The sequence below is a fragment of the Lithobates pipiens genome, unplaced genomic scaffold, assembly GCF_037356315.1.
Source record: "Lithobates pipiens isolate NorthernLeopardFrog02 unplaced genomic scaffold, aLitPip1_a1.2 Scaffold_27, whole genome shotgun sequence".
Classification (NCBI taxonomy): domain Eukaryota; kingdom Metazoa; phylum Chordata; class Amphibia; order Anura; family Ranidae; genus Lithobates; species Lithobates pipiens.
The window spans coordinates 12,158,785-12,407,817 of NW_027507788.1; the positions used below are offsets into that span (position 1 = coordinate 12,158,785).

The 249,033-nt window shown below is 46.3% G+C and overlaps 3 protein-coding genes, 2 long non-coding RNA genes and 1 pseudogene across 5 annotated transcripts; 1 reads left to right on the forward strand and 5 right to left on the reverse strand.

Moving 5' to 3' along the window:
- Positions 1-7,826: 7,826 nt before the first annotated feature.
- LOC143933529 (uncharacterized) lies at positions 7,827-50,704 on the reverse strand. Its single transcript, XM_077456441.1, has 13 exons — positions 50,659-50,704; positions 35,962-36,003; positions 33,858-33,899; positions 33,622-33,663; positions 29,434-29,648; positions 26,243-26,272; positions 25,075-25,116; positions 22,928-23,008; positions 19,756-19,998; positions 16,893-16,970; positions 16,376-16,459; positions 14,576-14,669; positions 7,827-9,601 (listed from the first exon to the last, which is right to left on the reverse strand). Exons 2-13 carry the CDS (start codon positions 36,000-36,002, stop codon positions 9,544-9,546), a joined length of 1,050 nt encoding a protein of 349 aa, XP_077312567.1. The 5' UTR covers position 36,003; positions 50,659-50,704; the 3' UTR covers positions 7,827-9,543.
- Positions 50,705-66,889: 16,185 nt separating this feature from the next.
- Positions 66,890-113,487, reverse strand: LOC143933358 (uncharacterized). The gene is made up of 12 exons (XM_077456225.1): positions 113,248-113,487; positions 110,247-110,385; positions 92,961-93,052; positions 90,843-91,001; positions 89,794-89,840; positions 85,147-85,209; positions 81,378-81,632; positions 78,128-78,163; positions 75,659-75,737; positions 69,424-70,016; positions 69,017-69,079; positions 66,890-66,897 (listed from the first exon to the last, which is right to left on the reverse strand). Exons 5-12 carry the CDS (start codon positions 89,813-89,815, stop codon positions 66,890-66,892), a joined length of 1,119 nt encoding a protein of 372 aa, XP_077312351.1. The 5' UTR covers positions 89,816-89,840; positions 90,843-91,001; positions 92,961-93,052; positions 110,247-110,385; positions 113,248-113,487.
- Positions 113,488-125,911: 12,424 nt separating this feature from the next.
- Positions 125,912-126,051, forward strand: LOC143934648 (U2 spliceosomal RNA; annotated as a pseudogene).
- A 24,852-nt stretch (positions 126,052-150,903) lies between these two features.
- Positions 150,904-166,640, reverse strand: LOC143933094 (uncharacterized). Its single transcript, XM_077456036.1, has 4 exons — positions 166,381-166,640; positions 161,925-161,981; positions 155,805-155,871; positions 150,904-151,510 (listed from the first exon to the last, which is right to left on the reverse strand). The coding sequence occupies exons 1-4, from the start codon at positions 166,622-166,624 to the stop codon at positions 151,441-151,443; spliced, it is 438 nt and encodes a 145-aa protein (XP_077312162.1). The 5' UTR covers positions 166,625-166,640; the 3' UTR covers positions 150,904-151,440.
- Positions 166,641-171,551: 4,911 nt separating this feature from the next.
- On the reverse strand, positions 171,552-179,000 carry LOC143933095 (uncharacterized). The gene is made up of 3 exons (XR_013263009.1): positions 178,805-179,000; positions 174,049-174,156; positions 171,552-171,608 (listed from the first exon to the last, which is right to left on the reverse strand). It is a non-coding gene; the product is annotated as an uncharacterized LOC143933095 (long non-coding RNA).
- Positions 179,001-211,235: 32,235 nt separating this feature from the next.
- LOC143933096 (uncharacterized) lies at positions 211,236-239,765 on the reverse strand. The gene is made up of 4 exons (XR_013263010.1): positions 239,645-239,765; positions 219,092-219,249; positions 217,008-217,043; positions 211,236-211,568 (listed from the first exon to the last, which is right to left on the reverse strand). It is a non-coding gene; the product is annotated as an uncharacterized LOC143933096 (long non-coding RNA).
- Positions 239,766-249,033: the final 9,268 nt, after the last annotated feature.

Genomic DNA, 249,033 nt, shown 5'->3' on the forward strand with positions numbered 1-249,033 from the left:
GCCAGGGTGACAACACTTAACGTACCCAATGAGAAGCAGGAACAGGACTACAAAACAGCCCCCTCTTCTTATCGCCATAATAAAGGGTGGAGGGGCCCTGTAGTCCACTGAGCTAAATGTAAACTCCTTGTACTATGGAGGAGCAGCAACAGGACTACAAAACAGACCCCTCTCCTTATAGCCATAATAAAGGGTGGAGGGGTTCTGTAGTCCACAGAGATAAATGTATCAATGTACTGTAGCTATGGAGGAGCAGGACTACAAAACAGACCCCTCCCCTTATAGCCATAATAAAGGGTGGACGGGTTCTGTAGTTTGTAGAGCTAACTGTATCGCTGTACTGTTTGTATGGAGGAGCAGGAACAGGGCTACAATACAGCCCCCTCTGCTGATAGCCATAATAAAGGGTGGAGGGGTTCTGTAGTCCACTGAGCTAACTGTGATCTCCTTGTAATGTATCTTTGGAGGAGCAGGAACAGGACTACAAAACAGCCCCCTCTCCTTCTAGCCATAAGGGTGGAGGGGTTCTGTAGTCCACAGAGAAAGTTGTATCAATGTACTGTATCTATGGAGGAGCAGAAACTGGACTACAAAACAGCCCCCTCTCTTCTTATAGCCATAATAAAGGGTGGAGGGGTTCTGTAGTTTGTAGAGATAACTGTATCACTGTACTGTATCTATGGAGGAGCGGGAACATGGCTACAATACAGCCCCCTCTGCTTATAGCCATACTAAAGGGCGGAGGGGTTCTGTAGTCCATAGAGTTAACTGTTAAGTCCTTGTACTGTATCTATTGAGTAGGTACAGGACTACAAAATAGCCCCTTTCCTCATAGCCATAATAAAGGGTGGAGGGGTACAAAACAGCCCCCCCCCCCTCTCCTTATAGCCATAATACAGGGTGGAGGAGCTCTGCAGATAGAACAGTGAACTCACTGTGCTGTATCTGTGGAGGACCGGGGCTACAAAACAGCCCTTTCTCTGTATTGACATAATAAAGGGTGGAGGGCTTCTGTAGTCCACAGAGACAATTGTGAGCTCATTATACTGTATCTATGGGGCAGCAGGAACAGGGCCACAAAACAGCCGTCTCTGAGTCTGAACTGAACAATGAAAGATCAGCCAAGCAAGGCTTCGGTATGAAATCGGGTCCCATTAATATCCCCTGTGAATTCAGACACAGATTGGGGTTCATTAACCGGAGAGTTCAAAATCTGGTGCAGCTCCGCATGGGAGCCAATCAGCTTCTAACTCCAGCTTGTTTAGAAGCTTTGATAAAAAAAAAAAAAAAATCTGGAAGCTGATTGGCTTCTGTGCAGAGCTGCACTGGATTTTGCAGTAAACCAATCTGAATGCGTCTGAACTCACAGGCGATATTAATGGAACCCTAACCTCTCTGATAAATGACCCCCATAGGGTGTTTGTTTAAAAAAAAAAAAAAGAAAAAAAAAAAGAAACAGCTGTTACATTGATCCGGCGCATATTGGGAATGTTCTCCTTCTAGTAAATCTACAGGTCGAATGTTATTAATTCATTAAAAAAGTGTCTCAGGTAAATACCACATTATGGCCACTGGGTGGAGTTGAGGATAACAGGAAATTAGTATTTATTTTCTCTGATCATCAGCTCAGATCTAGAGGCCATAATATTTACACAAACCACTCTATTTTTTTTTTTTTTTTTTTAAATAAAATAAATAACATTCAACCTGTAAAGGAAATAGAAGAACATTCGATTGTATCCCATTCACATAGAAGGAACGTAACAGCAGTTTCGTTGGACAAATAGCTATGCGTATACTTTGCTTCTTTTTTTTATTTTTTTATAAATGCATCTCATCGCTTCCCTATCACATCCAATAAAAACACACAACAGACATCAATCAATGATTTTATTTAAATGATTAACATACGATCAATTTAATATTTCCATAAGGTGAACAAGGTTTCAATCTGGAGGATTATAATTTAACAGTTAAACCATTTCGAAGGGATTGGATTTACTGATCGGATGTCTAAAATGATCTAATTAGAATATTATTTATTATTATAATACAGGATTTATAAAGCACCAACAGTTTGCACAGCGCTTTACAATGTTAGGGCAGACAGTACAGTTACAATACAATTCCATACAGAAGGAATCAGAGGGCCCTGCCCCTTAGAGCTTACAATCTAACACAGTGGCAACCCATCCATACGGGGTGCAGGGGTGGCGCCCCCCCCAATCCTTGCGCCCCGAACCCTAATCTCCATGCAGGGCGCCGGACGCATGGATTTCTATGGGGTTTTTTTTTTTTTAAGCACATGATTAGAGTCAGTGGCTCTAATTGGCCTTAAAAAGGATGGGCTCGGGGCGCAGAGCAATGCGCCCCCGAGCCCACCCACTTGTGTGACAATAGGGAATTAATATTCGCTAATGTCTTCCTGCTTCTCCTCCCAGCCAATTAGGAAGCGGGTCCTGAGATCTCAATTGGCCAGGAATCTCAGGACTCCCAGCCAATCGGGGTCTCAGGACTCCTAGCTAATTGGGGTCTTCCGGTTGACCCCGGCCAGCCTGGCATGGGACATGGTGGGTCCCCCGAGCCCGGGGCGGCCGCGGATGCTCGTTGCCAGTGACGGGCGGCCGCCACTCGGTCCCAGGTCGGCCCCCGGCTACCGCTTAATGCCGGTTGACCCCGGCCAGCCTGGCATGGGACACGGTGGGTCCCCCGAGCACAGGGCGGCCGCGGATGTTCGCGGCCAGTGACGGCCGGCCGCCACTCGGTCCCAGGTCGGCCCCCGGCTACCGCTTAATGCCGGTTGACCCCGGCCAGCCTGGCACGGGACATGGTGGGTCCCCCGAGCCCGGGGCGGCCGCGGGACAATAGGGAATTAATATTCGCTAATGTCTTCCTGCTTCTCCTCCCGGCCAATTAGGAAGCGGGTCCTGAGATCTCAATTGGCCAGGAATCTCAGGACTCCTGGCCAATCGGGGTCTCAGGACTCCCAGCTAATCGGGGTCTCAGGACGCGCCTCCTACTCAGCTGGGAGGAGAAACAACGCCCCCCCCCCCCCCCCCCAGCAGAAGCAGCTTCTTCCAGGAGCCCTACCCCCGGATTCAGCAGTGCACCACCACCTCATCCTCCGCCCCGCACCTCTACCGTGGCATTAAGGACATGGTAGGGGTGGCGGTAGTGCGAGTGGATCACCGCCTATGGAGGCGTCAGGGGTGTAGTGCAAGTGGATCGCTGCTTTGATTGATCGATTAAGGGTGCGGGGGGGGGTTTGTAGTGCGAGTGAGGGGGCAAGGTCTGTTTGCCCCCCCCCCCCCAAAAAAAATGTTGACCACCGGCCGCCACTGATCTAACAGTAAATTTGAAAAAGTAAATCCATACAATCGGCTTGAATGTGATTGGAAATTTCAAGCCCACCCAATCCCATTGCCGCAAAAATGGTTGAAAGAGATCCAATGGGTGGAAAAAAAAATCTATAATTGATAGGTTTGTTGTGAGCGATCGATAAATACGGGCTAATGCTTTTTTTTTTTAATCTATGGTGAATATGTTGAGTATTGCCTTCTTTTCACTTTTGGCATTTTTTTGCCTTTTTTTCGGTGCGGTCTTGTTATAAAAGCAGCGGATGCGCCGGTTTTGTTCGGTGGCCAATTCTTACATACAGACATAAGACACACAAATCTTAAAAAAGCAACAAATAATGAAATAATGCTGAAACTTTGCAGAATAATACATTAGTGTGAGATTATTATTTTAAATGATAAATCTTAAAGTGATTTTCAGTTATATTCTTTTTTTAATGTTCCAATAAAAACAAATCTGATTAATGCCCATGGTGATCAATGCTATGGATGGGCAGATGAGTTGTAGTGGTTGATGTGTATTGTCCAACCAGAATTATTATTTTTTTATTAGTTTTGGATGAAGTGAGGAAGGTAGAACCTCTGTGAGGTTTTTATTTGTGTTGATGTTGCGGATTTTTTTTTCTTTATTTACTGTCTGGGGAACATACCCGACAGTACGGGATTCTGCAGGACTGTCCTGGGATTATACCTAAAAAAACGGTGTCCCGCTGCCGGCTGGGTCCCACTACCAGGCTTGGGCTCCTTGTTCTGTTGGGTTGGGGGGGGGGGGGGGGACTGATCTCCTGCCTGACAACTATAGTTCTGGCAAACGGAGGCGGCAACATGGGATAGATAAGTTATCTATTGACCATCAATGTCCCCCACCCTACCTCACCAAGCAGCAGTGCCCCCTCTCCCTTTAACAGAGTACTGGTGCCCCTCTCTTCCACCACAGAGTACCAGTGCCACTTTCTCCCTCTGCAGTGCTCCAGTGCCATCCTCTCCCACCGCAGAGTGCTAGTGCCATTGTCTCCCTCCACAGATCTCCAGTTCCCCTCTTTATCTCTGTAAAGCTCCAGTGCCCCTTTCTCTCCACAGAGTACCAGTTCCCCCTCTCCCTCCACAGAGTGCCAGTGCCCCCTCTCCCTCCACAGAGAGCAAGTGCCCCCTCTCCCTCCACAGAGCGCCAGTGCCCCCCTCTCCCTCCACAGAGCGCCAGTGCCCCCCTTTCCCTCTGCAGAGTGCTAGTGCCATTGTCTCCCTCCACAGAGTGCCAGTGCCCCCCTCTCTCTCCACAGAGCTACAGTGCCCCCTTTACCTCTGGAAAGTTCCAGTGCCCCCTCTACCTCTGTAAAGCTCCAGTGCCCCCTCTTTCTCCACAGAGTACTGGTGTCCCTGCTTCCTAGGCAAAGCTCCAGTGCCCCATCTACCTCTGCAAAGCTTCTGTGCCCCCCTCCATCACTACAGTATACCAGTGCCCACTCTCTTTCTGCAAAGCTCCAGTGCCTCCTCTACCCCCTCTACCCCTGTAAAGCTCCAGTGCCCCCTCTTTTTCCACAGAGTACTGGTGCCTCCGCTTCCTAGGCAAAGCTCCAGTGCCCCATCTACCTCTGCAAAGCTTCTATGCCCCCCTCCATCTCCACAGTATACCAGTGGCCACTCTCTCTCTGCAAAGCTCCAGTTTCCCCTCTACCTCTGCAAAGCTCCAGTGCCCCTCCCCTTTCTCCACTGAGTACTGGTTCCCCCTCTCCCTCCGCAGACTACCTTTTCCCCCATCTCCCTCAACAGAGGTCCAGTTCCCTCCTCTACAAAGCTCCAGTGCCCGCCTCTCCCTCTGCAGGACTCCAGTGCCTCTTTCTACCTCTGTGGAGGTAGAGAGGGTGGCACTGGAGCTCTGCAGAGGGAGAGGAGGTCTCTGGTACTCTGTGGAGAGACAGGGTGGCACTGGAGCTCTGCAGAGGGAGAGGAGGTCTCTGGTACTCTGTGGAGAGACAGGGTGGCACTGGAGCTCTGCAGAGTACCAGAGACCCCCTCTCCCTCTGCAGAGCTCCATTGCCCCCCCTCTACCTCCACAGAGTACCCGTGTCCACCTCTCACTCCACAGAGTACTGGTGCAATCCCTCTCCCCCAACAGTGTACCAGTGCCCCCTCTCCCCCCACAGAGTGCGAATGCCCCCTTTCTCTCCACAGAGCATTAGTGTGCCCCCCCTATCTACCAACAAAGTACCAGTATTCCCCCTCTCCTCTCACAGTGTATTAGTGCCCAACGTTTCCAACACAGGGTACCTGTGCCCCCTTTCCTTCCAAAGATCACCAGTCGTCTCCCCCCCTTACCCCTCATTGAGCACCTTTCCCCATTTACCCCATAAGGCACCAATGTCCTCTTCCTCTGCAAAGAACCAGTGCCCCATCCCCCCCACAGAGTACCAATGCTCCCCATTATCTCCCACAGAGTACCAGTGCCCCCCCCCCCACCCTCCACAGAGTACCAGTGCCCCCTTGTCCCCTATTTTCTCCTCCCTCTGACCATCAATACCTGGTATTTTTCCTCCCCATTTACCTGTTGGGAGATATTCCGGGGGAAACCGTTATCATCAGGACAAGAAAGTAGAGTAAATCTCTATTATGGATCCCATGGATATTTATAACTACCCAATTGGAGTTCTTTTCCTTCCTCACTCTATCCAAAACTAGAAAAAAGTTTTTGGCTTGGCATACACGCTAATCAAATAATTAAACTTTCAAGAGAACTGTAAAAACGGATCTGTGTAACTGCTAGGTTACATTTTAAGTCTTTTTATAATTTATATAAAGTGCCATATACAGTATACTCATACCTCCCAACTTTTTGAGATGGGAATGCAAAAGTATGCAGGTGTAACGACATATTCGGCGACGGAAGTGATGTTCCATCACCGCCACCATCTTGCTACACCCCACACTCGTCCACAGCAAGGATACACTAAGAAGGGAGAAAGTGGACACCTTGTTACACCCACTGAAGTTTTGCATTTTACACGTATTTATAACAGTAAAGTGAATTTATATAGTGAAATACAGGACTTAAAACTCCGTCTGACTGGTTAGATGTTGAATTTTAAAAGCAACAGACTTCTGTGAGAATAGTAAACCTGTGAGACGAGCAGGGATGCCGCTGCTTTTAAAATTCAACATCTAACCAGTCAGACGGAGTTCTAAGTCCTGTATTTCACTATATAAATTCACTTTACTGTTATAAATACGTGTAAAATGCAAAACTCGAGTGGGCGTAACAAAATGTCCGCTTTCTCCCTTCTTAGTGTATCCTTACTGTGTATGTGTGTGGGGTGTAGCAAGATGGCGGCGACGTAACGCCACTTCCGTAGCAAACTGCGATGGGTCACCGAATATGTCATTACACAGGCATAGGGCACACCCATGGCCACCCTTAAAGGAGGGCACACTCATACCCCTTAAAGGAGAATTGTACAAAAAAACAAGATTAGTTAAACCCACAAGTGCTTTTTTTTTTACCACTACTCTTCCTTTATATTGGCTTTTGGAATTTACAAATGCAGCAATTTAGAAATCAGATGAAAAGTTTGGCACTGGGAAACCCTTCTTTGATAGATAAAAAGTGCATTTTATATACGTCTATATAGATCAGACCAAAATGAGGGACAAATGAGGGGGGAAAGAGGCACAGAGGGACATTGCTCCAAATCAGGGACAGCCATGGTATGCTGCAGTGCCATTCGCTCTCCCCTAGCATAGGCCACATGCTATTTTCACTTCACAGGCCACAAACCTCTTTGATTGGTGGCTATTGCTGCCTTAACATTTCATTAGACGAAGAACAGAAACTCAAGTCCACACTAAAAGTTTGCTATAGCAGCTGTAATTTACACTGCTGGGTCAATGGCCCTCAAGCAAATCCAAACCCTGAAGAAAGGGGTTCTGTTACCCCAAAAACGTGCTTGGCCTCCAATTCATAAAAAAAGACAAAAGGCTATAATTTTCCCTTGGTCCCATCCATGGATTCATTCCTGGTGGTTTTCCACAAGCCACCTGAACACAAAACATTACAGGCTTATCCAATGACTTGAGATGGTCACCATCCTGGTATGTTCTGCTATTGTTCTTCTGAAATGAGGCCAACACAGAACTTAAAAGTGGACATTCAACCAGTGCAAACATACATGTTTATGCTGCAATCAATTAACAGGACTTTCACATGGCAGTCCAATCTGTATGTAGAAGGCTCCTAGACTAACCAATGGCTACCAATCACAATATTCCCTTTTCAAGAAGATCTTGAAACGCGACGACACCTTAACAGATCTCATGCCGTGTCCCTGCCCCCGCTTCCTGCCACCTCAATAGACAATTAGGAAGCATCCTTAACACTTTTGAAGTCATGATGTCATACTGAACTGCCTACTTCCTATATTCCTCGCTTCCAGGGGCGTAACTATAGGGGGTGCAGCAGTCGCGACCGCAACCGCCCATGCAGCCCCCTCTACATATGGCCGGCAGCAGCATAGGCAGCTAGGGGTACCAGTGCACCATGCACACGGGTGACTGGAGAGCTCCATGCTCGACTATCGCACTGGCTGCTCTTTAGTTGTGCATTCCCCGCATGACCTGTGTCCTCAGCTGGCTCCTCAGAGTACCCCTCTCCTGCTCCATGCATTGCCACTCAGTCCGATGTCTGTTCTCCCCAGCCAGAGTCCCGCCCCCCTGAGTCCGGCCCACACTGCACTGCATACTTCTCCCGGGTAAACAATCTTTAAGCACACAGATGCAGTTCAGCCCTATGAGAGTCCCCCGGAGGACACTGCAGGCTTGTCTGCCAGCCCCCCTCCTCCCCCGGTCATACACAGATGATGAAAGGTCTTTCTGGGAGATATGCTGATCGCCCATCCAGCACACTGGATGGAGCCCAGGCCAACATGGATGAGTGCGTGGCCTACAGCTTGGTCATGGTGAGTGAGAGGACCCCACACACCATTACATACCCCCTCCATCTCCCCCTGGGGACAGGAACCCCTTCTCACGTGGGGACAGGGACCCCCACCTCCCCTGGGGACAGGGACCCCTTCTCACCTGGGGACAGGGACCCCTTCTCACCTGGGGGCAGTAACTTCATATGCCCTGGAGAAAAGGACCTCATCTTCTGGGGCCGGGGACCCCATCCTGCCTAGGGACAGTCCCCCAATGGGTCACCTAAAAATAAAAAATAAAATAATAGAAAAAAAATACTGATACCAGTGGTGGAACTACAGGGCTCACAAAGGTCATACCTGTGACCACGCCCTGGAGTTCCACCGCCGGACTTGGAAGGAAGGGACCTGGCTGGGGTTCAGGGGGGCCCTTCATGGTTTCTTGCATCGGGGCCCTGAAGGTTCTAGTTACGCCACTGCTCGCTTCCCTTCTGTTCAACAGCCACTACAAGCCTCACTTGGTCAATTTCCTCACCTCTTTTGGACAATTGCTCTTATAACATTAATACTTTTTAAAGAAATACTTAAAGGGACTATATTTGCCCAAATTTGTTCTTCAAATTGAAATGCGGTGTAGCAGTTCCTATTTTTTGTTTCATACGATGTATCAAATGTAAAGTGCTAGGTTTTCAATTTTAGATTATTTTTTTTACCAAAATACTGTTTTCTATGTTGTCCTACACCGACTATACTGTCCGTAGGTATGTTCTGATAGACCTCAGGCAAAGCACACTGTAGATGTCTCCACAAACATGTACACTAAGCTGAGAGTACATGTTTATGTCTCTGAAGCCCTTCAACGGCCTGGGTTATATGAAGGTGAGATGGTTGGGTGATGGTTGGGTGATGGTTGGGTGATGGTTGGGTGATGGTTGGGTGATGGTTGGGTGATCTGGTTAATATTGGGGAGGACAAAGGCAACTTCTCCAGTCTACAGGTCATCGCTGCCAAGAATTGCTTTGGCGTTGGTTTTGCTAGGGAGTCTAACCATTATACTCCCATACTGGCAAACGCCAAATGCTTTGCCAATTGTTGTATCAATTTATTAAAGCAATTCTCATATCTTAGTTCACCTAAAGAAATATTTTGTGCTATCCCTTGTGCTATATAATATGGATGCATATACTGTATATGCCAGCAATAATACCAGAAGAAATAAAATATAAATTGAATACAGAATGATATAATGACATTTGATCAGAAGACTTTAACAAATTAACTTGCTAGACTTGGCCACCGACGTCTCCATTGTTGTTACTGGCTACGGCCCGTCCGACATGTCTGGAATATGAAACAAAATGTAAATTCCATGTTTTACTGCTTATCCAACATCAAATGCAAGCCTGGGTGTTGGCACTCATTATAAACTGCAGTTAAAGGCTAATGCCGCGTACACACGATCGGAATTCCGGCCAGAAAAAGACCGATGAGAGCTTTTCATCGGAAAACGCGTCCGTGTGTATGCTCCATAGGAATTTAGCTGTCCGAATTTCCACCAGACAAAAATTGATAGCATGTTCTCAATTTTCCCGAAGGAAAAACTTACTATGGGTAATTCCGATCGTGTGTATGCAATTCCGACACGCCAAAAATCACACATGCTCAGATTCAACTACGAGACAGACGCTATTGGCTACTGGCTATTGAACTTCCTTTTTCTAGTCACGTCATACGTGTTGTACGTCACCGCGTTATAAATGATCAGAATTTGATGTGACCGTGTGTAGGCAAGACAGCTTGAGCCGAATTCCGTCGGAATTCCGTCGGGAAAACCATCAGGGCTTTTTCCAATGAGAATTCCGATCGTGTGTACGCGGCATAATGCCGCTTACACGTGACCGGACTTTCCGGCAGACTAGGTCAGACGGTCTTCCCGACGGACCTTCGGTGGAGTTCCGATGGACTTCCTGAATGAACGGACTTGGCCATACACAATCACACCAAAGTCCGACGGGACTAGAATAAGGAAGTTCATAGCCAGTAGCTGCCCTAGCGTCGGTTTTCGTCCGTCGGGCTAGCATACAGAGAAGCAGATTTCTCGATAGGAACTGGGTCTGGCAGAGTTCCGGCAGAAAAATTTGAAACATGTTCTATTTCTGAAGTCAGATTTTTGGACAGCAAAGGTCCGATGGAGCCAACACACACGATCGAATTGTCAGACGGATTCGTTCCGTCGGACCTTTGCTGACGAAAAGTCCGGCCGTGTGTGCGCGGCATAAGTCCGCCTTTTATACTACGTTACACCAATATTGGGGGTAACAAGTGAGATGGTGCCAAGCTGGCCACCGTCCCACCCCAAACCTAACATTTTTTATGCAAATGTGGTGCATTTATTATAATTATTATTTGTTTTTACTTTTTATTTTTTCGCAAAACATGGACTTATTCGTTAAATCTTGACATTTATTGTATTGTTGTGTGAGAAGATGCTATTTTGACAAAGGGCAGAAATGCAATTTTTATGTGTACCATAACACCTTTTGAGTTCTTCAATGGATTTGGTGAATACAGAAATTTGATTAGTGGGTTTAGCATCCCCTTCTCCTCCCACCAAAAAAGCCCCAACACAGTTCCTCTTTCCTTCTCTCCTAACATTGTATTTACTCCAATTTGTACTCAATAGGCAAAAGTTGGTGAACACCTGACCATCACACCTCTATGAGCTCACTGGATGTCCCATTCCAAAACCATGGCCTATGGGGTTGGCTGCCTTTTGTGGCTATAACATCCTCCATTCTTCTGGGAAGACTCACTACAAGATTCTGCAGGGAATTTGTGTCCATTTGTGAGGTCGGGGCTTGATGTTGGATTAAAAGACCTGACTCGCCATCGGCATTCCAATTCATCCCAAAGGGGTTTCGAAGGGTTGACCCTACTGGTGACCCAAACATAAAATCTTAGCTCATAGCTTAACCACTTGCCGCTCGCCATATAGCGATATGACATCGGCAAAGTGGTTGCGATATCCATATGACGTCGCTGGGGGCGCACATCGCGTGGCGATCGTTGTTGCGGTGTGTCAGTCTGACACACCCCAACTCAGATCTAGGTAAAGAGTCTCTGATGGAGACTCTTTACCACGTGATCAGCCATGTCCAATCACGGTTGATCATAATGTAAACAGGAAGAGCCGTTGATTGGCTATTCCTCACTCGCGTCTGTCAGACGGCGAGTAGAGGAGAGCCGATCGGCTGCTCCTCTGACAGGATTGTTTATCAGCGCAGCCCCCCCTAGGATGCCCACACTGGACCACCATGGATGCCACCACTAATCACCACCAGGTATTCCACCCTAGACCACCAGGGATGCCAATCAGTGCCCACAATGGGCATCATTGATTGGCAGGCATTATTGTTTGGCACTGATTGGCATCCATCAGTAAAATACATTACAGTACATCAGTGCCACCTATCAGTGCCCATCCATACCGCCTATCAGTGCCCATCCGTGCCACCTATCAGTGTCTATCTGTGCCACCTTTCAGTGCCCTACGTGTACCCATCAGTGCTACATATCAGTACCACCTATCAGTGCCCCATCAGTGCCGCATATTAGTACCCATCAGTGCCACCTCATCAGTGCCACTTCATTGGTGCCACCTCATCGGTGCCCATTAGTGCCGCCTTATCCGTGCCCATCAGTGCAGCCCCACCAGTGCCCATCAATGAAGGAGTAAACTTACTTATTTACAAAGTTTTGGAACTTTTCGCTCTTTTTTTTTTAGCACAAAATAAAAATCCCAGAGGTGATCAAATACCACCAAAAGAAAGCTCTATTTGTGGGAACAAAATGATAAAAATTGAGTTTGGGTATAGTGTAGCATGACCGCTCAATTGTCAGTCAAATTGCGACAGCGCTGATAGCTGAAAATTGGTCTGGGCAGGAAGGTGTATAAGTGCCCCCCCCCCCGGTATTGAAGTGGTTAATAACTGTTATGTAACATTATATTAAACAGTATATACCAGGGATGTGTAATTAGCGGACCTCCAGCTGTTGCAGAACTACAAGTCCCATGAGGCATAGCAAGACTCTGACAGCCACAAGCATGACACCAAGAGGCAGAGGCATGATGGGACTTGTAGTTCTGCAACAGCTGGAGGTCCGCTAATTGGATATCCCTGGTATATACATTGGTTGGCCAAACATTAGTAGAAACTTGACTATCACATCTATAGGATCTCGTTGGACATCCTGGCGCTGAATGGGATGTCCAACATCCCATTGGGAATAGGATGGTGGACATTAATATAGAGTTGCCCCTTCTCCATCATTTATGGCTATTCCATCCTTCACTCTCTTGGGAAAACTTGCCCCAAAATCTATGTTCCAACTCATCACAAAGGCATCCAGTTGGGTAGAGGTCAGGGCTCTGTGTAGGGCATTCAAGTTCCTCCACACCAAACTGGTTAAACCATGTCTTTATGGAGCTTGCTTTGTACACAGGGGCACAGTCATGGTGGAACAGGAAAGGGTCTTCACCGAACTGTCCCCACAAGGGTGGAAGAGCACAATCGTCCATAATGTATTTGTATGATGTAGTATTAATGGTATCCTTCACTGGAAACAACGGAACTCCGTCATTTGGCTATATTATGTTGCTTTTTCATAGCATTGTATTCCAATATCATACAAGATCTATTGAATGCTTTGCTAAGTTCATTGCTTTTTCCTCTATAGCTTCCTCCAATGCTTTTCAGTCATATCTCTCTGTCCTACATCATAGCTGTTTATCTCCATTGATCCTGGATAGAAATCATCCTTCTGGATAAAACTGCATTCCTCTCCAGAGAGCCCGGCAATATCCCAGGGGAAAGCAAATATACAACTGTGCTGGAACTTTCTGGACACTCTAAGCCCTTGTACACACGGTCGGACATTCCGACAACAAAATCCGTCAGATTTTTTCCGAGGGATTTTGTCCGAAACCGGTGTTGCATACACGCGGTCGGACAAAGTTGTCGGAAAATCTGATCGTTCAGAACGTGATGGCATTCGTTCGTTACGGCGGGACTACGTTCACGCTAGTAGCCAATAGCTTTGGTCTCGTAATTTGATCTGAGCATGCGTGGCACTTTGTCCGATCGGAATTCTCTACAAACGATTGGACAAAGTCAGATCGGATCATGTTGTGTGAAAATTTTATAGCCCAGCTCTAAAACTTTGTCGGTCAGATATTCCGACGTAAACAGTCCAATGGAGCCCACACGCGGTCGGATTATCCGACAACACGGTCCGATCGGACATTTTCCGTCGATATCTCCGACCGTGTGTACAAGGGCTTAGATACAAAAATTAGGCAAAGAAGTGGTAGAGTCTCAAGACGGCTGTGGGGCAGGTTGATTATTTTTTGGCTGTTTTTTGAGTTTTTTACATGCTGCCAGTTTGGTTGCTCCTCCCTACATTCCAGACCTCTGCGATTGTTCTGGAGTTTAGGTGTGAAGTAACCAAATGGGCAGCATTAATATTTATCCTGCCGCAGCCAATCCCATGCTCGGGAGAGTGACCAGCAGGGGGCTGAGGGGTCTATAAATGGCCGAGGACCTAGAACAGCAGGGTCCTTTGCCTGGCGAAGAGAGAACCAGCCTGGAGGGGCTGTCCAACCTCCTGGGCCATCCATAACTGGCCTGCAAGTGGTTCAATACAGCCCCTAGTTAAGAGATAGCTGGGGGGGCAGCTGCTAAAGCTGGAAGAACAGCTTGGAGTGAAGCCTACTGGGGATCTGGTGAGGAGGCTCAAGGTACAAGGTCTAGTTGATCCTGGAAGGAGTCATTCATGTATATAGGGACACAGTGAGTAAAGGCCGGAGAGAGATCCTGGGTAGACTGTTGCTGTTTTGACCTTTTTTTGTAAGAGACTGTTCCAGAGTTTGCTGGCTCAAGGCCGTTTCCAGTGTGGGATCCCCCTGTAGATGTATGTCAACATCCTCTTATATTAGAGACCTTCTTTGAAGACGTTAATTTTACTAGAGAGTTTCCTAAGTTTAAGTTGCACTAGTCCCAAGGCTCACCCTATTCCCCATCCCAGTTCTTCAACCAATAAATCCCCCCCCCCCCACCATAAAAAAAGAGACCTCTGCTGCCCGGTTGTTGAGTGTAGAGAGACAGAGAAAATGCTGTATTCCCGGCTGCTGTACACCCAATAAGGAATAGAACCTGGGACAAAACCATGGGACCAGCTTGGGGTCTGCACTATACTTGATTGTCATTTGGTAGCATATTATTGTGTCATCATCTGCCGTGATAGCATTTGACTCACCTTGAATACTTCACCACAAAAATTAAAGCTCCCAGTGGAAAAATAATGAGAATAAGTGCACCTTTACCCCCAAAAATATTCATTCCTCCAACACCTAGAATTACAAGAAAAATCTTCATTAGTAACTCTGCAATATCACAATTCACCAGCAGAGGGCGATGCAGGTAAATCTTTAAATATCTACTCCAGGCAAAACTTACAATTTTCAACAGACTTTAGGAGGGTTAGACCACTAGAGATTTCTCTATACTACAGGAAAGAGGGTGCAGGTGTTACTGGATAAAACTTTATTTGGATTTGGGCTTTAACCAATTCCCACCCAGCCCTAGCGTCTCTTTAACTGGGCTATTAGAACCAGGGGGGTGGGAAGGTCTGCCTGATTATGGTGTATAAATGCGTATATATACACACACAAGCATATTTTATGCAGTAGATGGGGCTCCGGGCTCTGCAAATACAAGCCTATTTTATGCTGTATGACCATACACCTACAAATATGTGTGCTGGAGCCTATACCCTATAGGGAACCTGTGATGGAAGAAATAAGTGAGCCGCCATTTATGACTTGCTTTGAAAATTATATTTTTTTGTCTGTCATGCTGATTCTCTGTCTTCAATACCATTTAATATGGAACAAGCATGTGGTGAGTGGAGTCTGAGGGAAGCCTTAGATGACCGAAACCATTGGATCAGTATTATGGCCAGGCAGTGGCCTCACTAGGGGTTGGCTTTTGGGGCTATAGCCCCGAATCTGGGGACCATACTGTAGAGTCTCTACAGGGGTTCCTAAGGGGAGGGGAGGCTCTCTGGGGACCAGGGGCGTTGCTAGGTCCACAAAAGATCTGGGGCTAGAGCCCATAGCAGCGTAGTAAAGAAAGTCAAAGCAGGCATATACATGTATATAATATGTGTGTGTGTGTGTATATGTATCTCCATAGAGCCCCCCTTACATCAGGGTCCCCAGAGAGCCTCCCCCTTGCATCAGGGTCCCCACAGAGCCTCCCCCTTACATCAGTGTCCCCAGAGAGCCTCCCCCTTGCATCAGGGTCCCCAGAGAGCCTCCCCCTTGCATCAGGGTCCCCAGAGAGCCCCCCCTTAAATCAAGTTCCCCAGAAAGCCCCCCAAAAGAAAAAAACTGCTGTACCCATGTTTTTTTTTCTCAATAAATAGGTGCAGATACTCTTCAATTCTGAGTCACCTTGTCTCCGCCCCCCTACCCACCTCCAAGCAGTGTTCCTTGGTTCCTCCTCCTACCTACCAGCACCACATCTTTTCACCGCTTGCCGACCAGCCGCCGTCACTATACTGCGGCAGTTACTGTGCATGAGCAATAACTCAAAGACATCTGGTATGGTTAATGGGGGGGGGGGGACCATGAATCGGCAGTCCCTGCATAATTATGACAGGGTTTGGCCATTCTAGGAAGTGCTGGGGGTCTGGGGGGACCAACCTTTCAGTGGAAGTGCTTGGGGTGGACTGTGGGTAGGCTCTGGGCAAAACCACACTGTCAATGGGTGTGCCAGAGGTAGATCCCAGGGGTCAGAACTGAAAAGTGGGTAAGTAACTATGAGAGGCCTGTGGATTAGAATTTGTTTTTACTGCATACTCTTGTTATCTTAACATGTTTCAGGCACTGAGAGCTGGGGGGGGGGGGGGGGGGTGTGTCAGGCAGCTAACAGAATGAGAAGAACAAAGAAAAGCCCAATGTCTTGGAGTATAATCTTCTTATAAGCCAGAGGAGAAAATATAAACTGCCACTGAGCCAAGAGGGACAGATTTCAAATTGTGAGGGACTCTTACCGGTAAATTTTGTCGAAAAATTGGAAAGATCATTCACATTCTGTCTCTTGGTTACCAAGCAATCCTTCACGGATGATGGGCACCCTATAATAAGACAAATTGTATCCAATGACATATTTAGATAGATGGTACCGATGAAATTAAAAAGTTACTTTTATGCAGAGGTCTTAAATACATTGGATGGGTTTTGGTTAGAGTGCCTCTTTAGCATTAGATTCGGGTTCAGAGAACCTTTTAGCTGTCTTGGTGTAGAAGCTTCCCTCCTAGCAATGGTCCCACTTTGGGAATGGTTGTGAAAGGCCCAGGGATAATTCAGGCCAAAATGGCAACCCAGAAGACTTGGCCATTTAGCAGAATGGATGGTGAGGCTATTCACTAAGCTGTTGGTGGACCATGCATCCCTGACCCTGGTAGGTACTGGTAACACCATACACCGAGGTACACACCAAAGTGCACATAAGGCATGAGTAAGTTGCCTTTTCATCAATATGTTTCAGGCTGTGAAGAATGACTGTACCTTTTGTGGCTTCATTTTGTGGCTCAACTGGCTTTGGTGTTGGGGTTGCAGCCTGGTCCTCCACGGATGAGTAGCATGCTGAAAAAACAAACATGAGTTAAATCAGCGTTTCTCAACTATTTTCAGTTGTGGCACCCTTTAGAAGTATGCAAAATCTCAAAGCACTCTGGTTTAAAAAAAATTGAATCTGAGCCTCGGACAACGCATGTAACTGCCTTGGAGAAATTAACTTCACTTCAGAAGCCCCCCTTCACGTCGGAAACCCTTCTTCACACCAGAGGTCCCCCCATCACATCAGAAATCCCTATTCACATCAGAGGTCATCCCATCACGCCAGAGGTGCTCCGATCATTTCAGAGGTCCCATCATATCAGAGGCCCCCTCAACATAGCCGAAATCCCCCAATCACGTCAGAGGCCCCCCATCATATCAGAGGTCCTGTCATTACATCAGAAGGTCCTCTCATCACAGCAAAGGTCCCCTAATTACAGCAGAAGGTACTCTCTTCATATCAAAGGTCCCCTAGTTACGGCAGAAGGTCCTTTCATCACGTCAGAAGTCCCCTCTCCACATCAGAAGTCCCACCATAACAGCAGAGGTCCCCTCATCATGTCCGAGGTCCCCCCAACACATAAGAGGTCCCCTTTGTCAAAGCCAAGCTCCTCCTATCACATCAGAGGTCCCCTTTGTCAAAGCCAAGCTCCTCCCATCACATCAGAGGTCCCCTCGTCATAGCCAAGCTCCTCCCATCACATCAGAGGTCCCCTCGTCATAGCCAAGCTCCTCCCATCACATCAGAGGTCCCCTCGTCATAGCCAAGCTCCTCCCATCACATCAGAGGTCCCCTCGTCATAGCCAAGCTCCTCCTATCACATCAGAGGTCCCCTCGTCATAGCCAAGCGCCTCCCATCACATCAGAGGTCCCCTCATCATAGCCAAGCTCCTCCCATCACATCAGAGGTCCCCTCGTCATAGCCAAGCTCCTCCCATCACATCAGAGGTCCCCTCGTCATAGCCAAGCTCCTCCCATCACATCAGAGGTCCCCTCGTCATAGCCAAGCGCCTCCCATCACATCAGAGGTCCCCTCATCATAGCCAAGCTCCTCCCATCACATCAGAGGTCCCCTCGTCATAGCCAAGCTCCTCCCATCACATCAGAGGTCCCCTCGTCATAGCCAAGCTCCTCCCATCACATCAGAGGTCCCCTCGTCATAGCCAAGCTCCCCACATCACATCAGCAGTCCCTTCACCATAGCCAAAGTCCCCCATCATATCAGAGGTCCCCTCATCAAAACCAAGGTCCCCCCGTTACATAAAATGTCCCCCATCATAGCCAAGGTCCTCCTATCACATTAGAGGTCCTGCCATCACAGCAGAAGGTTCTTCCATCACATCAGAGGTCCCCTCGTCATAGCCAAGCTCCTCCCATCACATCAGAGGTCCCTTGGTCATAGCCAAGCTCCTCCCATCACATCAGAGGTGCCCTCGTCATAGCCAAGCTCCTCCTATCACATCAGAGGTCCCCTCGTCATAGCCAAGCTCCTCCCATCACATCAGAGGTCCCCTCATCATAGCCAAGCTCCTCCCATCACATCAGAGGTGCCCTCGTCATAGCCAAGCTCCTCCCATCACATCAGAGGTCCCCTCGTCATAGCCAAGCTCCTCCCATCACATCAGAGGTCCCCTCGTCATAGCCAAGCTCCCCACATCACATCAGCAGTCCCTTCACCATAGCCAAAGTCCCCCATCATATCAGAGGTTCCCTCATCAAAACCAAGGCCCCCCCCCCATTACATCAAATGTCCCCCATCATAGCCGAGGTCCTCCTATCACATCAGAGGTGTACTTGTCATAGCAGAGGTGAGGTCTCGCATCACATCAGAGGTCCTGCCATCACAGTAGAAGGTTCTTCCATCACATTAGAGGTCCTGCCATCACATCAAAGGTCCTCCCCATCACACCAGAGGTCCCCCCCATCACATCAGAGGTCCTCCCCATCACACCAGAGGTCCCCCCCATCACATCAGAGGTCCTCCCCATCACACCAGAGGTCCCCCCCATCACATCAGAGGTCCTCCCCATCACATCAGAGGTCCTCCCCATCACATTAGAGGTCCTGCCATCACAGCAGAAGGTTCTTCCATCACATCAGAGGTCCTGCCATCACAGCAGAAGGTTCTTCCATTACATCAGAGGTCCCCCCATCACATCAGAGGTCCTCCCATCACATCAGAGGTCCTCCCCATCACACCAGAGGTTCCCCCCCCCCCCCATCACATCATGCCACCTGCTCTGGATCAGCATCACCAGTTGCCATGGTATGGGTGGGTTCACCAAACTTTGGCCAAAATCTTTGCAGGCTTCCCCCCAGAAATAGGGGACGCCCTAGCATGCAGTGCATAGCCTTTATCCTGGTCAGCAGCCATATTGTCAGTGTTTGTTGGAACTGTTTCCAACACTGATTCTGTGTAGGTAGAGATAGTGTTTAATTTTTGTAACATTTTGCATTGGTCTATGTCCCCCCCCCATGGCAGTGCCTGGTTTCTCATGCCTTTTATTTGACAATATCTTGCTTATTAGCCTTACAAATAATCAGAATTGAACAACAGGGTTGACCACCCTCCATAGACGTGAATGGGGTTGGCCACAAAGTTTGTGAACTTCAAACTTCATGCATGGTTTACCAAAACTTTTTACAAACCAAACCTATAGATAATCTGTCTGTATATCAAGGAAAAACACCCACCAATAAAGAAATGATAAAGAATTAAATTCGCTGTCCTTGAGTCATTCATTTGCAATGTTTGATCAGCATCATCAATACCATGCATGGATAATGGTAATAGAACGCCCCATTGCTTACCTTTATTTTTCATATCTACATAAATGGAGTGATCCCTTCCTGTGCCGTGTTCTATGAATAGAGATCCAGCTTCTCCTTTTTTAAATGACAGTTTTAGTAAGGAATCATTTTGGAAACAGGTTTCAATCTTCAAATATTCCTCTGTGTCTGGACAGCGTATATCCGTCCTCAGAAGTTTTGAGTTTTCATTTAGATTCAGAACAATGGGGGGGTCATCCACTTTACAAATTGCAGTGCACATGTCTGAAAAAGACAAAAAAGGGTAACAAGTCTAAGATGTCTGTTCAGTGACCTCCTGGAAAAAGTTCACTTTTGGAAGTATGTACATTACCTGGAAAAAGTATTCACACCCCTTGAGATTTTCCAAATTTTCTCATGTTACAACCAAAAACGTCAATGTATTTTATTGGGATTTTATGTGATAGACCAACACAAAGTAACACATAATTGTGAAGTTGAAGGAAAATTATAAATGGTTTGCAAAAATCTTTTACAAATAAATATGCGAAAAGTGTGGCGTGCATTTGTATGGCGCCCCCCCTGAGTCAATACTTTGTATAACCGCCTTTCTCTACCATTAGCCCCTGTACACGCGGTCGGAAATTCAGACGGAAAAGGTTCGATCGGACCATGTTGTAGTGGTTAGCACTCTCGCCTAGCAGTAAAAACGGTCATTGGTTCAAATCCCAACCGTGACACTACCTGCCTGGAGTTTGCATGTTCTCCTTGTCAGGGCAGGACTCAGGGTGGTGGGGGCCCCTGGGCTTGAGTCACTTTCAGGCCCTACTGTCTATACATTACCATATTTATCAGCGTATAACACGCGACGGAGTATAACACGCACCCCAAGTTTAGGAGGGAATTTTAAGGAAAAAAACTTTTAGGAGGGAAGTTTAAGAGAAAAAAAACATACATTTAAATGCCCATCAATGCAGCCTTATCAGTGTCCATCTGCAGCCTTGCCCATCCATCTGCAGCCTTGTCCAGTGTCATTTGCAGCCTTGTCAGTGTAGCCTTGTCATTTGCAGCCTTGTCATTGCAGTCTTGAGTTTTAAAAATGGCTCTCGGGGGCTCTCAGCGGCTCTCAGGTCCTCTCGGGTCCTCTCGATGGCTCTCGGGTCCTCTCGGCGGCTTTCGGGGTCCTCTCGCAGTCCCGAGCAGAGCCAAGAGTAGCCGAGAGTACTCGGCTCGGCTCACAGTCACGTCCAGTCCCTGTGTTATGTCCATCAATGGACTGTGAGCGGAGCCGGCCCGAGTACACTTGGCTATGCATCTCAGCTTGGCCTGCGGGGCCCATGGGCTTGAGCCCAGTCAAGCCCAATGGTAAGGCCTGCCCTGCTCCTTGTGCGTGCGTTGGTTTCCTCCGGGTACTCCGGTTTCCTCCCACACTCCAAAGACATGCAGGTAGGTTAATTGGCTTCTGTCTAAAATTGGCCCCTAGTATATGAATAGAGACCTTGGATTGTGGGCTCCTTGAGGGGAGGGACCAATGTGAGTGTGCAATGTACAGGGATAGGGACAATTGTAGACACTCAATCAGGTTGAACTGGATGGACTGGTGTCTTTATTCAACCTTACTAACTATGACTGTGTGTGGGCTACATCAGACTTTTTCCGTCGGAATGTCCGACCTACAAAGTTTGAGAGCTGGATATAAAATTTTCAAACAACATGATCGTTTGTAGAGAATTCCGATCAGACAAAGTGCCACGCATGCTCAGATCAAATTACGAGACCAAAGCTATTGGCTACTAGCCTGAACGTAGTCCCGTCCCAACGAACGGACGCCATCACGTTCTGAACGATCGGATTTTCTGACAACTTGGTGCGACCGTGTGTATGTAACACCAGTTTCGGACAAAATCCTTTGGAAAAAATCTGACGGATTTTGTTGTCGGAATGTCCGACCGTGTGTACAAGGGCTTACAGCTGCAAGTCTTTTTGGGGATGTCTCTACCAGTTTTGCACATCTAGAGAGGGACATTTTTGCCCATTTTTCTGTGCAAAATATCTCAAGTTCTGTCATATTGAATGGAGAGCGTCTGGGAACAGCAATTCAAGTCTTCAAGTCTTGCCACAGATTCTCAATGGGATTTAGGTCTGGACTGTGACTGGGCCATTCTAACACATGAATATGCTTTGATCTAAACCATTCCATTGTAGCTCTCGATGTATGTTTAGGGTCGTTGTCCTGCTGGAAGGTGAACCTCTGCCTTAGTCTCAAGTCTTTTGCAGACTCTAAGCCCTTGTACACACGGTCGGACATTCCGACAACCAAATCCGTTGGATTTTGTCTGTCTGATTTTGTCCGAAACTGTTGTATACACACGGTCGGACAAAGTTGTCGGAAAATCCAATCGTTCAGAACGTGATGACGTTATTTCGTTACGATGGGACTACATTCAGGCTAGTAGCCAATAGCTTTGATGTAGGAATTTGATCTGAGCATGCGTGGCACTTTGTCCGATCGGAATTCTCTACACATGAACAGAGTATGTCCGATCGAAGCATTTTGTCGGAAAATTTTACCAACAAGTTGGAAAACTTGGTCCGACGGATACTCAGACGGAAACAGTCCAATGGAGACCACACACAGTCGGAATATACGACAAAACGGTCCGATCGGACACATTCCGTCGGAATCTCCGACCGTGTGTACAAGGGCTAACAGGTTTTCTTCTAAGATTGTCCTGTATTTGGCTCCATTCATCTTCCCATCAACTCTGACCAACTTCCCTGTCCCTGCTGAAGAAAAGATACCCCACACCATGATGCTGCCACCACCATGTTTCACGGTGGGGATGGTGTGTTCAGGGTGATGTGCAGCGTTAGTTTTCCTCCACACATAGAGTTTTTGCTTTTAGTTATATTTTGGTCTCATCTGACCAGAGCACCTTCTTCCACAAGCGAAGGTTTCCGGGTGCGGTGAAGCCAAAGGTGTGTACAGGAGGAGCGAGCCGTCCTTGTAGTAAGAGGTCTTTTGCTATGCACTGTGCATGAAAATGGAGCACCAGCAAGTGACAGATGGTGGGGGCGCCACTGGTTTCCAGGGCGCCAAATGGAAGGGAAAAAGGCAAAAGGACAGGGAAAGGGAAAAGAGACAAAAGGGAAAGGAAAGGGTTCATTTGATCAGCCTTCTCACAAGTATAAAAGTTGGCTGATTTCTTCCTACCTTTACCAGCAGATTTATATGTGGGGTCCTCTGATTTTTGAGCTTGGATTTTAGGCACCTCCTCCACAGAACGTTCTTGCACTGCAATATAAGCAAATAATTAAATATATACAGTAATGTATTCTGTTGACAGATACACAAAAACACATTAAAAGATACATGGGCTCATGACATAGAGGCTGCCATTGGTGACCTCTTGAAACTGCTACTTGCCTGGCTGTCCTGCTTATCTAATGGCTTGAATACTACCCAAGTCACTAAAAAACGAAGACTTCATTGCAACTCCTATGGCCATGTCAGCAGCTCAGTAAAGTAGTGAGGTTAGAGGACCAGCATGACTGCAAGGCAACAAATATTTCTAATTCTGTAATTCTGTGTAGCCTCCTCCCAGAAGGCACAGCAAGAACAGCAACACCCCTGCCTCTGATAGAGATTGGTGTTACTTTACCTTCCTCAGCCTGATGACCATGGGAAAAGGAAGAAGAAGGAGGAACACACAGGAAAGCATTAAACCCTACTTTTTCCTGTCGACACATGTGTATGCAGCACACCTGATTGGACCCTCATGCTGGCCCCTCCCTCTCCCAGAATGAGTGCTGCTGAGCAGGGGTGACAGGGGGTTATTATTAAGACAGTTTCAGGCACTTGTAATTGCTGTATATGCAGTAAACACCATGGATGTCGATAAAAATGCATTTAGTTAGTTATAAAAAAATATATACAACTGCATTAAACTGAGTCTGTGTGGAGTTCGGCTATAATGTGCATATCATTGACGTATATCACCATGCGGTGCATTTTTGAAAGACTGAATCTTTATTGGCTTTAATGACAACCTGCAGGTCTGCCACCCAAAATGCAGCATGGAAACTATTTTGTAACACAATGCAAAGCGACGCATTAATGGGAACGGATCATTCGTGATGCATTGATGGGAATGATCATTTGTGATGCATTGGTGGGAACGGATCATTCGTGATGCATTGGTGGGAACGGATCATTTGTGATGCATTTGGTGGGAAGGGATCATTTGTGATGCATTTGGTGGGAAGGGATCATTTGTGATGCATTGGTGGGAATGATCATTTGTGATGCATTGGTGGGAATGATCATTTGTGATACATTGGTGGGGACAGATCATTTGTGATGCATTGGTGGGAATTGATCATTTGTGATGCATTGGTGGGAATGATCATTTGTGATACATTGATGGGAATGGATCATTTGTGATGCATTGGTAGGAATTGATCATTTGTGATGCATTGGTGGGAATGATCATTTGTGATACATTGATGGGAATGGATCATTTGTGATGCATTGGTAGGAATTGATCATTTGTGATGCATTGGTGGGAATTGATCATTTGTGATGCATTGGTGGGAATTGATCATTTGTGATGCATTGGTGAGAATTGATCATTTGTGATGCATTGGTGAGAATTGATCATTTGTAATGCATTGGTGGGAATTGATCATTTGTGATGCATTGGTAGGAATTGATCATTTGTGATGCATTGGTGGGAATTGATCATTTGTGATGCATTGGTGGGAATTGATCATTTGTAATGCATTGGTGGGAATTGATCATTTGTGATGCATTGGCGAGAATTGATCATTTGTAATGCATTGGTGGGAATTGATCATTTGTGATGCATTGGTGAGAATTGATCATTTGTGATGCATTGGTGAGAATTGATCATTTGTGATGCATTGGTGGGAATTGATCACTTGTGATGCATTGGTGGGAATTGATCATTTGTGATGCATTGGTGGAAATTGATCATTTGTGATGCATTGGTGGGAACGGATCATTTGTGATGCATTGGTGGGAATTGATCATTTGTGATGCATTTGGTGGGAATTGATCATTTGTGATGCATTGGTGGGAACGTATCATTTGTGATGCATTGGTGGGAATGATCATTTATGATACATTGGTGGGAACGGATCATTTATGATGCATTGGTGGGAATTGATCCTTTGTGATGCATTGGTGGGAATGGACAGTTTGGAATGGATGAAAAACAATGGATTTTGATCATTTCCACCTGTTTTGCTGCCCACAGAAAGAGCCCACAAGACACATCTGATACTGTAAAGCTAGAGCGATGGTGTCATCATTGTTTTGTAAATAGAATGATCACTTACTAGAAATTGCTGCTGTACCAGAGACTAAGAGGGTGCTCAGACCTGTAAGGAGGGAATATTTATTAGAGACAATCAACATACATCAAATTATATATACTGTATGTGAGCATTGGTATTGCTGAAAACAATCCTGCCAGCATATCAGTTCCTGCGTGGCCACGTGTCTTGTTAACCTCCCTTCCGCAAAAAAGTTTTATCCCTATTGTGGGGTCACCAGTACGGTATTTATAAATTGAAATCATATCCCCTTTCAAGCGTCTCTTCTCCAGAGAGAAAAAGTTCAGTGCTCACAACCTTTCCTCATAACTAATATGCTCCAGACCCTTTATTAGCTTTGTTGCCCTTCTTTGTATTCGCTCCATTTCCAGTAATCCTTCCTGAGGACTGGTCCCCAGAACTGGACAGCATACTCCAGGTGCGGCCGGACCAGAGTCTTGTAGAGCGGGAGAATTATTTTTTTTATCTCTGGAGTTGATCCCCTTTTTAATGCCAATATTCTGTTTGCTTTGTTAGCAGCAGCTTGGCATTGCATGCCATTGCTGAGCCTATCATCTACTAGGACCCCCAGGTCCTTTTCCATCCTAGATTACCCCAGAGGTTCTTCCACCAGTCTATAGATTGCATTCATATTTTTGCCACCCAAATGCATTATTTAAAATTTTTCTACATTGAACCTCATTTGTCATGTAGTTGCCCACCCCATTCATTTGTTCAGATCTTGCAAGGTTTCCATATCCTGCGGAGAAGTAATTTCCCTGCTTAGCTTAGTATCGTCCGCAAATACAGAGATTGAACTGTTGTTATTGTGTTACATTGTTATATTGTTATATTGCATTTGTTTGTTATCACAATAAACATGATTTGTCCCAATATATTCAGTAGGTCCTTTTCACAGGGAGTGAAACACTCCCTGTGAAAAGGACCTACTGAATATATTGGGACAAATCATGTTTATTATTATTTTATATCGTATTTGTTTCTTATCACTACACTTTAAAACATGTACTTTTAAAACATTTTTAAAATTCCTTCTTTTAAAACCAAATGTACGCTTAACAAGCTTTTGGATGATGGGAACCTTATGGAGTCCAATCACAAATAAAGAATTCATTAGAAGCAGTCATTTATATATTTTTTTTAATGTGAAGATGGCTTTTGCAGTACTTACAGACAATAATCAGTGATGTCCAAAAAAAATCTGAAAACAGAGCAGAGAAGAGTTGTTGGAAAATTAAATAACTTTTTTCATTTAGTCGACCAGTAATAAGTGAAAGTCTCAGGGACAACAGTGGAATGATAATTAATTTATCATTTATTCATAATTATTATTAATTTATTAAGGGTGCTGGGTGTAATCCTTGACTCTGACCTCTCCTTCAACCCTCACATCCAATCACTGGCTAAATCCTGCCGCCTTAACCTCGGCAATATCTCCAGAATTCGACCCTTCCTGACTAACCACACCACACCACAAAGCAATTTATTCACTCCTTGATTATTTCCCGCCTTGACTACTGCAACTGTCTCCTTATTGGCCTACCCTTACGCAGGCTATCCCCCCTTCAGTCTATTATGAATGCTGCTGCTAGACTAATACACCTCACTAGCTGATCCGTGACTGCTGCCCCTCTCTGCCAATCCCTTCACTGGCTTCCCCTCCCCCACCGTATAAAATTCAAAATGCTAACCACAACATACAAGGCCATCCACAACATCACCCCCATCTACATCACCAACCTCATCTGCAGATATCGCATCCTCTCTGCTCCTCCCAGGACCTCCTGCTCTTTAGCTCCCTTGTTACCTCCTCTCACCTACAGGACTTCTCCAGAGCCTCTCCCATCCTCTGGAACTCCCTGCCCCGGTATATCCGATCAGCCCCTAACCTGTCCACCTTTTAGGAGATCCCTGAAAACTCACTTATTCAGGGAAGCCTATCCCACACCCACCCTCCTGTCCCTTCTGCATTGAACTGTACTGTAATTGTGCTGTCCCCCCTCTACAGCGTAAAGCGATGCATAAACTGTTGGCGCTATATAAATCGTGTATAATAATAATAATAATAATAATTTACAGCATAAGATCACCACCACCAAAATGACCAACGTCATCGATATACCCATCACCACAGAGGCTCCTATGACAACTAAGGATAAGACAGAGTTTTAGTAAAATCCCAGACTTGTCCTGTCACCTTAATTCTGAAAGCAACTGTGTAATGATATGAATTAAATGCTAGTAACATTAAAGAGAACCTGTTGGCAACATTGTTAGGCATTACGGTTGAGGCTTCTGTCTGGTCCCATAGGTTGCCATTGTGTGACGCTGTTCAAAAGGCAGGAATATCACTGTCCATGATGGGCATAAAATCACCAACACCAAAATGACCAATGTCATAGATGTCCCTATTGCTGTAGAATCTATTATCATAACTAAGGACTAGCCAGGGTCTTGGTTAAATCTAAGACTCCTTCTATTTTCTTTATTTTTAAGAGCATTTGTGTAATAAACTAGGCAGGGATATCACTGTCCATGATGGGCATAGAATCGCCAACACCAAAATTACCAACATCATCAACGTACTGTACCTATTGTTATAGAGTCTCTATTCATAACTAAGGACTGGCTAATAATAATAATTGAAAATCACCACCGCAAAAAAAAGTCCAATGTCATCGATGTACCTATCGCCATAGAGGCTCCCATGACAACTAAAGACTGGGCAGGGTTTTGGTTAAATCTCAGACTCTTTCTGTCCCCTTAATTCTAAGAGCACTTGTGTAATGATATGAATAAAATGCTAATAACATTAAAGGGAACCTGTTGGCAACATTGTTCAGCATTAAGGTTGAGGTTCCTGTCTAGTCCCATAGGTTGCCATTGTGTGACACCTAAAAGTGACGTTGTTCAAAGGCAGGAATATCACTATCCATGATGGGCATAGAATCACCAACACCCAAAATTACCAACGTCATAGATGTACCTATAGCTTTAGAAGCTCTTATCATAACTAAGAACTGGCCAGGGTCATGGTTAAATCTCAGACTCTTTCTGCCCCCTTAATTTAATGAGCAACCATGTAAAAATCTAGACAGGAACATTACTGTCAATGATGGGCATAAAATCACCACCACCAAAATTACCAACATCATCAACGTACTGTACCTATAGTTATGGAGGCTCTATTCATAACTAAGGACTGGCTAACAATAATAATTGAAAATCACCACCACAAAAAAAGTCCAATGTCATCGATGTACCTATCGCCATAGAGGCTCCCATGACAACTAAAGACCGGCCAGGGTTTTGGTTAAATCTCAGACTCTTTCTGTCCCCTTAATTCCAAGAGCAATTGTGTAATAATCTGGATAAAATGCTGTTGAGAACCCCGTCAGCAACATTGTTAGGCATTAAGGGTGAGGCTCCTATCTGGTCCCAGAGGTTGCCAGTGTGTGATGCCTGAAAATGGCGCAGTTTAAGGGCAGGAACATCACTGTCCATAATGAGCATAAGATCACCACTACCAAAATTACCAACGTCACAGACATACCTATAGTTGTAGAGGCTCCTGTCATAACTAAGGACTGACAAGGGTCTTGGACTCCTGGATAAATCTCAGACTCTTTCTGTCCCCTTAATTTTAAGAGAGATTGTGTAACTATCTGTAAAAAAATATCGTTTTGATTAGGAGAACCTGTCAGTAATATTGTTAGGCATTATGGCTGAGGCTCACATCTGGTTGCAGAGGTTGGCCACTGTGTTACCCCTAAAAATTGCATTGTCCATGATACTACAGAGATAGGTGGGAGCCTTGGCAGGGAGTCAAGGAACAGCCACTGTGATAGGTCTACTCTGTAGGGAAATAGAGGAGGTTACAATGTGTCTATATGACTGCAGCACACTAAGGACAAAAAATGCCTCCTCTTCACCACTCAGCTTAATAATTTGAAAACCAAGATGTGTCTATTAGACCTGCCCATGAGTTTCAACAGACAGCAACAGCCAGTCAAAGACCAATGCCCACGCCTCAGTATGCAAATTTTAACTTCAGCTTCAAGTAGAACTTCTGACCCATCCAACCCACTCCATAATTTGATCCATGGGCCCTGCTGACCTATAGAGAGTGAAGCATGCAATAACTGTGGTATGGGGGTACAGTGATGAGGGGGAGGGGTTGAGATCTCCAAACTTGTGTAGAAATTTGCCCAGTGCACACTCACAGAGCATTCATCCAGAGTTGCTCCTTTACTACTTGGCTGTAATGATAGTTTTGCTTTTAAAGAGAACCCGTGTTTTGTCCATTCAGGGCAAAGTAACAGTTCCATTGGAAATCCCACCCTCTTTGCTGCTGAAACTTGCCTTTCCATTCACATTCCCTCTTGGTGAAAGTGGACGGTGTTTGGTGAGCTTTTTTCTGTTTCCTTTTCCTCCGCTTCTTTCTCTTCCATCTTTTACCGCTTTCTAAGTCAACCTGCAATGCTGTTTTATTTCCAGCGGGTGGACATGGCGGCTCAGCATCTTCTTGTTCCTGGTCTAGTTTTTGGTTAACTTGCTTATTTATGTCTATAAAATGCCTGAAAATAACCATAAACACTAGCATCATATACATAACATAGGAACCTACAAAGCCTGACAACCTACTGTAGAAGGAAAGTGATGAAAGGGAGACATGGAGGTGACTGCCGGGGCATTACAACAATGCACAGGGTGCAGGGATAAAGGAGATGACCGCCAAGAGATGGGATTAGGAAGTTAAATATTAAAGGAGCAGGTGCAGTCATAGCACCTGTGGATCACAAGAGTGCATTCCTTTCTGCACTCCTGTGACCCGTTTTCAGCAGAAAGCTGAATCCGCCGGCGGCTGACATCAGAGAGCCGGTCTAGGCTGGAGAAAGATTGCGACAATGTGGTCAGGATCCACCCACAACCCTGGACCGGCATCCGACTCAGCCCCTCAGCGAGCCACTAAGAGCCTGAGCTAGCAGCTCCCACCCCCTCCACAGCCCAGCACTCCAGTGAGCACCGAGGGGGGGCAGAGCAGACAGCGGTGACTTACAGTCACCAGCTCTCTACTCACGGTGCACAGAGAACCAAGCGTTCAGCGGTGTTTGATCGCTCGGTCATCAGTCTTATCGAACAGATACAGCATTGAATCGATGCTGTATCCACCTAGGTAAGTATAATTAAAAAAAAAAATACCATACTTCTCTTTTAAAAAACAGCTTTACCCGAAGAATGGATATAGCTCTATTCACTTAATCTTTGCTGCTGTCCTAAAGCTCAGCATAAAGATGGCACTGATGGGCACTGGTGGGTACTGATCAGGAGGCACTGATGGGGCTGCACTGATGGGTGGCACTGATAGGCAGCATGGAGAAATGGCACTGATAGGCAGCACTGATGGGCATTGATAGGTGGCAATGATGGGCAGTATTAGGTGGCACTGATGGGCACAGATAGGCAGCAATGATTGGCAGCACTGATGGGCACTGATAGGTGGCACTGATGGGCACTGATAGGTGGCACTGGTGGACACTGATATGTGGCACTGGTGGGCACTGATATGTGGCACTGGTGGGTGCTGATGGCCCTGATTTGCAGCACATTCGGGCACTAAGGGGAACAATGTCCCTCTAATCGAAGCCGCAATTTTTTTTTTCCAGCACGCTGACAGCATGAGGAAAAAAAAAAAGCCATAACCGGCATCTGTTTATTTCCATGATCAACTGTCATTGTCTGACAGCTGATCACGTGGTAAAGGGACTGCTGTGATTGGCCCTTTAACCGATCTATGATCATCTGTGTCTCACAGACTCAGTGATTATAGAGGGCACTGCCCGCATGCCCCAGGGGGTGCGTGGGAAGCGCGAGAATGGGAGGACATCTATGGACACCCTCCCGGTAATTTAAGCCTGTGCTGTAATCGTCTTTTGGCTATAGCGTGGGCAGCAAGTAGTTAATTTATTTTCATGAATTGAGACAAGGGGGGGGGGGCTGTATAGTAAATGTAAATGTTATTTTTTATCTGACCCTCGTGGAACCACTGATCTCAGGTTAGGAACCCATGCACTAGAGGTTGCAGCGCCATACAAGTGATATGGGACAAAACCCAATCACTAAAACCTCATACAAGATCTAACATGGCAAATTTCAATCTTTTTACATTTGTATCTTTCATAAATACTGTATTACCTAGTGATTTTGCCATAAAAGGCACCTCCTGTCAGGGCTGGTGCAAGGATTTTTGACACCCTAGGCCAGTGATGGTGAACCTTGGCACCCCAGATGTTTTGGAACTACATTTCCCATGATGCTCCACTACACTGCAGAGTGCCAGAGCATCATGGGAAATGTAGTTCCAAAACATCTGGGGTGCCAAGGTTCGCCATCACTGCCCTAGGCGAAACCTCATTTTGCCGCCCCCTTGGCTCCACCCCAGACCCCACACCCCCTTTGCCCTGCCCATTTATACCCCACCTTTTTAATGAAGCGCCCATCAATGCAGCCTACCAATGAATGTTTGCTTGCATTCATTCAGGAGTTGGGACACAGACACAGTCCTCTGCCAATGCTGCGCCTCTGACACTTTGTGCAAAGTGATGCTGAGGCTAAGTTGCTTGCTGCAGAGAGAAAAGAGTAGAACACCAGTGGCCAGGTGCCCCTAGGCAACAGTGCGCCCTAGGGGGCTGTTTAGTTTGCCTAGTGGTAGCACCGGCCCTGTTTCCGCTACATAACTATAAATCTCCATGGTTGAGCACTCAACTGCTACCCTCTTCAGCTGCAGAGGCAGCAGCAGGTAGTCAATATTTTTGTTTATTTAAGCCCCCATACACATGATCAGAGCAAAAAATATTGCTTTTGAATCGATCGTACGATAATCTGATTGTACACAGCGTTCCAGAGCCAATCATGACAGTTCATCTGATATATACGATCAGACATGCTTGAAAAATTTCTTCATACGATACCAGATTGTATGATTTCTGCACTTTTCCCACACCACATGAAAATACAGAAATTTATGGGATCCATTGATTTTTTATTTTTTTTTAATGGCATCCCCACACATGCAGCAAACACACCCACCAAAACAGACCGCACTGCAATATAATGCAGATTGGTGTGAAGCGATTTCAAAAATCACATTTGCACCTTTATTGCACGTTTCACGCAAACACGGCTGCCCATTGATATTAATAGGCTTCCTTAAGTGCCGGTTCACACTAGTGCGATGCGAGAACCCTGCGAATCAACTGCGGGTTCCCGCATCGCACTCGACACGCACAGCAGTTCACACTGCCATATGCGAACTGCTGGGGAGTGTCATTATATGTTAACGACACCCCCATTTTAGCTCGTGTATCGCACTGCGAACTGACAGTTCGGACATGAATCGGATCGCATAGGTGTGAACACACATGCGATCCGATTCTGGTCCGAACAGAAAAAAGGGTCCTGTGCGTGTTTGGACCGAATGTGGTGCGATATCAGCCATACTATCTGTATGGCTGATATCAAACCGCACAGACATCGCATGTAATATGAACAGCAGTGCGCTGCAAATTACATGTGATGTCTGGCATCGCACAAGTGTGAACCGGCACTAAAACACGATACGTGTGAACACACACACTCTAAAACACCTCGGGGGGAGCAAGTCCTCAATAAAGTGAAAAGGGAATGTGACCCCCCCATCACTACACATGGGGTGACCCCATTATTACATATCAGTAGACATGGAGTGACCCTACATTTATACATAGCGGTGACCCCACATTAATATACAGGGGTAACCCTCATCACTACACAATTAAACTACACCACACTTACCCCATGGTGATGGGTAGTCAGTCAGCTGCGGATGACAACCAGCGAGAGGACTCTGTGTCTCTCTGGCTCTCAGGAGATCACACATGCGGCTCTCACTCCTGTTATGGGGTGACACTGCTCTTTCTTTTTTTCCCAATTGTCCCCCTGCGTTGTCACACACTCTCCCAGCGGAGACTACAGTAAGTCATGATGGTGTACACTGCATGGTCATGGTCCACAGATTTCAGCACTGGAAAACCTACCCTGAGAAATACCATGCAACCATCCTTGGAGTGCATATAAGACAGCAAATGGTTGCATAGAGGACATGGGAGGTCAACAGCACTGAGATCCGACTAAGGAAACCATTTATGTTCCACAGTGCTGTATTACATTATATATCATTCATGAAGGGGTTACGTCGACTTTGGTATTTGCAAAGTGCCCCATGCACTTCTTCAATGGTTGAGGTGACGCTTGAACTAGTCATCAGGCATGGAAATCTCCTTAACAATAGAGGATCCAAGAGGGCATTCAGAAAAACAAAAATGCTCTAGTAGTTTAAACTATCCATATTTTAGTTTGGAGATTTGAATTACATGAGTAGAGGTTCTTCTTAAACGTAATGTGGGTTGGGGGCTGGGGCAAGTCAAGGCAACGTCTCAAATATCCAAATTTTACTTTTCCAGGTCTTGTCTCTCTTTGGCAGTAAATCGTTCTTTTCAGTTTTTTTCTTACCATTGTTCCTGAATAGACAAAGATAGTTCCATGTCCTTCATTCTGCCGAGAGAAAGTACACAAAATTAGATGCTTAATCTTACAATATATGGTGAAAAGTTTGTGGACAAATGGCCATTGGCCATCACACTAATGAGAAACCATGGATTGAGAAAAGGGGGAGTTGTGTGAAAGCTTTGGCACAGGTTTTGCCTCTATTTGACAGTAAGCCTTCATCCTATTCAGTTTTTTCTTACCCTTGTTCCTGAATAGGGGACGATGGTTCCATGTCCTTTATTCTGCTGAGAGAAAGTACACAAAATTAGATGCTTAATCTTACAATATATGGTGAAAGGTTTGTGGACACATGGCCAGCAAACTAATGAGAAACCATGGATTGAGACAAGGGGGAGGGCTGTGGACACATGGCCATTGCACTAACGTCCCGGAGCCGGCCAGCACACTAATGAGAAACCATGGATTGAGACAAGGGGGAGGGCTGTGGACACATGGCCATTGCACTAACGTCCCGGAGCCGGCCAGCACACTAATGAGAAACCATGGATTGAGACAAGGGGGAGGGCTGTGGACACATGGCCATTGCACTAATGTCCTGGAGCCGGTGTTCTGCCTAATAGTGTCCGCCTATGAAATGCTGTCCGCTCCGTACTGCGCCGTGAGTGGAGGAGGTAGCCCCACTATCCAAGTGGACATAGGGTTAAGAATTTTAGAGGGCCCCTCGCGGGCGAGCTTCGCTCGCCACGCTTCGGGCTTGGCCTCGCTCCGCTCGGCTCTTTTTTATTCTAACTCTATGTCCACTTGGATAGTGGGGATAGAACCTGGACTCACGGCGCAGGCGCCGTTCATCCTCGGCAATTTTCGGAATCTGTGTTCCTGTGTACTGCGCATGCGCAGTACGCAGGGGACACCATCTGATGGAGGACACTATTTTACAAGACACCGGCCAGCACACTAATGAGAAACCATGGATTGAGACAAGGGGGAGGGTTGTGGACACATGGCCATTGCACTAATGCCCCGGAGCCGGCCAGCACACTAATGAGAAACCATGGATTGAGACCAGGGGGAGGGCTGTGGACACATGGCCATTGCACTAACATCACGGAGCCGGAAATCACACTAACGAGAAACCATGGATTGAGACAAGGGGGAGGGCTGTGTACACATGGCCATTGCACTAACGTCCCGGAGCCGGCCAGCACACTAATGAGAAACCATGGATTGAGACAAGGGGGAGGGCTGTGGACACATGGCCATTGCACTAACGTCCCAGAGCCGGCCAGCACACTAATGAGAAACCATGGATTGAGACAAGGGGGAGGGCTGTGGACACATGGCCATTGCACTAACGTCCCGGAGCCGGCCAGCACACTAATGAGAAACCATGGATTGAGACAACGGGGAGGGCTGTGGACACATGGCCATTGCACTAACGTCCCGGAGCCGGCCAGCACACTAATGAGAAACCATGGATTGAGACAACGGGGAGGGCTGTGGACACATGGCCATTGCACTAACGTCCCGGAGCGGGCAATCACACTAATGAGAAACCATGGATTGAGACAAGGGGGAGGGTTGTGGACACATGGCCATTGCACTAACGTCCCGGAGCCGGCCAGCACACTAATGAGAAACCATGGATTGAGACAAGGGGGAGGGCTGTGGACACATGGCCATTGCACTAACGTCCCGGAGCCGGCCAGCACACTAATGAGAAATCATGGATTGAGACAAGGGGGAGGGCTGTGGACACATGGCCATTGCACTAATGCCCCGGAGCCGGCCAGCACACTAATGAGAAACCATGGATTGAGTCCAGGGGGAGGGCTGTGGACACATGGCCATTGCACTAATGTCCCGGAGTCGGCCAGCACACTAATGAGAAACCATGGATTGAGACAAGGGGGAGGGCTATGGACACATGGCCATTGCACTAACGTCCCGGAGCTGGCCAGCACACTAATGAGAAACCATAGATTGAGACAAGGGGGGGGCTGTGGACACATGGCCATTGCACTAATGTCCCGGAGCCGACCAGCACACTAATGAGAAACCATGGAGTGAGACAAGGGGGGGGGGGGGCTGTGGACACATGGCCATTGCACTAACGTCCCGGAGCCGGCCAGCACACTAATGAGAAATCATGGATTGAGACAAGGGGGGTTGTGTGAAAGCTTTGCTTTGGAGATTGGAATTTAATGAGTAGAGGTTCTTCTTAAACTTAATTTGGTTTGGGGGCTGGGGCAAGTCAAGGCAAAGTCTCAAATATCCAAATTTTACTTTTCCAGGTTTTGCCTCTATTTGGCAGTAAGCCTTCATCCTTTTAAGTTTTTTTCTTACCCTTCTTCCTGAATAGGGGATGATGGTTCTATGTCCTTCATTCTGCTGAGAGAAAGTACTCAAAATTAGATGCTTAGTCTTACAGTAAATGGTGAAATGTTTGCAGGCACATGGGCATCACACTAATATAAGCTTGGTGGATATCACACTCAACACTATGGCAATTTTAATTTATATGGAGTTCCCTTGCCCTTCTCCTTACCCCCTTGGAGCTATAACAGATTCTAGTCTTCTGGAAGCGCTTTCCATAAGATTTTGGAGTGTGTCTGTGGAAATCTGGGCCCATTCTGACAAAAGGGCATTTGCAAGGTCAGATACTGATGTTGGAAAATAATCTGTGTTCCAATTCACCCCAAAGGTATCTAGTGGAGTTGAGGTTGGGGCTCTGTGTAGGACTTTCCATCAAACTGGTCAAACCACATGTTTATGGAGCTAGCTCACAATCAATGTTCCACTTCACCCCTAAGGTGTTCGGTAGGCTAAGGTCAGGGCTCTGTGCAGGATATTCCAGTTCCTCCACACCAAATTGGTCAAACCATGTCTTTATGGAGCTGTCTTACAATCAGTGTTCCAATTCACGCCGAAGGTGTTCAGTGGGGTTGAGGTCAGGGCTCTGTGCAGGATATTCCAGTTCCTCCACACCAAATTGGTCAAACCATGTCTTTATGGAGCTGTCTTACAATCAGTGTTCCAATTCACGCCGAAGGTGTTCAGTGGGGTTGAGGTCAGGGCTCTGTGCAGGATATTCCAGTTCCTCCACACCAAATTGGTCAAACCATGTCTTTATGGAGCTGTCTTACAATCAGTGTTCCAATTCACGCCGAAGGTGTTCAGTGGGGTTGAGGTCAGGGCTCTGTGCAGAACACTTCAGTTCCTTCACACCAAAATGGTCAAACCACGTCTTTTTAGAACTGGCTTTGTACACAGGGGCAGGAAAAAGGGAAACATCTGCATAGAAACCAATGAGCTTCCAGGTTTTATAACCAAAGCTTAATTGAACAAGCTGAGTTTAGAAGCTCTTTGGTTTTTATGCAGAAGTGATCCTGATTTTGAACTTTCCAGCTTTATTAAATAAACCCCATTGTGTACTTAAAAGTGGGGTATGAATGTAATACTTTATTTCTCATTCCAATAAAGTGGACCTGCCAAAAAAAGCTTATTTGAGCAAGAAGAAAGAAAAAGGAAGGAGAGAGGCAAGTGGGTAGCAAGGGGGGGGGGGGGGGGGAGTAGAGAGCTGGAAGCTAGAGAGAAATAGAGAGAAAAGTGGGTAGGGACCAGGAAAGAGAGAGAAGAGTAGATAGGCAACAGAGAAGAAAGAGTCCTTATGTATTTGTTTTTTGCTGCTTAGTATACAATATACATTTATTATGTAACAAGGGCTGGACCAAGACATTGTGCTGCCCGGGGTCCGAGAGTGATATACTGCCCTCCCAAAAAGAAAAATCACACCCACCAAAAAGGCCCCCCACATCCATTATTTTATACCATGATAATCAAAATGAAAAATTAAATGTATCAGGAAATCAGATTTACATGCAACAGCACCTTGTCTATATGCAAAATTACACGAATACCATTATGTTCAATTCCAAGGGGCGGGCTAGGGCAGTATAGGGGCAGGCTAGAGCAGTATATAGACAGGCTAGGGCAGTATAGGGGCAGGCTAGAGCAGTATATAGACAGGCTAGGGCAGTATAGGGGCAGGCTAGAGCAGTATATAGACAGGCTAGGGTCATATAGGGACAGGCTAGAGCAGTATATAGACAGGCTAGGGCAGTATAGGGGCAGGCTAGAGCAGTATATAGACAGGCTAGGGTCATATAGGGACAGGCTAGAGTAGTAAATGGGCATGCTAGGGTAGTATATGGACAGGCTAGAGTAGTAAATGGGCAAGCTAGGGTACATAGTTACATAGTTACATAGTTAGTAAGGTTGAATAAAGACACCAGTCCATCCAGTTCAACCTGAGTGAGTGTCTACAATTGTCCCAATCCATGGACATTGCACACTCACATTGGTCCCTGCCCTCAAGGAGCCCACAATCCAAGGTCCCCATTCATATACTAGGGCCAATTTGGGACAGAAGCCAATTAACCTACCTGCATGTCTTTGGAGTGTGGGAGGAAACCAGAGCACCCGGAGGAAACCTACGCAGGCACAGGGAGAACATGCAAACTCCAGGCAGGTAGTGTCGTGGTTGGGATTCAAACCAGTGACCCTTTTTACTGCTAGGTGAGAGTGCTAACCACTACACCGCTGTGCCACCCTAGTAAATGGGTAGTAAATGGGCATGCTAGGGTAGTAAATGGACAGGCTAGAGTAGTAAATGGGCATGCTAGGGTAGTAAATGGGCATGCTAGGGTAGTAAATGGACAGGCTAGAGTAGTAAATGGACAGGCTAGAGTAGTAAATGGGCATGCTAGGGTAGTAAATGGGCACGCTAGGGTAGTAAATGAGCATAGTTACATAGTAGGTGAGGTTGAAAAAAGACACAAGTCCATCAAGTCCAACCTATGGGTCGTATATGGCATGCTAGGGTAGTATATGGACAGGCTAGGGTAGTATATAGACAGGCTAGAGCAGTAAGGGGTGGGGTAGGGTAGTATAGGGGCAGGTGTGGAGCAGCCGGGGGGGGGGGGGGGATGTTGTCATCATGACACACAAAACTACTGTTAATTTTTAATTTGCTGGGTAAACAGAAGAGAAGGAGAGGCGGCCGTGGTTCAGTTTGCTGCCTCTCTCAAAGTGCTGCTGGGTCCAATGGACCCACTGGGGCCCATGGTAGGGCTGGCCCTGTACATAACACTCTTCCCAGGATTTTACGGAAAAACTTCCTCTTAACGTCTGATTCAGCTTTTCGATTGCCCACCCCCATCCATCCACCCCCATCCATTGTGTTTAAAATGTTCCTCAATGCTGAATGAGGAACTTGTCATTTCAGGTTTGCTCAGGTTAAGAACACCTCACCTGGATAGAGAAAAGAAACTGAGTGAGTTTTTTTTATAAACTTTCTTCAATCAACCCAGGAAAACAAAAGGCGCAACTAGAAAGGGAGAGAGACGGGTGAGTGTGAAGACTGATAAAGACCTATGGGTGTGTGGCATCTAATAGGAAAGCCTCATAGGGCAAGGTAAGTCATTTCCTGCACTGCACTGTGTGCTATGGTGTTTTACTGTGGGGTAAAAAATGTAAAAAAGTCCTATCTGGATACATAGAGGATCAGTGAGTTTTTCCATAAACTTTTGTCCACTGACATAAAACTAGAGATGGAGACAAAAAAGACAGAGGGGGAGAGAGAGGAGGGAGAAACAGAGGGAGAGAGAGAAGGAGGGAGAGGGGGGAGAAAAGGGGGGGGAGAAGGAGAGAGAGGGGGGAGGAGAGAGAAGGAGGAAGAGGGGGGAAAAAGGGGGGAGAGAGAAGGAGGGAGAGGGGGGAGAAAAGGTGGAGAGAGAAGGAGGGAGAGGGGGATTTAGGGGAGAGAGAGAGAAGGAGGGAGAGGGGGGGGGGTTGAGGGGAGAGAGAGAAGGAGGGAGAGGGGGGGATTGAGGGGAGAGAGAGAAGGAGGGAGAGGGGGGATTGAGGGGAGAGAGAGAAGGAGACAGAGGGGGGGAAAAGGTGGAGAGAGAAGGAGGGAGGGGGGGGGGTGAGGGGAGAGAGAGAAGGAGGGAGAGGGGGGTTGAGGGGAGAGAGAGAAGGAGTGAGAGGGGGGATTGAGGGGAGAGAGAGAAAGGGGGATTGAGGGGAGAGAGAGAAGGAGGGAGAGGGGGGATTGAGGGGAGAGACAAGGAGGGAGTGGGGGAATTGAGGGAGAGAGAGGAGGGAGAGGGGGGATTGAGGGGAGAGAGAGGGGGTGAGAGGGGGGAGAGAGGGGCAGAGGGAGGAGAGAGGGGTGTGAGAGAGAGAGAGAGAGGGTGAGAGAGAGGGAGATGGGGTGAGAGAGAGAGAGAGGGGGTGAGGGTGAGAGAGAGAGGGGCAGAGGGGGAGAGAGGGGTGAGATAGAGAGAAGGGGTGGGGAGAGAGAGAGGGGGAGAGGGGGAAAGAGAGAGAGAGAGAGAGAGAGAGAGAGAGAGAGAGAAAGGGGGTGAGGGGGAGAGAAAGGGGTGAGAGGGGGCATAGAGAGTTAGAGGGGAGAGGGGGAGAGAGGGGGTAAGAGAGAGAGGAAGAGAGATGGGGAGAGAGGGGGAGAGGGGGAGGGTGAGGAGGGAGAGAGAGATGGGGAGAAAGTGGGGGAAAGAAAGAGGGAGGGGGAGAAAGAGCAGGGGGTGAAGAGAGCGGGACTAGAGATGGAGAGAAAAAGACAGAGGGGGAGAGAGAGGAGGGAGAAACGGAGGGAGAGAGAGAAGGAGAGAGAGAGGGAGATGGGGTGAGAGAGAGAGAGAGGGGGTGAGGGTGAGAGAGAGAGAGGGGCAGAGGGGGAGAGAGGGGTGAGATAGAGAGAAGGGGTGGGGGGGAGAGAGGGGGGAGAGGGGGAAAGAGAGAGAGAGAGAGAGAGAAAGGGGTGAGAGGGGCATAGAGAGTTAGAGGGGAGAGGGGGAGAGAGGGAGTAAGAGAGAGAGGAAGAGAGATGGGGAGAGAGGGGGGGGAGAGAGAGAGAGGAAGGGGGAGAAAGTGGGGGAAAGAAAGAGGGAGGGGGAGAAAGAGCAGGGGGTGAAGAGAGCGGGAGACAAAGAGGGTGAGAGAGAGAGTGGGAGACAGAGAGCGAGAGAAGGAAATAGAGAGAAAAAAAGAGGGGGAGAGAGAGCGAGGAAGTAGAGGGAGGGTGAGAGAGAGAGTGTGAGGAAGAGGAAGGAGAGGGAAACCCGGCACGCATCACGAGAGTTGGGAAATAACCCAGCTGGAAAATAGCAGCAATTCATCTTATGGACATGCTGATTATTGGAGGAAGGTTGCCCTCTACCCTCTGTGGCTCGGACTTAGCCCTAAGATGGCTGTAATATCTGTCCTATGTTGAGGACCAGGACGAGGTGGACTTTGGACGATGGGTGAAGCGGTGAGATGGACTCGATCCATTGAAAGTTATATATATCTATACTCACCTACACCGGATAGAATCCATTAGCCCGTCCTCAGCTGATACTATTAAGTAGGCTGCATATATATTTTCCTATTCTAGAGGGGATCATTTTGCTTCCATTTAATGTCCAATCCACATGGACTCAATCTTGGGAAAAATCGATATATTTTTCATGCAAAGCGGCACTATTAATCTATCAAGCCTTTTGATTGGAGTCCGTATGTATGGACTTTGTGTACCCAACCATATTCAACTTGCATTATTCAGTGAAACTGCCGTGCTGATATTATTACCTTGCTTTTTATCGATATGATTGAACTTGGGCCCAATATAGAGAATTAGCCGTGTTTGGTGTCTGCGAGGCCGGTATGTCTGATTGCAGTGGCCGCCGGTGTGTCCTTATAAGACAATTGTCTAATTTTTAGATGTACGCGGTGGAGGTTTAGTATTACTATATATTTATTAATTGCTAGTATTATGTGGAGTTTTCAAATAAAGATAATGTTTTACCTATAATACCGGTCATTTCCTCTTTGAAGAATTATTTGGGAATTCCTTCCCTTCCCATTGCTCTGCGTATGCTTAACGAATCCAGAGGAACACACCCCTATAAGTGATAACCTCGGTATCCCTGGGGTGACGGTATGCCTGGCTACAGTGGAGATATACTCATTTGTTAAATCCCCCTCCAGTTTGGTCTATGTGGATGCAGGAGGAGTGTCATTTTTATATATTTGTTTTGTAGGGGAGAGAGAGAGAAGAAAGAGCAGAGAAGGGAAGAGAGAGCAGAGAAGAGGACAGAAAGAAAGAGAGAAGAGAGAGCAGAGAAGGGAAGAGAGAGCAGAGAAGAGGACAGAAAGAAAGAGAGAGAAGAGAGAGCAGAGAAGAGAGAGGGAGAGAGAGAAGAGAGAGGGAGAGAGAGAGAAGAGAGAGGGAGAGAGAGAGAAGAGAGAGGGAGAGAGAGAAAGAGATAGAGAGAAAGAGAGAGAGAGAAGAGAGATCAGAGAAGAGAGAGAGAGGGAAAGAGAAGAGAGGGGGAGGGGGAGAGAGAGAGAGGGGGGGAGAGAGAGAGACAGGGGGAGAGAGAGGGGGAGAGAAAGAGCGAGAGAGAGAGAGAGAAGAGAGAAAGAGAGAAAGAAAAAGAGAGAGAGAGAGAGAGAGAGAGAGAGAGAGAGAGAGAGAGAGAGAGAAGAGAAAAGAGATAGAGGAGAGAAAAGAGATAGAGGAGAGAAAGAGAGAGAGAGGGAGGAAGAGAGAGAGAAGAGAGAGAAAGAGTGAGAGAGAGTGAGAGAGAGAGAAAAGAGAGAGAGAAGAGAGAAAGAGAGAGAGAGAGAGAGAGAGAGAGGAGAGAGAAAGAGTGAGAGAGAGAGAGAGAGAGAAAGAGTGAGAGAGAGAGAAAAGAGAGAGAGAAGAGAGAAAGAGAGAAAGAAAGAGAGAGAGAGAAGAGAGAAAGAGAGAAAGAGAGAGAGAGAGAGAGAGAGAGAGAAGAGAGAGAAAGAGTGAGAGAGAAAAGAGAGAGAGAAGAGAGAAAGAGAGAAAGAAAGAAAGAGAGATTGAGAGAGAGAGAGGGAGAGAGAGAGAGAGAGAGAAGAGAGAGAGAGAACGAGAGAGAGAGAAAGAGAGAGAACGAGTGAGAGAGAGAGAAAAGAGAGAGAGAAGAGAGAAAGAGAGAGAGAGAGAGGGAAAGAGAGAGAAAAAAAGAAAGGAAAGGAAAAGAAATAAAGAGCAGGAAAGAGAAGAGAGAGAAGCAAAGGGCGAGATAAAAAAGAGGGAGAGAGAGGGATATCAAAAGGATGAAAAAAAAGGGGGATGGGGAGAGAAAGAGAGAGGGAAAGAGAGGAAAAGAGATGGAGAGTGGGAGTGAGAGAGAGGAATAGAGCCAGTTATGGGAAGAGGGAGAGAGAGGGGGAAGGAAAGGGAGAAGGAAAGGGAGAGATGGGGGAAGGAAAGGGAGAGAGAGAGGGGAAGGGAAGGGAGAAGGAAATGGAGAGAGGGGGGAAGAAAAGGGAGAGAGGGGGGAAGGAAAGGGAGAGAGGGGGGAAGGAAAGGGAGAGAGGGATAGGGAGTGATAAAGACGAAGAGAAAGAGAGAGGGGGAGAGAGACAGATGGAGAAAGAGTGATAAAGGGAGAGAGGAAGAAAGAAAGGGAGAGGAAGAGAGAGATAGGCGAGAGTGAAGACTGAGAACATCTACAAGGAAAGTCTGGTAGGCCAAGGTAGGGGTAGACCACTCTCCTGCACTCTCCTGCACTCTCCTGCACTCTCCTGCACTCTCCTATGCTCCATGGTGTTGCACCATAGCGGGAATTATTTGACAATGCAAATTAATCTATACTGTAAATATATCAGTTCCGGTTAAGTGAACTGGATCAAAAAAGTCAACAAATCAATCACGGCAGAGTATGATTTACCTTTCTAGAGGCAGCGGAGAGAATAGGACACTTCCTCTCCCATATGGGTGTTCCCCACTGATAAGCAAGTCAGCTAGACCAGGGGTCATCAACCCCCGGTCCGCGGCCCACTACCGGGCCGTAGTGTCTTTGCAGCTGGGCCGCGGCAGACTCTAAGACACCAGTGGATTAAGAGGAAAGCGGGCGGGTGAATAAGAGCAGCGGGCTGGCGAGCAGAGATGACATCTCTCTCCGCCTGCCTAGCATCCCCGCTCTCCGCTCTTCCGCCCTCACAACGTGCGGAATGACGGCGGTGCGGCGGGGAGCAGATAGATGACATCATCTCTCCCTGCGCGCCTAGCATCACCGGTCTTCCGCCCTCACAACATACAGAATGTCGGAGGTGCGGCGGGGAGCAGAGAGATGACATCATCTCTCACTGCTCGCCCCGCATCTCTGCTCTCCTGCCCTCATATAACAAAGACCACTGAACCAGTGTCACCAATGCAGTGACAATCCTCATCTGGTGGCACTGGCGGGTGATGTGGCAAGTGGCATTCCTCAACTGGTGACAGGCAGGTGATGTGGCAAGTGGCATTCCTCATCTGGTGGCAGGCAAGCGTGGCAAGTGGCATTCCTCATCTGATGGCACAGGCAAGTGACGTGGCAAGTGGCATTCCTCATCTGGTCGCACAGGCAGGTGATGTGGCAAATAGCATTCCTCAACTGGTGGCAGGCAGCGTGGCAAGTGGCATTCCTCAACTTGTGGCAGGCAGCATGGCAAGTGGCATTCCTCAACTGGTGACAGGCAGGTGATGTGGCAAGTGGCATTCCTCATCTGGTGGCAGGCAAGCGTGGCAAGTTGCATTCCTCATCTGATGGCACAGGCAAGTGACGTGGCAAGTGGCATTCCTCATCTGGTCGCACAGGCAGGTGATGTGGCAAATGGCATTCCTCAACTGGTGGCAGGCAGCGTGGCAAGTGGCATTCCTCAACTGGTGGCAGGCAGCATGGCAAGTGGCATTCCTCAACTGGTGGCAGGCAGCGTGACAAGTGGCATTTCTCATCTGGTGGCAGGCGACTTGGAAAGTGACACACTCAGGGCTCCCACTGATTCTGCATTATGGTGAATTGAACTATTTCATTTATATTACAATGTAATATAAGAAATAATGCGCTTCAATCATTCTGACACCATACCAACCATGACTGAAGTACCAACAGCCGAACACCAGCTATTGCCCGATAAATTGCCGGCAAAATTCGCTTATCCCCCCCCCCCCCCCCCTACGTGTGTGCGTACATCATCCCCAGTCCCTCGCCGGGCCTTGGCACAATTTTCTTCCACGCAGCCGGTCCCCGGGCCAAAAAGGTTGGGGACCACTGAGCTAGACTGTTACTCTCCCCCACCCCTTCTCTCTCTCTCACCTCTGGCGTTATTATTGCATTGTTCATTTTATACAAGGGAGAAGCTGCTCTAAAATAATGAAACCTATGTGCATGAAACCAGAAGAGTGATCGTATAAATCTAGGTAAAAAAATCGAAAAAAATTATTTAAAAAAACCTTAATAAATAAATACAGGTGTTATTTAGATTGAAAATATAAAACAAAAAAATACGTTGTGCCAAATAAAGTCCACAGTAGTAATTTTTTTTAAAACTTCCAAAACGAGAAAAACACGGGTGAATTTCACAAGGAAGTGCACCGCCACCTTGAGGAATTCATGCTCACCAGAATGTAAGCCAAGCAAGCAGATGGCTTTAACCCAGCCTGGGCCTTGAAATGCAAAAGGATGTAGCAACAATGAAGTCCTTGCAGGCTTAAAGTCCCGGATAAGCTTTGGCTCCACAAACGTATCAACCCCGAATTTTTTTTTTGTATACCATAGCGTAATATTGTCAAATTTATAAACAAATGTAGCGGCAGCTCCTGAATGCGTTTTTTCAAAGTTAAAGTTATGCCTGAACTGCAGTTTGGTTTGGGTACAATTGTCTAAATTAGACTTCAGCATCAGTCTGACTGGACTGTGAGATGTTCAGCCTGGCCACAGGGGGCACTGTTTCTTCTGCCAGGCATGGAACTATGGTCTGGTTGGGTGCTTAAAGCGGGATTCCACCCTAAAGTGGAACCTCCGCTGATCGGAACCCCCCCCCCCCCCTCCGGTGTCACAATTGACACCTTTCAGGGGGGAGGGGGGTGGAGATACCTGTCAAAGACAGGTATTTTCACCCACTTCCGGGCATAGACTCCCACGGGAGTCTACGCCATTTCCTGCCCTGCCGCGCTGTCTGCTGGGACACACACGGGTCCCAGTGACAGCGCGGAGATTTCCTATTGTGCGGCGCAGCTCGCGCATGCGCAGTAGGGAACCGGGAAGTGAAGCCGATTCGCTTCACTTCCTGATTCCCTCACCTAGAATGGTGGCGGCAGCAGCCGAGGGCCGAGCGATCGATCGGCCTTGGCTGCCGGCATCGCTGGAACCCGGGACAGGTGAGTGTCCATTTATTAAAAGTCAGCAGCCAGCGCCTAGAGGCGATTCAGTTCGCATTGTGCGCTATACAAGTATTTCATTCGTTCATTCATTCAGCTGTAGTATTTATAGCTGCTGGCTTTTAATATTTTTTTTTTGGGCGGAATCCCTCTTTTTTTTTTTTATATAAATTATTTTTATTGATTTGCACATAAAACATAAAACAACTTACAGCCTATTGGGCATACCCAGGCTGATTACTACTACACGCCCTGAGTCAACAGTCAGGGAACAAACAAACCCCCCCCCCCAACATAAACAACCAAGAATCCACCGTATACTCTAGCACCACTGCTCGTTTCTCAGGACAATTTGCAAGCTCACTCATGATCTACTGCAGGCTACAGACAACCCCAGGATGAACTATGCAATGACCCAGGGCTACATGAATGTCAGTACCTTAGACACCTCCACTTACTCCCAATGGAACACTGTCAGTCAGCATTTGAGTCAGCGTTGGTGTCGCGCGACTCCGTCCATATGTCCCATATTTTATGGAACTTGGCTCCGCAGCCGCGCGAAAGATAGGTGGCCTTGTATAGTGGAAGAGCCGTGTTCACTAAACTCTTCCAGAAATTAACAGAGGGAGCTATCGGAGCCTTCCATTTAAGAACAATAGATTTACGGGCATAATATAAGCCCAGGAGCGTGCGGAGCGCTCGGCGTGGAGCCAGCGATCCGGCCAAACCCAATAGGCATATCTCTACAGACAGCGGTATATTTACGGTGGTCACAGTCAGAATGAAATTAGTCACCTCCACCCAAAAAGTAGCTATCTGAGGACAGCTCCAGAACATGTGGATAAAATCCGCTGAGAGTGAGTTGCATCTCCAACAGGAGGCAGAGACAGAAGGGTAAATTCTGTGAAGACGTTGTGGAGTGTAATATACCCTATGCACTATTTTAAGGAATCCCTCTTTAAAGAGGGATTCCACCTAAAAAAAAAATATTAAAAGCCAGCAGCTATAAATACTACAGCTGAATGAATGAATGAATGAAATACTTGTATAGCGCACAATGCGAACTGAATCGCCTCTAGGCGCTGGCTGCTGACTTTTAATAAATGGACACTCACCTGTCCCGGGTTCCAGCGATGCCGGCAGCCAAGGCCGATCGATCGCTCGTCCCTCGGCTGCTGCCGCCACCATTCTAGGTGAGGGAATCAGGAAGTGAAGCGAATCGGCTTCACTTCCCGGTTCCCTACTGCGCATGCGCGACTTGCGCAGCGCAATAGGAAATCTCCGCGCTGTCACTGGGACCCGTGTGTGTCCCCCAGCAGACAGCGCGGCAGGACAGGAAATGGCGTAGACTCCCACGGGAGTCTATGCCCGGAAGTGGGTGAAAATACCTGTCTTTGACAGGTATCTCCACCCCCCTCCCCCCTGAAAGGTGTCAATTGTGACACCGGAGGGGGGAGGGATCCGATCAGCGGAGGTTCCACTTTAGGGTGGAATCCCGCTTTAAGTTAACCTCTTTCGGAGCCCGCCCAGTGGGAGTGGCGCTCTCGCTGTGCTTTCTGGGAGAGGTTATTTAAGATGCGGACGTCACGTGGTTCGGGGTTCCGGTCCAGAATGATGTACTGACTTCAGGGTCCTGGTCCTCCTGACCAGCCCCCAGGAAGGCTATGGCCTGGGGTGCGGATCCACCCGATTTTGATGTCTCGGGCTGGCTAGCCCAAGGCAAGGAAACTAAAGGAGGATTCTGAGGTGGTTGGGTGCCGTCTCCGGTTTGGGAGAGACCCAGTGACCTCAAGCATTCCAGGGGAGGACTCTTCAGAAGAAGACCATGTACGGGTTGGTTTTCTTAACAAGAGCCTGGAAGGGCTGAAGTACCCAAGAGAATCCAGTCTTGTGGATGCCGTCAAGCTGGCTGAAAGATCCAGGTATCCTACGAGTGTTCTTCAAGATTAGTTTCCCTACATGTTCTACAACAACGTCTGTAGCAGAGACTTGTTCCTGAGTAAGCACCTTGTTGGCTGCTAGGCCTTGTGAGAGAAGGACTGTCCAACTTGAGTGAACATCCAGTTGCGAATGGCTATTCTCTGGATGCAAAGTAAACAAGTTCTTCAACATTTTGACTTTGACACTTAGCCCTTGTACACACGGTCAGAGATTCCGACGGAATGTGTCCTATCGGACCGTTTTGTCGGATATTCCGATTGTGTGTGGTCTCCATCGGACTGTTTCCATTGGAATATCCGACGGACCAACTTTTCCAACTTGCCAGTAAAATTTTCCGACAAAATGCTCTGATTGGACATACTCCGATCATGTGCAGCCTACTCCGACGGACAAAGTGCCACGCATGCTCAGATCAAATTCCTAGACCAAAGCTATTGGCTACTAGCCTGAACGTAATCCCGTCGTAACGAAATAACGTCATCACGTTATGTACAATCGGATTTTCCGACAACTGAGTCCGACCGTGTGTATGCAACATCACTTCCGGACCTCTTCCGGAATTAATCCGACGGATTTGGTTGCCGGAATCTCCGACCGTGTGTACGGGGGCTAAGAGTACCTGAACTTCCTTTCCAACCCTCTGACCCCAATTTAAGAGACAGTTCATTGTCTACATTTTGCAAATAAAATCCATTCAAGTGGATCTGCTGTCAGTCTCTCGAGTTACTGGGCCATCTACCACCACGGGACATCCCCTAGACGTGAAACGAGGAGAGCAGAAGGTAACGGTAAGCCCAAATCTAACCAGCAGCTCCTTTGGGGTAGTGCTACACAAATAAAACACCATATAGTTGCACTTACAATATTAATTAAATTTAAACGCAAAAGATAAAAACACCCAGTGATATATGGAATATAACAGATCCAAGTGCACCAACACCACATAGAGGGCCTCCTTACCAGATGATTGACAAGCCCACAATTCCAGATATTCCCACAGTTGGATAAATCCTCAACCGGATATAAAGGTAAACTAAATGATGATTGGTCCAAATTCCCAGCAGTAACAATCTCTGTATCTCCTATACGTTTGGTAAGTATCAACCCAGAAGAGAGGTATAACAGACCATAGCGTAATATCATCAAAACCAATTTATTATAAAAGAAAGGAATGCACTTACAAAACACACGATATTCTTAGCATAAAAATGAAGCCGGCTGACAACAAACTCCCATCCTCGACGGCTTGGTGACGTCAGCACGTACCTCCCAGACGTGTTTCGTCATCAACTGACGTTTTCAATGGCTTCACCACAGATGGTGGTGGTGGTGGGGGGGGGGGGGTTCACAGGTAAGGAGGAGGATGCAAAAGGAGGGGAAAAATGTAACACTTACTAATAGTGCCGAAAGGTCATCTAGAGCCCAGGGCAAACATATCAAACTGGCCCCCCCCCCCCCAAGATTTATGGGCATTCTGTGTCAGAAAAAATTCCCCCCCAAAAAAAACCCCATAGCATAAATACCTCCTCCTCCCAATACAAATCTGCCCCCCTGCCAGCACACATTTTTGCCCCCCAAGCTCAAATCCTCTCTCTCTCTCCAAATCCCCCCCACTAAAACAGATTCCCCCCTCCCAGCACAAATCTTCCCCCACAAAATTTCCCTTCCTACCATAAATACCCCCTACTAGCATCCCTATTAGCACAACCCCCCCCCCCCCCCCCATTCTCTCCTCCCTCTACCATATCACCTCTTTTAGTACAAACCCCCCAAATCCCCAGTCCTAACACAAATCCTCTTCCTCCATCCCCCCTCCCAACACAGTACAAATCTGCCCCCATGCCAGCACAAATTTTTGCCCCCCCAAGCTTAAATCCTCTCTCTCTCCAAAGCCCCCCCCCACTAAAAGTGACAAATCTTACCCCCACAAAATTTCCCTTCCTAGCATAAATAACCCCTACTAGCATCCCTATTAGCACAACCCCCCCCCCCCCATTCTCTCCTCCCTCTACCATATCATCTCTTTTAGTACAAACCCCCCAAATCCCCAGTCCTAACACAAATCCTCTTCCTCCATCCCCCCTCCCAACACAGTACAAATCTGCCCCCATGCCAGCACAAATTTTTGCCCCCCCAAGCTTAAATCCTCTCTCTCTCCAAAGCCCCCCCCCCCACTAAAAGTGACAAATCTTACCCCCACAAAATTTCCCTTCCTAGCATAAATAACCCTTACTAGCATCCCTATTAGCACGAATCCCCCCCAAAATTCTCTCCCCTCCCTCCACCATATCACCTCTTCTAGTACAAACCCCCAGTCCTAGCACATATTGTTTTCCCCCATCCCCCCTCCCAACACAAAAACACAAATCTCCCTAAATCACCATTCCTAAGTGCACCCCCCCCCCCCCACAATTTCCCCTCCTAGAACAATTCTTATCCCCTTGCCACCCTCCAATCCCCTCAAGATGCCCCCCTCCCCCACACACATGATACCACAGTGCCCTGGGCAGCCGTCCCTCCTGTCCACCCCTTATCCTGGGCACTGCTTCCAAACGAGTAGCAGAGACAAAAAAAATATGGCGGCTGGAAGTCCCCTTTTAACATTCTGATGGATTCATCTTCAACAAACACAGATCACTTTCCCACGCCAAGTTCTAAACACAGCTAATAATAAACTCGGGAAGGAAATTGGGCAACATAGACCGGTCAGAGCATTCTTGATGTAACTAGTTCAGAGGCCGGTGGGCCGGTATGAGCAGAATGCAAACTTTGTTGATTGTGTAACAAGATTGCACAAACAAGACAGAGAAAAAACACTATCAGGGCTCTGTTAGACGGGACAAAATATTAAAAAACCTCACCTTTTCTTCAACTCAATCACAGTTCGGTGATTGCTTTCATTCTTACGGAAACGCCCACAGGGACTACTTCCGTGCCTTTGACCCGGAATTGTTAACATCTATTGCTAAGCAACCTTAAAAGGGGACTGTCTTTTTTTTTTTTTACATCTAAATACACAATGATTACCTGCCACATGATCTGTAATTCTGTCCACTCAGTTCTGAGAATTACACAGCTCTGCCACATGGAATAGATTGCCTGGAGACACAAGTCTTCTCTGCTGCAGTTAATTAATACAGCCTGGTCACCTCTCGGGCCCCTAGCCTGTGATTGTACATTGGAAGAAGCAGAGGCAGGCTGATGAGATCAGGGCTACCAACGGGGGAGCACCAGTCCTCCTGTAGGGGGCCCAGGCACATGGGGGGGGCGAAAACAGCAGGAGGAATTGGTGCGGAGGGGCAATTATAGAAGGGTGCCCTATGTGGCTCTCTACAGCAGCTGAAAGCCAGTTTCTCTCCCTCCCGCCGGCTTTCAGCTGCTGCAGGGAGAGACACAGACACAGGGCATTGTTCCTGTAATTGCTTCCCCTCCGCACCGAACCCCCTTCTTATTCTGCCTTCTTCTAATCCCCCCCAACGTGCAACCCTGTCACTGTGCTGCTCCCTCCTGTGGTGCTGCCTGCTTCCCTATCCTGTAAAAAAAAAAAAAAATTCAAACATTGCAATCAATAATTTTTTAGAAATCGTAAAATAAAATGCCCCGGGACTGCGCCATCATAAGGGGCGGGGTCACCGGGTGACATCAGAGACACCGGGTGACATCACCCGGTGACCCCGCCCCATGCCTATATAAATCGTTACGCACCGTGCACAGAGCATTACAGCGGGAGAGAGCGCCCTGTCAACATCGGAAGAAGAGAACAGGGAAGAAGACGATGGAAAAGAATGGGACACCGCTAGCAAAAGAGTGGCAAAAGAGCAGAAGATAGCGGAGGAGCCCGGGAGAAAAATCGGAGAGCGGGAGCAGAACCAGAGACCAGGAGAGAAGGCCGGAGAGCCGGAGAAGAGGCCGGAGAGAGAGCGGAGGAGTCGGAAGAGACCCCCAAAGACGGAAGAGCCCCTGGAACTGCCTAATAAATTACTTTAAAAACCTGTGTTTTTTTATTGACCCCCAGGTGAATGGGTAGGGGTATGATGTACCCCATACTTATTCACATAATGTGGGGGGCCGGGATCTGGGGGGCTCCCTTATTAAAGGGGGCTCCCAGATTCCGATAAGCCCCCGCCCGCAGACCCCGACAGCCAACGGCCAGGGTTATCGAGAAGAGGCCCTTGTCCTCATCAACATGGGGACAAGGTGCTTTGGGGTGGGGGGGCAGCAGGGCACCCTCTTCCCCAAAGCACCACCCCATGTTGAGGGAATGCACCCTGGAATGGTTCAGGATGGAGGGGGCGCTCGCTCGTCCCCACCCACTTTCCTGACTGGCCGGGCTGCGTGCTCGGATAAGGGTCTGGTATGGATTTAGGGGGGACCCCCACGCAGTTTTTTTTGCGTAGGGGGTTCCCCTTAAAATCCATACCAGACCTAAAGGACATTGTAGCCTCTATTCCTATTGCAGCCAGCGCGAGATGTACAGTACCCGGTAGCTGAGAACCAGCGTGGTAGGATCGCGCTGGAAACATTCTTGCGGGCAGGTGCTGTAGCTGCCCTTGCGTCGTATTTAGTCCCTCGGACCAGCATACAGACGAACGGGTTTCCCGATAGGAACTGGGAACGGCGAAGATTTAAAACATGTTCTATTTCTAGGTCCGTCTGATTTTTTTAAAAAGAAAAGTCAGATGAAGCCCACACAGGATCGGAATGTCCGACGGGATCGTTCCGTCGGACCTATTCCGCCAGAAAGTCCGGTCGTGTGTACGCGGCATAACACTTACTTTCTGGTTTGATGGATTGGCCTGGCCCCATATCACCTAAGCCTCGCTACAGTCCAACGCAGTAATGTACAATTTGCTTGTACTTATTACCATGCTGTGAAAATCTTGGCTGTAATAGTCAAACATGCATCAGCTTTGTGGTTAGCACTTATACCTTGCAGGCACTGGGGTTTGAATCTCAGCCAGGACACGACTTGCGTGGATTTTGGATGTTCTTCCTGTGCTGGTATGGCTTTCTTCCCACACTTCAAAGACATACTAATAGGTTAATTGGCCCAAGAAGGTGTATGTGTGTAAGTTAGGGGCCTTAGATTGTAAGCTCCTTGGGGCAGGGACAGATGTGAATGTACAATATGTAAAGTGCTGCATGTAGGCCCTGTATAAATATGTAAAAAGTTGCAGCCTTTGGATTCTGCATTCCGGTCCTGACGTCACTTCCGGGCCGATATCTTGGCTGGTTCTAGGAGCCGACCTCACTTCTGGACCGATCTCCTGGCCGGTCCTTGGAGTTGACGTCACCTCTGGTCGCTAGTGGACTGACGAAGTTTACCGTCATGTGCACCTCCACTTTCCAGCACCATATTAGTACTCCTTTGGAGTTGACTGGGTGCCGGCGGCTGAAGGAGAGCTGCCCGTCTTAATGCCACCGGCGCATTTTCCTTTCCGGAACTGGTTGCCGGCATGGGGGCATCCCTTTGAATACCCCTGGGAGCCATATTTAAGTCCTCCATTAATGTGTAGTCTCTCTGGTTGCTTCAGATCAGGGAGAGACTGCACTTATTTCTTTACATTTCTAGGCTCATGTATACAATGGGGGTTAATGTAATAAAAGTGGTGGGTGCAAAATCTGGTGCAGCTCTGCATAGAAACCAATCAACTTCCATTTTTTTTTTGTTTTTGTCAAAGCTTAATTAAAAAAAAGCTGACATTAGAAGCTGATTGGCTACCATGCACAGCTGCACCAGATTCTGAGTGCTCCAGTTTTAGTAAATCTCCTCTAATGTGCCCCCATTTGCTGGGTTTTGCATCTATGTATCAGCTCTATTTAGTTTTTGGGCCTTATGAAAAATACCCGTTTTCTTTTTTATTTGATATATTTTTTCAGATATCATTCATTCTTTTCCCTCCCTCCAGATTATCATAAACCTTGTCATTACAATCAGGGGCGGACTGACAACTCATGGGGCCCCCGAGCAATAGGCGATTATGGATGGGGCCCCCCCAGGCAGACATTATGGGGCCACACAGTATACACAAACACAGTATACAATCACACAGTATACACAGACATGTTTCTATTGGCTGAGAAGGTACTGGAGGGGTGGGGCAGCTATAATCTTAGGATTTTTAGACCAAAAGGGACATTTTAGAGACAGATGTAAAAAAAAAAAAAAAAATAAGATTTTTACATACTGCCCCTGATCTTACTGAGGCTGGCAACCCTGATGGGGCCCCCTAGTGGCATGGGGCCCTCGGGCAGTGCCCGAGTGGCCAAATGGTCAGTCCACCCTTGATTACAAGTCAACAGGTATGTTCCTCTTTCTTCTCTTTTTTTGTTTTGAGATAAGCTTTCAATGACCCTTTGGTAAACTGACTTTTACTATGATATATATATATTGATATTGATATCTATAGATAGATAGATATCTATCTATAGCTATAGATCTCGCTATAGCTCTCTCTCTCTCTATATATATATATATATATATATATATATATATATATATATATATATATATATATTTATATTACACACAGAACAAAGTTATAACTAATTATAACTTGCTCCTATTTATCATGAGCTGAACTCAAAGATCTTCGACTTTTTCTAGGCCTATTTCTCTCAAATATTATTCACAAATCTGTGTTAGTGAGCACTCCTCCTTTGCCGAGACAATCCATCCACCTCACAGGTCTGGCATATCAAGATGTTAATGAGACAGCATGATTATTGCACAGGTGTGCCTTAGGCTGGCCACTCTAAAATGTGCAGTTTTAGGCCCCTTTCACACATGCGGACATTATGTCCATATTTCATCCATCCATTTGCGGATGAAATACGGACATACATGCATTCCTATGGGATAGCGGGTGTCTGCGGATGAACATCCGCAGACATCCGATATCGTCCGCCTCCGCTATTGTCCGATTCTGCAGACGGAGGAAAATCCTATTTTTCTATCCATCTGCAGAGCGGATCGGATGAACACGGACAGACGGTCCGTGTTCATCCGATCCCCCATAGAGAAGAATGGAGAGCTGACAGGGCGGTCCCGGCACACAACGGAGCGATTCCCGCTGAGCAAGTGGATCATCACGGGGCGGATCATTACTGATCCGTCCCGTGTGAAAGGGGCTTAACTGTATTGGAGGGTCCAAAAAAAAATCGGTTAGTATCTGGTGTGACCACCATTTGCCTCACACAGTGCAGCACAGCTCCTTGGCATAGAGTTGACCAGGTTGTTGGTTGTGGCCTGTGGAATGTTGGTCCATTCCTCTTCAATGGCTGTGCGAAGTTGCTGGATATTGGCGGGAACTAGAACACGCTGTCGTATACGCCGATCAAGAGCGTCCCAAACATGCTCAATGGGTGACATGTGCGGTGAGTATGCTGGCCATGCGAGAACTGGGATGTTTTTAGCTTCCAGGAATTGTGTACAGATCCTTGCAACATGGGGCTGTGCATTATCATGCTGCAACATGAGCTGATGGCCATGGATGAATGGCACAACCAGGGGCGTTGCTGGGTCTACAAAAGATCTGGGGCTAGAGCCCATAGCAGAGTAGCAAAGAAAGTCATATGCTTGGGCGGGCATACACATGTTTATAAGTGTGTGTGTGTGTGTGTGTGTGTGTGTGTGTGTGTGTGTGTGTGTGTATCCCAGAGAGCCCCCCCTTACATCAGGGTACCCAGAGAGCCCACCCTTTACATCAGGGTACCCAGAGAGCTCCCCTTACATTAGGGTCCCCAGAGAGCCCCCCCTTAAATCAGGGTCCCCAGAGAGCTCCCCCTTACATCAGGGTCCCCAGAGAGCTCCCCCTTACATCAGGGTCCCCAGAGAGCTCCCCTTACATCAGGGTCCACAGAGAGCCCCCCACTTACACCAGGGTCCACAGAGAGCCTCCCCTCCCCTTGGGGACCCCTGCAGAGACTCAGGGCTATGGGCCCAAAAGCCACCCCCTAGCGATGCCACTGGGCACAACAATGGGTCTCAGGATCTCATCACGGCATCTCTGTGCTTTCAAAATGCCATCAATAAAATGCACCTGTGTTCGTTATCCATGGCATAGGCCTGTCCATACCATAACCCCACCGCCACCATGGGATAGGATCACATTCAAGACCCTCTGTCTCACCCACAAATGCACACAAGGAAACACTCCTCAATAACTATGTGAGAAAATAAAACACTACACACCCAATCGCAGCCTCCGATCAACAAACCAAAACCGCCTCCTCATCACCAAGTCCCGCTACAAATCTAAGGGAGAACGAAGATTCGCAGCCCAAGGACCACAGCTACGGAACGCTCTACCCACGAACATCCACATGCAAGAAAACCATCGGGCCTTCAGAAAAAAATTCAAGACCTACCTCTTCTAAGAAGCAGGACAACACTGGACGGACCAAGTGCCCTGAGGCGATTCAGTTTGCATTTGCAGCGCTATAGAAAACATTAATTCATGGGCCACTCCATCCACAATGTAGACATCAGCAAACCGCTCACCCACAAAACACCATACATGCTGTCTGCCATCTGCCCTGTACAGTGAAAACTGGGATTCATCCATGAAGAGAACACCTCTCCAAAGTCCCAGACACCATTGAATGTGAGCATTTGCCCACTCAAGGTCGGTTACGTCGACGAAGTACAGTCAGGTCGAGACCCCAATGAGGACGGCGAGCATGCAGATGAGCCTCCCTGAGACGGTTTCTGACTGTTGGTGCAGCAATTCTTTGGTTATGCAAACCGATCGTTGCAGCAGCTGTCCGGGTGGCCGGTCTCAGAAGATCTTGGAGGTGAAGATGCTGGACGTGGAGGTCCGGGGCTGGTGTGGTTACACATGGTCTGCAGTTGTGAGGCCATTGGATGTACTGGCAAATTCCCTGAAACGCCTTTGGGGACGGCTTATGGTAGAGAAATGAACATTCAATTCAAGGGCAACAGCTCTGGTGGACATTCCTGCAGTCAGCATGCCAGTTGCACGCTCCCTCAAAACACCTGTGGCATTGTGCTGTGTGAGAAAACTGCACATTTTAGAGTGGCCTTTTATTGTGGCCAGCCAAAGGCACACCTGTGCAATAATCATGCTGTCTAATCAACATCTTGATATGCCAAACCTGTGAGGTGGATGGATTATCTCGGCAAAGGAGAAGTGCTCACTAACACAGATTTAAGCCTCATACACACGATCGGACAAACTTTCCCGTGGATTTCTGTACAAAGGGCGTTGGCCGTGAACTTGTTAGGTATACACGTGATCTGATTTTTTCAGCCAACTTTCACCAAATCACGTTTTTTTCTGCTCTTTACCGCCACCTTTGGTCAACTTCTGTATTGTTGCCTGATCTTTTGCATTGGTTCTGTGTTTGTAAAGTCCGATGGTTTTCTGTACACACAATCTGACTTTGCTCCATCGGACTTATGTTGATGAAAAGTTTGTCTGTTCACACAGCCAACATTTGTCCGATGAAAAAGTTTGTCCGATGGAGCGTACACACGGTCGGATGTTGCCTTAAAACAGCTAATTTTCATGTCTGTTAAAAATTCCGATCGTGTGTATGGGCCTTTAGACAGATTTGTGAACAATATTTGAGAGAATTTGTTTATATATATATATATATATATAAATTTTTCTTTTTTTTTGTAGATCTTATTCCACCATTGGGATTTTAGGACTTCTCTGGTCCATCTAGTAGACTTTTTTCAGATATCCTTGCCCTCTTTATTATTTTAGGTGTAAGATTATTTCTCCCCCTTTTTATTGCGTTTTAGGGTAATTTAATATTTGTTTCCTTTTTTGTTAATTACAGTTTGCTTGGGGTCCTGCAAAATATCTGAAGCTCTGTCAGATTGGATGGAGAGCGTCTGTGAACAGCAATTTTCAAGTCTTGCCACAGATTCTCAATTGGATTTAGGTCTGGAGTGTGACTGGGCCATTCTAAAGGCCCATATACACGACCTGACTTTTTGACAACAAACATGCAAATTAGCTGTTTTCAGGCAACATCTGACCGTGTGTACGCTCCATTGGACAAATGTTTTCGGTTTTCATCTGACTTTTGTTGGCTGTGGGAACGGACAAACTTTCCGGCAACAAAAAGTCTGATGGAGCAAAGTCCGATCGTGTGTACAGAAAACCATCGGACTTTTGTACAAAGTACAAACACGCATGCTCAGAACCAATGCAAAAGATCAGACAACAATACAGAAGTTGACCAAAGGTGGCGGTAAAGAGCAGAAAAAAAAAAAAAAAAAAAACACGTGATTTGGTGAAAGTTGGCTGAAAAAGTCCTGCCGTGTGTATGCAATACAAGTTCACGGCCGACGCCCTTTGTACAAAAATCCACAGGAAAGTTTGTACAAAGTCCGATCGTGTGTATGAGGCTTAACACATGAATATGCTTTGATCTAAACCATTTCATTGTAGCTCTGGCTGTATGTTTAGGGTCGTTTGGGGTCCTGCTGGAAGGTGAACCTCCGCCCCGGTCTCAAGTCCTTTGCAGACTCTAAAAGGTTTTCTTCTAAAACTGCCCCGTTTTTGACTCCATCAATCTTCCCATCAACTCTGACCAGCTTCCCTGCCACTGCTACAGTAAAGCATCCCCACACCATGATGTTGCCACCACCATGTTTCACAGTGGGGATGGTGTGTTCAGGGCGATGTGCTGTGTTAGTTTTCCCACCAAGGACGGCCATGTCTTGGTAGGTTTGCAGTTGTGCCATACTCTTTCCATTTTCCGCTGATGGATTGAACAGAGCGCCTTGAGATGATCAAAGTTTGAGATTTTTTTATTTATAACCTAACCCTGCTTTAAACATCTCCAAAACTGTATCCCTGACCTGTCCGGTGTGTTCCTTGGCCTTCAATATGCTGTTTGTTCACTAAGGTTCTCTAACAAACCTATGAGGGCTTCACTGAACAGCTGTATTTATACTGAGATTAAATTACACACAGGTGGACTCTATTTACTAATTGGGTGGCTTCTGAAAGTAATTGGTTCTACTAGTGTGTGTGTGTACACACACACACACACACACACACACACACACACACACACACACCCCCCTACAAACCTGTAAAAATAATTAAAAGGCATAAAGAATGTGTTAAAAATTTTATTGCACGTTAAAGCAGAGGAATATACAAAGAATGACAGTAGCTAAGAACAAACATGTCATAATAGGCTTTAATTGCTTTGTTTATATAAAAAACAGTAAAATGATAACATTCATAACCAGGCTGGTCAAAAAGTGCAGAATTCAGATTGATAGAAAAAGTGCTACAAAGGGGTTTTTGTTTTTGCAAGAGGATACACTGCAAGGGAGGATCTTTATTTTTTTTTCCCATTTTGTTAAATCTGCTAGATAAGTGCAGACATTTTTTTTCAGATAATTTATATATATATATATTTTTTTTTTTTTAAACTGTTGATCCTGCCAGAAATTTGGAGCAGTCCTGTGTACACTTTTCTCTTTTACCTCAAGGAGAGTCAACACAGCCCTCCCAGATCTTATCTTGGGCTACAGAATCTTTATGTTGCAGAGGAGAGGAGAGTGGGTGTGTTTCAACAGTTTAGCAAAGACAACCAGGCAGGGCTGACACCATAAAGTTCCACAAAAATGCTGTGTTGTCAGCCCACAACAGGAATTGGGAGCCAACCGTAGGGTATTTTTCTGTCCTAGTAGACTATTTAAAGGGATAATATATTGCACAGATGTACTGCATATACGTTTTTTTTTTTTTTTGCCCTGGTATACTCTTAAAATTGCAGGTTATAAGAAAAATATGGGGGCTCCATTTCCATTGGAGAACTTTTTTGGAATGCTAGTTCCCAGACCGTCATGCTGTTGCTTTGGCTTCCATGAATTCTGAGTCTTTGACATGGAATAGAAAAAAAGAATTCTGACACTTTTCGGACCCCCGTTGTAGGGCCAGGGTCAACAGGCTTTTGTTCACATCAACCCGGGTTGGGTTTCACATTTTAATACAAGTCTATAGAAACACAAAACCTGTCGGCCAGACGGAAGCCAACTGCAAATCAAATACCCAAGTCAATGAATTCTGAAGAGTCTCAAACTGATTCCATTAACATAAGCCCAAAAGCCTGGTGACCCGGGCCCTAGAGCACCTTTCTTCTGGGACACAAAAGTCCTATAACCAGACACTTGCCAAAGAGAGTCAGCAACGGCGGCTCTATACTTTCCTGCACCTTGGGTATGTCCGTTTGAAGTTCTGGAGAGGATCCATCGCAGGGTGACAACCCTGCTGCAGCAATAAGACAGGGAAAGTGAGGGTTGTCACCCTGACGCAGAAAGTCCGCTGGAAAGCTCTTACTGGCAGGATCAACAGAAAAACATTAGCGAATCAACTACACAAAAAAAAAGGCAGCACGTGCTGTGTAGTCAATTGGAGGAAAGCTTATATGACACTTTACAATTGGCATTAACACACAGTTTATTAATATTTGACAGTGAAATGAGCATTAAAATGTCCATGATTTCTTAGTTACTTGGGAAAACGAAAAATGTATTCAAGTGCATCTATAATTTGATATATCAAGTAAAATTTGGCAAAAGGTGTGCAAACTCAGTGCAGAAAAGTTTTTGGCAGTTAAAGTGTTCATTACGTTTAATTCAAACTTTTGGTGGTCACCAGAATTAGGAAAGAGGGGAAATCCTCCACTGGGGACACTTGTTCCAGTGACAACTGTCCTAAAAGGGGATCTCCCTTCACTTTGGAAAGATTGTAGAGAACCCCTGGAATTTATTTTTAATGGCCGTCCGTTTCTCTGTTGGGAAGACTCGTTCTCACTTTCTGTCCTGGTAACTAGGGATGAGCTCGGTATGAATACATGTTCCACTAAAACTGGAAGAAAGTGGTCATTTCCAGGTCAAACAGTTGCGGGCAGAGGAATCCTCTTGTGACCTTGTACACCATTGATGCTGGAAACTTCATTAACCCAATAATACTGACCATATGGCCCCACTAAGTCAATGTTGTCGATGGCCATGTGGCCCCACTAAGTCAATGTTGTCTATGGCCATGTGGCCCCACTAAGTCAATGTTGTCTATGGCCATGTGGCCCCACTACGTCAATGTTGTCTATGGCCATGTGGCCCCACTACGTCAATGTTGTCTATGGCCATGTGGCCACACTACGTCAATGTTGTCTATGGCCATGTGGCCACATTACGTCAATGTTGTCTATGGCCATGTGGCCACATTACGTCAATGTTGTCTATGGCCATGTGGCCACATTACGTCAATGTTGTCTATGGCCATGTGGCCACATTACGTCAATGTTGTCTATGGCCATGTGGCCACATTACGTCAATGTTGTCTATGGCCATGTGGCCACATTACGTCAATGTTGTCTATGGCCATGTGGCCACATTACGTCAATGTTGTCTATGGCCATGTGGCCACATTACGTCAATGTTGTCTATGGCCTTGTGGCCACATTACGTCAATGTTGTCTATGGCCATGTGGCCACATTACGTCAATGTTGTCTATGGCCATGTGGCCACATTACGTCAATGTTGTCTATGGCCATGTGGCCACATTACGTCAATGCTGTCTATGGCCATGTGGCCACATTACGTCAATGCTGTCTATGGCCTTGTGGCCACATTACGTCAATGCTGTCTATGGCCTTGTGGCCACATTACGTCAATGCTGTCTATGGCCATGTGGCCACATTACGTCAATGCTGTCTATGGCCATGTGGCCACATTACGTCAATGTTGTCTATGGCCATGTGGCCACATTACGTCAATGTTGTCTATGGCCATGTGGCCACATTACGTCAATGTTGTCTATGGCCTTCTGGCCACATTACGTCAATGTTGTCTATGGCCATGTGGCCACATTACGTCAATGTTGTCTATGGCCATGTGGCCACATTACGTCAATGTTGTCTATGGCCATGTGGCCACATTACGTCAATGTTGTCTATGGCCATGTGGCCACATTACGCCAATGTTGTCTATGGCCATGTGGCCACATTACGTCAATGTTGTCTATGGCCTTGTGGCCACATTACGTCAATGGATTTTGATGACCTAATATAGCCATGTGGTCATTATAAGCCAACGACATCCTGGATCTAATATGGCCATACAGCTGTATTAGGTCAATGAGGTCACAAGCATTCCCGTCCTTTTATGCCCATGCAGTGGCAAAGCAGAGAATCCACCACCAACAGCTGATTGACCCAGCAATGACAGCTTCCTTCCAGGTTCACACTGAACCCAAGCTCATTCCTACTGGTGGCCAATCTCCTGAAGACAGAAGGTAAGGGAAGCCATAAAATGGAGGTGACCCATCAGCAAAGGATTACTTGTTAAAAAATAAAAGAGTACCTATAATAAAAGAGAATCTATATTCACCTTTCTGGTGGTCCTCTTTGGTGTTCACCAGCCGCTACAGCTATTCAAGTCAAATACCCGTTTCCCCCACTGCAAGTAAGGCCGCGTACACACGGGCGGACTGTATGGCCTACTTAGTCCGTCGAAACACATTTCAGCGGACAGTCCGCTCGTGTGTGGGCTTCAGCGGACTTTTTCAGCGTGCAGTCTGGCGTACTAAGTATTTCGGATTTTTCGAAATTCTGTCCTTCATACTTTGGTTTCAGCGGACAATCCGCTCGTCAGTAGGCTAGTTCGACGGACTAAGAATGGCGCATGCTCAGAAAGGATTTACACGGCGGAAGGGTGCATTGCTGTGTATTGGACTTCCTATTTCTAGTCCCGTCGTACGTGCTGTACACGTCATCGCGCAAGCTTTCAACGGACTGTTTGTGCATCCGTGTGTGGTCAAGTCCGTTCATTCGAAAGTATGACGGACTGTCCGTCGGATTGTATATGACGGACTAAGTAGGCCATACAGTCCGCCCGTGTGTACGCGGCCTAATGGTTCCTTCCATCAATACAGGAGAGGCAGTACAAGCTGGCAGGGGAAAACCCAGCGTGCTCAGGGGGTGGAATTTTACAAATCTGGTGTAGCTATACGCAGCAGTCAACGAACAGTGAGGCAGCGTTTTCATAAACAGCCCACCGGAAAAAGTAAGTATAGAGCGCCTCTTATTACAGATATCACGTTCCTTACAAAATTACCCTCTGCTGACAGTTGTCACTGGAAACAAAGCAATAAAGGAAAACTCTTCCAATCAAATGTCCTGGTGACAAGTCTTTATTTGGGATTTCCCCCCAGTTTGCCGACTTTGTTCTAACTTCTTGTTGTGTCCCTTGGACACAAAACGCTAGGAAATCGCCACAACGGTGACACAACAATAAAAAAAAAAAAAACTTTCCCACAGTCTAAAACATTTTTTTCAGTAGTTATACTCACATATAGCATTAATACTTTGGTTTAATATATTAAAAATGTTATAATTTTTTACTAAAAAAAAATTTCTCAACTATCACAAAGGGGGCTAATAAGCCCTCCAGTGACATAGCATAGGGCAATTGACAAGTACTCTTTATGAAGACATCAGGGATCTAATAGAACTCGAATGTCTCCCCTGCACTGCCCTCAGTCTGCTGTAACCGACCTCAAGCTTGCTTTAACCCCGTGGCTGCCACGTAGCCATGAGCTTGTGTCTTTACCAAACCATGTCGCCATACGATGTCATGAGCATCTCACCCCCTTTTATGTCAGCTGCAAGATGCAGGGCAGGGCAGGGCAACCCCCAACTGCAGCTGATTGGTCTACGAATGACGGTGGATTTCTGGGTTCAGAACAGACACAAGCTCATCCCTACTGCCTTCACGGTGTGGCAATCAAAGGGTTAAACCGAACCAGGTCACCAAATCTAAAACAGCAGTTTTTGTTTTCTTGATCTAAGGGTGGGATTACACCTTAAAGGGTGTTAAAAACAAAAAAAAGGCACTACAAAAAGCAATGGTAATGTACAGTATAAACAGCAACTAGTTGGAACCACCCAACTGCTTTAAAGCCTAAATTCCAGGAATTCAGCCACTTTGTAAAAAAAAATTAAGGGATACTATGAGTTGAGTCCAGGGAGGTGCATGATATCTCCTGAACTTATCTCGGTTACTTATATCTGAAAGATTAATGGCTGTGCCAGAGGAGCTGTGAGAGAGGAGAGCGAGGCACACAGAGCAGCTATGTCCCCCCCCCCCCCTCCTCTCTGCTGCCCATTCACAGAAGCCTTTGTATTTTGTGAATTAGTTCACATAATACAAAGGCTTCTGTGATTGGATAGGAGGATGGGGAGATGCAGGCATAGCAGCTGCACAGACTAATGTTGAAGATGCTTCACCCTGAAGCATCAGCGTTGGGCTCCTGGAAATGCAGCAGTTGCAGTCTTCTGGGGAGTGCAATAAAATGATAAAACTGTCAGATGTAAATAATAGAGATAAAACCACAAGAGGTCATGCACCTCCTTGGACTTGACTCGGTGTGCCTCTATATTTTTTTTTTTTTTTTTTTTTTACAAAGGAGCTGAACTACTGGAATTCACCTTTAACAATAATAACTGGACATCTTGTTGAGGTTTCCTAAAGCTGAACTTTAGGCAGAATTAATGTCATCATGCATATATTAAATACATAATTCAGTGCATTTTAAATCCATTTCTGCCGGACAGAGGGGGAGGGCCCTGAACTTCCCGATCTTGTGATCGCTGTGATTGGCTTTCACAGTGGTTACAAGATTGGCAGCCTGTCCTATTACTTTCTGATCATAAACATTGACCAGGAGGGGTCTGTGGAAGCTGGCACAGAACAGCAATGCCAGCTGTACACATGTGTGGCAACACAGCATTACAGCCTACCGCCACATACAACCTTTATTAATTAAGGCAAAGAGAGCACCTAATTAAAAAAAAAAAAAAAAAAAAAATAATCCTTAGGAGCCCAAAAGAGTTTGATCGTTCAACTGGTTCCAACAAGCAGGGCAAAAGATGCCCAATGTGTTTTGTGGCCACACAATCTCTCTTTATCAGGACTGAATGAAATGGCAGAATGTTAAATGGATAGTAGAAGGTCCAAGGTCTTTGCCACTTCTACTATGAACACCAGCATGGACTGTTCTAACATCCTCTGTCTGCAGGAGCATCTTTGAGTCCATTTAACATTTTGGCATTTCACCAAGCCCTGACGAAGGGGGATTGTGTGGCCCCTGAAACGAGTTTCCCTGCTTGTTATAACTAGTTGTATAAAGACTTTGGACTTTTATTTGGTGCTCTCTCTGATTTATTAGACTTGAATTTCTAAACTTGGGTGAATGTCTTCTCCTGGGAGGTTCCCGCCTTTGTGGTGAGCTGCCAATTACAAGCCACTTGGGGTCAAGTAATGACTTTGTCAGCATTTTGATAACCTGTGTCTAGTGCTCCTCTACCACTATGTGTATGGCCAACGGAGGAGAAGTTAACTACACCCAAGCTGGCCATACACACATTTTTTCCATTCAGCCCAAATCTAGCAGATTCTTCCATCCATGCTACACAACATGGAGGGGAAAATCTCCCGATACAGCTATGGCATTTTGGCAGACGGCGCCGCCAGCTGTCAAAATACCAAAAGAAAAGCTAATCTGATTGGATGGAGGCGCTGTTCTACCAAAAACTTTCTGCCCCGCTATTCAATTTTTCAATCGCGGAATGTCAGACAGAAGATGGCCTAATGGGCAACCCGCTGGGCAAATTCAATTATATTGACATCTTCAGGGTCAACCCCCTGTACAGTAGAACATAGAATGGGCAGGGCAGCGCTAGCAGCCAATCAATTATGCTGGACAAACGTGCTGACAAAAAGGGTAGAGACCTCCATTGGGGGCCACACAATTCCCTTTCATCAGGGCTGGGTGAAATGGCAGAAAGTTAATGTAGGTGGAAAGGTTAGTGGCTGCTGCTCCTTCTCTGTCCAATCACAGGCTAGAGTTGGTCACCTGTCATGTTTCACTGCAGCATAGAGCAGACAGGTCACCAGCCAAGCTGTACTGCCTGGCAGAGCTGCGCAAATCTTAAGACTGTTTGGACAGGATTACAGGTAAAGTAGTCCACATATATGCATTTCAGCTGTGTAGTTCAGCTTTAAGGTAGCCAATGACTTGAGATTATAGTTGGCCAATCCAACACTTTACAATCTCAAGTCTGTGGGTACTTACATATGGGACCAGCTGGAGACTATGAATTGAAATTGGCATCCAAGTCATACCTTTGCCATCTTAATCTTTTCTCCATACCTGGTCTCCTCCCCACTGATCCAAATTGGTAACCCTAGCATGGTCATCTCATGGAGCTCCACTCCACACTGTACATCATTACTGCTCTTTGTAGTGCCCTTGAGTTGCCATGCACGGTCTGTTGAAGGCCAGGATTTAGGTATTGCCTGCAAAGGCAAGGCTGTGTAGGGGTTCACCAAGGCAATAACAAGCACTTCTGACCATCAGAGAAGCTTGTTAATGCCTACAAAAACTTCAGTACAAGAAGGTTCCAATTCATCTCCGTTTTACTTCCCCCATTAAATGTGTGCCACCTCTGTTGGTCAACCATATCGCACTGAAGTCTGCCGCAGGTTGGAGGTAAGTGAGGAAGGAAGAGAGGTCGTCAGGAGCCGCACATCTCATAAAACCATCATGTAAAGCATGGAAGCAGCCTCAGCCTAGACTCTGCCCCAGACAAGTTTCAAGTTTCGTCCTGCCCTGAACAGAGTCTAGGCGGAGGCTGCTTTCACTCTTTACATGAGTGCTTTGTATGATGTGCGGCTTCTGGGACTTCCTTCCATCCTTATTGACCTCTATGGAGCTGAGACAAGGTCTTTAACTGCATGCACTCCCAGCATATAAAGACCTAATAGAGCCTGAAGCAGCCCCCTTGCTCCTCAAACCTGCCTTGATCTTTCTCATCAACTCAGCTCAGGAGATCATTCATACATTTTCAGATGTGCTGACCTTTCAATGGATCCCATTCAACCGATCTGAAGGAGATCTATAGATTTACACATCCAAAAAGGCAGCACGTCCAATTTTTTGACCATCATGCCTCAAAACACCTTTGGTTACACGGTAATGTTTGTTGAGTGAACGAGCCAAAAAAGGATGAAAATGTGTATGAAACATCCCTTATTTTTCTGTGGAGAAAAGAAAGATTCAAGGTCGCTAAGAAAATGTCCCAAATGGGGACAATCTGTGTGCAACTGCAACTCTCATAAATAGACGACCCCTTCATAGCCTGTTTTTGGCAAACAATACGTAATTGTGATCCTCATCAGACCCTGCATGGCTACCCTTAAGAAATAAGCTTGGCTATCATAATGTAGGAAATGCTATTAGAGTTTAATTTTAAAAGGTCTTGTCCTCCAAGACCATGAGTGTTGTGATTTTAAGGGTCTACCCACCAGGGTATCTGCTATAGGGGAAATTCCTCAAAAATATATTAGCTTTTGTTTGATTCCTATGAGAAAAAAAAACGGAAAAAAGTTTACTATACAGGAGAAGCTTGCATACTATTTTTATGGCAGTATTAGTCTAGTCTATTGTTTGTAAAAAAAAAAAAAAAAAAAAAAAAAGCCTAAAAAGGAGGAAGACTTATACAAGTGTTCTGCAAGCTGCACCCTGGGGGCCAGATGTGGCCCTTTGCTTGCTTTTATCCGGCCCGTGGGGCACCATTTTATTCACTGGCACAGTTTCTCCCAATGACACCCAAGATAGGGGTTAAATTCCTCCGAATGACAGAAACAATGGGGCCCAGTGACACCAATGATAGGTCACAATTCCTCTCACTGAGACCAAAGATGGGGCATTGTTTACTCCAACTGATACATTTTCTACTCCAGTTGGCTACAGTCCAGCCCCCCTAAAGTCTGAATGACAGTAAACTGCCCATTTGTTTAGAAAGTTTGGAGACCCCCCCGACCTAAACCTCACCTAGCATCCATGCTCACTGTGAATTACGGCACAACCCAAATACCTGTATTAAGGCCAGTCCACGATCAGCTGAACGTTGGTATCCAATGTACCTACATTGTGCTGAAGCTAAACCCATAATGGTGGTCTACTCACAACCCGGAGGTTGTCCACCCAAATTGGGCAGGGTAAAACAATTTTAAAGGAGCTAGATAGCTGCAAGTTAGTCCAACTAAATAGAGCACCCGGCCCGCCAATTTGTTTTACCTTTGTATTGTTAACGGAGGCACTTGTTCTCAGGCTCATTAAAATGATTCTTGATAAGACAGAACTAGGTAAGGGTTTGTTCTGACCAACTGAAAGGCATCACTTTCAAAGTAGAATGGTCTTCTAACGAGGGTGCACCACCTGTGGGTCATGATGCCTAGGGGACCCCCAAAAAAAAAAGGGTCAGAAGGGATTGTGAGCATGACAAGAGGACATGGTGGTTTAACCTTTTTGTATTGTTGAATTGACACCCATGGAGATTAGGAAAAATAAATAAAAAATTACATTGAGCCACATGGTCCTTCTTGGGTGCTGTAACCTAACCAGCCCTAAAAGAAGAAGCGTAACCTATATCATCGCAAATTGCATAACTAATGCTAAAGTGATTATCTGAATAATGCAAAACTTTAGTGTTTAGGGAAAGGACAGCTACATTTTTAGGGATTTGGGGATTAGATCATTGGATTTCACTCAGCAAGCTAGCATCTATATGGCATTGTATTAGACGCCCACAGAGAGAGAAACAAAAGTTAAAAGCGAAGCCACAGAAGGTTCTTCCTATGTGAACACTGTATAAGGGACTCCCCGTCTCAAAAAGTGTAACCTTTATCCTCACAAACGGCATAATGCCCTAATGCCAAAGTGATTTTCTTAATAATGCAAATCTATAGTGTTTGGGAAAATTATTTTGTAGCTATTACTATAAATATTTATGCAACTGCCACAGTTACATAATACTCTACTAATGCAAGGGGAATGTCCATTTTCCCCATTCTTTCAATTCTGCTGTACTAACTACCCCTTTGACCTGTGGTTTGGGCCTATTAACACTGGGCAGGGCGACTAAGGGCAAATATTAAACTGAAGTTTTTTTTTGGCTGGACATCTCGACCACCTAAGTGGTTCGATATTTTGGGGGAAACACCTCATTATGGGTCAGTTTTAATCTTGTTTTACAAAGAAGCTTTTAACACATGACAAAGGATACTCAGAGCACTGCGAGTCAACTGAAGAAAGGCGTGCAGAAAAAGCTGTCTCCCGTCAGGCTTGCTTTGTCTGATTAGAAAACATACTTACTGGGGGTTGATTTACTAAAAACTGGAAAACCGTGCAAAATCTCCTTCCCTAATAGATGGAAAGCTGAAAAACCGTTGGTAGAAATTTAGCTTAAAACAGGAAAACACGCACCACCTAAAATAATTGTGTTTTTTTTTTTTTGCTTTTCACACTGCAGATTGGGCCACATGGGCCATTTGGGTGCGCGGTTGGACCACATGGGCCATTTGGGTGCGCGGTTGGACCACATGGGCCATTTGGGTGCGCGGTTGGACCACATGGGCCATTTGGGTGCGCGGTTGGACCACATGGGCCATTTGGGTGCGCGGTTGGACCACATGGGCCATTTGGGTGCGCGGTTGGACCACATGGGCCATTTGGGTGCGCGGTTGGATCACATGGGCCATTTGGGTGCGCAGTTGGATCACATGGGCCATTTGGGTGCGCAGTTGGATCACATGGGCCATTTGGGTGCGCAGTTGGATCACATGGGCCATTTGGGTGCGCAGTTGGATCACATGGGCCATTTGGGTGCGCAGTTGGATCACATGGGCCATTTGGGTGCGCAGTTGGATCACATGGGCCATTTGGGTGCGCAGTTGGATCACATGGGCCATTTGGGTGCGCAGTTGGATCACATGGGCCATTTGGGTGCGCAGTTGGATCACGTGGGCCATTTGGGTGCGCAGTTGGATCACGTGGGCCATTTGGGTGCGCAGTTGGATCACGTGGGCCATTTGGGTGCGCAGTTGGATCACGTGGGCCATTTGGGTGCGCAGTTGGATCACGTGGGCCATTTGGGTGCGCAGTTGGATCACGTGGGCCATTTGGGTGCGCAATTGGAACACATGGGCCATTTGGGTGCGCAGTTGGATCACGTGGGCCATTTGGGTGCGCAGTTGGATCACGTGGGCCATTTGGGTGCGCAATTGGAACACATGGGCCATTTGGGCCTGCGGTGGTAGACGATCTTAGGGAAGTCTCTTCAGAAGGCCGGTTACTACGAGGTTTCTTGCATAACCTAAAATATTAAGAACATGTTATGATAAGCACTGTATTAAAGGAGACTGAATGAAAATCACATTATTTACAGCTGACACCATAATTAGGTCTCAGTTAAAGCTGAATTCCCCCTCCCCCTGCCCCCTAAAAACATGCAAATGGCAATTTTAATTAAAATTTGTCTCACTGACAGCTTACAAACAATGGTGTACTAATGACCAGGGTACAAGGGGTGGTATTTCTATGGTGTACGAGTCGAGGCTCAGCCCGGTTCAGAAACAGCCATACATGCTGGCTTAGGAAAGGGACCTTAATGCCGGGGTTGATCTGGATTCCTGCTCATCTTGACTCCAGGTCTCCTACAAGGGGGTATAAGCAGGGCCAAGGATAAATCAAAGGAAAAAAAAGTAAAAACAAGCTTACTTACCGACCAGCTCACAGACAACCAAATCAATCTGTCTAACAGTATGCGTTAAAAGCAGAGGTTTAGTCTGCACACATTTGCAAATGCATGCGTAACCTACAGCGCATCGCCAAGGCACCCCGGTATCTGTAGTTCCTATCACTAATTTATAAGCGCCTCCACAGTGGAAGCACGTGTATACTGATGGATAGTTTGAGGGCAGATGAACTGCGAGCTGGTCGGTAAGTAGGCTTTTTTTTTTTTTTTTTTTTTTTACTTGGATTTATCCTTTCGCACCGTTTATACATTAAAGTGGAGCTCCACACATTTAAAAGTCAGCAGCTACAAAAAGTGTAAGCAGCAGCACTTGAGCAGCAGATATGGAGATATTTAATATATATAGAGAATCGCACAGTTGATTTAAAAGATGTCTTTTCCAACTGACTGCTGAAACAGGAGATTTAAATACCAATTTTCATAAATTTGGGCATTTAATGGAAAAGAAAGTTAGTCTGTGGTGGGATATAGCCACCCATGAACAATATATCAAAGAAAATACAGTTCCTAGAAGATTAAGGTGGGACGTCCCTCCATCAATGACGGTTTGTTAGATCAGGACTCAGTAGATGAGTGGTATAAGTTACCACTTCGCATCCAGGCCAATTCTGACATTTCTCTCCTACATGTAAAATTCCTAATTTTTTTGCTAGAAAATTACATAGAACCCCCAAACATTATATATGTTTTTTATAGCAAAGACCCTAAAGAATACAATGGCGCTCGTTGCAACGTTTTATCTCGCACGGTATTTGCGCAGCAATTTTTCGAACGCGTTTTTTTTCAGAAAAAAAAAAAAAAAAAAACAGTAAAGTTAGCCCAATTTTTTTGCATAATGTGAAAGAGGAGGATACGCAGAGTAAATAGATACCCAACATGTCACGCTTCAAAATTGCACGCGCTCGTGGAATGGCACCAAACTTTGGTATTTAAAAATCCCCATAGGCGACACTTTACATTTTTTAACTGGTTACATAGTTTGGGTTACAGAGGAGGTCTAGGGCTAGAATTATTGCTCTCACTCTAACGTTCGCGGCGATACCTCACATGTGTGGCTTGAACACTGTTTTCATATGTGGGCGGGACTTACGTATGCGGTCGCTTCTGTGTGCGAGCTCATGGGGGACAGGGGCACTTTAAAAAAATTTTTTATTATTGTTAATTTTATTTTTATTTTTTTAGTTTTACACTTAAAAAAAATAATTTATGACTTTTATTCCTATTACAAGGAATGTAAACATCCCTTGTAATAATAAGAATATGGCACGATCGGACATATTTACAGTGAGATATGGGGGGTCAATAAGACCCCATATCTCACCTCCAGGCTGGGAATAAAAAAAAAAAAAAAAAACACAATCCTGGCTTCCTAGCCAGATCGGCGCCATTAATTTGAATACAGAGGCCGGGCGTGACGTCATAACATCGCGCCCGGCCTCCGAACGATCATAGAGACTCCGGGGACGATCTAGTCCGCCGGAAATCTCTATGGTTACTTGCTGGGGCCGGCGGATCCTGTGACCGACTCACCGACCGCCCGTAATACCGATCAAGCAGCGGAACAGCCGCTATGATCGTTCTTATGGTGCAGGGAATCGCCGGCTGAAAACGGCAATTTCTGAATGATGTCTGTGGCCTCAGGCATCATTTAGATATAACCACTGAAAGCCCAATAGACATAGTGTGGGCGCCAAGTGGTTAATGAAAAGGGTGTGGAGGTATTAGAGTTTATAACCAAAAGGAAACAAAGAAAAATTTGCCCATTGGCTGACAGCTGATCACATGGTAAGGGATCTGTAAGGGATCGGTGATCACCCGAGTCTCAGTGACTCAGTGATCATGGCGCGCGCAGGGAGCGTGCACAGGGGAAGGCAGTCATAGGACGTCCTCCCGGGAATTCACATCCGCGCTGTGGCCGTCCTTTGGCCATAGCACGGGTGTCAGCTGGTTAAGGGATACAAAACATCTAATCAAAATTCTTAATGCCATTGAATTACGGCCGGAATGCAAATATCTAATAGCTACAGCAGATGTTTCATCGCTGTATACAGTAATAGATCATGAGGATCAAGCAGCAAAAAATGGGCTACGGAGGAATTTAGCAACCTTATCTCAAAACAAAAAAACGATTCATACTCAGGTGTTTGGCGTATGGACTGCAGCACAATTATTTTTGGCATAACGAGGAGTATTATAGGCAACTAAATGGCATGGTAATGGGTGCAAAGTCTGCACCAAGTGTTGCCAATGTATTTATGGCCAAATGGGAGAAGCAAGCTATTTTTTTCCCCCCCCGATATCCCAGATGATTTAATCATGTACAGGAGATTTATTGATGACTTTATTTTAATATGGAAAGGTGATGAAGGCAGTCTGATTCAATTTTTCTCCAAACTGAATGATATTCAGAAGAATATCAAGCTCACCTATGAAATCAGTGAAAAAAAATTGTGCACTTCCTAAATTTAGAAGCACAACTGAAGAAGGGGGCTAAAATTACAAAAAAATAAATAAAAAAAAAATCTCTCTTTAAACCTGTGGAAAGAAACAGCTATATACCGGTGGATAGCTGCCACCATGATCCGTGGCTCATTAACCACTTTCAGCCCCCCGGACCATTTTGCAGGCAAATGACCAGACCACTTTTTGCAATTCGAAACTGCGTCGTTTTAACTGACAATTAAGCGGTCGTGGCGACCTGGCTCCCAAACAAAATTGATGTCCTTTTTTTCCCACAAGTAGAGCTTTCTTTTGGTGGTATTTGATCACCCCTGCGGTTTTTATTTTTTGCGCTATAAACAAAAATATAGCGACAATTAAAAAAAAAAAAAAAAAAAAAACGCATTATTTTACATTTTGTTATAAAAAATATCCCCCAAAAATATATAAAAAAAAATCTTTTTTTCCCCTCAGTTTAGGCCGATACGTATTCTTCTACATATTTTTGGCAATAAGTGATTGATTGGTTTGCGCAAAAGTTATAGCGTTTACAAAATAGGGGGATACTTTTATGTCATTTTTTATTTATTTTTTTAATAGTAATGGCGGTGATCAGCGATTTTTATCGTGACTGCGACATTATGGCGGACACATCGGACATTTTTGACACATTTTTGGGACCAGTCATTTATACAGCAATCAGTGCTATATAAATGCACCGATTCCTGTGTAAATGACACTGGCAGTGAAGGGGTTAACCAGTGGGTGGCAGTGTAGGGGTTAAGTGTGCTAACTGTGGGGGGGCATGGCTATGTTTTACACATTACTGACCTCTGCTGCAATCACAGGGAGCAGAGATCAGTGTCACTGTTGCTAGGCAGAACAGGGAGATGCTTGTTTACATTGCATTGGACATTTTTGATACATTTTTTGGGACCATTGTCATTTATACAGCAATCAGTGCAATTTAAATGCACCAATTTCGGTGTGAATGACACTGGCAGTGAAGGAGTTAACCACTAGGGGGCAGTGTAGGTGTTATGCATGAGGAGATGGTTTTATTTTTCGGGGGACGTGGCCTGGCTTGTGACATCACTGATAGTCTTTCCCTATAAAAAAAAAAGGGAAGAGGCGATCGGTGACAGCCACACAGGGAAGCACGGGGAGAGGTTTGTTTACACAGACCTCTCCTCGTTCTTCAGCTCCGTGATCCGATCGCGAGACACCAGTGGCGATCGGGTCCACTGGTCCTGCGGCCACGGAGCTCAGGACCGGGTCAGGAGCTCGCCGCCGGTGGTGGTGCGCAATCGACCCACGGCTGGGCACTTAAAGAATCACGTACCGGTACGTGATTGTGCCCAGCCGTGCCATTCTGCTGATGTATATTGACGTGAGGCGGTCCTTAAGAGTTTAAAACAAGGGGAATATCGTGGGTGCGTGTCATACGCCGTTCTCCGCTGACTGTAAGTGGAGGAGCGTGCCGCCGAGATCATGGCTGAGTGTACTCGGCTAGACTCGGCTCCGCTTACAGTCATGCCCAGTCCCGCCCTATGATGGACACAGGGACTGGGCATGACTATGAGCGGAGCCGAATCTAGCTGAGCCGAGTACACTCGGCTATGATCTTGGCGGCTCTCGGCTCCGCTCACAGTCACGACTGCGAGAGCCGCCGGGAACTGCCAAGATACACAGGACATCCAGCTCTGCGTCTCAGCGGCGCCATTTTTAAACTGGAAAGTGGCAATGAAACTGGGGAAAGGCTGCAATGACAAGGCTGTAAATGACACTGGACAAGGCTGCAGATGGACACTGATAAGGCTGCATTGATGGGCATTTAAATGTAAGTTTTTTTTCCTTAAACTTCCCCCCTAAATGTTTTTTTCCTTAAAATTCCCTCCTAAACTTGGGGTGCGTGTTATACATCGATAAATACGGTAAGTTTATGGCAGCTAATTTGAGTTGTGGAAAACCGTGAACTATTAAGTGAGTGTCTAAGATTACCACAGGGGGGCGCTTGATACTAGTAACCTATGAGAAGCGCTATGTGAAAAAAGTGAATTTTATATACAACTACATAGATCAGACCAAAATAAGGGACAGAGGGACATTGCTCCAAATCAGGGACAGTCCCTCAAAATTAGGGACAGTTGGGAGGCATGTAAAGGTGTTGTCTTGCAATGCGGCTGTCCAGCTTTTTCTAGATACTTCTATGGGGTCTCTGTGCTTCTCTATGCACTGAAGGCAGATCAAAGCTAATGTGAGGGGCCGGCGGCTGTACACCGCTTCCTGAAAACATCACAGCCCCGCAACTCAGTACTCCTCCCAAGAGCCGTCAAGCCCTGATGCAAGCAGTGGGAGGAGTTATGTAAATATCAAAAAAATTCCTAAATGGATGTCAGCATGGAGGAGTGGGCGTTTCTAGGCAGGCTTAATTTGCATGGTAATGCCCCCCCCCCCCCATACAAAAATTGACCTGGTTATGTAAATATTACAAGGCCTTGATGGGTGGGTGTCAGTCTGGCGGCGTGGTCATTCCTAGGAAGGCTGTATTTGCATGCTGACCGATCCTTTGGCAACTCCCACATGCAATATGCTGAGCCTCCACGATTGCAAGAACTGAAATCCAATGACCGGGGAGGAATGGGTGTTTTGTTTGACGCCCCCCAAAATATAAAGCATCAGCTGCCATCAAGCTATTTCAGTCCAACAGTACAAGACTGAAGAGAAGGCTGGAGGTGAGATTTAAAAAGTCGGTGGCTTACCAAAAGATAACCCAGGCGGCACAGAGAACGAACAGAAAGGGTGCGAAAAGCCCCAGCCGCTGCCTTTCTGATTGTTTGTCTGGGGAAAAAAAAAAAAAAAATCTAATTAGACACACTATTTATATTTTACATATCTATATATGCATACAAAACACAATATCAAGACTCAGTTCACAGTGCTGATACCCCCCAAAGTCATGGAACTTTGCATTGCGACTTGCTTATGACTTTAGAAACTCATAACAATATACAGAATGCGACACACATTACTGAACTTACAAGACTCTCTGAAGTCAAAGTCGCAAAGATAAAAAAAAAAAAAAAGACAAAGAAACGACATCCTTACACTTTTGTGAATTTAACCCCTTCAATACCGGGCACTTTCACCCCCTCTTCCTGCCCAGGCCAGCTTTCAGAGCTGTCACATTTTGAATGACAATTGCGCGGTCATGCAACATTGTACCCAAATTACATTTTTATCATTTTTTTAAACAAATAGAGCTTTCTTTTGGTAGCATTCAATCACCAGTTTTTTGTTTGTTTTTTGCTAAACAAAAAAATAAATAAAAAAATTGCAAAATTTTTTGAAAAAAAAAAAAAAAAAAAAAAAAAAAAAAACACGTTTCTTTGTTTCTGTTATGAAATTTCGCAAATAATAAATAACCCAAATGTTTATTATTTAGTCTGTATGAAAATTAGAGTGTCCACAAACTATGAGATTTATTTATATATATAATCTAAGTAATATATTCATATATTCTAAAGTAATACATACACACATATATATATATATATATATATATATATACACATATACACATATACACACACACACACACATTAACATATTATATAACATTTTATATTGCAGTGCAGTACATCATCATCATATAACTGGTGTGGCAGTGATAAAAGGACACAGACTGGTGACAGTATATATAATAATAATAAAAAAAAACAAAAATTGAAAGCAACCAAAAGGAAAAAACACCACTACGATTGCTTAGAACACTGAATTTCACTGGTATGAACAACCATTTTTACTGAATGAAATGGATTTATTCAGTGTGTATTGTTGTGATTAGCTATGATTGGCCCTTGTCTGTACCATGTGATCACTGTGACCAATCACAGCTAGCAACACAATTGTATACAATGTATGGCATGAAAGGAAGCCATCCATTGTTCACGATTGTCATGTCATCTGCTGTGAGTGGTCACAGCGATCACATGGTACCGCTTACGATCAGTCATCTGCTGCATCCAGGTGTACACAGCGAGTGACAGATTGTGCCCCGTTTTCGCGAGGACGTCAAATGACGTCCTCCCAGGACAAAAAGGGTTGCCACCCGCCCATCGTTTTACAATGAAGCAGGTGGGAAGCGGTTAAAGTGGCTGTAAACCCTGACATACGAGTGACGAACTAAGGAAAAAAATAGTTCCCGCACAACCTTTTCTTCCTCACATCACGAGTGCCACGGACTGCAATGTTGACCACTTTCCACCCGGCCTATTGTAAAATGACAGCCCAGTGGGAAGTGGTTAACATTGCAGTCTATGGCACTTTTGATGCGAGGAAGACCCATAAATACCCACAGGGCTGTCCTTAATATTGATTGGACCCTGGGCAAAACTTTTCTTAGAAGCCCCCTCCCCATGCAGTTTCGCTCTCCACCTGCTCAGAGACATACAATAAATAGCAGCTAGACTCAAAATCAACTTACTGAATCAGATCAGGCAGCTATTGTGTTTGGTTGCCAGAGGTAACAGTGCATCATTACCGCTCACTGATTAGTTGCTAGAGGTTACAGCACATGATTTCTGCTTGTTGATTGGTTGCTAGAGATTACTGTGGATATGACCTCAGGGGGGCATGATATACATATCAATGCTGCTGACTGCCTCTATTTACATATGAATGACAGTAATTTACATGCAAACACAGGGTCTCCAGGTGAGTCATCTGTGACACAGCACAGGACTAAAACCTCAAGGGGCGAGGGAATTTAAACCAGCATAGTTGGCAAGTATGAGACAGCTGCTTTGGGCCCAACAACAATGACAGGGCCCAGGGCAGCTGACCCTTTTGCCCTGCCTTAAAAACGGCCCTGAATACCCAGAAAAGTAGTGCGGGAACAATTTTTTTTTTTTTTTTTGTCACTGCGACTTAAGTTGCAGCAAATAAGACGGCGCCCATTGAAAGGGATGTCTTTTGACTCGCCATGTGACTTTCTGCGTCGCATCAATGTGGGGCTGAAAGCAAAAAAAGGATCACAGCGATAAGTACTACAGAACTGATTTTTCACACCGAAATATGAAAACTTGTGATAATCAGAAACTCGCCATCATAAAGGATTCCACAATTACTACAAACTCCAGCTTGATGCCAAATGATCATCAAAGCATTAAAATGGCGAGAAAAAATAAATAAAAAAAAAAAAAAAAAAAAAAGAAGAAGATGATGAATACCTGGTTTCTCATTCTCAATAACCTTCTCCTTGCAGCCTGAAATAACAGAAGATACAATGTATACTTTAATAGAACCCGTCAGCAGAACATACAAACACAACAAACCAGATGTAATATGTAACCACTTCTCATGACGTCATTAGACATGTGCAGTTTGTTTCTTATATATAAAAAAATTTTTGGTAGAGTATGTGCTCTTTTGTGTTCAAATTCATTTAAAAAAGTGTATTTTTTGCGCAAATACCATGTAACATAAAATAAAAACACACGCTAAAAAAAATGTAATATATATATATATATATATATATATATATATATATATATATATATATATATATATATATATAATGTTTTGGGGGTTCTGAGTAATTTTTTAGCAAAAAAAAAATAGATTTTTTTTACACTAGGAAAGAAGTGTCAGACTTGGCCTGGGTGGGAACTGGTTGAAGTGTAAGATAAAGTGGACCTGAATCTCAAAAGTGACAAGAAAAGGATACATTCAGAAATATTTGTTGCGCCTAATCTGCACTCTAAAAGATCTAGTCTTGATGGAAAAAAAAAAAGTTTTGGCCTTTTCTGGCACTGTTTGTTTACATGTAACAACCAGTAAATTTTTTTGCTAAAAAAAATATATACTTAGAACCCCCAAACTTTTTTTTTTTAAAAGCGGAGGAACTAGATAAAAAAAAATAAAAAAAATAAATAAAAACGTGGGTGTTGCAAAATTTTATGTCACGTTATTTGCGCAGCGGTTTTTCAAACTAAATTTTTTGGGGGGAAAATAAATACACTTTTTAATTTTAATGCAAAAAAAAAAAAAAAAAAATACAATACATAACTTATTTTTTTTGTAAAATATAAAAAGATGATGTTACATTTAGGAAACAGATACCAAACATGTCATGCTTTAAAATTCACGTGCCCCTGCAAAGGCGACAAACAACGTAAATTTTACTATCCATAAGTGTTGCTTTAAAAGCCCTTACAACTTTAGATGTACAGAGGAGGTCTGCTTATGATCTGACGTTCATGGTGATACCTCACATGTGTTGGGCAATTACAGTTTGCATGCGTGCTGGCCTAACGCACGTGTTCGCTTTTGCAAGGGGGCACTTTAAAAAAAAATAAAAAATTTTTTACACTGTTGCTTTAATTTTTATTACCACGTTTATTGCCGTCACAAGGAATGTAAACATCCTTGTGATAGCAACAAGCATGTGACAGGTACACTTTATGGAGAGATTTGGGGTCTATAAGACCCTGAATCCCTCCCCCCCCCCCCTTAAAGTGGAGTTGCACCAAAAAATAAAAAACATAAATGTTCCTGAAAAAAATAAAATAAACATTTGGATTATTTTTTTTTTTCATACTCACCACTAAATGGCTGTTGCTAGGGGGTCCCTTGTAGTCTGCCTCCTTCAGTGCCTTGGCTTGTGACATCACTTCCCCTCGGTGCAGGAAGGGCTCAGCTCTGCCCCCCCCCCCCTCCCGTCAGTGATCTGGGACACGTGACAGGTCCCAGATGACTGAGCAGCCAATCAAGGCGCATGGCGCCGCTCGCGCATGTGCAGTGGGTGCCCCGCTTGGGAAGCCAGAGCCGGGCGACCACAGTTACAATGCCAGCGCCGCCGAACGGAGGGAGAGGGGAGCGGGGCTTCGATCCCCCGCATCGCTGGACCCTGGGACAGGTAAGTGTCTGATTATTAAAAGTCAACAGCTGCAGTATTTGTAGCTGCTGACTTTTCCTTTTTTTTTTTTTTTTTTTTTTTTTAAATGGCAACACCATTTAAAAAAAAACAAAAAAAAAACAAAAAAAAAAAAAACACTTCTAGAGCTGTGTTTTCCAATGCTTTTTTTTTTAAATGGCAGAGTACATACAGGTAAGCCAGAAGTGATGTCAGGTCATTGCTTCCAGGTTACTATAGTGGATAGTCGATCAAAGCCGATACTGCCGGCTTTCCGACTAGTCGGTGGATGTGCCGGCTGTGGGACGGGAGAGCCTGAGGAAGCCGCAGAAGGGGATGTGCCCCCCCCACGCTGGTTGTAAAAGCAATCCAGTGGCTAGTTAACCACTAGAAAAAAACAAAAAAACCTTGTGAACCTAGGCTAGCTATAATTGACTTAATGAGAAGTGGCCAACATAAAAAGTGTTCCCACACAAAGTATCAAAATATAAAAATAAATATGTAAAAAAATATAAATAAATAAGGAAATATCAACACATATATATATATATATGTGTGTGAGTGTCCCCTTGTGTGTGTGTGTGCGTGAGTGTATCCCCGTGTGTGCCCCCCCCGTGTGTGGTGTGTGTGTGAGTGTCCCCGTGTGTGTGTGTGTCCCCGTATGTGTGTGTGTGTCCCCGTATGTGTGTGTGTGTCCCCGATGTACTGTGGCGGGGACTCTGATATGGACTCTGACATAAGCAGATCTCTGATGTGAAGGGGGGTGGGGACTCTGATGAGACAGGACTGAACTGACAGACTGAATTTATAATTGTTCAGCCTTTATTAATGTCTGATGTTTATCAGCAATTTCTTTGCTTTTGTTTTGTTGAAATGTATATACATATACACACACACACACATACACACGACACATATTTTTATATTTAGTTAACCACTAGGATTGCTTAATAACTACCCAAACTCCAGCAGCGTACCCATAAGTCGCTAGTCCGGAAGGGGCTAGAGTCCCAGGTGTCTCAAACTGGCGGCCCTCCAGCTGTTGCAAAACTACAAAGCCCATGAGGCATTGCAATTGACAGTTACAAGCATGACTCCCACCGGCAGAGGCACGATGGGACTTGTATTTTTGCAACAGCTGGAGGGCCGCCAGTTTGAGACCCCCTGGGCTTGACACTCTGGTACTGTAACCTCATAGATCTCCAGTGTGAGATCTACGGCTCTGCTGCCTCTCACCGGTCTCCTTGCTGGAGGCTCTGGCATGGGGAAGCAAAGCCCTGCCTCTACCAAGATGGCCACCTCCACAGAGGCACAGTGCAGAACAAGACATGGCAAGTCAGAAAGACACTTCAAGTGGATCTTCATTCTTCCCAATAGCCCCCCCTCCAATGATCCATTTTAGCAGGGGTTCCCCGAGACCTGAAAATTTTAAGGGTTTCTCTGGGGTAGAGAGGTTGAGGAAAGCTGGCCTAAGTGAATGGAATCAGCGATGAAATGGGGACATCCTATTTTTTATTTGTCTGGCAAGAATTGACACCATTATTGACGACACATACTTCACCCACCTATGAATTCCGGTACCTCGGTCTCTCCATGATTTTTCTTTCCATCCAACTCCAGTAGGAATCTGGGAGAACCTTTTGCACTGAGCTGGCAGGAAATGGTGATATTCGACTTGTCATTGACGCACGCTGTACAGTTGTTAAAAGTCACGCCGGTAGGGCATAGCTGGCCTTTATATATAGTTGCTAAGTGTTTCATAGAGGTTTCGTCTATTATGTCAACCCGTCCGGTAACATTGCACGTCCACTGACAAACCTCTAAATAAAAAAAAAAAAAACAATAGAAAACAGATTTCATACAATTGTCTAAAATTGTTAAATTCATCAACTGCAGGGGTGTAGAGAACAGAGGCACCCCCCCCCCCCCCCCCCAAAAAAAAAGTTGGCACAGCTTTAGCTGGCTCAGCTCCAATTTAACCCCTTCCTGACAGCCGTTTAAAGAAATCCAATGTCTAAAGTCTGAACCCGGAGGAGGCATCCCATGGGCTTCCCAAGCTGTGATTGGCTGTCACAGTTATCACATGATCAGGAGCCCGTCCTACCGGCTCCTGGTCTTGCACATGATTGAGTGCAAAAACTGTGACATATATATATATATGTGGCGGTGCAGAGTGAGGCCCAACTCTGTGCTGCCGTATAGATCTGTATTGCTGGCAGGAAAGGGGTTAAGAAAGCTGGGTACATTGGGCAGGGCTCCCGACCCTCTGGATCAGTGGGGTCTCCAAACTTTACCGAATAAGGACCACAGCAGATATTTTCTAAATAAAACCCGTTTTACCCTGGCGTTATTTTGTATTCAGCATGATAATATTCAGAAATACATTTCAACAAAACAAAAGCAAAGAAATTGCTAATAAACATCAGACATTAATAAAGGCTGAACAATTATAAATTCAGTCTGTCAGTTCAGTCCTGTCTCATCAGAGTCCCCACCCCCCTTCACATCAGAGATCTGCTTATGTCAGAGTCCATATCAGAGTCCCCGCCACAGTACATCGGGGTCCCCACTAGAGTTCTTGCTACAGTACATCGGGGTCCCCACTAGAGTTCTCCCTACAGTACATCGGGGTCCTCACTAGAGCCCCCCAAACATCTGGGTCCCCACTAGAGCCCCCCTTATATCGGGGTCCCCACTAGAGCCCCCCTTACATCAGGGTCCCCACTAGAGCCCCCCTTACATCAGGGTCCCCACTAGAGCCCCCCTTACATCAGGGTCCCCACTAGAGCCCCCCTTACATCAGGGTCCCCACTAGAGCCCCCCTTACATCAGGGGTCCCCACTAGAGCCCCCCTTACAATACGTCAGGGCCCCCAAAGTCCCCCATAACATCAGGGTCCCCCCTTACATGATAGTTCTCCTTATGTCAGACTCCCACATTACATGAGGGTCCCCATCAGAGTCATTATATCAGAATCCACATCAGACATCCAATTTAGATCAGGGCCCTCATCGCAGCCCCCTGTACACCAGGGATGCCCTTTACATCAGAGTCCCCATCACAGTTCTCCCTTACATCAGGGTCCCAATTAGCTGCTGGTCGGTTAATACCTTGTAGGAGGCCACATGTGGCCCACGGGTCGTAGTTTGGAGACCCCTTGCTCTGGATCCACAAATACTTAAAGTGGAACTCCTGGATGTAAAACTGCAATGTACTCTTCTATTCATAAAAGTGCACCTTCGGTCATTTCTACATTATTGTTATTTTTTTTGCTGCGATAGACTGGGGAGTGGTTAGATCCCCTGTCAGGTTTTCATCCCTGTGTCTACACTGGGGGAGAATGAACCTCTGTGTCCTGGTGAGAAGTTTGGAGACCCCTGCATTAGATAGATAATGGGGAAGGGAGAAGTACGAGGCATATCAGACATCAATTACACTAGACGACGGAATAAGGGAAGGCCACGTTCTATTAGTACAGCAGGGAAAGGGTTGCATGCTGGAGATCACATTCACATCTCACCACCAAACGAATGAAGCAAAAGAGTGGCACGCGCAACAGCACAAAGCGAAACGCGTACCTGACAGAGTGAAGTCAGGTGCAGAGCAGCAGTCAGAGTGTTAGCTTGTACACAGGCATAGAAAAGAAGCAAGATAAATACTGAGTACTCATATATAACATTTTTATTCCAACACATGATTCCCCCCCCCCCACCCCCCAACCCCCAACCAAAACCCTGGTGCATCAACTTTTTTTTTAGTTTTGTCTATGGGATGTGCTTATTATGCATATGTCTTTGTCTGAATTATGTGCATTTTTTAAAATAATTACTGTAGGCTTAAAAGAAGAATTCCAGGTGTGATGCATTTTATATGGTTACATTGTTCCAGCATGGATCAATGTAACTATGTATATTGGGGATCTAGGAATCTCACTGCAAAGAATCGCATACGATTTGAACAGGAATGCGGTGAGATTCCTGTCTGAATCGCATGTGATTTGCCCCATTGCTCGTGTGTGTATAGAAAGGGAAAAGCGCCATCTAGTGGGCAGTTTTAAAAAAAAAGGTGTTGGAACTCGCAGTACATATTCTGGCCACATGCAAAATAACATACATACAACGAAGATAGCAAATCACAACCGCTGCAGTTGCTCACAGGGCTGGAGAAGTTGTAGAGGCGGTCCGCCCCCCCCCCCCCCCCCCCATCACTTCCACCCTATACTTATGGGGTTCTGGAACTTCTTATCCAGCCCTGTGAGCACCTCTGCGATTTGCTATCCTCAGAGGACTGGGACACCTATGTAGATTATTCTGCATGTGGTCAGATATGTACTGTGAGTTGAAGTTCTACAAAAAATGTTTAACTGCCCACTAGATGGCACTTTTCCCAAATTATATTTTATATATATATATATAAAATCTCACACAATCAGTGGGTGACTGGCGGTGTCTCCGGCATCCTCTGCTCCAGCACGGCAGCTTTCGTTGTTCCTCTCCTCTTCTCCTCCTCCTAGGCGTCAAAAAGGGTCACCTGGTGTTTTGACCAAATCGGGGGGGAAAAAAAAAAAAAAAAAAAAAAAAGGGTCTCACGACCCGCTTCCTGATTGGCGGGTAAGAGATTTAGTGTGAAAATAGCAAATATTCATTCGCTATTGTCACAACTGGGTGGGAATCAAGCCTGAGCCCACCCTTTTTTGAAGCCTATTAGAGCCTCTGGCTCCAATCACGTGCTTAAAAAAAAATAAAAATATATATATATAACCCCCCCCACATTGGAATCCACAGTCCGGTGCCCTGTATGTAGATCAGGGGGCCGGACGCATGGATTGGGGGGGGGGGGGGGGGGCAGCACACAATGGACGGGCGTGATCGCATGTAAAAATCCGACATGCTGGGGTTGTACCCAGGTTGTTTCAATGGATCGACTTGAGTACAAATCGGCCTGCCCAGACGCGGTTCCAATCTCAGACGGTTCAGCGTGGACCATCTGTGGCCGGCTTCAGAGGCTTACTGCACACTTTTGCTATGAGGTCTCCGGCCCATATGGGTGGCGTTTTGGGCTAGTCTCTTACAAATGGGTGGACAATCCCTTTTTTCCAAATAATAAATACACAAAGATATAAAAAAAATAAAAAAATAAAAAAAAAATAGTTGAGATTTACAGAATCAAATCTTGACAAACAGGATGGCCGGAGTGACCTGGGTGCAAGAGATGTGTATAGGTTGGGATATGTCCAGCTGTGAATGTCTCTCCCAAGTCAAATCAATGCTTCATGCAGCGTATGTAATAAAAGAACGGATCTCTTCTCCCTGGAATACCAAATATTAAACTTACGGGGCTTAGGAGTGGCGGTGGCACATAACGACAAGGAGGCCAAAACAAGCGGCACCCAACCGGCTGTGGACAACCAAAGCAGGATTTTAAAAATCAAGAAAAATTTGATATACACATATATACTATATACATAAAATATATACATTGTGGGGCACTGGCTAGAAGGATTGTGGATGGTGTATATGGGGGGGGGGTTTCTCACCTACTCACAGTGACGGGCACCAGGATCCACACTGGTTATGATAATAGAAAGTTTTGTTTTATTTTATTCATTAATAATAATAAATATTATACTTCGCTTGCACAGCGCTTTAAATCTTAAAAGGTAGAATTCCAGGCTAAACCTAACTGTCCCCTCCCCCCTCCTAACACCTATCCTAAGTAACCTTATGCTTTTTTTCCTCTTAATAAAATAAAATGCTGCATTTTGTATTTACTCGGGATATCTTTGTGTATCATTAAGATCTGTTTGATGAGTCATTTAAAAGGGCAACTCCACTTTAGTGGGGGGGGGGGGGGCAAAAAAAAAAAACCTGCAAAAAATCAAGAAAATAATATTAGCGTATACAATTGCAGCACAAGTCATATTGTAATTGAACGTTATTAAAAATTACTTTTTTCTTTTTTCAATCTGCAGCCGCTGTCATTTTCTGTAAAATGCTACATGGCTACATGGAGGTGTTCTGAATGCATACAGAGCGCCCCCCCCCCCCCCAGAAACATTTCCTGCTTGTGTGATTGGCTCACTGATTTTTCCAGAAGTCTACATTGAGATACAGGTCAGATTTTGTGTATCTCCTCCAACACAAATGTAATTTTTGTTTTTTTTGAGAGCGAGCGAGAGAGCGCGAGCGCAAGAGCGCGCAAGAGAGAGAGCAAGAGCGCAAGAGAGCAAGAGAGAGAGCGCAAGAGCGCAAGAGCGCGCAAGAGAGAGAGCAAGAGCGCAAGAGAGCAAGAGAGAGAGCAAGAGCGCAAGAGAGCAAGAGAGAGAGCAAGAGCGCAAGAGAGCAAGAGAGAGAGCAAGAGCGCAAGAGAGCAAGAGAGAGGGCAAGAGAGAGAGCGAGAGGGCAAGAGGGCAAGAGAGAGAGCGAGAGGGCAAGAGAGAGAGCGAGAGGGCAAGAGAGAGAGCGAGAGGGCAAGAGAGAGAGCGAGAGGGCAAGAGAGAGAGCGAGAGGGCAAGAGAGAGAGCGAGAGGGCAAGAGAGAGAGCGAGAGGGCAAGAGAGAGAGCGAGAGGGCAAGAGAGAGAGCGAGAGGGCAAGAGAGAGAGCGAGAGGGCAAGAGAGAGAGCGAGAGGGGGCACGAGAGGGGGCACGAGAGGGGGCACGAGAGGGGGCACGAGAGGGGGCACGAGAGGGGGCACGAGAGGGGGCACGAGAGGGGGCACGAGAGGGGGCACGAGAGGGGGCACGAGAGGGGGCACGAGAGGGAGCAAGAGAGAGCAAGAGAGAGCAAGAGAGAGAGCGAGAGAGCGAGAGGGCGAGCGAGAGAGCGAGAGGGCGAGCGAGAGAGCGAGAGGGCGAGCGAGAGAGCGAGAGGGCGAGCGAGAGAGCGAGAGGGCGAGCGAGAGAGAGAGCGAGAGGGCGAGAGAGAGAGAGAGCGAGAGGGCGAGAGAGAGAGCGAGAGGGCGAGAGAGAGAGCGCGAGAGAGAGAGCGAGAGGGCGAGAGAGAGAGCGAGAGGGCGAGAGGGCGAGAGAGAGAGCGAGAGAGAGAGCGAGAGGGCGAGAGAGAGAGCGAGAGGGCGAGAGAGAGGGCGAGAGGGCGAGAGAGAGGGCGAGAGAGAGGGCGAGAGAGAGGGCGAGAGAGAGGGCGAGAGAGAGGGCGAGAGAGAGGGCAAGAGAGGGCAAGAGGGCAAGAGAGAGGGCAAGAGAGAGAGCGAGAGGGCAAGAGAGAGAGCGAGAGGGCAAGAGAGAGCGAGAGGGCAAGCGAGAGGGCAAGAGAGAGAGCGAGAGGGCAAGAGAGAGAGCGAGAGGGCAAGAGAGAGAGCGAGAGGGCAAGAGAGAGAGCGAGAGGGCAAGAGAGAGAGCGAGAGGGCAAGAGAGAGAGCGAGAGGGCAAGAGAGAGAGCGAGAGGGCGAGCGAGAGAGCGAGAGGGCGAGCGAGAGAGCGAGAGGGCGAGCGAGAGAGCGAGAGGGCGAGCGAGAGAGAGAGCGAGAGGGCGAGAGAGAGAGCGAGAGCGCGCGAGAGAGAGCGAGAGGGCGAGAGAGAGAGCGAGAGGGCGAGAGAGAGAGCGAGAGGGCGAGAGAGAGAGCGAGAGGGCGAGAGAGAGAGCGAGAGGGCGAGAGAGAGGGCGAGAGGGCGAGAGGGCGAGAGAGAGGGCGAGAGGGCGAGAGAGAGGGCGAGAGGGCGAGAGAGAGGGCGAGAGGGCGAGAGAGAGGGCGAGAGAGAGGGCGAGAGGGCAAGAGAGAGGGCAAGAGAGGGCAAGAGGGCAAGAGAGAGGGCAAGAGAGAGAGCGAGAGGGCAAGAGAGAGAGCGAGAGGGCAAGAGAGAGAGCGAGAGGGCAAGAGAGAGAGCGAGAGGGCAAGAGAGAGAGCGAGAGGGCAAGAGAGAGAGCGAGAGGGCGAGCGAGAGAGCGAGAGGGCGAGCGAGAGAGCGAGAGGGCGAGCGAGAGAGCGAGAGGGCGAGCGAGAGAGCGAGAGGGCGAGCGAGAGAGCGAGAGGGCGAGCGAGAGAGAGAGCGAGAGGGCGAGCGAGAGAGCGAGAGGGCGAGAGAGAGAGCGCGAGAGAGAGAGCGAGAGGGCGAGAGAGAGAGCGAGAGGGCGAGAGAGAGAGCGAGAGGGCGAGAGAGAGAGCGAGAGAGAGAGCGAGAGGGCGAGAGAGAGGGCGAGAGGGCGAGAGAGAGGGCGAGAGAGAGGGCGAGAGAGAGGGCGAGAGGGCAAGAGAGGGCAAGAGAGGGCAAGAGAGGGCAAGAGAGGGCAAGAGAGGGCAAGAGAGAGGGCAAGAGAGAGGGCAAGAGAGAGGGCAAGAGAGAGAGCGAGAGGGCAAGAGAGAGAGCGAGAGGGCAAGAGAGAGAGCGAGAGGGCAAGAGAGAGCGAGAGGGCAAGCGAGAGGGCAAGAGAGAGAGCGAGAGGGCAAGAGAGAGGGCAAGAGAGAGAGCGAGAGGGCAAGAGAGAGGGCAAGAGAGAGAGCGAGAGGGCAAGAGAGAGCGAGAGGGCAAGAGAGAGAGCGAGAGGGCAAGAGAGAGAGCGAGAGGGCAAGAGAGAGAGCGAGAGGGCAAGAGAGAGAGCGAGAGGGCAAGAGAGAGAGCGAGAGGGCAAGAGAGAGAGCGAGAGGGCAAGAGAGAGAGCGAGAGGGCAAGAGAGAGAGCGAGAGGGCAAGAGAGAGAGCGAGAGGGCAAGAGAGAGAGCGAGAGGGCAAGAGAGAGAGCGAGAGGGCAAGAGAGAGGGCGAGAGGGCAAGAGAGAGGGCGAGAGGGCAAGAGAGAGGGCGAGAGGGCAAGAGAGAGGGCGAGAGGGCAAGAGAGAGGGCGAGAGGGCAAGAGAGAGGGCAAGAGGGCAAGAGAGAGGGCGAGAGAGGGCAAGAGAGAGGGCAAGAGGGCAAGAGAGAGGGCGAGAGAGGGCAAGAGAGAGGGCGAGAGAGGGCAAGAGAGAGGGCGAGAGAGGGCAAGAGAGAGGGCGAGAGAGGGCAAGAGAGAGGGCGAGAGGGCAAGAGAGAGGGCAAGAGAGAGGGCAAGAGAGGGCAAGAGAGAGAGCGAGAGGGCAAGAGAGAGAGCAAGAGAGAGCGAGAGGGCAAGCGAGAGGGCAAGAGAGAGAGCGAGAGGGCAAGAGAGAGGGCAAGAGAGAGAGCGAGAGGGCAAGAGAGAGGGCGAGAGGGCAAGAGAGAGAGCGAGAGGGCAAGAGAGAGAGCGAGAGGGCAAGAGAGAGAGCGAGAGGGCAAGAGAGAGAGCGAGAGGGCAAGAGAGAGAGCGAGAGGGCAAGAGAGAGAGCGAGAGGGCAAGAGAGAGAGCGAGAGGGCAAGAGAGAGAGCGAGAGGGCAAGAGAGAGAGCGAGAGGGCAAGAGAGAGAGCGAGAGGGCAAGAGAGAGGGCGAGAGGGCAAGAGAGAGGGCGAGAGGGCAAGAGAGAGGGCGAGAGGGCAAGAGAGAGGGCGAGAGGGCAAGAGAGAGGGCGAGAGGGCAAGAGAGAGGGCGAGAGGGCAAGAGAGAGGGCAAGAGGGCAAGAGAGAGGGCGAGAGAGGGCAAGAGAGAGGGCAAGAGGGCAAGAGAGAGGGCGAGAGAGGGCAAGAGAGAGGGCGAGAGAGGGCAAGAGAGAGGGCGAGAGAGGGCAAGAGAGAGGGCGAGAGAGGGCAAGAGAGAGGGCGAGAGGGCAAGAGAGAGGGCAAGAGAGAGGGCAAGAGAGAGGGCAAGAGAGGGCAAGAGAGAGAGCGAGAGGGCAAGAGAGAGAGCAAGAGAGAGCGAGAGGGCAAGAGAGAGAGCGAGAGGGCAAGAGAGAGAGCGAGAGGGCAAGAGAGAGAGCGAGAGGGCAAGAGAGAGAGCGAGAGAGCAAGAGAGAGAGCGAGCCAGAGAGCGTCTCTTGCACTAAAGTGCGCTTGTTGTTTTTACAAAATTTCTGATTTACCTGACCCACAAAAAAACAGGGACTCTTATCCCAAATCATAATAAAGAACACACGGACAAAACAAATACACATTCCCTTTTAACCAAATGGGTTTGTACCTCTTTGCATTAATGTGGCCATCCTTTGCTTTTTTTTTGGATCCTTTCTGGATATATAAAAAAAAAAAAAATAGCAATAATTTTTGTTTGGTTAATTAGTCCTATACAATGCAAAAAAATAAAAATAAAAAAAGTATATGCATCTATAGATATCTATATCTATATCTATATATATATCTATATATATATATATATATATATATATATATATATATATATAGATATATATAGAACGCGAGAGAGCATAAAATCCCAATAAAACACATTTACGTTTTTGGTTGTAGCATGAGAAAATGTGGAAAATGTCAAGGGGTATGAATACTTTTTCAGGGCACTGCAAAAGGTTATGTAGGGAGTAGGGATGAGCTCAGGCGTGTTTGCATGGTCCACGTGCAGAGCCCGCCAGGTAATCACAGGCAGTGAGACATGGCCCCGATGCGCGGCTGCAGAGATTGGAGCAATGTCTCATTGCCTGTGATTAGCACAGCGCTGCGCCGACTTTCTGGCGGGCTCCACACGTGGGCCATTCGAATACGCCTGAACTCATCCCTAGTAGCGAGAAGGGAGGGAGGGTTAGAGGAGCTGGGTCAGCACAGATAGTAATAAAACCCTCCAAGAAGAGGAGAAGGCTGTAATGAGGTAGGGGGCTGGGCTAGGGAAAATGACTCTTCCTGGAGTAGTCAAATTTTCTAGCAAGTTAACCCGATAGTAATGTGAAATAGAAAATGGATTGGTAAATGTTGGATGGAAATAAAAAAAATAAAAATAAAAAAAAATTGTTGGTTAAATAAAAAGATATATATATATATATATATATATATATATATATATATATATATATATATTCTAGCAAGTTGAAAAGGGACATGTAGCAAGCAAAAAATTACTTCTAGAAAGAAAAAAAAAAGGAAAAAAAATAAATGCTACAAATAAGCTGTGCTTTTTTTCTGCAAGTTGGTGACGGGGTCTCTATATAGAGTACCCACGTGTGTTGCAGCATCAACATTTTTTTTTTTTTTTAGAACAACTGCCCTGAATTAAAATCTTACCTGGCGCCCCTTCCACCAAAAGGTTTACATTGGCACTCCCTTCCCTGGGGTGAAGTCGTTTGCTCAGTTCTGCTTGTGAGGAGTCTTGTGAATACAGAGCGACGCCACAACCCGTATCATCTAGTCAGTGCCGCAGTGTGCACTCAGGAAGTACAGAATCTGCACAGGGAGAGAACATCAGCAAAACAAAGGGTTAAAAAAAAAAAAAAAAAGCAGGACACTCCCTATTACACTACAAAACTTTTTTTTCTTCAATTCCCATCCAACAGATTAAACCCTCCCCCGGCCTCCTCTTCAGTCTTGCACGGCTCCTCTCCTGGACTGTAATGACTTACTCTGACTTCACCGCACTCTGTGAGCTTCTCACAATGTGCATTAGAAGCTGCAGCAAGTCAGATCGAACCAGCTTCATTTTCTGGCTGGAGGACGTCCAGCATCATCTAGCACTTTCCTCTCCAGCCTGTAAACATCCCTTGTAATATAAATAAAAATGACGGGTCTTCTTATTGAGAGATCTGTGGTCAAAAAGACCACAAATCTCTTTACCCTTAAAAAGGAAAAAAAAAAAAAAAATAATAAAAAAAAAATAAATGTACACTTTTGGACCAAATTTTGGAAGAAATTAGATTTTTGTTACTTTTTTTTTTTATTGAAAATGTTTTATATTAAAAAGTATTTGCAAACCTTTGAGATTTTTCACCTTAATGCATAGAATAAAAACCTCTTGTGATGCAGCCCCCCCCCCCCCAGCCCCCCTTTTTACTTACCTGAAGCCGGTCTTTTTTGCGACGGGGACGAGCCCACCTCTGCTCCAGCCTGTGTCTCAGGTCCCGATTGGATAGATTGATAGAGCAGCCATTGGCTCCCACTGCTGTCAATCAAATCCATAAAGGTGGGGGTGGGGCCGAGTCCTGCTGTCTGTGTCAATGGATGCAGTAGAACACAACGCACCCGCATGAGTCCCCCGAGGGATAGCTTTTCTCCGACGGGGGCACTCCAGAGGAGGAGGAGCCAGGCACGCCGCTGAGGGACCCAAGAAGAGGAGGATCGGGGGCCACTCTGTGCAAAACCAAATGCACAGAGGAGAGAAGTATGACTTTTTTTTTTTTAATGAACCTATTTGTTAAAGTGATACTAAAGGATCGTTTTTTTTTTAATAACATATCATACTTACCTCCACTGTGCAGCTCGTTTTGCACACAGTGGACCCCGATCTTCCATTTCTGGGGTCCCCCGGCGGCTCCTCCCCACATCAGATAACCCCCCTGGGAGAAGCGCTCTCCCGAGGAGGGGGTTACCTTGTAGGTACAACAAAAAAAAACATTTGGAAAAAAACTTTTTAAAGCGGGAGTCCGCCGGGAGTTCCGCCGTTTTTTTTTTTTTTTTAAAAGCCAGCAGCTACAAATACTGCAGATGTTGACTTTTAAAATAGTGACACTTACCTGTCCAGCGCGCCCGCGATATCGTCACCCGAAGCCGATCTCTCGATCGTCTCTCGGGTGCTGCCGCCGCCATCTTGGGTATGGGAATCAGGAAGTGGAGCCTTTCAGCTTCATTTCCCGGTTCCCTACTGCACATGCGCGAGTCGTGCTGCGCAATAAGGATGGTCCCCGCTGTCTCTGGGATCTGTGCGTTTCCCAGCAGGCAGCGGGGCACTTGCGGAAAGGGGCGTAATCTACGCCCCTTTCCGCAGAGAGCTATCCCGGAAGTGGGTGCATTTACCTGGATTATCCAGATAACTGCACCCCCCTCCCCCCTGAAAGGTGCCAATTGTGGCGCCGGAGGGGGGGAGGATTCCGATGAGCGGAAGGTCCATTTTAGGGTGGACCTCCGCTTTAAGTAAAAAAAAAAAAAAAAAAAAAAAAGTGATCAAATACCCCCAATATAAAGCTTTCCTTTCACTTCCTGTTTTGGCTATGGGATGGGAAGTGAAGCTAAATCTCCCCAATGGGACATAGATGGCAAAAAACTGACGGGGGGTTCTAACCTTCCCTTTTCAAAATGAAAAAAAAAATAAAAAATTACCTATCATTTTACTTTAAAGCTAAACTGCAGGCAGATAATAAATACAAATGATGGACTTATTAAATGTATTTTAAATGCAAATAGTATAAATACCTGAATTTGCCTTGATTTCAGCCTTCTGCAATGCCTGAGAGATGCAAACAAGTGCCAACCCAGATGTAGGAGACGCCGAGCACGCCCTGGGGCTTCAGAGGTGAAAAACAAAAAAAAGAAAAACCCCGACAGGCAATCAGCTGCAGAATAAAAAAAAACCAAGGTTGCATTCATACCTAAAAAGGCAATGCTGGGCAGAGTAAATTTGTAACCACAGCAGATACAAGAACGGATGATAAAAGTAGAATATAAAGTGACAACCAAAAAAAATTCCATCAACATTTGTAGCATTCTTTGAAAACATGTCTAAAATAAACAAAAAAAAAAAAATAAAAAATGTATAATCTTTGGGGGTTCCAAGTAATTTTCTAGTCCAGGGAATGCCTGGACTGGGAACTCCTCCTTGAGGCTGGGTTCACACTGCTGCGATGTGCGAGATCGGATGCGATTCGCACCGCAGTGCAAATCACATGCGATCTCTTGTGCGATGTCAGTTCAGCCATACAGATAGTCTGGCTGAATTTGCATCGCACCCGCCCCAAACTCGCACAGGACCCTTTTTTTTGGTCCGCAGCAGAATCGGATCGCATGGGTGTTCACACCATGCGATCCGATTCCTGTCCGAGTTTGCAGATCACACTGCGATATGCAAACTAATCTGGGGGCGTCGTTAAAGTTTCACTGACACTCCCAGCAGTTCGCATAGGGCAGTGTGAACTGCTGGCGCGGGAGGCATGCAATGCGGGAACCCGAAGTAGATTTGCAGCGTTTCCGCATCGCAGCAGTGTGAACCCGGCCTTAGCCCGGGTTCACACATGTGCGTTGCATATTTCACTGCGAAGATAAAAATCAGTTGTTTAGAGGTTCCTCTGCATTTTAGCTGCAGATCAGTGAGCAGGGGGGGGGGTTTAGTGAGGAGAAAATTTGTGTTCCGAACGGAGTGCATCTGCGAATCAGATGCGTTCCCATAGAGGATAATGGGCTTGTAATTCGCAACGCAATGCCCAGAAAACGCACGTGTTTTTGTGCAATGCAAATGCAACGCACATATGTGAACCAGATGCATTCAAATGAATTTGTGCATTTTAAAATGTCCTGCGAATTGGATGTGGTGTAAGCCGCATCTAATTCGCATAGGTGTGAACGGGGCTAAAAGTAACTACGCACCTGAGCTACATAATGGAAAGAGTAGAAAAAAAAAAAAAAAAAATGCATAAAACTAAAATAACTTGACATGAAAAAATGCTTAAACACTAAACTACTGATAGAAAAAAAAAAAAAAAATACATACACTCACATAGCGATTCATTATATGTATTTTAATTGCGAAAACAGCATAAATACCTGAACTTTACTTGATTTCAGCCCCAAGAGAAAAAAAAAAAAAAAAAAACACGACGCAGATGTAGGAGCCAACCACACCCAACTGGGGTATGAAGGAAAAGAAAAAAGAAAAAAAAGAAGGGGAATATGTATCCAAGAGCAGACCTAGTTATCTAAACAGACGTAACTGGGATATACTAGTCTACAAATTTATAAAAAAAAAAAAAAAAAAAAAAAAAAGACATATAATACATGATGAACAAATATACACGGCAGCTTCTGAGGACCAAAATACACAACTTCAGAGGACAAAGAATACAAAAAAATAAGAAAAAAAATAAAAATTTTGCATACATGTAACATTATGCATTTTTTGGCTATAAATTTACTTAAAAGCCCCTTATATTTTTTTTCCAAAAGCAGAGGCCTTGTAGAATAAAAGGATGGTTTTTGCTATTTTTTTTTTTACGTCCCACAATATTTGTGCAGCTGTTTATCCAACTCATAATTTTTTTATTTTTTTTTTATTTATTTTTTTAGGAAAAAATAAAATAAAAAATTATACAAAAATTATTTGATGACCGATTTTTGGTAAAATATAAAAGATTGGGTTGCATCAAATGTCAAATGAGGCCGCAAGTCAAGGGCACGGCGAGGCCGCAATTCATGGGCACGGCGAGGCCGCAATTCAAGGGCACGGCGAGGCCGCAATTCAAGGGCACGGCGAGGCCGCAATTCAAGGGCACGGCGAGGCCGCAATTCAAGGGCACGGCGAGGCCGCAATTCAAGGGCACGGCGAGGCCGCAATTCATGGGGTATGGGGGTTCAGTATTTTTCAGTTTGCTTGCACCCCCCCCCCCCCAAAAAATTTGAGTGATACCTCACCTGTTTACATACATGTGCTCATCCTCTGCGTAGGTTTGCATTTGTGGGTGTGGACAAATCAAAAGAGATACATTGAATTGTTTTTTCTCTTTTACTAAATTTATACATCACAAGGGGGCTAAGGGCCGGCTCACACAGCGAGGCGATGCGAGGCGACACGACTCGCCTCGCTCCCGCAAGTCGCCCCCGTTCTGTACAATGGAACCGTTCTGAGAGGAGCGACTCGAGTCGCTCCGACTCAGAAAAAAGGTTCCTGTACTACTTCTGGGCGACTTGCATTGACTTCTATACAGAAGTCCTCTGCAAGTCGCCGCTGAGGTCCCCGCAGGTCGCGACGAGGCAAGTCGGAGACGCCTCGCCGCGCCTCGCTGTGTGAACCGGCCCTAACAAGCCCCCATAAGTTAGCATTGTGCAGGTGACACTTAATGGAGACATTGGGGGTCTATTAGTTCTCAACCTCAGTCCTCGAGCACCCCCAACAGGCCATGCCTTTACACACACATGAACTTTAATGGCATCCCAGTCTTAGTCCGTAGGGTTCAATATTGAGTTGGCTCCGCCCTTTGCAGCTATAACATCTTCAACTTCTGGGAAGGCCGTTCACAAGGTTTAGGAGGGTGTCTATGGGAATGTTTGACCATTCTTCCAGAAGCACATTTGTGGGGTCAGGCACTGATGTTGGATGAGAAGGCCTGGCTCGCAGTCTCCATTCTAGATCATCCCAAAAGTGTTCTATCGGGTTGAGGCAGGCCAGTCATGTTCCGCCACCCCAAACTCACTCATCCAACTCTTCTGGGAAGGCCGTCCACAAGGTTTAGAGGTGTGTATGGGAATGTTTGACCTTTCTTCCAGAAGCTAATTCCTGAAGTCAGCTTGGAGGAGAAGGCCTTGCTCGCAGTCTCCAATCTAATTCATCCCAAAGGCGTTCTATGGGGTTGAGGTCAGGACTCTGTGCAGGCCAGTCAAGTTCCTCCACCCCAAACTCGCTCACCCGTGTCTTTATGGACCTTGCTTTGTGCACTGGTCCAAATCATTTGGTGGAGGGGGGGCTTATGGTGTGTGTGGGGTTGTTTTTCAGGGATTGGGCTTGCAGAACACAAAACTATAGCTCATGCGGGTGGTTAAAGTAAATAGCCCAAAGCAATTGGTTCATTTGTAGGTAGGCCACAGCTATTGGTTCATTTGTAGCATCCTCCTCCCCTCTCAAGGAGCATCCAGACACCATCATTCCCCTGGGGGAAGGAAAGCCCTGTGTAAGTTCAGAGTCACTAAGTTTGCCGCCCCCCCCCCCCCCCCCCCCAAGTGACAGCCATGGGCCAATCACTACACCCTAGCCCAGTCACATGACAGGGAGGTAAGCAAAGCCCCAATTCCTCAGCTGGAAGTACCAGGCATTTTCTTAGTTCTTGGCAGAGGAAAGGTACCAGTTACTTACCGGTAACTGTCTTTTTGGGAAATCTTCCAGGACGGCACACCTGAGAGATGAGAGGCTCCTCCCTACAGGAAACACAATCAACCGACAGCTGTTTTAAGTCCCCACCCTTCCCCTTGATCCTCAGTTTGTAGAGAAGTAACTCCTGAACCAGGTTCACAAGGGAAATCATTCCTCATAGGTACTCACCTTCTAGTGTTCTACAATTTTCCCCTCCTCCAACGGGCGGGAAATAGGCCTGCCGTCCTGGAAGATTTCCCAGAAAGACAGTTACCGGTAAGTAACTGGTACCTTTCTCAAGTCATCTTCCAGGACGGCACACCTGAGAGGATAAACAAGTACCTCAGGCCTACATCTTCCAGGACGACACACCTGAGAGGATAAACAAGTACCTCAGGCCTACATCTTCCAGGACGGCACACCTGAGAGGATAAACAAGTACCTCAGGCCTACATCTTCCAGGACGACACACCTGAGAGGATAAACAAGTACCTCAGGCCTACATCTTCCAGGACGACACACCTGAGAGGATAAACAAGTACCTCAGGCCTACATCTTCCAGGACGACACACCTGAGAGGATAAACAAGTACCTCAGGCCTACATCTTCCAGGACGGCACACCTGAGAGGATAAACAAGTACCTCAGGCCTACATCTTCCAGGACGACACACCTGAGAGGATAAACAAGTACCTCAGGCCTACATCTTCCAGGACGACACACCTGAGAGGATAAACAAGTACCTCAGGCCTACATCTTCCAGGACGGCACACCTGAGAGGATAAACAAGTACCTCAGGCCTACATCTTCCAGGAAGACACACCTGAGATGATAAACAAGTACCTCAGGCCTACATCTTCCAGGACAGCACACCTGAGAGGATAAACAAGTACCTCAGGCCTACATCTTCCAGGACGGCACACCTGAGAGGATAAACAAGTACCTCAGGCCTACATCTTCCAGGAAGACACACCTGAGATGATAAACAAGTACCTCAGGCCTACATCTTCCAGGACAGCACACCTGAGAGGATAAACAAGTACCTCAGGCCTACATCTTCCAGGACGGCACACCTGAGAGGATAAACAAGTACCTCAGGCCTACATCTTCCAGGACGACACACCTGAGAGGATAAACAAGTACCTCAGGCCTACCTTAGGGTGGGGCCACTGCAAGACCCTCTTGGTGAACCTTGGTTCTGCAGTGAGCTTTACCTCCACTCCATACGCTCATATGCTTGATGAAGGTATCTTAGCTGGATCATGCGGCTGATCTGCAGGTCTGCTCCACAGATGTCCCTGCCTTTTCCGCTTCGGATGCAGTATCTAGGTGAGAAGGGCTCTTAAAAATGGAATCAGAAAACATGTTAAACTTGTAGGTTAGCAATGTTGCCCATCTCACACATCTAACAACCATGGCCTATTGTGCATGTAGGTGCTACTTAGAACCACTAAAAAGATAAATCAGAGACCTGTGTTGTAAGACAAGGACACTACATCAATAAGAGGGCCTGTCTTAACACTACCCAGGGAAATAAACTGCAAAAAAAAAAAAAAAAAAAAAAAAAAGAAGGAGGGGGGTGCCCTGACAGACAACCTTTTTTGTTCCCTTTTATCTTTACGTCAGCAAAGACCAAAGGGAAGCCTACTTAAGGGTAATAGATCAACAGAAGCTTGATCCCTGGGTTTACTTACGCCTAAGAGCCTACTTTAGGGGGTTAAAGTCCCTAGCAGGAGTAGACTACCCATAGTGCTACGTCTAGTTTTGCTAGAAGGGCGAAATGAAGGCCATGCACCGAGCCGAAACCTATTGGATCGGGTATACATCTTTATACTTCATCCTCAGGCCCCAATACTCCTCTGAACAGAACTCTCCAAGTTCTTACTAAACAGGGCGATTCATTATCCCCTTCCTCCAGTGTCCCATAACCCTACAGGGCTTCAACCCTAGGAAATGGTTCTGGCATCCCTGAATGTAAGGGGTCGAGGTTTTCTGACATGTGGCATCTGCAGCCCGAACTCCTGGCCCCTCCATGGAAAAGAAGGCCGAAATACAAAAGGTGATACATGTATTAATATCACAAATAAAAAGAACATAGATTGTGGGCACGGCACAATAGATTTAGACAGAAAGGACACAAGCATAGACAACAATGTTGTGTGCCTGAGTGTGACTAGCTAAACCGATATATCAAATATGGTAAGAGACCCAAATCTGAACCTCAATGTAGACAAACAGTCCGGTGTTCTGCCGTATAGTGTCCGGACCGCACTGCGCATGCGCAGTACGGAGCAGACGAAGCTTCGGAAAATCTCCGAAACTGAACGGCGCCTGCGCCGTGAGTGGAGGTGGTAGCCCCACCATCCAAGCGGACATAGGGTTTTGAATATTAGAGGGCCCCTCGTGGGCGAGCTTCGCTCGCCACGCTTCGGGCTCAGCCTCGCTGCGCTCGGCTCTTTTTTATTCCTACTCTATGTCCACTTGGATAGTGGGGATAGAACCTGGACTCACGGCGCAGGCGCCGTTCATCATCTGCAATTTTCGGAATCTGTGTTGCTGTGTACTGTGCATGCGCAGTACACAGCAGACACTATCGGATGGAGGACGTTATTTGACCAGACACCGGTTTACTGATGTGCTGCCAAGATGTAAAAACATTAAGACAAGCAAACCCTAAATGCTGCGTATTTCTGAAGTGCAGCTAGCTAGGTCATAACTGATATATACATACAGAAAGGACAGGAACCCCCTTTACTCTTGTGCGTTTACTGATGTACAGCAAAACAAGGCTATAAATATAAAGACAGAAAAATCCAAAACTTCTATGTTGCGTATTTCTGACAAACCACCAAATACAGTTATAAGATCAATATGAACACCAACTCCCGTGTTGTGCATTTCTGCTATGCCACAGGGTAAAAAATATGGAACACAAGACAATCCTTTCTGTCATGCACTTCTGTAGTGTAGTTCAGATGGAACCAACACTGAGAAAGGACACAAGCAACCTGCAGCGTTGTGTTTTTCTGAAGAGCAGTAAGGCAAGGCAATATGAAACAGAAAGCACCAACAAGCTTCAATCTTGAGTATTTCTGCTGTGCAACAACATACAAGCAGACACTGAGGAAAAAGACAGACAGCCTTTACAGCTGCAATCTTTCTGGTCTGCTGCAAAATAAGACAATAACGCCATGATGATGAGTATTCCTGCTGTGTAGAAAAACCTCAACCAGAAGGGACAGATAAGTTTAGGGCTCCCACACCCGTGCGACCCAACCTGCGACTTGGGACTGCAAGACACATGAGAAGTCATATACTATGGCTTCCAATGGGTACCATTCGTGTCTGCGCGACTCCAGCATTCCCCGATTCCTGGATCCACAGACCTCAAGATTACACAGGTCGCATGAAAAAAAAAAAATAGAAATTTTCAGGTCGAACAAGTAAGGGGTCCCCAATGCTGCGACTCCCTGGAGGAGTGCAGCCAACAACCCCCTGCTGTGTATCCCTAAGATGCAGAAAGGTACATCAATGAGAAACACTGCTCACTGCTGTGCCTGATATACAAACGATAAGGCAGTAAATATAGGACATACAGGACACAAACATTCAATCTTTGCGTATGTCTGATGTGTAGCAATATACCAATACTGAGCAGAGATGCCACCATCCTCAATGTGTCTCTCAGCTGAGCAGCAAAAACAAAATCAGAAAAAGACAAGCAAGCAATCTTCACTGCTGTGTCCTTCCTGATATGCAGCCAATAAGGCAGTATATGCAAGACACAAAGGACAGACAACCTTCAATCTTGTATATGTCTGATGTGCAACAATATAACAATTCTGAATAGAGATAGCAACCATATTGAAGCGATTTGGCCTTGCGACTCAACATGTCAAATCGCATGGCTAAAATCGGCACGACACCACTTTGTGGTGCTACACGGATTACCAAAGGCAGTATATGTACTACACCTGGCAGGGGGTTCAATTTGTATTTCTGCTATGTAGCCCAACAAATTCGAACCATCAATTCTCACTGCTGCCTTTCTGATAAGGCAGTAATACAGGACACAAAACCTCACAGACCTTAATCCTGTATATGTCTGATGTGCAACACTAAAACACTCTGAATAGAGATAGCACATCCATATTGAAATGATTTGTCATGCGACTCAACATGTCAAATCGCATGTTTAAACTCGGCAGCCATTGCCGTTAATAGCACTGTCTGAATCGGCACAACGCCACTTTGCGGTGCTGCACCGATTACCAAAGGCAGTATATGTACTACACCTAGCCCAGGTTCAATTTGCATTTCTGCTATGCAGCCAAACAAATCGGGACAATCAGACTTCACTGCTGCCTTTCTGATAAGTAACCACCAACAAGGCAGTAATACAGGACATGTATGTCTGATGTGCAGCAATATAACCATTATGAGCAGAGATGTCACCAGACTCAATGATGTGCATTTCTGCTGTGCAGCACAAAACCAGAAAGTACAGACCACCTTCACTGTTGTATTTTTCTGATCTGTAGCCAAACAAAGTAGTACCTTTAGGATATAAAGGACAGCAAACAAGCTTCAGTGCATTTCTGATGTACAGCAATATAGCCCTTATGAGCAGAGATGTCACAAATCTCAATGTGTATTTCTGCTGTGCCACAAAAACATCCCAGCAAGGACAAACCTTCACTACTGAGGTCTACTGGTGTGCAGCCAATGAGTAGTCATGGTCTATCCCTTTATGAAATAACCAACAGGCAATTAATTTCATAGGCATAGCCTGGGCTGTAGATACTAAACCTTCACCACCAGTGAAGGAACAAATCCTAAAATGGTTGGACACCCTACTATAGTAGTAGTTGTCCTACCTTACCTCCATAGACTGAGAAAACGCTAGCCAGCTCATACCCAGGTGGGGCTGATTAGCAACTAAAGTCTCAATGAGCCCAGCCCTAGAGACCAATTTAAGACAGCCTCTAAAAGACGTGGTTTCCAATTTAGCCTGGGGGGGTAAATAGCTACTTGCAGGCTTCAAACAATTAATTATGTAGCTCTTGCATAGGTTTGCACAGAAAATCCTCAATTAAAAGGCTGTAGGAAGTGATCTATGGTGAATCGCCTTTAGATCTGCCACTGAGTGGATTGTAGCCCAAACCAACACAAAAGTTTCTTCTTACCTCCTACACTAGAATATAACCACAGTGTAAAGGTGGAGTGGGAGGTTGGAGCTTATGAAAGTTACCTATAGCAAGCAACCCCCAAAAAGGAGGATCTGTCACAAGGGAACCCCTATTGTGCCACACAGAAGCTTGGTCTCTGCCCATCCTTGAATGTTAGGTCAGCTTTTATTTTGATTACAAACGTTTTATTGGTGGTAAAAGAAGCATAATTCGATCAACAGACACAAGTACATGACAGCATCAATGGAGAGCATAATGGATATACACATCATACAAATGTTGCTGGCACAGCAGCGGTCCAGGCCCAACAAGGAACATTTAAAAAAGTGATTAACGTACACAGCCTGGAACGTATGCACCAGACGATGCTTATCAAGTGCAAAGATGTACATAATAGAGAGTTAGTAAAACAAGGGGAAATAAAAGAAACATAAACAAAAAGTTAACCTTGCAATAATCATTGCTATTGACTTCACCGACAGATAGTTAATACACTACAGTACTGTTTACAAGCTGGCGCTAGTCTCAGGTCCGGATCAAGGATATAGGAGAATAAACCAACAAAAAGGTATCAATATACAAATGCAATGGGATCGCCCGGACACCGGTGTAACACCTACTAAGGGATATGCGGGGAGGGACCCCCCATAGGACCGGAACCCTCCGGCCATTCGAACCATTTGGCAGTATGGATATGCATGGTGTCCATAATGGTGTGATGTACCCGTTCCATTAGACGGATAGCATCCATCCTACCAAGAACCCCCGACCAGGAGGTAACTTGCGAGCGCCAATGTAGCGCTATCGTCCAGTGGACAGCACAGAACAGTGTATTGATCAACCTTTGGGTGGGGCGGGAAACCCCTGCTATAGGAGCGAACAACAGACAGTGTGCAGGTGACAAGTCAACCACGGATCCCACAATCGAGGACACCGTGGTGCGTACCTGACCCCAAACCCCCTGGAGCTGGGGACAGCTCCAGAAAATATGGATCAGAGAGCCTGTCACCGGGCAACCCCTAAAACAGCGATCAGGAACCGTGGGGTAAAACCTGTGAATCCTATCCGGGGTGAGGTACCACCGAGTATGAAGCTTCACAACGGTGTCCTTCACCGCCATAGATCTAGCACACTTATGCATATTCACAAGCATCACACTCCATTCCTCAGGCGTGAACTCTGTGTCTAAATCCGCCTCCCAGAGGCACAATCGCCCTAGTTTTCTCTGGCATTTGGGATTCCAGAAGGTGTTTGTACACCGTAGAAATAATACCCCTGTCTCTGGAGTGTCTATAGCATAAAGATTCAAATTGGGTATTAGAGATGTCACCTAGAGAACTATAATGTGTCTGAAAAAAGTGTCTAATCTGGAGATATTTGTAGAATTCGGCCCTTGGCACCTCATGTTGTGATTGGAGTTGTGAAAAGGAGGTGAAGGCACCTCGTCTACCAGAAAGGTCCCGCAGAGTGACCAAAGACCTTTGGATCCACCATCTGAAGGCAACAGGAGACCCAAACGCCAGGGGGAATCTCCTATCGCCCAAAAACGATGCCAAAGTAGGCCTGTTAGGTCGCAGTCGAAATTTAGTCTTATACAGTGACCAGAGGTATAAGGAGCTACTCACTATGTTATTGAGAGGGGCTAAGTCCCTTGGACGGAGATTCTCCTGCCACAGGACACCCGGGAGGAAATAAGGTCGCAAAGACTGAGTTTCAAATTGCAACCACGGTATACCAACCGCTGGAGCATGCCATTGAGCTGTCTGGGCCAACCTGGCCGCTAAGTAATATAGCCATACATCCGGGAGTCCCAAGCCGCCCTGTAAAAGTGAGCGATGCGTTAGATGTCTCCCTAGCCTGGGCCTCTTTCCCTGCCATAGAAAAGTGTTAATATCGCGTTGTAGCGAGGTGAGGGCTTGGCGTGACACATAGATAGGGAGAGCCCTGAAGTAATATAAAAGTTTCGGCACAATAGACATTTTAACCGCTACCACCCTCCCAATCAAAGGGATACGAAAAGTTGACCACAAACGTAGCCACCTCCGAACCATTGTAAAGGCCGGAGGATAGTTGGCGCTATAGATTTCTGGTAAGGAAGGAGCTAGATGGACCCCTAGGTATAAAATGGTGTTTTTAGAGAGAGAGAGACCAAAATATGAGCGCAAATTAGAAACTTCTGCAGGGGTAAAGTTGATAGGAAGGGCAGCACACTTGGCTATATTCACCCCCAAGCCCGAAAGCTTGTGAAAGGTGCCCAAGAGCTCCAGAAGATTGGGAAGAGCTATCAAAGGATTGGGTAAAAACAATAGGACATCGTCCGCGTAAAGGCTAAGCTTGTACTCCCCTTCCTCTTTCAAGTAACCACCTATGTTTGGATTAGTAACAATGGCCCTGGCAAGGGGCTCCAGAGCCAAGGCAAATATAAGTGGGGACAGGGGACAGCCCTGGCGGGTACCCCGACTTATAGGGAAAAATTCGGAGGAGCTACCGGGGAGTTTGATCCTCGTATGGGGTCTATGATACAGTGCTTTAAAACCATTAATGAATTCGCCCACAAATCCAAACCTGGCCAAAACCCGGTCTAGATAGGGCCAGAGGACACTGTCGAACGCTTTTTGGATATCCAACCCGAAAATCAAAACCTTACGGGAGAAAAGGTTCGCATCTTGAATGATATTCGTTGCCAAACGAATGTTATCAGTGATCTGCCTATTGGGGATAAAACCAGTCTGCTCCGGTGACACAAGGGCACCTACAATAGGGGTCAATCTATTTGCCAATATCTTTCCTAGTATTTTAATGTCATTATTTAACACCGAAATGGGCCTAAAATTCTGGGGTAGGGAGTGGTCTTTATGGGGTTTGGGGATCAGGGTCATATTAGCATGCAACATCTCGTCAGGGAGAGTCTGTCCTTGCAGCGTCTGATTAATGAGTCTGGACAGTTTAGGGGCCAGGATCTGTGAAAATTTCTTGTAATACGTGGAGGTGTAGCCATCCGGGCCAGGGGCTGTAGAGGATTTGAGTGTCTTAATAGTGTCCAACACCTCCTGTTCGGTGCAGGGGGCGTTAAGTGTGGCCCGCTGTGCATCGGAGAGGGATGGAAGGGGGAGCGAGTTCAGCCACTCATCTACATTGTCCGGCATAGGATGCGAGGGGGAAGATAAAAGATCTCGGTAGAAGGATGAGAAAATATTGAGTACTTCATTAGGGTGCGAAACCAGAGTACCTTTGTCATTTTTCAATTTATAAACATGAGTAGGTTGTAAAGATTGGTGTAGTTTACGCGAAAACATCCTGGAAGCCGTGTTACTATGTAGCAGGAATCTAGCTTTTGACCACCGAAGTGATTTCTCGGTACGTTCCGAGAGGATATTGTCTAGTTCGGTACGCTTTTGATTAATCAACAGAAGGACATCAGGGGAATGTGCCTGAACGTGGGACTGGTAGAGGGCACGCAGCTCCCGTGTGAGGGCCTGAATCTTAGCATTACATTGTTTCTTCCTAGTGACTGCTATTTCAATCAAACGACCACGGAGAACCGCTTTATGGGCGGTCCAAAGAACCTGGGGTGAGACGTCCGGGGTGTCATTGATCGCGAAGTAGTCTGCTAGATGGCTCTCAATCTGAGTATGGGTAGTGGGGTCTGAGAGTAAGGAATCATTCAATCGCCAGGAGGCAAGAGAGGGGGAGAGGCCCACGTGGGAGGTATGAAAGGCTACAATCTGATGGTCAGACCATGGGCACGGGTGGATAGTAGTGTGTGTGGAATTGGCCAAAAGAACCGGGGAAGCAAAAATATAATCAAGCCTAGCGTAGCTATCGTGAGGGTGAGAGTAGTGTGTATATTCACGAGCTCCAATATTAAGGGCCCTCCAGGTGTCAATAAGCTGCAAACCATCCAATGCTTTAGAGAGAAATTTAGGGAAAACCCTAGCACTATGTGACGTTCGGCTTCTATCCTCCGCAGGATTAGCCACTAAGTTGAAGTCTCCACCCACTATCAGGTGGGGGGGAGATGTATCTGTCGAGAGTACGTAGGAAAAGGTGATAGAAGGCACTCTGTGCATTATTAGGGGCGTACAGATTAGCAATCGTTACCTCCTTACCCTGCAATGTACCCTGAACAATTAGAAACCTACTATCCTGATCTTTAAACACATGTGAGGGTTCAAATGAAACAGAATTACAAATATAAATTGCCACTCCTCTGGTCCTGGAATCAAATGTAGTAGTGTAATGTAATTTATATGACTTATCAAAAAATGTGGGGCAGGCCCCCGAGGAGAAGTGCGTCTCCTGTAGTAAGATGATATCCGCCCCAATACGTTTATAGTAGCGGAAGGCTTTCCTCCGTTTATGAGGGGAGTTAAAACCTCTCACATTATGTGAGATAACATGGAGACCCATATCAGCCAGTGTTCAACCGCAAAGGTGCGGGTGATCCGCGGGGAGAATTGGGGTTAAAATGGTTGAGACCAAAACCAGAGGGGCCCGCATGAGCCAATATCAGGCCCAATCTAGTACCTATGGGGCCGTCAGGAGGTCCGATATGAATCGGAGATCCATCAGCCCCGAGTTTATAGGCAAAGAAAATACATTCCGTCGTGAAGTCAGCAAAGCTAATAAACATAAGCATAAAAATAAAACTTAACACTCTATGGGGTCTGGTTGGAAAGTCCAGCCGGACCAAGAAAATTGTGTAAATACTAGGCCTTACGGCCCAACTGCCACCTGCTACACACATGTCCCACAGTGGGTGAAAATCGTTAGTCAACTGGGAGACTATAACAAGATGAGTGTGTCCAAAAAGCCTGATACTCAGGTCTCTGGGACTAAGGATACGTGAGGAATGGTGTGCAGGTATGGAAGGGGGGAAGCGCAGCTACGAATGTCAGAGAGGGTGAGGCCCCAGGGAGGAAACGAAAAAACAAAGTAAATTTCCTCAGCCTCCCGGGACATGGAGAAAACAGATGATGTAGTAGCCGAGCACCTGTTGAGCATTAGGAAACGGGGGCATTGGGAGATACCAGGACAGACGAAGGGAGGAATTCTGAAGAGGTCACGGTATGGAGAAACAGACCTCAAACATCCGGAAGTGGCTGGAGTCTGCGAGACCTTCTGTCCCTTTGAGGCGATGGTGTAGCCCAGATAGGGGATGGTCGCGGGGTCGGTGGGTGGCGAGGCGAACGATGTCGTTCCAGAAGACCCAGCTTCACCAAAATATCTTTGCCTTCGGATATCGTAGAGGCTATGTAAGTAGAACCGTTATGAGGCACAATCAGTTTGAACGGGAAACCCCAGCGGTACCGTATGTGGGCAGACTGCAAGGAGGAGGTAATCTCCTTCATCTTCCTTCGCTTCTCTAATGTTGCCGGTGAAATATCCGGGTAGATCTGGACAGAAGCTCCGTCCAGTTGGATCCGAGGCATGTTTCGTGAGGCACAAAGGATTTCCTCCTTTATAAGGTAGTCCTTGAGACACATTACTATATCCCTGGGCGGCTTATCGGGAGGAGGTTTGGGTCTCAGGGCGCGATGTAGACGATCGCATGTAAAGGCTTCGGTAGACTGGTTCGGAAGTAGGAGTTGAAACAGACGAACGATCGTGGCCGGGAGGTCTGTCACCGACTCGGGAATACCTCGCACACGAACGTTATTCCTCCTGTTGCGGTTGTCAAGGTCCTCTAAGTGGTTTTGAAGTTGAACGACCGTGTCACCGAGCAGCTCATGATCCCTTCGTAAGTCCGAATAGGCAAGGTGCAGTTCGTCGTGCTTAACTTCCAGGAGGTCTGTCCTATTGCCCAGGGCCGCCATTTCCTGAGAAATCAAGCTCGTGGATTTATGCAGCTCCGCTTGGAATTTCTTCGCCAGCCTATCGTACATAGAGGACAGGCTGTCCTCCAAATCCGCTTTAGTGAGAGCGTCGCCCATGCCGTGGAGCGGGCCCGCTGGACGTGAGGCTGCATCAGCCTTGGGGGAATGGGCGCCATCTTGGGACATGTCTGGTCCGTCCGAGGTCCGTAGAAGGTAGGCCGTAAGAGCGTTGAGCGGTCTTCCGCTTGCTTTTCTTAGATGTCGGCATGCACAAGTGGTCCCGCAGGCGATTACCGTTGTTTGTGGACCAAAATTCGGGCCCAATCGTCCTGGGGAGTGATATAACTTCTCCGTAGCCCCGGGAGCTCAGAGACCTAGCTGCTGCCTCGTTTCTCGCCGCGCATGCGCCCCCGTTAGGTCAGCTTTTAAGCATCTTCAGATTCCTAGAAGCTGGGCTAATAGGGCCGGTAACCTAGTGCACCTGCTGACCAGGGGAGCTTCTGAATCCACCAACCACTGCCCAATTAATAACTTGTTCAGTGGTATACCTGGCCTGTAAGTAACTTTGTATCTACCAGGTCCCCTCTGTATGCTATATTCATCCCTACTAAATGTACCACAACTGGGCATGTAGGGAGAGGCTGGCAACCTACTGCTGCGATAACCAGTGTCTCTGCTGTAAGAGGGAGCTGTGGCTGGTGGTTTTAGCAGTGGCGTCTGCGCTATTTGTATCCAGACCCCAGGTTCTGCACTGCACCAGTCAGTATATACATGGGGAAGGGGAGCAATGGCCCACCTACCTTTCCCATCTGAGGTGGTTTAGGCACAGTCGTTCCTCTGCACCACCTGTCCACCATACAGCGTCTCTGATGTAAGAGGGAGCTGCAGTACTCACCGTTGTCGTCTTCCCCTTTTGCCACAGCCAGCGGGCTTGCTTTTCCATCCTTATGGTCCAAACGCAAGGAGAATAGCCGCCAAAGAGCCCCCCCCCCCCCCCCCAACTGCTGTCCCCATAGGGAGGTGCAAGGTTAGGCTGTGTCCTGCACTGTCCCAGTCAGTATATACACATGGGGGGCAAGGCCTTCCGTTCCTCATTCCCATCTGAGGTGGTTAAGGCAGACATCCACCGTAGTGAACTGGTGCCTCCTCGCTCTAGTGAAAGGAGGATGTGGGCGCCTGCTCCTACTGACTCTCAGCCTTCCCTCCTGGGTAAGAACGCCGCCGCCATTTTCCCGAAGTTTGAAAATGACGCGGGTGCTTGTTGCCGCGCCCTCTCCGGTCAGCCCACGCGAGCTACTGGGGGCCCAGGAGTCGGGGACACGATCCCCCTGGAAAGAACCGATGGCCAGCACCCCCATCTGAACAGCCACCTGGACAGGAAGTTCTGGGTACACCACTCAGGGGGGGCTCTTCCAATTTCTGCTGCCCCCCCTGAGGAAAATATAGGGGGAACCCCCCAGGAAGGACAAGAATATCGTACCAGACCCAGAGGCTTCCCAAGCTTGTGGTCCGGCTCCCAGGGGGAGACCACCAGCCCCAGGCTTCGGGTCATTTGGAAAAAAAAAAAACTGTTTCGCTGTGTAGGGAGAAACACAATCAAAAAACTGAGGATCAAGGGGAAGGGTGGGGACTTAAAACAGCTGTCGATTGATTGTGTTTCCTGTAGGGAGGAGCCTCATCTCTGGTGTGCCGTCCTGGAAGATGACTTAAGAAAAAAAAAAAAAGTACATATAATTATTATATATATATATATATATATATATATATATATATATATATATATATATATATTTTATTAATATATGTGTAATTATATGTGTAATTATATATATATATATATAAAATATATTAGATAGATAGAGCGCGAGAGAGCATAAAATCTCAATAAAACACATTTACGTTTTTGGTTGTAACATGACAAAATGTGGAAAATGTCAAGGGGTATGAATACTTTTTCAGGGCACTGTAAAAGGTTATGTAGGGAGTAGGGATGAGCTCAGGCGTGTTCGCATGGTCCACGTGCAGAGCCCGCCAGAAAGTCGGCGCAGCGCTGCGCTAATCACAGGCAGCGAGACATTGCCCCAATGTGCGGCTGCAGAGATCGGAGCAATGTCTCGCTGCCTTTGATTAGCGCAGCGCCGCGCCGACTTCCTGGCGGGCTCCGCACGTGGGCCATGCGAACATGCCTGAGCTCAAACCTAGTAGCGAGGAGGGAGGGTTAGAAGAGCTGGGTCAGCACAGATTAGTAATTAAACCCTCCAAGAAGAGGAAAGGGCTGTAATGAGGTAGGGGGCTGGGCTAGGGAAAGGACTCTTCCTGGAGTGGTCAAATTTTCTAGCAAGTTAACCCGATAGTAATGTGAAATAGAAAATGGATTGGTAAATGTTGGATGGAAAAAAAAATAAAAAATGGTTGGTTAAATAAAAAGAAATTTATATATATATATATATATATATATATATATATATAAACTTCTAGAAAGGAAAAAAATAAAAAAAAAATAAAAAAGCGCTACAAATAAGCTGTGCTTTTTTTTCTGCAAGTTGGTGACGGGGTCTCTATATAGTGTACCCACGTGTGTTGCAGCATCAACATTTTTTTTTTTTTTTTTTTAGAATAACTGCCCTGAATTAAAATCTTACCAAAAGGTTTACATTGGCACTCCCTTCCGTGGAATGAAGTCGTTTGCTCAGTTCTGCTTGTGAGGAGTCTTGTGAATATAGAGCGATGCCACAACCGGTATCATCTAGTCAGTGCCGCAGGAAGTACAGAATACAGGATCTGCACAGGGAGAGAGAACATCACCAAAGGGTTAAAAAAAAAAAAAAGTAAGACACTCCCTATTACACTACAAAACTTCCCCCCCCCCCCCCCTCCCCCGGCCTCCTCTTCAGTCTTGCACGGTTGTACCGGCTCCTCTTCTGGACTGTAATGTCTTACTCTGACTTCACCGCACACTGTGAGCTTCTCACAATGTGCATTAGAAGCTGCAGCGAGCCAGCTTCATTTTTCTGGCTGGAGGACGTCCAGCATCATCTAGTACTTTCCTCTCCAGCCTGTAAACATCCCTTGTAATAGGAATAAAAATGATGGGTCTTCTTATTGAGAGATCTGTGGTCAAAAAGACCAAAAATCTCTTTACCCTTAAAAGGAAAAAAAAAACAAACAAAAAAAAAAAAAAAAAAAAAAGTACAGTACACTTTTGGAAGAAATTAGATTTTTGTTACTTTTTCTTTATTGAAAATGTTTTATATTAAAAAAGTATTTGCAAACCTTTGAGGTTTTTCACTTAAGGGCCGGTTCACACTGCAGGCGAGGCGAGGCAACTATAACATCTTTCAAGCGGTGCCTTCCCATCTCTCAAAATTTTGGTTCAGTGACACCCTCCATGTTCATGGTATATCAATCTTTTACCAAGCGCTTCAAAATAAGACAATTTTTAATAAGACCCGTCCCCAGATTAAGTGGGAAACGGAAATAGGGACTCAATTCTCAGAAGAGCAATGGGTAGAGGCCTTAAATGCAACTTACAAGGTTACTAAAGCAGCCAACTTGTGGGAATTGTCCTTTAAGATTGCCTTTAGATGGTACGTGACCCCACATGTCCTACATATAATTGACTCCACTAAGTCACCTTTATGTTGGAGAGATTGTGGAACCCATGGCTCACTCCTACACATCCTTTGGTCGTGTAGATTGCTAAATCAATTTTGGTCGGCAATTTTCAACCTCATCCAAGAAGTAACTCATGTTAAGATTACTCCCTCTCCGGAACTTGCGTTATTGAATATAGGTATTGATAAATTCCCCTATCCGCTCAGAGGCATACTCATACATATCCTTCTAGCGGCTAAACTAACTCTAACACGCAGTTGGCGCTCCAAACAGAGCCCTTCCTGTTCAGAAGTCATAGCTACTACCCAATTACATAGCATATATGAATGTATATATGCATCCAGCAAAGGCTGTCTCAGATCAAAACAAAAAGAGTGGTCTCTTTGGTATAATAAAGTCTTTAAAAGGTCTACCACATATTGATACAACTGTTTACATAATGCGCATGCAGTTATAACCACTTTTTTTTCTTTTTTTTTTTTAGTACATCCTCCACACTATTGATAGGCATAACTTGACTAGTTCGGAGCTCAAATTAATGTGAGAATAATACTGAAATAGATTCCCTTTACTTATTTTTATACATCTCTGGCCCTTTACTCTTTGTCTAAAGGATTTCATTGGTTACCATAAAAAGTAGACCTCAGCTGACACTACATCCTCTTATGTTGAATCGCATGACACAATCCTGTTCCCCCCCGGCTACAGCTTGTTCCCAGATGGGGTGGCCGCGGGACGGAGGAATAGTTGACTTATATATCCAGGCTCCATTGTTGCTGGGGCGGATCCATTGTTGCTGGCGGTTTGGTGTTGCTGGGGCGGATCCATTGTTGCTGGGGCGGATCCATTGTTGCTGGGGCGGATCCATTGTTGCTGGGGCGGATCCATTGTTGCTGGCGGTTTGGTGTTGCTGGGGCGGATCCATTGTTGCTGGCACGGATCCATTGTTGCTGGCGGTTTGGTGTTGCTGGGGCGGATCCATTGTTGCTGGCGGTTTGGTGTTGCTGGGGCGGATCCATTGTTCACTGGCAGCGATGGGCACACCCCCTTCTTTCAAATTGCTGAAAGCGGAGCTCCACCCAAAACTTTAACTTCTGCTTATCCAGCCCCCCACATTTGGCACCTCTTGGGGGGGGGGGGGAGAGGCAGATTCTTGCTCCCACTTCCAGCAAAGGATCGCTGCAAAATCTGCGGTGATCTATACCGTGCCCCCGGTCCGCCCCCCTCCCCCGCTGTCTTCTGGAAGACACACAGGTCCCAGAAGACATCAGGTCTTTCGTCAGATGAGGTGACCCGTTAGAATGTGTAACGGAAGTGACATTCCGTCTCCACCATCTTGCTACACCCTGCACTCCTCCACAGTAAGGATACAGTGAGAAGAGGGGGACACGGACATCTTGTTACACCCACCGCCATTTTACACTTTTTTTTTTTTATACAGTAAACTCAGTTTATATAGTGAAATTGAAATACAATACTTAGAAACGCTTACATGTTGAATTTTAAAAGCAGCGATCTTTTGTCAGTTTAGCAAACCCATGAGATCAGCAGGCTTGCCGTTGGTTTTAAAATTCAACATTTAAAAACAGTCAGACTGAGTTCTAACGATGGCATTTCACTATATAAACTCATTGTACTGTTAAAAATAAGTGTAAAAGGCAAAACTCTGGTGGGTGTAACAAGATGTCCGCTTCACCCCTTCTCACTGTAGCCTTACTGTGGAGGAGGGCGGGGTGTAGCAAGATGGCTGCGACGGAACGTCACTCTTTTTTTGGGTCGCCGAATCAGACACAACACGGCCCAGTCAGTCATGCGCGGTAGAGAACCAGGCTGTGAAGCTGCAATGGAGCCCATTTCCCGATTCCCTTACTAGCAATGTCGGCGCAGTTACACCACGAGCCGAATGGACCGCAAAGCTCAAGGCCACACCTCCATCGCCCTCTACAGTCAACCCTGGCGGGAGACACTCCAGCACACCGATCACCCCCCCACCTTACTGGCGTATCATCCCTCCAGTCCCGCACTCACCTTCTCTTCAGTGCTATGCGACTGCAGCGCGCGATCCTGGCATGGCCTACTTCATTAACCCCGCCCACAAGGCAGCTACCTATTAGCGTTCACTTCCCCGTCCAGGAATCGTAGCCCCGTTACCACGGCAACCTTGAATTAACTGTCAACCTTGAATTAACTGTGTACCAACAGCTTCTGTCACACGTGAAAGCCGAAACTCATTCTGAGCATGCGCCGAATCCTCATCATACAGCTTCATCAGTCACCTCTTCCTACTGGACGTCACTGCTCACACTGAGGACACTTTGAAGGGGACCTGTCCGCTGAATTATAGTACAAATAAAGACACACTTTTTAAAAACATTTTGTACAGAAAAATAACCCCTGTTATGTTATTTGTTAACATCCATGTCATATTGGGGAGATTTCCCCGTCACTTCCTGTCTTATAGCTACCACAGGATGTGCGGGGATCCCTGGTTGTCACCAGAACTAGCGTCCCCCATTGGAAGATTTCCCTTCACTTCCTGTCCTATAGCCACAACAGGAAGTGAGAGGAAATCGCTCTAAAGTGAGGGGATCCCTGGTTGTCACCAGAACTAGCGTCCCCCATTGGAAGATTTCCCTTCACTTCCTGTCCTATAGCCACAACAGGAAGTGAGAGGAAATCGCTCTAAAGTGAGGGGATCCCTGGTTGTCACCAGAACTAGTGTCCCTCATTGGAAGATTTCCCTTCACTTCCTGTCCTATAGCCACAACAGGAAGTGAGAGGAAATCGCTCTAAAGTGAGGGGATCCCTGGTTGTCACCAGAACTAGTGTCCCCTTTGCAAGATTTCCCTTCACTTCCTGTCCTATAGCCACAACAGGAAGTGAGAAGAAATCCCTCTAAAGTGAGGGGATCCCTGGTTGTCACCAGAACTAGCGTCCCCCATTGGAAGATTTCCCTTCACTTCCTGTCCTATAGCCACAACAGGAAGTGAGAGGAAATCGCTCTAAAGTGAGGGGATCCCTGGTTGTCACCAGAACTAGTGTCCCCTTTGCAAGATTTCCCTTCACTTCCTGTCCTATAGCCACAACAGGAAGTGAGAAGAAATCCCTCTAAAGTGAGGGGATCCCTGGTTGTCACCAGAACTAGTGTCCCCTTTGCAAGATTTCCCTTCACTTCCTGTCCTATAGCCACAACAGGAAGTGAGAGGAAATCGCTCTAAAGTGAGGGGATCCCTGGTTGTCACCAGAACCAGTGTCCCCTTTGCAAGATTTCCCTTCACTTCCTGTCCTATAGCCACAACAGGAAGTGAGAAGAAATCCCTCTAAAGTGAGGGGATCCCTGGTTGTCAACAGAACTAGCGTCCCCCATTGGAAGATTTCCCTTCACTTCCTGTCCTATAGCCACAACAGGAAGTGAGAGGAAATCGCTCTAAAGTGAGGGGATCCCTGGTTGTCACCAGAACTAGTGTCCCCTTTGCAAGATTTCCCTTCACTTCCTGTCCTATAGCCACAACAGGAAGTGAGAAGAAATCCCTCTAAAGTGAGGGGATCCCTGGTTGTCACCAGAACTAGTGTCCCTCATTGGAAGATTTCCCTTCACTTCCTGTCCTATAGCCACAACAGGAAGTGAGAGGAAATCGCTCTAAAGTGAGGGGATCCCTGGTTGTCACCAGAACTAGTGTCCCCTTTGCAAGATTTCCCTTCACTTCCTGTCCTATAGCCACAACAGGAAGTGAGAAGAAATCCCTCTAAAGTGAGGGGATCCCTGGTTGTCACCAGAACTAGCGTCCCCCATTGGAAGATTTCCCTTCACTTCCTGTCCTATAGCCACAACAGGAAGTGAGAGGAAATCGCTCTAAAGTGAGGGGATCCCTGGTTGTCACCAGAACTAGTGTCCCCTTTGCAAGATTTCCCTTCACTTCCTGTCCTATAGCCACAACAGGAAGTGAGAAGAAATCCCTCTAAAGTGAGGGGATCCCTGGTTGTCACCAGAACTAGTGTCCCTCATTGGAAGATTTCCCTTCACTTCCTGTCCTATAGCCACAACAGGAAGTGAGAGGAAATCGCTCTAAAGTGAGGGGATCCCTGGTTGCCACCAGAACTAGTGTCCCCTTTGCAAGATTTCCCTTCACTTCCTGTCCTATAGCCACAACAGGAAGTGAGAGGAAATCGCTCTAAAGTGAGGGGATCCCTGGTTGTCACCAGAACTAGTGTCCCCTTTGCAAGATTTCCCTTCACTTCCTGTCCTATAGCCACAACAGGAAGTGAGAAGAAATCCCTCTAAAGTGAGGGGATCCCTGGTTGTCACCAGAACTAGCGTCCCCCATTGGAAGATTTCCCTTCACTTCCTGTCCTATAGCCACAACAGGAAGTGAGAGGAAATCGCTCTAAAGTGAGGGGATCCCTGGTTGTCACCAGAACTAGTGTCCCCATTGCAAGATTTCCCAACATTTGGAATTTTCTTTCACAAATAATAACAGTAAATAGATCAAATAGACAGGGTGACTAATGGGGAGACAGACAGCAAACAAAAGCCTGACAAGGGTTCTAATTAGGGATGGGCCGAACACCTCCCCCCCCCGTTTCGGTTCGCAGCAGAACATGCCGAACAGGCAAATAATTTGGCAGAACGCACGAACACTGTTAAAGTCTATGGGACACGAACATGAAAAATCAAAAGTGCTCATTTTAAAGGCTTATATGCATGGTATTGTCATAAAAATGGTTTGGGGACCCGGGTCCTGCCCCAGGGGACATGGGTCAATGCAAAAAAATACGTTTTAAAAACTGCCGTTTTTATGGGAGCAGTGATTTTAATAATGTTTAAAGTGAAACAATAAAAGTGAAATATTCCTTTAAATATCGTGCCTGGGGGGTGTCTATAGTATGCCTGTGAAGGGGCGCATGTTTCCCGTGTTTAGAACAATACCACAGCAAAATGACATTTCTAAAGGAAAAAAAAGTCATTTAAAACTACTCGCGGCAACAGTGAATTGTTGGGTCCCGGCAATATAGATAAAACTCTTTGAAAAAAATAGCATGGGATTCCCCCACCCCAGTCCATTACCAGGCCCTTTGGGTCTGGTATGAATATTAAGGGGAACCCTGCACCAAATTTTTTTTAAAAATGGCGTGGGGGTCCCCCTAAAATCCATACCAGACCCTTTATCCGAGTACGCAACCTGGCAGGCCGCAGGAAAAGACGGGGGACGAGAGAACTCCCCCCCCCTCCTGAACCGTACCAGGCCACATGCTCTCAACATGGGGAGGGTGCTTTGGGGGTCTGACCCTAAAGCATCTTGTCACTATGTTGATGGGGAGAAGGGCCTCATCCCCCACAGCCCTTGCCCGGTGGTTGTGAATATGCGGGCGGGGGGCTTATGGGAATCTGGAAGCCCCCTTTAACAAGGGGACCCCCAGATCCCACCCTCCCCCCTATGTGAATTGGTAATGGGGTACCCAATCGTACCACTATCATTTCACAAAAAAAGTGTCAACATGGTAAAGAAGACAAAAGAACAACTTGGGACAAGTCCTTTATTATAAAATAAAAAAATAAAAATGTCCCACAATGTAATTTCAAGCTGCCCGACACACCGACAAAAAAAAAAAAAAAAACGAGACTCATCCGTCCCCATGGGAGGCTCCCGCCGAGTGATACGTCTTCTCTGGGACAGTTCTTATAAAACTGAGGGCGGGGTCACCTGTTTACCTCACCGGGTGGCCCCGCCCCCTCTGATGCCACGGGGAAGCCACGGGGAATCCCCCATGGCATCAGAGGGGGGCAGGGTTACCTGGTTACGTCACCGGGTGGCCCCGCCCTCAGTAATATAAAACTGTCACAGAGAAGACGCATCACTCGTCGGAAGGCGGATCGGTCCCGTTTTTTTTCCGGTCCATCGGGCGGCGTGAACTTACATCGTGGGACATTTTTATTTTTTTATTTTTTTTAAAGGACTTGTCCCAAGCTGTCTCTTGTCTTTTTACCATTTTGACACTTTTTTGTGAAATGGTAGGGGTACAATTGGGTACCAATTCACACAGGGGGGGGCGTGATCTGGGGGTCCCCTTCTTAAAGGGGGCTTCCAGATTCTGATAAGCCCCCCGCCCGCATATCCACACAACCACCAGGCAAGGGTTGTGGGGATGAGGTACTTGTTCCCATCAACATGGGGACAAGGTGCTTTGGGGGGGCTACTCCAAAGCACCCACCCCATGTTGAGGGCATGTGGCCTGGTATAGTTCAGAATAGTGGGGCGTTCTCTCGTCCCCCCCCCCCCCTCTTTTCCTGCGGCCTGCCAGGTTGCATGCTCAGATAAGAGTCTGGTATGGATTTTAGGGGGACCCCCACGTATTTTTTTTTAAAGTTGGTTTGGGGTTCCCCTTAATATTCATACCAGACACAAATGGCCTGGTAATGGACTGGGTTCCCCCAACCCAATCCCACGCTCTTTTTTTCAATGAGTTTTATCTATATTGCCGAGACCCGACAATTCATTACAGCCGCGATCAGTTTTGAATGACAGTTTTTCCTTTAGAAATGTCATTTTGTGCAGGGACAGTTCTAAACACGTGCCACATCACAGGCATACTATAGACACCCCCCAGGTATTATATTTAAAGGTATATAACGGGATAATTTAATTTAAAGGGATATTTTTCAATTTTTATTGTTTCACTTTAAGCATTAAAAAAAAATCACTGCTCCTGAAAAAATTGCAGTTTTTAAAACTTATTGTTTTGCATTAATGTCCCCTGGGGCAGGACCCGGGTCCCCAAACACTTTTTATGACAATAACTTGCATATAAGCCTTTAAAATTAGCACTTTTGATTTTTCACGTTAGTGTCCCATAGACTTTAATGGTGTTCCGGCGGCTTTCGAATTTGCCGCGAACACCGCATATTGTTCGCTGTTCGGCGAACAGGCGAACACCCGATGTTCAAAACGAAGTTACGCTTGACTCGAACATCGGGCTCGTCCCTAGTTCTAATCCCTCTCCATTATATTCACAACTGGAAAAAAAAGAAAAGTTTCTTTTTAATTGTACTTACGGTAGTGGTGTAGTGGTTAGCACTTTTGCCTAGCAGAAAAAAGGGTCACTAGTTTGAATCCCAACCACGACACCACCTGCCTGGAGTTTGCATGTTCTCCCTGTGCCTGCGTGGGTTTCCTCCAGGTACTCCGGTTTCCTCCCACACTCCAAAGACATGCAGGTAGGTTAATCTGATCATGTCTAATTTGGCCCTAATATGTATATATCTGTGTTAGGGGACCTTCGATTGTAAGCTCCTTAGGGGGAGGGACTGATGTGAATGTGCAATGTATATGTAAAGTGCTGCGTAAATTGACGGCGCTATATAAGTACCTGAAATAAATAAAATAAATTGTACTTTAACCACTTCCTGCCCTACTGCAGCCATGATCCTGGTAATTTTTTTTTTTTAAACCGGTGATCATTTTTACAGGGCTCAGAAGGGGATCCCCCCCCCTTCCCTTTCACTGCCACCCGCTGCCATCTCCAGGCTCTCCCATGCCACCAGGGACCGAGGACCGCGGTAAGCCGTCGGGTGAGCTGTGCACAAAGGTAGTAGCGGAACGTCCACTTCCCCATCTCCCCTGTGACGTTTCCAGTTTCAGTGCTGAATTTTCCTTGCCGGTGTTCCATCAGAATCAGCGACACATCAGATTAGGTAACGGAAGTGACGTTCCATCAGCTGAATACTGACCGCGCATGCGTAGCAGGTTTGCTAATGGGACAAAACACCTGGAGTCAGAAGACATCTTACTACACCCAGCTACGTCTTGAGTTTCACAGTCATTTCATAAATAAAGTGAGCAGATATAAATTAGAGATGTGCACTGCCATTCGTTTTTTTTTTTCATTCTTTTTTTTTTTTGGGTCATTCGTCATGATCGCAATTCGCAAATTTGTGCATTCTTAAATTTGAAAATTCATAAATCCGAAAATAAGAAAGAGAATTTGAAAGAGCGAAAATTCTTGTTCTTTTTGATTTTTGGATTTTCGTTCTTTCGAGTTTTTAGAATTTCGTTCTTCTGATTTTCAGATTTTTGTTCTTTTAAATTTCGGATTTTTGTCCTTTTTTTCAAATTTTCATTATTTTCGAAAATTAATTTTCAGAAACATTTGTCAAAAGTTTTTTTCCTTAATTCAGATGTTTCCGAATTAACGAATATGCGGGATTTTGACAAAAATTTTTATTCGGAACTAAACAAATTGCACATTTCTACTATCTATGTGCTCGGCGTAACCCCATCTTTTATATTTTACAACAAGCAGGTATTATATTTGTAACAAAATGTCCCACGTTCCGCTTGAGTGCTTTCGTCATATACAGCTTCCTCCCAGTCTGAATATAGATATATAATATTCCAACCACTGATAACCACAAAATAGGCAGTACTTGTTAGGTTGCTCAACATGAACTGTTTATTGAAACACATGTAGAGGAACTTCTACTCCCCCATCTCCCCTGTGACGTTTCCAATTTCAGTGCTGAATTCTCCTTGCCGGTGTTCCATCAGAATCGGCAACCCGTCAGATTAGTTAACGGACATCAGCTTAATACTTACCGCGCATGCTGATAACCACAAACTAGGCAGTACTCGTTTGGTTGCTCAACATGAACTGTTTATTGAAACACATGTACAGAGAGGTAAAACTCAGGGACAATCCCTCCCTTTGCATTCAGGGTGGGGTAAACTGTCCAATAACAATAGACACACAGGTCAGGTGTATTCACACTTCTCATCAGTGAACAGTCTTATCAGCAGGGAGGGGCTGCTGGAGGAATCCCCCCCCCCTCTACATAGACATACATCCCATAATATACTTTTCTCCCAAGGCAGACACAATAGAACAATGGAATACAACCACACCCCAAACGATCCTAGCAAAGAGTACAGAGCAAAATGAGACTATATATATATATATATATATATATATATATATATATATATATATATATATATATATATATATATATATATATATATATATTACATATATATATACACACACACACACACACACACACACAACATTCCAGTGTGGTTGTACAGCGAGTTCGATTAGTAGAAATCAGACTGGGGTTCTCGGTCACCCTGCGCCCCTAATAGACACAGGGTAAGTTAGACATAGGAGGTGCATGGGGAGCTGAAACAAGGGCTTCCCAACCTCTCCAAGGGATTCCGGGTTCCATGTGCCCCCCGCCCCAAAGTGACTCCCATCACAATATTGTTTTTTTTTTACAAAAGGCAAATCCACTTTGCACTGCAAGTGCACTTGGAAGTGCAGTCGCTCTAAATCTAAAGGGTAGATCTAAAATGAGTGGAAGCTCTGCTGATTTTATCATCCAATCATGTGCAAGACAAAATGCTGTTATTTATGTCCCCCTTGGATCTACAGCAACTTTATTTCTAATGCCGCGTACACACGATCGGAATTTCGGGAAGAAAAAGACCGATGAGAGCTTTTCATCGGAAAATGCGACCGTGTGTATGCTTCGGAATCGGAATTTAGCTGTCCGAATTTCCGGCAGCCAAAAATTGATAGCATGTTCTCAATTTTCCCGATGGATGGAATTTCCGATCGCATGTATGCAATTCCGACACGCCAAAAATCACTCATGCTCAGATTCAACTACGAGATGGAAGCTATTGGCTACTGGCTATTGAACTTCCTTTTTCTAGTCCCGTCGTACGTGTTGTACGTCACTGCGTTCGAAACTATCGGAATTTGCTGTGACTGTGTATAGGCAAAGACAGCTTGAGCCGAATTCCGTCGGGAAAACCATCAGAGCTTCTTCCGACACGAATTCCGATCGCGTGTACGCGGCATAAGTGAACTTTCAGTAAATAACCCCCATTGTGTTGTGTGCACTAAAATGAATTTAAGTGTTTTTTTGTTCGTTTTTTCCCCAGAACATTTGCCATTTGTTAAACAGATCCGCAAATATAGTATGACATAAAATTTTTTAAACAGCTGCCATTTTATTTTCCAGGGTCTCTGCTTTCAGAAAATATAGAATTGTTTTGGGGTTCTAAGTAATTTCTAGCAAAAAATAAATAAAATGCAGTTTTTTAACGTGTTGACTACGGCATGTTTTTAACATTTCGCACACAAATGAGTACAGATGATTCAATGTTTATTTTACATTTATTTATTGTAGTGACAATTGTTCTGTTTCTTTTTTTTCCTCAGAGTTATTTTGTAAATCTTTCAGCACAACATTGTAACATTCAGATTCATGTTTCAGGTTCCTGGAAATCACTCGTCTTCCTATAAGGAAGTTCAGAATGCTGTTCACTTTTCTGTTCTGTTCTGCAGTGATGGTTTGATCTGATTGCCAGGAAAGGTGAATAGATCAGCACACCCAACGGTAATTATTTGCTTCCCTGGCTATGAATATATAAATAGATACATTTTTGGATTCGTGCTAAATATCATCCTGCAGTCGGCATGAACCCATCATTCCTAAGTATAGATAGACTGGGGGGGGGGGGGGGGGGATTTACTAAAACTGGAGTGCTCAGAATCTGGTGCAGCTGTGCATGGTATTAGTAACCAATCAGCTTCTGACTTCAGCTTGTTCCATTAAGCTTTGACAGTAAAACCTGGAAGCTGATTGGTTTCTATGCAAAGCTGCACCAGATTTTACACTCTCCATTAGTAAATAACCCTCTTTGTGTTTCTTTTAACCCTATAGAGCAGTGATGGCGAACCTTGGCACCCCAGATGTTTTGAAACTACATTTCCCATGATGCTCCACTACACTGCATAGTGCATAAGTATTATGGGAAATGTAGTTCCAAAACATCTGGGGTGCCAAGGTTCGCCATCACTGCTATAGAGCAACCAAAGCAATCAATAAAATGATACAAAACAACACACATTGGGGGTTATTTACAAAAGGAAAATCCGCTTTGCACTGCAAGTGCACTTGAGATTGCACTGAAAGTGCACTTGGAAGTGCAGTCGCTGTAGATCCGAGGGGGACATTCAAGGAAAATAAAAAACAGCATTTTAGCTTGCACATGATTGGATGATAAAATCAGCAGAGCTTCCCCTCATTTCAAATCTACCCCTTAGGCCTCATGCACACGGACGTTTTTACAGCCGCTTTTTTGAGCGTTTTTTGCAGCTTAAAAAGGCCTGTCCATGTTAGTCTATGGCTTCATGCCCACCTAGGCGTTTTTGAGCTGCAAATGGCATAGGCGTTTTTAAGCTGTAAAAAAAAACCCAGGACCAGTGCGTTCCCTGGCTTGGAGCTAGAGCTGTAAAAACGCGAAAGGCGGGAAAACGCGCAAAAACGCGCACAAACGAGCACAAACGCGCAACATATTTTCTTTGTTTTCTGAGTGCTATAGCCAAGAGATGTGTTTCTTTAAAAACGCTACTTAACGCTAACGCTAAAAAACGCCAATGCAAAACGCGGTAAAAATCGCATTTTTAACGCCGATTTTTTCCAGGCGTCGGAGCTAGCTTTGCAGCCAGTTTTTTAAAACGTCCGTGTGCATGAGCACTTAGATTTAAAGCGACTGCACTTCCAAGTGCACTTGCAGTGCAAAGTGGATTTGCCTTTTGTAAATAACCCCCATTGTGTTTTTTTTTTTTTAATTGTCGCTCTTCTTTTGTTTATAGCGCTTGTAGTGCAAAGTGCATTTGCCTTTCGTAAATAACCCCCAATATCTTTTGCTTTTTGCTATAATAAATATCCCACATTATTTAAAAAAAAAACGCTAATGCCGCGTACACACGATCAGACTGTCCGGCGGACAAACCGCTGGACTTTGAAGCGGAGGTCCGCCGGACTTTCCGAACGAGCGGACCTGCCCACACACAACCGGACTTTTCCGGCAGACTAGGTCCACCGGACTATGGCGGGAGTCCGCCGTACTTTTGAAATGAATGGACTTGCCCACACACGGAGGAAAGTCTGTTCATTTTGAACAAGGCTCCAGGTAGACGGGACTAGCGCAGGAGGTCAATGTCGCCGCCTTCGCAGGGCCCCCCCTTCCCCAAAGCACCCCCCATGTTGAGGACACGCAGCCTGGTATGGCTCAGGAGGGGGGGCGCTTGCTTGCCCCACCCCCTTTCCTGACCGGCCAGGTTGCATGCTCGGATAAGGGTCTTATATGGACCTTGGGGGGGGGGGACCCCACGCCGTTTTTTCAGCGTAGGGCTTCCCTTTTAATTCCATACCAGGTGACGGGGCCAGCAACGTGTCAATCTTGCCGCCGAAGGCGGCGACATTGACCTCCTTCGCTAGTCCCGTCTACCTGGAGACGCATTCAAAATGAACGGATTTTCCTCCGTGTGCGGGAAAGTCTGTTTATTTCAAAAGTCCGGCGGACTAGCACACAGATGACCAGACAATTTTTGAGTCAAAACTACTTTCTAAGTCCGCCGGACTTTTGGGGGAAAAAAGTCAGCCGGAGCCCACACACAGGCGGATTGTCTGGCGAATTCTGGTCCGCCGTACCAAGTCCGCCGGATAGTCTGATCGTGTGTACGCGGCATAAAGATTTTACATTACATGGTCCCGTCCATTGGCCCTCAATGCGATAAAGTTGTCCTGTACTTTTAGCAGAGAAACAGCCCCAAAGCATCATGTTTCCACCTCCGTGTGTGACTGTAGGGATGGTGTTCTTAGGGTCATGATAAAAAGTTAAAGCGGGAGTCCGCCGGGACTCCGCGTTTTTTTTTTTTTTTTTTTAAAAGCCAGCAGCTACAAATACTGCAGCTGCTGACTTTTAAAATAGTGACACTTAAGCCCCGTACACACGAGCGGACTTTTCAACATCCAAAGTCCGACGGAATGATTCCGTCAGACTATTCGATCGTGTGTGGGCTGCAACGGACTTTTGACTCGCCAAAGTCTGAAGGACTTTAGAATATAGAATATGCTTCAAATTTTTCCGAAGGAACTCCGCCGGACCCGGTCCCTTCGAAAAATCCGCTCGTGTGTATGCTATTCCGACGGACTAAAACCGACGCTAGGGCAGCTATTGGCTACTGGCTATGAACTTCCTTATTCGAATCCAGTCATACGTCATCACGTTCGAATCCGTCGGAGTTTAGTGTGATTGTGTGTGGCCAAGTCCGCTCCGCCGAAAAGTCCGTCAGAACTCCGTCGGAACTCCGGCAGAACTCCGACGGAACTCCTTCGGAAGTCTGTCGGACATAAGTCCTCTCGTGTGTACGGGGCTTTACCTGTCCAGCGCGCCCGCGATGTCGGCACCCGAAGCCGATCTCTAGATCGTATCTCGGGTGCTGCCGCCGCCATCTTGGGTATGGGAATCAGGAAATGGAGCCTTTCGGCTTCATTTCCCGGTTCCCTACTGCGCATGCGCGAGTTGCGCTGCGCAATAAGGACGGTCCCCAATGCCTCTGGGATCTGTGTGTTTCCCAGCAGGCAGCGGGGCACTTGCGGAAAGGGGCGGGCACTTGCGGAAAGGGGTGTAATCTACGCCCCTTTCCGCAGAGAGCTATCCCGGAAGTGGGTGCAGTTACCTAGATTATCCAGGTAACTGCACCCCCCTCCCCCCTGAAAGGTGCCAATTGTGGCGCCGGAGGGGGGGAGGATTCCGATGAGCGGAAGGTCCACTTTAGGGTGGACCTCCGCTTTAAATTGTGCAGCATAAGTAAAGTCCATAGATGGTCAATTAGTAATATAGAGAGATAAGATGAGGCCACCACGTGAAGAAGACAATCTTCTCATCAAAGTGACGTATCCTTCCACCAGTGTACTCTTACTGAATAAGATGGACCACTGAGTAATCAAATGGTCAAATAGGCATGATCCTATTTGATTACTCAGTGGTCCATCTTATTCGGTAAGAGCACATTTTACTGGTGGAAGAATATGTCACTTTGATGAGAAGATTGTCTTCATCGCGTGGTGGCCTCATCTTGCCTCTCTATAATACTAATTGACCATCTATGGACTTTATTTATGCTGCACCATTTAACTTTTTTATCATATTATTGAGGTGTTATGATTTGCTCCTTTGGGTGTTCAGCTTGCAACCGTTTATATTATTTATGTGTGTGCGCTGATTCTTTTTTTTATTTATATTTCTTAGGGTCATGGTCAGCATTTTTCTTCCTCCAAACACGACGAGTGGAGTTAATGCCAAAAGGCTTCATTTTGTTCTGATCTGACCACAACACTTTCTCCCAATCCTCTGAATCATTTAGATGTTCATTGGCATGACTGTACATGCGCCTACTTGAGGAGAAGGGACCTTGTGGGCACTGCAGGGTTTCAATCCAATGGCGGCATATTGTGTTACCGATGGTTTGTTTGGTGACTGTGGTCCCAACTACCTTTAGATCGTTCGCAAGCTCCCCCCAGGTAGTTCTGGGCCGATCCCTCATTTTTTTCCTCATGATCATCCTTACCCCATGAGGTGAGATCTTGCATGGAGCTCCAGACCGAGGGCGATTGATGGTTATTTTGTATTTCTTCCGAATAATCGCTCCGACAGTTGTCTCCTTCTCAGCATCCTTCTGGCTGATGGTCTTTTAGCCCACTGCAACCTTGTGCAGGTCTACAGTCTTCTCCCTGACGTCCTTTGACAGCTCTTTGGTCTTGCCCATGATGGTGAGGGTTTGAATGGAAAAAAGAGGTTCTGTGGACAGGTGTCTTTTATACACATAACGAGTTGTCATCGCTTCTCGGCCTTTTGGCTAAGATCAAGTGTAGTATCTGTTCTTATCGGTTGCCAAAGGAGGCGCTGTTCCATCCCTATTCGAGAGGGTTTGGGCGGCGCTCTCCGATGGCGTAATTTGCATCCGGAAGGACATTTTCGGTAGGGGCCACGTCCTGCCGCCCGACAGTAAACTGGGGGCCGATGCATGGTCGAGTCTGAGCCGTCTGGAAGGATGCTCCTGGTGAAGATGGGTGCTGCCTGGTCTTATCCAGAGGGTCGGGTACCTGGCCTTCTGGCCTGGATTGGGGTAGTTCTAGCCCCGGACAGTTTTTCGGGAGGGAAAACCGGCTGCTCCCTAGGTAGGGGGGAGGAGCGGTTAGTACTTCTCGAATGTAATTAGGAAGGAGTGACGGGAGCGACGGTGGAACCTGATGGTAAAGGGCTCTCACCAAGCTTCCTGATCTTCATGCCTTCCTGTCTGGGGTGGGGGCTGCTGTGGTTCGGACCGTGGGTCAAGGCGATCTTGAAAGCCTATGGAGTATGTGCCCCTGGAGTGGCAGTCCGGGGGTGCCTAAGAATCACTGTGAGTGAGGGTCACTTTGATTTTGGGCACCAAGGTCACTGCCCCATAACATGCTTTTTTAGCACCTGCCTCTTGGGCCGTGCCTTTTGGCTGGGACCAGAGGAATTTTTTATTCCTGGCCGGAGGGCCTGGTCGTTGTTTCACACAACGACCACCTTTTCACTCTCCTCTTCACTATCCCTTCCCCACTTTTTATTTATTTTTAGTGTGTGTTTTGTCACGTCTTGTTTTGTCACTTTGCACGTTTGCTGTGATGAGTAGGGTCACAGGTTCTAGGGCCTGTCCTGAAAGTCTGGGGAGGGGGTGGACATGGCCTTTTGGCTTAGTTTGCCCTCTTCCTTAGGGTTGGGGTCTTCCTTCGGGGGGGCCTCACCTAGTATTTGGGTGGGTCTGTTTCGGCAGACCTTCCAAAGAACGGGGTCTGACTAATTTCGGCCAGGAAGACCAAGTTTTAAGTGTCCTTGTCCCTGTCAGGAGCCTAACGCCCCGGGGGATTCAGGACAAGGTCCTCTGATTTTAGAGGACTTGTGTACCCGTCTGCACTTTTTTGTGTCACTCTTTATGTGTGTGCACAATTTTTATGCACCGGGTGAAGTTTTTTGGAGTGTGTTTTGCACGCCACAGGCTTTCAAAAAAAAAAAAAAGTTGTCATTAGGAGCACCTTCATAAATTGAGACGACTAATCTGTGTACCACATGAGCTCCTACTGTGGCCAGTCTGTGGGAGCCAGAATTATGGTGGTTGGTTGGGGATCAAATATTTATTTTACTCACTGAACTACAACTACATTTATAACATTTGTATCATGTGTTTTTTTTTCTGGATTTTTGGTTGATATTCTGTCTCTATTATTTAAAATACACCTATGATAAAAATTATAGACCCTTCATTTCTTTGTAAGTGGGCAAACTTACACAATCTGCAGGGGATCAAATCCTTCTTTTCCCCACGGTATGCATAGTTACATTGTACCAAGCTCTACCAATAGAGCTCTATACAGAACAGTCCTGGAGTTCAACTTTAAACATACTTTATATACAAACAAGATTTATTTCATAGAAACGAGATAACTCAGATGGAATTGACAAGAATCCTAATTGTGTCATTAGCGCTTGTTAAACAACCAAACTGCACCTTTGTGTTTGAAGAACATCCAAATTTGCTGGTTTATACTGGATAGGTTTGCACTATAGGTGTAACTATTTACAAGGCAGGGTTATAACAGAACTGGAACTCTTTATATACTCTACATATCTGAACATTTCAGTATAGTCAAAGGCAATAAACATTTGTGTGCCCAATTAACATTCCAATAAGCCGTCTCGAACTACTGTATGATGATTTTGTGTTATATAGTCCTAAAGTGTCTATTACCCTAAACATTGATTTGCTTCCTATATGTGTGTGTATTTTATAAATCATAGACTTTATCATTTTCATGTATGTCTTTCATCTGAAGTACCTAGTGGATCCTGCCAGTCACCTGTCTTCTTTGTTCTAAACCCACTACGCAAAGTACAGAAGCTGACCTGTGTTAGTGTGGTCAGTGGTCAGTCTTTAGCTGGCCATTCAGAGGTATAGGGAACTGTGCAGGCACACAACATGCCTGTGTTGGGTAATTTGTTCAGCCACAATGCCATCCCAACCAATCACAGCCTGCCTCTGGCACACACACCCTCCCAATCACAGCCTGCCTCTGGCACACACCCCCTCCCAATCACAGCCTTCCTCTGGCACACACTCCCTCCCAATCACAGCCTGCCTCTGGCACACACCACCTCCCAATCACAGCCTGCCTCTGGCACACACCCCCTCCCAATCACAGCCTGCCTCTGGCACACACCACCTCCCAATTACAGCCTGCCTCTGGCACACACTCCACTCCCAATCATAGCCTGCCTCTGGCACACACTCCACTCCCAATCACAGCCTGCCTCTGGCACACACCACCTCCCAATCACAGCCTGCCTCTGGCACACACCCCCTCCCAATCACAGCCTGCCTCTGGCACACACCACCTCCCAATTACAGCCTGCCTCTGGCACACACTCCACTCCCAATCATAGCCTGCCTCTGGCACACACTCCACTCCCAATCACAGCCTGCCTCTGGCACACACCACCTCCCAATTACAGCCTGCCTCTGGCACACACCACCTCCCAATTACAGCCTGCCTCTGGCACACACCACCTCCCAATCACAGCCTGCCTCTGGCACACACCCCCTCCCAATCACAGCCTGCCTCTGGCACACACCACCTCCCAATTACAGCCTGCCTCTGGCACACACTCCACTCCCAATCATAGCCTGCCTCTGGCACACACTCCACTCCCAATCACAGCCTGCCTCTGGCACACACCCCCTCCCAATTACAGCCTGCCTCTGGCACACACCACCTCCCAATTACAGCCTGCCTCTGGCACACACTCCACTCCCAATCACAGCCTGCCTCTGGCACACACTCCACTCCCAATCACAGCCTGCCTCTGGCACACACCCCACTCCCAATCATAATGCGCCTCTTGCACATATCCCCTCCCACTTATAGCCTGCCTCTGGCACGCACCCCCTCCCAATCACAGCCTGCCTCTGGCACACCCCCTCCCAATCACAATGTGCCTCTGACACACACCCCCTCCCAATCACAGCCTACCTCTGGCACACACCCCACTCCCAATCATAATGTGCCTCTTGCACACACCCCCTTCCAATCACAGCCTGCCTCTAACACACACCCCCTCCCAGTCACAATGTGCCCCTGACACACACCCCCTTTCAATTACAGCATCCTTCTTGAAGATGCCTTCTGCTCAACCACAGCATGCATCTTGCCACAGACTGAACAGTCAATTGAATACAGGCATGCTGTGTGTCTGCACAGGGTCCTGCAACCCCACCCCCCCACCCCCACTCTCAGGAAGAAGAGATGCATGGTCACATGATAGAACTTTTTAACCTTGTAAAAAAGGTAAGACAAATAATTTGTGAAACTAAGCAAAATCAGCTATGGTGTCTACATAGTTATAACTGTATTAGAGAGTGTCTATAACATTTTATGTTCACAACTACACTGCTTTAAAGGTGAACTTGGCCTTACACTAAAGTGTAAAATCCCTTTATTGGTTTTATAGCAAAACATTTTGATTTGGGGATATAAACATCCCCACAAAACATGCAGCAGAAAAATGCAATAAAAAACACATTTAACATTTTATATTATTTTAATTTAAACAGGACATGAAACACAACAAAGGAAGTGCTGAAAAAGAACCACAATCACTTTTGGCTTTAACACTAAACTCCCCGATAATTAGATATGATCTAAACACAAGAGCCACGTGTATTCTTACTTGAATCTCTGATTAATAAATTGATCCATTGAAATATATAAAAAAAAAAAAAAATACATTTTATTTAAACAATGATTAGTAAATTGTCTAAAAACAATTCCACAACAAGTACATAAAGTACAGTCCTTATGGATACAGCAGATTTGATGTACCCAACATGTTTCGCCCTCAATCTGGGCTTCTCCCACAGGGAAGACTTGTCCACTTGGAGCATAAGCGTTTCCAGGATTTGAGACAAATGTATACACTACAATCGATGATGATTCAAAGAGACTACAACCGCCACTACAAGCCAAGGACTGCAGGTAACCATAGAAGGTATTTAGGGGACCAGAAGAAATCCAGCTCAGCCCCGACAGTGAGGGGGTGCCTACGTTAAGGGACATTTTCATGGCAGTAAACTCCTGCAATGTTTCAATAACAGCCCTTACTACTGAGATAAAAGGGGTTAAGGCAGGGATTATTTTTCTGCGCCATGACACACAAAAACTCAGGGAAAGGACCTCTGCACTGGAGGGGAGAGTGAGCTCCTTAGAGGATGACATGGCGCCCATGCAGAATGACCTTACTTACAATAACCACCTGCTCTCACAACATGTCGCCTGTTTAGATGACATGGAGAATAGAATGAGGAGGAATAATGTGAGGGCCATAGGAATACCAGAGCGCACGGAGGGAAAGAACCCAGTGGAGTTTATTGAAAGATGGCTGACCAACGCCTTTGGTAGAGAAGTGTTTTCTCTCATGTTTTTTCGGTGGAACGCGCACACCGGGTTCTGGCTAGACCACCACAACCAGGAGCCCCTCCAAGGCCCTTTCTATTCAAGCTCCTTAATTACAAGGATAGAGATGTGATTCTCCATAATGCCAGAATAAAGCCAGCTGCCCCGAAGTTGGAAAATACCAAGATTTTTCTTTTCCCGGATTTCTCAGCTGACAGAAAAAAACTTACTAAATTTACAGATGTCAAACGTCGGCTCAGAGAGCTTGATCTTAAGTATGCCATGTTATATCCATCTCGGCTACGAGTCGAGGCTCTAGGATCTGTTCAATTCTTTGATACCCCATCTCTGGCCGTACAATGGCTGGATCGTGAGGCACAATCTATCCATGCAGCTCACAACAGGCGTGACGCCAGGGGCGTAACTATAGGGGGTGCAGCAGTTGCGACCGCAACCGGGCCCTGTGAGGCAGGGGGCCCATGCAGCCCCCTCTACATATGGCTGCTCTTTAGTTGTGCATTCCCCGCATGACCTGTGTCCTCAGCCGGCTCCTCAGAGTACCCCTCTCCTGCTCCATGCATTGCCACTCAGTCCGATGTCTGTTCTCCCCAGCCAGAGTCCCGCCCACCCCGAGTCCGGCCCACTCTGCACTGCAAACTTTTCCCGGGTAAACAAACTTTAAGCACACAGATGCAGTGCAGCCCTATGAGAGCTCCCCGGAGGACACTGCAGGCTTGTCTGCCAGCCCCTCCTCCTCCCTGTCATACACAGATGATGAAAGGTCTTTCTGGGAGATATGCTGATCGCCCGTGCAGCACACTGGATGGAGCCCAGGCCAACATGGATGAGTGCATGGCCTACAGCTTGGTCATGGTGAGTGAGAGGACCCCATCCCCCACACACCATTACATACCCCCTCCATCTCCCCCTGGGGACAGGGACCCCTTCTCACGTGGGGACAGGGACCCCCACTTCCCCTGGGGACAGGGACCCCTTCTCACCTGGGGGCAGTAACTTCATCTGCCCTGGAGAAAAGGACCTCATCTCTTCTGGGGACGGGGACCCCATCCTGCCTAGGGACAGTCCCCCAATGGGGCACCTAAAAATAAATAAAAATACTGATACCAGTGGTGGAACTACAGGGCTCACAAAGGTCATACCTGTGACCACGCCCTGGAGTTCCACCGCCGGACTCAGAGGGAAGGGCCCTGGCTGGGGTTCAGGGGGGCCCTTCATGGTTTCTTGCATTGGGGCCCTGAAGGTTCTAGTTACGCCACTGCGTGACGCACCTCCCTGAGGACCTTACCCTGACCACTGTCCACTGCGACACATCACACTTTTTCTCCCCACTACCATCACGACAAGGCGGAGGTAACTAACTGTCTGACTATGGTTATGTTTTTGGAACCATGTGCACACATGCGGCTGTAGTTTTTGCTGCTGAGAAGTTTAGGACACTGAAGTGCACTTCCACTGTTGCCCCCGGGATGGATAGGACTAGGTCCCCATCCGAGTTCTGGAAAGTCTCTGAGGCCCTCTTGGCCTATTGTTTCTTGTTTTTATTTTTGTTTTCCTCCTCTCTTTCTACTACCAATTTTAATATCATGGCCTCTTTACCATGCCACTTGGCAGCTGTGGGATCCACCCTCCACAACACCATTACTTTAAGAGTACTATTGCCTTCACCAACGCTGACCTTACAACCTTCCTTAATATGTGTTTTAATAAGCTGGCATAACCCTCAATCCACGGGTTATCTAAAAAGAATGTGGTTACCTGTACATGCTTTATTTCTAACAATAATCTCTGTAGTTAATATTTTACTATTCCAATGTCTATAGTAACAAGAATACTGACCTGGAATGTCCGGGGCTTAAATAATCCGATCAAGCGCTTGGCAGTGCTGCGGACGATCAAGCGCTTGAAGGCAGACATGGTATGCCTACAGGAGACTCACCTCCCCCCGACATCTACCCCACTAATAGCACAAAAACAGTTCTGTCATCAGTACCATGTCACTTTTTCGGTTTACTCGAGAGGAGTGAGCATCCTGATTAAAAAAGGTACACGATTTTCCCCGTTGGACATTAACATTGACCCCGAGGGTCGCTATGTATTTTTTGTTTGGAAAATCTATTTATTGAATAGATCATAACATACAGCAGAAACAGCAGGTACATAGTATGTGTTACAAACAAGCCAGTACAATCTCAGTAGAAATTCTATTAAAACAACAGTACAAATTATTAAGAAATTCTAGCATATTTCTTCTCTTTGGAGATACAAAGGTTTCCACATCTCACTCCGTTTGATCTGTGACCAGATCCAAGAAGGTAGCGACCGGAGTGTTCCATACAGTGTTATATGAATACATTGGAAGAATACCCTAACTGTTCTACTAATTGGTTGCTGTACCTCTAAATTGCGCTACCGTAAGTGACTGGAATGCTACGTCTAATATATGATGTCCAGCATCAAAACATAGGGGGAAGGAGGGGGGGGTGGAAAAGGAAAAGGGAGGGTAGGTGCACAGTAGTATGCTAAGAATATTGCCTGAACCGATCATGACCTGTGGTGACCATGAAAGCGTCAAATGGGAACGACCTTCCGATTAATTCTTTTAATCACCCATATACCGTTTATAGTCATCTGTTGTTTGGAAGTGTTTCCAACATGCCCAGGTGTTAGTGAACTTAGGTGATGTGTCAAGGATTCGATGCGTGAGTTCTTCCATGTCCATTATTCTGTTTACTCTACGTAGCCAATCCTTGACACAGGGGGTCGTAGTTGTTTTCCAATAGACTGGAATGCACATCCTGGCTGCATTGACTAAGTGTATTATAACTGACTTCCTGTAATGGCGCTGAGACAAGGTCGTATGATGAAGTAAGTATTGGGCCGGTGTGAAATCTAGTGTGAAAGTCGTTATGGTAAAGATAAATTGGTGGATCGTCTGCCAGTATAAACGAAGTGCTGAGCATTCCCACCAGATGTGCAGGAAGGTTCCATTAGCTGTACCACATCTCCAGCATGTTGAAGAAACCGAAGGGTAGAAGGAATGCAGGATATCAGGGGTCCTATACCATCGGGAATAGAGCTTAAAACCATTTTCCTGTACTGATACATTCCTAGAACCTTTGTGAACATTTATTAGTATCCGTTCCCAATCGTCGTGTGTTAGGTCTATACCCGTGTCTGTCACCCATTTAGTGCGTAGTGATGTCACGGAGTCGTTCGTAGTAGGAAAGAAAGCAGTGTAGAGTTCAGAAACCAGATGTCTCTGTGGAGTTGTTTTAGTGCAAAGTTGTTCAAACGGGGTCAGGTCCCTGCACCACGTAGTGCCTGGAGACTTCTGGAGTAAAAAATGTCGTATTTGTAAGAAATTAAAGAAAGGTATCTTTCTGTCCGGGAATCTAGTCAGTAGAGATTGGAATGTAATCATTCTACCCTTGTCGAAGAAGGATCCTGCTCGAACGTAATCTCTGGTTATATCGTCAGTGGAAAATGGCGCTTGAAAACCAGGGGTGAAATCCGGATTGTGCTCTAAGGAGGTAAGCGGGCCATGTGTGGAGGATATTTTGGTACTCCGGCAAACTGTTTTCCATGTATTAAGTGTGGTGCTAATCAAAGGGTGATCTGAGATCACTGTCTGTATTGGGGCTGTGCCTATCCAAGGAAGTAAATGTATCGGTGCTTGTACAAATGCCTCTTCGATCGTCACCCAAGCTTTGTTTCGTCTATGTATGTGCCAATCCACGATTCTGGTCAGTTGACATGCCCAGTGATATTTGCGTATGTCCGGGATTCCCAGACCCCCCCGTAATTTGGGGAGAGTCAGGGTCTCCCATTTAATGCGCGCTTTTTTGTTAGCCCATACGAATTGGGAGCAGAGAGTTTTGAACGTCGCGAAAAAAGTGGGGGGAAGTGTGATTGGAATCGTTTGTAGAAGATATAAGAACCGTGGGAGAATGTTCATTTTAAGAATCGCTGCTCTCCCAAACCACGAAATAGTAGGTATTTTCCAATTTAGCAAATCAGTCCGAACGGAATTAAGTAGTGGTAAATAGTTGCAAGGATAAAGGTCTGTTAGTTTGGTCGGTAATTGAATTCCCAAATATGTGATAGCATGCTTTTCCCAGCCAAAGGGGAAGTTCGTCTGGCAGTGTGTCAGTACATCGTCGGGTAGAGTGATGTTGAAGGCCTTCGATTTATGGAAGTTAATTTTCAGGTTCGCTATTGTCTTAAATTGAGCAAAGTCCTTGAGTAAATTGGGTAAGGTGATAAGTGGGTCTGTGAGAAATAAAAGGATATCGTCCGCGTATGCAGCTATTTTATAAGTCTCATCCCGAATTCGGATTCCCTTAACATTGATGTTCGTGCGGAGTTTGTGGAGTAAGGGTTCAATCGTTAAAATGAACAGAATCGGGGATAGTGGGCAACCCTGCCTCGTGCCGTTGGACAGGGAGAAGGCGTCCGACAAAAGCCCATTAACTTTAATTCTGGCTGTGGGGGAAGAGTACAGTGCCGTAATATATTGTAAGGTACGTTCTTTAAAACCCATTTTCCTAAGGGTGGCCAACATGTAATCCCAAGCCACTCGGTCGAACGCCTTCTCCGCGTCCAACGATAAAAAGAAGCCCGGACTGTGGGAAGCCGATAGCCATTTATGGACATTGATCGCTTTCAGCATGTTGTCGCGCGCTTCACGGCCCGGAACAAAACCTACTTGGTCCAGGGAAACCAGGGAGGGCAAGAAGGGGAGAATACGATTCGCAATGACTTTCGCGTAGAGCTTCATATCTACATTTATCAACGAAATCGGTCTATAATTAGGGACCAAAGCGCCGTCTTTCCCTGGTTTCGGGATCATTGTAATGTGTGCCTCATGGAGATCTACGTGAAGCGACGGGGAGTCAGGAAGTTTATTAAATAGTTCAGTAACGTGCGGTATAAGTAAGTCCGAAAAGGTTTTGTAATATACAGTGGGGAAGCCATCTGGGCCGGGGCTTTTGCCCGGTTTTAGCTGTTTAAGGGCGGTCAGTATTTCTACGGGCGAAATTGGCTTCTCCAAGTCTGTGGCAAGATCGTCGGAGATATTCCCCGGGCAGTTCTCGGCTAGAAAGTCTGTTATCTGTTGGGTTCTGTCGTGTTGTGTGGCAGTCGAGGGATGTCTAGGGAGATTGTAAAGATTTGAGTAGAATTTTTTAAATTGTTCCACTATGCCAGATGGGGAAGAAATCTTTAGACCTTGCGGATCTAGGATGTGATGAATCGTGGACATTGCTTTTCGTAGTTGGATTGCTCTGGCTAAAAATTTCCCTGATTTGTTGCCAAATTCGTAATAATTGCGTTGCATAAGGGTATACTTCCTCCTGATTGGAATGTTAAGTTCCTCCAGGAGATCTAGTCTGGCCTGTTGTAATGTGTGGAGCGTGTTTTCCGCTAGTGTTCGTTTGTGCGACAATTCTAACGAGTGGATGGTCTTCGACAATTTATCGAGTCTGGCCTCCCTATCCTTCCGTCTCTTAGCTGCAAGGGAGATCAGTTCTCCCCGAATCACGCATTTATGAGCTGCCCATCTTGTTATAGGATGGATTTCAGTGGAGGCGTTATCCGTAAAGTAGTTCGTTAGGCTAGTAGAGATAGAACGCACTACTTCCGAATCGCTGAGCAAAGAACCGTCCAACCGCCAAATATATGGTTTGACTGTTCTGATCGGGAAGGACAGGGTGATCGAGACTGGATTATGGTCAGAGAGCACCATAGGTTCGATGGAAGCAACAAGTAAACAGTCTAAGTCTGCCCGAGAGAGGAAAAAGTAGTCGATCCTCGAATATTTGTTATGAGGGGGTGAATAATAGGTGAAGTCCCTGGCGGTCGGATATAACGTTCGCCACGTATCGTGAAGTGTCAGTACGGTCAGTTGGGATTTTATAGCCCTCAGCGCACTGTATTTCAAGGAGGAGGTACCGTTCGAGGAATCTAAGGTGGGAGTCAAGGCTGCATTGAAGTCTCCTCCGACCACCAGAGTGCCCTGATAAAAGGCGGTGAGTTGCAGCATCGTGGAGTTGAAGAACGGGACATGATGCTGGTTGGGGGCGTAAATGTTGGCTAAAGTAATAGTTTTGCAATATAATTCTCCTCTCAGAAAAACATAGCGTGCTTCCGTATCCAACAACGATTCTTGCACCTGAAAGGGGCAATTCTTAGATATAAGAATCGATACTCCCTTAGATTTTGCTAATGGGTTAGTAGCATGAAACACTGTTGGATAAAGGGAGGACCGCAAGTTAGGTATTTTGTCAGATCTAAAATGGGTTTCCTGAAGAAACACTATATCCGCCTTAGTTTTACGTAAAAGTCGAAACAATTGCGATCTTTTTTCCGGCGTGTTAAGGCCTTTCACATTAAGCGAATACAGTTTAACCTGAGAATTTGGGATAAGAGATTGTCGTTTGTGCATGGTGCAAGGTCACCCTCGTGTCGTAGTGCAAATGGTCGTATGACAGGTCGTACAAATTAGAAGTGTCCTAGAAGAAGGGAGGGAAAGGGGAGGGGAAGAGCGAGGTATGTGAATAGGGATAACGGGAAACAGGGATAAACCCTTAGGCGTTCGCCGTGAGGATAGAGGACCAGCCTCTCCCTCAGAGTGAAAACGTCCGGGAAGTGTACGGTGATCGCGCGGGCAGTGTCCGGTATATAACAGGACACCTCCGTACGATCAGCCGCAGCGGGGTTGTACCAAGTCTCTCGGTAAGGGTGGATACGTTAGATTTCAGATGTGACCGCGATCCGGTCCAATGATAAAAAACATACAAAGGCCCTATCAAAGGAAGCGGACTGGCGCAACCTCTTTTTCGTTCAAGCGAAGGCTGTCTAGTTTATATAGCCTATTTCGCCCAGCTAGCTGAAAGGAAGTACCACATGCTTACAATGCAGGGAGGACAGACCTATTAGTTGTAGGCCATAGTCACTACATAAAGTGTATACAAAGGAATAGAGGTGGACAGGAGGATCCTATAATACTCATACACATCACTCGTATTAGCGCCCTGTTGTCAATAATTAACTAGTGCAAAGACCCCATCTTCGGATCTTAGTAAAGGAGAATCGGGACCGTGCATGGTGTGGAGGAAAGAGTTCTTCGAGGTACACGAGAGGTATGAGCACATTTCAGCGTAGGCCCGTCCCGTCTCCCCGAGCGCGCCCCTCGATGGAGTTGGCAAGCACGGGGGGACGAGCATGACCAGGCCACCCACGTCTGCAATCTAAAACCCTCATTGGTCCCTAAAATTGGGGTCAACATCAACTAGACGTACGGGCTTCTATTCAACATTAGGATAACTACAAAGAATGTGACAGTGTGAGCGGCAACCCTCCCACCTTATATCATGCAATATAAACCTTGCAATCAGCATAAATACAACATTTCACGAATATAAGGTAGGGTTCAGCAGTTCAGTTCATCCAATTGTATCTTAACTGTGGGGAGGTAGTAAGTCTAACATCATCGTATTTCTAACTACATGTAAAAACATACGGTCTAAGACGACTTTTCCGTGAACTCGTGGCTAACGAAGAAACCTGTCTATACTAAACTTTAAACCTATAGGCTACGGGGGCCAATTCCAGATCCGACGTTGGCTACCTAGGAAAGAGTCAGGCCGGTTCTGGATTGGTATAAACTAACTAGGCAGCCCGTAGAGGCATACAACCGAAGGCTTAAGTCTCCGAAGAGGGGGTATTTCACCCAAAAGAACTGGACTTAGCTGAAGAGTCTCACTCCTGGGGAACGATCCCGGTGATGATCAGCCTCTCACCTGGCGCGGCCAGATCGCGGGGAATCCGTAGGACTGCGTTCGGGACGGGAGTCTCTTCTGGAGCGATAGGATCGACTTCTTGACTCCGATCTACGCCGTCGGTGCCTACTGCGCTGAGTATCCATTGGTTCGGTGCGGTCCCTTTCCCTGCTGGGTTGTCGGTAAGTGCGAAAAGCGGCGTACCAGTTGGGGACATCAACCAAGGGAATCTCCAGGGCGTCGCAGAAAGAAGGAAGTTCCTCCGGGACTCGTAGCAGGGCAGTTCGGCCACGATAGGTGGCCGCTAGACCGAACGGGAACTTCCACTTGTATGGAATGCCTTTCGCCCGTAGTACATCGAGAAGTGGTCGCAGGTCCCTGCGATGTTGTAGGGTAATGCCCGATAAGTCTTGATAGATGTGGATCGTAGCGCTCCCTAGAGAGATTTGAATCCTATTTCTGGCCTTTCGTAGTATTTCTTCTTTCAGCCTATAATCTACCAGGCAGCAGACAACATCCCGTGGGGGATCTGTATCTCGGCCTTTGGGTCGTAGAGCTCTGTGAATTCTTTTGAAGGCCACCGGAGTACGAGCCGGTCTGTCCAGAAGATCGTTGAATAGATCCATGACTGTCGTCTCCAGTTGATCCGAGTCCACCGACTCGGGGAGGCCACGTACCCGAATATTGTGCCTTCTCCCTCTATTGTCCAGATCTTCCTGGTGACGTTGGAGGTCTCTCAATTGTAGCGTGTGAGTGTCTATTTTGTGGGTGACTTTACGAAGGACCGTTTCATGGTGTGTCGTGCGGTGCTCCACTTCCACTACTCTATCAGCAATGGCGCGCAAATCCAGCTGGAGATCCGCTATGGCGGCAGTAAGGGTCTCCTTAATGTCCGTCGCCACCGATCTTAGATCCATGAGACTCGGGTGTTGTTGAAGGGCGTGTAGTGAGACCTCCTGGCCCGGGACAGCTTCACTGAGTGGCGCGGGTGATTGTGCGGAGGCTGGGGCCTGCGATGAAGTGTGGCGGGAAGACGCCATATTGTCTCTCTGTGAGCGGAACAGCTCCGGAAGAGTTTGGCTAATGTTGCCGCGCTGTCGCCTCGGGGATCGGGAACGGGAGGCAGATGATGTTCTTGAGGCGGTACCCATAATCTTCGAGGTAGTTAAGAGTATAGATAAGCTTCCTTAACGGCTATAGGACCGGATCGCGGCAGGAGCTCAGCTCTCAAGCGTCCATTCCGTCCCGAGGTTAGGCCACGCCCCCATGTATTTTTTATTATGCTCCCTTTATGGGACTAAATGCATTATTGCAGGGTTGTACATTCCTCCTCCGTTCTCGGCTAATCTCCTTAAATTACTTGCGGACTACATGTCCCACTTCCCGGGAGTACCATTATTAGAAGTAGGGGATTTCAATAATTATATTGAACTAGAGAAAGACAAACTGGGTGCCAGTAGAGGGGATGGGTCACAGAATAAGCAACGGAACACACCGTTTGTGCGCCTTCTCCAGGAGATGGGTCTCACGGACGTGTAGAGGGTGCATAATCCCGATGCTAAAGTGTATTCCTGTCAGTGATCTGGGTCTGGGAAATGAAAGCATGTTACCCCTGGTTGACTCCTCAGAATATCATGCCAGGCAGATTTCTGACCATTCACCGCTGCCTGTGGATATTTGCTTGGGGGCGGTCAGGAGAGGGGGCCTTTGGAAATGAAATCCATTCTGGTTGTCTCTTATACCGAACCCAGACCTGATACAGTCTCTCCTGGTTTCCTTTTTTCAACAAAACATAGGTTCAACAGACTTGACCACGGTATGGGAAGCAGTCAAGGCTTACCTTCGTGGGCAATTCATAAGGGAAATATCCTATATTAAATCAAAAACTAAAGAATGGGAAAACTTAGTACTAGGAGAAGCGCGAAAAGCAGAAGCACTTTATGTAGCTGACCCAAATGATAATACCAAAAGAATGTGGCTGTCTTCTCAATCCTTGCTCAAAAGCCTAACCCTACAACTCGCAGAAAATAAATGGTTCTTCTTACAGCAGGCTCACTTTGAGGAAGGAGAAAATACAGGCCACATATCAGCTTTACTAGCCAAATCACAACAACCAGCATCACATATAGTGGCGACGAAGGACAAACAGGGGACACTTTGCTACTCCACACAAGCTATTATGGAGACATTTAAGAAATTTTTCCAGGATGTCTATACATCCAAAGTATACCCCTCTACAGAGGAAATTCATTCATTCCTAGATAGGCACCACATACTCCGTCTGTATAAGACAGAAGCAGACCAGTTGAAAACCCCACTGATGGAAGAGGAACTATTAGCCCTTGTACACACGGTCGGAGAATCCGTCGGAATGTGTCCTATCGGACCGTGTTGTCGGATATTCCCGACTGTGTGTGGTATGCATCGGACTGTTTCCCCTCGGAATATCAGTCTGACCCAATTTTCCAACTTGTTGGAAATATTTTCCGACCAACTGGTTCGATCGGACATACTCCGATCATGTGTAGAGAATTCCGATCGGACAAAGTGCCACGCATGCTCAGATCAAATTCCTACATCAAAGCTATTGGCTACTAGCCTGAACGTAGTCCCATCGTAACGAAATTACGTCATCACGTTCTGAATGATCAGATTTTTCGACAACTTAGTCCGACCGTGTGTATGCAACAGTTTCGGACACAATCCGTCGGACTAAATCCGACGGGCAAAATCTGACTGATTTGGTTGGCAAAATCTCCGACCGTGTGTACGTGGGCTAAGACAGACGCAGACCAGTTGAATACCCCACTGACGGAAGAGGAACTATTAGAGGCCCTAGCTCACACACAGAATGGGAAGGCACCAGGAGCTGATGGCCTGCCATCAGAGGTCTACAAACGCTATAACCCACAGCTGATCCCAATCCTTCTTCAGGTCTACAATAGAGCATTTGAAACTGGGAAACTTCCCGCCTCTATGAGTGAGGTGCTGGTGGTGGTCCTGCTGAAACCTGGTAAGGATGCCCTGTCCCCAGATTCCTACCAGCCTATTTCATTGCTTACATTTGATGTTAAGCTGCTGGCCAGGGTTCTGGCTAACAGATTGGCCAAATGTATTCAAACGGTGATACACAGAGACCAATCTGGATTTATTCCAACCAGATCGACTGCCCAAAACTTACGCAGACTATTCCTCAACTTACAAATCCCTGTAGATAACCCGGGTAATAGGGCCATTCTTTCGTTAGACGCGGCCAAAGCGTTTGACAGTGTCGAATGGCCATATCTCTGGAAAACACTGTCGAGATTCGGGATGGGCCCCTCTTTCTTAAAATCAGTTCAATTACTTTATCAAGCCCCAACGGCGAGAATGAGAATCAATGGTGACGTATCTGACCCCTTCAATCTCTTTTGAGGTACTCGACAGGGGTGCCCTTTGTCGCCCCTGTTATTTGCTCTTACGCTCGAGCCCTTGGCCATTCATGTCAGAGCCTCTCGAGACATCATTGGTTTTCACCGAGGCCTCAGACAAGATGTAATTTCTCTGTACGCGGATGATACGCTGATTTATCTTGGAGACATCGACCACTCCCTGATTTCGGTGAGCTGTCGGGGTTTAGTATTAATTGGAATAAATCTGTGATTCTTCCCTTAGACCCCCTGCCAAAACCACTACCTGAGTGTGCCAAGGACATACTCATGGTGGATAAATTCCGTTATCTAGGCATACAGGTGATGGCGGACCCCAACCAGTACCTTACTTTAAATCTGGCACCCTTCGTAAATTTAGAGGGAAATGCACTGCGTGGGTGAAGTTACCTTTATCTGTAACCGGGAGGGTGAACTTGATTAAAATGGTGTGGGCCCCACAACTCCTGTACGTATTTCATAACAACCCCATACGGATACCACAGAAATGGTTCACACAAATAGATGCCCAATTTAGAGACCTAATATGGGGAAAGAAGTCGGCAAGGATTAGCTTACATTCGTTACAATTAGTAAAAGACCAAGGTGGCTTGGCAGTCCCCCATGCTAGATATTACTTCGTAGCCTCCCAACTCCAACACTTGGGTGGCTGGGGGGAACTTGACGTTGAGGATCCTATTAGGTCCCTGCTAGTCCCACAGGACTCCACGCTTACGGCACTGTCACATTTGGAAGCAGGTCTTACTCATATATTACAATCTCTCCCTACAATAGTGCTCTTAAATACTTTATGGAAATATATCAGATCTCTTATGAATATAAAAGGAGCCTGTTCTTTCACGCCCATATCGAAGAATAAATATTATAAGGAATTATATAAACTCACAAATTCTCATCAGTGGGAGGTGGTGGGTGTGCATTACATCTCCCAGTTGTTTAGGGGTACAGTACTTAAAGAGGGATTCCACCTAAAAAAAAAATATTAAAAGCCAGCAGCTATAAATACTACAGCTGCTGACTTTTAATAAATGGACACTCACCTGTCCCGGGTTCCAGCGATGCCGGCAGCCGAGGCCGATCGATCTCTCGGCTGCTGCCGTCACCATTCTAGGTGAGGGAATCAGGAAGTGAAGCGAATCGGCTTCACTTCCTGGTTCCCTACTGCGCATGCGCGAGTCGCGCAGCGCAATAGTAATTCTCTGCGCTGTCACTGGGACCCGTGTGTGTCCCAGCAGACAGCGCGGCAGGACAGGAAATGACATAGACTCCCACGGGAGTCTATGCCCGGAAGTGGGTGTAAATACCTGTCTTTGACAAGTATCTCCACCCCCCTCCCCCCTGTAAGGTGCCAATTGTGACACCGAAGGGGGGGAGGGTTCCGATCAGCGGAAGTTCCACTTTAGGGTGGAACCCCGCTTTAAATCCTTTACAGAACTACAGGAGGAGAATTCCCAGAACACAGTTTTATCAATACCTGCAGCTTCGGCATGCAGTGCAAAGTGAGCACAGGCTGTCCTCTCTTGCGATAGTGACGCACCCCTTGATGAATGATGTGTTGCTGTCGGGAGACAGGAAGGGCATGATCTCGAGAACATACGTTAGATTACTCAACTCAACACAAGATGCCTCCAAACTGCCCTGCAGGCGGGGGTGGGAGAAGGATCTGGGCCCCATTGACGGTGAATGGTGGGAGCTTTGCCTGACATCGGCCCCACTGGTCTCAGTCTCTACTTCACACAGGCTGTTACACTTATTCTTATAACACAGAGTGTACAGAACTCCATCCAAACTGCATAAATGGGGATTTCGTAGCTCGCCACTATGCCCAAAATGTAGCAGGGATGAAGGAGATCTATTACACATGATGTGGAAATGCCCAAAAATTTTCAAATATTGGCAATACGTTCTAACAACTATATCCCAGGTATTTCAAATTCCAATTCCGCAGGAGCCAGCCATATGTCTACTTGACCCATTGGAAATACCCTCTCTCTCGCCGAGTGGCCATACCGCAGTACTACGTTTACTATCTATCACTCAAGGCAATTGCGAGATTCTGGATAACTCCGAAAGTCCCAAAAGGTAAACGATCGGTGGAATTGGTAAATAACATGCTAATAAGGGAAAAACATACCTACCAACATAGAAACGCTCTTAAAAAATTCTATGCAATGGGGCAGCCCTGGTTAGACACTCCTGGTTTAGCCGCAACCCAGCTAATTAAGGATAGGCTACTATAGGAAATAATTGTATTGCTTGCTCATGGAGGAAATAGATATACTTACACTTAGAGGACCATGGTGTACAAACACAAATTTATGAAGAGTACGGAGAGGGTATGTGTTCTTTTTCTTTATCATTTGATTTGTTTTTGTTTGGTGTGAGCGTTGTACAAACCTTGAGGATAACAGGATCTTTTTGTATAACTATAAGTTTAGAAGAAGTATTCCCCTGTAAGGACATATTGGCCCTAATAGGGGCAAGATAAATCTGCTAACCCATTGTATCCGGTACATCAGGCAACATTCTTATACTCAAGTTTACTCTATGCATACATAAGTAACTCCTGCAGATCTGTTAATATGTTGCACATTATATGACATGTATAATAACTACTGTTCTATATGTACTTGTTACAATATGAATATGCCCGTGTATGTAGTGGTATTCGGTTTTTCAATAAACTTCTTTTCTGATTGAAAAAAAAAAATATCTGTTGCATCCATAAGGACTGTACTTTATGTACTTGTTGTCGAATTGTTTTTAGACAATTTTTTAATCAGTACATCACAGGACACAGGGCCATAGTAGTTACTATGTGGGTTATAAGCCACCTTCAGGTGATGGACACTGGCACGCCCTAAGACAAGAAGTCCACTCCCTATATAACCCCTCCCACTATTGGGAGTACCTCAGTTTTATCGCCAGTGTCTAAGGTGTTTGTCACGAGTGAAGATGTGCTGTGCCGAGCTCCACTGGAGCAATCCTTGCTGGGGCTAGCCATGCAGCCAGATCCATTCAAAGTGTCTTTTAGGCCGAAGTGAATGGTACCCGGGCCTCGTGTCCAAAGAAGCGAGGTTTTGCCTGTAAACGCTTCTCTTATTAGAGAGCTGGACCCCGGGAGTACTTTTGGCATTAAGGCCATAAAGTTTTACTGGTGGTGGTGCTATTACAGGTCCAGGATTGTGGGTTTCCCTGAGGGTCCCCAGTTCCTGAAGGTTTGTTAACGGAACCCACCGTGAAGGGTGAAGATTGGGTCTGTTGGTTTTACCACAAAAAACCCTGTGGTGGGAAAGGTAAGTGCAGTTTTCTAAGAAATTTTTGAATTTTCTTATGAATGTCTCTTTTAAATTAGCGAATGTTGTCATGCCTATGTATCACCATTGGGGGCTGTATAGAGCACATACCTTCGCATGCTTCCTCAAAGAGCTCACGCTGTGTCCGGATCAACAGCTTCCTTTTCTCCAGCCAGCAGCAGACCTCCGGTAAGTCTGGGGGGAGTTTTCCTCCCCACCAGACATCCCCAACCTGTGCTCTTTGCTACCCTCTTCACGAGGAAGAAGCATCAGGAAAAAAAAAAAAACGAATGGCACGACGCCCTACTCGGTGGATTCCAGCTTTCCTGTTCGCCATTTTCCCCCTCTCAGTATGATCCCATAGGATCAGAGGCCCGCACTCGTGGGGGAAAGCATCTTTTTAAAAAAAGAGAGGGAGGGCCAGTGTGGGAAAGTGTGTTTAAAGGTACCATTATTACTTCTGCAAAAAAAAACGGAGGGACACAAGAGCAACAGGGGCATGAAAGAGGTATGGTGACACAGGCATTCCTTTTGACACATCAGGCTGAGCATTAATAGCAGCGGCAGGGCTGGAATATTGCTCAAGCAGTGGATGCATTCCTTCTGGTAGTACCTCTGCTTTGTGCATTGGGCTATGGTCAGAAGGGGGATAAAAGCACCTCAAAAAAGGGCTCTAGAAAGACTTCTACAGCCACTTGGAAGCCTAAAAACATTTCTAAAAAGATGGCATCCTTCCCTGAGAGTGTTATGGCTGGTCAGAATGAGCCATCAGGGACGTCGGTTGTTGCAGCTGCTTTTAGCACTGCAGCCCCTGTATATATTACTGAAGAGGTTGTTTCCTCAACCATTTTAGGCTTGGAACAGAAAAAAAAAATTGATGCCTTAATCACATCCCAGAGTGGGACTAAGCGTAATAGGTCCCCGTCCATGACCCAAACTGAGGAACAGGGGGCGAGAGAGGACGCTTTTCTCACAGGGGACTAGGAAGAGGCTGATGACTCCCACTCTGAAGAGTCTAATACGGATGGATCAGGTTCACAGGAAAGGTTGTTGGTACAATCTCTCACTGAATTTGTTCCGCTCTACTTTTTTGCTGAGAGTAGCGGAGTTAGTCGATGAGCCCAGTTCTTGTTTGGGTTCGCTAAAGCCTCCCCAACCTATTCATGCTTTTCCTATCCATTCATTACTGAAAAGCTTATGTATTCTGAGTGGGAGCACCCAAACTGTTTATTCCTCCAAAGAAGTTTTCAACACTTTATCCTATGGAGGAAGAGTTCAATAAGAAATGGGGGATTCCATCAATTGGCACTGCTATATGCTCTGTGAACAAGAACTTGACTTGTCCTGTAGACAATGCTCAAATGTTGAAGGATCCAACAGATAAGAAGTTGGAATTCTTATTTAAAAACAATATTTCTCTGGCAGGTTCAGTGGTTCAGCCTGCACTGGCAGCGATCGGGGTATGTCAGTCCTTAAAAGACCAGTTTAAAGAGGTGCTCAAGATTATTCCTGATAAGCAGGCCCAAAATTTGGCCGGGATATCAGAGGCGCTAAGAAAGGTTCTATTGTCCAAGCCCCACGGCTTATGCTCGGACTGGTACATGTGCGTAGAGTTCAATGGATGAAAAATTGGTTAGCCGAAGTGCCATGCAAAAAGCTCTTGGCTAGTTTTCCGTTTCATGGTAAACGGTTGTTTGGAGACGATCTGGATAAATATATCCAACGAATTTCTAATGGAAAAAGTTCCCTTTTACCAGATGAAAAGAAGTTTAAGTGTTTTTATTTTAACCACTTACAGACCGGACCATTTTGCTGGTCAAAGACCAGACCACTTTTTGCGATTCGGCACTGCGTCGCTTTAACTGACAATTGCGCGGTCGTGCGATGTGGCTCCCAAACAAAATTGATGTCCTTTTTTTCCCACAAATAGAGCTTTCTTTTGGTGGTATTTGATCACCCCTGCGGTTTTTATTTTTTGCGCTATAAACAAAAATAGAGCGACAATTTTGAAAAAAACGCATTATTTTTTACTTTTTGTTATAATAAATATCCCCCAAAAATATATTAAAAAATTTTTTTTCCCTCAGTTTAGGCCGATACGTATTCTTCTACATATTTTTGGTAAAAAAAATCGCAATAAGCGATTATTGATTGGTTTGCGCAAAAGTTATAGCGTTTACAAAATAGGGATAGTTTTATAGCATTTTTATTAATAATTTTTTATTATTTTTTTTTACTAGTAATGGCGGCGATCAGCGATTTTTATTGTGACTGCGACATTGTGGGGGACCCATCGGACATTTTTGACACATTTTGCATTTTGCAGTGATTCCTGTGTAAATGACACTGGCAGTGAAAGGGTTAACCAGTGGGTGGCAGTGTAGGGGTTAAGTGTTCCTAGGGGTGTGTTACTAACTGTGGGGGGGTTGGGCTTTCATTTAGTGAACACTGATCTCTGCTCCAATCACATGGAGCAGAGATCAGCATCACTAGTTGCTAGGCAGAATGGAGAAATGCTGTTTACACGGCTTTTCCTCCATTCAGCCATCCCGCGAGACGATCGCGGGTATGCCCGCGGCGATCGAGTTCGCGGGTCCCGCGACCGGACTCACGGGGGTCCCGACCAGCGCGGGAGCGCGCCGCCAGCGACGCGCTCCCGATGGCAGGGCGGCATTGAAGATTGGACGTACATGTACGCCAATATGCCTGCCCGTGCCATTCTGTAGACGTACATCGTCGTGCGCTGGTCGGGAAGTGGTTAAACAAGCTTCTTCTCCAATGCCAGGAGCATCTGCCTCCAGGCAGTCACAACGGTATCCACCGTCAAGTTCAAGAGGTAAACCTCAGGGTCAACCCCAGGGTCAAAAGAGGCCCTGGGGGAGGAAGCCTGCTAAACAAAATACTAAATCCTCCTTATAAAAGGGCGCCCCCGCTCGCTCGAGTCGGGGAAATACTGCAGTTCTCAAGGGTCTGGCAGAAACAGTGTCTATCTCTAGGTTACAGACTAGAGTTCTCAGAGTTCCCGTCTCCTCGTTTTCTCAGAACAAACGTTCCCAGGGACCCAGGAAAAAATAAATCTCTCTTTTTGGCTTTGGATCATCTTTTGTCTCAAAAAGTGATATTGGTGGTCCCCATGGAAGAGGGAGGGTTAGGGTTTTATTCAAACCTTTTTACGGTACCAAAACCAAACGGGGATGTCAGACCCATTTTAGATCTCAAAGATCTAAACCGTTTCTTGAATATCCACTCTTTTCGCATGGAGTCAATCTGATCAGTGGTCTCCATTCTACAAGGCGGAGAACTGCTAGCGTCAATCGACATTAATGTAGCTCAATGATAATCAATCAATCAATGCTTATCTACACGTACCTATTTTCCCCACTCACCAGAAATATCTACACTTTGAGATAGAAAATGTTAATTTTCAGTTTGTAGCTCTGCCTTTCGGTCTAGCTACTACACCTTGAGTGTTTACAAAGGTTCTGGTTCCCGCTTTAGCCAGATTAAGGGCTCAGGGGATAATGATTCTGGATTATTTAGACGATCTTCTCTTGATAGATCAGTCGGTAGCCCGCTTAAACCAGAGTTTGGTCACCACAGTCAGCTACCTGGAATACCTAGGTTGGATTCTCAACCTAGAGAAATCCTCCTTAAAACAATAAAGGAGATTGCAGTACTTGGGGCTGATCATAGATACAGCTCAGAAGAGGGTGTTCTTGTCCGAGGCAAAGATCAGTTCCATAAGGGAACTGATTAAGGTGGTCAAAGCAAAAAAGAATCCTTCTATTCGACTTTGCATGAGATTGTTGGGAAATATGGTAGCTTCATTTGAGGCTTTTCCTTATGTGCAGTTTCATTCAAGATCCAAGCTCTAGACTCCCCGATGTGTTTATCCCCCAAAGTGTATCAAAGCCTCAGTTGGTGGTTAATATCCAAGAATCTTCAGAAAGGAAAGTCCTTTCTACCAGTTACCTGGAAGGTGGTGACAACAGATGCCAGCCTTCTGAGCTGGGGAGAAGTCCTGGAAGAAGCATCTGTCCAAGGAAAATGGTCCAAAACAAAAATGACCTTGCCGATCAATATTCTAGAGATTCGGGCATCACGCCTCGCCCTGGAGGCCCGGACGCTCAGATTACGGAATTGTCAGGATCCAATTCGACAATGCCACAACAGTGGCCTATATCAATCACCAAGGGGGCATGAGTAGCCATGTGGCTTAAAGAGAGGTGAATCATATCCTATCCTGGGCAGAAGACAACATTCCTTGCCTATCGGCAGTCTTCATTCCGGGAATAGAGAATTGGCAGGCGGACTACTTGAGTCGCCTATAGACATGGGCGCCTCAATAAATTTGTTTCGTTACGTTCCGTTACGGTTCGTATTAGAATTCGTACTTCGTATTTCGTGTCCGAAATTCAATCTCAATTCGTACGAAATACAAATTGTCATTAGGTTTGTTAACTTGTACGAACGTTCTTTACGATGAATTTAAAGGCAAAAATATACCTCAATATGACAGTCGATGCTGATGGAAGTTTGGTTTTTATCCGAAATATGAAATTCCGTTGAAGAATTTCCTATCCGAAATACAAATTTTCGTTAGATGAGGGGCTCCCACCATCCCTGTGCTGTGCTAACTTCCTCCTGGGGCTGTACCCCTGCTGTGCTCAGTATGTCAGCACAGCACAGGAATTTGGGTACAGCCCCAGGAGGAAGTCAGCATAGCACAGGGATGGCGAGAGCCCCTCATAATAAGCATAATGAGTCGTCGACACGACGACCACTGATCCGAAAATTCGTAAACAAAAGTTTGTATTTCGTACAAAATTCGGACGCATGGCAATTCGGATTTCAGATCCTCCCTAACGTACAAATTTAGGGAAATTTGTACGAATTTGAGATTCGTACAAAACTAATCGCACATGTTTAGTCACCAACAGTTTTTTCTGGAAGAATGGTCTCTTCACCCTGACATCTTTCTGTCAATATGTCAAAGATGGGGAATTCCAGACTTGGATCTGTTTGCGTCCAGGTTCAACAGAAAGATCGGTAACTTTGTGTCAAGGACAAAGGATCCCCCCCCCCCGTTTTACTTACTTGAGCCCTGGAACTTGACCCGGCGGGGATGTGCTGTCTCTCTGCCCGGGGTTCTCGGCTCTGATTGGACAGATTGATAGCAGCGCAGGCATTGGCTCCCGCTGTTGTCAATCAAATCCAATGAGATGGGTGCCGGGGGGCGGGGCCGAGTCCTGCATTTGGTCTTTATGGACAGCAAATGCTGGACTCGGGAGATAATCCCCTGGGAGAATGCTTCTCCTAGGGGGTTATCCGAAGTGGGGAGGAGCTGCGAGAGCCGCCGGGGGACCCCAGAAGAGCAGGTTTGGGGCCACTCTGTACAAAACAAACTGCACAGTGTAGGTAAGTATGATATGTTTTGTTATTTAAAGCGGAGGTCCACCCTAAAGTGGAGCTTCCGCTCATTGGAACCCTCCCCCCCTCCGGCGCCACAATTGGCACCTTTCAGGGGGGAGGGGGGTGCAGGCACCTGTACAGTACAGGTATCTGCACCCACTTCCGGCATAGATATCTGCAGAAGCTACGCCCCTTTCCGCAGAATCTACGCCCCTTTCCGAAGGTCCCCCGCTGTCTGCTGGGAAACACACGGATCCCAGAGACAGCGGGGACCATCCTTATTGCGCAGCGCATTAGGTGAACCGGGAAATGAAGCCGCAAGGCTCCACTTCCGGATTCCCATACCCAAGACGGCGGCGGCAGCACCCGAGAGACGATCGAGAGATCGGCTTCGGGTGCTACCGACATCGCGGGCGCGCTGGGCGGGTAAGTGTCACTATTTTAAAAGTCAGCAGCTGCAGTATTTGTAGCTGCTGGCTTTTAAAAAAAAAACAAAAAACGGCGGAACTCCCGCTTTAAAAAAAAAAAATTACCTTTACAATCACTTTAACTGTGTGTCTTCAGAAGCCACAAAGCAGATGCCACTGTCAGGAGCTGTGTAGGACACCACTTGTTTATTTTTAATAAAGTCGTTTCCTATATACTGCACTTAGCTAGCACTCCTCTGCTGTTTCCTTTTTACAATACAGCAAACGACCTCATTCTAGCCCGGCCAATTCCTGGACTACCAAAATCTAAAGTTACATGTTACAAAATACATATTTCCTGAAAATAAATTATGCACTTTGAAAATGTCATTTTTAGAAGGAATCTCCAACTATATCTCAAACTTGTTAAAGATGCATCTTTTTTTTTTTCTTACAAAAAACTTCACAGTTATGGATGTTCAACAAGAGACTGGTATCTCATCTGGAAACGGGGTGCTCTCACAGGTCCTATGTAAGTGCCCATTAGCATCAGAGGTTATGGGGTCCCCCAGAGTCTCCAGAAGGGCCACTTCCACTATCTTCAGATTGCCATAATCTCCTAGGATATAAGAAAAAAAGGTTATGTTACATGTACATAGCTCCCAACTCTCCCTGATTTTGAGGGACTGTCCCTGATTTGGGACAAAGTCCCTGTATCCCTCTTTTCCTCCTCATTTGTCCCTCATTTTGGTCTATATAGTTGTTTATAAAATTGACTATTTATCTTTCAAAAAGTGTTTCCCAGTGCTAAACCTTGCATCCAATTTCTAAACTGCTGCATTTTTAAATTTAAAAAACCAGTATAAGGGAATAGGTGAAAAAAAAGCACTTGTGGGTTTAACTAATCACTTTTTTTGGTATAATTCACCTTTAAGGGGGCGTGGCAGGAGGAGTTTCCTATGCCTACATACTTTTTGTAAAATGTGTCCCTCGTTCCCATCTCAAGAAGTTTGGAGGTGTGTGTATATGTAGTCCTATTCTTACACACCTCCTAAGCACCTGGGTAAATGTGAAACCGAGCCTCTGCTTAGGTTAGAGATTCCAAGTTTTCTGTACAACGCACTGGCAGCGCCACCATTCTGTTAGGCCTTGTGTAGTGCAAGTGAGACCCCCACTTATTTTCTACATGAACCCACTTACTCATATCATTGGACAAAAACAACCCAATCCTTGGGCGGCTTGGCCTAGTTCACACAAGCGATTTCAATTGCAATTCCTGAAGCACTTCAGTGCTCGACATCAAGAAAGCCATTAGGTGCAATGGTGCCCTTTCACGCCTGAGTGTCGAGTAACTTGAAGCTTGTCGCTCAGAGCTTGAAAAAGTACATGAGGGGGAAGAGTTGCATGCTTTTTGGTCCCACTGTTTGAATTTGGCCCACCGGGCTATTTCACGTGGCCCTCACACCTCCCCTGCAGCTGCGGCACCACCCTCGTCTCCACCCCCACCTTGTCCCAGCAGTCGACAGCAGAGAGGAGGATAGAACTCCTTTGCCAGATCTTGTTCTTCTCTGTTCCGCCAAGGAGAGGCTTACCTCTGACCCCCCCTCCCATCTCAGCAGCTGGCAGCAGATAGGATAACAGAACTGCTCCGCCAGATCCTGCACCTCTCTCTGCATCTGTGGCACCCCCTTTGTCTGCACCCCCAACTTGTCCAAGCAGCTGGCAGCAGAGAGGATGACAGAACTGCTCCGTCAGATCCTGCACCTCTCTGTGCATCTGTGGCAGCCCCTTTGTCTGCACCCCCAACTTGTCCAAGCAGCTGGCAGCAGAGAGGATGACAGAACTGCTCTGCCAGATCCTGCGCCTCTCTGTGCATCTGTGGCACCCCCTTTGTCTGCACCCCTAACTTGTCCCTGCAGCTGGCAGCAGAGAGGAGGACAGAATCGCTCTGCCAGATCCTGCGCATCTCTGTGCAGTTGCAGCACCCCCTAGTCTCTGTCCCTGCTGGTCTCAGGAAGACTCTGACAACTGACTCCAACCTTCCTCTGGTCCTCCTCCAAACCCTGCACTTTCTGCTTCCCAGTGTTACCTCCCAGCTTCTTCCTGGCAGCAGCACAAGGTAAGGGGGGTTTCTTGCCTCTCCTTCTACTATTAACTAGCTTTTCATTGGCTAAACCAGAAATGCTCAAGCCCAACATACATGTATACAAACATAAAAAGATGCTCCAAAAACTCTTGAAAATGTTCAAGTGTGAACATGCTTTAGAGGTTTGCTGCAGAACCTGGGGAATGCATTAGAATACCCAATAACAGGTGGCATGGTTTCTCTTGCTAACAGTCCCTGGGTAGAACTCAGACTTCCCATGCATACAGCTGAAGAAGCTTCCAATACACCAGAGGTAACCGTGTTTTTTCTATACAAGGTAGGTGACTGCAGCAATTAAACCAGGTACAAGGAAGGCTCTATCGTCCCCAGTTCTTTTGTCCCACTGCAAGCACAACATGGGTTAGGTCATTAAATAATTAAATAATTTCAGCAACTCTGGTCAGCAACAGAAGGCCGGGCCTTTCAAGGTCCTGGGTTCCAGCCCAGGACTCCAGGCTACAGCCTGGAGACTAAGACCCTTCCAGAAGATTACTCAGCATATTTATTAAGGTCTTTCCCAACCCACTTATGGTAAAATCTTCACGGCTTGTCCAGCTTGCAAATATGGAATTCTAACCTCTGCTGCACCTCTGGTATCATTTTGGCAATCCCAACAGGGTCTGGCAGTGGCAGGTGATACAACATAAGAATTGCAAGAGTAAATCTAAATGGGAAAACCCTTGCAAAACATCAAAACAAGTGCCAGCTTTAGGAAACAGGCCCTACACATTGTAGGAGACTTTCTCATACAAGCTCGACTGCTAAGAATAGATCAGGGAACAATCCCATGTCGATGGGGCACTGTTTGACAGTCCCTAATGAGTCTTTTTGTGAAATCCTTGGCCGGTTGCTATTGTTTTTCCCCAACTCAAGAGCTACCTGTGCCCAACAACCCAGCCTTCCTCCCCATCCTCTACAGGATGACCTTGTAAAGCTAGGGTATGGGTTTGGAACCCCACTATGTGAAACTGCACAATGTCAAGACACCACTTGCTTTTGTTATGCACTTCGCATTAGGAGCTAAGCCTTTTGGCTGAGACAAAGGCAGTTTTTCCTACCAGGTCACAAACCCTAGTCCTTGTCTAGCACTTTGTCACCTTTTCTTTATAACATTCGTCTTTTTATGTGTCTTTTTTTTTTCACTTCTTAAGGATGGTACCATATGGTTCTTTGAGCCTACTCTGAAGTCTAGGTGGAGGATATGTCCCTACCATTGGGGTCTCTCTTCAGGAGAATCTCTAACTTAGTACTTGTGGTTGGCTTCTGCTGACCGCGAGGAATGGGGTCCTATAGGTCTTTTTTGGTTAGGTGGACCTGTAGGCACATGCAGTCTACATTCTCCACTGCAGGTGGCGTACTTTGTCACTTCTTTTTCTTCATAACATTCGTCCTTTTATGTGTCTTTCTTTTGCACTTCTCAAGGATGGTACCATATGGTTCTTTGAGCCTACTCTGAAGTCTAGGTGGAGGATATGTCCCTACCATCGGGGTCTCTCTTCAGGAGAATCTCTAACTTAGTACTTGTGGTTGGCTTCTGCTGACCGTGAGGAATGGGGTCCTATAGGTCTTTTTTGGCTAGGTGGACCTGTAGGCACATGCAGTCTACATTCTCCACTGCAGGTGGCGTACTTTGTCACTTCTTTTTCTTCATAACATTCGTCCTTTTATGTGTCTTTCTTTTGCACTTCTCAAGGATGGTACCATATGGTTCTTTGAGCCTACTCTGAAATCTAGGTGGAGGACATGTGGCCCTTAGGTTCCTTCCCCTTGTCATTGGGCTCTCTCTTCAGGAGAGTCTCTAACTTAGTACTTGTGGTTGGCTTCAGCTGACCATGAGGAATGGGATCCTACAGGTCTTTTTTGGGCTAGGTGGACCTGTAGGCAGGTGCACTCTACATTATCCACTGCAGGTGGCGCTGGACCGTAATGCAGCTGGGGAGGAAGTCTAAAGAAACTGTGTTTCTCTATGATTTCCCCGGTCACCTAAAGCAGTGATCCAGTTGGATGCGCTTGATTTAGGTGAACCTGGCGGCCACCTTGGTTGACACAGGGTCTTTTAAAGTGTCACTAAACCCACATCATAAAAAAACTATCAATAAAATGGTGTATTACACGCTGTTCATACTCACTCTGTCACTATGGGATTTCTTTTTCTGTATTCTGTAAAAAAAAACTGGTTTATCCTGCTGCTCTCGTCTCCCCCTCCTGTCCATGTCCCCAATTCATCTAGGGATTTTGCAGAGCAGTGTTGGCAGCTCTGCACGTGCTCAATTTTCAGTGAGTTTCTATGCTGAGCATTTCCTCCCTATCACATCTGAGCGGCCCATGTGACTATAGAGACCCAAATGTGGGCATATACACAGCAGTAAATGACAGCCCACTCCCTCCCTCCTCCTCCATGCCCACTAACCAGCTAAACACAATGGGGGGGGATTTTACATGTAGATTAATGGAGGATTCACCTCCCTCTTATTTTAAGACATAGGCTGGAGGGGCGTGACACAGCCTGTCCCGCCCCTGGTTCACAAGCACTTTTTAGATTCACTTGGTGCTTAGTTTTTGCCACCACACTGCAGGCTTGAAAAAAAAAAAAAGACTGGCCCAGTAGTCACAATGATATAGATGAATTGTGTGTGCATGTCGTACCATTGCCTAATGCCTCTGATCTGCTTTAGAGATTTGGGTGCTATAATACACATTTTCTTTTGGATATTGAAAATTGCATTGATAGTACATTATGTGGTCAGTAATGACGTGTGAAGCTTACCAGAGTATGATGAAAGCAAAAAAGAAGACCAATAATATCAAGGCAAGGAAGTCATACTTTCTCAGTCCTGGAATGAGAAACGGTTTTGTACCTTTGTCACCAACAAAGTAATATTCTATTAAACAATAAATATAATAATACTATACCAACCATATAATATTTTTTTAAAATCATACAATTCTCCCAGTACAGTCTTATTTTTGCTTTTCTGTACTATACTTTGCAATGTATCATTTGTTATAAAAAGTATAAAAGTGTATTTGTTTTTTCTTGAAATGGCCCCCGTCAGTTTCCCAAGAATTGGGCATGGCAGTACCTTCATAATCTGCTCATCAGACCTCCTTCACCCAGAAATTGTACCCTAACAAGATCAACCACTTGCCTTCCGGACCAATTCTAATGCCCCATACACATGCTCCGAAATTCCGACGGAAAAATACGATCGGATTTTCCGACAACATAATCCGATCGTATTTTTCCGTCGGAATTTCGGAGCATGTGTATGGGGCATTAGAATTGGTCCAGAAGGCAAGTGGTTAATCTTGTTAGGGTAAAGGTTTTTGGGTGAAGGAGGTCTGATGAGCAGATTATGTGTGTGGGGCTCTATCTGACTTTTTCCGTCAGATTTTTCCGACGCACAAAGTTTGAGAGCAGGATCTAAAATTTTCCAGACAACCAAATCCGATCGTTTAAATTTCCGATCGCGTGTAGACAATTCCGACGGACAAAGGGCCACGCAATGCTCAGAATAAACTATGCCCTTGTACACACGGTTGGAAATTCCGACAGAAGCGGTGGGATCGGATTATATTGTCGGAAAATCCGATCGTGTGTGGGCTCTATCGGACTTTTTCCGACGGGAAATATTTGAGAGCGGGATCTCAAATTTTCCGACAACAAAATCCGATCAGACTTTTTCCCGATCGTTTGTAGAGAATTCCGATCGGACAAAGTGCCGCACGTGCTCAGATCAAAATACAAGAGCAAAGCTATTGGCTACTAGGCTGAACGTAGTCCCCTCGTAACGAACAAACGTGATCACGTTCCGAACGATCGGATTTTCCGACAACTTTGTCCGACCGTGTGTATGCAACACCAGTTTCGACGGATTTTGTGGTCGGAATTTCCGACCGTGTGTACAAGGGCTTAGAGACGACAACTATTGGCTACTGGCCCGTTTATACTCCCAACGTACGTATTTGACGTCACCTCGTTCCAAACTATCGGATTTTCGGACAACTTTGTGCGACCGTGTGTATGCAAGACAAGTTTGGAATAAAATATTGGTTGTTGCAATTTTTTTAATGTCACACTGTATTTGTGCAGTGGTTTTTCAAATGCAATTTTTTTTTTTTTTTAAAGCAATACAATGTAATGCATTTTAATGCACATAAACACACAACAATACCCAATTGTTTAACCACTTCAATACCGGGCACTTAAACACCTTCCTGCCCAGACCAATTTTGAGCTTTCAGCGCTGTCGCACTTTGAATGACAATTGCGCGGTCATGCTACACTGTACCCAAATGAAATTTTTATCATTTTTTTCCCACAAATAGAGCTTTATTTTGGTGGTATTTGATCACCTCTACGGTTTTTATTTTTTGCGCTACAAATAAAAAAATACCGAAAATTTTGAAAAAAAAAATGTTTTTTTTTGTTTCAGTTTTAAAACTTTGTAAATAAGTACGTTTTCTCCTTCACTGATGGGTCTACACTGATGTGGCACCAATGTGGCACCAATGAAGTGGCACTGATAGGCGGCACTGATGGGCGACACGGATGGGCGACACGGATGGGCGACACTGACGGACACTGATAGGTGGCACAAATTGGCACTGATAGCTGGCACGGATGGGCGGCACGGATGGGCGGCACGGATGGGCACGGATGGGCATGGATAGGCGGCACAGGTGGGCATGGATAGGCGGCACAGGTGGGCACTCATAGGCCGCACAGGTGGGCACTCATAGGCAGCACAGGTGGGCACTCATAGGCGGCACAGGTGGGCACTCATAGGCGGCACGGGTGGGCACTCATAGGCGGCACGGGTGGGCACTCATAGGCGGCACAGGTGGGCACTCATAGGCGGCATCGGTGTTATACTATAGTAATGGATGCCAATCAGTGCCAAACAATAATGCATGCCAATCAGTGATGCCCATTGTGGGCACTGATTGGCATCCATTATGGGCACTGATTGGCACCCATTGTGCTGACTGGCATCCCTGGTGGTCTAGGGAGGATTATGACCTTTATTACCTTTTCCCTGGTGGTCTGGTGGTGTCCCTGGTGGTCCAGTGCGGGCATCCTCGGGGGGGCTGTGCTGATAATCGATCAGAACAGACCTCTCTGTCAGAGGAGCAGCCGATCGGCTCTCCTCTACTCGCGTCTGACAGACGCGAGTGAGGGAAAGCCGATCACCGGCTCTTCCCATTTACACTGTGATCAGCCGTGATTGGACACGGCTGATCACATGGTAAAGAGTCTCCGTTGGAGACTCTTTAGCGAGATCGTAGTTGCCGGGTGTCAGACTGACACCCCGCAACAACGATCGCCGCGATGCCTGCCCCCGGGGGCGCGCAGCGGCTCATAATCCTGATCACGTCATATGACGTCCGGTACGGATTATGAAACCACTTTGCCGCCGTCAATTGCCTATAGTGCGGGCGGCAAGTGGTTAATAATATATAAAAGATGATGTTATGCAGAGTCAATAGATATCCAACATGTCACACTTTAAAATTGTGAACGCTTGTAGAATGGCAACAAACTACAGTACATAAAAATATCTATAGGTTAAGTTTTAAACGCCTTTACAGGTTACCAGTTAAGAGTTGGACAGGAAATCTGGTACAAGAATTATTGCTCTCGCTCTGAGGTTCACAGTGATGCCTCATATGTGTGGTGTGTTTAACGTTTACATACTGGCACGGGACCGATGCATGGGTTCACTTTGCTCACGGGATGCTTTAAAAAATGTATATATATATATTTATTTTATTTATTTTTACACTGTCTCTTTATTTTTTTCAATTTTATTGCTATGACAAAGGAATGTAAATATCCCCTGTGATAACAATAAGCAGTGACAGGTCCTCTTTATAGAGATGTCTGGAGTTTATTAGACTATTAGAAATAATACTTAAAGTGGGGTACCCCCTAAAAAAAAAAAAAAAATTAAAAGTCAGCAGCTACAAATACTGCAGCTGCTGACTTTTAATAATCGGACAATTACCTGTCTCGGGGTCCAGCGATGCGGGGGAACGAAGCCCCCCCCTCTTTCCCCGCTCCGCTCGCGGCGCCGTCATTCTTACTGTGGCTTCACAGCCGGGCACCCACTGCGCATGCGCGAGTGGCGCAGGGCGCCATGATACGCTGCACAGTCATCTGGGACACGTGACAGGTCCCAGGTGACTGTGCGGCGCGAGGGGAAGTGATGTCACCAGCCCGGGCAAGGAAGAAGGCAGACTATGAGAGACCCCCTAGCAACAGGTAATTTTTTTCCAATTATTTTTATTTTTATTTTTTTTTAAGAATTTTAAACTATTTTTTATTTTTTGGTGGCAACACCACTTTAATGAAGTTTAAAAAAAAAAAATGTAAAAGTGTTTCAGCTCATTTTATGCAGCATGTGAGTGCATGTCAACACATGTGCGTTTACTTGAGCTTAAAAAGGTTGTAAAGCCTAAACATTTTTTTTTTTACCTTAAAGCGGAGTTCCCGCAAATTTTTTTACTTTGATCCTAGCATTATTACAGAAGAAATACAAGAAAACGATTATACAATGATCATGATCGATTTTGCAAAAAAAAAAAAAAATATTACATTTCGTACTCGAATATTTTCTGCCTCCGTTTGTGGCCGTTGCCGTCTTGATTGTGGGCATGTGAAGCACAATTGAGATCTCTTCCTGGATTAGTTTTAGAGAGGTGCGTGCTGGGCAACCAATTGGGAAGCGGGTCTGGTACTCATCACCTGAAAGGACATGCGATCCTATTGGACACGTAGAAGGAGGAGATGCACGGCGGGAGCGAAGAGGAGAAAAGCCCCTAGCTGATGCCTGGATGCCAGATCCCCGCGGCTGCTCATCAGATGCCCACCGCCTAGATGGGGTAAGTGCCAGTGGACGGACTGGCAGAAAGCAGGGGGAGGGTTGGGTTTGAGTTGCCGCGGGGGGGGGGAGGGTTTGAGTTGCCACATGTGAGGGGGGGTGTTCGGTTGTTTGCTGCCCCCCCCCCAACAGAATAAAAACAGCCTCCAGTGCTAATGACACTGTCTGGGATGGGGTTAACATATCCCAAGGGGATAAATGTGTACAGTGTGCTGCTTTTTACTACAGGCCTGTTTGTTTCCTATCCCTGCTTTGCAGAAATAAGTAACACAGAGATTGCACCCTCTGTACAGAGCTCTGTGTTGATTGTCAACCCGGGGTTCTGGGCTGTGATTGGACAGCAGATCCCAGGGCGTGAATCATTGGGCGGGATCTGCTGACAGACTCCAGCTGTATACAATCACATTTGGCATTGGTGAGGGGGGCACGCATGAGGGCACCCTAAATGCAGAAGCAAGCAGTGCTGTATGGGTACGTTGCTTTGCCTGTACAGTACATTGCGGGGGGGAGGGGGGGTCCACAAGTGGTTAAACATTTTTTAAAGTGCTTCAGCACATTTTATGCAGGATGTGAATGCATGTCAACACATGTGCTTTACAGTACTTAAGCTTAACCACTTGAGATCCGCGCTATAGTCAATTGACGGCTACAGCGCGAATCTCCTTTTCCGGGACTACGTCTATTGATGTCGTCCCGTGCACGAGCGGCCTGCGCGCCCCCTGAGGGGCGCGCACGGCGCGCTCTGTGATCGGCGAGTCTACGAGACTCGCCTGATCACCGATCCGTGCAAGGGGTCGATCCCGACCCCTTATCACGTGATCAGCTGTCAGCCAATGACAGCTGATCATGCGATATAACGGAGCCGGTAATCAGCTATTATTCCTCCTCGCGCTGTCAGCGCGAGGAGAAAAAAAAAAGCCGATCACCGGCGGCCGTGATCGGGACATCGGTCCTGATCATGGCCAGCACTGCTAGTGCCCACCTGCAACCCTGTCAGTGCCCACCTGCCCCCTGCCAGTGCAACAATAAAAAAAGTAAGTGCCCCCCGTCAGTGCCACCCAGCAGTGCCCACAGTGCCACCCAACAGTGCCCACAGTGCCACCCAGCAGTGCCCACAGTGCCACCCAGCAGTGCCACCCAGCAGTGCCCACAGTGCCACCCAGCAGTGCCCACAATCTGCTTTAACAAAAGTGCTGCACCCATGCCACATATCCGTGCCCATCAGTGTCATCTACCAGTGCCCAGCAGTGCCGCCCATCAGTGCCCAGCAGTGCCACCTATCAGTGCCACCTATCAGTGCCCATCAGTCCCATCTATCAGTGGTACCTATCAGTGCCCATTCGTGCCACCCATCCGTGCCACCCATCTGTGCCACCCATCCGTGCCATCTTATGTGCCCATCTTTGCCCATCAGTGCCGCCTTATCTGTGCCCATCGGTGCTGCCTTATCTGTGCCTATTTGTGCCGCCTTAACTATGCCTATCAGTGCCCACCAGTGCAGCCTATCAGTGCCCACCAGTGCAGCCTATCAGTGCCCACCAATGCAGCCCATCAGTGCCCACCAATGCAGCCCATCAGTGCCCACCAGTGCAGCCTATCAGTGCCGCCTCATCAGCGCACTTCAATGAAGGAGAAAAATGACCCGTTTGCAAAATTTTATAACAAACTTTTAAACATGATTTTTTTTTTTTTTTTGCATCTTTTTTTGTTTGTTTAGCAAAAAATAAAACTCCGAGTTGTAACTAAATACCACCAAAAGAAAGCTCTATTTGTGGGAAAAAAAGGATAAAAATTTCATTTGGGTACAGTGTTGTATGACCGCGCAATTGTCATTCAAAGTGCATCAGCGCTGAAAGCTGAAAATTGGTCTGGGCAGGAGGGGGGTTTAAGTGCCCAGTAAGCAAGTGGTTAATGTACACATTGTAGTGTGAATGGATCCTAAAATAACACCCATCGGATATTTCAAAGTACAGAAAAGATGATACAGTTTCAGATTTGAATACCTAACGGAGTGTTTTCAGTTGTACTTGCAGTGTTCTCCATGGATTCCTTCGTGCAGCCTGAAATATTCAGAGAATTGCTGAATTTGTTAAAAATGTTTTTAAAATCTTCAAAAAACTGCATACAGCGTAACGATTTGTAGCAAATGTTGTTTCAACTTCATAGTACTTTTCTGTGTTCTGAAGAAATTCATTTTTTGGTAAGGAAAAAACAAATAGCAGGCACCTCAAAGACCCCTTTCACACTGGGGCGTTTTTCAGTCGCTTTAAGCGTTAAAAAAAAGCGTCTGTAAAGCACTTAAAAGAAGCCTCATCTGAAATCCCAATGTGAAAGCCCGAGTGCTTTTAGGCCCCTTTCACACTGGGGCCGTGCGGGCGTCGCCGGTAAAGCGCCGCTATTTTTAGCGGCGCTTTACCGTCGTTTTGCCGGCGGTCTGCAGCCAATAGTAAGGTCGTTTTAACCCCCTTTAGCGCCCGAAAAAGGGTTAAAACCGCCCGAAACGGCGCTTTGCCCACAGTGTGGCCACGCTGCCCCATTGATATGGGTAGGAGTGGTTTAGGAGTGGTGTATTCCCCGCTCCTTTCACCGCTCCAAAGATGCAACCGTCTCTCGGGTGCTGCCGCCGCCATCTTGGGTATGGGAATCAGGAAGTGGAGCCTTTCGGCTTCATTTCCCAGTTCCCTACTGCGCATGCGCGAGCCGCGCTGCGCAATAAGGATGGTCCCCGCTGTCTCTGGGATCCGTGTGTTTCCCAGCAGGCAGCGGGGGACTTTCGGAAAGGGGCGTAGATTATGCGGAAAGGGGCGTACCTTCTGCAGAATCTACGCCGGAAGTGGGTGCAGATACCTGTACTGTACAGGTACCTGCACCCCCCTTCCCCCCTGAAAGGTGCGAATTGTGGCGCCGGAGGGGGGGAGGGTTCCAATGAGCGGAAGGTCCACTTTAGGGTGGACCTCCGCTTTAAGTACACAATGAGGTTTATTTACTAAAACTGGAAAATGCTAAATCAGGCTCACTTCTGCATAGACACCAATGAGCTTCTAAGCCCAGCTTGTTCAATTAAAGTGGAGGTCCACCCTAAAGTGGAGCTTCCGCTCATTGGAATCCTCCCCCCCTCTAGCGCCACAATTGGCACCTTTCAGGGGGGAGGGGGGTGCAGGTACCTGTACAGCACAGGTATCTACACCCACTTCCGGGATAGCTCTCTGCGGAAAGGGGCGTAGATCTACGCCCCTTTCTGAAAGTCCCCTGCTGTCTGCTGGGAAACACACGGATCCCAGAGACAGCGGGGTCCATCCTTATTGCGCAGCGCGACTCGCGCATGCGCAGTAGGGAACCGGGAAATGAAGCCGAAAGGCTCCACTTCCTGATTCCCATACCCAAGATGGCGGCGGCAGCACCCGAGAGACGATCGAGAGATCGGCTTCGGGTGCCAACATCGCGGGCGCGCTGGGCGGGTAATTGTCCTTATTTTAAAAGTCAGCAGCTGCTGTATTTGTAGCTGCTGGCTTTTAAAAAAAAAAAAAAAACGGCGGAACTCCCGGCGGACTCCCGCTTTAAGCTTTAGTAATAAAACCTGGAAGCTCATTGGTTTCTATGCAGAAGTGAGCCTGATTTTGCATTTTCCAGTTTTAGTAAATAAACCCCCATTGTGTACTTAAAAGTGGGGTATGTCTGTAATCACTCCTGATGAAAGGAATCTAAAACCCGAAATGCGTTGGGTACCGCTAGAACTTATCCCGGATGTCGGACACCGGATTGATATTTACTCTACATATGTATCATTCAATTTAATGCAAAATAATATATCTTTCTGTTTTTTATCTTTATGGTAATCATGTCTTTGTCAATGTCTGTTTTCACAATCATCATGTTTAGATGACTTTTTGTATAATCTATATGTTATTTGTACAATAAATTCAGATCTTTTAATCAATTTTGAGTGTCTTTGCCAATTTAAAGTCCCAATTTATTTTTATTTTTTTTTGGGTGGGGGGAGGGTACATACTACAATTCTATATATATATACACACAGGGATGTGGCAAACTCACTATACTATCTGACATGGTGAAAGCCTATATTTATGTATTTTTTACGTGGTGACCTACTTTTGAAGTGTATAAAAACCCATACTTCTGTTCAAAACCCAGTCATTCCTTTAGTTTTACCTCAACATGTGTACAATGATTGGGGTAAAAGGGATGGTATTAACTCTTGGTCTGCTGGGTTTGGGGAGCAGGAGGCAGTGTTTGATGGAAGCATCCAAGCGGGGTGCCAAGGGTCCGTCACAGGGACCCTGAGGGTGGTGGGGGGGGGGGGGGGAATCTGACATATACCCTAATGTAAAAAATAATCTAATGGGCACCCTGATGTAAGGGGTGGACTCTAAGGGACACTCTGATGGGGACCCGGTCTAACCAGAGGCCTATGATGGGGGCCCCGATCTAAAGGGGGCCTCTGATATAAGGGGAAAATTCGAAAGGGACCCTTATGTAAAAAGGAATCTAAGGGGGACCCTAATGTAAGGGGGATACTCTGATGTAAGGGGGACTCTAATGGGAGCCCTGATTTAAGGGTGACTATGATGGGGAACCTGATGTAAAAGGGACTCTGATATAAGGGTGGAACTCTGATAGAAAGTGGGCTCTAATATAAGGGGGACTCTGATGTAAGGGTGGAACTCTAATAGAAAGTGGGCTCTAATATAAGGGGGACTCTGATGTAAGGGTGGAACTCTGATAGAAAGTGGACTCTAATATAAGGGGAACTATGATGTAAGGGTGGAACTCTGATAGAAAGTGGGCTCTAATATAAGGGGGACTATGATGGAGACTCTGGTCTAAACATGTAAGGGGGTATGCTGATGAAAAGGGAACTCTGATCTAAGGTGGAGTATAATCAGGACCCTGATCTAAAGGGGACTATGATGGGCAACCTGATGTAAGGGGGACTATGATGGGGAACCTTATGTAAAAGGGAATCTGATATACGGGTGGAACTCTGATAAAAAGGGGTCTCTAATATAAGGGGGGCTATGATGGGGCACCTGATGTAAGGGTGGAACTCTGATAGAAAGTGGGCTCTAATATAAGGGGGACTATGATGGAGACTCTGATCTAAACATGTAAGAGGGGATGCTGATGAAAAGGGGACCCTGATCTAAAGGGGACTATGATGGGCAACCTGATGTAAAAGAGAATCTTATATACGGGTGGAACTCTGATAAAAAGGGGGCTCTAATATAAGGGGAACTATGATGGGGCACCTGATGTAAGGGGGACTCTGATGTAAGGGTGCAGCTGTGATAAAAAGGGGGCTATGATGGAGACCCTGACCTAAAGATGTAAGGAGGGATGCTGATAAAAAGGGGACTCTGATCAGGACCCTGATCCAAGGGGGACTATGATGGGGGACTCTGATGTAAGGGTGGAACTCCGATAGAAAGTGGGCTCTAATATAAGGGGGACTATGATGGAGACTCTGATCTAAACATATAAGGGGGGATGCTGATGAAAAGGTGACTCTGTCCTAAGGTGGACTATGATCAGGACCCTGATCTAAAGGGGACTATGATGGGCAACCTGATGTAAGGGGGACTATGATGTAAGGGTGGAACTCTGATAAAAAGGGGGCTCTAATAGAAGGGGGACTATGATGGAGACCCTGACCTAAAGATGTAAGGGGGGATGCTGATGAAAAGGAGACTCTGATCTAAGGTGGACTATGATCAGGACCCTGATCTAAGGGGGACTATGATGGGGAACCTGATGTAAAAGGGACTCTGATATACGGGTGGAACTCTGATAAAAAGGGGGCTCTAATATAAGAGGGACTATGATGGGGCACCTAATGTAAGGGGGACTCTGATGTAAGGGTGGAACTGTGATAAAAAGGGGGCTATGACGGAGACCCTGAACTAAAGATGTAAGGGGGGATGCTGATGAAAAGGGGACTCTGATCAGGACCCTGATCCAAGGGAGACTATGATGGGGAACCTGATGTAAGGGGGACTCTGATGTAAGGGTTGAACTCTGATAAAAAGGGGGCTCTAATATAAGGGGGGCTATGATGGAACTCCTGACCTAAAGATGTAGGGGGGATGCCAATGCAAAGGGGACTCTGATCTAAGGGGGACTATGATGGTGGTAGGGGGAGGGGAGGGGGGGGATCTGACAGATACCATAATGTAAAAAATAACCTAATGGGGACCCTGATGTAAGGGGTGGACTCTGATATAAGGGGAACTCTGATGGGAACATGATCTAAGGGTGACTCTGATGGGGACCCTGGTGTAAAGAGGGGCTCTGATATAAATATACAGTGTGGCCCTCATAGGGGGATGTTCAGAGACCCCCGATGTAGGGAATCGATTTGGTGAACCTGCATCACAACGTCCCATTCCTTGCACAGCTGAAATCACATTTTTTCACAGGGAAAGGATCCCCGATTGGACATACCTATGAGCGCGGGTGATTTGGTCTCTCCATGCACTCCAACGCCGTTATGCTCCACCCAAAACTCTGGCTTATCATTTCCAGTGAGCCGGCAGGATATGTTGATTTTTGATTGGCCGGTGATGCAGGCAGTGCAGCTTCTGAAAGCTGTTTGTTTGTCCGGACAAATGTCCGTTTCCTCCACGGTCACTAAACCCTCCATCGTCTTCTTGTCTCTGATCAGGACGTTTCCTTTAACTTCACACATCCACGTGCAATGTTGTGTCTCTAAATAAAGACATAGCGGAAACAAAATTGCATAGCTGTATGTTCATTGAAATTGCATGTAAATTCATTTTGTGTGAACGAGGCAAAAGTCGAACGTTCCCTGGCTATATTATCTGCAATTCGAATGTGAGAATTCAGAAAATACCTGATTATGGGCACTAGATGGTGCCAAGGAGCATGCTAATTTCCTATGATAGCACCATCTACTGGCCATAATTCAGTATTTTCCACGCTCACAAATGTGAATTAATGAGAATATAGACTGAGAACGTTCGATTTTGCCCCATTCGCACAAAATAGGTTTACGCGCAGTTTTGATGGGCAAATAGCTATCTTTTATAATTACACCCCAATATGTTAATATGTTCCCATTCACACAGCATAGCTAATAAAATAAAAAAATTAAATAAAATTCTTACCTTTCTTTGGAGCAGATATAGGACCCTTTTTGCGGCTATCTTTGTTTAGAATAGCTTTCAATGTGCAATTTGGGTACGGACAAAGGGAGTCAAGTCCTTTTAGAAAGAGCTGGTCCCCCAACAGCTGGCCATAATATGTGGATGTAGGGGGCTTAACCCCTGAACGTTTGTGCTACAAAACTGTGTGCATGTAGGCAGCTGCAGTTAGCAAGTCCGCCACTAGGTGGCTCTGTGCCGGAATAATGCCTGGTTATGACAGTGTCATCATGTGCTAGGCCCCTTTTAGTAAGAGCGCTCCTGCAGTGATGTAAGGGGCAAGTCAGTGCCCAGATATAAGCCAAGTTGGGTTGGGGGGGGGGGAGCAGTTAGGGCATGAGAGCCAAATAAGCCAGGTTGGGGTGGAGGGCAGTAGTTAGTGCATGGGAGCCAAATACCGCACAGCAGCATAGATGTAATCTGCATGTGGATACCCTGCAGGGGGAGAAATAGACCTGCACCCAGAAGAGCTGCCTGTGGACTTCTTAAGCCTTATGGAGGAGGAGGACTAGGGCAGGTGGCAAAAGGCCTTTCAGGGCAAGCAAAGAGTTCCCCCGAACGAGGATATTCCTTTGGAGGGTCCAGAGAGAGGTGTACCTATGGAGGAGGTGAATACAGAGATCCCATTCCTGCGAGTACTAATGACCCCGGTTGGAAGGGGAGACTGTTACAGGGAGATGGCTGCTTAAAGTGCTGCATATGCTTTCACATGTGTCTGCTGCGGACCGTCCATTAAATGTGATCGACTATGTATCCTCAAGTGACTCCAGATTATATGTTGATGTGAGGTGACTGTTTATGCCATTTCCTAAGCACAGTCAGTAAAGTGCAGCACCCTAATGCCGCGTACGCACGATCGGAATTTCGGCCAGCAAAATCCCAATGAGAGCTTTTTCATCGGAAAATGCGACCGCGTGTATGCTCCATCGGAATTTAGCTGGCCGAATTCCCGCCAGCAAAAATTTGAGAGCACGTTCTCAATTTTCCCGAACTTTCTATCAGAAAAAGTGCGATCGCGTGTATGCAATTCTGACACGCGCAAAAACTCACGCATGCTCAGATTCAACCACGGGACGGAAGCTATTGGCTACTGGCTATTGAACTTCCTTTTTCTAGTCCCGTCGTACGAGTTGTACGTCACCCGCGTTCTAAACGATCGGAATTTGGTGTGTAGGCAAGACAGCTTGAGCGAAATTCCGTCGGTAAAACCATCAGAGCTTTTTCCGACCATAATTCCGATCGTGCGTACGCGGCATTATTCAGGTGTGGGCATTCCCAGTGGTATTTATTTACTCAGCGGAACATCATCTTTTATATTTTATCAAACATTTGGTGATATAGCATGCTTTTCTGCAATAAAATTAATTAAAGTGTGTTTTTTTTTTTCCAAAAATTAATGCATTTGAAAAACTGCTGCTCAAATACCATGTAAAAATAAAAAATTGCAACACCCACCATTTGATTTTTTAGGGCCTCTACTTAAAAGGAATATACAATATTTTGGGGTTCTGAGTCATTTCCAAGCAAAAAAAAAAAAAAAAAAAAAGAATTTTACATGTAAGAGGAACAATTGAGTACTGTCCATGTTACTTTTTTTTATGTGCACTAACATGCAATTTTTCAGGACAAGCTTTCGGGGTATGTCCCCTTCTTTAACCACTTCCCACCTGGCCAATGCATATATACGGCCGGGTGGGAGCCGTCTACTCCTGATAGGCCGTTCAGGAACGTCCTTCAGAAGTAGCGGGATCGCGCGCGCCCGCGCAGCGGCGCGATCCCGATGTGCTCGTGTCACCCGGACACGGCACATCTCAGATCGGCAGGAGGGCTCTGTGATTGGCCCTCCTGATCACATGACGGCCGTGTCCAATAACGGCCGTCATGTGATGTAAACAAACAGCCGGTTGCTAGGCAATCGGCTCTCCTCTCCTCACACGGAAGTCACCGCTGAGGAGAGGAGAGCAGAACGCTGCAGCCGGCTGATGATCAGTGAGTATGGGCTGCTTTTCACAGCTTTTTACTCACTGATCATCAGTGTAGTGTAAACACACAACACACCACACAGTACAAACACAGTCCCCACATATGTCCCCAAAACACACATGTCCCCACATATGTCCCCACATATGTCCCCAAAACACACATGTCCCCAAATAATAAAAACACATGTCCCTAATAATAAAAACATGTCCCCCACATATGTCCCACTAAAATCACATGTCCCAATGATTATCTGCACACATATGTACATGATCATTTGCGTACATATGTCTGTGATCACACAAACCAATTATTATACACTTAACAGAATTTTTTTTACCAAAAACATGTAGCAGAATACATTTTGGCTTAAATTTATGACAAAATTTGATTTTATTGGATTTCTTTTCAAATAGAAAAAAGAAAATATTGTTTTTTTTCCAAATTTCCGCTATTTTTGCGCTTATATCGCAAAAAAAAAAAAAACGGAGTCGTGAATAAATAACACCAAAATAAAGCTCTATTTGTGCGAACAAAATGATAACAATTTCATTTGGGTACAGTGTAGCATGACCGCGCAATTGTCACGGGAAGGGGTAGAGCGATGAAAGCTGAAAATTGGGCTGGGTAGGAAGGGGGCGAAAGTGCCTGGTATTGTAGTGGTTAAGGTTCCAGCAGTACTGATTCCCAAACATTTGTTACATGAAGGAGAGAAATGCCAAAATTGTAGGGAAGTTCTTAAATCGGTAGTAAACGGCTGAAACAAAAACCCCTGCAAGACAATGGCATAATGTGCTAGTATGCATCGCATACTAGCACATTATGAAATGCTTACCTTAGAGCGAAGCCCTCGCAAAGGCGCCCAGTCACCGCTGAGGGAGCTGACATGTTCCGCCGGTGTTCCTTCCAGGTTCGTGGACTCCGGCACTGTGAGAGGCCGGAGCCGCGATGACGTCACTCCCATGCATGCATGCGGGAGCCCTCGGTTACGTCATATGCCGGACCTTCAGAGCGCATGTGCCGCTGACGTCAGCGGCTGCATGTAGGGTGAATATCTCCTAAACAGTGCCTTTATTATAGGCTTAGAGCCGGTTCACACAGGGGCAACACGACTTCCAACGTGACTTTTGTAGGCAACTTGGACACGACTTGTCAACCCGACTTGGGGCGACTTACAACACGACTTTAAGTCACGCCAGGCGACTTTGGCCATGGCCAATCAGAGAATGAGCTCTCAAGGGGGAACTCCACGCCAAATAAAAAAAAAAAAAAACGGCATGGGTTCCCCCTCCGGGAGCACACTAGGCCCTTAGGACTATGTAGGTATGGATTTTAAGGGGAACCCCCACACCGAAAAAACGGCGTGGGGGTCCCCCCAAGGTCCATACCAGACCCTTATTCGAGCATGAAGCCTGGCCGGTCAGGAAGGGGGTGGGGATGAGTGAGCGCCCCCCCCCCCCTTGACTGTACCAGGCCACGTGCCCTCAACATGGGGGGGTTGGTGCTTTGGGGAAGGAGGGCGCCCTGCAGCCCCCCACCCCAAAGCACCTTGTCCCCATGTTGATGAGGACAAGGGCCCCTTCCCGACAACCCTGGCCGTTGGTTGTCGGGGTCTGCAGGCGGGGGGGCTTATCAGAATCCGGGAGTCCCCTTTAATAAGGGTGCCCCCAGATCCCAGCCCCCCACCCTATGTGAATGAGTAAGGGGTACATCGTACCCCTACCCATTCACCTGGGTAAAAAGTGTCATTAAAAAACACAACACAAGTTTTAAAAGTAATTTATTAATCAGCTCCGGGGGTCTTCTTCCGACGTCGGGGGGGTCTTCTTTCGACTTCTCCGCTCTGTTCGGCCCCTTCTCCCGCTCTCCGGCATCTTCTCCTGGGCTCCTCCGCTGTCTTCTTGGAGCTCTTTTACTAGCGGAGGAGCCCGGTCTCCTCCGTCCTTCTTCCCTCTTCTCTCTGCTTTCTTCTTCCGACGTTGACACGGCGGTGTCTTCCGCTGTACTGGCTTGTGCGACGTGCGCGGCGACTTATATAGGTATAGGGCGTGGTCATCGGGTGATGTCACACAGTGACCCCACCCCTTTATGACGTCACAGTCCCAGCATGCCCCGGGACGTGACACCAATGTTGGGGCACAATTCCTTCAAATGGCACCAATGTTGGGGCACAATTCCTTCAAATGGCACCAATGACAGGGGATCATGTACTCTCACTGATGCTGGGTCATTTTGTACTCCCGATTGTTACAGTCCAACCCTCTTAAAGTCTGAATCACAGTAAACTGGCCCTTTCCTTAGAAAGTTTGGAGACCCCCGACCTAGGGGATCATATCATGCTGGGAATGAGCACTAGGTGGCACTGTAATTATTGCTGCTGTCTCCTCTGATATCACATAGCTTGTGTGGGCAGTAATTGCGCAGTTCAATTTTTCTTCCTAATAATGTATATTATAATGTATATTAACTTACCTGCATTAGACAAGATTGAGGAAATGATCCCAAATACCAGCAAAAGCCACCATTTCACTGCGGACAATAACATAAGCATCACATTCGATTTATTCTATATACTGTATGTTTAAGCACACACCAAACATGGGGCATTTTTTCTCCTACTGGCTGCCAATAGTGATAAGTGAATTGGTCTGCAGGGCAATCTGCAAACCACAGACATCACAGACCCAAGGAGGTCTATAGGAGCCAAATCCTGTTACCGTATATACTCGAGTATAGGTCGATCCGAATATAAGCCGAGGCCCCTAATTTACCACAAAAAAAAAATGGGAAAACTTATTGACTCGTGTATAAGCCGAGGGTGAGACATGCCTGTCCATCCCTGTGTGTGTGTCCGTCCATCCCTGTGTGTCCGTCCTACCTGTGTCCTGTGCCTTTGTCCTTCTGCAGCGATCTGCATGTAAAAACATGCCAGGATCGCCGCACCTCTTCTCGTCTGTGACAGACGGCGGCTCCGTCTGTGATAGGCGGAACACTCAATTTCCCAGCAGTCAGTGTTCCGCCTATCACGGACATCCTCTCATCCTCGTCCGTAGTATGAGGATGAGCGGATGTCCGTGATAGGCGGACCACTGACTGCTGGGAAATTAAGTGTTCTGCCTATCACAGACAGGGAGGCGCGGCTTTTGAATAGTGGAATGGCCTCCGTCTGTCTGCACGACACGCTGATCGGGCAGGCAGACGGCGGTGACTCGAGTATAAGCCGAGGGGGGCACTTTCAGCCCTAAAAAAGGGGCTGAAAATCTCAGCTTATACTCGAGTATATACGGTATTTGATTCTAGCCATTTTAAAGGCTAATGCCGCGTACACACGAGCGAATTGTCCGGCGTACTTAGTCCGCCGAAACGCATTTCACCGGACAATCCGATCGTGTGTGGGCTTCAGCGGACTTTTCCAGCGTAAAGTCCGGCGGACTTAGAAAGTATTTTTGCAGTCCAATCTTTCCGCCGGACTTGGGTTTCAGCAGACAATACGTTCGTCAGTATGCTAGTCCGGCGGACTAAGAATGACGCATGCTCAGAAGCAAGTACGAAAAAGGAAGCTATTGGCTACTGGCTATTGAACTTCCTTTTTCTAGTCCCGTCGTACGTGCTGTACGTCATCGCGCTAGCAAACGCCGGACTTTCTGTGTGTCCGTGTGTGGCCAAGTCCGTTTGGTAGAAAGTCCGCCGGACTATCCGCCGGATTGTTTGCCGGACTAAGTACACCGGACAATTCGCTCGTGTGTACGCGGCATTAGTTGGTAAAAAAAAAAAAAACAGGGAACAGGCTTAAAGGGTGGCATTAAAGATACAAAATTCCCTTAAATAACATGCATAGGGGATGCTTTAAATCTGAACATAGAGTGGTGCACCTCTAGGATGTAATAAAGCAAAAGTAACACTTAGGAAAAAAAAGAAAGCTAATGCAGCCAAATTACATTTCCCGCCTGGCTATTATAATTTACTATCTATCTATCTATCTATCTATCTATCTATCTATCTATCTATCTATCTATCTATCTATCTATCTGTCTGTCTGTCTGTCTGTCTGTCTGTCTGTCTGTCTGTCTGTCTGTCTGTCTGTCTGTCTGTCTATCTATCTCTCTCCTTTCTTTAGATGGTTATCTCTTGTAGACAGGACTATTCACCTGCTCTTTAATGTCTATGTCATACTGTGTCAGTTCTTATGCTGGTTTAGTATTCCCATATTACAAAATGCTGTGGAATAGTTTATTATTATTAATATAGAGATTATACAGCGCCTTGAAAAAGTCTTCATACCCCTTGAAAAAAACGTAAATGTATTTTATTGGGATTTTATGTGATAGACCAACACAAAGTGGCAATAGTGAAGTGGAAGGAAAATGATAAATGGTTTGCCACATTTAAAAAAAATAAAAAAAATGTGAAAAGTATGGGGGGGGGGGGGTACATTTGTAATCAGCCCCCCTTTACTCTGATACCCCTAACTAAAATCTAGTGGAACCAACTGCATTCAGAAGTCACCTAATTAGTAAATAGAGTCCACCTGTGTGTAACTTAATCTCAGTATAAATACAGCTGTTTTGTGAAGCCCTCAGAGGTTCATTTGAGAATCTTAGTGAACGAACAGCCTAAAGGCAGACAGGGTAGGAGCTGACCAAAACATTCTGGAGTAGGGAGTTCCAGAGGATGGGAGAGTTTCGAGAGAAGTCCTGGAGGTGAGCACGGGAGAAGGTAACAAGAGAGCTAGAGAGCAGAAGGTCTTGGGAGGAATGGAGAGGACGATTTGGGCAATATCTAGAGATGAGGTTGGTGTTGTAGCTGGGGACGATGTTGTGGATGGCCTTGTATGTTGTGGTTGGTATTCTGAAATTTATATGTTAGGCTAGTGGAAGCCAGTGAAGAGATTGGCAGAGAGGGGCAGCAGTATTGCTGTATAATAAGATCAATAATATTAGTGACAATAATGATAATTATTATCTTGTACCTGTCATTGTTTTTAAAGTATCTTTTTTGTAAGGTCCGCTTGAGTTTTCCAATCGTCTGTTCCTTTTCAGCAGTTTTTTTTCCAGTTTTTATTTTTTTGTATTGTATCCTAAAGAAAAAGTAATATGTTAAGAAGCTCAAAACACTGGGAGGAAATAGAAAGGAAGGAGGGAAGAAATAAAAGTTTTTAGGCAATCCTGAGAAAAAGAAAGAAGGAAAGAAAAAAAGCTCAAAAGAAAAATAAAGCTTGAAAGCAAGAAAGCTTGAATGAAAGAAAGCTCGAAAGAAAGAGAAAGAAAAAGAGAGCTTGAAAGAAAGCTTGAATGCTAGAAAGAGAAAGCTCGAAAGCAAGAAAGCTTGAATGAAAGAAATCTTGAATGCTCGAAATAAAGCTTGAAAGAAAGCTTGGAAGCTCAAAAGAAAGAAAGCTCGAAAGAAAGAGAAAGAAAGTAAGCAAGCTCAAACGAAAAAAAGAAAAAAAAATGCTTGAATGCTTGAAAGAAAGCTCAAAAGAAAGAAAGAGAGCTCGAAAGAAAGCAAGCTCGAAAGAAAGAAAGAAAGAAAGAAAGAAAGAAAGAAAAAAAAGCGTGACAGAAAGCTCAAAAGAAAAAAAGCTTGAAGGAAAGAAAGACAGCTCAAAAGAAAGCTCAAAAGAAAGAGAAAGAAAGAAAGCTTGAAAGAAAAAGAAAGCTCAAAAGAAAGTTCGAAAGAAAGCTTGAAAGAAAGAAAACTTGAAGGAAAGAAAGAAAGCTCAAAAGAAAGAAAGCTCGAAAGAAAGAGAGAGAAAGTAAGCTCAAACAAAAGAAAGCTTGAACGAAAGAAAGCTGAAAAAAAAAAAAAAGCTTGAATGCTTGAAAGAAAGCTCAAAAGAAAGAAAGAAAGCTCGAAAGAAAGAACGAAAGAAAGAACGAAAGAACGAAAGAAAGAATGAGAGAAAACTTGACAGAAAGCTCAAAAGAAAGAGAGCTCGAAGGAATGAAAGACAGCTCAAAAGAAAGAGAAAGAAAGAAATCTTGGAAGAAAAAGAAAGTTTGAAAGAAAGTTTGAAAGAAAGAAAGCTTGAAGGAAAGAAATAAAGCTTAAAGGAAAGAAAGAAAGCTCGAAGGAAAGAAAGCTCAAAGGAAAGCTTGAAGGAAAGAAAGCTCAAAGGAAAGCTCGAAGGAAAGAAAGCTCAAAGGAAAGCTTGAAGGAAAGAAAGCTCAAAAGAAAGAAAGCTCGAAAGATAGCTTGAAAGCTTGAAATCTCGAAAGAAAGGTCAAAGGAAAGAAAGCTAAAAAAAAAAAGAAAGCTCAAAAAAAAGCTTGAAAGAAAGAAAAAAAGCTTGAAAGAAAGAAAGAGAAAGTCTGAAAGCAAGGAAGCTTGAAAGTTCGAAAGAAGGCCTCGAAAGTTTGAGAGAAAGCGCGAAAGAAAGAGAAATGGGTTGAACGAAGGCTTAGGCCGCGTACACATGGGCGGACTGTTCGCCCAACTTAGTCCGCTGAACCGTGTTTCAGCGGACAGTCCGCTCGTGTGTGGGCTTCAGCGGACTGTTTCAGCGGACAGTCTGACGAACAAAGTCTTACGGAATTTCCGTTCAAACTTGGTTTTGTCCGTCCAAACTTGGTTTCAGCGGACAGTCCGCTCGTGAGTAGGCAAGTTTCATAGTTTCATAGTTTCATAGTTAGTAAGGTTGAATAAAGACACCAGTCCATCCAGTTCAACCTGAGTGAGCATCTACAATTGCCCCCATCCCAGTTGGACGGACTAAGTATCGCGCATGCGCAGAAAGGGTTTACACGGCCGAAGGTTGCATTGTAGTGTATAGGACATCGTTTTTCTAGTCCCGTCGTACGTGCCGTACACGTCATCACGCACGTTTTCAGCGGACTGTTCGTTCATCATGTGTGGTCAAGTCCGTTCATGCTAATTTTGAACGGACTGTTTGTCGGATTGTTTGACGAACTTAGTTGGGCGAACAGTCCGCCCGTGTGTACGCGGCCTTAGAGATTCATAGTATCATCTAGATTCCTTCTGTTATCATTCCTTATTGTCCTGCCACCACCAGTTTTCAGTCTGTACATCCTCAGGGTGTAACCATAGGTTACATACTGATGAGACCATAGTAAACATATAGCATAGGATGTTTTGTATTGGGCACCGCTTGACCATTCCTACATGGCTTCCAATCACCATTATATATTTTTTCATCCATATACTTGTTATATAAGCATGGCAATAGATAAAACAACAATTAGGTTCTCATTGGGTTTGACAATGAACCAGGGGAACATTATTCATAAACTAATGAAACAAATTAATTAACTACGTTAACTAACTTGCCTGATTCTGTCATAAATATTATTATTGTCATTAATGATTATATACCTAGGGCTATCACACACAGTATGGTCTGTATCAAATTTTACCATTTTGAGAATCATCCTTATTATTAATTTTATTTTCATTAGTAATTCAAATGTATATTTTTTTAATTATCATTATTATTTTTTATTTATATTATATATATATATATGTATATATATATATATATATATATATATATATTATTTTATTTTTTTCTCAATTGAGGCATTTAATTCATATTATAACCATTGTTTCTTGCCCATCCTGCTTATTTTTATTGTATTCCCTTGTATTTGTCTAATTGTTTGTAGTGTATATATATATATAATAAGCCTTTGTCATCAGGTTGTTTAAACAATGGGGGCATGCTGCGGTGGAAAAACCAACCACGGTTCCTTTAAATTTATGATTCTTCCTGCGGTCCGTCCCTATTTAAACCACATTTGCAGTCTATGTCACATCGCCTGAAGAAGGGTCACGCCCCTAAAAACGCGTAGTCAAGAGGACAGCTATCTTCCCTCTCTACTCTCCTCAGCTTTCCCTCCACCTGTTGTGCTCCAAGCTTTGTTTTGGAACTGCTGTTCCTCGATTGTATGACGTCACGTTCGGGTGCTTCCCGTCCACTTGCTCCGGTCGGTGGTTGCTCTGGCTGCCTCTCGGTCCCCCCCTTTGCTTCCTGGTTGCCGCGTGATTCCGTCACACACCATTGGTGATCCCTATCGAGGCTCCACACTGTCCACCCGACTCTGCATACACTGGCTTCCCTCTTCCTAGTGACATCCAGGAACACATGAAGGTATTGCCACCACAGCACTGCCCCACCAAGCCAGTCCACAACCAACTGTTACTTGAGGCCCTGTCACAGTGTGGAGCACGCCTTGCAGTAGTTCCATCTATGCAAGGAGATGTCTAGATAATTTTCCATCCAATCGCATGTTATTATTAAATCGACGTGTTTTTATCTCATTGAACATTTTTATTATTTGACTGTTTGTCCTTCCAAGATTGTCCCGATCAGCGCTTTCAATTGTGGTTGCTCCTGAATGTTTTTACTTGTATTCACACCCCTCCTGGTGTGCTCATCCAAACAGCTGCTCCTTTGGGCTCTTGCAGGACATTCACAAGGTTCTTAGTGCGATAGATGTCCCAGTTTCCTGGCGTCAGACTCTTTTTGTCCGTTCAAAGGGAGGGAAATGAGGTCTCATCCCACTGTCTTTGACAATGTGGAGGTAAAGGTTTCCCAACTGTCTGGTGTTAGCGGCAAAGGCAGAGTTTAAAGTGAAGCTCCAGAGGCAGGCATAACTTTTTTAGGCTAGAGTGACACTTTTATTATTATTACATGTTACATCATGTGTTAATGTGCGTTGGATTAAGCCCCGCCCCCCCTCCCCATTTATTATAAATGGACTGGCATTGCACAACAATAAGCCAGCAAATTGCATTGGGTTGGGATACTATTTACAATGCAAAGCACCACAGTACACTGCATATAGAGCAGGTGGTGCGGTAATGTACAGTAATGCCACGTACACACGATCAGACAATCCGACGGACTTTGCAGCTGAGGTCTGATGGACTTTCAAGCAAACGGGCTTGGCCACACACGATCACTCCAAAAGTCTGGCGGATTCGAGCGTGATGACATAGAATAAGGAAGTTCATAGCCGGTAGCCAATAGCTGCCCATAGCGTCGGTTTTAGTCCACCGGTCTAGCACACAGACGACCGGATTGTCCGCTAAAAGCCGAGTCCGGCGGACAATTTTGAAGCCAGTCTTATTTCTAATGCCGCGTACACACGACCGGACATTTCGAGGGACTAGGTCTGACGGACTTTCGGCGGAGTTCTGACGGACTTTCCGAATGAACGGACTTGGCCACACACAATCACACCAAAGTCCGACGGATTCGAACGTGATGATGTACGACCGGACTAGAATAAGGAAGTTCATAGCCAGTAGCCAATAGCTGCCCTCGCGTCGGTTTTTGTCCGTCGGACTAGCATACACACGAGCGGATTTCTCGGTAGGAACTGGGTCCGGCGGAAAAATTTGAAACATGTTCCATTTCTAAAAGTCTGTCGGATTTTTGCAAATCAAAAGTCCGCTGCAGCCCCCACACGATCTAATGGTCTGCCGGAATTGTTCTGTCGGACCTTTGATGTTGAAAAGTCCGGTCGTGTGTACGCGGCATAAGTGTTCCCGACTTTTGGGAAGAAAAAGTCAGCTGGAGCCCACACACGATCGAATTGTCCGGCGGACCAGAGTCCAATCCTGTGTACGCGGCATAAGGCACACATATTACTGTTCATTACCATGAAATGCAAGGGTGGCTGAACCCTGAACATTCTCCTGCTCCAACTGAAACATCTCAAATTCTCTCATAAAAGGCGAAAATGTAACAATTTAAAAATTACCTTTTGTTGACGCTTAAACGGGCATCCTGATTGGTCCATACATTTGAACGGAGCAGCGTAAAGGAGAGTCCTCCAGGGAATGAAATGCTGATATCACATTGTAGCAGAAGGTAGAGAAACAAGCAATCATCGGATGCTACATCTTTACGAACTGGGAGATATTTCTGACGAGAAACTGGTGTGAACTGGTGGATCCCAGCAAAAAGTGTGTGGGGTGTACCTGTTTTGATTGGTGAGATTCAGCTAAAAAGACAGAAACAAAAACACAGTTAAATCAAACAAAAAATGGGCCTAGATAAAGATTCATTCACTGACAGTTTGTTACTAAATAAAAAAAAGGAATTGCCTTAAAGTGGTTGTAAACCCTTACAACCAACTTTGACCTACAGGTAAGCCTAGATTAAGCCCCTGTACACACGGTCTGAGATTTCGACAACCAAATCCATCAGATTTTGTCAGACGGATTGTGTCCGAAACTGTTGCATACACACGGTCGGACTAAGTTGTCGAAAAATCCGATCATTCAGAACGTGATGACGTAATTTCGTTACGATGGGACTACGTTCAGGCTAGTAGCCAATATCTTTGATGTAGGAATTTGATCTGAGCATGCGTGGCACTTGGTCCGATCAAAATCCTCTACACATGATCAGAGTATGTCCGATCGAACCAGTTGGTCGGAAAATATTTCCAACAAGTTGGAAAATTGGGTCCGACGGATATTCCGACGGAATCAGTCCGATGCATACCACACACAGTCGGATTATCCGACAACACGGTCCGATAAGACACATTCCGACGGATTCTCCGACCGTGTGTGCAAGGGCTAAGACTTACCTGTTGGTCCAAGAAATATCTCCTAAACCTACACGGTTTAGGAGATATTTGCCGAAAGACAGGCACCGCCGTCTACGGCGCATGCGCCGTAGACAGCGACGTGCAGGCGCACTGAGCGCGCCGCGGTCAACGGCGATATGCCGCGAGTGGCGGCTCTCATGCGCATGCGTGGGAGTGATGTCATCGCGGCTTCGCCGAATGACGGCGGCGGAGCAGCGAGACCCACCGAGAAGATGGATGCGCCGGACTACAGGGGACAGCGGTGACTTCGCTGGCTCCTGTGTCAGGTAAGTGACACATAAAGGACTACTATGCGATGCATAGTAGTCCATTATGTTTTACCTTTGCAGGGAATGAAAGAGGAAGTAAACTCATCAACATAAACAAAAAGAAAACAAAAAAAAAAGGGGGGGGGTTGCTTTTTATAAAATAAATTACTGTGTGAATGTCTCAAGCATTTCAATATTTTGCTCAAACTTTTAATTTCCAACGACCATCAGTTCCATCTAGTGGCTGTAATGCATTACTTCCTGATTGGGGTAATGCTGGAAAATACCGCATAATGGCCACTAGATAGCGCTGACAATCAAAATAAACATATTTGATGCAATACAGGGATTATTCATGATGGCTGTAGGAATTCTTGGGACACGATGAATTTTGTTTATAAATACATCCAAAATGTAATATTTATATACAAACGCCTCAATTAGAAAGCATATTTCTCTGTTTTAGGTGGAGAAGGTCAAAGGATATTGTAGATGTCACAGCAGCACTGGAATGACAAAAGGTTACTTCTCCAGGCTCCTGGACAGCATGAATGAGCCAAAGCCCCCCCCGCCCCCGCCCCAGAGTCCACTCATGAATAAAAAATTGGAAAATTTATTATCAGTGCTTACCGTAATTTTTCTTTCCTGATGGACTCCATAGCAGACTACGTGAGGGTTAACCCCGCCTCCTTCTCCAATGCTATAGGACCCCCACTCCCATAAATTTTAGCTCACCACTAGAGACTGCGTTTCGTAACTGGCCAACTCTTTGACCGATGGGTGGGAACTGCATCTGCCATGGAGTCCATAAGGAAAGGAAAATTACGGTAAGTATTGATAATAAAATTTCCATTTTCCTGACAAACTCCATGGTAGACTACGTGTGGGAAGTAACTAGTCAATCCACATGGGTAGGTATGCAGATCAAAAATAAGTTCAGTCATCCATACTGCATATAAAGGTACCACTAGTGATTGATATTTCACATACTCTCTTTGGATATATCAGCACGGGTCTCTTTGGTACATAGGGGGTGTTGGCTATTTATATTATCTACGGTTATATTGGATATATCCATATTTAGCGCTTGATTGCACTGTACATTGTTGCATGATATACCTATCTCATGACACTTTCCTACCATTTTTACTAGGCACGCCCCCACGTGTTGTCCATTGCACTACTTGCATGCCCTGTTCTTGATCTAGTTCGGTCTGCTGTTATGGTGGGCCCAATGAACGCCCGCAGAAGAGCAGAAGAAGCGGTCATTCAGCAGCTGCAGGAGGAATATGGAAAGCTCAATTCCTCCATATGCAGCTGTCCCCGCCGCTCCTCCTATCCAGGCACACAGGAGGGCGGCACGGCCGGGCACTCACAATCTCGGGGGGGTGGTCGGCCAGGCTGCAGCAGGTGCTGGGATGGGATACATCCACCGGAGCTCCTCTTTCCCCTTCACAGTCATAGGGCAGGGATAGTTTCCGCAGCCTGGCCCGACTCCTGACCCCAATAGGCAGCCGCGGAGAGGCCAGGTGGGTGAGCGGCACTGGCTGCAGGAGCAGCTCAGCTGCTTTAGGGCCCCACATGGACTTATGGCCCACCCGGTGTGCCCTATGGCTGCCCGCGCAGCTTTTACAGATGGCACCTGGAGCCTGTTGTTCAGTCCAGTGATCGAGCAGAGGCAAATTAGGCGGCCACGAGGCCCCTGTGAGCGCGAGGCCTTAGGCGGCCGCCTAATTAGAGAGCCACCTCTGACAGGATCCACTCGAACGTCTGCACATGAAGAGACCACTCGTTGTTGTCTGTGTGCAAGACAAGAAGTCCACCTGGACGTTCTAGACGGGGGAAAAAGACCGCTGAAATATTGGCCAGGTTTTTCTGAGCCAGCCAAGCAAAAGCAACAAAAATTTACCGGAAAGAGGGGACGTGAGGGGGAGACAGACGATCACATACAAAAACTTTCTGCCATGGAGGAAAGATAAATCTTCAGACCTGCCAACCGATCCACCGCTTCCTCGCCTCGGCATAGGAAAGGCCATCCGCGTCACCGGATATAGGGGCCTGGAGCCGCACACCCGCCCATGGCTGGACCCTGGGCTACTTTTACACCACTAGGTCGTATGCCCAGCAACAACCTCGATCGATTTGGACGTCCGAAAAACCTAAGTGCATTGTTTGTAGGTCCAAAGAGGAGGACAAAAAAAAGGAACGCAGTCTCTAGCGGTGAGCTCAAATTTATGGGAGTGGGGTCCTATAGCACTGGAGAGTAGGCGGGGTTAACCCACATGTAGACTGCCATGGCATCTGTCAGGAAAAGACAGGGTGAAGTTGCTTTTTTTTTAATGCATGCTTTTTTTTTTTTTTATTCTTTTTTTTTGGTGCCCCGTGTGAGGAATCATAATCTTAATTGTTTTATACATATAAATGGTTAAAATCTCCAGGTTGTTTTGGAAATGAATATTCAAATTTTTGGGCATCCATTCGTTATGAAATTGCATGTAAACGACCATGTGAATGGCATCTAAAAGTGCTAAGGCCCCCGTTCACACCAGTGTGATTTTTCTCACGCCTGCCGTCATCATGCAATGCACAGCAAAGGAAATTTAATTATTCCCTCACCCTTAAAGTGGTTGTATAGTACATTTTGGGACTTTTACCTACAGGAAAGCCTATAATAAGGCTTACCTGTAGGTAAAAAAAAAAATCTCCTAAACCTGTACGGTTTAGGAGATATTCCCTTCGATATGCGGCGCATGCGCACAGGGGATTCTTGGCTGAAAGTCCGGCAGACACCGGACCCTGCCGGAAAGTGACAATATCGCGGCTCCGGCCACTCACAGCGCCGGAGCCGCGATACCTGGAAGAAACGCAGAGGGAACATGTCAGCTCCCTCGGCGTGGATCGGGCCAGATGACGACGCCTTGTTCTAAGTTAAGTATTTCATAATGAGCTAGTATGCGGTACATACTAGCTCATTATGCCTTTTCCTTTGCAGGTGAGTAAAAAAAAAAAAAAAAAAACTTCAGCGGGTTTACTACCGCTTTAATCTCTTGGTGTCGGGAAAACTTTTCGGAAGTCACTCCTGCTGATAGCAGAGGAGGGAGGCAGCAGACAGAAAGGACACTTAGGCCGCGTACACACGGGCGGACTGTATGGCCTACTTAGTCCGCCGAAACACATTTCAGCGGACAGTCCGCTCGTGTGTGGGCTTCAGCTGACTTTTTCAGCGTGCAGTCTGGCGTACTAAGTATTTCGGAATTTCCGTAATATTGTCCGTCATACTTTGGTTTCAGCGGACAATCCGCTCGTGAGTAGGCTAGTTCGACGGACTAAGAATGGCGCATGCTCAGAAAGGATTTACACGGTGGAAGGGTGCTTTGCTGTGTATTGGACTTCCTATTTCTAGTCCCGTCGTACGTGCTGTACACGTCATCGTGCAAGCTTTCGACGGACTGTTTGTTCATCCGTGTGTGGTCAAGTCCGTTCATTCGAAAGTAGGACGGACTGTCCGTCGGATTGTATGACGGACTAAGTAGGCCATACAATCTGCCCGTGTGTACGCGGCTTTAGTGCTCTGGATTGAGACAAGCACACACTGTAAAGGGATATGCTTTGTTCATATTTCATGTCTCAGGTTTACAATCAATTTAAGGCCTCATGCACACAGGCAAAACAAACTCTGCATCTACAGCATATTTTTTTTTTTATGCCTCTTAGGCTATGTTTCCACTATTGCGTCCCCCAAAGTCACGCCATTTTGCCGCGACTTGAAGCAATGCCTGTGTATTCTTGAGGTCCATAGACCTCAAGTCGCATCAAAGTGGGACCAAAGTAGCGCAGGGAGTTCTTTGAAGTTCGCTGAGTCTTGAAGTCGCGCAGATATGAACGGTACTCATTGGAAATCATGGGGTACGACTTGTCATGCGACTTTTCAGTCCCAAATCGCAATGAAAAGTCGCACTGGTGGAAACCGAGCCTAAACGCGCTTCTATATCAGCCTATGTTACCTCTTCTACATCAGATGTTTAGATCAGTATTTTCGGAGCAGTAGCAAAACTGTTTTGGAGAGGAGCTTACAAAGTGTAATTTCCATGCGTTCACATGTCGAACGCTCATAAGCACACATATACATGCATAAACGTGCTTGTATGAGCTTAAAGAGGAAGTAAACCCTTTCAAACCACTTTGACCTACAGGTAAGCCTAGATTAAGGCTTACCTGTAGGTCCAAGCAATATCTCCTAAACCTATATGGTTTAGGAGATATTTGCCCGAAAATGGGCACCGCTGTCTACGGCGCATGCGCCGTAGACAGCGGCGCGCAGGCGCACTAAATGCGGCAAGTCCAAGAATGGATTTGCCTAATTTGTCGACTCCCGTGCGCATGCGCGGGAGTGACGTCATCGCGGCTTCGCCGAATGGCAGCGGCGGAGCTGCGAGACGCGACTCCCGTGCGCATGTGCGGGAGTGACGTCATCGCGGCTTCGCCGCTGTGATTCGTCGGAGCCGCGAGACGCCACCAGCAAGATGGATGCGGGGGACTACAGGGGACAGCGGCGACTTCGCTGGCTCCTGTGTCAGGTAAGTGACACATAATGGACTACTATGCGATGCGATGCATAGTAGTCCATTATGCTTTACCTTTGCAGGGAAAAAAAGAGGAAGTAAACCCATCAGGGTTTACTTCCTCTTTAAATTCATTTCAGTACGCCAGAATACTTTTAAACCACACACGCATAGACGCACGTACAAACACGATATATTAGATGCATTTTTTTCTTCCTTCAAAATCCATCATATTTGGAGGGTAAATTCAAACAATTCCCTGGGGTTGATTCACACTTGTGCGACTTGTCATGCAAAGTGGCATGACAAGTTATTCCCCATGTTTTCCAATGATAACCATTTTATTGATGCACGTCTTAAAGTTGCAGCGACTTCAAAGTCGCTCCTGCACTACTTTGGTCCAACTTTCATCTAACTTGAGGGCCATAGACTTCAATACTAACCCTCAAAAGTTGCATGAAAGTTGTACCTTAACCGCTTCAGCCCCCGGAAGATTTTACCCCCCTTCCTGACCAGAGCACTTTTTTTGCGATTTGGCACTGCGTCGCTTTAACTGACAATTGCGCGGCCGTGCTACGTTACACCAAAAAATTATTATTATTTTTTTACCACAAATAGAGCTTTCTTTTGGAGGTATTTGATCGAATCTGCGGTTTTTATTTTTTGCGCTATAAACCCCCAAAAATAGTGACAATTTTGAAAAAACAAAACAAAGAAAACAATATTTTTTACTATAATAAATATCCCCCAAAAAATATATAAAAAACAAATTTCTTTCTCAGTTTAGTTTTATTCTTTTACATATTAAAAAAAAAAAAAAAATCGCAATAAGCGTATATTGATTGGTTTGCGCAAAAGTTATCGCGTCTACAAAAGAGGGGATAGATTTATGGCATTTTTGTTATTCATTTTTTTTACTTAGTAATGGCGGTGATCTGCGATTTTTATCGTGACTGCGACATTATGGCGGACACATCGGACACTTTTGGCACGATTTTGGGACCATCGTCATTTATACAGCGATCAGTGCTATAAAAATGCACTGATTACTGTGTAAATGACACTGGCAGGGAAGGGGTTAACACTAGAGGGCGATCAAGGGGTTAAGTGTGTCCTAGGGAGTGACTCTAACTGTGGGGGGGATGGGCTACCAGTGACATGACGGCGATCACTGCTCATGATGAATGGGGAATGCCTTGTTTACATAGGCATCTCCCCGTTCTGCCGCTCCATGACAAGACTGCGGGCCCCCCCCCCCGGCCGACGTCGAGTCCGCGGGACCTGCGGGCACGGTCACGCTGCACGTGGAGCGTCGTGCGCGCACCCACTAGCCCCGCCAATTAAAGGGGACGTACAGGTACTCCCATTTGCCCACTGCTGCCATTGTGCCGACGTATATCGGCGTGCAGCGGTCGGCAAGTGGTTAATGTTAAACAATGCAGCAGTTGTCCATTCTCACTGGTCAAAGTCGTATCCAAGTTGCATCCATCCAAAGTTGCGTCAAAGTTGCACTCCAAAGTCGGCATAACTTTTAACGCTTGGAACGCCTGGAAAGCTCAAAAAAAAAAAAAAAAAAAAAATGCTTCCCTTAAAAATCAATGATTGCGTTCACACTGGGATGGTGCGCTTCCGTTGCGGTGAAAAAAAAATCCTGCTTGCAGCATTTTTGAGGCATGTTTGGGGAGTTAAAAAAAAAAAGAAAAACTGCCCCAAAAAAACAAATGTCAACTGCATTAAAAAACACCTCAAAAACTCTTCCCACTAAGCGTTTTTGTTGCAGTTTTTGAGTCACATCCTTTAACCACTTGCCGACCTCCTAACATACATTTACTGTGGCAATTTGGCTCTATATTGCATGAAATCGTACACCTGCATGTCATCTCATGCAATAGCCACTGGGTGGCGCGCAAAAGAGTGGAGTGGCAACCTCAGCCTGTGGACTCCGACCAGACCACACCCCCAAATGTGTTTAACTCCGCCCTCCCCAAGCTTAGTCATAGGGATGAAAAGTGAACCAGTGCCCTATGCAGTTTGCTTTTGATCCGTTTCTGCAGTGTTTTTTTCCGCTGCATTTTGCGCATGTATTTTTACGCATTTTTCGGCCACTTTTGATGCGCTTTGCATTTTAAATTTTTTTTTGCCCACTTTGTTGTTGGGTGGATTGACAATAACAAAACTCGCTGCAAAATCGCAGCAAACACGCACTACATGCTTTTCTGCTTCTCTATTGAAGTCTATTGAATCAAAAAACGCACGAAACACGGCAGCTGAAAAAAAGCATACTGTAGATGTGAACGTGTCTAATAGGAAACGTATGTTAAGTGGACCGCAGTGTGTTTCTGAAAAAAACATAAAAAAAACGCATAGGTGTGAACCGAGCCTGGAGGGCGCAAAATCTGATGCAGCTCTGCATAGAAACCTTCCAGCTTCCAGGTTGTCAAAACGTAACCTCCTCACGCCCGCGCTAGAGCTGAAAGACGGCTGCAGGGTGGGCCTGAGCTGCCTGCCGGGCGCACGCGGCGCGCTCTGTGATGAGCGAGTCCATGAGGTCCCGACCCATAACCACGTGATCATCTGTCAGCCAAAGAAAGCCGATCACATGATGTAAACAGAAGATTGTAATTGGCTTTTTTTCTTCTCACGCTCACAGCCAATTACCGGCTTCTGTCAGAGGGACATCGGTCCGGCACATGGACACCCACTGCTGCTAAGCAGTGCCTACCAGTGCCACCTGCCAGTGCATATCCTTGCTGCCTATCAGTGCCCTCCAGTGCCGCCTATCAATGCCCAGTGCTGCCAATCAGTGTCCATCAGTGCCTCGTCATCCGTGCCACCAGGGCCGTTTTTAAGGCAGAGCAAAAGGGGCAGCTGCCCAGGGCCCTGTCATTGTTGTGGGGCCCAAAGCAGCTGCCTCATACTTGCCAACTATCCTGGTTTAAATTCCGTCGTCCCTTGAAGTTTTAGTCCTGTGCTGTGTCGCAAAATATCTCAGTGTGAAGTGCTGCTACTAATGCTGCCCAGCTCTGCCCTATTGTTGTGTATAGATGACTCACCTGCAGACCCCGTGTTTACATGTAAATTACCGGAATTCATATGTAAATAGCGGCGGCTGGTGGCATTGATATGTATATAATGCCCCCCTGAGGTCATATCCACAGTAATCTCTAGAAACCAATCAACAAGCAGAAATCATGTGCTGTAACCTCTAGCAACTAATTAGTGAGCCGTAATGTGTGCTGTAACCTCTAGCAACCAGTCAGTGAGCGGTAATGATTCCCTGTAACCTCTGGCAAACAATCGCAATAGCCGCCCGATCTGATTCAGTAAACTGATTTTAAGAGCATCAGAGCAGGTGGAGAGCAAAACTGCATGTGGGGGGGGGGGGGCCCAAGAAAAGTTTTGCCCAGGGTCCAATCAATATTAAAGACGGCCCTGCGTGCCACCTATCAATGTAACCTACCAGTGCCCTTCAGTGCCTATCAGTGCCACCTATTAGTGCTATCTATCAGTGCCCACCAGTATCATCTATCAGTGCCCATCAGTTCTGCCTTATCAGTGACCATCAGAGCAGCCTCATCAGTGCCATCCATCAGCACCACCTATCAGTGCCCACCTGTGCCACATTTCAGTGTCACATACAGTGGAGGCCCGTCCATAGGGGGAGCATGGGCGCCGCCCCCCCAAAGCCAGTCACACACAAAAAAAAAAGGTCCCTTTAAGCCGTCCTGAGCTTCACCTCTGCCCTGGAATCCCCCTCTGCTCCAGCCCTTCACCCGACAGTCTGCTGGAGCCTTCATTACACATCTCCTGTATCTGTATATACTGTGTATACCACGAGGGCTCCCAGCACTGCGTCCTCCTACAGTCATCCTCCCCAGGTCAGTGTTCTCTCTCTATCTCTCTCTCTATCTATCTGTATGTATATCTATCTGTATCAGTGGCGGCTGGTTCTCCATTTTTTTAGGGGGGGGGGGGCGCAAAAAACCCTCAACCATTCTTATCAGTGCACCTATCAGTGCCCACCTGTGCCATCTATCAGTGCCACCTTATCAGTGCTCATCAACGAAGGAGAAAAATGACCTGTTTGCAAAATTTTATAACAAAATATGAAACAGTTTTTCTTTTTCTTTCTTTTTTTTCTTGTTCGGTCTTTTTTCATATTTTTTCGTTTTTTCTTTTTTTGCAAAAAATAAAAATCCCAGTAGTGATTAAATATCTCCAAAAGAAAGCTCTTATTTGTGTGAATAAAATGATAAGTCTCATATGAGTACAGTGTTGCATGACCGCGCAATTGTCAGGTCGGAAGCTGATTGGCTGCCATGGACAGCTGCTGCACCCGATTCTGAGTACAAGTCATCCACACAGCTGCTCTTTTGGGCTCTTGCAGGACATTCACAAGGTTCTTGAGGTTCTAGATGTCCCAGCTTCCTGGCGCCAGACTGTCTTTGCCTGTTCAGCACCAGATTCTGAGAACTCCAGTTTTTAGTAAATCCCGCTCCAACCCCCCCCCCCACCACACCCCATTTCCAACCCTGGTTATATGAAAATGACAGTTTTTTTTTCGGCGACTTACCTGGCCAGAGGCGGAGGTTGAACAGTAACCTCGGGCATTAGGCAGTGCGGTGCTCTCCTTGCCCTTGCTGGCCAGACTTGTAATGTAACAAGCACTGTATGTCTCGTTCCTCCTGTCTGTGATGACTCATTTCCTAGAAATGCCGTCGCTTTGAGGACTACAGTTTTGCACAATATTGCATTTCTTATAACTAGATTGGCAGCTCCCCCTTCACACTTTTTTGCGACTTGTCCTGCAACTTGGGACTGCAGAGTCACATGACAAGTCGTACCCCGTGATTTCCAATGCGACTTCAAGTCGCAGCGACTTCAAAGTGGTCCCTCAAGATTACACAGGCGTTGCTTCAAGTCGCCTCAAAGTCGTGCAAACTTTCAGGCTGGGTTCACACCATAGCGATGCGGGAACGCCGCGTTTTCCCGCATCGCATGCCTCCCGTCGGCAGTTCACACTGCCCTATGCGGACTGCTGGGAGTGTCAGTGAAATGTTAATGACACCCCCAGATCAGTCCGCATATCGCAGTGCGATCTGCACACTCGCACAGGAATCGGATCGCATGGTGTGAACACCCATGCGATCCGATTCTGCTGCGGACCAAAAAAAGGGTCCCGTGCGAGTTTGCGGCGGGAGCGATGCGAATTCAGCCATACTATCTGTATGGCTGAACTCGCATCGCTACGGAGATCGGATGTGATTTGCACTGCAGTGCGGTGCGAATCACATCCGGATCTCCCACCCGCAGCAGTGTGAACCCAGCCTCAAGTGTAAAAAATAAATAAAAAAAAAGGGGCCCTAAGGCGATTTAAAGGGGGGACTTCACTCTCCCAATCCACGTGAATTATTTTAAATCTTCGCGCTGCTAGCATTAGCAAATAGAAAAGAAAGTATATCCTATTTAGCCCCTTTTCACACTTGTTCAAAAAAGTTAGCCTCAAAGATAATGTAACAATAAAGGTACAGGTACCATCATCCTAAATTTTAAACAGTTAATTAACCACTTGACCACTGGGCACTTAAACCCCTTTCCTAACCAGACCAATTTTCAGCTTTCGGTGCTCTCACACTTTGAATGACAATTACTCAGTCATACAACACTGGACCCACATGAAATTTTTGTCCCTTTTTTCACACAAATAGAGCTTTCTTTTGGTGGTATTTAATCACCACTGGATTTTTTTTTTTGCGCTATAAATTAAAAAAAGACAGAAAATTCAGTAAAAAAAAAAAAATAGTAATGGTGGCAATCTGCGATTTTTATCGGGACTGCGACATTATGGCGGACACATCGGACAATTTTGACACATTTTTAGGACCATTGGCATTTATACAGCAATCAGTGCTATACAAATGCACTGATTACTGAAAATGTCACTGGCAGTGCCCACCAGTGCCGCCTATCAATGCCCAGTGCTGCCGGTCAGTGTCTCGTCATCCATGCCACCTATCAATGTAACCTACCAGTGCCCTTCAGTGCCTATCAGTGCCACCTATTAGTGCCCACCAGTGCCACCTCTCTGTGCTATCTATCAGTGCCCACCAGTATCATCTATCAGTGCCCATCAGTTCCACCTTATCAGTGCCCATCAGTGCAGCCTCATCAGTGCCATCCATCAGCGCCACCTATCAGTGACCACCTGTGCCACATTTCAGTGTCACATATCAGTGCCCACCAGTGCTGCCTCATGAGTGCCACCGATCATTGCCATCTATCAGTGCCCATTAGTGCCGCCTTATCAGTGCCTATCAGTGCAGCCTATTAGTGCCCACCTGTGTCACCTATTTTTTTTCACACAAATAGAGCTTTTTTGGGCGGTATTTAATCAACACTGGGTTTTTTATTTTTTGCACTATAAATTTAAAAAAAGACAGAAAATTCAGTAAAAAAAAATAAAAAATAGTAATGGTGGCGATCTGCTAATTTTTTTGGGACTGCGACATTACGGCGGACACATCGGACAATTTTGACACATTTTTAGGACCATTAGCATTTATACAGCGATCAGTGCTATAAAAATGCACTGATTACTGAAAATGTCACTGGCAGGGAAGGGGTTCACCACTAGGGGGGCGATCAAGGGGTCAACATATTTATTATAACAAACAATAAAAAAATAATGTGTTTTATTCAAAATTGTCGCTCTATTTTTGTTTATAGCGCAAAAAATAAAAAACGCCGTGGGGGGGGGGGGGGGGGATAATACCACCAAAAGAAATCTCTATTTGTGGGGAAAAAAAAGGACGTCAATTTTGTTTGGGAGCCACGCCGCACGACCGCGCAATTGTCAGTAAAAGCGACGCAGTGCCGAATCGCAAAAAGTGGTCTGGTCTTTGACCAGCAAAATGGTCCGGGGGCTGAAGTGGTTAAAAGTCCCGCTCCTCTAAGGGGGTATCCTTTGTTACTTATTATTGGGAGATGGTGACTGAACACTGGATTCTGCAGATGTTGGAACCTTTCTTTTTCCCACGAATGATGAGTCTGTGATATATCAAAAAGGGGGGGGGGGGGGGGTTGGGACTTTAAATGAGGCAATTGACTTGTGGAGGTAGAGTGGTTGGTAAATGTGGTATTATTTGGTACGTGGGCGTGGGGTATATTTGTTTCCTTCCGTTATTAGCAGTAGTTAGACAGATACGGAAAAATAAAAATCAGTTGAGCATACCTTCGTGGTGACTGCATTTCCTATAAATACTTTACTTACAGGAAAATTAAACTGTCTTTAAAAAAAAAAAAAAAAAAAAAAAAACATTGTTGCTTTTATCTTTTGTGTGCTATTGATACACAATTGTAGGTTATTGAAAACCTTGTGCAGAGCCAAAAATAAAATGAATTTAATTGTCAATTAAAGCAGAGTTCCGGACAATTTTTTTTTTTAAATGAATCCAAGCATTATTAATTATTAAATAAAAAAAAAAAAAAAAACGAGGTTAATTGTGGATGTTTCTAAAATATAAACTTTGTAAGCCTCTCCCTCCTGTTGTGGCCGTTGCCATCATGATTGCTGGGCATGTGAAGCCCAATCGATACCTCTACCTCTTCCTGGATAAGCGTTGGAGAGGTGCGTGCTGCTGGGCAATCTCGGTCTCGCGCATGCGCGATGCACCGGCGGCCGTGGCGTTGATTGTTTCTAAAGTTGCCATAGCGACGGGGCGGCGGCGGAGGAAAGGTCCCGCCCCCGTTGTTATGGCAACATAGATAAACGCATCTCAACATCTGATCACAGTACTGCCCGCAGACTCCTGGGAAATGAAGACACGTGATTTTTCCCAGGAGCACAGGCGAGGAAGGAAGTGATGAGGAGCACCGCGGACCAGGAAGTGGCAGATTAGGAGGACTACATAGCAACAGGGCGTTTCTGGTAAGTATAAAATATTTCTTTCCTCCAAATGTTTCTTTATAGGATAAAAGGAGTCTGTTAATGGAGAAGAAAAAAATAAAAATCAGGGCGGAACTCCGCTTTAACAGGGAAATATTCTGAATCCTGATGCTGCAAGCATTAGTAAATATATATAGGAAAGTATATCATATTAACTCCTTCAGACCCGCGCTATAGCTGAATAATGGCTACAATGCGGATCTACTTTGCCGGGAGGTCGTCAATAGACATCCTCCCCTTTGCACGCTCCCCACGCGTCCCCTGCATGGCACGTGCTGTATTCACAGAGCCACGAGACTCGGGTGCTCACAGGTCGAAGTAAGGGGTCGGTCCCGGCCCCTTACCATGTGATCAGCTGTCAGCCAATGACAGCTGATCACGTGATGTAAACAGAAGATCAGTAACTGATTTGTTTTCTCCTCACTCTAACAGCGTGAGGAGGAAAAAAAAAAAAGCAGATCACCGGCTTCAGTGTAAGGGATATCGGTCCTAAAGAGGCAAAGCCACCTCATCTGTGCCCACCAATACCACCTTCCAGTGCCACCTGGCAGTGCCCACACAGTGCCATGAATCAGTGCCAGCAATCAGTGCCACGTATCAATGCCCAACAGTGGTGCCAATCAGTGCCACCCATCACTGCTGTCTATCAGTGCCCATCACTGCCACCCATCAGTGCCCATCACTGCCACCCATCAATGCCCACCAGTGCCACCTATTAGTGCCCACCAGTGCCATCTATCAATGCCCAACTGTGGTGCCAATCAGTGCCACCCATCACTGCTGTCTCTCAGTGCCCATCACTGCCACCCATCAGTGCCCATCACTGCCACCCATCAATGCCCACCAGTGCCACCCATCAGCGCCCACCAGTGCCACCTATTAGTGCCCACCAGTGCCATCTATTAGTGCCTATCAGTGCCGCCTATTAGTGCCCATCAGTGCCACCTATTAGTGCCCATCAGTGCCACCTATCAGTGCCCATAACTGCAGCCTCATCAGCGTACATCAATGAAGGAGAAAAAATTACCCCTTTGCAACATTTATTAACAAAATATAAAAGTTTAGTATTTTTTTTTTTTTTATTGGTCTTTTTTATTATTTTTTTAACAATAAAAAAACCCAGGAGGCGATCAAATAACACCAAAAGAAAGCTCTATTTGTGGAAAAATAAAAATGTTATAAATTTCATTTGAGTACTGAAAATTGGTCTGGGCAGGAAGGTGGGTTTAGATGCCCGGTGAGCAAGTGGTTTACATATCATACTAACATTTTGCATCTTGGTCTGAAATGTGGTCTGAAAAGACCCATTAACAAATCTTATGTTTATGACGATGTGAATAAATACATGAGGAAGCTCAATGTTCAAAAAATACTTTTTAAATGAAAATTGCAATTCAATTGAAAATTCCCTTATACTGTTTTGTTTTTTTATCTTTAAACACAGTACACTCTTTCACATTATTAAACTAGAGTTCACCTGTATATACTCTACATAATTCTCTCTATTACCCCCTTTTTTTTTTTTTTTCAAACATTTTAAAAAGTATTTTTATTTTTATCTTATTTTTCTTATACAGAATACGGGGCACCAGAACCCCTTCCTGTGCTCTCTTGGCCACTTCATACCACATAGCACCTGAAGCCTCTATGCCAGTGATATGCAATTAGCGGACCTCCAGCTGTTGCAAAACTACAAGTCCCATCATGCTCTGCCTCTGGGTGTCATGCTTGTGGCTGTCAGAATCTTGCTATGCCTCATGGGACTTGTAGTTCTGCAACAGCTGGAGGTCCGCTAATTGCATATCCCTGCTCTATGCTAAACTGCAGGCTTGTACATAGATCGAAGTGGCTCCCTGAAGTGAAAACTGGTTGTTTTATTTATTTGGAAAAACATTTCCTGTTTATCTTCCCTCGTTCCTTTGGCACATTTCTCTTGGTCTATATCCATGAAGAAGCGTAAGTAATTTCATTACAATACCGACACTTTATGCACGAAATCTAAATGTCACATCCGTTCCCATATTGCTTCAAATCATGGTAGTCCTCACAACTCTGTCCCAACACCCCCTTCCCCTTTCCCCTCCCCCCCCCCATTGTTTTTTTTTTTTTCTTCCAACATCTCAATATATTCAGAGACTGTATAAATTAATATATGTGTAATGTTTTATTTTATGATTGATATATATCTTTTATATTTTAGAAAATTGTTAAAGCTCCTGAAGAAGCGTGATTCAAAAACGCGAAACATGTAGAGCGCCACAACATATCTAAGTTTTAGTTTTATACCTGATATCCTGTCTCATTTACTTCCTGTATGAATGTATAAGCCCTTAATGTTTTGGATATAGATGGAAATGTATATGAATTATGTGTAGACTGTATACATTTTGACAGGATATTAAGTAAGACTTGATGTTTTTTACAAATCCCCTCTTTTTCTGTTTTTGTTCTAAATTTTCGTTTTTAAAAAAAAATAAAATAACGCTTTTGAATATATTGTTTTTTACTTTTTATTTTTGCCTAAAAAGTCCAATAGAACCAACACTTTTGCTTGAGGTCTTTTGTGTGAAGATTTTCTCTTTTTTTCCCCTTTCCCCTTTCCCCTTATGATTTGTTCGAAGTTACGACTAGGACATGGCAACTAATTTTTTTTCTTTTTAGTGTATCCACAGACACCACCCTGTGATAGATACACACCCCTATCTAAAGCCCCCCCCACTAGCCCTCCTTCAACCCTTCCATACCACCTTAATTATTTGTACCAGATTCTGTTTGCAATCAACATTGTTGTCACAAATCAATGGATCCCTTTGCACTACTAGGCTTCTTCACAGTAATGCCATGTACACACAGCCAGACTTTGACAGCAAAGGTTCCGACGGAACGAATCCGCTGGACAATTTGACCGTGTGTGGGGCTCCATCGGACCTTTGCTGTCGAAAAATCAGACGGACTTTAGATTTAGAACATGTTTCAAATTTTTCCGACGGACTCAAGTCCGGTCCAAAAATCCGCTCGTCTGTATTCTAGTCCGACGGACAAAAAAACGACACTAGGGCAGCTATTGGCTACTGGCTATGAACTTCCTTGTTCTAGCCCGGTCGTACATCATCACGTTCGAATCCATCGAACTTTGGTGTGATTGTGTGTGGCCAAGTCCATTCATTTGGAAAGTCCACCGAAAGGCTGTATGGAAGACCATCGGACCTAGTCTGCCGGAAAGTCCGGTCGTGCGTACGCGGCATAAGAGCTGTGAAAATGTGGAATAGGCTCCCTCCAGAGGTGGTTCTGGCCAGCTCAGTAGATTGCTTTAATCTGCCGGAAAAGGTAGTTGAACTGTATAAAACAGGAAAGGGATATAAAAAGATATCCAAGGAATTGAGAATGCCAATCGGCAGTGTTCAAACTCTAATCAAGAAGTGGAAAATGAGGGGTTCTGTTGAAACCAAACCACGGTCAGGTAGACCAACTAAAATTTCAGCCACAACTGCCAGAAAAATAGTTTGGGATGCAAAGAAAAACCCACAAATAACTTCAGGTGATATACAGGACTCTCTGAAAACATGTGGTGCGGCTGTACAAGATGCACAAAAAGGAGGCACTTAAAGAAAGATGGGCTGCATGGTCGGGTCGCCAGAAGAAAGCCATTACTATGCAAATGCCTCAAAGTATCCCGCGTACAATACGCCAAACAGCACAGAGACAAGCCTCAAACCTTCCGGCATAAAGTTATTTGGAGTGATGAGACCAAAATTGAGCTTTTTAGCCACAACCATAAACACTACATTTGGAGAGGAGTCAACAAGGCCTATGATGAAAGGTCCACCATCCCTACTGTGAAACACGGAGGTGGATCGCTGATGTTTTGGGAGTTCATGCTTTTGTCTCCTCCAGCCTGGATTACTGTAACACACTTCTCATTGGGATTCCTAGAAAGAGTCTGCAGAGGCTTCAGTACATCCAAAAACTCTGCAGCAAGGATCCTGATGAGAGTGCGGAAACGTGAGCACATTACCCCCATTCTTCACTCACTCCACTGGCTTCCTGTCTCCACTAGACATATGCGATTTGTTTCGTACGAATTGAAAATTTGTGCGAAATTCCGAAATACAAATTTTTATGCATGCGAATTCTGTGCGAAATACGAAATTCCGTTTTTACGAATTTTGGATCCAAATTCATAATGGAAATTCGTACTTGTTACAAAAAGTTAACACACCTAAAAGTTAAAAACCCAGGAAGTTAGCACAGGGACGGTGGGAACCCTATGGGGAATTTCTACGCTTATGAATTTTAGACGAAATACGAAATTTCGTTAACGAATTTTGGGATCCAAATTAACAGAATTGTGACTGGTGTTTTGTTCTCCAATCAGAGGAAGTCAGCACAGCACAGGGATGGTGGGAACCCCTCATAATGATAAATTCATCATAACGAACTTTCGGTATTTTTAGGAAAAGTGTACAGACCCGGGAACTCAGAACAGGTTTGGTGGGAACCACTTATAATTGGCACAGCAGGTGTACAGACCCAGGAACTCAGCACAGGTTTGGTGGGAACCCCTCATAATGATAAATTCATCATAACGAACTTTCGTTATTTTAACGAAAAGTTTACGAACCTAACGAAACTTCGTATTTCGTACGAATCTCAATTGAATTTCATAGGCGAATACGATTTTTTTTTGTACGAAACTAAATGGAACGAAACCAAAATTTTTATTTTTTTTGTCTAGTCTCCACCAGGATTGACTACAAGGTTTCTCTCCTCATCAATGTATCCATGGACATGCCCCCCACCTTAAAGAACTTCTTAAACCCTTAAACACAACACGTCCCCTCCGCTCCATTCACTCGAACCTTCTTCATATACCCAGAACTAGACTCAGGACAATGGGAGACGGGGCCTTTTTTGCAGCTGCCCCGTGCCTGTGGAATGCCCTACCTGACACCCTGAGGGCTCCTCAATCTAATGATTGTTTTTTTTAAGAAAAAGGGCTTAAGACATTTCTTTTTAGCAAAGCTTTTTGCTCCTTCTAGTTGTTCATTTCATCGTATAAACGTCTCAATTTTCTTTCAGTTTTCTTTTTTTTTTTTGTTGTTGTTTTTTGTTGTTGTTGTTTTTTGTTGTTGTTATTTGTTGTTGTTGTTGTTTTTAACCTGTAGCACTTTGAGATCTTTTGATGAAAAGGGCACTATAAATAAAATGTATTATTATTATGTGTGAGCAGTGGCGGAATTATAGGGGTCGCCAAGATCGCCATGGCGACCGGGCCCCTTGCTGCAGGGGGCCAGAGGGCCCCTTGTACTCTTCGATAGGAGGGAAGGCTGAGAGGAGCTCCCCGATCATCAGCCGAACTGAAATCGGCACTATGCAGGGAGCTCCTCACATTAGGCTTTAGTGAAAGCAGTGTGTGCTCTTTGTCTCCCCCCTACAGTGCAGTACCCGGCAGGAAGAGCCAAGGTAAATGTCTGCTGTTTTTAATAAGACTATCTACTGTATTTGTGTTTGTATGTGTGTGAGCATGCTTGTATGAGTGAACATGCGTGTGTGTGTGTGTGTGTGTGTGTGTGTGTGTGCATGTGTGTGAGCATGCTTGTATGTATGTGCATGTGTGTGAGCATGCTTGTATGTGCATGTGTGTGAGCATGCTTGTATGTGCATGTGTGTGAGCATGCTTGTATGTGCATGTGTGTGAGCATGCTTGCATGTGTGTGAGAGCATGCTTGTATGTGTGTGTGAGCATGCTTGTATGTGTGTGTGAGCATGCTTGTGTGTGCATGTGTGTGAGCATGCTTGTGTGTGCATGTGTGTGAGCATGCTTGTGTGTGCATGTGTGTGAGCATGCTTGTATGTGTGTGTGAGCATGCTTGTATGTGTGTGTGAACATGCTTGTATGTGCGTGTGTGTGAGCATGCTTGTATGTGCGTGTGTGTGAGCATGCTTGTATGTGCATGTGTGTGTGAGCATGCTTGTATGTGCATGTGTGTGTGAGCATGCTTGTATGTGCATGTGTGTGTGAGCATGCTTGTATGTGCATGTGTGTGTGAGCATGCTTGTATGTGTGTGTGTGAGCATGCTTGTGTGTGCGTGTGTGTGTGTGTGAGCATGCATGTGTGTGTGTGTGAGAGCATGCATGTGTGTGTGTGTGTGTGTGTGTGAGCATGCATGTGTGTGTGTGTGTGAGCATGCATGTATGTGTGTGTGAGCATGCATGTATGTGTGCTTGTATGCATGTGTGTGTGTGAGCATTAATGTATGTGTGTGTGTGAGCATGCTTGTATGTGTGTGAGCATGCATGTATGTGTGTGTGAGAGCATGCATGTATGTATGTGTGTGTTCATATATGTATGTGTATGTATGCATGTGTGTGTGCATCTGTTTATCAGTGGCGGTGCATCCAAAAGGGTGCACAGGTTCCACCCCCTCTATGACCAATGGATAGATTCATGCATAGCATAGCAGGAATCTATCCATGGCCACCGCTGCCACCCCCATATTTAGGTGTCTGGTCCCTTTTGGGGTGCCGGAATTACAGCGGCGGGGGGGGGGGGGTGTTTTTGCAGCACCCGATTAGAGCCATGGGCTCTAATAGGCTTCAAAATAGGTGAACTGCGAGTGCCATGCTTGACGCTCACAGTCTACCCAGGTGTGTTAGAAAAGTGAATTAATATTCACTTTCCTAACACTGAACTGCCTCTCCACCAATCAGGTGTGCGGGTCTTTTACCCATCACCCGATTGTCTGAAACGATAGACACAGCTATTGGACGCCCATCAGAAGGAGAGGACGGGAGATGAGGATGGCAGTAGCTGCATGGAGGACCCCGCTCATGGCCGTTACCCGCTGCCCCACCAAGACAGGGTAAGTGGCGGGCAGACAGTGAGCGGGCGGTGGGGATTCACAGTGGCAGCATTTGATGGGCACACCAACAGCATTTGATGTGCACAGTAGCAGAATTTGATGGGTACACTGGCAGCATTTGATGGTTACACTGGCAGCATTTGATGGGCACAGCGGTGGCATTTGATGGGCACAGCGTGGCATTTGATGGGCACAGCGGAAGAGCTTGATGGGCACAGCGGCAGAGTTTGATGGGCACAGTAGTGACATTTGATGGTACAGTGGTGGCGTTTGATGGGCACAGTGGCTGTAATTGATGTTTTTTAAATCGGTTCCTTTATATGCAGCCACCCACTTGGGACTGGGCCCTGGTGTTCCACCATCGGGCTCGGAGAAAATAACCCTATCCGGCAGTGACCGAGTGCCCGAATGGTCAGTCCGCCCCTGGCTGTGCATGGGGACGTACTTGGACATTCCAACCTGACAATGATCCAAAACACAAGTCCACCTGTCATTGGCTACAGCAGAATAAAGTGAAGGTTCTGGAGTGGCCATCTCAGTCTCCTGACCTCAATATCATTGATCCACTCTGGAGAGATCACAGATGTGCCGTTCATGCAAAACAGCCCAAGAATTTATAGGAACTGGAGGCTTTTTGCCAAGAGGAATGGGTAGCTTTACCATCTGAGAAGATAAAGAGCCTCATCCACAAATACCACAAAAGACTTCAAGCTGTCATGGATGTTAACCACGTAAGGACCGCCTCACGCCGATATATACGTCGGCAGAATGGCACAGCTGGGCACAATCACGTACCGGTACATGGCTCTTTAAGTGCCCAGCCGTGCCCAGGTCTGTGTAAACAAACCTCTCCCCGTGCTTCCTAGTGTGGCTGTCTCCGATCGTCTGTTCCCTTTTATAGGGAAAGACGATCAGTGACGTCACATGCCAGGCCACGCCCCCTACAATAAAAAAAAAACACATAACGTCACACATAACCCCTACACTGCCCCCTAGTGGTTAACTCCTTCACTGCCAGTGTCATTTACACAGGAATCAGTGCATTTAAATAGCACTGATTGCTGTATAAATGACAATGGTCCCAAAAATGTGTCAAAAATTTCCGATGTGTCCGCCATAATGTCGCAGTCACATTAAAAATCGCTGATCGCCGCCATTACTAGTAAAAAAAAAATATTAATAAAAATGCTATAAAACTATCCCCTGTTTTGTAAACGCTATAACTTTTGCGCAAACCAATCAATAAACGCTTATTGCGTTTTTGTTTTTTTTACCAAAAATATGTAGAAGAATACGTATCGGCCTAAACTGAGGGAAAAAAAATATTTTCTTATATATTTTTGAGGATATTTATTATAGCAAAAAGTAAAAAATAATGTGTTTTTTTTCAAAATTGTCGCTCTATTTTTGTTTATAGCGCAAAAAATAAAAACCGCAGAGGTGATCAAATACCACCAAAAGAAAGCTCTATTTGTGGGTAAAAAAGGACGCCAATTTTGTTTGGGAGCCACGTCGCACGGACCGCGCAATTGTCAGTTAAAGCGACGCAGTGCCGAATCGCAAAAAGGGGCCTGGTCCTTTGGCTGCAAATTGGTCCGGGGCTTAAGTGGTTAAAAGGGGGCAATACACAGTATTAAAGTGGTTGTAAACCCTTACAAACCACTTTGACCTACAGGTAAGCCTAGATTAAGGCTTACCTGTAGGTCCAAGAAATATCTCCCAAACCTATACGGTTTAGGAGATATTTGCCCGAAGACGGGCACCGCTGTCTACGGAGCATGCGCCATAGACAGCGGCGCGCAGGCGCACTGAGCGTGGCATCCTCGATAACGAAGATGGCGCGCAATGCCGCGTGTCTCGGCTCCCGTGCGCATGCGCGGGAGTGACGTCATTGCGGCTTCGCCGAATGACAGAGGCGGAGCTGCGAGACCCCACCGAGAAGCTGGATGCGCCGGACTACAGGGGACAGCGGTGACTTCGCTGGCTCCTGTGTCAGGTAAGTGACACATAATGGACTACTATACGATGCGATGCACAGTAGTCCATTATGCTTTGCCTTTGCAGGGAATGAAAGAGGAAGTAAACTCATCAGGGTTTACTTCCTCTTTAAGAACTGGGGTATGTAAACTTTTGATCGGGGTAATTTGGGTCGTTTCTGTTGTCATTATGATTTAGAAAGAGTAAACACAGTTGATTGATAATAAATGGCTTCAGCCAAACACTGAACATGAGTGATAGAAAAGTTTTTCTTGTCAAATTTGTTTATTGATTTTGAAAATATAAACATTGATACAATTAACAAAATATTGATTACGTTAAATGGTAGCATTAGTTGAATTTACATGTCAGATCTTAGTATTTCTTGTAGTTACAAGCATTTAAAGATTTAAGTAGGCTATATGTTTTTAGAAAGACTAAAGGTTTTACAATCAATTTTAACAATTATATAATCAAGAGCAACAAAAAAATGTAAAAGTTGTTAAACTTTTAACATTTAGAGTAATATGTAATGAAGAAATAATATTAATTACTACGAGATTCAGTTACTTATAATAGGACATTAAAGCTTACGAACTATTATTGTATTATAATTGAGCATTATAAAAGTGAATGTTTCGCTACAATTTTGTTATTTAATAATAAATAGGTGAAGACAGGGTAGAATAAGGAGAGAAGAAAAGACTAAAAGGAAAGTAAAGATAAGAAGAGGAGAAAGAAACATTTTTATGTTATCATGTCATCACTCTGAAAAATGGCCAAGAAATCATAAATTCTGCCAGGGTATGTAAACTTATGAGCACAACTGTATGTTGAGGTTTTCTATTGCTATTTTTTTTTTCTTTGTTGATTGAACTCGATGGACTTGTGTCTTTTTTCAACCAGTTAACTATGTAACTGTGTGCCAATGTATGCAATTGATACCTTAAAGTGGATATAAAACCTCTACTATACCCAGTCAAGTGAAAAGCCTCAGATGATACACAGAGATAAAACAAATCTCCCTACATACGTTTTACATGTATATCTGCTGTCTTCAGCTTTATAAATTCTTTAGAAAGTGCACATCCTGTTACAGATTTTCTCTTCCTGTTCAGCACTGGGAGTTGATTATTGGCATACGGCCAAAACAGCTGATTGGAGGAAAGGCACACACCCCCCACTGCACATAGGCAAAGGAAGGAAGGAATGTGCAGAGCTGTGCTCTGACAAGTCAAGCTCTCTGCTAATCTATTTATAGCAACCTCGCACGACACAAATTTCAGGCTGCTTTTATCTCAGTTGTCAGAGAACTTGTCAGAAGTTAACTATCATGCTGATAACAGAAGAACGGAGCAATAGAAAGATACAGGACATAGGGCTTTGGAGAGAGATAAGAAAACCCTATAGATATATGCTTAAGTCAAATTTCATGAATCAGGTTTGTATCCACTTTAAGGCTCGACTCATACTTTTAGGACTCCAAAGATGCACAAGTTTGGAGTGCAACTTTGGTGCAACTTTGACACAATTTTGGATGGGTGCTTGGACTTGGATGTGGCTTGTTGTCCCTCTGCAAAGTCGGACCCACTGTTGTATGTAAAACATTCAGCCATGACTTTTATGCAACTTTTGAGGGTTAACATTGAAGTCTGCGGCCCTCAAGTTGCATGAAAGAGGACCACAATAGTGCATGAGCTACTTTGAAGTCGCTACAACATAAAGTCGCACATATATGAATGGTTGTCATTGGAAAGCATGGGGTATGACTTCTCATGCGACTTTGATGTCAAAAGTCGTATGACAAGTTGCACAAGTGTGAATGGAGTGTATAACCAGTGATCAAGTTAATTATTTTTGCACAGCCTGGATTTAAAGTGTTACTAAACACACAAAAGTAAAATCGGTCTGTATATGCAGAATAGCATGCTTGTTATACTCACTGTGAAACCTAAGGGGTTAATCCTCTGCATTGTGTAAAAAAGGCTATTTGATCCTGTATTTTCTGATCTGTCCCCAATCCATCTCCTGATAGTACAGAGCCTTGTGGGCACTCTGCACATGCTCAGTTTGGTGTGTATTGCTAGAGAGTTTTTTTTTTTTTGCATGTGATCAGCACAGGGCCAATCAGCACTGTCCAGGCAGAGGGTCAGGGGTCCTGCATCCTCATAGGACAATTAGGGGAGAATGAAAACTCCTTATTCAAGCTTTAACCAGACACTGATAGAAGTCACAAGAATGCTATATACTGCTGATGAGAAAAGGTATTTAGCAGTTTATATTTACTAAAATAATTGCATTTCCATGTTCTGTGTACTGTGGGAGACCAGATATAGTGAATGCAGAGTCCTGGGTTTAGTAACACTTTAAGCTTCATATAGAAATCTTTGTTAAAATGTTTAAGAAATTGGAAAGGGTAAATTGGATTTTTAAGGTGTCAAATTAGAATAAAATAATTTTATAAAAGTAGAAATGTATTCAAACATTAAAAACAGACATACAAAGAAGAAATATTGATATATGTTTGAATACATTTCTACATTTATAAAATTATTTTATTCTAATTTGGCACCTTAAAAATCCCACTTACCCTTTCCAATTTCTTAAATAAATTTCTAAGTGATGTGGTGCTTTATTTTATTTATTTTATTTTATTTTTTTTATTCTTTAGATGGCAGGCAAAACATCCTTTGTCCTTTGTTAAAGTGGTATTTGATTTAATTTTTGTTTTTTTTAACTGCTCTCTAGTGATGGACGAACTTCCGACGGGACGTTTCGCGAACGCGAAACGCGAACGGACACAAACGTTCGCGAAAACGACCGTTCGCCGCGGGCTCCATTGACTTCAATGGGAGGCGAATTTCGCAAACCTTTAGGTCGAATTTGCGGCCACGGGGTAATTATTAGGGGGTAGCACGTAGTCCCACCACCTGGACAATAGCATAATACATGTATGAGGTGAATTTGGGATCGATAACTACAAGCATTTTTTTTTTATTTGGGAAATTGTTCTGACAATTCAGGACTATGGAGCTAATGAAGGCAATGGAGGAGAGGGAAGGTCAGGGACCAGGGTAGGCAAACAAGAGGGTGCAGGAGATACAGAGCACTGACAGCAGCACCGTAATACAGAGCACTGACATCAGCACCGTGACATACAGCGCTGACAGCAGCTCCGTGACATACAGCGCTGACAGCAGCTCCGTGACATACAGCGCTGACAGCAGCTCCGTGACATACAGCGCTGACAGCAGCTCCGTGACATACAGCGCTGACAGCAGCTCCGTGACATACAGCGCTGACAGCAGCACCGTGACATACAGCGCTGACAGCAGCTCCGTGACATACAGCGCTGACAGCAGCTCCGTGACATACAGCGCTGACAGCAGCTCCGTGACATACAGCACTGACAGCAGCTCCGTGACATACAGCGCTGACAGCAGCTCCGTGACATACAGCGCTGACAGCAGCTCCGTGACATACAGCGCTGACAGCAGCTCCGTGACATACAGCACTGACAGCAGCTCCGTGACATACAGCGCTGACAGCAGCTCCGTGACATACAGCGCTGACAGCAGCACCGTGACATACAGCGCTGACAGCAGCTCCGTGACATACAGCGCTGACAGCAGCTCCGTGACATACAGCGCTGACAGCAGCTCCGTGACATACAGCGCTGACAGCAGCTCCGTGACATACAGCGCTGACAGCAGCTCCGTGACATACAGCGCTGACAGCAGCTCCGTGACATACAGCGCTGACAGCAGCTCCGTGACATACAGCGCTGACAGCAGCTCCGTGACATACAGCGCTGACAGCAGCACCGTAAGCAGCCCCAGGAGGAAGTCAGCACAGCACAGGGATGGTGTGATCCCCTCATAATAAGAACCCCCAGGAGGAAGTCAGCACAGCACAGGGATGGTGGGAGCCCCTCATAATAAGAACCCCCAGGAGGAAGTCAGCACAGCACAGGGATGGTGGGAACCCCTCATAATAAGCAGCCCCAGTAGAAATATGACACCGCTCAACCTCTTCAAAGAGGAGGGTAGGGGCATATAGTACGGTGTGCTTTTTTGGGTCAGGGAAGTGAGCCAAATGAATTAAGAAGGTCTGTGTGCTTGATTCCAAAAATTGTTTATAGACATATACATGGTCTACTGATCACATGTGTTGAATTCCTCCGAGATCCATGCCTCATTCATTTTTAGAAATGTGAGGTAGTTAACACTGTCGTGAGCTAGGCGAGTACGCTTATCGGTCACAATCCCCCCTGCTGCGCTGAACGTCCTTTCGGACAGGACACTGGATGAGGGGCAAGCCAACAGTTCGATTGCAAATTGGGCAAGCTCTGGCCAGAGGTCAAGCCTGCCCACCCAGTAGTCTAGGGGTTCATCACTCCTCAGAGCGTCCACATCGGCCGTTAACCCAATGTAGTCGGACACCTGACGGTCTAGGCGTTCCCTGATGCTGGATCCGGATGACACCTGTCGATGGGTCGGCTGAAAGAATGACCTCATATCCGAAGTCACCAACACATCTTCAAACCGGCCTCTTCTTGCAGGCGCTGTTGGATTGGTACCCGCAACTCCTTCTCTGGGAGTGGGAATTGCTCCTCTGCCAGCGCACGCAAAAGCAGAATGCAGCATTTCTCGAAGCAAGGCCTGGAAGTGCTGCATTCTGACAGCCCTCTGCGACGGCGGTAACATTTCCGCCATTTTGTGTTTGTACCGGGGATCTAAGTACGTTGCCACCCAGTACTGGTCCTTGACCCTCATGCTTTTTATACGGGGGTCCCTATTAAAACACTGGAGCATGAAGGCCCCCATTTGCACTCAAGCGGAAGGTATGTGGTGGTGGTGGTGTTGTTGGTGGTAGTGTCTTTGGGGGTGCACATAGCAGAGAGTGAAGAAGAGGGTGCAGATCGAGAGGATGAGGAGGGTGCAGAAGAATAAGGCTGAGTGAGCCACTCAACCAAGTCTGGTGCGTCCTTTAAAGTAATTGAACGCACCTTCTGCAACTTCCCACTTTGGCTCAAGGCTGTTGCTCCTGCCCTACCCCTACCACCCCTGCGGAAGGGCCTGCCTCTTCCTCTGCCTGTCATTTTTTAAATCACCCTGTGACAAAACTCTTAGTCCCTATACCGCTGAAGGACTGCTGCAGTATAGGGCAGCGGTCAGCAGTAGTGCACGTCAACCCTATGTATTGTGGACCGATAGCGGTCCTTACAGAACAGCAGACTGTACTGCACTCAGGCCTATGTACCGTAGCACCCTATACCAAGTTACCAGTCCTTATAAAAACTTTTGTGGACCAAGCAGGTTGTGTGTTAGTGTTTAGCAGACTGTGCGTCAGTCCCTATACCGCTGAAGGACTGCTGCAGTATAGGGCAGCGGTCAGCAGTAGTGCACGTCAACCCTATGTATTGTGGACCGATAGCGGTCCTTACAGAACAGCAGACTGTAACGCACTCAGGCCTATGTACCGTAGCACCCTATACCAAGTTACCAGTCCTTATAAGAACTTTTGTGGACCAAGCAGGTTGTGTATTAGTGTTTAGCAGACTGTGCGTCAGTCCCTATACCGCTGAAGGACTGCTGCAGTATAGGGCAGCGGTCAGCAGTAGTGCACGGCAACCCTATGTATTGTGGACCGATAGCAGTCCTTACAGAACAGCAGACTGTACTGCACTCAGGCCTATGTACCGTAGCACCCTATACCAAGTTACCAGTCCTTATAAAAACTTTTGTGGACCAAGCAGGTTGTGTGTTAGTGTTTAGCAGACTGTGCGTCAGTCCCTATACCGCTGAAGGACTGCTGCAGTATAGGGCAGCGGTCAGCAGTAGTGCACGTCAACCCTATGTATTGTGGACCGATAGCGGTCCTTACAGAACAGCAGACTGTAACGCACTCAGGCCTATGTACCGTAGCACCCTATACCAAGTTACCAGTCCTTATAAGAACTTTTGTGGACCAAGCAGGTTGTGTATTAGTGTTTAGCAGACTGTGCGTCAGTCCCTATACCGCTGAAGGACTGCTGCAGTATAGGGCAGCGGTCAGCAGTAGTGCACGGCAACCCTATGTATTGTGGACCGATAGCGGTCCTTACAGAACAGCAGACTGTACTGCACTCAGGCCTATGTACCGTAGCACCCTATACCAAGTTACCAGTCCTTATAAAAACTTTTGTGGACCAAGCAGGTTGTGTGTTAGTGTTTAGCAGACTGTGCGTCAGTCCCTATACCGCTGAAGGACTGCTGCAGTATAGGGCAGCGGTCAGCAGTAGTGCACGGCAACCCTATGTATTGTGGACCGATAGCGGTCCTTACAGAACAGCAGACTGTAACGCACTCAGGCCTATGTACCGTAGCACCCTATACCAAGTTACCAGTCCTTATAAGAACTTTTGTGGACCAAGCAGGTTGTGTATTAGTGTTTAGCAGACTGTGCGTCAGTCCCTATACCGCTGAAGGACTGCTGCAGTATAGGGCAGCGGTCAGCAGTAGTGCACGGCAACCCTATGTATTGTGGACCGATAGCAGTCCTTACAGAACAGCAGACTGTACTGCACTCAGGCCTATGTACCGTAGCACCCTATACCAAGTTACCAGTCCTTATAAAAACTTTTGTGGACCAAGCAGGTTGTGTGTTAGTGTTTAGCAGACTGTGCGTCAGTCCCTATACCGCTGAAGGACTGCTGCAGTATAGGGCAGCGGTCAGCAGTAGTGCACGTCAACCCTATGTATTGTGGACCGATAGCGGTCCTTACAGAACAGCAGACTGTAACGCACTCAGGCCTATGTACCGTAGCACCCTATACCAAGTTACCAGTCCTTATAAGAACTTTTGTGGACCAAGCAGGTTGTGTATTAGTGTTTAGCAGACTGTGCGTCAGTCCCTATACCGCTGAAGGACTGCTGCAGTATAGGGCAGCGGTCAGCAGTAGTGCACGGCAACCCTATGTATTGTGGACCGATAGCGGTCCTTACAGAACAGCAGACTGTACCGCACCCAAGCCTATGTACCGTAGCACCCTAGACAGACCAAGTTACCAGTCCTGATAAAGAGCTTTGTGGAACAAGTGAGTTGTGAATGATTAGCAGACTGCAGCAGAAGGGCAGCAGTCAAGTATAATATTCTTTCTATATTTGGAAGAAAGAATATTATACGTGTACAAGCCTATTACCGTACCACTGATACCAGTCCTGAAAAGAACCTTTGTGGAACTAATAGTAACAGCAAGTCTTTAAAATTATCCTCACTGCCTGACACACTGCTTCCTGCCTGTCCCTATACAAATTGGCAAAAAAGAGTAGGCTGGAACGATTAGCTGGAACAGCTCTTTTGTGGACCTGATAGTAACAGCTAATGATGATGATGATGATGATGATGATGAAGAAAGACTAATCTGGCTGAGCTGTCCCTAAAATAGCAGCATACAGCGCTCTGTCCCTTTATCTAAACTGACAAAAGAAACTCAGGCTGCTGACCTAACACCTATACCAGTCCTGAAAAGAACTTTTGTGTACCAAATAGCTAGCGTTTTCTCTGTCCCTACTCCACACAGGATCCTTTCCCTACAGTGACAGAAGAAAGAATGTAAAATGGCCACCGGATCGGGTGTATTTATAGGTTAGGGGGAATGTCCAAGTGTCCATGAGCTGTCATGTCTCAATTGGTTGTCCTGTAACACATGATAAACGTGTCACGAAAGGTTAAAGTTCTTGTATACATTAAACACGTAAGTCCGCCGGGGCGAACGACGGAAAAAGGCGTTCGAACCCGCGGACGGCGAAAGTCGGAAATTCGCCGCGAAACGACCGCCGGGCGAAACGTTCGTCCATCACTACTGCTCTCAATCTCTTAAAACAGATCTGTATATGAAGAAACATCCTTATTTCTATGACTTCCTGCATGTGTTTTATTCACCATGATATAGCTATAAGGTCCTTGGGCCTGCCCAGGAAAAATAAAATTGTTGTAAATATTTTCTTCTATCTTTTCATGTGACAACACTGAAGAAATGACACTTGTCTACAATGTAAAGTAGTGAGTGTACAGCTTGTATAACAGTGTAAATTTGCCGTCCCCTCAAAATAACTCAACACACAGCCATTAATGTCTAAACCGCTGGCAACAAAAGTGAGTACACCTGTAATGCCGCGTACGCACGACTGGACTTTTTCGATGGACTAGGTCCGACGGTCTTCCCGACAGAACGGACTCGGCCACACACAATCATACCAAAGTCTGACGGATTCGAACGTGATGACGTACGACTGGACTAGAATAAGGAAGTTCATAGCCAGTAGCCAATAGCTGCCCTCGCATCGTTTTTTGTCCGTCGGACCTGCATATACACGAACGGATTTCTTGGAAATGGGTGCGGCAGAGTTCCGGCCGAAAAAATTTGAAACATGTTCTATTTCTAAAGTCCGTCAGATTTTTGGACAGCAAAGGTCCGGTGGAGACCACACACGATCAAATTGTCTGATTTGTTCCGTCAGACCTTTGCTGTCAAAGTCCGGTTGTGTGTACGCGGCATTAGTGAAAATGTCCAAATTGGACCCAAAGTGTCAATATTTTGTGTGGCCACCATTATTTTCCAGCACTGCCTTAACCCCCTTGGGCATGGAGGTCACCAGAGCTTCACAGGTCACCACCGGAGTCCTCTTCCCCTCCCCCATGACGACATCACGGAGCTGGTGGATGTTAGAGACCTTGCGCTCCTCCACCTTCCGTTTGAGGATGTCCCACAGATGATCAATAGGGTTTAGGTCTGGAGACATGCTTGGCCAGTCCATCACTCTTACCCTCAGCTTCTTTAGCAAGGCAGTGGTCATCTTGGAGGTGTGTTTGGGGTCATTATCATGTTGGAATACTGCCCTGCGGTCCAGTCTTTGAAGGGATGGGATCATGCTCTGCTTCCTTATGTCACAGTACATGTTGGCATTCATGGTCCCCTCAATGATCTGTAGCCCCCCCCAGTGCCGGCAGCACTCATGCAACCTCCAGACCATGACACCCCCACCACCATGCTTGGCTGTAGACAAGACACACTTGTCTTTGTCCTCCTCACCTGGTTGCCACCACACACTTGTCACCATCTGACACCAAATACGTTTATCTTGGTCTCATCAGACCACAGGACATGGTTCCAGTAATCCATCTCCTTTGTCTGCTTGTCTTCAGCAAACTGTTTGGGGGCTTTCCCATGCATCATCTCTAGAAGAGGCTTCCTTCTGGGACAAATTGAATAATAATGAAAGTGGCGCTTACTCTATGAGCCAAAAAATAAATAAAAATAATAATAATAATAGTAAGATAATCTTCAGCTAATTAAGTGCAAAATACAAAAGTGACAGTGCACCAAATACGAAAATTAACATTGGTGCATTAGTTTTTTTACATTATAATTTTCCTTCTGGGATGACAGCCATGCAGACCAATTTGATGCAGTGTGCGGCGTATGGTCTGAGCACTGACAGGCTGACCCCCCACCCCTACAACCTCTGCAGCAATGCTGGCAGCACTCATACCTCTATTTCCCAAAGACAACCTCTGGATATGACGCTGAGCACGTGACCTCAACTTCTTTGGTCGCCCATGGCGAGGCCTGTTCTGAGTGGAACCTGTCCTGTTATACTGCTGTATGGTCTTGGCCACCGTGCTGAAGCTCATTTTCAGGGTCTTGGCAATCTTCCTGTAGCCTAGGCCATCTTCATGTAGAGCAACAATTCTTTTTTTCAGATCCTCAGGGAGTTCTTTGCCATAAGCAGGAACACCGATCCATGTCTTCGAGCAGTCAAAGCACCTCCTTCACAGTTAGAAAGCACTCCCTAGGCACACATTTAACCCTTTGATCGCCCCCGATGTTAACCCCTTCCCTACCAAAAAATATGTAGCAAAATACATATTGACCAAAATTGATGAATACATTTGATTTTTTAATTTTTTTTTATTGGATATGTTTCATAGCAGAAAGTACACAGCGTCGCTTGACCATGCAATTGTCAATTAAAGCAACATAGTGCTGTACTGTATCGCAAAAAAATGGCCTGGTCAGGAAGCGGGGGAGGGGGGGGGGGAACCTTCCGGAGGTCAAGTGGTTAACTTGTAGAATGGGAAACCCTCTTGAAAAAACATTTCAGAGTTCCAGTTTAAATAAATTTGTATAGATGTCATTTTCTCTTTACTTTTTCTCCTCTTTCATAGAGATCAGTGGAGTTGGCTTTCCTATCCAGAGGTCTTCTTGGAAACCAACTTGATGTGCGGATGAAGCTGGCAGAATCGGTGAATATATCTGAAGAGCACTGATAAAAAGACAAACTCATTACCAATGTGACAAGTCAGCTGCCCACACATAGTCCAATCTGATGTCTCATAGATCTATGTAATGTGAAGGTCTGCCTGATTGGATATAACTTGAATGCAGTGTTTAGGAATGCCCACACATGGGCAAAAGTCAAAGCGAAGGTAGTAAAGTACCTGAATCTGTCTTGGTATCTGCTTCCTGCCATGGGTGCACGGAGGGAAGGAAGGGTCAGTACTAGGAGCCAATCAGGCTGTATTTCATGCACATGCCCGAGTGGCCCAATGGTCAGTCCGCCCCTGCTTACAGGGAACATGCTGACAGGAGGAAAAGATAAAGTGAGCACAGATGATGTCCTATACCTGTGTTAGAGGTGGGTAGGTGACACCACTGTATTCCATAGCTCTAACAGAGCAAGTGGTACCACCCTCCAGTCTGGCAGAGGTGTACATACCACAGAAGTGGCTGGACCAATTGCATATACTTTGGCAGATAAGACAGATCACATATGTATATTTGAACTTTGTAATTAGCTGTTTTCCTGGAGTTCAGCTTTTAGATTGTAAGCTCTGATGATCAGGACCTTCTGATAACTCTTGTATTCGAATGTATTGCAGCTATACTGTCTCCCTTAATTTTGTTAAGTGCTGTGCATGCTGTTGGTGCTATACAAATAATAATAAAATACAATATAAATAAACCAATACAGTATTAAATCTATCTAAATATTATTATTATTATTTATTATCGTGTGTGCGTATCTATATCTATATAATATCTATCTATCTATCTATCTATCTATCTATCTATCTATCTATCTATCTATCTATCTATCTATCTATCTATCTATCTATCTATCTATCTATCTATCTATCTATCTATCTATCTATCTATCTATCTATCTATCTATCTATCTATCTATCTATCTATCTATCTATCTATCTATCTATCTATCTATCTATCTATCTATCTATCTATCGTATACATTAATTATATATAATAATAATAATAATAATAATAAATAATAAAATATGTGTATATATATATATATATATATATAAATCTATTTTTTTATTATTATTATCTATAAATAATTGTATTAATGCATACATTTATTTCATTATATATATTAAATATATTATTTTGTATTATTTATAATTAATTGTATTAATGTATACACTTATTGAATTATATATATTAAACATATTTTTTTGTATTATTTATAATTAATTGTATTAATGTATACACTTATTGAATTATATATATTAAATATAAATATATCATCATTATTATTATTATTATTATTTTTATCAATAATATAAATAATATATATAAGTTTTATCTCTCTCTCTCTCTCTCTCTCTCTCTCTCTCTCTCTCTCTCTCTCTCTCTCTCTCTCTCTCTATATATATATATACCGTATATACTCGAGTATAAGCCGAGATTTTCAGCCTCTTTTTTGAGGCTGAAAGTGCCCCCTCGGCTTATACTCGAGTCACCGCTGTCTGACTGCTCGATCAGCGTATCGAGCAGACAGACGGCGGACATTAAAATTCAAAAGCCGCGCCTCCTTCTCCGCCTCCGCCTGTGATAGGCGGAACACTGAATTTCCCAGCAGTCAGTGTTCCGCCTATCACGGACATCCGTTCATTCTCATACTACGGACGAGTATGAGAGGATGTCCGTGATAGGCGGAACACAGGCTGCTGGGAAATTGAGTGTTCCGCCTATCACAGGCGGAGGCGGAGAAGGAGGCGCGGCTTTTGAATTGTAGAATGGCCGCCGAGAAGAGCGGCGATCCTGGAGCGGCGATCCATCGGCACGACACGGGACGGAGGAGGCACGGGACGGAGGAGGCACGGGACAGAGGAGGCACGGGACAGAGGAGGCACGGGACAGAGGAGGCACGGGACAGAGGAGGCACGGGACAGAGGAGGCACGGGACAGAGGAGGCACGGGACAGAGGAGGCACGGGACAGAGGAGGCACGGGACAGAGGAGGCACGGGACAGAGGAGGCACGGGACAGAGGAGGCACGGGACAGAGGAGGCACGGGACAGAGGAGGCACGGGACAGAGGAGGCACGGGACAGAGGAGGCACGGGACAGAGGAGGCACGGGACAGAGGAGGCACGGGACAGAGGAGGCACGGGACAGAGGAGGCACGGGACAGAGGAGGCACGGGACAGAGGAGGCACGGGACAGAGGAGGCACGGGACAGAGGAGGCACGGGACAGAGGAGGCACGGGACAGAGGAGGCACGGGACAGAGGAGGCACGGGACAGAGGAGGCACGGGACAGAGGAGGCACGGGACAGAGGAGGCACGGGACAGAGGAGGCACGGGACAGAGGAGGCACGGGACAGAGGAGGCACGGGACAGAGGAGGCACGGGACAGAGGAGGCACGGGACAGAGGAGGCACGGGACAGAGGAGGCACGGGACAGAGGAGGCACGGGACAGAGGAGGCACGGGACAGAGGAGGCACGGGACAGAGGAGGCACGGGACAGAGGAGGCACGGGACAGAGGAGGCACGGGACAGAGGAGGCACGGGACAGAGGAGGCACGGGACAGAGGAGGCACGGGACAGAGGAGGCACGGGACAGAGGAGGCACGGGACAGAGGAGGCACGGGACAGAGGAGGCACGGGACAGAGGAGGCACGGGACAGAGGAGGCACGGGACAGAGGAGGCACGGGACAGAGGAGGCACGGGACAGAGGAGGCACGGGACAGAGGAGGCACGGGACAGAGGAGGCACGGGACAGAGGAGGCACGGGACAGAGGAGGCACGGGACAGAGGAGGCACGGGACAGAGGAGGCACGGGACAGAGGAGGCACGGGACAGAGGAGGCACGGGACAGAGGAGGCACGGGACAGAGGAGGCACGGGACAGAGGAGGCACGGGACAGAGGAGGCACGGGACAGAGGAGGCACGGGACAGAGGAGGCACGGGACAGAGGAGGCACGGGACAGAGGAGGCACGGGACAGAGGAGGCACGGGACAGAGGAGGCACGGGACAGAGGAGGCACGGGACAGAGGAGGCACGGGACAGAGGAGGCACGGGACAGAGGAGGCACGGGACAGAGGAGGCACGGGACAGAGGAGGCACGGGACAGAGGAGGCACGGGACAGAGGAGGCACGGGACAGAGGAGGCACGGGACAGAGGAGGCACGGGACGACGGCGGCTCGGGACGGAGGCTTGGGACACAGGTAGGCTGGACACACACACAAGGCTGCACGGATGGACACACACACACACACACACACACACACACACACACACACACACACACACACACACACACACACACACACACACACACACACACACACACACACACACACACACACACACACACACACACACACACACACACACACACACACACACACACACACACACACACACACACACACACACACACACACACACACACACACACACACACACACACGGATGAATGGATGAATACACACACACACACAGGGATGGATGGATGGATGGATACACACACAGGGATGGATGGACGGACACACACACAGGGATGGATGGATGGACACACACACAGGGATGGATGGACGGACACACACACAGGGATGGACGGACACACAGGGATGGACAGCCATGTCTCACCCTCGGCTTATACACGAGTCAATAAGTTTTCCAGTTTTTTGGGGGTAAATTGGGGGCCTCGGCTTATATTCGGGTCGGCCTATACGGTATATATATATATATATATATATATATATATATATATATATATATATATATATATATAATTATTTGTAGTTATAATTATTTTTTATTATTATTACTATTATTTATAATTGCATTAAGGTATACATTTATTTAATTATATATTTTAATTAAAAGTATATTTTTTTGTAATATTATTATTATTTATAATTAATTGTATTAATGTATACACTTATTTAATTATATATATTATAAATATATTATTATTATTATTATTATTATTAATAATAATAATAATAATAATAATATCAACAATAACAATAATAATAATAATAATAAATATAAAAATATATATAAATAAATATATACATGTATATCATTTACCCCCTTGCCACCGAGCATACGCAGATATGCGGCCTCGGCTTTCAGGGGTTATACCGGGATGATGCCCGCTGCTGCAGGCATCATCCTGGTACTGTTTTTTAGAGCCAGCGATCGGCTTTCCAGTGATAACAACCGATGCGGCTAAAAGCTGTTATACCGGAGGAGCGGGAGGGGACGCCCCCCCCCCCCCCCCCACCCACTGCTCTGACTGGGGCTCCTGTTCCATCGGGAGCCCCAATCAACAATCCGCCGCTTCTATCGGCTAGGGACACACTGGATTGAAGCTGTAAGTGGCTTCATTCCAGTCTCCTGATCGTAAACACGGAAGCGACGTCATGACGTCACTTCCCGTTTACTGGTCTGCCAATGGCGCCGGTTTTAAAAAAATATACAGTATTCAGAATCGCTGAAAATGGCGATCTGAATACTTTGAAGTACAAAGGAGGATCGGGGGTCTTTTAGACCCCGATCCCTCCATAAAGAGTACCTGTCACCACCTATTACTGTCACAAGGGATGTTTACATTCCTTGTGACAGCAATAAAAGTGATCAAAAATTTTACTTTTTAAAAAAAAACAATTTATTAATTAAAAAAATAAATAAGAAAAAAAAAGAAATTTTAAAAGCGCCATCGTCGCCGCGAGCTCGCACAGCATACGAAGTCACGCCCGCATATGTAAACGGTGTTCAAATCACACATGTGAGGTATCACCGCGATCGTCAGAGCGAGAGCAATAATTCTAGCACTAGACCTCCTCTGTAACTCTAACCTGGTAACCGTAAAAAAATGTAAAGCGTCGCCTATGGAGATTTTTAGGTACCGTAGTTTGTCGTCATTCCACGAGTGCATGCAATTATAAAGCGTGACATGTTGGGTATCTATTTACTCAGCGTAACATCATCTTTCACAATATACAAAAAAATTGGGCTAACTTTACTGTTTAGTTTTTTTAAAATTCATGAAAGTGTCCCTTTTCCGAAAAAGTTGCGTTTAAAACACCACTGCACAAATACCGTGTGACATAAAATATTGCAACAATCACCATTTTATTCTCTAGATTCTCTGCTAAAAGTATATATATAATATTTGGGGGTTCTAAGTAATTTTCTAGCAAAAAAATACGGATTTTAACTTGTAAACACCAAATGTCAAAAATAGGCTTAGTCATGAAAGGGTTAATACAATTAATTATTAATAATAATAATATATTTATAATTAATTAATATAAATTAATTAATTTATAATATTCTTGAGGGTGGGGTTACAGCCAAATGTTTGTGCTCATTTGCATAATGGAATGTTCTCAATTTATAATTCCCTGTAAATTGTGAATATTTAGGAAGGTAAAAAGGACTCACCTCTTCCAAACAATTTGTTCAGCTTTTCTTCTCCTTCTGTAGAGAATAACAATAAGAACAATTGTTAGAGTTTTGATTGGTTGAAGAATACATATGAAAATACAAGAAATAACTACAAGGGGGCTCCTAAAACAGTAAACTGTGGCCTCCTGGGCCACATATGACCCATTGGTTGACCCTTCAACCTGGCTTCATGGTTTTGGATGCTAATGGACCTGGCCCCAAAACTCCCATCAGCATGGGACATTTATTTACTCCCATGTACCACCAATACACTGCCATTTTTCTTACTTCCACTGATGTAGGGGCATCTTTACTCCCATCAGGGCTGGATTAACGTAGGGGCTATTGGAGCTGCAGCTCCAGGCCCCTACCTTAATATAGGCCCAGCCAACCAAAAAGGACAGACTTCTCATGGAAAGCAATGGGCCAACAGGAAGAGATCTCCACTGACAGGCCCTGCATTCCACATGCACTGCCTGGGCAGGGTGGTGGGATTGATAATGGGCACTACATGAGCAGTCCTAACAGAAGCCTGGGGCACGACAATGCAGGCCTCTTACAGAAACTTGGCAAATCAAATGCCAGGCTTCCCTAGTGTTATGCCTGTACGGCTGCACAATTTTGAGTTTGGGCGCATGCCAGCACAGGCTCCTGGAAAGCAGAAGGGTGACCAGTAAAGGGTCCACCAAAATCCTCAGCACCAAGCATATGATGCTCTTAATCCGGCTCTGACTCCCATGGCAACTGACATAGGGGCACCTTTACTCCTACAACCACTAGAATAAGGACATCTTTGCTCCCATGACCACTAATTTAGGGGCATCCTTACTCCCGTAACTATTGGTGTAAGGGGCATCTTTATTCCTAAAAGAACTGTGGAAGGGGAAATTTTACTCCTACAGCTATTGACGTAATGTCATCTTTACTTCCATAAGTTTACTCCCACAACCACTGACGTAGGGGCATTCTTACTCCCGTGACCATTGGTGTAGGAGGCATCTTTATTTCTAAGCCCTTGTACACACGGATGGAGATTCCGACGGAATGTGCCCTATCGGACCGTTTTGTCCGATAATCCGACTTGTCCGTAAAATTTTCCGACAAAATGCTCCGATCGGACATACTCCGATCATGTGTAGCCTACTCCGACGGACAAAGTGCCACGCATGCTGTGATCAAATTCCTAGACCAAAGCTATTGACTACTAGCCTGAACATAGTCCAGTCGTAACGAAATAATGTCATCACGTTATGTACAATCGGATTTTCCGACAACTTTGTCCGACCGTGTGTATGCAACAGTTTCGGACAAAATCCGTCGGACAAAATCCGTCTGACAAAATCTAACGGATTTGGTTGTCAGAATGTCCGACCGCGTTTACAAGGGCTAAGACCACAGAGGAAGGGGCAATTGTACTCCCATGACCACTGATGTAGGGGCATCCTTACTCCCATGACCATTGGTGTAGGAGGCATCTTTATTCCTAAAACCACTGAGGAAGGGCAGTTTTACTCCCATGACCACTGACATAGGGACATCTTTACTTCGGTAAGGTCATCTTTACTCCCGCAGCCTCTGCTATAATGGCTTATTTACTTCCATAAGGGCATGGCCACTCCCATGACCCCTGGCATACTGCAGTGGCACCTTTGCTTCCACAGCCACTGACATAGGGGGCTTCTTTACTGCCAAGGCCACTGACATGAGTACCAATGATGTTGAGGCATCTTTATTTCCATGACCTTTGGAAAAGGGTGCTTTTTTACTCCTACAACTACTGATGTAGGGGCATCTTTATTCCCACGACCATTGGCATAAGGGGTAGCTTTATTCCTCAGACCACTGAGAAAAGGGCATCTCTACTCCCACGACCACTGACATAAGGGAATATTTTACACTTACTAATTTTGAGGCATTTTTTACTCCCACTAAACGCCAACACCGGGGCAATTAAGTTTACTCCTACTGGCCACAATGTGGCCCCCAATAGTGAAATAATTAATTTTCTTTAAGGTTTGAGGACCCCCCCTGCTCAAGGTTGGCCTTTAACATACACTATATGGAGCTGGGTCTTTTCTTACCTGGTCTTAATACAGCAGTATATGCATACAATTATTATGGCAATTACCACCACAATAGGCAAAATCATAAGCAGCCATAATAGGGGATCCCCATAACAACGCTCTGCTTCCATTGAGCTGTCGTTCTTGTATTGGATCAAAGTTTTCATTCCAACGACCTGAAATAAAACACAAAGAGAAAGACAGTGCATTATTCAGTCCATCCAAAGGTGATATCTATGTGCTTGATGGATGCTGGAGGCAGGGCAGCCATCAGAAATGTTGGGGCCCCTTACACAGCTTTAGGTCTGGGACCATTCCTCAAAGCCCGCCCACTGGCTGTCCAACTGAATCCAACCATTGGCTATCCCACCAAGTTCTTCAGTGCACACACTTTTATTTTAATACTCTTACAGCCAAATATATCCTCCATCCCATATCCTCTTCCTCCTCCACTCCCATATCCTCCATCCCTTGTCCTCATCCATCCCATGTGCTCCTCTTTTTCTTCCAGTCCTTTCTCCCCCATCCCATGTCCTCCTCCTCCATCCCATGTGCTCCTTTTCCAGTCCCATCTCCTCCATCCCATGTCCTCCTGCTCCTCCAGTCCCATCTCCTCCTTTCCACACCACCCTCCTTTTGCAGTCCCATATTTTCCATCCCATGTCCTCCTCTTTCTCCATTCTAGGTCCTTCTCCTCCATCTCATGTCCTCCTCCTCCATACCATGTGCTCCTTTTCCAGTCCCATCTCCTCCATCCCATGTCCTCCTCCTCCATCCCATGTGCTCCTTTTCCAGTCCCATCTCCTCCATCCCATGTCCTCCTGCTCTTCCAGTCCCATCTCCTCCATTCCACACCACCCTCCGTTTGCAGTCCCATATTTGCCATCCCATGTCCTCCTCTTTCTCCATTCTAGGTCCTTCTCCTCCATCTCATGTCATCCTTCTCCAGTCTCATCTCCCCTCTGTCGGTCCTCTCTTATAGTGTCCTCCCTCTGTAGTCCTTCTATGCCATCATTACAGCCCGATCCAGTGTAATTCCTCCAGTATGTAGAGGAGAGGAGTGTGGAGGTATGACAGTTGCAGAATGGGGAAGGATTTATTTTAATGGCAGTCTGCGGGGTGACCAGGGAGTGATGTTGGGAAGATAAGGGTCTGAGTGATGTCCGACTTCCGTCAGCTAGATATATGAGGTGGTCTGGGGGTGATGCAAGCTGGTGGGAGTAGGGGGCTGAGATGTGGTCAGATAGTGATGTTTATAATAATAAAAAAAACTATTGTGCTCATCTACTAATATATACAACAATACATAATACGGCAGGCGCCGTTGATCTTCGGCTATTTTTGCAATCTGTGTGTTCTGTGTACTGCGCATGCCCAGTACACAGCGGACACGGACACTATCCGATGGGGGACACAATGTGATAGTACACCGGCCTGCAGTAGTTACAGTGAGTTCCACCCCTCAGCACACTGCACTGGTGATCGGAGGAAGGGGGGGGGAGGGTTGAATCAGAGTTCTCACTCACAGTGCAGGAGACGGAGGCACAGAAGAGTTTTGGAGGTTCTAAATACATACACCACCGGCACAGCGTATGTATTTAGAAGCTGCTGTCCCCGCAGTGGCAAGTGTACCCCCCCCCCCCCCCATCTACTTACCCTGGGCCCTCAGTCTGCCCCTGGTCAGAATGGAGGAGACTGGCTCCATCAGCTGGGTGACGACGTGCTACTGTGATAAGCAGCCGACACCTGTCACAGAGCGGTTCATTGCAGCGCCAGTCCACAGAGGATATACGGGAAAGTTCCCAAAGCAGCAGTTCCCGCTCGGGCCCCTAGAGACGCCGGGGCCCCTTACAGTTGTATGGGCTGTATCCCCCCGATGGCGGCCCTGGTTGGAGGGCTTAACCTTCTGGTCCCCTGCTGGCTACTTCTGTTTTGAGGGGGAACTCTGGTGTAGATTTTCCCTCATTTCCTGTCTGGTGAAACCATTGTCAATGGGATAGGAAGTGGTTAGAAATCTCTCTCTCACGTAGATAGCAGTGTAAACCCTACAGGCATTCTAAGCTTTCCCCAGCCCATCCAAATCCAAAATAATCCAGAAATAATTTTGTATTTCCCATTACATCATTCCTCAGAACTCATTCACACTTTGCATTTTTCTGTACTTGGCAGGGCACAATTGTTTTTTATGTGCACCGACAACACCACAATGCTGGTGTGAAGTGCTGAGGAAGCGCTTACAATCCAACTGTACTGGAAGAAGCTGATAGCACAGGCATCAAAGAGTGACAGTATCAGCACACCGTCCTCTAACATCAATATTCAACTATATCAGCCGTCTGGGAAAAAGATTGTTGGATTTTGAGATTTGATGTATCTAGACCAGTGATTCTCAACCAGGGTTCCTCCAGAGGTTGCTAGGGGTTCCTTCAACATTGGGCAATTTCTGCCTCTCGGATAAGTTCCCACCGATACTATTGATCTTTTTAGCTATCTGTAAGGAGATAATTCTTCCCAATGACCACAAGTGTAAGGACCATTCTTCCCACTGACCATCACACTAATGTATTATGAGTTGTAGATTTCTATTTTTTAGCAGGGGGTTCCCCGAGACCGGAGAACTATTTCAAGGGTTCCTCTGTGTTGAAAAGGTTGAGGAAGGCTGATCTAGACCCTGGCACCCAGGTCATGTGCTTTCGGTCCTCTGCTTAGTGCCTGGGGTCTTCTACTGAGCAACCTGAGTCTAATACTGGGTGCCAGGGCTCTTCTACTGAGTGTCTGCATCTTCTACTGTCCTATCCAAGTTCAAAATCCTTCAATAAAATACAAAAACAAACATACGGACTGTTCATTGATTTTCTCAAGAGTGACTGGGAAGTGAATGACAAGCTGGGCAGGGTGACAGGTGGACCACAATATCCAGCTACCCCTGCTGTACAGAATGGAGCAAAGTCCCTTTCTATTTGAAGGAATTAAATGGACACTACTCTTCAAAACATGAGCCGGCGTCCCCTTTAGCCTACACCCAGCAGCTGACTTCTAACACCCAGAGGGGGAATCGGCAAAACCGGTCTCTAGGATCCCTTTAGGGGGTCTGTACCCAAAAGGCCCTGGTCACAGGTCACCTTCCTCCGTGATACCAGACATGATCCATGGACATGCTCCCTCAGTCAGTTCTTATACCGGGCATAGTATGGGGCATAGTAGACGACTTTGCGGTCGAAACGCGCAGGGATATCGTTTCCTGCTCCCCATATTGCTTTTATCTTTTTATTTATCACGTGATTTTGTGCTTTTTTTATGTACTGACTTTTTATGTACTATATTTTTTTATAAATAAACCTTCATTGGTTCAAACTTCGCTATGCAAAGCATTTTGTTCATGCTTTCCCCCTTATGGTGAGCCTGTTGGAGCCACTTTCTGGATCGTGTCTAGTTGAGACCAGTGGGAGTCCTTTTTAGTCTGCGGAGGTCTACACCTGGGTAAGCTGACTGAGAAATTGGACATCAAGGAGAGTGACAGTCAGTTTGGAGGAGATGCATCACTCGCTGGGGATCATTCCTTGGTAGGCCAGCAGAGCCTCTCTAAGCCTTCGTGACACATTGCTATATGGTATTTGTGTCCACCATCTCCGGTAAGAGTATCCATCTCTTCCAGTGAATATCTTGTAGATGATTGCAAGTGGGTCAACAGAATATTTGAACCTCCAGCTTTCAAAATTGTTATTAATGGACATTATTTTGTTTTCAGAGACTACATACCACTTAGTCGATTTTATATATATATATATATATATATATATATATATATATATATATATATATATATATATATATATATATATATATAGTAATATTTGGGGGTTATTTTAGCTTAAAAGGTAGAGCTTACCAGTGAGCTGGATCCACACCAGATGTCGTTTAAGGGCTCGTAGGCCCACTTTTATTAAAGAAAGAAAAGTCAGATAACAAAATAGTTGCCCACACAGGGGTTTCAGCTTTCCACAGCAGTAATGTATGTAGAACCAAAAATACCAAGCCACCTGGCTCTCTTTAGCAGCACTGCTGCTCAGACTTCTACTGCAGCCCTCTTGGCTCTTTAACAGAGTTCCTGTACACCCAGTACCTCAGCACTCTTTAACAGCTTCTCTTTCAGCCCACAAGCTTGGACCCTCTGTCTGCTCTGACAGACCGACCTGTGCAGACATGCACACTTCTTCTCCCTTACACGCCTGGACTCCTCGGGAGGGTGGAGCCCAGAACCATGGTGTTGGCTTTGTTTTAAGCCCAAGACCCACCTGTGCAATCATCCAGCCAGACTGCTGGCTGGTCCCAAAACCCGGTCCCAGGATTGGAGATTCCGTACTACCACATATCCCCCCCCTTTGTTTCGACCCAGAGGGCGGAACACCCAAGTTACTTTTGGCACCTCTGTGCCAGATACCATTTACAGAAGTACCCTCCTGTCCAACCTCGCTTCTCCTAACGGGGAACTCCACCCAATGCCTCCTTTGGTGTCTCCCTCTAAGCCTTACTGTCACTCTGCTATGAGCTTTGATGCGACCTTCCCAACTTTTCTTCCGAGTGCATTTCCACAAGCACTTCCTCTCCTGAAATCTTAATGGGTTCCCGTTGGTCTTTCTACCAACCCTTCTGCCTCCAAGCTTCAGGTTCCCAGGTTTCCCCAAAACTCTCTCAGCAGTACTGTTCTGAGACTGTAGGGGGCCTATTTCTATAGTTTTTAGAACGGAAACCCACCTCTTATTTCTGGTACCTGACTCAGCAGTCACTAATTGATTACCAGGTTTACCTGTACCTTTGGACACCACATTATCATGTACCATTAACACATTATTTGGTTCATCATTGACAGACATATTCAAACCAACATTAGACCTCTCAATGTTGCACATGTCACCAACGCCTTTTTTTTCAACATTTGCTAGGGCAGAGTCTGCAGAGGGCACACATACCAGAGGGCCGCCATCACCCACAGGAACCTCACAGGACGCCACCTCCCCTGGGTTCACCCACTCTGCAGGCAGCTGTCCTACCACTTGACTCGTTCTGATGCCATCTGTATTTTTATCCACCGGAACAGGCCAGCTCTCGTCTGATCCACATACAATTTTTACCACGCTCCTTGTCCATTCCCCTGTCCCGGGGACCTTATTAGGTTTGTCACCTAAACCAACCACTGGACTGGGGACCCCAGTCTTTTTAACCACCTTTGTTTGAGCCCTGGTCAGGATCTCTGCTGCTTTCAGGTCCACACATGGCCCTTCCACCTCATGTGGTTTTTCTACTGGTGCAGTATACGCGCCCTTCACCAACTGACTAGCACCACACTGGACCATAGCAGCAGAAATGCTTCCCATCTGGCTGTTAGGAGGTGAAACCACAGACATTTTAGGCTTATTTACCATTTCTCCAAAGTCTGTCTCAAGTATTTCTTCTGGACGTAATCTAGCAGCATACGTAGCGGCAACTTTTAACAAAAGTAGCAGATTTAGGAATAAACCATTCCTGTCCTGTTTTGCTTTGCTCTGTACAGCCTGCCATACAGTGCTCCACCTAGTGGTACTGCGCAGTACCAGCCCATCAGACTGTGGAGGAGACACACTAGTATAGATTGGCTGTACATCCCAAAGTTCAAGCATCTCTTTTAATGCTTCAGTTATAAACCAGGCCCTTGACTCCAGACCCAAGTCCTTCCTGGGTATTTTCATGACACTGGGGATGCAGAGAGACTCACTTGCTGAGACTTGAAAAGTTGCAACGGTTAACGGAACCTCCTCCCGGCTGGAGGTAAACACAGCCTGGTGCTCCACCAGAGCGCTGCCAATTGCTGGACTCATACCCAACTTCTCAGGCTCAGCATCAGTGAACTGCTCCAGAACATTACCAGCGACGTCACATTGACACTCCATGTCAACCTCAGTTTTGTGGGTCACGGACAATGTCTCTGCTATGCCCTTATTTGGTTCATCCTGCTCACCAGGGTTACCCCCGGCAGCAGCCACCGCGCCCTCAGGTACAGGCTGTTCTGCAGCCCCTCCTGCTGGCCCAGCAGAAACCGTGTCCACCTTATCTTTGTGCATAAAAGCCCTATCTATCAGGGAGATAAGATTTTTGCTCCAACTATCCCAATCTGTTGTATGTGCGCTCCCTTCTGCGGTATTCCTCAGCACCGATCCATCTGCCCAAGGAGACACATAAGAACAGACTGGCTCAGCTGCAGACTCATTACACCAGTCATTGTAAATCATGTCAGACTGTGGTAGCACAGGTTGCAATACACCATATACCTGCACATTTTTAGTACTAGCAGCTTGCACTAACACATTACTATTACACAGTACAGTTCCATTCTGTCCCACCAGAGTGACATCGCAGTTGTCCAGGGCAACCTCTGACTCCAACACATGAAGTTCCCTGGAGATTCCTGTGGACAACTGTGCTGTCTTACCGCCAGTTGCTACAGGCAACGGCCCATTTTTGATAACCCCAGGTTCTTTCAGAACAAAAGTTTTCCCAACAGCATTAAACTTTTCATTAACAGTAACACTTATAGCATTTTTAGCATTTGTAGGCTGTCCTAACCCATGGTCAACTTGAGCCTGACAGTCATTAAACACAACACTTTTAGTCATCAACACAGGTTCTATTTGGATTTTAACCCTTGCATTCCCACTATATAGGGAAAAGTCATTCTCAGGTGCACATTCAGTGGCCCCACTAACTGGGGTCACTCTCACATCGTCATGGACAGTCTCGTAACCAGTCCTTTTACACACAAAATCAGCAGTTCCAGCCATCACTTCATTAAAGACAGTCTTACCCACCGCAGTAGTTGGTGTCACCATCTTCATTTGAGTACGTCGTCTTATGCACCAGTCCTCTGCTGCACTTTTACTGGCCAACTCCTCCTGGTGGCCATGGGATGAAACTACAGCAGGCATCTCCCACCGTTTAGCACCCCCTGCAGGCACAACAGGAAACTTCTTGTTGCTAGGGGTGACTGCAAACATATTTTCACCGGAATCTGGGCCTACAGACAAAACCTTCTCAGCAACATTATCTCCAGCCGTATTCCACAACCTAGGGCAAGAAAACATGCCATGCCCCAGCTGGCCACATTCCAGGCATGTTACTGGACGACTTTTTCCCAAAGCGATTCTCTCCTGGTGATTCCCAGCTGGCCGGAATGCACAGGCCTCTTTGTGGGGACGCTGAACCAAACCTCTACTGCAGCTCCTTTCAGGCATAAATTTCACTCCGGTTGCCATGGGAGACCGCACTCTCCCAGCAGAACTTTGCTGGCTCTCTCCAACATAATAAACTGGCTCCTCCTTAAGCCACTTTCCACGATCCTTATTAGACATAGCCCATGGTACAGAGACAGCCCGACTGGCTTCCTTTGCGTTGCTATGGGCAACCACTCTCATCCTCAGCCTTTGATCAGCCTCTCTCCTTGCATATCGCATGGGCTTCTCTCTGCTGGATCCCATCTCATGCTGTGACACATTCACATCTTTCACAATAGCTGTTGTTTTAACTGCAGCAGCTTTGCCAGGGGCAACAACAGCCCTCTTCCAGTTATGGACATCCAGCGGCTTTTCCCTTGCACTGAGGGTTGGCTTCCTTTCCTCTGCAGCTTGGTCCAGTGCTGCTAAATGCCGCTTGCACCAATCCATTGCAGATTCAAATGCTGGTGGACTCTCCATAACAGCAGTCACCTGTGCACTCATTGCACCAGTGTTGCTAGGGACAACCCCAGCCATTTTTCTCCTTGATAAACTCTGATCAGGTATGTATGGGGCTCGTTCAGGCGGTAACAACCCCTCCAACCACAGAGCTCTGTCTCTCATTTCAGCAAACCTGGCTTCTTTTAAGAGCTTTGACCGCCCCATACTTAGAGACTCCAGAACAACTTTAAACAGTCCAGGAAAATGAAAGGGTCTCTTTTAAAGCAAGTTGCTTTTCTCTTAATGCAAGCTTTCCTCACCTGCACATTGCACACACTGATTGTGCTGTCTCATGCACACAAACACAGTTCATAGCAAGAGAAAAAAAAAAAAAAAAAAAAAAATTTTGACTTTTCATTCACAGGTACACCACCTGCAACACACAATGCCTTTTGCCTGGCTGCACTTCCACACACAGCCAATAGTTCCTGACTTGAACTTACTGTAGAGCAAGGACCCGGATTCCACCGTCTTGTGCCCGCATTCGAACACCACTTGTAATATTTGGGGGTTATTTTAGCTTAAAGGTAGAGCTTACCAGTGAGCTGGATCCACACCAGATGTCGTTTAAGGGCTCGTAGGCCCACTTTTATTAAAGAAAGAAAAGTCAGATAACAAAATAGTTGCCCACACAGGGGTTTCAGCTTTCCACAGCAGTAATGTATGTAGAACCAAAAATACCAAGCCACCTGGCTCTCTTTAGCAGCACTGCTGCTCAGACTTCTACTGCAGCCCTCTTGGCTCTTTAACAGAGTTCCTGTACACCCAGTACCTCAGCACTCTTTAACAGCTTCTCTTTCAGCCCACAAGCTTGGACCCTCTGTCTGCTCTGACAGACCGACCTGTGCAGACATGCACACTTCTTCTCCCTTACACGCCTGGACTCCTCGGGAGGGTGGAGCCCAGAACCATGGTGTTGGCTTTGTTTTAAGCCCAAGACCCACCTGTGCAATCATCCAGCCAGACTGCTGGCTGGTCCCAAAACCCGGTCCCAGGATTGGAGATTCCGTACTACCACAATATATATATATATATATATGTTCTATCTTTCACATTTTTATTTATTTAAATATTTTCTTAAGGTTGATATTTTCCCTTGGGTTCTGTTCAGAGGCGGCTCTAGACTTTCTGAGGCCTTAGGCAAAACTTAGACATGAGGCCCCACTCACGCCCATAATGGGAAAAATATTATAAAAATGATAAAAATTAACTGTATGAATGCATATATTAACTTAATTCCTATGAACTATGAATTCACCGTTTCTATAAATTTCTCTAGCCAATTATTCTTTAATCAAATATCATTAAACATAGGGTGGGTGGGTATATATGTTACACGCACACAGATATAGATCAAATTGTGCAGCTGCCTACTCATTATCCTTTGTGCTGTCTCATAAATGTGAAATTAATTTGTCAACAAAGTATAAAACAAAAAAAAAAGTAATTTTACAACATATTCTAAAACATAACCTGTTTAATGCAACAAGTCCAATCCAGCTAAGGAGCAGTCCCAGCTGAGGGATATAGTCATAGTCCAACCCAGCTGATAGACATAGTCCGACCCATCCAATCCAGCTAAGGGACAGTCCCAGATAAGAGACAGCCCAGCTAAGAGACAGTCCAATCCAGCTAAAGGACAGTCACCGACCTCACATCCATGATACAAGAGATGGTCAGAGACTGTGTACGGGCAATAATACAGGAGATGGTCAGAGACTGTGTGTGGACAATGATACAGGAGATGGTCAGAGACTGTGTGTGGACAATGATACAGGAGATGGTCAGAGTCTATGCAGACAATTATACAGGAGACGGTCAGAGACTGTGCAGACAATGATACAGGCAAGGGTCAGAGACTGTGGACAATGATACAGGAGATGGTTTTATTATGGTAATGACAAGCAAACTCTTACCTGGCTAACATGGTATCAAACGTTGGAGCCACTGACAGGGTGCTGACAGACAATCATGCAGGAGATGGTCATAGACTGCGGAAAATTATACAGGAGATGGTCAGAGACTGTGTGTGGACAATGAATCAGGAGATGGTCAGAGACTGTGTGTGGACAATGAATAAGGAGATGGCCAGAGACTGTGTGTGGACAATGATACAGGAGACGGTCAGAGACTGTGTGTGGACAATGATACAGGAGACGGTCAGAGACTGTGTGTGGACAAGGATACAGGAGACGGTCAGAGACTGTGTGTGGACAAGGATACAGGAGACGGTCAGAGACTTGCAGAGACAATGATACAGGAGACGGTTTTATTATGGTAATAACAAGCAAACTCTTACCTGGCTAACACGGTATGAAAAGTTGGAGCCACTGACAGGGTGCTGACAGACAATCATGCCACAAAGATGCAGGAGATGGTCAGATACTGTGCGCAGATAATGATACAGGAAATGGTCAGAGACTGTGGGCGGACAATGATACAGGAGCCACTGTGCCATCAAAAGCAGCCACCGTGCCAGTAATCGCAGCCACTGTGTCATCAAACACAGCCACTGTGTCATCAAACGCAGCCACTGTGCCCTCAAACGCAGCCACTGTGCCAAAACGCAGCCACTGTGCCCATCAATTGCAGCCACTGTGCCCATCAAACTCAGCCACTGTGCCCATCAAATGCAGCCACTGCGCCATCAAACGCAGCCACTGTGCCATCAAACGCAACCACTGTGCCATCAAACGCAGCCACTGTGCCCTTAAACGCAGCCACTGTGCCCTCAAACGCAGCGACTGTGCCCTCAAACGCAGCCACTGTGCCCATCAATTGCAGCCACTGTGCCCATCAAATGCAGCCACTGCGCCATCAAACGCATCCACTGTGCCATCAAACGCAGCCACTGTGCCCATCAAACGCAGCCACTGCGACATCAAACGCAGCCACCGTGCCAACAAAAGCAGCCACCGTGCCATCAAACACAGCCACTGTGCCATCAAACGCAGCCACTGTGCCCATCAAACGCAGCCACTGTGCCCATCAAACGCAGCCACTGCGACATCAAACGCAGCCACCGTGCCAACAAAAGCAGCCACCGTGCCATCAAACACAGCCACTGTGCCCATCAATTGCAGCCACTGTGCCATCAAACTCAGCCACTGTGCCCATCAAATGCAGCCACCGTGCCCATCAAATGCAGCCACTGCGCCATCAATTGCAGCCACCGTGCCATCAAACTCAGCCACTGTGCCCATCAAATGCAGTCACTGCGCCATCAAACGTAGCCACTGTGCTCATCAAACGCAGCCACCGTGCCATCAAACACAGCCACTGTGCCCATCAATTGCAGCCACTGTGCCATCAAACTCAGCCACTGTGCCCATCAAATGCAGCCACTGCACCATCAATTGCAACCACCATGCCATCAAACTCAGCCACTGTGCCCATCAAATGCAGCCACTGCGCCATCAAACACAGCCACTGTGCCATCAAACGCATCCACTGTGCCATCAAACGCAGCCACTGTGCCCATCAAACGCAGCCACTGCGACATCAAACGCAGCCACCGTGCCAACAAAAGCAGCCACCGTGCCATCAAACACAGCCACTGTGCCATCAAACGCAGCCACTGTGCCCATCAAACGCAGCCACTGTGCCCATCAAACGCAGCCACTGCGACATCAAACGCAGCCACCGTGCCAACAAAAGCAGCCACCGTGCCATCAAACACAGCCACTGTGCCCATCAATTGCAGCCACTGTGCCATCAAACTCAGCCACTGTGCCCATCAAATGCAGCCACCGTGCCCATCAAATGCAGCCACTGCGCCATCAATTGCAGCCACCGTGCCATCAAACTCAGCCACTGTGCCCATCAAATGCAGTCACTGCGCCATCAAACGTAGCCACTGTGCCCATCAAACGCAGCCACTGTGCCATCAAATGCAGCCACTGTGCCATCAAACGCAGCCACTGTGCCATCAAACACAGCCACCGTGCCCATCAAATGCAGCCACTGTGCCCATCAATTGCAGCCACCGTGCCCATCAATTGCAGCCACCGTGCCATCAAACTCAGCCACTGTGCCCATCAATTGCAGCCACCGTGCCATCAAACTCAGCCACTGTGCCCATCAATTGCAGCCACCGTGCCATCAAACTCAGCCACTGTACCCATCAAATGCAGTCATTGCGCCATCAAACGCAGCCACTGTGCCATCAAACGCCGCCACTGTGCCATCAAACGCAGCCACTGTGCCCATCAATTGCAGCCACTGTGCCATCAAACACAGCCACCGTGCCCATCAAATGCAGCCACCGTGTCATCAAACTCAGCCACTGTGCCCATCAAATGCAGCCACTGTGCCATCAATTGCAGCCACCGTGCCATCAAACTCAGCCACTGTGCCCATCAAATGCAGTCACTGCGCCATCAAATGCAGCCACTGTGCCAGCAAACGCAGCCACTGTGCCCATCAAACTCAGCCACTGTGCCATCAAACGCAGCCACTGTGCCATCAAACACAGCCACCGTGCCCATCAAATGCAGCCACTGTGCCATCAAACGCAGCCACTGTGCTCAATAATTGCAGCCACTGTGCCATTAAACCCAGCCACTGTGCCATCAATTGCAGCCACCATGCCATCAAACACAGCCACTGTAAAGCATCCTCAGTAAAGCAGATGAAAAGTTATTTTTAGAATGTGTGAAAATAAAACTGTCTTGTCAATGCAGAGTTAATATGGCCTTTGGACTCTTAGATTTGGTGGGGGTGCATTGTTGTTAGGTTTTTCATATATATATATATATATATATATATATATATATATATATATATATATATATATATATATATATATATGAAAAACCTATATATAAACTGTACCTGATGATCCTGCTCCTCGCCTTGGTGACAAATTTGTAAAGGCAGCAGGACTCAGTTGGAGAAGCAACACATGATGTTCTAGCTCTGCCCTGCAGTGCAATCTGGGAGTTGTAGTCTCTGCAGAGCACAGGCACCAGACGGCCATGTTAAAGTCTATGTGCCTGTGCTCTGTGGGAGAACTACAATTCCCGGCATGCAATGGGGCCGCCGTTAGGGGAAGGAAGGGCTAGGACTCGGAGGACAGCGCTGCTGCTATTGGACACACAGGCAGCCTAAGCCATGCATATTAGACAGTCGGACATACTCTTATCACCCCCCTCATCCACCGCCGCGGAGCTCACTCTGTCTGCAGCTGTGTGCAGCGCGCCCGCCGCTCGCTCACCCCGCCGTTTGAGAGACACTCCACACAGCAGCAGACAGTGCAGCACAACACCTCAGAGACAAATTAGGCAATCGCTCGATGGCGAGGCCCTTCCTGTGGGCGAGGCCTAAGGCAATCGCCTAATTTGCCTAATTAAAGAGCCGCCTCTGGTTCTGTTATCACTAAATGGAATCTCATCTTGGTTCAAAGTCACTTATTGTAGTGATTTTTTTTCACTATTTCCATAGTTTATCTAGCGCTGCACTTTTTGTTATTTTGCTTATTGAAACTTGGTTTGTTTGTGTATCAGCAGCTTGGCTGTGTTATTCACAGAGCACATTATAGAGTGCGGTTGTATGGTAGCGCAGTGTTTTCCTTTTTTCTTTTTTAGCTCTTAGCCCTTGTACACACGGTCGGAGATTCCGACAACCAAATCCGTCGGATTTTGTCCAAAACTGTTGCATACACACGGTCGGACAAAGTTGTCGGAAAATCCGACGTGATGACGTTATTTCGTTACGACGGGACTACGTTCAGGTTAGTAGCCAATTGCTTTGGTGTAGGAATTGGATCTGAGCATGCGTGGCACTTTGTCCGATCGGAATTCTCTACACATGATCGGAGTATGTCCGATCAGAGCATTTTGGCTGAAAATTTTACCAACAAGTTGGAAAACTTGGTCCGTCGGATACTCCGACGGAAACAGTCCGAAGGAGACCGCATACAGTTGGAATATCCGACAAAACGGTCCGATCTGACACATTCTGTCGGAATCTCCGACCGTGTGTACAAGGGCTAAGCGAAAAATAACGTCATCACGTCTTTTCACGGATTTTCCGACAACTTTGTCCGACCGTGTGTATGCAACAGTTTCGGACAAAATCCGTCGGACAAAATCCGATGGATTTGGTTGTCGGAATCTCCGACCGTGTGTACAGGGGCTTAGTATAACCCTAGGTTTCAGCATTCACTGTTCAGGCCATCAGGTCACCCACCTGAGGCCGCATGGCAGCCTGTTCTGGGGGGGAAGCGACAGACCCCCCCCCCCCCCCGCCTTGTCCAGTGGTGAGATGATTTGAGCTTTGTGCATTATCCTGCTGGAAGGAGCGGGGCCGTCTTTAATATTGACTGGACCCTGGGCAAAACTTTTCTTGGGCCCCTCCTCATGCAGTTTCGCTCTCCACCTGCTCTGAGACATACAATAAATAGCAGCTAGACTCAAAATCAGTTTACTGAATCAGATCAGGCAGCTATTGTGATTGGTTGCCAGAGGTTACATTGTATTATTACTGCTCACTGACTGGTTGCTAGAGGTTACAGCACACATTACAGCTCACTGATTAATTACTAGAGGTTACAGCACATGATTTCTGCTTGTTGATTGGTTGCTAGAGATTACTGTGGATATGACCTCAGGGGAGCATAATATACATATCATCATATTACCGCAATCTCCTCCTCACAGAAGGAGAACCCGGTAACATCTCGTTACCGCGGTTTGTTTACATTCTGTGACCGGCTGTGATTGGACACAGCCGGTCACGTGGTAAAGAGCCAATTTCATTGGCTCTTTACTGCGATCGGGGTTGGGCTGTGTCAGGGTGACAAGCCGCATCCCCGATCGGCGCTCTGCACGCGCCCTAGGCGCGTGCACGAGCCCTATAACAGCACAGTACATGTGACCAGCTGTGATTGGACACGGCCAGTCACATGTATCGGGGGGGGGGGGTCGATGGGGAGGAAAATCCCACAGATCGGGGATGGGCTGTGTCCGAGGGACACAGCTCATCCACGGGGGCCCGCAGGAACGGCACAATACCGAGGCCGTCATATGATGTCCACCCAGGATGGGAGATCCCATCTGTGGCCGTCATTTGACTATGGACCGGTATTGAAGTGGTTAAGGTAGAGGACATGTCATAAAATCCAATCTCAAGTTGACATTGGCATCATCCCATAAATCAATATGGTATTTTTGAAAACGAAAGTAGTGGCCCTTGAAATATGCCAAATGAGAACAAAGTAACTTTGTTCTCATTTGGCATATTTCAAGTCCCACTACTTTTGTTTTCAAAATGACCGTGGTTATTTGAGTTCCTGTTGCCTTTCTATCATCTGGAACCAGTCTGCCCCATTCTCCTCTGATCTCAACAAGGCATTTTCCTCCACACAACTGCTGCTCACCGGATATTTTCTCTTTTTCCCAACTTTCTCTGTAAACCCGAGAGACGGCTGTGTGTGAAAATCCTGGAAATACTCAGACCGGCCCGTCTGGCCCCAACAGCCATGCCACCCTCAAAGTCACTTTAATCCTCTTTCTTCCCCAGTCTGATGCTCGGTTTGAACTTCAGGAAGTCGTCTTCACCACGTCTAGATGCCTAAATGCATTAAGTTTCTGCCATGTGATTGGCTGGTTAGCAATTTATGTTACCCAAGCAATTGAACAGGTGTACCTAATAAAGTGTCCGGTGAGTGTATACAGTACCTTGCAAAAGTTTCCCCCCCCCCCCCCTTGGCTTTTTACCTATTTTGTTACATTACAGCCTTTAGTTCAATGTTTTTTTTTATATGAATTATATGTGATGGGTCAGAACACAATAGTCTAAGTTGGTGAAGTACAATTAGAAAAATATATACATAAAACTGTTTTTCAGAAATAAAAAACGGATAATTGGCATGTGTGTATGTATTCACCCCTTTTGTTGAGAAGCCCATATAAAGCTCTGGTGCAACCAATTACCTTCAGAAGTCACATAATTAGTGAAATGATGTCCACCTGTGTGCAAGCTCTGAAAGGCCCTAGAGGCAGCAACACCTAAGCAAGAGGCAAAACCAACCAAACACTGCCACGAAGACCAAGGAACTCTCCAGACAAGTAAGGGACAATGTTGTTGAAAAGTACAAGTCAGGGTTGGGTTATAAAATAATATCCAAATCTTTGATGATCCTTAGGAACACCATCAAATCTATCATAACCAAATGGAAAGAACATGGCACAACAGCAAACCTGCCAAGAGACGGCCGCACACCAAAACTCACGGACTGGGCAAGGAGGGGCATTCATCAGAGAGGAGCACAGAGACCTAAGGTAACCCTGAAGGGGCTGCAGAGTTCCACAGCAGAGACTGGAGTATCTGTACATATGACGGCAATAAGCCGTACGCTCCATAGAGTTGGGCTTTATGGCAGAGCGGCCAGAAGAAACACATTACTTTCAGCAAAAAACAAAATAGCACATTTTGAGTTTGCGAAAAGGCACGTGGGAGACTCACAAAATGTATGGAGGAAGGTGATCTGGTCTGATGTATGGAGGAAGGTGATCTGCTCTGATGTATGGAGGAAGGTGATCTGCTCTGATGTACGGAGGAAGGTGATCTGGTCTGATGTATGGAGGAAGGTGATCTGGTCTGATGTATGGAGGAAGGTGATCTGGTCTGATGTATGGAGGAAGGTGATCTGGTCTGATGTATGGAGGAAGGTGATCTGCTCTGATGTATGGAGGAAGGTGATCTGCTCTGATGTATGGAGGAAGGTGCTCTGCTCTGATGTATGGAGGAAGGTGATCTGCTCTGATGTATGGAGGAAGGTGATCTGGTCTGATGTATGGAGGAAGGTGATCTGGTCTGATGTATGGAGGAAGGTGATCTGGTCTGATGTACGGAGGAAGGTGATCTGGTCTGATGTATGGAGGAAGGTGATCTGGTCTGATGTATGGAGGAAGGTGATCTGGTCTGATGTATGGAGGAAGGTGATCTGGTCTGATGTATGGAGGAAGGTGATCTGCTCTGATGTATGGAGGAAGGTGATCTGCTCTGATGTATGGAGGAAGGTGCTCTGCTCTGATGTATGGAGGAAGGTGATCTGCTCTGATGTATGGAGGAAGGTGATCTGGTCTGATGTATGGAGGAAGGTGATCTGGTCTGATGTATGGAGGAAGGTGATCTGGTCTGATGTATGGAGGAAGGTGATCTGCTCTGATGTATGGAGGAAGGTGATCTGCTCTGATGTATGGAGGAAGGTGCTCTGCTCTGATGTATGGAGGAAGGTGATCTGCTCTGATGTATGGAGGAAGGTGATCTGCTCTGATGTATGGAGGAAGGTGATCTGCTCTGATGTATGGAGGAAGGTGATCTGCTCTGATGTATGGAGGAAGGTGATCTGCTCTGATGTATGGAGGAAGGTGATCTGCTCTGATGTATGGAGGAAGGTGCTCTGGTCTGATGTATGGAGGAAGGTGCTCTGCTCTGATGTATGGAGGAAGGTGATCTGGTCTGATGTATGGAGGAAGGTGATCTGGTCTGATGTATGGAGGAAGGTGATCTGCTCTGATGTATGGAGGAAGGTGATCTGCTCTGATGTATGGAGGAAGGTGATCTGCTCTGATGTATGGAGGAAGGTGATCTGCTCTGATGTATGGAGGAAGGTGATCTGCTCTGATGTATGGAGGAAGGTGCTCTGGTCTGATGTATGGAGGAAGGTGCTCTGCTCTGATGTATGGAGGAAGGTGATCTGGTCTGATGTATGGAGGAAGGTGATCTGCTCTGATGTATGGAGGAAGGTGATCTGCTCTGATGTATGTAGGAAGGTGATCTGCTCTGATGTATGGAGGAAGGTGATCTGCTCTGATGTATGGAGGAAGGTGATCTGCTCTGATGTATGGAGGAAGGTGCTCTGGTCTGATGTATGGAGGAAGGTGATCTGGTCTGATGTATGGAGGAAGGTGATCTGCTCTGATGTATGGAGGAAGGTGCTCTGCTCTGATGTATGGAGGAAGGTGCTCTGGTCTGATGTATGGAGGAAGGTGATCTGGTCTGATGTATGGAGGAAGGTGATCTGCTCTGATGTATGGAGGAAGGTGATCTGCTCTGATGTATGGAGGAAGGTGATCTGCTCTGATGTATGGAGGAAGGTGATCTGCTCTGATGTATGGAGGAAGGTGATCTGCTCTGATGTATGGAGGAAGGTGCTCTGGTCTGATGTATGGAGGAAGGTGCTCTGCTCTGATGTATGGAGGAAGGTGATCTGGTCTGATGTATGGAGGAAGGTGATCTGCTCTGATGTATGGAGGAAGGTGATCTGCTCTGATGTATGGAGGAAGGTGATCTGCTCTGATGTATGGAGGAAGGTGATCTGCTCTGATGTATGGAGGAAGGTGATCTGCTCTGATGTATGGAGGAAGGTGCTCTGGTCTGATGTATGGAGGAAGGTGATCTGGTCTGATGTATGGAGGAAGGTGATCTGCTCTGATGTATGGAGGAAGGTGATCTGCTCTGATGTATGGAGGAAGGTGATCTGGTCTGATGTATGGAGGAAGGTGATCTGGTCTGATGTATAGAGGAAGGTGATCTGGTCTGATGTATGGAGGAAGGTGATCTGCTCTGATGTATGGAGGAAGGTGATCTGCTCTGATGTATGGAGGAAGGTGATCTGGTCTGATGTATGGAGGAAGGTGATCTGGTCTGATGTATAGAGGAAGGTGATCTGCTCTGATGTATGGAGGAAGGTGCTCTGCTCTGATGTATGGAGGAAGGTGATCTGGTCTGATGTATGGAGGAAGGTGATCTGCTCTGATGTATGGAGGAAGGTGATCTGCTCTGATGTATGGAGGAAGGTGCTCTGGTCTGATGTATAGAGGAAGGTGATCTGGTCTGATGTATGGAGGAAGGTGATCTGCTCTGATGTATGGAGGAAGGTGATCTGCTCTGATGTATGGAGGAAGGTGATCTGGTCTGATGTATGGAGGAAGGTGATCTGGTCTGATGTATAGAGGAAGGTGATCTGCTCTGATGTATGGAGGAAGGTGATCTGGTCTGATGTATGGAGGAAGGTGATCTGCTCTGATGTATGGAGGAAGGTGATCTGGTCTGATGTATAGAGGAAGGTGATCTGCTCTGATGTACAGAGGAAGGTGATCTGCTCTGATGTACAGAGGAAGGTGATCTGCTCTGATGTATGGAGGAAGGTGCTCTGGTCTGATGTATGGAGGAAGGGGATCTGCTCTGATGTACGGAGGAAGGTGATCTGGTCTGATGTATAGAGGAAGGTGATCTGCTCTGATGTATGGAGGAAGGTGATCTGGTCTGATGTATGGAGGAAGGTGATCTGGTCTGATGTATAGAGGAAGGTGATCTGCTCTGATGTACAGAGGAAGGTGATCTGCTCTGATGTACGGAGGAAGGTGATCTGCTCTGATGTATGGAGGAAGGTGCTCTGGTCTGATGTATGGAGGAAGGTGATCTGATCTGATGTATGGAGGAAGGTGATCTGGTCTGATGTATGGAGGAAGGTGATCTGGTCTGATGTATGGAGGAAGGGGATCTGCTCTGATGTACGGAGGAAGGTGATCTGGTCTGATGTACGGAGGAAGGTGCTCTGGTCTGATGTATGGAGGAAGGTGCTCTGGTCTGATGTATGGAGGAAGGTGATCTGCTCTGATGTATGGAGAAAGGTGATCTGGTCTGATGTATGGAGGAAGGTGATCTGGTCTGATGTATGGAGGAAGGTGATCCGGTCTGATGTACGGAGGAAGGTGATCTGGTCTGATGTATGGAGGAAGGTGATCTGGTCTGATGTATGGAGGAAGGTGATCTGCTCTGATGTATGGAGGAAGGTGATCTGGTCTGATGTATGGAGGAAGGTGATCTGGTCTGATGTATGGAGGAAGGTGATCTGATCTGATGTATGGAGGAAGGTGCTCTGGTCTGATGTATGGAGGAAGGTGCTCTGGTCTGATGTATGGAGGAAGGTGATCTGGTCTGATGTACGGAGGAAGGTGCTCTGGTCTGATGTATGGAGGAAGGTGATCTGGTCTGATGTATGGAGGAAGGTGATCTGGTCTGATGTACGGAGGAAGGTGCTCTGGTCTGATGTATGGAGGAAGGTGATCTGGTCTGATGTATGGAGGAAGGTGATCTGGTCTGATGTATGGAGGAAGGTGCTCTGCTCTGATGAGACTAAAATTTGACTTTTTGGCCATTAAAGAAAACGCTATGTCTGGGGCAAACCCAACACATCGCATCACACAAAGAACACCATCCCCACTGTGAAACATGGTGGTGGCAGCATCATGCTGTGGGGATGTTTTTCAGCAGTCGGGACTGGGAAACTGGTCAGGGTTGAGGGAAAGATGGATGGTGCGAAATACAGGGATATTCTTGAGCAAAACCTGTACCACTCTGTGTGTGATTTGAGGCCAGGACGGAGCCAGCAGGACAATGACCCCAAACACACTGCTAAAGCAACACTTGAGTGGTTTAGATATGTTGGAACGTCCTAGTGAAAGCCCAGACCTCAATCCAATAGAAAATCTGTGGTCAGACCTAAAGATTGTTGACGAACTTGAAGGATCTAGAGCAGTTTTGTCAGGAGGAATGGGCAAAAATCCCAGTGGTAAGATGTGGCAAGCTCCTAGAGAATAATCCAAAGCGACTTGGTGCTGTGATAGCCACAAAAGGTGGCTCTACAAAGTATTGACTTTAGGGGGGTGAATAGTTATGCACATTGACTTTTTCTGTTATTTTGTCCTATTTGTTGTTTGCTATCTTATCAGGTTTCTCTCTTTCTATGGTCGAGGGTCTATTATTTCTTCTTCCAGTTTTAAGTCAATCCGAGAAAGTTCATAAAATTACTCACCGAATGTCTTCTCTACGGATCCCGATCAGACGTCTTAATCCCCAAGTAGCCCTGAGACAACGAGCTCCTCGTCCAGCCCTGACCAACCTTTGTAAACACAACCAATGGGGTTGGGCCAGGTGAACAGTTTCTTCAGCCCTTCATAGGGGAGTATTTTATGAATAACACAGGAAGAGCGCTCAGCAATAAAACTTTATACTACTCACTGGCAAAACAAATTAAAACAGGACACCAGCTTAGGGCAGGGAGTAAAACTTCATAATCAGCAACCGAACAAAACAATATTGCTATATTTTTATAGCACTGACCCCCGAAGGAGCTGCTGAATTTATTGGGCTTACCGTTACCTTCTTCACCTCGATTTGCGTCTAGGGGTTTCCCGAGGTCGATGGCCCAAGAACTATAGAGACTGAAGACAGATCCGCTTGAAGGGATTTTTATTTGCAAAACGTAGTTAACAAACAGTCTCTCAGTATAGGATCAGAGGATTTAGGTGAAAAGTCCAGGTACTCTAAGCCCTTGTACACACGATCAAAGATTCCGACGGAATGTGTCCGATCGGAGAGGTTTGTCGGATATTCCGACTGTGTGTGGTCTGCATCGGACTGTTTCCGTCGGAATATGCGTTGGACCAAATTTTCCAACTTGCCGGAAATATTTTCCGTCAAAATGCTCCGATCGGACATACTCCGATCATGTGTAGAGAATTCCGATCGGACAAAAGTGCCACGCATGCTCAGATCAAATTCCTACATCAAAGCTATTGGCTACTAGCCTGAACGTAGTCCCATCGTAAAGAAATTACGTCATCACGTTCTGAAAGATCGGATTTTCCGACAACTTTGTCTGACCGTGTGTACGCGGCATTAGTGTCAAAGTCAGTATGAAAAGAACTTTCTTACTTTGAATAAATCCAGAGAATAGCCATTGACAGCTGGATCCTCACCCTGGTGGGATAGTCCTTCTCTCACCAGGCCTAGCAGCCAACAGGGTGCTTGAGTCAGGAACAAGTCTCTGCCACAGACTTTGTTATAGAACACGAACACTTGGAAACTTGTAGAACACTTGTGTGGTACCAGTGTCTTGCAGCCGGTCCAGTGGTACCGCACGAGATTAGCTTAGGTCCTTCAGCTTTACCAGGCTCTTGTTGAGAAGCCAACCCTTGCGTGGCCTTCTCCCAAAGAGTCCTCCCCTGCATAACTTCGAAGTTGCTGGGCCTCTCTACAACCCGAGACGGCACCGAACCACCTCCGAATCCTTCTTTTAGTTTCCTCGCCTCGGGGCTAGCCAGCCCCGAGGCGTAAAGTCGGGTGGATCCGCACCCCAGGCCATGGAAGTCCTGGGGGCTGGTCAGGAGGACCAGGACCATGCAGTCAGAACATACTTCTGGACCGGAACCCCGAAACACGTGACATCCGCATCTTAAAGTGGGGTGCCCCCTAAAAAAAAAAAAAAATTTAAAGTCAGCAGCTACAAATACTGCAGCTGCTGACTTTTAATAATCGGACACTTACCTGTCCAGGGTCCAGCGATGCGGGGGAATGAAGCCCCCCCTCGTTCCCGCTCCGCTCGCGGCACCGTCATTCTTACTGGGGGCACCCGGCTGTGGCTTCACAGCCGGGCACCCACTGCGCATGCACGAGCCGGGATACTCCGCACAGTCATCTGGGACACGAGACAGGTCCCAGGTGACTGTGCGGCGTGAGGGGAAGTGATGTCACCAGCCCGGGCAATGAAGAAGGCAGACTACGAGGGACCCCCTAGCAACAGGTATTTAGAGGTGAGTAAAAAAAAAAAAATTCCAATTATTTTTTATTTATTTTTTTAAAGAATTTTAAACTATTTTTTTTTGTTGGTGGCAACACCACTTTAAGTACCCCCTCTCAGAAGGCACAGCAAGAGTGACACTCCCACTGGGCTGGTTCCGAGAGAAAATAACCTTAAAGCGGAGGTCCACCCTAAAGTGGACCTCTGCTCATCGGAACCCTCCCCCCCCTCCGGCGCCACAATTGGCACCTTTCAGGGGGAGGCGGGTGCAGATACCTGTACAGTACAGGTATTCTGCACCCACTTCCGGGATAGCTCTCTGCGGAAAGGGGCGTAGATTACGCCCCTTTCCGCAAGTGCCCGCCCCTTTCCGCAAGTGCCCCGCTGCTTGCTGGGAAACACACAGATCCCAGAGGCAGTGGGGACCGTCCTTATTGCGCAGCGCGATTCACGCATGCGCAGTAGGGAACCTGGAAATGAAGTCGAAAGGCTCCACTTCCTGATTCCCATACCCAAGATGGCGGCGGCAGCACACGACAGACGATCTAGAGATCGGCTTTGGGTGCCGACATCGCGGGCGCGCTGGACAGGTAAGTGTCACTATTTTAAAAGTCAGCAACTGCAGTATTTGTAGCTGCTGGCTTTTAAAAAAAAAAAAAAAACGCAGAGTCCCGGTGGACTCCCGCTTTAAAGCACCCAACCAGACTGTGTTTCCATGCCTGCCAGAAGTGACAGCACCCCCTATGGCCAGGCAGAACACCCTGTAGTCTAGTCAGACTGACGCTGAGGTCAAAATTTTGAGTAATCACACCCAAACCAAACTGCGGTTTAAGGTTAACATTAAATTTCAAAAACATGCTGAGACTGTGATCCATGATCCATTGTTAAAGGGGATGTAAACCCTCGTGTTTTTTCACTTTAATGCATCCTGCTTCAATACCGCACATAGTCAAATGACTCCCTTGACTTTGTGCGGGGATATCTGAATGATGCCTGCAGCTTCAGGCATCATTTAGATATCATTCTTTCCAGCCGGTGATTCTGTGCACGATAAGAATGATCATAGTGGCATTTCCACCGCTTGATCGTTCTTATAGGCGATGAGAGGGGACGCCCCCCCCCCCCGCACCATCCAGTGCTTCTCCGGGCTCTCCTGTGCCATTGGGGGGCCCGGAGAAAGAATCGGCTGGTGCCGGATGATGACGATAGAGATTTACGGTCACCAGTCATCTCTATGACCGACGAATGTAATCCCGGATATAAACAAAGCCACGATCGCGGCTGTCAGCATGAAATCGTGAATTCTTTTTCTCGATCTCATGCTTTTGTAAGGATTAAGGGGTGTCTAAACAAAATGGTTGACCTTATGTCTTACTAAATACATGTATTTTTCTATCCTTCTTTGTAAAATAAGGATTCGTCATCTATTGTCACGTACTCATCAAGAAGAGGCCGCATCAGCCCTAAAAAGCAGTCTACGCCCAGAAGATTGTCTTATCAGCTGATAACACCCGGAGAATTGTCTTTCCTTTGCAAAAATGTTGTTTTTTTACATTTGCTGATGTTTGCCCTTTTCTGTCTATAAAAGATGTAATAAAGAAGCCTCAGAGCCAGAGTCAGTCAGAGACAGTCAGAGTTAACGACGGACTTCTGAGCAGAAATACTGAATAATATCTCCGTGTCTCTTTGCTTGGATAAGAACTCTAACTAACAATTGGGAAACGGTAACATAACCTGACAAATAGGTGACTTGTTGAGGTCACACCTAACATTTCTGGCGCCGCGAATAGGGACTCGCTGAAGAAACTACAAGAGGCGAACGAACATAAGGACGGAACGAAATGGTCGGGCACATCAAGAACCACAGACAAATCCTGCGCAGGTAAGAAAAGCTTTATTTTCTTATAAACTCTGTGCTTCTTAGATTTGTGCCCACCTGATCTGTCTGAATTGTTCTTCAGGTAAACACCAACCTCTGTAGTAAGCGGGTCTTGAACTTAATATTTTGGCTTATGTTACCGTTGTTTCTTGTCTGTCTACTTGTCATCTGTCTGTTGTGAATGAGATAAGCCCTGTTTGTATGGTGTGAATTGAAACATATATCATCCCAATGGGTAACGGAATGCGCCCTTAACTCGTAAGAGTACTTTGGGGGTCCGACACTTAAGTTTGATATACGCTTTTTGATTCATGAGCCTAAAAACGGGTTGAAAGTATAAGTCCTGACTGCCTCAATAAAGCAGGAATAAGAAACGAATGCTGAGAGATTCCATGGTAATGGGAAGGGAAATAAGGTCTCCACAAAGTCCCGGAGACCTAGTCATATGTGTTTGGCCACCAAAAGGGAATGCTTGTATATGTTGTAGCCGTCAGTCTGGTCATAATATTTGTCAGTTGGCTAGCATATAAGGTAATTCGATTTCAGAAATCTCATCCAGGAGAGGTTTTTAGTATTTTGGCACCCTAGGAGGAGAAGGCAACGAGACACTTAGTAAGTGATCCAAACGCCACCTAGGCAGGACTGTCAAAATGGGCCAGACACATGGTAAACCCCAGGAGGAATCTCAGAAATGTTATGCTGTTAAAGACATAATTACAATGTTGTATGGGAAGGATAAGGCACAGGGCACAAATAGGATTCTCAAGGAATTGGGGATGGATGGAGAAAATGGATTAAGTGTAGAAGGTTGGGAAGAAATAAAGAAAGACAGACAGGGAGAGATATTGCAGAACAGATGGGTATCACAAATACAATGTTTAATTAAGGTTTCCAACAGGGCTGAAGAGGAGGGATGGGAGTATTGTCAGGAAAAGGGTGGATGGGATATGAAGGTCCGACACAAAAGTCTTCCTTCTGCTCCCGGCGATAGGGTTAATACGGGAGGTACTCCACCTCCTTATAACACTACCACACCAGGTAATGAAAGACCAAAACTTTATCCTTCCTTAAGAGGAAGAGGATGGGTATGCCGAGTATGCGGTACCCAGAACCCAGACTGGGCACAGGAATGTGTACATTGCGGAGCTCAAAGACCAGAGCCCGTAGCTCCAGTCCATAGTCGGACTAGGGTAATACAAGTAAATAATCCAAATGCGGGTCAAGCAGGACAGCCACCTACAGTGACCCGACAAGTCGTTCTGAGGACATGGACACCTTGGTCGGCTGACACTCTTATGGCATTAATACAGAATGCTCCTGATCCCGTAGCAAAACCTGCCGCATTCTGTAGATTCGTGACACAATTACTAGACACACATGAAGCAACTTGGCAAGATGGGGAAGATTTGTGTAGACATAAAATGACACTAACGATGTTTAATCAATTTATGAATGAAATTGCTCCACATAGACCACAAGGGGATCCTACCACGGACCCACCAGGAGTACACCCCCGTCATATAGACTCTAGACCCCTGTTTATAGCTCAGTTACGAGAATTTTGCCAAGGGAAACAGCAGGAAAGGGGTTCGACAGCGCCCATAAAACAGGCCCCAGGTCAGACTGTTACAGAATTTTACCTCAACATGGAAAGCATGATGGCTGACGAAGGTCTAGATTTAGCCTTACCCGTCACCATTAGGGCTTTCAATCGACAGTTTATGGAAGGACTAGTACCCCAAATAGGTGACAAACTGAAAGCATGTACTCCCGAATGGAGAGCCATACGGGACAGAGGAACATTGTTGCAGAAAGCACAAGGCATAGAGGCTGATTTAGCAGAAACTAAACCCAGAAGGACACCGGGAGTTAACACTGTTGCCCGGGTCAATGAAGGAGGGAATTTCTCCCGTAAACCTCTTACCTGTTATTACTGCAACAAGGTGGGACATATAAAAAGAGACTGTAGGAAAAGGATAAAAGACGAACAGGAAGGAAACACGGACAGAGACACGAGGGACTACAGACAGAGGCGTACCAATGATAGGGACGATCCGACCGCATGACTTGCCCCAGTCCTAGCTGAATCAGAGAACAAAATGCTCCACATGTTGATGAAGGTGGAAGGTAAACATATTCCTTGTTTGGTTGACACAGGAGCGTCACGCAGTCTGTTGTCTGATTCAGTAGTCCCTCCACACATGACGTCCCGTGACACCATACCCATAAGTGGTTATGACGGACTCCTGACCGATGCCCCACTGACTGACTAAACCTTAAAAAGTAAAAATAGGGAGAATGGCTACCGCCTGACACTTGTGTATTGTTGCAATATGTAGATGACCTATTGTTATGTTGTCCGGATAACGATACTTGTTTAACCTCCTCGCGCCCGCCCTATAGCCGATTTACGGCCGTAGAGCAGGCGCGTTCGTTTGGGCGGTCGTCCCTGGACGGCCTGATGTTTACTTCCGCAATGCGCGCCGCCGCGGGCGCGCATCGCGGAAGTTCTGTGTTCGCCGTGTCCCCCGGGGACAGGCAAACACAGATCGCTGTAAACGGCCAATCACAGCGGCCGTTTACAGCGTGATCGGCGTGTCCAATGGGAGATGATCTCATATGTAAACATATGAGATCATCTCGCAGCGCCGCTCTCCTTCCTCGCACAGACAGTGCGAGAGGGGAGAGATGAACGGCTGCAGCGGCAGCCGTTCTGATTCCGGAAAAAAAAAAAAAAAAAAAAATGAAATAAAAAGTGCCATCCGCCCCCAGCAGTGCCATCCGCCCCCAGCAGTGCCATCCGCCCCCAGCAGTGCTATCTGCCCCAGTGCCATCCACCCCAGTGCTACCTGCCCCCAGTGCCATCCACCCCAGTGCTACCTGCCCCCAGTGCCATCCACCCCAGTGCTACCTGCCCCCAGTGCCATCCACCCCAGTGCTACCTGCCCCCAGTGCCATCCACCCCAGTGCTACCTGCCCCCAGTGCCATCCACCCCAGTGCTACCTGCCCCCAGTGCCATCCACCCCAGTGCCACCTGCCGTCAGTGCCACCTGCCCCCAGTGCCACCTGCCGTCAGTGCCACCTGCCGTCAGTGCCACCTGCCGTCAGTGCCACGTGTCATCAGTGCCACATAGTGCCATCTGTCATCAGTGCCACGTATCAGTGCCATTTGTCATCAGTGCCACCTGTCAGTGTCACGTGCCATCTGTTGTCAGTGTCACGTGTCATCAATGCCACTTATCAGTGCCATCTGTCATCAGTGTCACGCGTCATCGGTGGCATGTATTAGTGCCATCTGTCATCGGTGGCACATATTAGTGCCACGTATTAGTGCCATCTGTCATCGGTGCCACGTTTCAGTGCCACGTGTCATCAGTGCCACGTATTAGTGCCACGTGTCATCAGTGCCACGTATAAGTGCCACGCGTCATCAGTGCCACATATTAGTGCCATCTGTCATCAGTGCCACATATTAGTGCCATCTGTCATCAGTGCCACCTGTCATCATTGCCACGTATCAGTGCCATCTGTCATCAGTGTCACGTGTCATTGTCCTGGTGCTTCAAAAGTGTAATAAATAGTCAACAAGTTAGATGTGTAACTTATGTTCCTAGAACACATGATGGCGCTACCTGCATGTTGGGCCTCTCTATGTGGCCAGGCTGTGAAAAAGTCCCACACATGTGGTATTGTAATACTCAGGAGGAGTAGCAGAATTTTTTGGGGGGTGTCATTTGTGGTATACACATGCCACGTGAGAGAAATAACCTATTACAATGACAATTTTGTGGAGAAAAAAAAAAAATGAAAAATCTTAATTTTGCAAAGAATTGTGGGAAAAAAATGACAACATCAAAAAGCTCACTATACCTCTTACTAAATAACTTGGAATGTCTACTTTCCAAAAAGGGGTCATTTGGGGGGTATTTGTACTTTCCTGACTTGTTCGGGTCACAAGAAGCGAGATAGGCCACCAGTACATCAGATGTGATCAATTTTGTGCGATTCGCACCACAGCTTGTAGACTCTCTAACTTTCACAAAGACCAAATAATATCCACTAATTTGGGTTATTTTTACCAAAGACATGTAGCAGTATAAATTGTGGCCAAAATTTATGAAGAAAAATTAATAATTTGCATAATTCTGTCACAGAAACAAAGAAATATGCGTTTTTTTTCAAAATTTTCGGTCTTTTTTCATTTATAGCGCAAAAAATAAAAACCCCAGAGGTGATCAAATACCACCAAAAGAAAGCTCTATTTGTGGGAAAAAAAGGACAAAAAATTCATTTGGGTACAGTGTTGCATGACTGAGTAATTGTCATTCAAAGTGTGAGAGCACCGAAAGCTGAAAATTGGTCTGGGCAGGAAGGTGTTTAAGTGCCCTGTAAGCAAGTGGTTAAAAGCCACTCTATCATTGTTACAATTCCTGGCTGAAAAAGGGTGCAAGGTGAATAGAACTAAGTTACAGGTATGTCAGAAAAAGGTTGTCTTTTTGGGCCACTGTATATCCCAGGGTACTCGACATCTCACTGAAGACCGAGTCCAGGCCATAAGACAAATGAATATCCCACGCAACTTTAAGCAACTTCGTATGTTTCTGGGAATGGTATCATATTGTAGACAATGGATACCACATGCCAGTTCTCTGATGCAGCCATTATATGATTGCTTGAAAATAGTACCCTATGTACTCACAGAAGCAGGTCATGAATCTTTTAGCACCTTAAAAAGGTTACTAATTTCGGCACCTGCGATCGGGATCCCTGACTATACCAAAACATTTAATTTGTACATTGCTGAAATCACGGGACACGCAACAGGGGTGTTGACACAACAACACATCAAACAAAGGCCGGTAGCATACTTCTCGGCGGCTCTCGATCCTGTCTCTAGAGGATCACCGTCCTGTGTACGAGCAGTTGCAGCAGTGTCAATTATCATTGACAAATCCTCAGAAATTGTCTTAGACAATCCTGTAGTGGTACATACCACACATGACATACACGCCATCTTGTCACAGGTCCAACCAAAACACATATCAATGGCAAGGCAGCTGCGTCTACAATGCACCTTGCTCCTACCCCCCAATGTTACCTTTCAGCGATGCACTTCTTTTAACTTAGCACAGCTTTTACCATTACAGACAGATTTGACAGGGGGGAGTAATGATGATAATGGTGTAGATACAGCACAAGATACTCAGGATTCTGACACACTTTCATTTCAGGACATAACATCTGATGAACACGATTGTTTCCAACTTATGGAACAAGAAACCACGGGGTTCCCACATGTCACAGACATACCCATTGCAAATGCAGAACACACACTGTACATAGATGGTAGTAGATTTGCCAATGACAAAGGTAAATATCACACAGGTTATGCTGTGGTAACGGACACACAGGTAATTGAGGCAAAGTCACTACCAGCACACATGTCGGCACAAGAAGCGGAACTAACCGCTCTAGAGAAAGCCCTAGAACACTTGGAGGGACAAGAAGGGAACATTTACACTGATTCCGCATACGCCTACGGTGTTGCACATGATTATGGCCACATATGGAAAGCTAGAGGTTACCTTACAGCAGCAGGCACACCTGTTAAACATGGTGAAGGAATCAAAAGAGTCCTGAACAATCTTCAAAAGGTTATAAGAGTAGCCATCATGAAGATAGCGGCACACACGAGCGCAAAAACAACTGAGGCAAAAGGAAACGCATTTGCAGATTTAACTG

Bases quoted from the DNA above. Each gene is read 5' to 3' on its own strand.
- LOC143933529 (XM_077456441.1), bottom strand. From the start codon at position 36,002: ATGAAGGACATAGAACCATCATCCCCTATTCAGGAAGAAGG. The intron at 16,460-16,892 runs GTACAGTCATTC...GTCTTATTATAG, and splicing joins ACAAAATGAAGCCACAAAAG to GGTGCCCATCATCCGTGAAG. The intron at 14,670-16,375 runs GTAAGAGTCCCT...TTGTAATTCTAG, and splicing joins TTTTTCGACAAAATTTACCG to GTGTTGGAGGAATGAATATT.
- LOC143933358 (XM_077456225.1), bottom strand. From the start codon at position 89,815: ATGGCCACATTAATGCAAAGAG. The intron at 81,633-85,146 runs GTAAGTTTAATA...TTTTTTATTTAG, and splicing joins CACCGCCACTCCTAAGCCCC to AGGTTTGTCAGTGGACGTGC. The intron at 69,080-69,423 runs GTGATCCAACTG...ACGGTTTTTCAG, and splicing joins TGCGCACCCAAATGGCCCAT to CTTTCCATCTATTAGGGAAG.
- LOC143933094 (XM_077456036.1), bottom strand. From the start codon at position 166,624: ATGTGTGAAGTTAAAGGAAACGTCCTGATCAGAGACAAGAAGACGATG. The intron at 161,982-166,380 runs GTATGTCCAATC...TGAATATTTCAG, and splicing joins CAAATCACCCGCGCTCATAG to GCTGCACGAAGGAATCCATG. The intron at 155,872-161,924 runs GTATTCAAATCT...TTCTCATTCCAG, and splicing joins AACTGAAAACACTCCGTTAG to GACTGAGAAAGTATGACTTC.